This window comes from Scyliorhinus canicula, chromosome 6 (genome assembly GCF_902713615.1).
Source record: "Scyliorhinus canicula chromosome 6, sScyCan1.1, whole genome shotgun sequence".
NCBI lineage: Eukaryota > Metazoa > Chordata > Chondrichthyes > Carcharhiniformes > Scyliorhinidae > Scyliorhinus > Scyliorhinus canicula.
In genome coordinates, this window is record NC_052151.1 from 159,499,119 (window position 1) to 159,729,533 (window position 230,415).

The 230,415-nt window shown below is 49.1% G+C and overlaps 1 protein-coding gene across 1 annotated transcript; it reads right to left on the minus strand.

Moving 5' to 3' along the window:
- Positions 1 to 44,285: 44,285 nt before the first annotated feature.
- tpo (thyroid peroxidase) lies at positions 44,286 to 168,564 on the minus strand. The gene is made up of 15 exons (XM_038798812.1): positions 168,498 to 168,564; positions 166,039 to 166,152; positions 152,826 to 152,919; positions 148,625 to 148,794; positions 141,817 to 141,949; positions 129,907 to 130,036; positions 112,837 to 113,046; positions 111,254 to 111,769; positions 102,347 to 102,605; positions 102,085 to 102,255; positions 98,243 to 98,480; positions 89,282 to 89,490; positions 87,180 to 87,350; positions 79,957 to 80,088; positions 44,286 to 44,613 (listed from the first exon to the last, which is right to left on the minus strand). Exons 2-15 carry the CDS (start codon positions 166,130 to 166,132, stop codon positions 44,606 to 44,608), a joined length of 2,535 nt encoding a protein of 844 aa, XP_038654740.1. The 5' UTR covers positions 166,133 to 166,152; positions 168,498 to 168,564; the 3' UTR covers positions 44,286 to 44,605.
- Positions 168,565 to 230,415: the final 61,851 nt, after the last annotated feature.

Genomic DNA, 230,415 nt, shown 5'->3' on the forward strand with positions numbered 1-230,415 from the left:
GGGGGATGTTGGGAAAGGGGTAGCAGATAGTCAGTTACATTTTCTATTTCATTATAATACTGTACATAATAAAAGATTACTTGTGTTAAGGTTACGAACCTGGTGATTGTAGTTCATTGGGCTCAAGCAAGGACCTCGGGTATTTTAAATAAAATCTGATTTGACCTGTGTTGCGACATCAGGTTAAGTGGGGCTGAAAGTGACTGCGCACTAGCCCAGCGTGTCCTGACGGTCAGACCATACCGGAACCAATAAATAATTCCCCTCCCCCAGTGTGTGACATGGTTTAAATGGCAAACCACACAATTCACAGATGGAATCTAATCCGTGTTGAATGGCATGGCAGATAGCCCTCACTGTAGAAACATTGTACAGTGATCTGATTATCCCAATAGAAACTAAAGAGAAGATAACGCATTAGGTATTTTGAGCTAATTTCTCCAGCACTGGTGTTGTTCCCAGTAATGCCACCGATAAAACAAAATCACACCCTTAAATGCAATCTGATTGAGGTTCTACTCTTCACTGGCTGATAATCCCCAGTATTGCTCAACTAAGTGATTTAAATCACAATGAAGGATAGTAAACACTTAGTAAACACCTTAGGGGCCCTAATAATTATGATACACATTGCCAATGCTGCTGAAACAGTTCTCGAGATAGAACAGCAATCTGTACTTGCAAAGCCTTCATGACGAGGTAAAAATTTCCAAAACCAATTCACATAAGTAAAAAAAATAACTAGAATTGAGGCGCCAGGAGTACTACACTGTTTTTCCTACGGTGAGCCAAACACAGGTGGCAGGATTCTCTGTTTCTGAGACTAAGCGTTGACGCCGGGGCAGGATTCATGGAGTTCACGACAGCAAAACTGATGCCGCACCAGGGCTGACTCAGTGACCGCTGAGGGGCGAGCAACGGTGGAACGATTCCAATGAGAAACGGGGCCGGATTTGCGATTGACATTCAGGAGGCTGACAACCTGCAGCCGCACACTTCGCTCCCCACACACACCATCCCAGCCAACAAGATGGCAGCTAGGAGAGCGGCCCCGAGGTTCACTGACGCCGATCTTGAGACAATCCTGGACACCATAGGGGACAGGCGAGTCACCCTGGACCACGGCCCGGGAAGGAGGCTGCCAGGCACCACCATTCGCTGTTCCTGGCCACTGAAGCCACCAGCTACCCACCCCCTGGGCTGCATGCGTCAGACTGTCTAACACTGTGCATTTTCTGTTTCCCACCCTCTAACCCTGGAGAAGGCCACCCATAACTGCAAAGAGGTGGAGAAGACTGGAGGGGACTGCCGGATCTGCGGCATCTCACCGTGGCAGCACAGTGGGCCCTGGGCGTGCTCTGCGGGACCGAGGAAAGGGCAGTCACCGATATCAACGATACGGGCGAAGAAGTGAGACCTCGCTGAGTTGCGGTTCCCCTTGACACATGTGTCAATTCCCCCCAACACCACCCTCACAACACCCTCGCCCACACACCACCGTCTCCCCCGCACCCACACCACCCCCTTACCCCCCCCGCTCCACACACTCCCACCCCCCACTCACCCCCAGCCCACGGTCTGATCATGCATCCTGTCTTGTATCTTGCAGGACCTGCTGGTAATGGGGCGGATCCTTCTGGTGTCCCCCGGTCCCATCCACAGCCGGAGCTCCGGGTGCCGAGCAGCGACGAGGATACCGACACGGAGGGGACTGATATACCCGTGACCGAGGAAACCCCGGAGCTCGTGTCTGAGGATGACATGGATTTCCCAATGCTGCAGTCTCCAGCACACTCCACCATTGCAGAGATACTCACCTCAGTCGAGCTCTTTAGTGAAGAGGCTCCTGGTGCTCACCACACAAATGCTCCAGTACGTCAGGTGGAGGTAGGAACTCCCAAGGGGGTGGACTATCGGAGGGTGGGCTGACCCCAGGGTCGAGCTGCCATCCAGCTGGGTTTCAGCTATCGTGAATGGACAGTCCCATCGAGCATGGAGATGCAGTCGCAGAGCCTGGGACTACATGAGGGGTTGTCAGCGAGCATCCAGCACCTGCAGGCACTGGTGGGGTATTCCAACCACGTGCAGGAACAGGAGGTGGTCTGGGCCATGCTTGCCACCCATGCCAACACTGCACGGGTGGCATCCATGGTGGAGCCTTGGGGGCGAATGTTTCGGCTTTGGATCAGCACGCCCAAAACCTGGGGCAATCTATGCAGGAGGTGGCCAAGGCCCAGGACAGGGCTGCCCTCTCAGAGGCAACCATGTACCAGAGCCACCTGGACATTGCAGTGGCGCTTCTGAGTGTGGTCAGGTCACAGCGGGCAAAGGCTGAGAGCGTAGGCGACATTGCCTAGGCACTGACCGAGGGTGGCACAGACCCAGAAGGTGGTTGCACAGTCACAGCATGATGAAGTGCAGTCCCAGATAGAGGTGGTCCACTCCCTGTGCTCCATGGCCGTGAGAATTCAGACCCTGGTCAAGATGGCAGCGGCACTCCAGGACTGGCAGTGCCAGGTGGTGGGGGATCCTCAGGGGTTAGCTTTGTTTGCACCCCAAACCCATAGAGTAGCCTTGGGGGTGGGAGGAGGGGTGGTGGAGGGGAAAGGGGGGCATTGGGCCCCCCCAAGTGAGGAAGAGATTGTGAGGCCCGTGCTGGTGACTTGCGCAGGAGAGGTGTTGGAACATCGCAGCACCGCGGAGCCCCCTCCTGTCCTTGACACATCAGGTGGGCAGCGGGCAGAACAGGGCAGCACAATGCCACCTGGGACACCCAAGCAACAGCAGGGCCCATCCAGGTCCGGTCACCCCAGAAGACGGCCGCCAAAGGGGACCCAGGTTGAGGGCGGGAATCCCGGCAGCCCGCCTCTGGGGGACCACCTAGACATACATTAGGGACCATAAGGCCAGAAAAATAGACACCAGGTAAGTTGGCATGGGTGCAGGGCACAATTTAGTAATATGGGCTAGGGCACAAAGCAGTATTCACATTAAACACCTGTGTACAATGTTAGAACTGTTTTGTTATGCTCTTGACGTAGCATAAGCTGCTTCCTTGATGTGCACTCTGACAAAGGAAGGTTCAGACTTGGAGATAGCTTTAACACATTTATTAAACTGTTAACAATTCTGCTACTTGGATTCGACTCTCCTGTTAATCCTGCTATAGCTACTCAGACTGATGAACCAGTCTGCTACAATCCAGGGGGTGGGTGTGATGTGTTTCAAATCAACCCTGTGTACTCACAGAGTGTCTCCACTGGAAAGAGGAGGATCATCTGTGCTGTGTTCTTTTATATGGGTTGGTGTAATGCCCCCTGTGGTAGTGTCACCTCTGTGTGTATCATGAATGCCCATTGGTTGTGTCCTATCTTACTGACCTATTGGTTGACTGTCTGTGTGTCATGTCTCTGGTGCTCCCTCTAGTGTCTATCTAGTCTACGTGTATTTAATTAACCCTCTGTGTATTTACAATGATCCACATCACCACATCCCCCTTTTTTTGTGTTACATATTTTCTGTACAGTGTTAAAGAAAATTGAACAAATACAGGTAGATAACTGATTCTATGTGCAAGTTATGATAATAGTGATCATTAAACAATAAGTCCAAATCACATACATGAGTCCAAAATGCATAATTATTGTGGTCGAGTGTCTTTCTTGTTTGGTTGGTGAGGTGGTGATATTGATGGTGGCATTGCTGTGTAAACACCGTCAGTGTCCCTGTGTGTAAGGAAATAAGAAGTGGTCAAATCACTTCATTGTCTGATTTGGAGTCTTTTTTTTTCGATGCTTGTGATAGCGATGTATGCAATCTGTCCTGAAAGCCATGTCGCTTGTTGGTAGTGCGGCACACGTGAATTGGGAAGATGCATCGTCCTGCCATGGTATGTCATTGTACTGAGCTCAGCAGTAACAGTGTCCCTCATAGGCAGAGTTGTATCATATTGTACCAGTCGTTCCATTGCTGTTGTTTTTGGCTTGCTTGCTGTCGACGTTGTTGCCTCTGGTACACTTCTTGTTATTGTCTTTGATGTTCCTCGCAGAATTCTTGGAATTTGTCCAGGACTGCCTGGAAGTCGCTCTTGCTTTGCCCCTTTGAGTTTTTGAAGGTCTGGAAGATTTCAGCTGCTTCTGGACCCGCGCGATGGTAAGTAGAAGCTTTATTTTTTCTGCATCCGCCACTCCATCTAGGTCAGATGCTCCCAGGTAGATGTCGAATCTCTGCCTGAACCAACGCCAGTTTTCACTGAGATTGCCTTGGTACCTGAGCTGCTGTGGAACCGGAATCCTGAACACCATCTTGCCTGGGTGCCATTTCTGGTTGTCACTGTTTGCTGAGTTGTAACTACATGGATTTAAACAGGTCACTCCTGCGTATCATATTTTGTTATGCTCTTGACGTAGCATAAGCTGCTTCCTTGATGTGCACTCTGATAAAAGAAGGTTCAGACTTGGAGATAACTTTAACACATTTATTAAACTATTAACAATTCTCTTCCTTGGATTTGACTCTCCTGTTAATCCTGCTATAGCTACTCAGACTGACGAACCAGTCTGCTACAATCCACGTGGTGGGTATGATGTGTTTCAAATCAACCCTGTGTACTCACTGAGTGTCTCCACTGGAAAGAGGAAGATTATGTGTGCTGTTTCCTTTTATATGGGTTGGTGTAATGCCCCCCTGTGGTAGTGTCACCTCTGCGTGTATCGTGAATGCCCATTGGTCATGTCCTATCTTACTGGCTTATTGGTTGAATGTCTGTGTGTTATGTCTCTGGTGCTCCCTCTAGTGTCTATCTAGTCTATGTGTACTTACATTAACCCCTTGTGTATTTACAGTGATGCACATCACCACAACAACCTGCCTCGGTGCTCAGTCAGTTGGGTGTGAGAGGTGGGCTGACCGCAGAGGAATGCGATTGAGGGGGCTGGAATTTGTGGGTGGGCTTGACTCAGAGACCGCAGTTCAGCCAGCGTTCACCGCTCCAATGTCCACCCACCATTCCACCATCCCCCACCCCCTCCCACTCTCCCCACCTCCGTCATCCCAGGGAATCAATGGGACCGTGTGATGGAATGGAGAGCTCGTGTGCAGGGATCACCCAGGTAGAAAGTGCCACCGTGGACAGGTGTCAGACATTGTCAAACGATGTGGAGCACCAGAACTTATCACATTATGACCTTATTGTCATCATCCTCTATCCCATGGACCAGACCCACTGTTACTGCCAACCCAGGGCCCGCACCCTGTGGCGCAGCATGTGTGTATCATGGAGGAGGCTGCAGGCAGGGGTTTGGCCAGGAAGAGAGGGGGGAGGGGCGTGGGCAGTGGGGTGTGTGGGGATGCGATGTGATGTCCGTGCACCTGGCTTTTCTCCCCTCCCCCCTCCCCCCCCGCCTCCTAGTCGGTGAACCTAGAAGCGATCAGAGCGTCCCATGCGTGATGGCCCTGGCACACACGTTGTCCGGCCTCCCATGCCTTCCCAGGCCCCTTGTCCTGTCCATCCTCACCCACCCCGACATTGCCTCATCAGAGAAGGCCTGGCGTTCATCCTCCTCCTCCAGCATCCATCCCCTCGCTGTGCAACATTGCGGAGGACACAGCAGGCCACCATGATCTCAATGTCATACTGGAGGACCCTTCTGGAGCGGTCCAGGCAGCTGAAGCGTGGCATAGGAGTTCAAGGCAACTGTCACCTTGACAGTCACTGGGAGCGAGTGTCTTCCTCCATTGCCCTGTGGTGCCAGATGCAACATAATCTGGCAAATATGTTGCATTGTCCCCCTGCTCAGCTGGTATCTTCGACGACTTGCCCGGACCGGCAGTTCCTTTGCACCTCCTCCTCCTCGGCCTCCATCCTCTTTCCATCCTCAGTGGCTGCCTCCTGTCCCACTTCGGCATGCTCCACTGCTGCATGCTCCGCTGTAGCAGCTAGGAGAAAGTCCACCATTGCTGGTTGAATTCCAATATTCAATATCTGCAGGGGCTGAAAGGCCGGCATGTTAGCATGGTCTGTACCCGAGTACCCAACCAGGTCCAACGGGCTACACAGTGGCCCCGGTTGGCACTGTGGACTCTGCCCCCGCACATCCCCCCCATCCTCACACCCATGGCTTCGTCGGTGCCCAGCACTGTGGGGGCCTCTGGCCCTGGCGCCCATTCCTGCTGCCAGTGGTAGCATCGATTGGCACTGCCCTTGCCAGCGCTACACTCCACGCCGCCCGTCCGGTGCCCCCCCCCCCCCCCAAGGGTTACTGTGAGCATTGCACTTGGGTAGATGCCTGATGCCCCGCCCAGTGGCTGACGGCCAATAGGGGAAAGGGTTGGAATGACGGAGGGTGGGGTGAGGGAGTGGTAAGGTGGAGGGTGGGGCTTGGGTGCAGGGATGGTGGGATGGACAGTGGGAGCCTGGGGTGCAGGGGTGGGAGCATCCATAACGGCTGGTGTCACTCTGCAGAACCAGGGGCCAGCGTGGGTGGTCTGTGGGGTGAGCAGCGAGATCATTGCCTTGCAGGACCCTGCAATGGCGGCCCGTGCCCGGGGACTGCCCCAGTCCATGGGATCACCCCAGCCCTATGCCTGTTCCCTGGTTTCGGGCCCCTGTCCTGGCAGGCCCCCCAGGTGTCAACCTCACCAGGAGGACTGGGACCCAATGAGGAAGAAGATGAATGACCTCTTTTGGGCAGCTCGGTAATTCTCCTCCTCTGTACTCCTGGCATCACTCCTGTCCCTCACTCGTCACATCACTCCCCACTCCCCTAGAGGCCAACCAAAACCCATCTGCCTGCATCTCCCTTCCATCCCATTCTCTGCCAAACCAACACCTGTATTGTCCCCTATGGCCAAGTGACAGAAGCCCAGTAGAACCTGCCTCCATGCGTCTCACAATGTCCTTTATGTGTCCCCTTGGAAAAGGCAGCTCATAATCGCAGAGAGCGCCGGAAAACTCGATGTGGCCTCCCAGATCTGCAAGCACAACCCTCCGCAGAGCAGAGGGCAATGGAGCTAGCGGGTTAGACGGAAGAAAGGGCAGTCTCAGAAGCAGAGGGTGGCATGCAGAATCAAAGTGAGATCTCAATACAGTATGATGTCCCTATAGCAAATGAGTCACCCCTCTCCCACAGACCACTGCTTCTCAAGATCTCACCATGTATCTTGTCTTTTGTCTTGCAGGACCACCATAAGACGAGGTCGGGCCATCCGGGGTTGCTGACCCTAGCCACATCCCCAGAACACTCTGGAGCACCAGTCCAGGGAAGACAGCAACGTCTCAGAATGGCATTCACCTGCACTCTCCACCATCACAGACTCTCACCTCGGTGGGGCATTTTAGTGAAGATGCTCCCGGGTCACCTTCTGGGGCACACTTCACACAAGCTCCAGCAGATCAGGTGGATGTAGGGTCACCCGAGTGAGTAGACAGTCGGAGGGCTGCGCCATCCCAGAAAACAGCTGTAGTCCAGAAGCTGTTGTGCTTCTAGAAAGAATAATCCTATCACTGGTGGAGATGCAAATCCAGAGCCAGGATTTACAGGAGGGGGTGTCAGCAACATTCCAGCATCTGCACGTGCAGCTGGAGGAGTCAAACTGCCAAGGTGCAGGATATTTTGCAAATATGCGTGGTACCCAGGCCAACAGTGAACATGTGGCTTCCGCAGTGGAAGCCTTGGGGCAAGATGTCAGAGCTATGCATCACGACATCCAAAGCTTGGGGCAATTTATACAGTCGATGGCTAAGACGCAGGACAGGAGAGCCCAGTCACAAGCAGACATGTACTGGGCTCACATTGCTGTGGCGCCCAATCACAAAGGGTCATGGCTGAGGGCACCAAGAGTATTGGCTGAGCGCTGACTGACATTGGCTAGTCACAGAGGCGCAGATGGACATGGTGCAGTCTTGGAGGGACATTGCACAATGCCAGAGGGACATGACTGAGGCAGTGAGGGACATGTATCACTTGCTGGGGGATGTGTCCTAGTCTCAATGCTCCATGGTCAAGGGCATCAAGACCAAGGCTTAAACGAGAGCGGGCCTCCAGGCCTGGCAGCGGTGAGTGATGGTGGAGCTTCCAGAGCTCCCTCCACCTCACCTTACCAGATTATGCTGTGGATCATCGAGCACCCCAAGAGTGGAGGAGGGCTGCAGGAAGACAGGCCTCTTAGCTTGAAAATTGGGAGTTGATGAGATTGTCCTGTCTTTAGCCACCCTTGAGCACATGTTGGGTGGCCTACCCTGCAAGTCTGGGATCTACATTAGGTTCTTCCTAAACATCTTTCTCATTGAATGAGGCCTGCCATTCTTTTTCCCTCTCCAGCATGTCCCCCCTCTGCTGCGCGATGTTGCGCATGATGCAGAAGGTTATCGGTTTTGATGGTACGCATGTGCATGGATTTGGCACCTCCTCCTCAGCTTGTTGAATGGCCGACGGGCTGGTTTAGCTCACTGGGCTAAATCTCTGGCTTTTAAAGCAGACCAAGGCCAGCAGCATGGTTCGATTCACGTACCAGCCTCCCCGGACAGGCGCCGGAATGTGGCGACTAGGGGCTTTTCACAGTAACTTCATTGAAGCCTACTCGTGACAATAAGTGATTTTCATTTTTCATTTTTCAATAAACCACTTCCCGAGCTCTGCGTCGACATTTTACAACCCCAAGGTGACCCTCATGGATCTGTCCGAGCACCATAGCTTGCATGCGGGAGTGACGATCCTATCTAGTTTAAGAAGGATTCCCTCAACAACCATTAACTTGTCCTTAATGTTAAAGAACTGGGGACATTGCCCCTTTTGCCAGCCATGGGCGAGGTGTTGCATCACGCGCTGCAGCAGAGGATCTTTGGCAGTTTCTTCACGTATTTGGACCACACGTTCATCAGTGGCTGGGAGGTTGCTGGCACACAACTGCACCTGTGCCTCTATGTGGCAGATGAAGTCGCCCTGTTCACACGGCGTGGTGATGGACCGGGTAGGGCATCCGCGGTGATCAGCTCCTTACCCAGCGTGTAGACGAGTTTGAAGTCATATCGGCGGAGACGAAGAAGAATTAGCTGCAGCCGAGGAGTCATGTCATTTAAATCCTTCTGGATTATGTGGACTAAAGGCCTGTGGTCTGTTTCCACCGTGAACTTTGGCAGGCTGTATGGGTAGTCATGAAACTTGACTATTCCTGTCAGGAGACCCAAGCACACCTTCTCGATCTGGCCATACCGTTGCTCGGTCGTGTCATGGCCCTGGAGGCGTATGCCACTGGAGCCCAGGACGAGGAGTCATCTCGCTGGAGGAGCACCGCCCCAATGCCATCCTGGCTTGCATCAGTAGATATCTTGGTGTCCCTGGTTGAGTCAAAGAACGCCAGTACTGGGGCTGTGGTGTGCTTTGCCTTCAGCTCAAGCCACACCTTTTCATGTGTGGACAGCCACTGGAAAACTGTTGACTTCTTTACGAGATGTCGGAGGGCCATGGTGTGGGCTGCCATATTGGGAATGAATTTCCCGAGAAAATTTACCACCCCGAGGAAGTGGAGGACCGCCTTCTTGTCCTCCGAGGTCTTCATGGCGTTGATCGCCAGCACCTTGTTGGTGTCAGGTTGCACACCCTGCTGTGAAATGTGCTCACCCAGAAACTTGATAGCGGATCGACCAAATGAGTATTTGGCCCTGTTGAGCTGGAGGCCATTTTCATGAATCCGCTGGAAGACCTGTTTGAGGCGGGCAATGTGATCCTCGGGCGTTGTGGACCAGATGATCACGTCATCCACATAGACTCGCACCCCCTCGATTCCCTCCATCATTTGCTCCATGATGCGATGAAATACTTCGGAAGCTGATATGATACCGAAGGGCATGCGGTTGCAGCAATAGCGGCCGAATGGAGTGTTAAACGTGCACAGCTTCTGACTGGACGCGTCCAGCTGTATTTATCAGAAGCCACGGGAGGAGTCCAGCTTTGTGAAGAATTTGGTATGAGTCATCTCACTGATTAACTCTTCACGCTTCGGGATCAGGTAGTGCTCGCGCATGATGTTGCGGTTCAGGTCTTTGGGATCAATGCAAATGCGGAGTTCACCAGAGATTTTTTTTTACGCAGACCATGGAGTTGACCCAGTCTGTTGGTTCCGTTTCCTTTGAGATGATGCCCTGGCCTTGGAGGTCTTGTAGCTGCTTTTTCAGACGATCCTTGACAGGAGCCGGCACCCGGAGTGGTGCATGAATCACTGGGGTGGCGTTCGGCTTGAGCAAAATTTTGTAGCAATATGGGAGCGTGCCCATTCCATCAAACACGTTGTAGTATTGTGTGAGAATATCGTCTATCTTGGCCTGGAGATTCACATCGGGCGAGGCAGTCGTCAGTGTCGAGGACATGGTGTGGACTCACTTGACCAGATTCAGGAGCTTGCAGGCGCGAGCACCGAACAGGGACACCCTGTCAGGCCGGACGATCTCGAATCGTAATGTTGCCTTGATTGCCTTGTGAGATACCCCTAGCTGACACGATCCACTGGCAGCTATGGCATTGCCATTGTAGTCAAGGAGCTGGCAGGCTGGTGGAAGAATGCTTGGTTGGTCACGGATGCTGTCGAGATCTGACTGTGATATGAGGTTCGCAGACGCACCGGTGTCCAGTTTAAATCGATGCGAGACTGGGTGACTGTGAGGATAGCACACCATTCGTCATCCGGATCCACACTGAGGATCGAAAGGCAGTTTGCAGGGGCAGTGGAGACCAGCTCGCGTGTGGTTATGATGCCCACCCAATATGGAGACTCGAGGCAGTCAGCATCGGGGTCTGTTGGGCTGTCGGGATCAGAATCCTGCATGCCTTGTTGTACTGAGCGGACACTTCTGCGTCGCATCTGAGATCACTGGCTGAAGATCGGTGGAGAGGACCTGCAGAAGGCCGCGTAATGGCCAGGCTTCCCACACTGTAGACATCGCCATCCTTTGGCTGGACACTGCCGCTTTAAATGGGCGGAGCCACAATTCGGACACGTCATGTCGCTGATGTCAGTGCGTTCCGTGCGCCATCTCGCATGCGCAGTGCGGTTGGCCGACGTACGCACCTGCGCATTAGGGTTTTCGGCCTCGTCGTCCACCCGGTCATGGCGCGCATGCGTAGGGATCCGGGAAAAGCGCGTGAAATGGCCAGTCTCCTCGATGCTCAGGCCTTGCATTTTTGCAATGGCCTGCACCCGTTCTGTCTCGTGGGAGGCCAGTTTTGCAGTTTCTGCCGCCCTGATGTGGGAGTGACGATTCTTGGCATGCTCATGGACTACGTACATCGCAATAGCGACGGAGAGGGTCAACTGTTTGATTCTGAGGAGCTGCTGCCGCAGGGAATCGGAGTGGACCCCGGAAACGATCTGATCCCGGATCATGAAATCAGCCGTCAAGCCATAATTACATGACTGCGCTAGGTTGCGGAGATGGTTCAGGAAGGACTGAAAAGGTTCATCCTTACCCTGAAGATGTACCGTTCAAAGGTCTCATTTACTTCAATGTCGCAGTGACTGTCGAATTTTAGCAGAACTGTCTTGAACTTCGTCTTGTCTTCGCCATCGGCAAACGTAAGCGAGTTGTAGACATGGATGGCGTGATCCCCCGCAATCGACAGGAATAGCGTGATCTTCCTGGCATCCGATGCTGCTTCGAGGTCAGAGGCCTCGATATACAGAGGAACTTTTGCTTGAAGATTTTCCAATTGGCGGCGAGGTTGCCGGAGATGTGGAGCTGCGGAGGAGGCTGGACGTTTTCCGTTTCGCTGGATGGCTGCTTGCTGGTCAATGCTGATTCACTCGAGGTAGGTTCGGGTAGGATTAATAGCTCCCTGGTACCATGATGTGTTAGGCAGGTTGGTTCGACATTGACTGCAAAAGGATGCAGTGAAGCTAGAAACAGATGTCTGACACAGGAGATGATCCAACACTGTTTTATTTAACTAGTGGACTGCTGTACATGTTCAGCTGTGGGTTGACACTCTACTAATCTAACTGATGACCTCTTACTGGCTTGAACAGAGTTGCTAGCTACCGCATGGTGATAGTGCTCACTAGCTTGTGCACTCTGACGTCTCAGTAGCTGGGTCCTGAGAGAGGGAGATCTTAATGCCCTGTGGGCTTTATAGTGGTGGTATCCTGTCTGGTGATTGGTTGTTCTGTGTTGTGTGTTCATTGGTCATCCTGTGTGTCAATCATTGCCTGTCTGTATCTCATTATATACATGAGTGGATATTATGACACAGGGGAAACATTTCAACCAGAAAGCAGAATGCTGCTACCTCAAGCTACTGAGATCAGTAACATCCTGGGGCAACTGTCTGTTCACCTGGGATCAGTGAGCTGCTTTCAACCATCATTTGATTGTATACTTTCCGTGTCTATTAAGCTCATGCATCATATCTAAACTGTTACTTCCTCATAAACTATCTTAAAATTACTTACATGTACTTGATTGCCGATCTTAGGTGCCTATGGCTCCACAAGTAATTCAGTGCCAAACGGCACTTAGCAAAGTGCATGGCTTAGCAGAGCTGCAGTAATATTTTGGCTGTCTTGTTGACTAAGGAATTGGTCTCTTAAGTGATATTTAGAAAGAATTCAGGAGTGTAACGATTCAAGTCAATGTTCACTGTGAGTGCCACAAACAGAATTCTGCTCAGTGTCAAGGTGACCAACTCATAAGATGTCCTTAGACATTGCAATATTGCTTATCTGTCATATTTAGAAAGATACTGATGGGTTTATGAGTGTTGATGCCAGAAGATGCAAGAGTTTTGTCTACTCTTTTTTTTCGGACTCTGCCTTTTGTAATCCTGTGCCAATCCACCTTCTCCAGATTTGACCATTGACATAGAAGGTGTTGGGCCTGAGGACTCTGAAAGTCAAAGTTACAATGACATCAGCCTTCGATGGGACCAGCACACAGTCTGCAGAGGCATGCCTAATGGATATGAGGACTGGGGGCGGGGGTGAGGGTAGGGGCAGGCTTGGATCATGACCTTGATCCTGACAATCCTACTTTCCTGGCCAGACCCTCACCTTCGGTCTTTCATAAACTCACTAACAATCCTCATGGCTTGGATCCCAACTTATATCCACCAGAAACTGTAGCACAGTTCTTAGCACTGCTGCCTCACAGCTCCAGGGACCCGGGTTCAATACTGGCCTTGGGTGGCCTCGGGTGACTGTGTGGAGTTTGCACTTTCTCCCCGTGTCTGTGTGGGTTTCCCCCAGGTGTTCCGGTTCCTCCCACAGTCCAAAGATGTGCAGGTTAGGTGCATTGACCATTCTAAATTGCCCCTTAGTGTGCAAAAGGTTCGGTGAGGTTACGGGGATGAGGTGGAGGCGTGGGCTCCAAGCACATTAGTGATTTTTGTTTATTGAGTGTTGATGCTTACAGGACAAGAGATGTAAAAATATGATTACCTGTAATACAGCGATATACTTCCAATTCAGGATGATGAGTGGCTTGGAGGGGTCGTTCCCCATTCCGACCTGGAAATACATTGCTGTTCCTTCACTCAAACCTCCTCCCTAACAGCACCGTGAGTGTACTTACATTAAATGGGCTGCAGCGGTTCAAGTAGGTAACTCACCACTATATTCTCAAGGGCAATTAGGGATGGGTAATAGCCAGCAAAGCCCACATCCCCTGAATATATGAAACAAAAACTACGTTGTAAAATTGCCACAGAAAACAGTGCAATAAAGACAGTTGGGCTTTAAGCGCATGTATGCACGTGCTGGATGTTTCTGACTGCTTGGACTTATTGAGCCACTTCCAAGTAAATGCTGCTGTTTAGGGATTATTGACTAATGTCAATCTACCAAGAAAATTGGAATCCTGCACTCTTTCCCTCTTTGTTCACCTCTAATCCTGAGAGAACCATTACAGCAAAAATGTGTTTTGCCAATAATATTACAGAAAATGTATCACATCATGAGAGATTTCATTGTGTGATTTACTCCATTTTCTATTTTACTGGAAACTACAATACAATTTGGTGGTATCCTTTGGCTATTGTTGGAGGTTGGGAGGTCATAGGTACTGTGCGAGTCTACTTAATCATGCTGTAACTATATTGCTTTTCATAGCAATTCCCCACTATTGTGCAACACTTGGGTCACTAACCATGCCATTATTGATCTGAAGAATCAATAACAATCTTGACTACATTCCAAACAAACAATAAACGATGCAACAGTCACTTTTTGTAGCAACAGAGATTATAAAGCAAATTGATCCTGCTGTAAATACTTTGATTACTATGTGTACACTATTCACATGATTAAAGCTACATTCTTCTGCTTATACTGGTTAACTAAAGTACATCATGTTCTGTTGTGTGCTATAAATTTACAACTTGCTTCTTGGCATTATGGCAAAAAAGATACATGTCAAAGACCCAGTATAGGTTTATTAGCTTGTTTATTGCGCACTCTTAAAAGAATCCTTAATGTTAACATGTGCTGTTAGAGGCACTTTATGTGATAAATGTTCTCATCAACTCCACTCAATGCTTGCAGTATGGATGAAAAGACTGGCAATCAAAATTAAAAGAGAAAATATTGGAAATGCACAGCAGGTGCTCCTTGTCAATTATTTTCCTTGCCAGATGCACCCAACTAAAGAATCAGCCATTAAACTCCAGGGAAAAGATTCTCCCAGATTTTTCTTCGCCACCTCCCTATCACAGATTAGAAAGTTAGTAACATTTCTTCCTCCTGTTACCATTTCCATTGTTCTCACAGCTCTGGACGCTGTTCCACACAGCGTTTAATCTCTATCTGTACATACCCTCATCAACTTCGATTCACCTAGTTGAATATTGCAACTGTCAATCATCATTGGCTGCTGTTTCTTTCAAATGTCTTCATTGAGTTACATGTTGGCATTTAAAGTGTTGCAAATGCAGTTAGAGTATCAGCTCGGCTTGAGTGAAATTTGCTGATTTATTTTGGAGTCTCAATGATAAATGTATTATGCGGTTTTCTTTTTAAAAAAAATCATGCTGCAATTTAGTTTTGATAAAACATGTGGATGGTATAATTGTCCAAGGATATGAGTGAAATGCACAAATCATTCCACTGATCAGGATGATACTGCACATATGATTTATCTTGACTGCACAGAAAAGATTAAGAGCACGATTTTCCCAAAAGGGAACAATGTCCCTGAGCGAGTGCGTTTAGCTGCATGCTTCCAGGCACTCAGTGCCGAGAAAAACATGGCTATTCAATGTGCCTCGTGTTGAATAAGAGGCCTGAACGAGGAACGCACGGCCGAGGCTCCACATAGCCCCGTGTTTTACATCAGGGTGCTTCCGTTGTAGCGAGAGGCCCACAAAAGAATCCTGACCTTCCCCCCCCCCCCCAGCCCGAACGCGATATGGGAGGTTCTCCTGTCTCCTTCACCCCCCCCCCCCCCCCACACACAGCCCCCTCCCCCCACCACCACACCCACACTGGCCAACCCCGGCTCATCGTGCACGTGAACAAAATGCCAGCTTGGACCTAGGCAGTGCTAACCTGACACTTTGGCAGTGCCCCTGCCAGCTGGCAGTGCCACTTGGGCCAAATGCAGCACCCTTACCATTGGTGACTGATAACAGCTAGGTTAGCTAAGGATCAAGGAAAACTTTTCCTGAGGCCGCGAATCTCCGGAAAAAGGACTGGTGTCATTTTCGGTGGGTTTGGCGGGGTGTTTCCTGCTGGCCTCTTGGGTGAGATCCAAACCATATGCCAAATATAATCGCAATCTAGTTAAGGGAATTAGTTGAAGGACAAAAAAGCTTTTATTCATTGGGCTTTTATATATTTAACCTCAGAAATGACGTGGATTAAAATATTGGCCCAATTCTTCTGATCAGTGGCAAGGCTGAGGCGCACGCCACTGTTTACAATTTAAATGGCATCAAAGAGAGTCAAATGGGACAGTGGTGAGGTGCAGTAATTCTGGCCATGCCTGCTTTGATATCAGCAGTTCAGCCCCTTGAGGTCCAGCAACCTTGCAATGCTCTTGTGCTCTTTAAAATCCTTTGATTATTTTTCTTAACTAGTTTTAATCTTTCAGGTACTTTTAATTATTGTATGAGCTTGTTTAACCTTTAATATAATGGAATTAAACATAGAAAGGTGTTGAAATGAATTTCAAATTGTGATGGCTTGAGGCAATATACTGGAGGCTTCCAGTAGTAACAAAGGGGCTTATTAACGTAAGGCAAAGGCTGGTATATATACAGACACAGAACACAATAGGATGGGTCTTATATCTTAGGCTCCGGAGTCCACACTCCCCAGACCCGTTCTCCCAGGGCCTCACGCTAACTGCGTGATTGGTCCCAAGCTGGTCACATAGCCTGCCAATTTCACTCCCTTAAAGGGGCCACTCTACCACATCTCTCCCGTCTCTTATTAGACGGCCTATTTTCCTACCGTTCTGCCAGCAAGTCAAGGAAAGGTTGCCACCGCCTAAAAAACCCATGTACTGATCCCCTCAGGGCAAATTTCACCCTCTCCAGCTTAATGAACCCCGCCATACCATTGATCCAGGCCTCCACACTTGGGGGCCTCGCATCCTTCCATTGAAGCAAAATCCTCCGCCGGGCTACTAGGGACGCAATGGCCAGAACACCGGCCTCTTTCGCCTCCTGCACTCCCGGCTCCACTGCAACCCCAAAAATTGCGAGTCCCCAGCCTGGCTTGACCCTGGATCCTACCACCCTCGACACCGTCCTTGCTACCCCCTTCCAAAATTCCCCCAGCGCTGGGCATGCCCAGAACATATGGGCATGGTTCGCTGGGCTCCCCGAGCACCTAGCACACCTGTCTTCACCCCCGGAAAACCTACTCATCCTCGTCCCGGTCATGTGGGCCCTATGTAGCACCTTGAACTATATGAGGCTAAGCCTCGCACAAGAAGAGGAGGAATTCACTCTTTCCAGGGCATTCGCCCACGTCCCCTCCTCAATCTCCTCACCCAGCTCCTCTTTCCATTTACCCTTCAGGTCCTCCACCGAGGCCTCATCTACCTCCTGCATGACGTGGTACACGCCCAAAATCCTCCCTCCTCCAACCCACACCCCCAAAAGCACCCTGTCCTGTACCCCACGTGGGGGCAGCAGAGGGAACCCCTCCACCTGCCGCCTGGCAAACGCCTTAACTTGCATGTACCTAAACATGTTCCCCGGGGCGAGACAAACTTCCCCTCTAACTCACCCAGGCTCGCAAACCTCCCATCCACAAACAGGTCCCTCAACCTCCTAATACCTACCCTGTGCCAGCCACGAAACCCGCCATCGAATCTCCCTGGTACAAACCGGTGGATCCCCGGTATCGGGGACTCCATCGAGCCCCCCACCTCCCCCCTATGCCGTCTCCATTGCCCCCAGATTTTGAGGGTAGCCGCCACCACCGGGCTTGTGGTATACCTCATTGGAGGGAGCGGCAACGGCGCCGTTACCAGTGCCTCCAGGCTTGTGTCCACACAGGACGCCATCTCCATCCTCTTCCATGCTGCCCCTGCCCCGTCCATTACCCACTTACGCACCATCGCTGCGTTGGCAGCCAATAGTACCCACAGAGGTTGGGCAACGCCAGCCCCCCCCTATCCTTGCCCCGCTTTAAAAACACCCTTCTCACCCTCGGAGTCCCATGCGCCCATACAAATCCCATAATACTCCTGTTGACCCTCCTAAAAAAGGCCTTCGGGATAAGGATGGGGAGGCACTGGAACAGGAACAAAAACCTCGGGAGCACCGTCATCTTGACTGACTGCACCCTGCCCGCCAGCAACAGCAGCAACATGTCCCATCTTTTAAACTCCTCCTCCATTTGCTCCACCAGCCTAGTGAGGTTAAGTTTGTGTAGGGCCCCCCAGCTCCTAGCCACCTGGACCCCTAGGTACCTAAAGCTCCTCCCTGCCCTTTTCAGTGGGAGCCTACCAATTCCCTCCTCTTGACCCCCCGGGTGCACGACTCTTATTAGATATTACACGATAACTATGTACAGGTTCTCTATACATGGCAAAAGACATCAGGGGAGAGAGAGTTCATGAAAGAGTCAGTCAGTTAGAATTCGCCCAGACATCTTTTGGCCCCCCACCGGCTCAACAGCATCCAAGGTAGTCATGTTGTCAGTGGCTGTTGACAGTTCAAGAGATACCGTCTCCTCGGCAGGGGAACTGGTCTCACAAACTTCAAATAGTAGAGCTGGCGGGGATTTCTTAGCTCCATCTGCTGAGGAACATTCACAGTTGCGTCTGCAAAACAGTGGGGCTCATCCCCCCCCCCCCCCCCCCCCCCCCCCCCCCCCACCCAGGCTACTCAAATGGTCAGTGCTTTTTGACAGTCCTTCCATTTACATTCACTATGCATGACATGGGCCCAGACTGGGACACAATTCACCCGGCTAATCAAAGTGGCCCCGAGGTGAAGTCCCCACCCGGAATGATCTGTCGCCCCTTCTGTGTAGCCCGTTGACCTTTTTGGAAGGCCTGACGTGCCTCCACCCTTCCTGCCAAGTGAGGAAACATCAAATCTAAATGAGTTTTGAGGCGACAGCCCATCAGCAACTCAGCAGGTGTGCCCCCCATGGTAGTATGGGGGGGGCTGAATTGTATGATACCAGAAAATTTGCAAGCCGCTGTGCAGTGGTTTGTCAGGTTGTATCCTCATGGAATTTTTGGAAGGTTTTAACAGACCTCTCGGCCAGACCATTGATCACAGGGTGGTATGGGGCTATCCCGGTGTGGCAGACGTCATTCGCTTGAACAAAATTCTGGAAGTCGTCCTCTGTAAAAGGGGTGCCATTGCCAGATACAATACATTTTGGCCATCCACGTATAGCGAACACACGGTGCAAGGCGACCATTGTAGCCGCCGAGGTCTTGGTCACCATTTCCTGTATTGAGAACCACTTGGAGTGGGCATCTACCAAAACTAAACCCATTCTGCTCAAGAAAGGGCCCACGTAGTCAGCGTGGACCCGGGTCCATGGCTGGCCTGGCCATTCTCAGTGGTGGAGACTTGCCGATGGGAGTAGAGATTGTTGAGTCTGACGAGGGTGACGTTACTGTACCATTTCTTTGATGGTTTTATCAATGTCTAGCCATCATACATAGCTGTGTGCCAGCATCATTTCTGTTTGCCCTGGGAGGGTACCCTGCAGCGCCTGCAGGCTGGTGGTGGAATGAGCCATAACCACCTTCAAAAGTTAGTTCACCTTGGTGGGTAAATAGGGTCTCAGGTGCATGGATTTCTCATAGTGCCCACCCAGTCTGTATCATCTGCTTTACTTTGGACAATATGGGATCTGATTCTGTTGGGTCCAGTCCAAATGTGGCCAGCCAATGCTGGCAAGATGTCGATGAAATTTAAGACCGATGTGGTCTCCTGGGGCACTGGTGAAGGTGGCACACTTTTCGGAAGGGGGAGTTGGCTCAATGCATTGGCAATCTGTGTGGCAGGTCTGTGCTGGAAGGCATAGTGGTAGGCCGCCAGCAGCAAAGTACAATGTAGCACCTGTGCAGAGGCTATTGGCGGTATTGATTTTCTTCTCTCAAGAAGCCCAAAAGCGGCTTATGGTTGGTGATTATAACAAATTGCTGTTATTGATGGAATTTCTTTAGAGCAGTGTTTTTCAAAGTGGGGGTCACGAACCGCCGGTGCGTCGCGGGGTGATGTAAAATGGGACGCCAAAAGATCTCAAAAACTGATCCCCGTGGATCGCCTGAACCTTTTTCCCATTTTCTCCCTGGGTAAATTCTCACTGCAGCACAGTGTATGTCCACATGAGGCTGATGTAGAGGCCGGTGGCGTGGACTTTCTGCCTCCCAGGGTCACTGTTACAATCACCGCCACCGACACAGCCTCCAGCAGCCACTCATGTTTCTGCAGCAGCTGATCAGCCAGGTTAGTCAGCACCTGCACTGAAAAGTTTAAAAGAAAAAAAAATCAATTATCTTTAAATTTATTTGCTGCAGATGCTCCTGCACAGGTTCCAGCAGTGCTTCGCACTCTTTTTTTTTTTGTTTCAGGCCTGAATCTCCCACCCAAAACCAAGCGACTGCTGACAGGAATATGTTTCTACAAGTACCCCAGTCAGTAATTCAGAGCCAAAGTATTCCCTTATACAGGATCTAGCTCGGAAAGTTAACTCCTGTGTATCTGGTGGGGTCTCTCTCCCTTTCAATTGGTCCTTTGTCACAAAGCTGATTCACGTTTGCCCCATTCTGAACTCCGCTCTGGGGCGCCGGGTGTGGGTTTGGGAACGCCATCCATCCCATCCAGGGGAGAAATGCATCTGTTCAAGTACAGCTCATAGGAAGGACAGAGGCAATGATCACACAAACAGACCGACTTCAGGTTTAACGTTCTGAATCGGTTGCATGATTAATGTCTGCCACTGTTAGCATTGTCAATTAAACTTGAATTCTGTTGCCATTAACATTGTCAGTGTTAGTTCAATTTCGGCGACAGTTAATCTTGTTGATGTCTGTTGAGTTTCAGTTACTCTTAACCTTGTCAATCAGATCTATGTTTAAAGTTGTGCTGTGTACATAAGGGGTTTGATGTATATTTAAAATGGGGAGCCGCTCTCCGCTCACTTTCGGAGATCAGTCACTCTCTCAGTGAGACCGACTTTGCGATCAATGGTGCGTTTCCTTCCTTCCCCAGTGCACCAGTGGTACCAGTGCAGTTTAGCTCTTACTACCCTTGGTTACTCCCCTGCTTTGGGTTGCGGACACAGCGACCAGTGTGCTCTGTCCATTTCTGGTGGGGTGAGGAAAATTACTCTTCCCCACTAAGTTGACCAACATCTCGGCCACGTATACCATGGGGTCCCTGCCTTCAATCCCCTCTAGTAGGTCCACAATCCGTAAATTTTGCCTTCTCGAGCGGTTCTCTTGATCTTCCACTTTGCCCTTCAGACTGCCCTGCGTCGTGACCAACCTCGCCACCTCCTTCTCAGTGCCACAATTTGATCGCTCTGGTCAGTTGCGGCCTTTTCCAACTCTTTGATGGTCGCCTCTTGGGCTTCCAGTGTCTTCTCTGCTCTGCTCAAGGCGTGCTGTATTTGAGCCAGGGTCTCAACCACTGCTGATACCCCTGATGTTTCTCCTTTATACTGTGTTTTGGCTATTTGTAACTTCGGTCCTAAAGCCACATACTTATGAAGAACCTTACCGTTGGAAAATCAGCTAGTATTTTCGGTGAAGGATGCCTTCCAGCTCCCCCCTGATGAAGGAAGGATTTGTTCCTGCCTGCCCTGCTCTTTTTGCCGTTGTCGACAAGGAAAACGCACAGGTATTTGCTGCTGGCATAAGTGTTGGGCACATTTGAAGGCCAAACGATTGTTTTAATCGTTTCGGCGAAACTTGCGCTCCACCGCCTCGTGCACCGGTTAGCTGGTCTGAGTGTGGTCGCCCTTGGCCCCTTCTACTCCTGGTCTCTGTTCTGCCTCTAGTTTGGTTTCCTTTGGACATTTTTGCTTATAATCCCTCACTTTCTTCCTTTCTCTGTCCTATTAAGGTTGGGGAATGGATTGCTGCGTCGTTTTGGCGAATTATGTTGAAAAGTGGCTATTTTTCGGGTCCACGAGAGGAGAGCCACCTAACGTGCGACTGCTCAGCACATCGCGTCACCGGAAGTCCCGCTTAATAATTGTCAAATTCAAAATAGATATCAAATTCAATCACAAGTTCATAGAATCATAGAATTCCTGTAGTGCAGGAGGTGACCATTTGGCCCATCAGGGCTGCACTGACCCCCTGAAAGAGCACCCCACTCGACCCCACCTAACCATCTTTGGACACTAAGGGGCAATTTAGCGTGGCCAATCCATCTAACTTGACCTTCTTTGGATTGTGGGAGGAAGCTGGAGCACCCGGAGGACACCTCCGCAGACAGTCACCCAAAGCCGGAATTGAACCCGGATCCCTGGTGCTGTGAGGCAGCAGTGCTAACCACTGCGCCTCCGTGCTGCCCCATATTGTCCCTAGTTCCCCAAGTTGTTCAAAAGTTATTTTAATAGACTTTATACAGCTTCTAACATAAAAAGGACAGTTAATGATGTAAGTTCACAAGGAATTTGCTTATAAATCTACTTTGCTGCACAGCATTTCTTTCATGTGCTATTTAATTAAAACTACAGTACTTAACGGATGTTTGAACAGTGATTAACAATGAACTCCAAAAATTAACATAACTCTAACATTACAGAAGTTGTGTTTCACATTTACCCGACCAGGAGCCACAATCTGAAACCTTTCACACTCACGTTAAAAACCTCGGTGATGAAGGCTCCTGCCCTGATACCCCTGATGTTTCTCCTTTATACTGTGTTTTGGCTATTTGTAACTTCGGTCCTAAAGCCACATAATTATGAAGAACCTTACCGTTGGAAAATCAGCTAGTCTTTTCAAAAGAAGTACTGTGAAGACAGTTTATAATAAGTCACCAGAAATCTATGTTTGGAATTTTTAGGGCCCCTTGGCAATGTGCTGAGACGCAGTAGGGCTGACAAAATGGGGGAGGAAGATTTTGCGACGGGTGGGCCTGGGGGGTGGGGTGGAGTTCTAGTCCGGGATTGGGGGGGGGGGGGGGGGGGGGGTCGGTGGGGAGGATGTGGAGTTCCAGCAGTGGAAAATTGTCAAATTAACTACCTGCCAGTTTGCTGATTGTGCCACTTAAGTATCTAATTAATGGCCACTTCCCACCTCCTTGAGCATTTTGCCCATATTGTGAAGGCCCATCACTGCGTCAGGAGAGCGCCCAGTGAAACCAGCTGGTCCCTCAGCAGCCTCCAGATGGCAGTTCCTTTGCGGGCACTCCATGGCCCATCGAACCCACCTCTCCCCTTCCCCCACAGTTGGAAATAGCTGCTCAGTGAGTGGCACAAATGGAATATCATTCTTGCAGATTTACTTCAAAGAATTTTGAAGCAGGTTATGATAATTTTCAAAAGCTTTACTGAGGTGAATTCATATTGATATTGGTTTAAAAAAAAATACCCTGACTGAAATACTTGATGGTGTTATAATTACACACCTGTGGTTTTAATTTTGTATCTAATAAAGATGAGAAAATGTGAAAGATTGGTGACATCGCCTCTCATATTCTAAATCTGCTCATTATCTCTGTGAGAAAGGTAACCTGTTCACCCACAATGGTTGGCTTATCTGAAAACCTCAGCTGCATGGTCACACTTTTCCATGCATTGAAATAATGAGCAGAGAACCAATGGAGGTTCTATTTTCTAATTATCCTCCTGGTTTGGGTAAAACCTCACCAGTGGTGTTCCAGGACTATCAGCGAATAGGACTACTGGAACACAAATTTGCCTTTATACTTTAGCTTATTATTTTCAGATTTGTAAATTCGGTATCCCCCGCTAAAATTGAACTCTGATAGATTTCTTCCAGAAATTGTAATTATCTCTGCTCAAAACTAAAAACCCATTGTTCTTACAACCATAAATGAAAGAGTGTCAGCTGTGGAATCATTTGGAACGCACATTAGTTCAAATGATTCCATACTTTCCGCTTTTCTTTGCAAATGTATCCCCATCAAACATTATTCGCTGACCATAATTGTGGAATAGCAATTGATATCTGGTATAGATAATTATCTTTCAAAGTTACCTCAGAAACGGGACTTGGAGAAATGCAACTCTATTTTATTGAACACTGAACTATTAAACATACTTTAACTGTGGGTTGACACTATGCTGCGTTGACTGGAGACCTGAAGCTAACCTGACCAGACTATCTTACTACCACATGGTGGATGTTTGAGTTGTTGCTCACAGGCTCTGTCTGTCTCAGAGTCTGCATCCCAAGAGAGCGGGAAAACTAGTGCCCCCTGGCTTTATAGTGGCCGTGTCCTGTCTGCTGTGTTCTGTGTGTTCATTGGTCATCTATCTGATGTGAGGTACAGGTACAAAACAAGCAAAAAAAGCCAGACCAATGACCAATGACCCCCATCAATAATCCACCAAATTTGGGATGCCAGTGAACCAACACATTAAGGGGCAGCACGGCAGCATGGTGGTTAGCACAATTGCTTCACAGCTCCAGGGTCCCAGGTTCGATTCCCGGCTTGGTTCACTGCCTGTGCGGAGTCTGAATGTTCTCCCCATGTGTGCGTGGGTTTCCTCCGGGTGCTCTGGTTTCCTCCCACAGTCCAAAGATGTGCAAGTTAGGTGGATTGGTCATGCTAAAATTGCACTTAGTGTCCAAAATTGCCCTTACTATTGGGTCGGGCTGCTGGGTTGTGGGGATAGGGTGGAGGTGTGGCATTGGGTAGGGTGCTCTTTCAAAGAGTCGGTGCAGTCTCGATGGGCCGAATGGCCTCCTTCTGCACTGTAAATTCTATGATCAGGTAAACCGCAAGGGGAGTGAGGACAGAGAAAGAAAAACCCCAACCTCATAGCGGTGGGACCGGCGTGGCAAGGCAAACTTGAATACGGCAGACCCAGCAGAGTGGCCAAAGCCGAACCAATCGTCTGTGGAGAAGCTGATGGAGTTCAGATCGAGTGAACTCGATTAGGGAGTGGGGAGACTTCATTAAAGAGCGGGAGAGAAAAACAGGACTTCATTTTGGCCACATTTGGAATACAGCATGAAGTTCTGGTCGCCACATTACCAGAAGGATGTGGATGCCTTAGAGAGGGTGCAGAGGAGGTTCACCAGGATGTTGCCTGATACGGAGGGTGATAGCTATGAAGAAAGGTTGAGTAGATTAGGATTGTTTTCGTTGGAAAGACGGAGGTTGATGGGGGACCAGATTGAGGTCTACAAAATTATGAGAGGTATGGACAGGGTGGATAGCAACAAGCTTTTTCCAAGCACAGGGGTGTCAATTACAAGGGGTCACGATTTCAAGGTGAGAGGGGGAAAGTTTAAGGGAGATGTGCGTGGAAAGTTTTTTACACAGAGGGTGGTGGGTGCCTGGAACGCTTTGCCAGCGGAGGTGGTAGAGGCGGGCATGATAGCATCATTTAAGATGCATCTAGACAGACACATGAACGGGCAGGGAACAGAGGGAAGTAGATCCTTGGAAAATAGGCGACAGGTTTAGATAAAGGATCTGGATCGGCGCAGGCTGGGAGGGCTGAAGGGCCTGTTCCTGTGCTGTAATTTTCTTTGTTCTTTGTTCTTTAAAGAGCAGAAAGAGTCGGAACTTTATTAAAGAGTGGCGAGAGAGGTGAGACTTAATCAAAGAGAGTGGCAGGACTTCATTAACGAGTGGAGAGAGTGGCGGGACGTCATTAAGGGGCGAGAAAGAGATGGGACTTCATTAAAGAGCGGAGAGCAAGGCGAGACTTCATTGAAGAGCAAAGAGAGATGTGGGACTTCTCCAGGGAGCAGTCTCGGACGTCGGAGCATTGGCATGGTGAGTATTGGGAATTCCACTGAAGCTGAAAAAACTGACGTCACAGAAAAGCTGTGACCTGATTGGCTGTGCAAAATTGAAAAAAAAAACAACTGCAAAACAAATTAATTAATTAATTAGCAAAGTAGAGATGGTTTGGCAGGCGATGTGCTGGAGTTGCACGATGTGGGAGCTGGCTGATTCCATTGCGAGCTGCAGTGACCACAGTGACCACGTCATGAAGCGCATCACCTCCATGCTTTCAGAACGCCTGGATCCACTGCAATTCACATACCGCCGCAACCTATCCACAGCTGACACCTGGCCTGACAATTATCCCTAGAGCATCTCCACAACGAGGACTCTTATATCAGACTCCTATTTATTGACTACAGCTCCGCCTTCAACGCCATAGTCCCAGGTAAGCTCATATTAAAGCTCCAAAACCTAGGACTCGGCTCCTCACTCTACAACTGGATCCTCAATTTTCTGACCCACAGACCACGATCAGTAAGAATAAACAATAACACCTCCTCCACAATAGTCCTCAATACCCTCAATACTCAAGGCTGTGTACTTAGCCCCCTATTATACTCCCTGAACACTCACAACTGCGTGGCAAAATTTGATTCCAAATCCATCTGCAAGTTTTCTGACGATACGACCACAGTGGGCCGGATCTCAAATAACGGCATGTCAGAATACAGGAGAGAGATAGAGAACCTAGTGGAGTGGTGCAGTGACAACAATCTCTCCCTTAATGCCAGCAAAACTAAAGAGCTGGTCATTGACTTCAGGAAGCAAAGTATTGTACACACCCCTGTCAGCATCGATGGGGCCGAGGTGGTGATGGTTAGCAGCTTCAAATTTAAATGTAGTATTATATAACGAAGAAGGGTTGATAAATAGTCTTTGTCATTAAAGATCGTATTGGAAGGAGTGATCTCAGCATGCCAGAATTTCAAATTCAGATTGAGTGAGGGAAGACAGAGTGCCAGACTAGAGTTTTAGCTTTGGGCGGATGTAATGATATAGGCCTGAGGACAAAGTTGGCCCAAGTAAACTGGGCACAAATAATTGAGGGTAGCACGGTTGAGGAACAATGGTGGATGTTCAGGGAGATATTAAATACCTCTCAAGTATATTCCTGCGAGGAAGAGGAATTGTAAAAGGGAGAAAATGTTCTAAATGGCTAAACAAGAAAGCCAAGGAAGACATAAAGGCAAAAACTAGGCCGTACCATACTGTAAACGCTAGTGGTAAGCTGGAGGATTTGGAGAACTTTAAGGTTCAGCAAAAGGCTACTAATAATAAAATCAGAAGTGCTAAAGTGTACAAAAGGAAACTAGCAGAAAACATTAACTCTGATACCAAAAGCTTGTACAAATATATAAGGAGGAAGAGAATAGCTAAGTAAATGTTGGCCCTTTAGAGGACCATACTGGTGAGCCAATAATAAGGAACAGAGAGAGATGGCGGAGGCACTGAACCAATATTTTGCCTCTATCTTCACAGTAGAAGATAATAAACATTTTCCAAAAACTACAGTCAATGCAGAGGAACTTGGTGCAATAACCATCACCAGGGAGATGATATTTTTCTTTTTTAGAAAATATTTTATTGAATCATTTATAATTTTCACAATTCAACATGTTGACATTTCAAAAACATACGTGCGGGTCGACGCACAAAATACTCCCCAAAATAACAACAAACAATAGACCACGTACCCCACTTCTCCCGCCCTATCCCCAATTACCCGTATAATAAATTCTCTGTCCTTATTTAACATTACCATGCCTCCTATTTTCCTCCCCCCCACCTCTTCCCATTCCCCCCTTACTGCTGATGTTGAGTTTTTGTTAAAGTAACCGATGAACGGCTGCCAACTCCAGGCGAATCCCTATATTAATCCTCTTAGAGCGAACTTGATTTTCTCCAGACTGAGATACCCTACCATATCGCTGACCCACTCTCCTGATTTCGGGGGCTACGAGTCCCTCCATCTCAGCAAGATCCGTCTCCAGGCCACCAGGGAGGAGAAGGCCAGGATATCGACCTCCCTCCTCCGCTTTGCCCCCGGATCCTCCGACACCCCAAATATTGCTAATTCTGGACTGGAGTTACCCTACCTTCCAGGACTTCTGACATAACACCTGCAAATCCCTGCCAAACTTCCCTCAGTTTTGGACATGCCCAAAACATATGAACATGGTTGGCCGGGCCACACACCGTCCACATCTTGATCCAGCAGAGGGCAGCAGAGCAGAGCTACTGATCAGCTGTTCTGGGGGAATTTGCATACGGGCAGTGCGGTCAGCCTAAGTTGAAGGTGGTTTGTGGAGGGGCTGTTGGCAAGTGACAGTTAAACCCGAAACACTTTGTGAGTGTTTCCCACCCTACCTCCTCCTCTAACCAACCCCCCCACCCCACGGTGGTTGGGAAGCGGGAGCAGGGGCCTGTCGTGAAGGTGAGTGAGTGCCTTTAAATTTGCTTAACTTTCAGCGGGAGCAGGGTTTGAGGTAATATCAGGTAAGCTCTTCCTTTCTTTTTCTTGTTTTTTTTTAAATCTAGAGGTGATGTCAGGGAAGGCAGTACAATGCTCCTCCTGCAGAATGTTTGAGGTGAGGGACGCCGTCAGTGTCCCTGCTGATTTCATCTGTGGGAAGTGCACCCAACTCCAGCTCCTCAAAAACCGTGTTAGGGACCTGGAGCTTGAGCTGGATGAACTTCGGATCATTCAGGAGGCAGAGGGGGTCATAGGAGCTTCAGGGAAGTAGTTACACCAAAGACTGGAGATAGATGGGTAACTGTAAGAGGGACTGGGAAGAAGCAGTCAGTGCAGGGACCCCCTGCGGTCGTTCCCCTGAGTAACAAGTATACCGTTTTGGATACTTGTGGGGGGGGCGACTTACCAGGGGTAAGCCATGGGGTACGGGCCTCTGGCACGGAGTCTGTCCCTGTTGCTCAGAAGGGAAGGGGGGAAAGGAGTAGAACATTAGTAATTGGGGACTCAATAGTCAGGGGCACAGATAGGAGATTTTGTGGGAGCGAGAGAGACTCACGTTTGGTATGTTGCCTCCCAGGTGCAAGGGTACGTGATGTCTCGGATCGTGTTTTCCGGGTCCTTAAGGGGGAGGGGGAGCAGCCCCAAGTCGTAGTCCACATTGGCACTAACGACATAGGTAGGAAAGGGGACAAGGATGTCAGGCAGGCCTTTAGGGAGCTAGGATGGAAGCTCAGAGCGAGAACAAACAGAGTTGTTATCTCTGGGTTGTTGCCCGTGCCACGTGATAGTGAGATGAGGAATAGGGAGAGAAAGCAATTAAACACATGGCTACAGGGATGGTGCAGGCGGGAGGGATTCAGATTTCTGGATAACTGGGGCTCTTTCTGGGGAAGGTGGGACCTCTATAGACAGGATGGTCTACATCTGAACCTGAGGGGCACCAATATCCTGGGGGGGAGATTTGTTAGTGCTCTTTGGGGGGGTTTAAACTAATTCAGCAGGGGCATGGGAACCTGGATTGTAGTTTTGGGGCACGGGAGATTGAGAGTATAGAGGTCAGCAGCACAGATTTAACTTCGCAGGAGGGTGCCAGTGTTCAGGTAGGTGGTTTGAAGTGTGTCTACTTCAATGCCAGGAGTATACGAAATAAGGTAGGGGAACTGGCAGCATGGGTTGGTACCTGGGACTTCGACGTTGTGGCCATTTCAGAGGCATGGATAGAGCAGGGACAGGAATGGTTGTTGCAGGTTCCGGGGTTTAGGTATTTTAGTAAGCTCAGAGAAGGGGGCAAAAGAGGGGGAGGTGTGGCGCTGCTAGTCAAGGACAGTATTACGGTGGCGGAAAGGATGCTAGATGGGGACTCTTCTTCTGAGGTAGTATGGGCTGAGGTTAGAAACAGGAAAGGAGAGGTCACCCTGTTGGGAGTTTTCTATAGGCCACCTAATAGTTCTAGGGATGTAGAGGAAAGGATGGCGAAGATGATTCTGGAAAAGAGCGAAAGTAACAGGGTAGTTGTTATGGGAGACTTTAACTTTCCAAATATTGACTGGAAAAGATATAGTTCGAGTACATTAGATGGGTCGTTCTTTGTACAATGTGTGCAGGAGGGTTTCCTGACACAATATGTTGACAGGCCAACAAGAGGCGAGGCCACATTGGATTTGGTTTTGGGTAATGAACCAGGCCAGGTGTTAGATCTGGAGGTAGGTGAGCACTTTGGAAACAGTGACCACAATTCGGTGACATTTACGTTAGTGATGGAATGGGATAGGTATACCCCGCAGGGCAAGAGTTATAGCTGGGGGAAGGGCAATTATGATGCCATTAGACATGACTTAGGATGTGTTGGTTGGAGAAGTAGGCTGCAAGGGTTGGGCACACTGGATATGTGGAGCTTGTTCAAGGAACAGCTATTGCATGTTCTTGATAAGTACGTACCAGTCAGGCAGGGAGGAAGGGGTCGAGCGAGGGAACCGTGGTTTACCAAAGAAGTGGAATCTCTTGTTAAGAGGAAGAAGGAGGCCTATGTGAAGATGGGGCATGAAGTTTCAGTTGGGGCGCTTGATAGTTACAAGGAAGCGAGGAAGGATCTAAAGAGAGAGCTGAGACGAGCAAGGAGGGGACATGAGAAGTCTTTGGCAGGTAGGATCAAGGAAAACCCAAAAGCTTTCTATAGGTATGTCAGGAATAAAAGAATGACTAGAGTAAGAGTAGGGCCAGTCAAGGACAGTGGTGGGAAGTTGTGTGTGGAGGCTGAGGAGATAAGCGAGATACTAAATTAATACTTTTCGTCAGTATTCACTCAAGAAAAAGATAATATTGTGGGGGAGAATGCTGAGACCCAGGCTATTAGAATAGATGGCATTGAGGTGCGTAGGGAAGAAGTGTTGGCAATTCTGGACAAGGTGAAAATAGATAAGTCCCCGGGGCCGGATGAGATTTATCCTAGGATTCTCTGGGAAGCCAGGGAAGAGATTGCTGAGCCTTTGGCTTTGATTTTTAGGTCATCATTGGCTACAGGAATAGTGCCAGAGGACTGGAGGATAGCAAATGTGGTCCCTTTGTTCAAGAAGGGGAGTAGAGATAACCCCGGTAACTATAGGCCGGTGAGCCTAACGTCTGTGGTGGGTAAGGTCTTGGAGAGGATTATAAAAGATACGATTTATAATCATCTAGATAGGAATAATATGATTAGGGATAGTCAGCATGGTTTTGTGAAGGGTAGGTCATGCCTCACAAACCTTATCGAGTTCTTTGAGAAGGTGACTGAACAGGTAGACGAGGGTAGAGCAGTTGATGTGGTGTATATGGATTTCAGTAAAGCGTTTGATAAGGTTCCCCACGGTCGGCTATTGCAGAAAATACGGAGGCTGGGGATTGAGGGTGATTTAGAGATGTGGATCAGAAATTGGCTAGTTGAAAGAAGACAGAGAGTGGTAGTTGATGGGAAATGTTCAGAATGGAGTTCAGTTACGAGTGGCGTACCACAAGGATCTGTTCTGGGGCCGTTGCTATTTGTCATTTTTATAAATGACCTAGAGGAGGGCGCAGAAGGATGGGTGAGTAAATTTGCAGACAACACTAAAGTCGGTGGAGTTGTAGACAGTGCGGAAGGATGTTGCAGGTTACAGAGGGACATAGATAAGCTGCAGAGCTGGGGTGAGAGGTGGCAAATGGAGTTTAATGTGGAGAAGTGTGAGGCGATTCACTTTGGAAAGAATAACAGGAATGCGGAATATTTGGCTAATGGTAAAATTCTTGGTAGTGTGGATGAGCAGAGGGATCTCGGTGTCCATGTACATAGATCCCTGAAAGTTGCCACCCAGGTTGATAGGGTTGTGAAGAAGGCCTATGGTGTGTTGGCCTTTATTGGTAGAGGGATTGAGTTCCGGAGCCATGAGGTCATGTTGCAGTTGTACAAAACTCTAGTACGGCCGCATTTGGAGTATTGCGTACAGTTCTGGTCGCCTCATTATAGGTAGGACGTGGAAGCTTTGGAACGGGTGCAGAGGAGATTTACCAGGATGTTGCCTGGTATGGAGGGAAAATCTTATGAGGAAAGGCTGATGGACTTGAGGTTGTTTTCGTTAGAGAGAAGAAGGTTAAGAGGTGACTTAATAGAGGCATACAAAATGATCAGAGGGTTAGATAGGGTGGACAGCGAGAGCCTTCTCCCGCGGATGGAGGTGGCTAGCACGAGGGGATATAGCCTTAAATTGAGGGGTAATAGATATAGGACAGAGGTCAGAGGTGGGTTTTTTACGCAAAGAGTGGTGAGGCCGTGGAATGCCCTACCTGCAACAGTAGTGAACTCGCCAACATTAAGGGCATTTAAAAATTTATTGGATAAGCATATGGATGATAAGGGCATAGTGTAGGTTAGATGGCCTTTAGTTTTTTTTCCATGTCGGTGCAACATCGAGGGCCGAAGGGCCTGTACTGCGCTGTATCGTTCTATGTTCTATCTGTCCTCCACCTCCTCGAAGAACCTACTCATCCGGGCTACCGTTATGTGGGTCTTGTGGACTACCTTGGAACTGAATCAAGCTGAGTCTAGCACAGGAGGAGGATGCGTTTACCCGTTTCAAGGCTTTTTCCCACAGTTCAGTTTCCAGCTCCCCTCCTAGTTCCTCTTCCCACTTCCTCTTTACCTCTCTGATAGGTGCCCCTTCCCACTCTAACAATTCCCTGTATATCTCCGAAACCTTCCCACTTCCATCCCCTGTTTTTGACAGCACTTTATCCTGTAGTCCCCTCAGGGGGAGGTGAGGAAAGCTTGGGATCTGTCTCCATACAAAGTCCCGCACTTGTAGGTACCGGGACCCGTTCCCACCTGGCAAATCAAACTCCTCCTCTAAGGTCGGAAAGCCCTCCTGGATGAATAGATCCCCAAACCTCTGAATCCCTGCCCACTGTCATACCTTACAGCCCCCATGCAGCTCCCCCGGGACAATTGTCCCCCGGTGATTGTCACAGATTGGTGACCACACTGACGCCCCCTCCAGTCTCATATGCTGCCTCCATTGCCCCCACACCCTCAGGGCTGCCACCACCACAGGACCGAGCCGGCGATAACGGCAGGGGCGCCGTTAGTAAAGCCTCCAGACTCGTACCTTTACAGGATGCTGCCTCCATCCGCTCCCAGACCGACCCCTCTCCCACTACCCACCTGCTGATCATCGATATGTTGGCAGCCTAGTAATGGTTAATAAAGCTCGGGAGAGCCAAGCCCCCATTCCAGCAGTGTCCTCTTTACTCTCTGGGTTTTACCCGACCATATAAACTTCAACTGCGCCACATTCATACTTCTGAAAAAAGCCTTTGGAAAAAAAATCGGGAGACATTGACCGTCATCTTCACCATCATCAGCGTCAATGGGAGCATGTCCCATCTACAAAAATCCTTCTCATTTGTTCCACCAGGTATTTGCTGCTCTCAGAGCCATTACTAAGAGTTCTATGGTCATGGCAAACAGTAATGGGAATGGTGGGCATCCCTGCCTGTCCCCCGATGTAGACTAAAGTATTCTGACCAAACTTGGTTAGTTCTTAAATTTGCCACCGGTCCCTGGTACAATAGCCGGACCCACTCCACAAATCCCTGCCCAAACCTGCCTAAAATATCCCATAGATACTTCCATTCCACCCGGTCGAAGGCCTTCTCTGCGTCCATGGCAACTACCACCTCAGCCTCGCGCCCCTCCGCTGGCATCATTATTACATTAAGAAGCCGTCTAATGTTGGATGTCAGGTGCCTGCCCTTTACAATTCCCGTCTGATCCTCCCCAATTATCTCCAGGACACAATCCTCTATTCAAGTAGCCAGGAACTTTGCCAATAATTTGGCATCTACATTCAACAGGGAGATTGGCCTGTACGATCCACAGCTCTCTGGATTCTTGTCACGCTTCAGGATGAGACAAATTGATGCCTGTGATAACGTTGGGGGGAGTACACCCAGCTCCTTGGACTCGTTAAAAGCCTTAACCAGTAGCGGCCCCAGTAACCCAGAGAACTTCTTATAAAATTACACTGGGAATCTCTAAGGTCCCGGGGCTTTACTCGATTGCATAACCCCCCCGCCCCCCCTCCCCAGTCCATCTATCACATCCCCAAGCCCAATCGGGCCCCCCAGGGCCTCCACCAGCTCCTCATTTGCCTTTGGAAACTCTAGCCTCCCCAGGAATTTAGTCATGCCCTCCTCCCCAACTGGTGGTTCCAACTTGTATAGCTGGCTATAAAATTCCCGGAACACTTCATTCACCGCCCCCTGGTCAGTCACCGTCTTCCCCCTCATATCCTTTATTTTCCCTATTTCTCTCGCCACCTCCTGTTTCCTCAGCTGATGCACCAGCATCCTGCTAGCTTTCTCCCCATGTTCATATATTGCCCCTTTAACCCACCTCAGCTGACCCTCCGCCTTATCCGTGGAAAGGAGTCCAAACTCCATTTGAGGTCTCTGCGCCCCTTCAGGAGCTCCTCATTTGGAGACTCCTAAATCTCTTAACCACCTGTAAGATTTCTCCTACCAACCTGTCCAGCTCCGACCTCTCAGTTTTATCCCTGTGGGCTTGAATCAAAATACATTCCCCTCTAATAACCGCTTTCAGTGTCTCCCCAGCCACAGTCTTAGGGAGACGGTATTGAATAAACAAATGAGATTAAAGTAAATAAGTCCCCGGGCCCTGATGGCCTGCACTGGTATTAAGGGAGGTGGCAGCAGAGATAGTGGATGCATTGGGTATGGTATTTCAGAATTCTCTGGATTCTGGCAGGGTGCTGGTGGATTGCAAATATGCTAATGTGATGCCCCTATTCAAGAAGGGAGAGAGGCAAACCTATCAGAAACTATAGGCTGGTTATCTTGACCTCTGTGGTGGGGTAGTTGTTGGAATCAATCATGGAGGAGGAGATGACTGAACATTTGGAAAGACAAAGCTCAATCCACCATTGCCAGCATGGTTTTATGGAGGGCAAGTCAAGCATGACAAATTTGCTTGAGTTCTTTGAGGACATAACCAGCAAGGTGGATAAGGGGCAACCTGTGGATGTGATATATCTAGACTTCCAGAAGGCATTTGACATGGTGCCACATGGAAGACTGGTCTAGAAGGTGAGATTGCAGGGGCTTGGGGCAGAGTACTAGATTGGATTGAGGATTGGCTGATTGACAGAAAGCAGAGGGTCGAAATAAATGGGTCCTTCTCTGGCTGGCGAACTGTAACTAGCGGGGTGCCTCAGGGGTCAGTCCTCAGACCTCAACTGTTTACAATCTGTATAAATGATCTACAAGCAGAGACAGTGTAACACAGCAAAATGTGTGGATGATACTAAAATAGATGGGAAAGCAGGCAGTGAAGAGGAGATAAATATTTTACAGAAGGCTATAGGTAGGCTAGGAGGTTGGGCCAAAATTTGGCAGATGGAGTTAATGTGGATAAGTGTGAGGTTATCCATTTTGGCTGAAAAAATAGAAAGGCAAATAATTATCGAAATGAAAGCAGATTGAAAATGTGCATGGGCAGAGGGATCTGGGTGTCTTTGTTCATGAATCACAGAAAGTCGGTATGCAGGTACTGCACGTAATTAAAAAGGCAAATGGAATGTTAGTGTTTATTGCAAAAGGACTGGAGTGTAAAATTAGAGAAGTGTTGTTGCAAATGTAAAGGATGTTGGTGAGACCTCATCTGGAGTATTGTGTCCAGTTTTGGTCTCCTTTTTTGGGGAAGATGTGGTGGCATTGGAGGCAGTTCAGAGGAGGTTCACCAGATAGATCCTTGGGATGAAAGTGTTGACAAATGAAGGGAGATTAAACTGTTTGGGCTTATACTCGCTGGAATTTAGAAGGATGAGAGGGGATCTGATTGAGGTATATAAGATATTAAAAGGGATTGATAAAATAAACATAGACCAAATTTCCTCCCTTGTAGGGAAATCTAGAATGAGAGGTCATGGATATTAGGTGAGAAACGGTAGATTTAGAACTGAAATGAGGAGGCACTACATCTTGCAGAGGGTAGTGAATTTGTGAAACTCACCCCCCCCATAGTGCGGTGAAATCTGAGTCACTAAATGGTTTCAAGAAAGAGATAAATATATTTCTGATTAAAAAAACAGGTTAAAGGGATATGGGGAACAAGTAGAGAGGTGGATCTAAGACCAAGAAGAGATCAGCTAATTGAATGGTGAGCAGGCTCAAAGGGCTACATTGCCTACTTCTGCTCCTAATTCCTATGTTCCTAACTCTAAAAGCATAGGAGGTGGTAAAAGAGGACCTCATGTCAGCAATGAGGTCAGCAATTGAGACTGTGCTGACCTCCATAAGGGGAATAATTGACAAGATAGAGTGACAACTGGAGGCCAGGGAGCGACAATCCGGCACCTGGAGAAAGCGGCCAGCGAGCAGGACAAGTGGATTGTCTCACTCGAGGCCACGATAGCGTAGGTTAGCAAGCGGGGAGAGAGGGGGGCAGATTTCGAAGGGTAAGGGAGGGGATAGACAATGTAGAGGGAAAGGGGGGGTGAAGGAGGAAAGGCGAGATCACACGAGTGGAGGGGTACGGGAGGGGGGCAGTTCAGATAATCTAGTGATGAGGGGGGAAGGATAGAATTATGATCTCACAGGTCACACATGGAGATAGGGGGAGATGGCGGTGGCCATCTTGGACGCCCAGGAACAAAAGCGAACCCGGCCATGCAGGAGCATGCCCACGTGAAAACATGGCTGACTCCATAGGAGGGTGGGGAACTGAAACCCCCTGTCAGGATAGCAACCTAAAATGTGAGGGGACTCAAAGGCCCAGTGAAAAGATGTAGAGTCTTTACCCACTTGAAAACCCTGAGGATCAATGTTATATTTCTCCAGGGGATACACCTTAGAGCGAAGCACCAAATTGTAAGGGAAATCTGGGTGGAACAGGCAATCAGGCGTGCTTTGACACAAGGGTTTTGGGGGTGGCAATGTTGTTCAATAAAAGTTGGCCTTCACAGCGATGAACATGTGACAGGCCCAGAGGGAGGAGCGTAATGGTAAGTGGGATCCTCGAGAGGGCCTCGGTGGTATTAGTAAACATGTGTGCCCTAAATTGGGATGACGCTGAATTAATCAAAAAGACCATGGCAGAAATTTCTGACCTCGACTTCCACCAACTGATCATGGGGGTGTGACTTTAAGTGTGTACTGGACCCGAAGACAGATTAGGGAGGGGGGGGGGGACCCGAAGACAGATTAGGGGGGGGGGGGGGGGGCGTGGTGGTTCAAACACTGAAGGGAGAAGGTGTTCTTCTTCCTCCATAAAGTCGACTCCCGGATAGACGTCTTTGTGGTCAAAAAGTCGGTGCTTCCACAGGTAGTAGGGGCATACTCTGCAATACTAATCTTGAGTCAAACACCACCCTACATGCAGGTGAGGTTGGAGACAGGCTGGGTCCAGTAGCCCCGCCCCCAGGGGGCTGGACGCAGCCCTCCTCACTGAAAAGGCTTTTTGAGAAAAGATGACACCAGCCATGATAGGTAAACCGCAACTAGGACAGGGAGGCTTGACCCTCCACATTCTGGGAGGCACTGAAGGAAGTGATCAGGGGAGAAATAATAGTGTATAAGGCTCAGAGAGACAGGGGGAAAAGGTAGCCAAGCAACAGTTGATCGACTCCATCCTGGAGATGGGTCAACGGTTAGTCTGTGGCCTCGACCGGAGAGGAAAAAACTAAAAATGGAATTTGACTTGCTCTCCACTGGGAAAGCAGTGAGCCAGCTCCACCAGACACGGGGGACGGGGGACGGGATTCTCCGACCCCCTGCTGGGTTGGAGCCCCGCAATCAGAGCCCATCGATCTGCGGGCTGGCCTGTGCCATTGGGGCACTTCTTCCTTCCGTGCTGGGCCCTGTAGGGCTCCGCCATGGCCAGCGCGACGAAGACACCCCACTGCGCATGCGCCAGGATACGCCAGCCGATCTGCGCATGTACGGAACCACGCCAGCGGTTCTGCGCATGCGCTAACTCACACAATCCCTTCGGCGCTGGCTGGCATGCCGCCAACCCCTCCTGCTCCGACCTAGCCCCCGGAAGTGCGGAGAATTCCGCTACTTCCGGTTGGCCCGATGCTGGAGTGGTTTGCGCCGTTTTTTACACCGGCGTCGGGCCATTGTGTCGATTCAGGAGAATCCCGCCTGGGGAATCTTTTATGAACATGGGGTCAAGGCTAGCCACCTACTGGCACACCAGCTGAGGAAACAGGTGGCCACACAAGAAATAGCGCAGAAAAGGGATGAGAAAGGACAGGTGGTCATGGCCCCAAATGAGATGAATGGACCTATGTGACCTTGTACATGAGACTGTACATCTCTGAGCCCCCGGGGGGAATCTGATTGATTGATTGATTGATATTTATTGTCACATGTACCGAAGTACGATGAAAAGTATTTTTCTGCAGCCGAGGGAACGTACACGGTACATACACGGTAGACAAAAGAATAATCGTCAGAGTATATTGACAAAAGACTCATCAACAAATACTGGGTGGTTACAGTGCGGAACAAGGGCCAAACAAAACAAATACATGAGCAAGAACAGCATAGGGCGTTGTGAATAGTGTTCTTCTGGGAACAGATCAGACCAAGGGAGAGTTGTTGTGGAGTCTAGATCTGTGGGGAAGAAGCTGTTCCTATGTCTGGAAATGCGGGTCTTCAGACTTCTGTACCTGCCCCATAGAAGGGTCTGGAAGAAGGCAAAGCCTGGGTGTGAAGGGTCTCTGACAATGCTGTCTGCCTTCCTGAGGCAGCGGGAGTTGTTTACAGAATCAATGGGAGGATGGCATGCTTTTGTGATGCATTGGGCTGAGTTCACCACACACTCTGCAGTTTCTTGTGATCTTGGGCCAAGCAGTTGCCATACCAGGCTGTGATGCAGCCGGATAGGATGCTCTCTGTGGCTCATCTGTAGGCGTTTGTGAGAGCCGATGCAGACATGCCAAATTTCTTTAGCTTTCATAGGAAGTAGAGACGTTGTTGGGCTATGTTGACTGCTGCATCAATGTGAGTGGACCAGGACAGACTGTTGGTGATGGTGACCCCAGGAACTTAAAGCTATCGACCATCTCCACTTCAGAGCCATTGATGTAGACGGGAGTGTGTGTCCTGCTACGCTTCCTGAAGTGGATGATCAGTTCCTTGGTCTTTCCAGCATTTAGAGAGATGTTATTTTCGGTACACCATTCAACCAACTGATCTATCTCCCTTCTGTAGTCTGATTTGTCGTTGTTTGAGATACGTCCCACCACAGTCAATTTTCCGCAAACTTACAGATCGAAGAAGATAATGAAAGACAATTGGCAATGATTTCATGATCATTACTAGACTTTTAATTTCAGATTTTCATTGAATTCAAGTATCACAGGGATTTGAACCCGGGTTCCCAGAGCAATACCCAGGCTTTCTGGTTTACAAATCTAGTGACAATACCATTACGCAATTACCTCCATCTCAGATGAAATAGTTCCTGGATGGGCTGGACTTCCCAGCTTTAGGGGAGAAAAAGAGACAGGGCCTGGAAGCACTGCTGGGCCTGGAGGAGGCACTGGAATCCATGCAGGCAGGGAGACTACTGGGGCCTGACAGGATCCTGGTGCACTCCTTCAAAATGTTCACGGCAGCACTGGCCCCACACCTGTGGGAGATATTCAATGAGTCACTGTCACGGGGGGGACCTGACACCCACGCTGACACAGGCCTCGATCTCACTGATCCCAAAGAAAGACAAAGACCCGATGAAACATGCGTCCTACAGACCTATCTCACTCCTGAACGCTGATGGCGTAAGTTCTGGCGAGATGACTCGAGAGTTGCTTGCCAGAGGTAATTGCGGAAGATCAGACCGGGTTTGTCAAGGGCAGACAGCTAATGGCGAACATTAGACGCCTGATGTATGTGGTCATGACCGCACATGGAGAGGAGACAACATAAGTAATCATCTCCCTAGATGAAGAGAAGACCTTCAACCAGGTTGAGTGAAATTATTTCATGGAGGTGATGGAATGGTTTGGGTTTGGGCCAGTGTTCAACTTGTGGGTGCAACTGCTGTACAGTGTGCCCATGGCGAGCGTACAAACTAATGCCACCAGCTCAGGCTATTTTGGGCTGCATAGAGGCATGAGGCAGGGATGCCTGTTGTCCCCGCTGCTGTTCGGGCTGGCAAATGAGTCACTGGTTACCGTGCTCAGATTATCGAAGGGGTGGAGAGGCATTTAGAGAGGAAACAGGGAGCATGGAGTCTCTCTCTATGCTGATGACCTGCTCTTCTACAGCCCCGAGCTAGAATGGGTGAGATAATGAGACTCCTGAGGGAGTTAGGAGCCTTCTTGGGACATAAACGCAACCTGAGCAAGAGCAAATTCTTCCCGGTGAACCCCCAGGGAGGGAGGAACAGAGCTGGAAATGCTGCCATTGAAACTGGCCCAAACCAAGTTCAGATACCTGGGGATTCAGATAGCCTTCAACTGGACCTGGCTCCACAACCTGTCCAACCTGTTTGAGGAGGTGAAGAGGGACCTGCAGAGCTGGGACTCACGCCTACTCTCCCTGAAGGTGAGAGTTCAGACAATAAAAATTGACTTGCTACCAAGGATCTTCTTCACATTTAGCTCACACCCGATCTTCATCCTCAAAACCTTCTTCACTCAGGTGGACAAACTAATCTCTACCTTTGTGTAGGTGGGAAAAAACACCGGGATCCGCAAATCCATCCTACAGAGGTGCTCAGGGGCTTAGCATTTACGCACCTCCTGTTCGACCACTGGGCAGCAAATACGGAAAAGGTGTGGGGTTGCCTGGGGGAGCTGGGGTGGAATTGGTTTAGATGGAGGAGATCGCCTGTATTGGAACGTTCCTGAAGGTATTGGCCACTGCACCAATTCCATTTTCCACAGCCAAGTACTCAATGAACCCAGTAGTGGTAGCCACACTAAGAACATGGAAGATACCACTTCAAACTCAAAGACATGTCCATCTCTGTCCCCATTTGCAAAAACCATAGGTTCGTCCCGGTGAAAATGGACCCATGCACGCTAGAGAAGGGAGGAGGCGGTGTTGAAGGTCAAAGATCAAAGGTAGAATAGCAACCCTGGGAGAACTAACGGAGAAGCTCGAGCTCCTGAAAGATAGCGCGCTCCGACATCTCCAAATACGGGATTTCCTCCGCAAGGAAGCCCCATCGTTCCCCCACCTACCTAGACACACCCTACTTGACAGACTGTTATCACAGGAAGATTTAGGAGAGGGTAAGTGTGCAGACATATACGGATGACTGCTGGAGGAGGTAAGGGCCCCGCTGGATGAAAGGAGAGAGAAGTGGGTGGAAGAACGGGGCATCGAGATAGGGGAGGACTCTGGATAGAGATACTATGCAGGGTGAACTTCACCTCCTCATGCGTGAGGCTAAGACTGGCACAGATGAAGGTGGTACACAGGGCACACCTGACCAGGACACGCATGAGCGGGTTCTTCCCAGAGACAGAAGACAGATGCGGGCGGTATCAGGAGAGTTTGGTCAATCACTCCCACATATTTTGGTTTTGCCCAAGGCTGACCAGACTCTGGACTACATTCTTCGAGGCCATGTCCGAGGTCATGAGGGTTAAGGTGGAACCATGCCCATTAGTGATGGTCTTCAGAGTATCAAAGCTCTTCGAATGGAGGAGGTTGATGCCATTGCCTTCATCTCCATAATTTCCAGATGACAACTCCTGCTCGGTTGGAGATCAGCAGAGCTATCTAAGGCCTCAGAATGGCTGCCCAATCTGATGGAATTCGTGAGGCTCAAAAAATTTTTTTTTCCATCAGGCTACACCTCAGGTGGAGGCAGTTCACCACCATCTTCAAAGATCTGTTCATGACCAGCAACTATGGCGGATGGGGGAGCTAGCGGAAGTGGGGGAGGGAGGGGCTGAGGGAAAAGTGGGGAGGTAGGAGGGAGGGTTACACTCACTACGAAGAAATAAGTGGTTGCACTACACCCATGGCATGGGTGCTTAAAGGCAGTATTACAGTAACATTGCTCTGCGAATTGATGAATTTCCACCTTTCTTAGCTATCTCTAATGTTGTAATTTGTAAATATCTATCCTTTTCACGTTACTGTTGTGCACTTTGATTATATTTTGTTTATTTGTTTGTGATAAATTAAATCCTTCAATCAAATCGCTTAAAATAAATTACCTCAGAAATATGAGAGTTCACAGAATCACAGAACGATACAGCAGTGTTCTTCAAACTCGGGGCCGTGATGGGGTTTTATTCATTTTATTCATATTTTATTCATTTAATGATTTTTTTTCATTTATTTTATTCATTTTGTTTTTTTTTTTCACAAGTTCGAGGGGGGTTTATTTGATAAAATTTTACAGGACAGATAGAGACTCCATACAGGCCACTGTGGGGGCACTCCCCGGGGCCAGATCCCCCTGCGCCCCAATGAGGACTCTGCAGGCCGCCTGCAGAGCCAGGTCCCGCTGGTACGGACCTGGTTTGATTTACGCCGGCGGGACCGGCCGAAAACGGGTGGCCGCCGGGCGTATCGCGGGGCGGAGAATTGCCGGGGGGGGGGGACTGCTGCCAGCGGCCACTGACTGGCATGGCGCGATCCCTGCCCCCCGCCAAAACCCCGGCGCCGGAGATTTCGGCAGCCGGCATCGGGGCGGGATTCATGCCGTCCCCCGGCGATTCTCCAACCCGGCCGAGATATTTGCCGTTTTCTAATGTGGAGCTGGAGATTAATTGGATGAGGCTGCGTAGTCTTTAATGTTTTAGGGCTGGATTCTCCATTTGGGAGACCGGCAGGGTGGGCCGTACCGTGCCGAGGAGCGACGTGAACCAGTCCGGCGTCGGGCTGCCCGGAAGGTGCAGAATCCTCCGCACCTTCAGGGGCTAGGCCGGCGCTAGCGGGGTTAGCGTTGTGCCATCCGGTGTCGAGGGCCTTCACCGCCCGGCATGAGTTGGCGCAAGTGCGGCAGCATCAGCGTGTGCTGGCGTCATCTCAGCACATGTGCAGGGGGGGGTTCTTCTCCGTGCCGGCCATGGCGGACGGTTACAGCGTCCGGCGCGGAGCGAAAGAGTGCCCCCACTGCACAGGTCCACCCGTGGATCGGTGGGCCCTGATCGCGGGCCAGGCCACCGTGGGGGCTCCCCCCGGGGCCAGATCCACCTGTGACCCCCCCCCCCCCCGAGGTTTCCGCAGGCCGCCCACAGAGCTGGGACCCGCCGGTAAGGACCTGATCTAAATTACGCCGGCGGGATCGGCCGAAAACGGGCGGCTACTCGGCCCCTCTCAGGGCAGAGAATCGCCGGGGGGGGGGGGGGGGGGGCACTGCCAACGGCCCCCGACCGGCGCGACGCGATTCCTGCCCCCGCTGAAAATCCGGCACTGGAGAATCCGGCAGCCGGCGTCGGGGCGGGGTTAATACCGCCCCCCGGCGATACTCCGGCTCGGCGGGGGGGAGGGGGGAGGGGGGGGGGGGTCGGCGAATCCCGCCTGTAATGAGTGGGATGCTCCATCCTGGGACGCACGGATGGTTTTCCCCGGTGGAACAGAGAATCTTGCGTCGGAGTAAAATCGGGATCGGTGACCAAATCACGATGCTCTGACCTCCACCACTGGCGGCGAGACCGAGGTCCACGCCGCATGTCATCGGGAGCATTTAAATAAATGCAAATGGGTCTTAATGACTCATTTGCATCCATTTAGTGGGCCTGGCACTCTATGCTCTGGCCTTTCATGATAATTCAGTCCCCACGGCCAGGAATCACGTGGGCACCGATCACTTGTGGTCACTAGCAGCGTAGTCCTGGCATGGTGCATCTCACACTGGGCCAAAGGTGAAACCCCAATGTTTGTAACTATTGACCACATCAAAGGGAGGTAAGTGCATTCCAAGAACTAAGTGTATTCCAATCACTCAAGCGTGTGATATCGCTACTCTTACCTCTCTTTGATGTGGTCAATGTTTACAAACGTTGGGGTTTCACCACTTAGGCCACTGAACCATGAAGAAAGATGAATGAATCAAAGCTGCAGATGGGTTGTAGAAGCTGTCAATCACAGACCATTACTAGAAAGCTATGAATTGTTTGCAGCTAATAGATCTGTGGGGACCAGACACAGTTCACAGCTGTTCTCCTTCGAGCTTCGAGGAATGGTCTTGTGTAGCTTCCAGGTATGTGTTACAGCTTCCAGACTGGGGTCTCTTTTCTGGGGTGGGAGGTGTTGTGAGAGGTGGGGGGAGTCCCATTAGGCAAGGGATTCCTGTGGGGTGCCCTGTATTACAGTGGTCCCTGGGGGGGGGGGGGGTTCACTATGACATGGGTCCCAATGGGTGGGGTCTACCTATTACTGGGGTCCTGGTGGGGGGGAGGTCACCCTCCTAAATGGGGATGGGAGGGCACATAGGTAATCGGGTGGTGGGAGATACGTTACCCACTTGGCCCACGTCCACCACCACAAGGGCCATGCTGGTACAGACCACAAGTGATCCGCGTCCAAGTGATTCCTGGCCGCATATGATCATTAAGACCCATTTGATTTAATTTACATGCTCCCGCTGGCGTGAGGCGTGGACCTCAATTCCGGGGGCCGTGGCATCGCGCTCGGGCCAGCACCTGGCATCGATCCTGAATTTGACCCGATGCTCGATTCTCGATCCCATTGTGGAACATGATCCGGGCGTCCCTCGACGGAGAATCCATCCCATGATATTTGACCTGATTTTTACTTGTAGTTAAATGGCAAAACCTTGGAAAACTTGAGAGGCATAGGAGTACTGAAGTAATACATGTTGAGAATCTGGAAGACACAATACTGAGGCACTACAGCAGGATGATTTACTTACAGTGTTTACATGGAAAATTTGCATTATAAACATGGACACAAGAATTCAGAGAGGAAGCATCCGCTGACAGAAAATCTTACTCAGGTTGAAAACATCTGTGCCTTCAAACGGCTGATATATTCTGAGTTTATAGTGAAGAGACAGACCAAGTTATAGATGGACCCATGCAGAAAGTACATCATCACATTATTCAAGTGCACACATTATTTCCACATTGTTATCCAACAGATTTCTGGTAGTTGAAGATTTTCAAAACCACCCAGGAGGACTGAAAATTTCTCAAAGTCTTTGAGTTTTTATTTTTGTGATACAAAGATCAAATTCATTTAATTTTCAGATGAACCATCATCAACGTTCTAAGAAACAGAAAAAACAATTAATAATGGCATTGACAATATTCATGTCACATGTTGAGCTGCTTTAATGCTCAGTAACAATTTCAAGTTAATCACTAAGAACCGTCTAGCTGTGTGAAGCCATGATAACAATTCATTTCAAACATAAGTTAAAATTATCATTAATAAAATGGCCATCGGGAAAATCCTCTGCGTTTCCAATCTGCATTTATTCAGATTTGAAGGCTCCAGAGAATGTTTGGCAATTGCTCTTTGTACTGATATCAGATTGACATATTTTGACCATCTGGCGCGCTCCGATTGAATTCTCAGTGACAGCCACCTGGAAATACTGAAATGCGGGAAACAAGATCAAAGCTGGCATAACAGCAAACTTTTGGGATAACCATTTTTGTGGCTGTTACGGAGTAGGGACTGAAATAAGGGCAGGAGACCTTGACCTGGGTATACTGATCACCTGACTGAGAGTTTTCCGGCGGTGAGCTGTTCGTGGCGGAGGGATTCTTCCTTCCCGCTGCCTGTCCATGGGAATTACTACTGAAGCCACCCCACGATGCCGGGAAACCATGAGCAGGAAAAGAGAATCCCAATGGCTGGATAGTTCCAGCCATTATTTCATTGCTATATTTTGAGTGCTCTTGCAGCCACAGAACATGATGGGCACAGGCAACATGTTGAGCATCTGCAGCCTCGACCCCGATGACTTGTGCACAATTGCTTTTCTTTTCAATTTTTAAAGGTCTGAATTCACCAATGTACCTCCCACACATGTTTTTTCAATGCAGTGACATCAAAAGCCGCAACCAAGAGCTCTGATTATTGAAATATACCAAATCTGGAGTAAAAGTGAAGCAGATTTATGGAATTCTCTCTCGATTAGAGAATCATGTCAGCTTTTGCTGCACATTATTTCCCAGACTACAAACACGTGCTGGGCGCCGAACTGATCACGATGCTCCCGACCCGCGGCGCTTGACGTGATCTGAATCATGGCCTCACTGGGCATGAACCAGATCAGCCCATTTAACTGATCCTTAAAACTCATTTCAATATGCACAGTCCGGTTGAGGCTGGAGTCTCCCAGGCTCCCAGGATTCATCGGCCCCAGTGGCGCAGCGTGAGGCCGGCGCGAATCAGTACTGGTCTCCAACAGTGGAGACGAGGCGTGATGACCATGCCAGAGGGCCCAGAGGCCTTTGTAGCCCATGAGTGGTTGGGAATAGGGCAGAGCAGTGCCCTGGCACTGCTCCGGCACCTAGGCAATGCCACTGTGGTACACTGACAGTGCCAGGGGAAGTGCCAGGGTGGCAGGGACACTCTCAGGGTGTCAATGGGCACTGCCAAGGGGTGGGGCCTGAGGGGGACAATGGCCATGAAAGGGGGGGGGGGGGATTGAAGGGGAGGAGGCCTGAAGGGGCATATGAAGGGTGGGGACATGAAGGGTGGGGAGTATAAAGCGAGGTGTATAAAGGGAACACGCCAAGCCCCTCAACAGGGCAGGAGTGATGCCTCAGTACAGAAGGCCATTATGGCAGCCACCCATCCCGGCCCATGGGTGCACGCAATGAACATGGGCTTATAGATGCCCCCAACAACCCCCCCCCCCCCCCCCGCACCCACCACCCCACCCAACCGGCAGCCACCCACCCGGGGACCACCCAGGGCCACACCGACGGCAGCCCCCAGTGAGGGCAGTGCCATCCAACGTTGCCCCGACGGGCAGCAGGACCGGGGACACCGATGGGGCCAGGGTTTGGGGGTCAGGGGGGCGGCATGCTTGGGTGGGGCCCACGGTGCCAATCGGGGACACATGTAGCCCATGGCACCTGGTTGGGCATGGGTGTATGCGCCACGATAACATGATTGCCTTTCACCCCCGGCAGAAAATGATGGCTTTTGGACCTGCGATGCTGGCCGCTGTGGCATTGGTCACTGCCCTGAATGCAACCCTGTGGCAGCATGAGCATAGGCCGCTCAGAGAGGAGGCGGAGGCTGCAGTAGAGGAGCGGGCTGTAGAGGGGCAGGTGGCAGGTGCTAATGCTGGAGGGCTGGCCGCCCAACAGGCTGAGGAGGAGGAGGTGCCAAGGAGGCGCTGGATGAGGCCTCGCATGTACCACGGCCGCATGTCCTTTCAGGACCTTCCGGACTGGGCATTCAGAAGAAGACTGTGGTTGAGCAGGGAGACAGTGCAACATGTCTGCCACATGATGGCACACCAGGCACCGTGGGGGTATGGGTGAGGTCACCGCTACCGGTGGGCCTCAAGGTGACGGTCGCGCTGAACCTTTACGCGGCGGGGTCCTTCCAGTCGACGAGTGGGGACCTGTCCAGCATCTCCGAGGCCTCGCCGCACAGGTGTATCCGCGCTGTCACTGATGCTCTGTATTCCCAGGCAGAGTGGTACATACAGCACCCTGTGGGTGTACCAGGATGCCTGGGCAACAGGGTTTGCTGCCATCGCCGGCCTCCAGGGGGTCATCGATGGGGTGCCTGTCGCCCTACGGCCACCGGTGGATAACAGGCGGCTGTTCACCAACAGGAATGGCTACCACGCGATGAACATTCAGGTGGCCTGTGACCATCAGATGCCGATCCTGCACATCTGCGCCCAATTCTCGGGCAGTGTACATGACTCTTTCAGCTTGGCGCACTCAATGATCCCCGGCATGTCCGAAGGATTCCCCCCCCCTCCCCCCGCCGGCTGCAGGTCTGGTTGCTGGGCGACATAGGTTACCCATTGCAGTCGTGGCTGATGACGCCTATACGGAGGCCAGGCCGAAGCGGACATCCGCTACAGTGATGCCCATTGTGCGAGCAAGGGTGGTGGTCGAGAGGTGCTTTGGGGTCCTGAAGATGCGCTTCAGGTGCCTGGACCGCTCCGGAGGGGCCCTCCAGTACGAGGCCAGGAGGGTCACCCGCATCATGGTGGCCAGCTATGTCCTCCAGGAAGGAGCTGCGCTCCGAAAGCTCGTGTTTGAATCAAACCTGTTGGACTTTAACCTGGTGTTGTAAGACTTCTTACTGTGCTCACCCCAGTCCAACGCCGGCATCTCCACATCACAGTATAGCCCAGCAGACGGGCGATGTGCTGGAGCAGGATGAGGAGGAAGGGCAGGCATCGTCAGATGAGGAGGATGAGGGGGAGGGGGACAATGGGTGGGACATGGGGCCTGGCCAGGCACGGGAGGCCGCACAATGCTATCACCAGGGCCAGTGCGCACGGGATGCCCTCGTCGAGACATGTTTCACAGGAGGGAGGGGTAGCTGGTCAGGGGCACGGATACCACCATACCAAGCCCCTCACCCCTCACACCACCGACCACCCTCACCTCCCACCACCAAACACCCTCACCTCCCACACTACCGACCACCCTCACCTCCCACACCACCGAACACCCTCACCTCCCACTCCACCGAACACCCTCACCTCCCACACCACCGAACACCCTCACCTCCCACTCCACCGAACACCCTCACCTCCCACACCACCGAACACCCTCACCTCCCACACCACCGAACACCCTCACCTCCCACACCACCGAACACCCTCACCTCCCACACCACCGAACACCCTCACCTCCCACTCCACCGAACACCCTCACCTCCCACTCCACCGAACACCCTCACCTCCCACACCACCGAACACCCTCACCTCCCACTCCACCGAACACCCTCACCTCCCACACCACCGACCACCCTCACCTCCCACACCACCGAATACCCTCACCCCCCACACCACCGAACACCCTCACCCCCACACCACCGACCACCCTCACCCCCCACACCACCGAACACCCTCACCCCCCACACCACCGAACACCCTCACCTCCCACACCACCGAACACCCTCACCTCCCACACCACCGAACACCCTCACCTCCCACTCCACCGAACACCCTCACCCCCCACACCACCGAACACCCTCACCTCCCACACCACCGAACACCCTCACCTCCCACACCACCGAACACCCTCACCTCCCACTCCACCGAACACCCTCACCTCCCACTCCACCGAACAGCCTCACCTCCCACACTACCAAACCACCCGCATGCACACCGCCGTTGTTATTTACACTTGCGGCCCTACGAGCTGGGGGCCCTGGGTCGGTAGTGACAGTATGTCTAGTTCATGGGATGGAGGATGATGGCGGCCTGCTCTGCCATGAGCTCTGTGCTCAACATGGTTTGACAATGTCTGACTCATGCCCACAGTAGCACATTCCACCTATATGATCCCTGCATGCGAGCTGGCTAGTCCAGTTGGGGACGGTCGGGCGAGGGTGGGGGTAGCTACATGGTCCACCCAGTGTGCTTCACTCATCCCAAACCCTCCCAATCCCACTGGCCAGCACTGACCGTCCCACCCTACACCCATCAGACAGAGCACCAAGGCAGTTTGAACAGTATGAACATGTGTTTATTGTGAACAAATATAGACAGCCTGTGCCCGAGCCCCTAAGTCACGAATGTCCTGTTTGCCTGGGCGCAAAACGACATCCACTTTGACATGGACTAAGCCCAACAGCATGCCTGGATTCTCTGCCATTTGCAGGATGCCACAGTTCCAGGGCGTAGTGAATGGCTCGCATGTTGCCCTGCGTAACCGGGCCATCTGGGAGTGCCCTACAGTAACAGAAAGGGGTTCCACTGAACGTACAGCTCGTGTGTGACCACCCCCACATGCAGTGTGCACGCTTCCCAGAGTGTGCACGACAGCTACATTCCGGGGAAATCGGACATCCTCGGCCTCTTCACGACCACCCAGGATAGGTGGTTGGCTCTGGGGGATAAGGGCCACCCGCTGAGGGTGATGATGCCAGCACGGAGACTGGAGACCCGGTACAACAAGACCCATGCGGCCAACCGGGCTGTCATTGAGCAGTGCATCGGACTCCTGAAGGTGCGATTCCGATGCCTCGATCGTTCCGGTGGTGCACTGTACCACTTTGTGGTATCTGCTGTGTCCTTCACAACCTCGTATAGCAGCGGGCAACCTGATGGAGGTTGGCGATGAGGAACATGTGCCCACCTCTGAGGAGGAGGATGATGAGGATGAAGAGGAGGGCGAGTATGACAAGGTGGTGCAGGACCAGCAAGAGCTGGAGGACGATCCCAGAGGGAAACCGGAAGACCATCCGAAGACTGCAGGACAGGCGGCAGCGGCGAGGGCCCGGCAAGGCCGGAGGTCCAGGAATACCCTCATATTCACCCTGTTCACATCGGATATGTCCCGATGTGTCACCCCTCACAGCCATTCCCACTCTCCCAGGGTATGTGTTACATCACTCCAGGGTGCCGGGATGGTGTTGGCATTGTTAGTGGGTCACTGTCGAGGGCAAAGGTTAATGATAACCCGCAGGGAGCTGAGCGCCAGTGCTCCTCAATCTATGGCCATAGTCTGACCCCTGCCTGCCTGTTGAGTGCTCTCTCACACCCATCACCTGCACACGGTGTGCCCGGGGAGGGTGGTTATCCCTGGACAGATGGACCAAGGGTTTGGAGGTTGGCCCTTATTGCAGAAGAAAGTACTAGCGGCGCCATACTGGTTGCGTTAAATGATTTTTAATGTGTAATACAATTCCCCACTTTGTAGATGGTGCCGCCCCACTCTTGCCACCACAGCCCCTCACCCCCTACCTACTCCCACTCTCTCCCCCCTCGCCTGCTGCTCTCAGTGATCCTCGATGTTCTTGGCCTTTCTATGTCGACTGCTATATCTAGGTGTCTCCCCAGGTTGCATATCTGAGCTGCATCGCGATGCGGCCTCATCAAAGGATGAAACTCGGGGGAGCTGGGGGCCACCATTGCCACTCCATGGGACGGCACCCAGCGCCCCCTCCTCCCAGTCGGTGCCCATAGGGCCCTGGAGTTCATCTTGAGATGGAGGGGCAGCTAGTTCGAGCCCCGGCTGCCCCTGAATCATCTGGCTCTGCCAGACCTGGCAGCTTCCTACAGTCTACACCATTGTGTCGACGCCCTCGGCAATGCTCCTCAATGACTGAGCCATGCTCTGCAATACCCACCTGCGACTGGGCACAAGCTCTGCAGCGCTTCAGCGCTTCCCATCTGAGAGCGGGACATGTCACACAGATCCTCATTAAGGTCAGCCTGGTACTGGGTCACATCCCCAAGCAAGGCAGACATTCTGCCGAGACCCTCAGCCATGGCCGTCACCGATTGCGCGACACCTTGGACACCATCAATCATGGTGCCGATGTCGTGCTCTAGTCCCTCCACTGCGGTCTCCACCCTAGCAGTGTTGGCCTCAGTGTCATACATTGCCGATGACATCTTCTGTGCTCGTAGCCACTGGAGCTCCTCCAATTGGCTGTAGAGGTGTTTGAGTGTCGATGACATCTTCCTTTGAATGTCCCAGCCACATCCTAACGTTTCCAACAGCTCCGGGTAAACCTGTTCCAGAGGCTCAGCATCAGTCTGGGACCCAGCTGGGTCCTGGGATCCAGAAGCCCTCTGACTGCTGTGTCGCCTGGGGATTCCTGTCTCCACCTGATGTGCATCAGCAGGTGTGTGGTGCTCTCCAGATTGTGCCCCAGAAGCCTGACAAACATTTCCCACCGACGTGCATATATCTGCGCTGGTGGAGGGTGGGGATGATAGCTGTGATGCCTCGATCATGTCTTCCTCAGAGCTCTCCGCCAAGGTGTTCTCCTGGGAGGCTGGAGAGGGTGACACCCGGGATGGGCCGGCGCCATTGGCTGGCGGACCTGCTGGCGAACAGACATGTGGTCAGTGGGAGGAATGGGTCAGTCAGTAAGGCTATCACTACTCACATTTGATAGGCCCTCCGGGTGTGGCCCGTCGGTTCCTCACTTCTGTGGCTTCTGCCAACCTACGCTTTGGCGACAGCTCTGTCCTCGGCCACCAGTGCAACCTTCAGAGCCCTTTCCTCGAAGGTAGTGAAGATTCGTAAGTCCGGCACCCCGCCGCCAGTCTGGGCCCTCTCCCGACGGTTGTGCGAGAGCTTCTCCTGTGGGGACTCGGACAAGGCATCATTAGCCACAGGCGTGATTCACAGTGGTGGGTGTGAAGGCAGCAATAGGGGGGGGTGTTGAAGGGAGAGGGGGGTGCGAAGGGAAGGTTGTGAGCCGTACGGGGTATGCTCTCCTGGGGACAGAAAGGCGTTGGTGTCTTTTCGTCCATGCTGCTTGGTGTAGGTCGTTAACCTGTTTACAGCACTGGAGGCCAGTCCTCCTGTTCATGCTAGCTAGCGCGGTCCCAGCGAGCCTTCATTTGTGGCGGGAAGCACATGGGGGTCATCTTAAGTGGACCAATTTACATTGAATAACGTTGCCAGCCTCGCTGGGCTGAGCACCGGGAAGCTCGCAGCAATTCCCACTCGCTACCGCAATAAGACATCTTTCCGGAGAATCACGTCCTTAGTCATTTTCTGGGAGAAATTCACCCAATATCGCACATTAGAATTTTGAAAAGGCTGATTGTGGTTCCAGATAGGCTGTGGCTTACAATAGCCGGAAATCAAAACACCACCATGAAGATTCGAGCACTGGAGGCACAAAAGGGTACACCAGAGACAGGCGATGAGTGAGCAATGTCACTAATTGCACAGACACAAACTAATTGTCCTGGCACAGGTTGTGATGACAGCTTATTGACATTTTTGGAGGACGAACCGCACATGTGTGATGAATGAGTTCACGTACACAACAGTTCCTGGCACCTGTTCATGAATAACAGTAACCACGATTTTGTAAGTGGATTCTGACAAGAGCACATCATCCTGAAGTGTCAGAAAACAAGAATATTCCTGGGTCAGTGCTGGGGGCAGTTCCGGGTGGCAATGCCAGGGTGCCAGTTGGCAGTGCCAGGGAAGGGGGCTTCAGTTGCGGAGGCCCTGGCAGGGGACTCCCAGCATGGTGGGGGGGAGCCCATTGTCCTGGGGGGCTTCCACGTCGGAGGTGCAGCCATCAACTGACCCAGGCGTGCCTCATTCCTGCGCCGTGCGGCAGCCGTCCAGCTCCGGAGGACCATGCTGTTACTTCTGTAGTCAGGGCCAGCACCCCAGACAGCGTTGCCCGGCTCGCAACTCCACGTGTGGCAAGAAGGGGCACTACGACACGGTATGCCTAGCTAAGCCTAAAAATCAAAATTAAAAAACAAAAGCCTGTCAAGCCCAGTCTGAGACTCAGACCCCGCAGCGTGGCATTGTGCCTGCCCAGAGTGCCCTCTGCTGACGCGCCAATCGCCGCGTGCGATTCACGGGGGCCACCATCTTGTCTGACGTCATTGACACTGAACGCCGCGTGCGATCCATGGGGGCTGCCATTTTGTCTGACTTCATCAATGCCGCCATTTTGCGACCAGCATCGCCATCAACTCAGCTCCATTCAACTTGACCAGTCCCGGCCTTGCCATCTTCAAAGATTGATGATGGCCATCAGCCTCAACAGGCAGGAGACGTCCCGCCTCTTCGACTCTGAGAGCACGGATAGCTTCGTCCACCCGGACATGGTAAGGCGCTGTTCCCTCCGGGCCCTCCACATCTTACAAGTCATATCCCTAGCTTCCGGATCGCACTCCGTGCAGATCCGGGGGTACTGCACCACCAACCTGGCAATACAGGGCGTTGAATATGTCAATTTCAAACTCTACATCCTCCCCCTTCTCTGCGCCCCTCTCCTACTGGGTTGAGACTTTCAGTGCAACCTCCGTAGTCTAACCCTGAAGTTCGGCGGACCCCTGCCCCCTCTCACCGTCTGTAGCCTGACAACCCTGAAGGTCACCCCTCCCTAGCTCTTCGCGAACCTCACCCCAGACTGTAAACCCGTCGCCACCCGGAGCAGACAGCACAGTGCTCATGACAAGGCCTTCATCAGCTCAGAGGTCCAGCGACTCCTGAGGGAAAGGATCATTGAGGCCAGTAATAGTCCCCGGAGAGCACAAGTGGTCGTCAGGTCTGGGGAGAAGCACCGGATGGTCATCGACTCCAGTCAGATGATCAACCGGTACACCATGCTGGGAGTCCCCTGCCAGGGCCTCCGCAACTGAAGCCCCCTTCCCTGGCACTGCCAACTGGCACCCTGGCATATGCGTGCCCCCTCCCTCGCATATCTGACATGGTCAATCAGATTGTGCAGTATCGGGTCTTCTCTACGGCCTAACTTGAAGTCCGCGTACCAGCAGCTTCCTATCCGGCAGGAGGACGGCCAATACACTGCCTTTGAGGCAGATGGCCGTCTCTTCCATTTCCTCAGCGTCCCCTTCGGCGTCAACAACGGGGTTTCGGTCTTCCAATGAACGATGGACCGAATGGTCGACCAGTACGGGCTGTGGGCCACGTTCCCGGACTTGGATAATGTTACCATCTGCGGCAATGACCTGCAGGACCATGACACTAACCTTCAAAAATTCCTCCGCACCGCCCGATTCCTTAATTTGACATAAAATAAGGAGAAATGTGTTTTCCGCACAACCCGGCTAGCCATCCTCGGCTATGTCGTGGAAAACGGCGGCCTAGGGCCTGACCCTGAACGCATGCGCCCCCTCCTGCAACTCCCCCTTCCCCACTGCCCGAAGGCCCTGAAAAGGTGCTTGGGGTGTGGTGATCACAAGTTAACTAGATGCAATTCAACTGAGCAAACACTAGAGGGGGCACGGGAGAGCCATATAAATAGACGGGGACAGGAAGTGAGGACACACTTCACGGAGGGCAGAACTTGGAGCAGGACACACACACACGCCAGCTAGGAGCACTGAAGGTAGCCGTAGGTAACAGCTCTGAAGAGAGAACGAACTCACAATAAAGCATCTTCTCCACATTTGAGACTACGAGCTTTATTAAGACACGAGTAACAACACATGGTACCCAGGAGTGGCTTCAGACGCTTACTACAGGACAACTCAGTGGCAGATACAGAAAGCTCAAAATGGCATGGAAATCTCCTACTGGACATTTGACTTGGAAGACATCGCTAATTCGAGGATGTGGATTGGATACCCAGATCAGCTGGACCAGACTGGCGTTGTAAGAAATGTCTGGAAAAGGTTTAAACAAATGTTCGATATTTATCTCACAGCTAATGATGTACAAGAAGCCTCAGACAACATTAAAATAGCAATTCTCACCGCAGGGCCTGTAAATAGGAAAGTGTATAATGGATTTAAATACTCAAAAGATGAAGACAGAAACAGCTTACAAACGTTACTAAACAAATTTGAAGAGTACTGTGAGAAATTTGAACAGCAAGGCATGCTCAGAGTCCAAACTGCACAGAGACTGAGTGATGCAAAACTTAAAAAATCACGGAAAGAACAAGAAATCGCGAATGAAAAGTACAGATCAAAAAGAAGAAATAACAAGAATTTCTCACAAAGCCAAAACGCTGAAACCCTGTCCAGATCAGGAAGAGAAGATAACTTACAACTTTTAGAAATCCAGTCCTGGTGGGAAAGAAAAATCCCTGAAATCCGCGAAAAACGCGAAAAAATGGCGTCGCAGCACATTTTGCAGTCTCCGGTAAGCAAAGAACTACAAATCGCGTCTGCGCATGCGCCGGAACCGGAAGCCGCGCATGCGCAGTTTAAAAAAGATCGCGGTGCTGATCGTTATGCGCATGCGCAGTCAAAAAAAGTCTTGATCGCGGATCGTCATGCGCATGCGCAAGCCGCGCATGCGCAATGGACACAGAACCGCACAGGGAAGGAAAGCCGATTTGCGCATGCGCAATTCATTCCTACGCGTGACGTCATGACGTCTGAGCATCCCGACCACACCCACTTAAAAGGGAAATGCCCGAAAATTGAAAATAAGACACTTAAAGTGGTAAACACAAATTTTCTTGCCTCAGAACACAGAAAAACGCCTGAACTTAAACCAACAGTTAAAAACAACTTGCACAACACCCTGAAAAAAGCAGTCTGCACCACCCAAAGTGAAGAGAACAAAAAGAATTCCTAAACAACAAAAGATGATTTGTTTTTCGAAGATTACCTCTCAGACATGGCTGAGACAGTCGGATATGCTTATCACAGCATCAGCGACACGGTCGCAAAGTTCAACACAAATCAACTTGTGGTAGAAGAATCCAACCAGGATGATTTGGTTTTCGAAGAATACTACTCAGACACAGCTGAGTCAGTCGGATATGCTTATCACAGCATCAGCGACATGGTCGCAAAGTTCAACACGAATCAACTCGTGGTAGAAGAAGCCAACGAAGATGAAATGGGTATCAAAGAATACTACTCAGACATGGAGGAGTTATTTGGACATGCTGATCACAGCATCAGCGACACCGTTGCAAAGCTCAACACGACTCTACTCATGGTAGATGAATCCAACACCATGATGCCATGGCAGCTCGTCGATACATTGGATGACAGCAATACCCTAGACGAAGACGACGCCACACAGAGAGCACAGGAAGACTCCACAGAGCAAGCGATGACAGGCTCCACAGTGCGAGTGATGAAAGACTCCAAAAGGGATGCAAGCAAACACTCCCTGGCGAACACCATGCATGAACAAGATGATGCAGGTAAACCCGCTGTATCTGAGCAACCGCAAGCAGACTATGAAAGTCTACCAAGCTCACAGGAACAAAAAGAAGACAATGCACCTCTACCCACTGCATGCGAAGACAGTGACAAGGTGATCACACTCGACGTACAGGATCACAGCGAGACTGACAGTTCTCAGCTTGTCTGTACCGACGCGCAGAGCGAAAACAGTAACAAGGTGATCGCACTCGACGTACAGGATCACAGCGAGACTGACAGTTCTCAGCTTGTCTGTACAGAAGCACAGAGTCGGGCCACCCAACAGTCCAGAGAGACGACGCCGAAAGAAAACATGCAGATTTTGACTCCAGAAGAGGAGCACCTGGAGTCCAGAGAGACAACGCCGAAAGAAACCATGCAGATTCTGACTCCAGAAGAGGAGCACCTGGAGTCCAGAGAGACCAAGCCAAAAGAAACCATGCAGATTTTGACTCCAGAAGAGGAGCACCTGGAGTCCAGTGAGACAACATCAACGGAAATCATGAAGATTTCAACTCCAGAAGCGGAGCACCAAGAGTCCGGAGACACCACGTCAACTGAAATCATGCAGATTTGGACTCCAGAAGAGGAGCGCCAGAAGTCCACAGACACCACATCAATTGTAATCATGGAGGTTTTGACTCCAGAAGAGGAGCGCCAAGAATCCAGAGACACCTCGTCAAACGAAATCGAGAAGAATTTGACTCCGGAAGAGGAGCACCAAAAAAGCAAAGATGAGGAATCCAATTCTCCACAAATGATTGATGTCACCTGCACCGATGCAACATCAGATCATTCGCACCACTCTCGAGACGAAATGCTCAATGACTCAAATTATCCACTCGGGACACGAATAGAGTATAACAAGAAAAACAAAAGTCAAAAGAAGCACAGCAGAAACGGGACAAACAACAGCAAGAACAAAAGCAACATGAAGCGCGACAAGACCAACAACAATAGCAAGAAGCACAGCAGAAACGAGAACGACAACAGAAAGAACAAAAGCAACATGAAGCGCGACAAGACAAACAACAAAGTCAGGCACAAAGATAGCGACAACGACAGAGACAGAAACAACAAGAACGGCAACGAAAACAACAAAGTCAGGAACAAAGATAGCGACAACACCAAAGACAGAAACGACAAAAACAGCAACACGAACGGCAACGAAAACAACAAAGTCAGGAACAACGACAGTGCCAACACCAAAGACAGAAACGACAAAAACAGCAACAAGTACGGCAACGAAAACAACAAAAACAGGAACGACAGAAACAACAGCAATGAAACAACGACTTGTACACAATGGTACTACTCGGCACATGAAGGACAATGCCACAGCACACTGCAAAACGATGACAAGACTACAAACATATCATGGGATGACAACGAATCGCACAAACTCACGTCTGCTCCAGAACGAGCAAGCACACCAGCATCCAAGGCGGATGAGACAATAAATCAACACCACAAGCACAGAAAAAAGTCCATGCCAGTCAACATCAGTGAGGTGACCATGCAAACACCTCGGGATGATGCATTGGGTACTTAAAATAACAAGGAACACCAACAACATTCACAGTGGACTTGCAATATCAATATCACCACGTCATCAACAACAAAAATAAAAAAAAGCTCTGAACAAATTCATCAAGTTTGGACTCATAAATGTTTTTTATTAAGATTGGACATATAACTACATTGGCTTTGTACAATATGCAATAGCACCATCACCTGTATAGATACGCATATCATAAGTAACTGTTTTCTATAATTTTCTTTAACAATGTACAGCAAATATGTAAAGAGAAAAAGGGGGATGTGGTGATCGTAGATTGACTAGATACAAAACAACTGAGCAAACACCAGAGGGAGAGCTATAAATACAATGGGACAGGATGTACAATTTTCTTTAACGATGTACAGAAAATATGTAAAGAGAAAAAGGGGGATGTGGTGATCACAAGTTAACTAGATGCAATACAACTGACCAAACACCAGAGGGGGCACGGGAGAGCCATATAAATAGACGGGGACAGGAAGTGAGGACACACTTCACAGAGGGCAGAACTTGGAGCAGGACACACACACACGCCAGCTAGGAGCACTGAAGGTAGCCATAGGTAACAGCTCTGAAGAGAGAACGAACTCACAATAAAGCATCTTCTCCACATTTGAGACTACGAGCTTTATTAAGACACGAGTAACAACACATGGGGTTCTTCTCCTACTATGCCCAGTGGGTCCCCAACTACGTGGACAAAGCCCGCCCATTCATTAAGTCCACCACTTTTCCCTTGACGGCTGAGGCCCGCCTGGCCTTCAACTTCACGATGCACGCCGTAGACGAATCCATCCCATTCCAGGTGGAAAGCGATGCGTCTGACTTTGCCCTGGCAGCCACTCTTCACCAGGCAGGGAGGCCTGTCGCCTTTTTTTCCCGTACCCTCCATGCCTCCGAAATTCGACACTCCTCTGTTGAAAAGGAGGCGCAAGCCATTGTGGAAGCTGTGCGGCACTGGAGGCATTACCTGGCCGGCAGGAGATTCACTCTCCTCACAGACCGATGGTCGGTTGCCTTCATGTTCAACAACACGCAGCGGGGCAAAATTAAGAACGACAAGATTTTGCGGTGTAGGATCGAGCTCTCCACCTATAACTATGACATCTTGAATCATCCTGGAAGCTCAATGAGCCCCCAGATGCCCTGTCCCATGGCACCTGTGGCAACGCGCAGGTAGACCGGTTATGGGCTATCCACAATGACCTCTGTCACCTGCTGGTCACCCGGCTTCTCCACTTTGTCAAGGCCCGCAACCTGCCTTACTCCACTGAGGAGGTCAAGGTCATGACGAGGGACTGCCAAGCTGCACTTCTATCGGCTAGACAAGATCCACCTGGTGAAGGCCTCCCGCCCTTTTGAACGCCTCAGTATGGATTTCAAAGGGCCACTCCCCTCCACTGATTGTAACGTGTACTTTCTCAACGTTGTTGATGAGTACTCACATTTTCCTTTCGCCATCCCATGCCCTGACATGACCTCTGCCACAGTCATCAAGGCCCTGTGCAGCATCTTCACCCTGTTCGGTTTCCCCACTTATATTCACAGCGATCGGGGATCCTCATTCATGAGCGATGAGCTGCGTCAGTACCTGCTCAGTAAGGGCATCGCCTCGAGCAGGACTACCAGCTACAACCCCAGGGGAAACGGGCAGGTGGAGAGGGAGAATGCTACGGTCTGGAAGGCTGTCCTTCTGGCCCTACGGTCTAGAAGTCTCCCAGTCGCCCGCTGGTAGGAGGTCCTCCCTGACCCGCTCCACTCCATCCGGTCACTGTTGTGTACTGCCACTAACGAGACCCCTCACGACCGTCTCTTTGTCTTTCCCAGGACGTCGATCTCCGGGGTCTCGATTCCTATCTGGCTCATGACTGCTTGGTCGAGAGGGTTCACCTCCTCCATGCGAACTCTCAGTACGCATACGTGACACACCGTGACCGGCGGCAGGGCAGTCTCCCTCAGGGACTTGGCCCCCACGGGTACCCCTGCGCCCACCATCACCTCACCTCTTCCTTCTACCTCCCCATCTACCCCATCAACTGGTACCCCTGCACCCACCATCACCTCACCGCTTCCTTCTACCACCCCATCTACCCCATCAACTGGTACCCCTGCACCCACCATCACCTCACCTCTTCCTTCTACCTCCCCATCTACCCCATCAACTGGTACCCCTGCACCCACCATCACCTCACCGCTTCCTTCTACCTCCCCATCTACCCCATCAACTGGTACCCCTGCGCCCACCATCACCTCACCGCTTCCTTCTACCTCCCCATCTACCCCATCAACTGGTACCCCTGCACCCACCATCACCTCACCGCTTCCTTCTACCTCCCCATCTACCCCATCAACTGGTACCCCTGCACCCACCATCACCTCACCGCTTCCTTCTACCTCCCCATCTACCCCATCAACCCATCCGGGGTCCATTAGCACCGCCCCTGCACCGTCACCCTGTCCGGGGCCCTGTTGTGAGGATGACGTGCTCCCGGAGTCGAAGGTCTCGACGCCAGCGCCTACACTGCGACGTTCACGGCAGACAATACACCCTCCTGTGAGGCTGAACCTGTGAGTCCACTACATCCCCGCCGGACTTTTGTTTAACAGGGGGTGAATGTGGTGAGCCACGTATGGCTCTTGTATATGTTATTGTATTTACTCACTGTTACTGTTGTTGTGTTGATGTTGTTGTTGGCTCCGCCTGTGGCTCCGCCCCTCTGAGAAGGTATATAACCCATCGATCCGGGACAGCCTCTCATTGTGGGAGGAGCTACTGGTGGGCACATTCTAGCTGATTAAAACCACAGTTCTTGTTAATTACCGTTTCGACTGGATTGATTGGTCCCAGGGAGGAAACCGGAGCACCCAGAGGAAACCCACATAAACACAGGGAGAATGTGCAGACTCCCCACAGACAGTGACCCAGCGGGGAATCGAACCTGGGAGCCTGGCGCTCTGAAGCCACAGTGCTATCCACTTGTGCTACCGTGCTGCCCACGGAAACTTGGAAAACAAAATGGAAAATGTTCCCAGTGTTTTAAAGCTGCCAGCTTTGTAGGGGACACCTGGATGTTTTCTCTATTTATGGGATGGAGATGGATCCTCCCTCAGCCCGACATTCCTCGACCCTCCTTTCCAGCCTATTGCCATTGCAGGGTTTATATTGAGATATGCTGCCTTGCAGATTTTCTTGTTCTCTTTATTACGGGTTGAAGATTTAAATGGAGCAAAGCTACTGTTGGTGGTGTTATTGTACAAATCCTTAATGAACTTGTAACTAAATTTTGTCCTTCGCCACTTCAATGTCATCATTAACATTCTTCTTCCAGTTAATGTTCTGTTAACATAACATCAATGAAGTTACTATGAGTGCATTCAGTATTTGTGCAGTGGCAGTAGTAATTTCTATTCTGCTAAGTGGGGAAAGTTGTATTCAAGTGGGTTAAAAAATCATGGCAACGGCTATGTTTGAGGCTTCACAGTAACTTCAGTAATGTTGACGTGGAGCAGGTAAGTCATTTCAAAATCCAATTTGGTCCATTAAATCTACTGAAGTGCATTGGGCCTTAACAATGCACCCTCCGGCGCCAATAAAAAAGAGCTGGGGTAGAAATGCGAATGAGAACACTGGTTCAAGAAAGCTAAAGCATCAAAAAATCAAAATCAAATAAGAGCCTTTGAAAGGCTGGAAACACATATCCTTAAAACATGCCATCCTTTTAAAGACCCTCGTGTCTGCAGTTTCATTTGGAAACCCATCTTTCCTGTCAGGATACCATGGGCACGCTGGGCAATCAGCATGCAGCATATCTGTGACAGCCTTCCCGCTTGCTATTGAATAGGCAAATGAAGCTTCTAGCTCTTGTTGCATGGGAGAAATACATCAGCCCCAAGTCTCAATGAGAAGATAAGGCAGAGTCCAAACCCAATCCACGTGGAAACGATTTCACTCCATTTTGCCGGCTGCCACTGCCTAGTGGATTATTCTCCCAAAATGTTGACCTGTCTTTTCTCTTCTCAAAGACTGACAAATTGTGGGCGGGATTCTCCGACCCCGCACCGGGTCGGAAAATCCCCGGGATGCCGCACGAATCCTGCCACACCGCTCCGATGCCGGAACACGATTCTCCAAAGCTGAAAAAAAGGGCCGTGCGCATGGCGCCCCGCCGCATGGAGAATCGCGGCAAGCAGTCGGTCATAGCGGCAATTCTCCCGTGGGCCAGCGATCCTCCGGGCAGAATGGGCCGAAGCCCTGCCGGCGTGACTAGATGTGGACACGCGGATGTTCACCCAACCCGTTCGCTATCGCGGCTCAGGCGTCCCGGCCCTCTTCACGTGTGCCAGAACCCCCATGCCTCCCAGCTGGCGGCACACACCAGCGGGTAGGTCCAGGGCGGCACACACGACAGCCCCCCGGTGAGGGAAGTGGGAGCTGGAGCACGGGCATGACAGGGAGGTGGCGGAGCCTGCTGTCGAGGAGCGGGCCGCAGTCGGGCACGTACAAGCCGCCCAGGCAGCAGGGCCACACGCCCGAGAGGCGCCAGAGGAGCACCACGACATGGGGAAGCAAAATCACGAGGATACCGAGGAGGAGGAGGGTGTGCTACGGCCACGGAGGCGGCGATGAGATCTCGTGTTTACTGGCGCCGTATGTCTTTCGAGGACATCCCGGACAGGGCGTGCAGGTGTTGACTCCGGATGACTGTCGCCCACACCGGCCACCTTATGGCACACCTGGCACCACGTGGGCCTGGGGGTGGACATCCTCTCCCGGTGGCCGTCAAGATGACGATCGCCCTCAACGTCTTCGTGACGGGGTCGTTCCAGTTGCCGAGTGGGGACCTATCTGGCATCTCCCAGCCATTGGTGCACAGGTGCATCCGGGCTGTCACTGACACCCTGTACGACATCGCGGACCGATACATACAGTTCCCTGTGGACCGTGCCCACCAGGCTTCCCGCGCAGCGGTGTTCGCCGCTGTTGCTCGGATACCAATGGTGCAGGGGGCGATCGATGGAGTGCACATCGCCATGCGGCCCACCTCGGAGGAAAGGGCCATGTGCCTGAACAGGAAGGGTACATATTCAATGAACGTGCAAATGGTCTGTGACCACAGGATGACGATCCTGCACGTCTGCGCCAGGTACCCTGGCAGTGTCCATGGCTCTTTTATACTGGCCCAATCGTTCATCCCTGGCATGTTCTAGGGACACCCCCCACCCCCCCCCCCCGCCTGCGGGGCTGGTTGTTGGGCGACAGGGATTATCTGTTGCGCTCATGGCTGATGACGCCTATACGGAGGCCACAGACCGCCACGGAGAACCGCTACAACGATGCCCATGCAGCGACCAGGGGTGTGGTCGAGAGGTGCTTTGGTGCTGCTCAAGATGCGCTTCAGGGGTGCCTGGACTGCTCTGTGGGGGCCTCCAGTACCCGTCGGAGAGGGTCAGCCATATCGTCGTGATCTGCTGCATCCTCCACAACATAGCCCAGCAGAGGGACAATGTGCTGGAGGAGGAGGAGGGAGAGGATCAGGACGAAAGGCACTCCTCTCCCGAAGGGGGATGGCGGGGGGGGGGGGGGGGGGGGGGGGGGGGGATGCACGGGACATGGGGGATGGACAGCAACGGTATGCTGCCCGCCGCCGCCGGCTGGGCCAGCAAGCATGGGTGTCGCTGATCGCCGCATGTTTCAACAACCACGGTGGGTGGCAGGATTGATGGGCATTGGCACAGACAGCAGAGTTTGGCTCCTCCCCAACCACCAACCACCCTCACCTCCCCACAACCACATCACCTGCATGCATACCACCCCTCCATGACACAGTCACCTGCGGCACAACGGGATGAGGGCACACGGTTGATGGTGGAAGTGGTTCTGGTACAAGGCAGGGAGGATGATGACAGCCGCTCTGCGATGGGCTCTGAGCTCTACATCGTTCAACGATGTCTGACTCAATGCCACATCATGACCCTCCACCTGGGTGGACACTGCACGCAGCCTAGACACTGCATCCCATGGCCCTGTCATATGGCTGGGGGAGGGTTGGCGTGGGAGAACCGGGGGGGGGGCGCAGGACCACACGTCACACGTGCCGGAGCCCAACCTCTATCGCAGCACCCCGCACCCACACTGGCACACAGTCCCCGCCCCAACCCTGCACGCATCGGACAGAGCACAGAGGCAGCTCACATAGGTGTGAAAGGTGTTTAATAACAGACGTCCTGTGCATGTGCCCTAGCCCATTTAACAATTCTGTGCCCTGCACCCGTGCCAACTTAATCAGTGTCTCCCTTTCTGGCCATACGGGCCCTATTACTACGTCTAGGTGTTCCTCCAGACGGTACAGCAGAACTGGAGGCAGACTCCTGTGATTCCCGCCCTGTGACTAAGGTCTCCTTTGGCAGCCATTTCCTGGGGCGGCCCAGCCTGGATGGGCTAGGCTGCACCTCGGGCAATTGGGATGGCGTGGTGCCACCCTGTCCTGCCCGCTGCCCACCAGATGCACCAGGGACGGTAGAAGGGGAGTCCGAGGTGGCGCGGAGATCCGGGACCTCCCCTGCAGGGGGACCCGGAATGGGCCCCAGCACCTCCTCCTCCCTCGGGGTGCCCGGTGGCTCCCGGGGCTCACCATGGGATGGGGATGTGAGCGGATCCAGCACCCGGGGTCTGGCGCTGCTAGTCCTGGAGGCCCACGCTGGTATCGACCAGAGTCTGGACGTTTGCAGCCATGGAGCTCAGGGAGTTCCCCAGCCCTGTCTGGCTCTGTACAATGCCGGCCATAACCCGGGCAATGGCGCTAATGCTCTCAGCAATGGCCTGCTGGGACTGGGCCATGGCCTGCTGAGACCGCGCCAGGTTGTTGAGCGCCTCTGCAATGTTCAGCTGGCTCTGGCTCATGGCTGCATGTGAGACGGTAGCCCTGTCCTGGGCCGCGGAGGCCTCGTGCACAGATAGGAGGTCTGGTTTAGCACACTGGGCAAAATAGCTGGCTTTGAAAGCAAACCAAGGCAGGCCAGCAGCACGGTTCAATTCCCGTACCAGCCTCCCAAACAGGTGCCGGAATGTGGCGACTAGGACTAGGGGCTTTTCACAGTAACTTCATTTGAAGCCTACTTGTGACAATAAGCGATTTTCATTTCATTCATTCAGATTGCCACAGACCTTGCAAACTGAGACCCATGCCCGACACCGTTGCCACCATTGCCTCCACTGCAGATGCCACCCGTGCAGTGTTGGCCTGTGTGGCACTCATGATCGGCACCATTTCCTGCTCCTGGACGTGGATGCACTCCTGCACTTTCGTCTTCAGGTGCTGGAAACCGTCCGTCACATTCTCACGCCCCTGGGTCCCTGACTGCATCAGGTCTATGGGTGGGTGAGGCCCCTCCAGGAACTCAGGAACCGTCTGGGCGGCAGGTGTTTCCCGGGGCTGGGCTGCCCTCCGACCATCAAGCCCCTCGGCTGCTCCTACCTCCACATGCTGTACCGGAGCGACTGTGTGGTGCGCACCAGTGAGTGTCCCAGAAGCCTCATCACTAAAATGGCCAACTGAGGTGAGAGTCTCTGCGGTGGCGGAGGGTGCAGGGGACAGTTGTGACGCAACCTCAGTGTCTTCATCGGATCTGTGGTTGGGGGTCCCCTGGGCTGCAGTGTCCTGCCTGTCCGTCCCCTCCGTGTTGGTGTTGTGTTATGTTATTTCATGTCTGTCTGTCCCCTGTGTGCTAGTGTCCTGTGTTGTCGCTGGACTGGGCCGAGGGGCTGTTGTTGGAGCTACCCACCCCGACGCTGCTAGAGTCCCTGTGGGCTGCCCGTCATGGCGCTGGGCGGGGGCTGTGTAAGCCTGATGGGCCCGCACGACCTGCGTCGACTGTCTGGCCAGGCGCTGGGTGCGGGAGGGGTCTGCCAAGTGGGCCGGATTGGTCGCCACGTGGCCCTGCAAAACCATCATGATTAGGCAGGTGGATAGGGTAAGGGCGGAGGTTGAGGGGAACGGGCTGAGGGGAGAGTGTAGAGGGGAGAGTACAGAGGGTAGAGTGCAGAGGGGAACAGGGCCAGACAGGGGGCATCTCATTTGTGGCACGCCCTCGATCTCGGCATTGGCAATGTCCCGGTGCTCGGGTGCACCACGTATGCCCAGTGCCCGCTGCTCCTGCACGGTGAGGGGCCGCAAGTCAGGTTCGCCCCGTCCGGTTTGGGCACGCTCTCGTTGGTTATGGCCGCTCTTCTCCTGGGCGGGTGGGGGGGCGGGGGGACACAAATAACAGCATTGTTAGGCGGTCCCATGCATACAGCCGACAGTTGGGTCTATGTTCGCATGGGTGCACAGGGCACACGGCCAACGCGGCTTGCATGGGTGGCTGCAGCCATGTGGGTCACGGCTATGGCTGTACTGCCCCCCGGGGGAGGGGGTGTGTGTCACATGTGTGAGGGGTAGAGGGGTTGGTGTCATGGGCACATTGCTGGGTACTCATCCTGGCTGCCCTGAGTAGGTCGTTCATCTTTTTGCGACACTGCTCTCTAGTCCTGGGTGTCACCGCGATGGCACTGACGGCCGGGCCCACCTCCCTCCACAGACGCCGGGCCATGTTGGTTGGGACCCTCTGGCCGGGTCCGGAGTACAGGACCCGGCCTCCTCTCTTCGAGGGCGTCCAAGAGAGTCTCTAGGTCGTGGTCCGTGAACTGTGGCGCTGCTCGGCATGGCGCCATCTTGCTCCGTCGACGGTCTGTGTGCTCGTGTCGCATCTGTGCGTCACGGCGCTGCGTCGATTGCGTGGCGCTGCGTCTCTGACGCTCCTCTGCGGCCATGCCCCCACGCTTCCCGCCGCGCCCGTACTAGCCCCCGTGTGGACTGGAGAAAGGGGCCCCGAAACGAGCATTGGCGCCAGTGTGCAGCACTCCCATTTTGATGCCAAATCAACACGTAGCCGATGTATGGGAGAATCCCGCCCTGTGTCTTTTCAGCACTTTCAGCTTGATTTCAAATTTTCAACACATGAAATAAAAACAGAAAATGCCTGAAAAACTCTTCTTCAGAGAGAAGAGTCATACGGACCCCCCACAGATGCTGTCAGAATAGCTGAGTTTTCCAGCATTTTCTGTCGTTTTTTTATCTCAGATTTCTAGCATCCGCCGTATTTTGCTTTCATTTCAGTATTTTTCTTCAGCTTTTTTCTTTTATATGTGCTGACAATTTAGTAGCAGCTGATTGCAAATTGCATTTGATGCTGTGTGGCGCATCTCTCAGGAACTGAATTTAGCTTCCCAAATTTATTTCACGTAAATTTGCACAGAAGCAGGAAGACGTGTCCACTCAGTAATCTGGACAGAATTCCTACTTGGGTCCCAGGCAGTGGAAAGTCTGCAGCTAACCCACCACTGCAGCCAGTCTCACCGTGTACCTCATCTAAATAACACAGAGGAAAGTAGGCCTAGTTTCAAGGTCAAATTTCTCTGAAATGAAAACTAAAGTTAAAATAATAACATTTATCGTACTCCATCTCCTTTATAATTTTTTTGACGGTGCCTTTTCTGCCTTGTTTCACAATCTGATGTTCAGCTGTGTCGTTATTTGCTCCACATTCCACAATGTTGATAGGCTCACTGTTTTACCAGTATTATTTGTGGTTATGGGTGCAATCGGATCTCTTGCCTGTGAGCATCCAGTTTTTTCAGGGTCATTTATGAAGTCAATGAGCATCTCATGATCTGTGCAGTAGAATTTTAAATACACGAGGATCACTGGTCTATGATTCTATGATGATCGATTATTGGCAATGCAGCCACCATCATGGTTCACCCACAGAAAGGCAAAGCCCCTGAGGACCTGCATGCATCCAATAAGTTTTAGTGATTAGGTTCTGATGTACATTGTCTGCTCAGGTATAGAGTCACAAAACAGTGTGAGGAACGAAAAGGAACCAGAGTGTCTGGCTCCATACGTTATCTGCTGACGTTGCTGGTGAAAGTGTGCAATCTTTCTATACAATTGACATGTTTCAGGCCCCAGTGTGAAAAATGTGGGCATCTGTAATTTAGCACAATGCAAAATGGTTTGATAAATTCTTCTTACTCTGTCTTCTTCTTACGCCTATGACAAAAATGTCCATGCACCCAACAGGAGACACTGCTATCAGTAACGTGACTGTGCACCTGCTTTTGTGAGCGAGGAGACTGCTCATTACCACAGAAGGGGATTTCATTTTTACGGCAGGCTAATGGTATGGGTGAGTCTATAAGTATTTGTAGCCTCAAGCAAGTGCCAATTACCATATGTGTCCCTCCAAACATAGTGGGCGTGATTCTCCGACCCCCACGCCGGGTGGGAGAATCACGGGAGTGCCGGGCAATTCCCACCACGCCGCCCTGGCACCCGCACGCGATTCTCCCACCCCCCCAAAACGGTGTGCCGCGTTTTACGACAGGCCGCTCGGCCCATCCGGGCCGGAGAATCGCCGCTTGACTGTTAGAAACGGCGAGCGGCGGTTCTCTGAGTGGCCTGTCAGAGGCCGCCGATCGTCAGGCCGGCGTCTCTAAAAGACGCACTCTTTTCCCTCCGCTGCCCCGCAAGATCGATTCTCCATGTGTTGCAGGGCGCCCGTTGGGAGGATGGCAACCGCGCATGCGATGCTGGTTTGACCCGGACGCCAAGGCCCGGCGCACAAAATTGACGCGGCGCCGCTCCTCGCCCCCTGGGGGTGTGAGAATTGGGGGCGAGGAGCGGCCTCCGACGCCGGAGTGAAACACTCCGGTTTTCACTCCGGCATCGGCACTTAGTCTCCCGTTGGGAGAATCGCGCAGAGTATTTTTACTCTTCCAAATTTTGGCCTGGAATTTTCTACTATAAGTGCAGACGATAGGTTGCCAGACTGGCAGTACCAAGATGCCCAGGTCCCGGGGGAGAGGCCAGATTGCCACCCAGCCCTGTCCTCGACCACATTTGTGTGGACCAGTGCTAAACGGCGCCCAGGCAAGGTCTCCCATGCACAGCCATGGAGTCCGGGCTCCAAGTGAATACGTATGGCTCATTTAAATATGCAGATCTGTACCTCAGCCAGCAGGGGCGGGATCCAGATCGCACCAGGTGGAGCGAGTCAGGTGACTCGGGATTGGCTTGGTGCCTGGCATGGAGCCGGATTTTGGGCTTGTGCACAATTCACCCGTTGTGTGATGGGTGCAAGGGGATCTCTGAATCGCGTCCATTGTCTATGTGCACCGCATACCTGTAAAATAACACTGGTTTAGTAATCTGCACTCTTCAGAGATTGAACCACACCAAGCCCAGTGCATTTCTGAGGGAATGTTCTTTCTTTGCAGTGCTTTCTTTTGGATCAAATATGAAATGCTGCAAAAACGCATCAGGTCTGGCAGCACCTTTGGAGAGAAACAGAGGGCACAATTGTGCGAATGCGTTGCGCCTGGCACAGAGCCAGGTGCAACGAGAAAATCCTGGAATAGGCCCAAATCGGGCTTCACGCTATGCCGATTCCAAGTCAACTGACTCTCTATGCCAGCCGTCATCTGGATCGCGCCGTCGCTGGATTTTTATTGGGACGCTGACGGAAGCATTCCTGCTTCTCCTACCCACAAGGAATGTTGGAAGAAATAATTACCTTCTTGAGCCATGAGCTCTTGTCTCCCTTTTACTGCTTGTTATAACCCCCAGGAGCCCAACGAGGATGATGCGATTAATCTCCCATGAGACTCCCGGAGTACAAGCTCCCTTGTGAGGCGTGGAAGGCCACCAGCAGACTTGTTAATGCATAGCCATAAAAACCAGCCCAGGTAGGAGCCGGCTGCAGAGTACTGCAAACAGGGCTGGGAATGTTACTTGTAAATATTTTCCTTTGGAAATAAATCTTGGGGTGAATTCTCCACTGGCCGGTTTCTCCGTTCTGCTGGCAGCACACAACAGGTTTCCTGGAGGCATGGGGTGGCTGCAATGGGAAATCTCATTGGCCAGTGGCGGAATGGAGAATCCCACTGCCGGCGACGGCATGGCGCCAAGAAACACACGCCCTGGCAGGCGGAGAATTCACCACCTTATTTTGACTCTCCCTTCCAGCTTCTCCATGACTACTAAACTGCTGTCAGCTGTTAAATTTATATTAGGCTCTCAACTGCACTATGTAAGTCTTGATTTAAATATTCCACCTCTCCACTGTAGTCATCGCTGTACCGGTAAAGGAGTTTTGGGAGTGTAATGGGCCAGGGTTTAGAGGACCCCAAAGTGTATCAGGGAGTTCACCTGACCCACAACATTTAATAGATTGTGGTATGGGAAGCACACGGCCCACTCTACAGGTGTGGTGCAGCAGAAAAAGTAATTTTTAAAGCAAAACAATGTTTATTCTATGAACTCAAGTTAACCTTTTGAAACATAAAGTGAACATCTCAGCAACCATCAAATCAAATACAACCCCCAAAGAATACAACACTAAGTAATCCTTAATAACTTCCCAAACAACATCCAGAAGACAGCGAAACACCTTTTAACAGAAACACATTAGGCTTACATTCACCACTGAGAACATTTACAATTCTGAATTCATCAAATGATTAAGAGATAGTTTTTTGATGGCAGAGAGATCAACAGTACAGCTGCTCTGTCTGGCTTCAGCTCCCACACTGAAAACAAAACTAAAACACACCCTGCAGCAAACAGCCTAAAATGAAAGTAAAAAGCTGACAGCTCCACCCACTCTCTGACATCACTGCAGTAATAAACACCCACTTCTTAAAGGTACTCTCACTACAGATATTTATATACATACCCATTTATAAACACCAATTTCTTAAAGGTACTCTCACATGACAGGAGGGGAACAGCATCTCATCTTCCGGTTAGGCACGCTACAGCCTTCTGGTCTCAACATCAAATTCAACAACTTCAGATGATTAGCTCTATCCCACCTCGACCCCTTTGTTTTCATTCTATTTCATTTTATCTGTTTTTTACATTTTCTTTCTTTCTTGTCTTTCTTTATATTTGGGGCAGCGCGGTAGCATGGTGGTTAGCATAAATGCTTCACAGCTCCAGGGTCCCAGGTTCGATTCCCGGCTGGGTCACTGTCTGTGCGGAGTCTGCACGTCCTCCCCATGTGTGCGTGGGTTTCCTCCGGGTGCTCCGGTTTCCTCCCACAGTCCAAAGATGTGCGGGTTAGGTGGATTGGCCATGCTAAATTGCCCGTAGTGTCCTAAAAAGTAAGATTAAGGGGGGGTGTTCTTGGGTTACGGGTATAGGGTGGATACGTGGGTTTGAGTAGGGTGATCATTGCTTGGCACAACATCGAGGGCCGAAGGGCCTGTTCTGTGCTGTACTGTTCTATCTCTATTCTATATATATCCCCCCATCTCATTCTCCCCTCTCCTTACCTTTCCTCCCCTTAGCTTCCCCTTTCCCCCCTACATCTGTCACAGTTTACCCTCTGATTTTAGTTCAGCACCATTCATGACTCCTCAGATACTGATGCAGTCTATGTCCCAATGCAGCAAACCTTGGACAATATTCAGTGCTGACAAGAAGCGATTAACATTCAGGCTACCCAAGCAATGACAATATCCAATATCCAATATCCAAAAAGGAACAATTTAACAATTTAACTATCACCCCATGACATTCAATGGAATTACCATAGCTGAATCCCCCCCACTATAAACATCCTGGGGATGACCAGAAACTTAACTGGCCATATAAATACTGTGGCTACAAGAGCAGGTCAGAGGCTAGGAATCCTGCAGTGAGTAACTCACTTCAAAGCCTGTCCACCATCTAGAAGGCTCAAGTCAGGAATGTGATGGAATACTCTCCCTTGCCTGGATGAGTGCAGCTCCAACAACAGTCAAGAAGCTCAACACCATCCAGGACAAAGCAGCCGCACTTGATTGACATCCTTTCCACAAACATTCACTCCCTCCACAATCGCCGTATAGTGGCAGAAGTGTGTACCATCTGCAAGATGTACAGCAGGAACTCACCAAGGCTCCTTAAACAGCATCTTCCAAACCCATGATCGCTATCATCTAGAAGGACAAGGTCAGCAGGTATATGGGAACACCAGCCCCTGTAAGTTCCCTTCCAAGCCACTCACCACCCTGACTTGGAAATATATCGCTGTTCCTTCATTGTCACTGGGTCAAAATCTAGGAATTCTTTCCCCAACAGCACACTGGGTGTACCTATACCACATGGACTGCAGTGGTTCAAGAAGGCAGCTCATTACCACTTTCTCAAAACAAATAGGAATAAATGCAGGCCTAGATAGACAAGCCCATATCTCTTGAATAAATATTTTTTAAATCCTCGATTCTCCCACAAGAGGAAACTCCTCATCATATCCACCCTGTCAAGACCCCTCAGGGTCCTAAAGGTTCCGATCAAGTTGCCTCTTACTCTTTTAAATTCCAGCGAATACAAGCATAGCCTGTTCAACCTTTCCTCAAAGACAACCCATCCATTCCAGGTATTAGTCTAGTAAACCCTCTAACTGCTTCTAATGATTTACATCCTTCCTTAAAAAAGGAGACCATACTGTACACTAGTGTTTTTCAAATTTATTTCCCAGGGACCCACTTTTACCAACCCTCCAACCTTCAGGACCGTCGCTGGTTGACCTCCATGACCCATGGTGGCCGACATTCGTGAACCACGCCAGCCGACCTTCTTGACCCACACCAGCCAACTGTCGCGACACACCATTTAGCCCTGCTGTACCCAGTACTCCAGATGTGTTCTCACCTGTACCCTGTACAGCTGAGGCACAACCCCCCTACTTTTGTAATGAAGTCCCCTCACAATAAATTAAACATTCTATTAGCTTTCCTAAGTACTTGCTGTACCTCCATACCGGTCTTTTGTGATGCATTAACTCTGGCACCCAGATCCCTCTGAATCCCAGAACTCTGCAATCTCTCACCATTTAGATAATACTTTTTTATTCTGTCTTTCAAAATGAAAAATGTCACGTTTCCCCACAAATGTCACATTATACTCCATTTGCCAGATCTTTGCTCACTCACTTAACCTTTCTATGTGTCTTTGTAGTTTCCTTATGTCTGATTCACAATTTACTTTATACCTATCTTTCTGTCATTAGTTAATTTATTAATCATGAATATTTCAAACCATGCAGAGAGGAGAAAGGATTTGGTTAATTGACTGAAACCTGGGAGAATAATGTCTGATCATAAGAACATAAGAACTAGGAGCAGGAGTAGGCCATCTGGCCCCTCGAGCCTGCTCCGCCATTCAATGAGATCATGGCTGATCTTTTGTGGACTCAGCTCCACTTTCCGGCCTGAACACCATAACCCTTAATCCCTTTATTCTTCAAAAAACTATCTATCTTTACCTTAAAAACATGTAATGAAGGAGCCTCAACTGCTTCACTAGGCAAGGAATTCCATAGATTCACAACCCTTTGGGTGAAGAAGTTCTAATCTTTGTTTTATAGTTAAGAGCCCAGTACAATGAAGGAACACAGGACGATCGCTAAAACAAAACCACTGATTCTTTGCATTGTTTGCCAGAGTCTAAGAAGTAGAATTGCCATATCGGACAATGTCAAAATACAGGAATACCCCTGGGAATAAATATTTTAGAAATACAAGGCTAAAAGTTCAACCTTCTTTCTGCTCCATGTCCAAGGAAAAAAAAATCTTTCTGCCTGTTTGCTTGTCACTTTTCATGATTTTTAATACATCCACAGAAAAGATTTAGAAAAAGAGTCACTTTTTAAAAAAAAAGCAAAGTGTATTGATTACAAGGGAAAGAAAAGCACTGCCACACTAGACAGATAAAATTATATTGAGCTAATATTTATTATTCTTTCCCGATCTAATGTACATAATAAACAAACACTAAATGCTTCACACCCGATGTGCTGCTGGGTCTGGGAACATGGCTACTGGGCTGACAGACCTCTCTTTCTGCCTGGGTGAACAGGCAGAGATAGAGACACAGGCAGTCAGTCAGGTCCAACAAAGTGTGTAAAATCAAGTCAGCTTTTTAAAACAGAATGCTGTGAAGACAAACTCTGGCCAATCTCAGAAGGAGAAGGCAGGAGGCTAGTCAGAAATGACGTTTAAGTGACCAGACACGCTGCATGTACATTGTTTTGGGTCAATGAGGAGCACCATGGCTTACCTCCATAGCGAGTGGCCGTTATCCTCCCTTCCGTGGACAAGATTGATACTGCCAACCCAGGGCCAACACTCTGTGGTAATGTTGGAATGACACTCGGAGGGGGGAGTGTGAATGAGTGGAAGGCTGGGGGGAAGGTGGAGTGAAGGACTGAAGGAGAGGGAAGGGATGAGATGTTCTGGGGAAGTGGGATTCTGTGGGTGTGGGTTAGGAGGGTAGTTAGGACAGGGCGGCAGAGCCTGGCCTCCTAGTGCGTAAATTGGGAGGTGATGAAGTTGTCGTATATGCGGCAGCCCTGGATCACACGTTGGGCGGACTGCCATGCCATCTCCGGCTCCACTCCCGGATCCTCCTGAACACGATCCTCATCCACGTCATCAGCCCTGCCGTTCTTCCTCCTCCAGCTTGTCAGACCTCTGCTGCATGAATGCAACAGGCCAACACAATGCCTGAGGTCCTCTGGGGGCTATATTGCAGCGTCCCACCAGAATTCTCAGAAGCAGGCCTTTAGCAAGCTGATGCACCACCCAATGACAATCCTGTTGCTGCACGGGCATCGTTATAACAGTTCTCCATCTTGGTCTGGGGCCTCCGCACAGGCGTCAATAGCCATGACCTTATTGGGTAACCCTTGTCGCCCACTAGACAACTCTTCACCCAAGGGAGCGCTTTGAATGTGCTGGGAACCACCAAGTGCGTCAGGGAGTCCACGTCATGCGTGCTGCCTGGATTTCAGGCACAGACATGCAGTTGGTGGTAGCACACCAACTGTACATTCAGGCAGTGCAGTCCTTCCGATTGATGAAGGGCATCCCCTGATGAACCGGTGTTCGCAGGGAGACATGAGTACCATCGATCACCCCCTGGACCTGGGGCATACCAGCAATGGCAGCAGATTCTGTTGGCCAGACATCCGAGTAGGCCTGGTCAAAGTTGAAGGTATGTAGCTTGATGCCTGGGTGCATAGCGCATCTGTGATAGCATGGACGTACCTGTTCATGGACATTTGCGACATCCTACACAGGTCCCCGTTTGAGCATCTGAAAAGATCCCGATGCATAAAAGTTCAGGTCGATCATCACCTCGATGGCCACCAGGAACAGGTGTCCTCCTCCATATCCCCGTGATGCCAGGTGCCCCACCATCTGGGCAGGTGGTGCACGGTCTCCCTGGTGAACCCGGTGTCAGCATTGGCACACAGAGTTTGGCAGATCCTTGAAGGGCAGGCGCCGACGGTATACATGTGGCCTGATGCGGCGCCTCCTTTGCACCTCCTCAACGGCCTGTTGGACAGTCGACACTTGTGCCTCACTGACTGGCCCCGACTCTTCTGGGACAGAGTCCTCTTGTGCAGGATCTTCCCTGGGTTAGTCCTGGCAATCCAACCTCCATGCATCAACAAAGGCACAGTGCCAGGTAGATAGCGAGCATTGCTGGCTGTAGATGCCCTGGGTGGGATTCTCCCAGCCCTGGGCCTGGCCGGAGAATCCCCGTGACCGGTCCATGCGGGCCGCTTTAGCGGCCGACCCGCCGATTCTCCGCCGAGCGGCCGTAAGAACCGAATCCCGCTGGCGCCATTCTAACCTGCTCTGAGCCAGTGGGACCTTGGCGTTGAAGGATCACGTGGCAGCCTGTGGGGGGGGGGAGGGTGGGGTCTGACCTGGGGGGAGGCTCCGATGTGGCCTGGCCCACGATCGGGGCCCACCGATCGGCGGGCCAGCCTCTCTGGCTAGGGTCCTCCTTTCCTACACGACGGCCCCTATAGCCCTGCACCATGTTGTGCGGGGCCGGCGCATTGAAGGAGGCCACTGCGCATGTGCACGTTGCCGCCGGCGCCACTGCACATGCGCGGATCCCACGGCGCAGGGTATGCGCTGGGATTGACAGTAGCAGTGGCGCGAACCGTTGTTTACGACGGCATGGACACTCTGCCGCGGGATGGGAGAATCCCACCCCCTATCTCTATCAGAGCAAGGTGAGGATTCCCATGTCCACCCAAAACCACCAGGTTACAATGTCACACTGAGTTGCTGCAGTATGCACAACATGTGCCCCCTCCCCCACAACTCCCCCCCCCCCCCCTCACTCCCCCCACTGCTCTCCCGACCCGTTCAGTATGATGTAGTCTGAACTGCATCACTGTCCCCATCAGTGAGCGGCATCTGGCCTGTGATATGGGGAACCTCTATCTTCACCACCCATCCCTGTCAACAAGGGTACCGGTGGTTGCTGCCACCTGTTTTAGCGATAGACTCTGTTGCCCCTGTCCTGTTTTCATCCAGTAGGGTCTACTGTGGTCTGCTCAAGGTGCTATCCCACCAGCAGGTGGGCAACTAGTTGAGTGGTGGGGATGGTCAGTGTGTGCTGCCAGTCGCCTCCATACTAAGAGGCTTGTGTAGGGCAGGTCCTACAGATGGAGACGAGCAAGGATGTGTGCGTTTGTTGGGAGCTTCGCTGCAGAGTTATGTGGAGCCTGGGGATTACACACAGGGTGTAAGAGAGAGCTGGATGGGAGCAGGGATGTGGTGTACAGGCAGGGCTTGGAGACATGTTGTGATCCTCAGGGACAGGCTAGCTGATAGTATCACTGGTGTAGCCTCTACTCTGAGAGGGGCTGTGTGCCAGTGAGGGTTCCAAGGGCCGTGGTGCAGGTGTCCTTTGTTTGGGTGTTCTGCTAGCCCCCTGCTTCCTCTGCTCTGGGGGTGTGCTTCTGAGGACTGTACTGAGAACTGCCAAGACCTGGTGGGCTGACAAGTGAGCATGGCCACGCCCATCCCCTTGATGATACTGCTGGGGTATGAGGGTCTCCAGAGGGGCGGGCTGACTGGAGCACCCAGAGCATTTGCAGTATACTGTGAGCAGTCAGCAGTCTCAACAGCCAGGAGCCTGTAAGTTGCAACTAGGGGGTGGGTTTAAATGAATTTATGCAGAGATGGGGGTCCGAGCCAGAGTTTAGCCAGTGAGGAGAATCCTGTACAGACCTCCACCCAGTCTTTCCCCCCCTAATTCAACAGGATTAAAATATGGCTGTGTAATCTTTCTCACTTCATTTTCACCTTCCGGCATTGCCCGAACAGTGATTCATCCCTAAATTCCAGGATGAAAAATGTTCCCCTCACACACAACAAAGAGGATTCACCAGACATTGGAGTCTGCAGTTAATGGCCCAAATCTTCCAATCAGCATGATTTTAATGATGTCATTAATCCATTTGAAATAAATGGGCTAATTCTGGTTTTAAAATAACAGATCTGAAAAACCCACACCATTAAGTTCATGGTTAGCAGCTTAATAAGTGTATCAGCAGCATTAATGTAGATATATTTCGATAGGCTCCTTGATTGTCTTCCACTTGCAGTCGGACTGAATTCATAAAATGCACATTGAGCAAAGTGACACTGAATTACCAGTTCACTAACATGGGAAGTAAGATTAATTCACATTTATTGTACATGTAAATGTGATTTCACCTCCTCTACTTCTCAAGTAACTTGCATTCATAATTAAATTACAATAGTTTTTAAAATTTTAATTACTGTGCATGTAACTACATTATTATCTGCCAGATTAGTATAGTAAATTGCATCAATGTGCATCTACAGAAACTAAATAACGCGTTACATATTGTTGAGAATACACGTTAATCAAAGATTTCCTTGGTGATATTTTGACTTAAACTGGTTAATGAAATATTAAGTCCAATCAAATCAATGAAAGAACTTCAAATTAAACAGAATTTTATAACTGCAGCAAACATGATAAATTGATACACATTAAATTTTGCATTTTCTATATATTCCTGTCAGTTAACATTAAACAAATTGTAATATGTTTTAAAATTGACAAACATTGAGCGACTGCTTTGGAGAATTAAGTGTTGAATGATTCAGGTGATTGCAAATGCTTTCAATCCCCTCTACAGACCCTCATATCATATACGTTAATTCTTTATTTTTCCAGAAAAACATCTAATTGTCCCTTGAACCAATTTATATTGTCTGCTCTAAAGCTGTTAACATTTAATGGTAACAATGGACCTAATTTTCTAAGTATATTGCCAGCGGGGACCATACTCACTGATTGTACATACTGGACAATATCAGGAAACATACCCATGTTCCCCCAAGATGCAATGCCAGCAGGCTAGCTTCCCCCACTGTCTCCCTGCTCTTTATAATTATCATTATGAATTTCTTACTCCTTGGCGGAAAATATTGCTTCTGATGTTCCGTCTTGATTTGCATCCATTGATATTTTAAATCTCATGACAGTAAATTATTTGTTTGGATCCTGATAAGATCTCTTTAAATACTGGAGCTGAACTGGACTGATGTGTCAACACACCCATTCAACTTAAATGGTCAGGAAACACTGAAGCCGATGCATATGCAGTTACTCTTATGGAGTCTTATGGACTTATGGGCTGATCTGATCTCTTTGCACATCTTCATAGAGTAGTACTATACTCTTGTATGCTTCACCCGATGCCTGTGTCTACATATTTACATTGTGTATTTTAGTTTGCCCTATTATGCATTTTCTTTTCATGTACGGAATGATCTGTTTGTGCTGCATGCAGAACAATACTTTTCACTGTACCTCTGTACACGTGACAATAAACCAATCCATCCACTGTATTAAAAAGCCGCTGAATAATGTGTCTGGTGAAATGTTCAAGGGTTCTCGACACACTGCAGTCACCTCCTCTGCAAGTTCAAATTCAGCCCTGTATTTCAGTGCGATGACCTGATGACCTAAGATGCCAATTCTGTTCCTCTCCTCACAGATGCTGCCAAATTTGCTCAAAACTTCCAGCATTTTCTGTCTTACATGTTAAATTTACGAATCTATAATTTACATGATGTCCCTTGGCTCTTTTTTAAATAATAAATTCTGTTAAGTATTTTGTTCTCCTTATAAGTTTTTCTGAAATGTGCAATTATAAAACAATCTAGTTACACTTTCACCGGTCTCCATCATCATATATATTCTTAAATGTGTGTTCTGGAATCATTACAACTCAAAGAGCACCTAATCTGGTTAGGTAAATATCCTTTGTTATTTTTGCATTTTTTTTTGGCTTGGTCATTGGTGGAATTGCTTCCTTCCATGGCAATGAGATTTGGGAGATAACTGGTTAATAACTCAAATTCTTAGATTTCAGCTTCCACTGCCTTTAAGGTTCCAATATTTTCCTTGATCCTTTTTTTAGAATCATAGAATTTACTGTGGAGAAGGAGGACATTCAGCGCATTGAGTCTGCACTGGCCCTTGGAAAGAGCATCATACTTAATCCCAGGCTTCCACCCTATCCCTGTAACCCAGTAACCCGACCTAACCTTTTGAACACGAAGGGGCAATTTAGCGTAGCCAATCCACCTAACCTGCACATCTTTGGACTGTGGGAGGAAACCGGAACACCCGGAGGAAATCCACGCTGACACAGGGAGAAAGTACAAACTCCACACAGAGGAACCCAAGGCCAGAATTGAACCTGGGACCCTGGAACTGTGAGGCAGCAGTGCTAACCACTGTGCTACCATGCTGCCCTCTGTATATTTGTTTACTGTATATTTATTTGAATGGCAAAATGTGTTTATTCATGTTCTCAACAATCTTATATTATATATTTCTCTTGATTTCTTTCCAATTTGTACGAGTAATCTACCCCCTCTTGTTGAATTCCTTGCATATTTGAATGAAAAATGAAAATTGCTTATTGCCATGAGTAGGCTTCAATGTAGTTACTGTGAAAAGCCCCTAGTCGCCACATTCCGGCGCCTGTCTGGGGAGGCTGGTACAGGGATTGAACCGTGCTGCTGGCCTGCTTGGTCTGCTTTAAAAACCAGCGATTTAGCCTGGTGAGCTAAACCAGCCCTCTCCTTACCCTGATACTACTCTGCATATCCTTGTGAAACCATTCAGACTCTGCTGTTTCGCTTCAGTGAAATGAATTTATTTTTATAACATTATTCTCACTGACTTGGTGAAACAGGATCTTTTACTGACTGAACCCTCACTCATGATGTAGCTGCTGTAGTTTTATTGACAGGGAAATCTGAACGGTGTGTTTCTCTTTCAATGACAACACTACAGAGACAGTTATTGATAGAGGATATTACCAATGCAGCTGTGTCCATCTTCTGAAATGATGTAAGGCTCAGAGCAGATACATTTATAACTTCCTTTGATATTCACACAGGTTGCAGAGCTGTGGCAAGCAGGCCTTGTTGCATCTTCACATTCATCAATATCTACAGTAAGGAAACAGATCTCCAGCATTATAATTACCTGAAGCACAACACTCATATCTGCTTTCTCAGATGCCTCACTGCTATCGCCTGCTGCCTGCTTCCACCATTAATCAATAGCGTAGAGACTGTCTAGATTGTGTTTTGTTTTCAACAATGTCCTTTAAATCTTGGTCTGGGCTCCTCATCTAAGATGAAATGTGTGCATGCAGCATGCTGCTGTCTTCATGACCACCTCTAATCTTAAATATTACTCTGTCATCATCATCATCTATTCAACCACCCCAGTCAGCATTATGTTAAATTCAGCCAGTGTAAATAGGCACATTTAAATATCAGTTCAGGCTGTTACCTGGTCAGAGTTTGATGCTCAAAACTGGGAGTAATGAAGAAAATGTAATTTGTGTGTTTGGTTAATTTGACACGGACTTGGGACTGAACCTAGGATCTCCTGGTTAATATACTTCACTTGCACAATGCTTTTACCCACTGGGCCAAGAGGGAGCAAAACTGATTCTTCCATCTAGACTTAACAGAGTTGTCACACCTCATCTGATCCATTTTGCTTCAAAAATCTTAAGTAACATAAGTACAATTCTAAAAGGATGCAGAAGCAGATGGACTTGGGTGTACATGTGCAGGAGTCATTGAAGGCGGCAGGAAAGATTGAGAGTGATTAATAAAATGTACAGGCTCCTAGGCTTTATTAACAGGGGAATAGCATACAAGCACAAGGGGATTGAAGTGTTGAAGAACACAAGTGTTGAACTTGTGAAGGACACTCATTTTCAGTTGGAGTATTGTGTCCAGTTGCGGGTTTCACACTTTAGGGAGGATGTGAAGGTACTGGACAGGGTGCAGAAATGACTTACAAGAATGGTTCCAAGTATGAGCAGGGTAGCCAAGGGCAGCAGGGTAGCATGGTGGTTAGCATAAATGCTTCACAGCTCCAGGGTCCCAGGTTTGATTCCTGGCTGGGTCACTGTCTGTGTGGAGTCTGCATGTCCTCCCCCTGTGTGTGTGGGTTTCCTCTGGGTGCTCCGGTTTCCTCCCACAGTCCAAAGATGTGTGGGTTAGGTGGATTGGCCATGCTAAATTGGAGTGAGTGAGTGAGTGAGTGAGTGAGTGAGTGAGTGAGTGAGTGAGTGAGTGAGTGAGTGAGTGAGTGAGTGAGTGAGTGAGTGAGTGAGTGAGTGAGTGAGTGAGTGAGTGAGTGAGTGAGTGAGTGAGTGAGTGAGTGAGTGAGTGAGTGAGTGAGTGAGTGAGTGAGTGAGTGAGTGAGTGAGTGAGTGAGTGAGTGAGTGAGTGAGTGAGTGAGTGAGTGGGTGAGTGAGTGAGTGAGTGAGTGAGTGAGTGAGTGAGTGAGTGAGTGAGTGAGTGAGTGAGTGAGTGAGTGAGTGAGTGAGTGAGTGAGTGAGTGAGTGAGTGAGTGAGTGAGTGAGTGAGTGAGTGAGTGAGTGAGTGAGTGAGTGAGTGAGTGAGTGAGTGAGTGAGTGAGTGAGTGAGTGAGTGAGTGAGTGAGTGAGTGAGTGAGTGAGTGAGTGAGTGAGTGAGTGAGTGAGTGAGTGAGTGAGTGAGTGAGTGAGTGAGTGAGTGAGTGAGTGAGTGAGTGAGTGAGTGAGTGAGTGAGTGAGTGAGTGAGTGAGTGAGTGAGTGAGTGAGTGAGTGAGTGAGTGAGTGAGTGAGTGAGTGAGTGAGTGAGTGAGTGAGTGAGTGAGTGAGTGAGTGAGTGAGTGAGTGAGTGAGTGAGTGAGTGAGTGAGTGAGTGAGTGAGTGAGTGAGTGAGTGAGTGAGTGAGTGAGTGAGTGAGTGAGTGAGTGAGTGAGTGAGTGAGTGAGTGAGTGAGTGAGTGAGTGAGTGAGTGAGTGAGTGAGTGAGTGAGTGAGTGAGTGAGTGAGTGAGTGAGTGAGTGAGTGAGTGAGTGAGTGAGTGAGTGAGTGAGTGAGTGAGTGAGTGAGTGAGTGAGTGAGTGAGTGAGTGAGTGAGTGAGTGAGTGAGTGAGTGAGTGAGTGAGTGAGTGAGTGAGTGAGTGAGTGAGTGAGTGAGTGAGTGAGTGAGTGAGTGAGTGAGTGAGTGAGTGAGTGAGTGAGTGAGTGAGTGAGTGAGTGAGTGAGTGAGTGAGTGAGTGAGTGAGTGAGTGAGTGAGTGAGTGAGTGAGTGAGTGAGTGAGTGAGTGAGTGAGTGAGTGAGTGAGTGAGTGAGTGAGTGAGTGAGTGAGTGAGTGAGTGAGTGAGTGAGTGAGTGAGTGAGTGAGTGAGTGAGTGAGTGAGTGAGTGAGTGAGTGAGTGAGTGAGTGAGTGAGTGAGTGAGTGAGTGAGTGAGTGAGTGAGTGAGTGAGTGAGTGAGTGAGTGAGTGAGTGAGTGAGTGAGTGAGTGAGTGAGTGAGTGAGTGAGTGAGTGAGTGAGTGAGTGAGTGAGTGAGTGAGTGAGTGAGTGAGTGAGTGAGTGAGTGAGTGAGTGAGTGAGTGAGTGAGTGAGTGAGTGAGTGAGTGAGTGAGTGAGTGAGTGAGTGAGTGAGTGAGTGAGTGAGTGAGTGAGTGAGTGAGTGAGTGAGTGAGTGAGTGAGTGAGTGAGTGAGTGAGTGAGTGAGTGAGTGAGTGAGTGAGTGAGTGAGTGAGTGAGTGAGTGAGTGAGTGAGTGAGTGAGTGAGTGAGTGAGTGAGTGAGTGAGTGAGTGAGTGAGTGAGTGAGTGAGTGAGTGAGTGAGTGAGTGAGTGAGTGAGTGAGTGAGTGAGTGAGTGAGTGAGTGAGTGAGTGAGTGAGTGAGTGAGTGAGTGAGTGAGTGAGTGAGTGAGTGAGTGAGTGAGTGAGTGAGTGAGTGAGTGAGTGAGTGAGTGAGTGAGTGAGTGAGTGAGTGAGTGAGTGAGTGAGTGAGTGAGTGAGTGAGTGAGTGAGTGAGTGAGTGAGTGAGTGAGTGAGTGAGTGAGTGAGTGAGTGAGTGAGTGAGTGAGTGAGTGAGTGAGTGAGTGAGTGAGTGAGTGAGTGAGTGAGTGAGTGAGTGAGTGAGTGAGTGAGTGAGTGAGTGAGTGAGTGAGTGAGTGAGTGAGTGAGTGAGTGAGTGAGTGAGTGAGTGAGTGAGTGAGTGAGTGAGTGAGTGAGTGAGTGAGTGAGTGAGTGAGTGAGTGAGTGAGTGAGTGAGTGAGTGAGTGAGTGAGTGAGTGAGTGAGTGAGTGAGTGAGTGAGTGAGTGAGTGAGTGAGTGAGTGAGTGAGTGAGTGAGTGAGTGAGTGAGTGAGTGAGTGAGTGAGTGAGTGAGTGAGTGAGTGAGTGAGTGAGTGAGTGAGTGAGTGAGTGAGTGAGTGAGTGAGTGAGTGAGTGAGTGAGTGAGTGAGTGAGTGAGTGAGTGAGTGAGTGAGTGAGTGAGTGAGTGAGTGAGTGAGTGAGTGAGTGAGTGAGTGAGTGAGTGAGTGAGTGAGTGAGTGAGTGAGTGAGTGAGTGAGTGAGTGAGTGAGTGAGTGAGTGAGTGAGTGAGTGAGTGAGTGAGTGAGTGAGTGAGTGAGTGAGTGAGTGAGTGAGTGAGTGAGTGAGTGAGTGAGTGAGTGAGTGAGTGAGTGAGTGAGTGAGTGAGTGAGTGAGTGAGTGAGTGAGTGAGTGAGTGAGTGAGTGAGTGAGTGAGTGAGTGAGTGAGTGAGTGAGTGAGTGAGTGAGTGAGTGAGTGAGTGAGTGAGTGAGTGAGTGAGTGAGTGAGTGAGTGAGTGAGTGAGTGAGTGAGTGAGTGAGTGAGTGAGTGAGTGAGTGAGTGAGTGAGTGAGTGAGTGAGTGAGTGAGTGAGTGAGTGAGTGAGTGAGTGAGTGAGTGAGTGAGTGAGTGAGTGAGTGAGTGAGTGAGTGAGTGAGTGAGTGAGTGAGTGAGTGAGTGAGTGAGTGAGTGAGTGAGTGAGTGAGTGAGTGAGTGAGTGAGTGAGTGAGTGAGTGAGTGAGTGAGTGAGTGAGTGAGTGAGTGAGTGAGTGAGTGAGTGAGTGAGTGAGTGAGTGAGTGAGTGAGTGAGTGAGTGAGTGAGTGAGTGAGTGAGTGAGTGAGTGAGTGAGTGAGTGAGTGAGTGAGTGAGTGAGTGAGTGAGTGAGTGAGTGAGTGAGTGAGTGAGTGAGTGAGTGAGTGAGTGAGTGAGTGAGTGAGTGAGTGAGTGAGTGAGTGAGTGAGTGAGTGAGTGAGTGAGTGAGTGAGTGAGTGAGTGAGTGAGTGAGTGAGTGAGTGAGTGAGTGAGTGAGTGAGTGAGTGAGTGAGTGAGTGAGTGAGTGAGTGAGTGAGTGAGTGAGTGAGTGAGTGAGTGAGTGAGTGAGTGAGTGAGTGAGTGAGTGAGTGAGTGAGTGAGTGAGTGAGTGAGTGAGTGAGTGAGTGAGTGAGTGAGTGAGTGAGTGAGTGAGTGAGTGAGTGAGTGAGTGAGTGAGTGAGTGAGTGAGTGAGTGAGTGAGTGAGTGAGTGAGTGAGTGAGTGAGTGAGTGAGTGAGTGAGTGAGTGAGTGAGTGAGTGAGTGAGTGAGTGAGTGAGTGAGTGAGTGAGTGAGTGAGTGAGTGAGTGAGTGAGTGAGTGAGTGAGTGAGTGAGTGAGTGAGTGAGTGAGTGAGTGAGTGAGTGAGTGAGTGAGTGAGTGAGTGAGTGAGTGAGTGAGTGAGTGAGTGAGTGAGTGAGTGAGTGAGTGAGTGAGTGAGTGAGTGAGTGAGTGAGTGAGTGAGTGAGTGAGTGAGTGAGTGAGTGAGTGAGTGAGTGAGTGAGTGAGTGAGTGAGTGAGTGAGTGAGTGAGTGAGTGAGTGAGTGAGTGAGTGAGTGAGTGAGTGAGTGAGTGAGTGAGTGAGTGAGTGAGTGAGTGAGTGAGTGAGTGAGTGAGTGAGTGAGTGAGTGAGTGAGTGAGTGAGTGAGTGAGTGAGTGAGTGAGTGAGTGAGTGAGTGGAGTGAGTGAGTGAGTGAGTGAGTGAGTGAGTGAGTGAGTGAGTGAGTGAGTGAGTGAGTGAGTGAGTGAGTGAGTGAGTGAGTGAGTGAGTGAGTGAGTGAGTGAGTGAGTGAGTGAGTGAGTGAGTGAGTGAGTGAGTGAGTGAGTGAGTGAGTGAGTGAGTGAGTGAGTGAGTGAGTGAGTGAGTGAGTGAGTGAGTGAGTGAGTGAGTGAGTGAGTGAGTGAGTGAGTGAGTGAGTGAGTGAGTGAGTGAGTGAGTGAGTGAGTGAGTGAGTGAGTGAGTGAGTGAGTGAGTGAGTGAGTGAGTGAGTGAGTGAGTGAGTGAGTGAGTGAGTGAGTGAGTGAGTGAGTGAGTGAGTGGAGAGCCCCTAAAAGGAGTTTTCCAGGTGTGAACGAGACTCTACCCCGCCCCATCAGTGTAGCTGAGGTCGTCAGTGATTGCTACTGGTCTCCCGGTCACTCACCTGGGTTGGGGTTTGCTGCTGGCACTGCCAATTTGGGAGGGGGGGGGGGGGTGCAGTATTGCCAGTGAAAAGGTGGGGGATCTAAAGAGAGACCCAAAGGGGGAGCCCTGAAGCCAGAGATCTGTGGGGGGGTGGGGGAGGGTGGTTACAGGGCGATCATGCCGAAGATGTTGGGGGTTGGCCTTCACTATCAGTTTGAGATTGGAGCGCCCTTTTAAAATGTTGACCTGATCTCTGTGAAGCAGGGCTTGCCATGTTTAGGCACCGCCCCTCTCAGTGCCGGTGCAAAGCTCGCTTCCCCCCAAAAGAATTTCTGTGTGGGCGGATTGCAATCGGAAATGCACTGAACCACCCGACGGGAATCGCACCTCTTTCCCGCCGGAGAGTGAGAGGTCTTCTCGGAGAATTCCACCGTATATCAATGCAATGAAATTGTGCAATGATTGTTTGTTCCACATGGGTTTGCCAGGTGTGAACGAGACTCTACCCCCCCCCCCCCCCCACCCCGCCCCATCAGTGTAGCTGAGGTCGTCTGTTTGTGATTTTCATTAACGACTTGGATGAGGGAGTTGAAGGGTGGGTCAGTAAATTTGCAGATGATACGAAGATTGGTGGAGTTGTGGATAGTGAGGAGGGCTGTTGTCGGCTTCAAAGAGACATAGATAGAATGCAGAGCTGGGCTGAGAAGTGGCAGATGGAGTTTAACCCTGACAAGTGTGAGGTTGTCCATTTTGGAAGGACAAATATGAATGCGGAATACAGGGTTAACGGTAGGGTTCTTGGCAATGTGGAGGAGCAGAGAGATCTTGGGGTCTATGTTCATAGTTCTTTGAAAGTTGCCACTCAAGTGGATAGAGCTGTGAAGAAGGCCTATGGTGTGCTAGCGTTCATTAGCAGAGGGATTGAATTTAAGAGCCGTGAGGTGATGATGCAGCTGTACAAAACCTTGGTCAGGCCACACTTGGAGTACTGTGTGCAGTTCTGGTCACCTCATTTTAGGAAGGATGTGGAAGCTTTGGAAAAGGTGCAAAGGAGATTTACCAGGATGTTGCCTGGAATGGAGAGTAGGTCATACGAGGAAAGGTTGAGGGTGCTAGGCCTTTTCTCATTAGAACGGAGAAGGATGAGGGGCGACTTGATAGAGGTTTATAAGATGATCAGGGGAATAGATAGAGTAGACAGTCAGAGACTTTTTCCCCGGGTGGAACACACCATTACAAGGGGACATAAATTTAAGATAAATGGTGGAAGATATAGAGGGGATGTCAGAGGTAGATTCTTTACCCAGAGAGTAGTGGGGGCATGGAATGCACTGCCTGTGGTAGTAGTTGAGTCGGAAAATTTATGGATCTTCAAGCGGCTATTGGATAGGTACTTGGATTAGGGTAGAATAAGGGAGTGTAGGTTAACTTCTTAAGGGCAGCACGGTAGCATTGTGGATAGCACAATTGCTTCACAGCTCCAGGGTCCCAAGTTCGATTTCGACTTGGGTCACTGTCTGTGTGGAGTCTGCACAGCCTCCCCGTGACTGCGTGGGTTTTCTCCGGGTACTCCGGTTTCCTCCCACAGTCCAAAGATGTGCAGGTTGGGTGGATTGGCCATGAAAAATTGTCCAAAATTCTATGATTAACCTAGGACAAAAGTTTGGCGCAACATCGTGGGCCGAAGGGCCTGTTCTGTGCTGTATTTCTCTATATCTATATCTATATCTATGGGTGAATATGTTCAAAACTCTTAATCATTACCTTTGCAGACCGGTGGGTCACTGCTCCATTCCTTGACACTGCAGATCAACTCCTCTGGTCCAAACAAGTGAAAACCACGATGACAGATATATGAAATGATGGATAGTCCAGAACTGGTGCATAGCACGACTGCTCCATCTTCTATTGATGGGGGAGGTCCACATAATCCAACTGAAAGCACAGAGATTGGAGATATCGAATACAGCAAGAAAATCCTTCTAGTAATTCTTCCAGCCACTTCTTCCAACATGATCTTCACTCGCCATTTTTTGTCTGACCTTGTTGTTAATATGTTTAGTTTTGACCTTTGTAGGTGTAATATTTTCTTCACCTGTCTTTGGTTTATGAAATCCACTCACTTTTATTTTAAGTTCTTTAATAACAGAAATAAAAGTTTTAATTAGCTAATTTGTGGTCTTCATGCTAAATCAAAGTTACAACATTACAATAATAACATGTATTGTACAGGTGGTCAGTGTGATCTCTCACACTCTTATCCACATAAACCAGAAAGGGACTGTTAGTGAAAAAAAATTAATTGGCTGGGATTTTCCTGACCGCTGGTTTTCCAGTGGTAGAGGCAGCTCGCCATCGGCTACTGGATCTTTTGGTCATGCCGAAGTCGGCTATTTGCGTTGCTCATTGGCCATGCCATCAGGAAACCCTCTGTGGGAGTCACATTCCATGGAGCCGGAAGATCCCACTGGTGGAAAGGGCCGGAAAATCAAGCTCATTGGTACATAGAACATAGAACATAGAACAGTACAGCACAGAACAGGCCCTTTGGCCCTCGATGTTGTGCCGAGCAATGATCACCCTACTCAAACCCACGTATCCACCCTATACCCGTAACCCAACAACCCCCCTCCTTTAACCTTACTTTTTAGGACACTAAGGGCAATTTTTTAGCATGGCCAATCCACCTAACCCGCACATCTTTGGACTGTGGGAGGAAACCAGAGCACATGGAGAAAACCCACGCACACACGGGGAGGACGTGCAGACTCCGCACAGACAGTGACCCAGCCGGGAACTGAACCTGGGACCCTGGAGCTGTGAAGCATTGAATGGCAAACTCAAGGAGTAAGGTCAGCAAAGGTACATGAAGGGTTAATTGATTATTTATATGCAGTAAATAATGCATGTGGACAAAAAAATGCCACTTATATTATTAGGCGTCCATATATTTTGGTGAGCAAAGCCTGATTGCATACTTAAAGTGGACCTAACTAACTTAATAATAATAATCTTTATTGTCACAAGTAGACTAATTTAATAATGATAATCTTTATTGTCACAAGTAGGCTTACATTAACACTGCAATGAACTTACTGTGAAATTCCCCTAGTCGCCACACTCCAGCGCCTGTTCGGGTACACGGAGGGAGAATTCAGAAAGTCCAATTCACCTAACAGCACGTCTTTCGGGATTTGTGGGAGGAAACCGGAGCACCTGGAGGAAACCCACGCAGACACGGGGAAAACGTGCAGACTCCACACAGACAGTCACCCAAGCCAGAATCGAACCTGTGACCTTTACGCTGTGAAGCAAATGTGCTAGCCACTGTGTTACCGTGCTGCCCTGAGATTGGACCCAGCATCCCTGCTGCTCACAATGTTAAAGCTGTTCGAGCAGGATGAGAAAGAAGAGGCTATCTCTCATGCTTCAATCTGGTGACAGGAGCTAAAATAAATTGGCAATAACGCTGCGCAACTGTGACACGGCGTACAGTACCTCAGTGCAGTGTTTTCTAAGAAACATAGTCGGGGACTACCCATAGAGCTTAAAGGCCACAAACATATGGTAGCAGCAGCAGCAGATTCCAGTGGAGAGAATAGTTAAGCCATTTTTGCAGTAGTGACCAGGAATCCTGAATGATATCCTGCTCTCTGGTGTCAGGGTGCAGGACATCATGGACTGGGTGAAAAGAATTTGATGAATGGAGAGAGGGCAGCCAGTGCCACGAGACACGAAAGAATTATGACAAAGGCGGAAATATGCTTGAGATCCTGCAAAGGGAATTTAAGAAGTTTAAACAGAAGCTTGAAAAGTAAGACCTCATGGCAGGCAATTTCAGGGCCTGTAGTAGCAAGTCAATGTACCTTGTTGTGGACTTTCATGCCATGCCTGAAGGTTCAATCCAGGAACTTGATTACACCGTACAAAACTTTGTGGGAACTGTTCGAATCGGAAAGCATCCAATGGCACATCAGTGATTGCGGTATTGTCACAAATGACACGGGACAGTGAATGCTGGGCAAGTTCATGCCTTTGAGCTGATGTGAAGACACCAGTGTTTTCCCACCAAAATCTGAGGAGCAGAGGGCAGGCTTCATTACATTATCAGCCAGTGTGTTGAAAACTCAACTCCGAGTAAGACGCAGACAATAAAATACAGGTTAACATCAACAGTTAATTTATTTTACTTGCTGCAAGGGGAGACCACACCTAATCAAGGGTTAGGGCGAGAATCCGAAGTACGACAGTTCTCCTGGGATATTTATACACTGGAGTAAACAACTAACGTATGACTTTGAATCTTCACGCCTAAAAAAACCCTGACGCAGCTTAAAATCCTGAATCACCTTTATTTAACTTAAAATCGCGACTCCTACTATGCCAGGATACACTCAAGCTGCATTGACAATGTATGAATATATGCCTATGTGTGTGTGACAATGTGCGGAAACAGATGGATATAGATAAAGAAGAGACACTACAATAATCAGGAAAGGGGATCCTCCAACCTATTCTTGCCCTCTCAGCAGTATTGTGAGTACACCATAATTATGGCCAAGTATGCCATCATGCATTTATTTTATTGAGCCAGAAACCTACATTTCCACAGGTGTTGGGAGTGAATGCAAACCCTTTTTATTTCCCAGAATTGCAAATGATAACAGAAATCACAAGCACCGAACCCGAACATTTGGCTGTCATCTGAATCTGGGATTAGTTTTGAAACACCCCCAGGGCGGGATTCTCGAATAATGGGGCAATGTCCCTACGCCCGCGAAAAAGTGCAGGGTGATTCTGCTGTGGGGCCTTGCACTTCCGGTCGGGGGTTCGCCCATGCGCATGGCGGCGGCCTGTGTCAGCCATGGCCGACCCACACCGCGGACTGGCACCAAGAAGATAGCCCCCCCCCCCCAGATCACGTACGCCCACGGATTGGTCGCCCCCGATCAATAGCCTGGCCGTCCTCGAGGCCCCCCTCTGGTGAATGATCACCCCGGCCCCCACCGGGGCGGCACGGACTGATTCTGCAGCCGTCACGCCGAGCGCCCGCTGGATGGAACCATGAGAGAACCACGCCGACGGGAACTCGGCCAGCTGCACTCGGAGAACCGCCACGGGAACTTTTTCAATGGCCCCTGACCGGCGCCATGTCGACCGTGCACACATGTTTGGCGGTGATTCTTCGGGGACCAGAGAATCGCCAGAGCGGTGTCAGACCCGGGTCTGACGCCTGTTCTCCGTCCCCGCGCCAAGCGTGATTTCGGCACGGAGGCTCGGAGAATCCCGCCCCAAGTCTTCCATTACTTTCAGAATCTGCTGGATAGGAAAGCTGTTTATTTTCTATCGCAATCATTGTAGCAGGCGTCGAGCTGCACTTCAGGTATGCAAGCTGCACTAATAGTTGTAGCTGTTTTACACAGAGGCTTATACCAATTTATAAAGGAAGCATTAAACACTGACGTGCACTGACACAGAAGATTGAACTACTAGCAAAGGAATAGAAGGGTGATGAACTCTGCGGAGAGCTGTCAGTAGTGGAAGAAAAGATGACCTGAACACATGGTGCAATGCATCATTTTGATAAAACTCCATTGTTGCAAAGTCTCAATGCTGAAATTTGTTGTAAGATCAGCAGAGACCATATTAAATGCAAGCAGAGCAAGTTGATTGGAGATATGTTCTTAAGCAACACTTCAGTCGAGGACAAGTAAAACACCTATAAAAGTATAATCCTGAACTAGAATGATTAATACATGGTGTCATAATATACACCAGTATATCATGGTGCAGACACACACTGACACACAGGGACCAATCAACATGCACAAACACCGCAGCCAATCACCAGTTAGAATACACACACTATAAGGGCAGAGGGCACCATGGTTCCCGCCCATTCTGGGTGCTCCGATCCGCCGCCATGCGCGTGCGCGAACCCCCGACTACAGGTGATTGGAAAAGGCAGACCCTGAAATTGATCCTTGAGCTGCATGACTCTGAGACTTGTGAGCTGACAGTCTTGATGAAGTTTGTTGATTGGGCTCACAGTGCGATTAGGCAGTTTGGCGGCCAGCAGTAGCCTTTATCCAGGATCTGGAATGGTGAGGGATAGAAGCTGCTGGGGTGGGTGGGGGTGGTTTGTGGGGCAGTGGGGTTAATAAGGTGGAGAGAATTGTGTTGGAGCCAGAAGGAGTCCTTGATTGTCCGCGACCATCACATTCAGGTACATTTAAAAATGTTTATTTAACTTTGATGCAAAATTGGACTCAGTAGCAGGCATTGCATGCCATTCCAGAAAAAATAGTATCCAATATGTATGCATACATTTCTGACAGCAACTGTGCCCACTTTGATCTTGTAGAAGGACAGAGGGACAGATTGCTGGAGTGCCATGATACATTGCAAATGCTTTAGAACAATGTAATCCACAACCATGGCAAGTGCCTGAGATTGCATGGCAACATACTAAACTTGCATATGAGCAGTTGTGACATTGGCCATCAGATTCTGCATCATGATTGGATCCACGAGTGTGCGAAAGGAGTTGATTATCACTTCCATATTGGAAAGGATGGCGGGCGGGTACTATGAACTTTTGAACTGCAAATTCTGTGCAAATTCCTGTATCACGTTGGTCCTGGACTGCTCCATGCTGCTTAACGCTGGTCAACAGGCTTGGTGGCAACTTTCCTATTGCATCAAGCATTGTGAAAAATGATTATTGTCACGCGTAGAGTTCAATGAAGTTACTGTGAAAAGCCCCTAGTCGCCACATTCCGGCGCCTGTTCGGGGAGGCTGGTATGGGAATTGAACCGTGCTGCTGGCCTGCTTTAGTCTGCCTTGAAAGCCAGCGATTTAGCCCAGTGTGCTAAACAAATTAGTATTATACAGTATGCTGCCCCATTAAAGTCCAAGTCTGTGTCCTTCGCAGTGGAACCCACATGTGACTTCTCCCTCTGGTGACCTAGCACCAGCACTATCCTTGTCCCCTGTTCTGCAACCTGATAAACCTTTTACAGCCAGTTGATGAAGGAGGGGACCATAAGTTGATCTTTACTCATTCTTAGATCGCTGCGGGCGCAGGTTTTGACTCTGGGAGCGTGTGTTCTGGAGCTTCATCCCTGTAGGTCGGTAAGGGGGGAGTGGGTGCAGGAGGGGGGTGAGGGCTATGCAGGGGCGGGGGCGCTGTTCAGTGTAGGGTGGGGGGGGGGGTAGGTGATGGTCGTAGGGGAACCTGCGGGTGCCAGGTCCCGGAGGGAGACTGTACCTTGTCGGCCATCGCGGTGCATACCGTATGCAGGCATACTGGGGGTTGCCGTGAAGGAGCTGGACCCTCTCGACCAGGGGGTCGGATTTATGGCTCCTCATGTGTTTTCAGGGGAGTACAGGCCCCGGTGTCGTCAGCCAGGACGGAAGCAGGACCCTGGAGGTGGAATTCCTTGGGAAAACAAATAGGCGGCCATGAGGGGTCTCGTTCGTAGCCGTGCAAAAGAGTGACCTAATGGAGTGGAGCGCGTCGGGGAGGACCTCCTGCCAGCGGGAAACTGGGAGACTCAGTTAGGGCCAGGAGGACGGCCTTGCATACCGTCCCGTTCTCCCTCTCCACCTGTCCGTTTTCCCGGGGGTTGTAACTGGTAGTCCTGCTCGAGGCGATGCCCTTACCGAGCAGGTACAGACGCAGTTCGTCGCTCATAAACGAGGAGCCCCGGTCACTGTGGGCGTAAGTGGGGAAACCGAACAAGGTGAATATACTATGTAGGGCCTTAATGACAGTGGCCGCAGACATGTCGGGGCAAGGGATTGTAAAGGGGAAGTGGGAGTACTCGTCAACGACGTTGAGAAAATACGCATTGCAGTTGGTAGAGGGGAGGGACCCTTTGAAGTCAATGCTGAGGCGCTCGAAGGGCCGGGATGCCTTCACCAGGTGGGCCTTATCTGGTCGATAGAAGTGCGGCTTTCATTCCGCGCAGATTTGGCAGTTCCTGGTCATGGCCCTGACCTTCTCGGTGGAGTAAGGCAGGTTGCGGGCCTTGATGTAGTGGAGAGGCCGGGTGACCCCCAGGTGACAGAGGTCATTGTGGATGGCCCGGAGTCGGTCATCTTGCGCGCTGGCTGATGTGCCATGGGACGGGGCATCTGGGGGCTCATTGAGCTTCTCAGGACGATACATGATATTGTAATTATAGGTGGAGAGTTTGATCCTCTACCTCAAGATTTTAGCATTCTTGATCTTGCCCCGCTGTGTACTGTCGAACATGAAGGCTACCGACCATTGGTCGGTGACAAGGATGAACCTCCTACCAGCGAGGTAGTGCCTCCAATGCCGCACAGCTTCCACAATGGCTTGAGCTTCTTTTTCACCTGAGGCGTGTCGAATCTTGGAGGCGTTGAGGGTGCGGGAGAAAAAGGCTACGGGCCTGCCTGCCTGGTTAAGGGTAGCGGCGAGGGCGACCTCTGACGCGTCGCTCTCCACCTGGAAGGGGATGGACTCGTCCACCGCATGCATCGCGGCTTTGGCAATATCTGCTTTGATGCAGCTGAAGGCCTGGCGGGCCTCAGCCTTCAGTGGGAAGATGGTGGCTGTGATCAGTGGGCGGGCTTTGTCCGCATAGTTGGTCGTGGTCGGGCCCTAGAACTCCGTTTTCCATGACATAGCCGAGGATGGCCAGTCGGGTTGTGCGGAAAACACATTTCTCCCTGTTATAGGTGAGATTGAGGGCTTGGGCGGTCTGGAGAAACTTCTGAAGGTTGATGTCATGGTCCTGCTGATTGTGGCCGCTGATGATGACGTTGTCCAAGTACGGAAATGTGGCCCGCAGCCGGTACTGGTCCACCATTCGGTCCATCGTTCTTTGAAAGACCGAGACCCCGTTGGTGACGGCGAAGGGGACCCGGAGGAAGTGCAAGAGGCGGCTGTCTGCCTCAAAGGCCGTGTAGTGGCGATCCTCCGGACGGATAGGGAGCTGGTGGTATGTGGACTTCAGATCTACCGTGGAGAACACCCAGTAATGTGCGATCTGATTCACCATGTCCACTATCCGGGGAAGGGGATATGCATCGGGATGCGTGTACCGGTTTATGGTTTGGCTGTAGTCAACAACCATCCGGTTCTTCTCCCCAGTCCTGACGAGCACCACCTGAGCTCTCCAGGGGCTATTACCGGCATTGATGATCCCCTCCCTTAAGAGCCGCTCGACCTCGGACTTGATAAAAGTCCTTTCCTGGATACTGTACCTCCTGCTCCTGGTGGCGACGGGTTTACAGTCGGCAGTGAGGTTCGCGAAGAGTGGGGGAGGGTCAACCTTTAGGGTTGAGAGGCTACATATGGTGAGAGGGGGTAGGGGTCCGCCGAACTTTAGGGTCAGGCTCCTGAGGTTACACTGGAAGTCCAGTCCCAACAGGAGAGGAGCGCAGAGATCGGGGAGGACATATAGTTTAAAATTGGCGTACTCAGCGCCTGTATCACGAGGTTCGCAACACGGTACCCCCGGATCTGCACTGAATGTGATCCGGAAGCGAGGGAGATTGTTTGGAAGGCGGGGGAAATTTGGAGAGAACAGCGCCTTACCGTGTCGGGGTGTACAAAGCTCTCCGTGCTTCCGGAGTCAAACAGGCAGGGTGTTTCGTGTCCATTGACCCGGACGGTCATCATCGAGTTCCTGAGGTGCTTGGGGCGTGACTGGTCGAGGGTGACCGCGCCGAGTTGTGGGTAGCTGGCGTGGTTGGAAGTGGTGGGGTGGTCCCGAGATGGCTACCCCTGTTGGTCGCACGTGTTGGATGACGATGAAGATGGCTGCCAAGTTGGTAGTCCTCTTTGGTCGCATGTGTCAGGCGGCAATGAAGATGGCGGCCAAAATGGCAGCCTCCATGAGTCGCACATGACGGGCCGTGTGGGATATGGCAGCCAAGATGGTGGCCCCCGTGAGTCGCACGTGTTGGGTCGAGTCAAAGATGGTGCCCCCACAGACAGCATGAGGCAGATGACACGTCTGGAGGGGTGGTGCCGGCAGGCATGCAGCCACGCTGCGGGGTCTGCGGGCCTGTGAGTCTGAAAATCGGGCCTGTGATTTCAAGGTTTTGGATCTGGCCAGCCAAACTTTGGCAAAGTGTCCTTTCTTGCCGCAGATGCTACATGTCGCAATCCGAGCCGGACAACGCTGCCTGGGGTGTTGGTGCTGGCCTCAGATATAGCTGGGCAGCCCCCACGGGTTGGGCGGGCAGCCGTGCGGCACAGGCCTGGGGCACCCTCTGGTCGGGTGTCCACAAGGGGTTTGCGTGGTCGGAGGGAAAAGTGTTGAGGCTCTGAAAAGCTACTTCTAGGGAGGTGGATAGTTTTACCGTCTCTTCTAGGTCGAGGCCACCCTTCTCGAGCAGGTGCTGTCTGACGTAGTTGGATGGGACTCCAGCCACATAGGTGTCCCGGATGGCGAGTTCCATGTGTTGTGAGGCTGTGACGGCCTTGCAGTTGCAGCTGTGCGTGAGTACTTTCAGGTCGCATAGGTATTCCTCCAGCGATTCCCCGGGGCATTGGCAGCAAGTGGTGAGGAGATGCCGCTCGAACACTTCGTTCACCGGCCTTTTCAGGATCGCAACCGAGTCTGCGTAAGTGGTCGCTTCCTCGATCTGCACGGAAATTCTGTGGCTCACCCGGGCGTGGAGGAGGCTCAGCTTCTGTTCGTCGGTGACGGAGGGCGAGCAGGAGGCAGCGATGTAGGCTTCTAAACAGCGGAGCCAGTGTGAAAAAATCCCTTTGGCTTCAGCGGCCTGTGGGTCGAGTTCCAGTCGATCAGGTTTGAGGACTGCTTCCATTGCGATGTTGTAGCTGATTAAATTGATGTAATACAGTGGTGAATGGTTGCCATAATACATTCACCACACACACTTTCATCTCTGCAACAGCCATACCTTAACCTAGTCCGCAAAAAAACCTTCATCCATATTTATGTCACATGTAAACTTGATTTCTCCAATATCCTTCCTGGCCATTCACCCTTCATTCTCCAAATTTTCAAGTGAACCAAAATGAAACCACCTGAATGAAACTATTCTGTTCCACATTAAGTTCCACTCATTCTTCACCCAACCCTCAGTGACTTATACTGGCTACCTGTCCCTGTATCTTTCAAGTTAAAAATGGTTTCAATCTTCCCATTTCTTCATTGCTCACTAGCCTTGCTGCCACTTTCCGTCCTTTGGCCTTTTGAGTCAGGCTTTCTTTGCAGCACCCCTCTGATTACCCCACTGGTAACTGAGCATTTTGGCTCAACTGTCTTCAACTCTCATTCAACTCAGTTTCCCACATTCCACGTGAAAGGCAAAACAAAAATATAAGTTATTGTTATTAGAAGCGTTGGTGGGAAATTGACAGCCTTGTCTACATTGACATTTCAAAAAATGCTACATTATCTGTAAATCACTTTGCGATGTCATGGAGTAAAGGATACTGATTTGAATTTTGAGGATTGCGAGCGCCCGGCATCCTTATCCAGAGAGGCGCTGGTGAACACATCCCTGCCGACACCAACAGGCCCACTGCCATGATACGCTCAACTGAGTGTTGTTTGGCAGCAGGTGAGTTCTCTGTTTGCACCTGGACAGAAGTCCCGCCTCAGAGAGTTGTCGGCCAATCAGATTGGGAGATCGTTAAATTCTGTATTCTTTCCTTTCTTTCAAGTGCTGGTTAACTTGCTCTGCACATTGAGCACTTACTGTTTTTGCTAAGTCGTATGTGTCATTCTTGTCACAATTGCATTTGTATTTTCAATTTCATTTCATTTCCTTGCCTCACATTTATTGGAATAAACTATCTTTATTAAATATCTACATATTCCCTCCCGCTAGAATCAACATAGCATCTCTTTGACCTTCAGGGCTGATTTTTACTGATGTAGGTTATTGTTCTTAGCATAACACTTTCACAGCACTTGCAATATTTTGCTTTGGGCTGGTAACTATGGCAACGACTTGCAAATGAGGTCATTCAGAACTATTTTCAGAGAACACTGATCAAACAGGAACATTTGAAAGTCTCTTCGTGGTCAGTGACATGGCACATCTGAAGGTCAATTGTCCCTTGAGTCATAATAGGTTGCAGTCATTTTGGCTTATTTTCAGTTAAACAGATTCAAACATCTGACATTATTGCCATGAAACAAATCTATTACGAAGTCTTCATATCAATAATACTAGGCAGCATAATGCAGCATAAATAAACTAATGCCTGGATTATGTATTTCTTATAGAGTTCTTCTGTTGCTTCTGACTTTAAAAGGTGCTACCATGAGGCACCCAAGACTATATATTGACCTCAAAACCAGAAATGACCCCAGCTCCCCTTTCCCATATTACCTATGACCAGCTACTCACTTTTGCTATATGCTTTTCTGCATGTACATGTGAGTACTGCATGATCTAATACCTATGGTCAGACAAAATGATGGGTAATCTGTAGAACTTTTCCAATCTTAAAAATGTCTAGTTTTACTGCAATCCAACTTTTAATCTCTTTCCCTAAAATTGCAGACTCCACAGTCCATCACTGCCAGCCAAGCAATCACCAATATTTCTGCAGAAGAAAGGCTCCAAAAATACTGTTAAACAGAACTTAAATCCTTTGAAAGTAACTCATAGTTGCTATGAAAAGCAAGGTGGCTTTTCAGTGTTATCTGCTTTTATTTAGTCCTATTTGTTCTGCTCGACAGTGCTTGATTAATCTGTATTAAGCTGGTTAATAATATAAGACTAGACATTTACCAGAATAGTTTGAGCTAACAGCCTGCATACGTGACTGAACTGGGAAGGAACAATATAATATAGAACTCACCTATCACCTTCTCTTAAAGCTTTCATTTGTTTTCCAATTAAACAGGCAAATAATGGGCCAATTCTGGCTCCAGGGAGAAAATCTTCTGCCAAGCCGCCAAGCCAGATGTCAATATTGTTTGGATGCCCATAGAGATCCATTATCTTTGAAACTAAATCTAAATCAGATATTGCTTTCCTTAAATTGGCTTTAGTTTCTAATCTTTCCAGTTCACAGAATTCCCTCCAGTCATTGTATCCTAGAAGTAAAGTCATGCATTCTCTGTTAGTTTAGGAAGTCAACAAGAAATTCTGGTCCTGAAATTGCATCAGAGGATATCATCCTATCAAGGCTTAATGTGTCTACCTGTGATTCCTTAATCCATTATTTTAGCAGACACATTAACAAAATGAATAAGTCATGCATTCACTACATAGCAGAGCAGGGAATTTCAAAGATAGAGATGATACACCAGTATCTCAGGATGTAATTCCAATATTGATCAAAAGTTTATTAATGCCATTCAATTTAAACTAAATGCGTAGCCACTTCTGTAATGGATATAAGCACCACCTCATCCAAGGCATCGTGTGGGTCACATTTGAAAACTACTTGCAACAAAGTAAAATGGCATCTGTTGAAAGAATCAATCATAACATGGCCACTAAAGAGGTAGAGATCAGAAATTAGCAGTGAATAGTTGTTTTACAGGCTGCAGGGGAATTTTCAATGCTGCTCCCCAGCTTTTGCTATTCCAATTACTGGCTCTTTTTTTGATACATTAATAACCTTTTTTTGATACATTAATACATTAATAACGGAGAATTCAGTGTTGGGCACAAAAAAACAGGATTGCCATCTCCGAGGCTCCAGTACCCTGCATACGGCAGGATCAAGCTTCACACCTCAGGAGGATGCCAATGGTTTATTCAGACCCATTTGCATTCTACTAACGAGCCGGGTACCATATTCTCCGGGCCCTCGTGAGACTCCGGTTAGGGGATTCCAGGCAAGGGTTTCTCTTATGGAGGGCTTCCAGGCAGGGGTTTCTATTACAGAGATCTCTGGTGGGGGGTCACTTTAATTGTGGGGTCTCGGGTAGGGGGTCTCTCTAATTGGAGGGGCCTCTGGTGAGGTCTCTGTAATTGGGTGTCTTTGGTGGGGGTCTCTGTAATTGGGGGATCTCTGGTGGAGTTTCTCTCGTGGGGATCTCGAGTGGGGCGTTGGTGAGGGCGGGGGTCGAGCCACCCGAATACTGTGGGGGGGGGGGGATCCAAAAAGTCCTGGGGGGGTGCTGAATTGCATTGGGGAAAGGATTGGTGGGGGGTTGGGGTGGCGGCCTAGCCGCCGGTCTTCACTCCCAGGCCGCCGCTCAAAATGGCGGCCTGATAGTGGGAGTCGTGAGAGAATCTATGTAAAAAAAAAAAAAATCCATCAGAATCCTCACCATACATAAACTTGCATGGCGAAGGATTATGAGTCACTTCCAGATTTCAGCTGCCAGCATGAGTGCAACTCAGGTTCGATTCAGTTCCGGCAGGAGGACAACCCAGATTTCAGGAAGATCTAGACAGAGTGGCAAAATGGGCAGACACATGGCAGATGCAATTTAATGCAGAAAGTGCATTGATGCGTTTTAGCAAAAGGAGCGAGAAGAGGCAATATGTAGTAAATAAGGCAATTTTAAAGAGGCTCCAGGAACATAGAGATATTGGAATGTATGACACAAATCTTTGAAGGTGATAAGTTAAGGAGGCTCTTATAAAAGTTTATGGTATCCTTAGCTTTATTAATAGAGCCATAGAATACAAAAAAAGTCAATGAATTTATACTAAGACTTTATAATGGCTAGTTATAGCCTAACTGGGGAATTACATCCAATTCTGGGAATCTAATTCACTTTCAGAAGATCTCAGAAAGAATGTAGAGGACATTTACTGGGATGATATCAGGGTTGTCCTACTTCTGTTACGTGGAGACATTAGACAATCAATGAATGAGCTGCTGAGAGAAGAGAAGAGGCGATTTGATAGAGGTGTTCAAAATCATGAAGACTAATGATCGAGTAAATGAGGAGAAACTGTTTCCAGTAGCGGAGGGCTCGTAAGCAAGGGGCACAGATTTAAATTAATTTGCGAAAGGACTGGAGGCAAGATTGGAGAAATTGTTGAAAGAAACACATTGTTAAGAGCTGAATGCTCTGCCTGAAAGGATTAATGTAGAAGCAGATTCAATAATATCTTTCAAAAAAGGGATTTGGTTAAATATTTCCAGGGGGGTAAAAATTACATGGCTATGGGGAAAAGGCGGAAAAAGTGGAATAACCGAATAACTCTTTCAAATAGTCAGCATGAGCAGGAGATGGTTGAATGATCACTTCCTATGCTATGTTATTCTATGATTTCATGGTTAGCATCTGTGCGGGATGCTCCAACCTCGTTCACAATTGAGTTCCTTTAATGACTCAGAGGAGGTTGGCGGTGAACGAACATAGATTTATTTACACTATTTAGAAAGGTAAGCATGACATTGTACTGGGAGCGATATGCTGTGTTATGCAGACCTTTCTAAATAGTGTAAATAAATCTATGTTTATTTACCGCCTGCCTCCTCCGAGCCAGTAAACTGGCGACGGGAAATAATGTAAACTTCGGACTTGCTCAGAGATTCGCCTGGCCGCCGAGTGATCACTGTTTTGGGATGTCACGTCGTATCAGTTAAGATACCGTTATTTGGAAAGTTGGAAGCATTTGACGTAGGTCTGGAAGGCTGGAGCCAATATGCGGAGGGCACAAAGTACTTTTATCTCCCCGTTGGGGTTATGACAGTTCCAATCAGATCACTATCCAGATCAATCTGAAAATCAGAATGGGCAGGAGCTGGCACTTTAACCAAACATTTATTTTGGTGTTGTTATCCTCCCAATTTTAAGTACACGAAGACTTAAAAACCATTACAGGTTAATTTCACAACTGGGATATTTTGGTGTAAATAGTTAATGCACTCATGCCAATTTCCGCAGTGTGATTTTTTTTTTGCTGGAGGCCAGAACCCATTGAACATAAACAGATGAACGGCTGAAATGAAATAAAGCACGTTGAATAATTTAGTATGAGCCTGCAGAACATTTGCGTCAGAATAGTGCCAGTTGAAAAATAAACCCCTCTGTTGCAATTTAGGTTACTAATTAGATGTTGAGTGGACTTAAAAAGAAACACAAATAGTAATCATTGAGTAAGAAGATTTTATGGTTGCACCGTGCAATATTTGTTCTTAAAAAAATGTTGTTGCTTTAAGGGAGTTCCTTTGAAGACCTTGTTGGCCCTGCCGTTTTGGACAGTGTACGACAGGCAGAATATGCAGCCTGAAATGTCAAGATGATTAGAGGATTAGATAGGGTGGACAGTGAGAGCCTTTTTCCTCGAATGATGATGTCTAGCACGAGGGGACATAGCTTTAAATTGAGGGGAGATAGATATAGGACAGATGTCAGAGGTAGGTTCTTTACTCAGAGAGTAGTAAGGGTATGGAATGCCCTTCCTGTAACAGTAGTGGACTTGCCAACATTAAGGGCATTCAAATGGTCATTGGATAGACATATGGACAATAAGGGAATAGTGTAGATGGGCTTTAGAGGGGTTTCACAGGTCGGCGCAACATCGAGGGCCGAAGGGCCTGTACTGCGCTGTAATGTTCTATGTTCTATGTTCTAAGGCTTATCGTTTCATCGAAGGAACACTTTTAAGGCAACGGCTGCTCTTTTTGGTGCAACCATAAAATCACCTTGCTCAATGTTGCAGCCCTCATCATGAAAACCTTCCAGCAATGTTTGATTTTAATCATATTTGCAAGGTGCAAATTACCAGGAAGTCCATGGTCACGCCCTCGTTGCAGATTTAGCGATGCCAGATCCAATGCAACAGCGCTTGTCAGAGTAAATAGTTTCTCCGTCAGCTCTTCAATCATCATTTGATCTGATGTCTGCAGTTTTGCTGGCTTTGCCAGCAGCCCCCTGAACAAGGGGCTTAGACCACCTGCCAATCAAAACAAAAATATTAATTCAATTAGGAGCTTGTAAGCATGATGCAATTTTGTTTTAATCCTCACAACAATTAATATATTCACCTTCTTTAATGATTCTCCAAGGCCTGAAAAAGGTTTTATGCAGATTTATGCTTGGGTACTTTGGGTGCTCTTTATAATTTTCATCAACTCTTTGTATCTTAGGACTGATTGTTGCATGTCCAAAACGGAAAGCTGCAGTTGCAAACACATTGGATAATGTGGGATTCAGCGTTTCATCGTATCCGTCATATTTTCCAAGGAACTGATCAAAAGCTTGAGGACCAAGGATTTTTGGAATGTAGTCTCTCATCATAAGAATCTACAGCCAAATACAGTAAAACCCTCCTGTGAGAAACTGTAGGAGAAATGGTATAACTAGATAGAGCCATATACATCATTCTTGAATCAGAAAAGATAAAAGCACTATGTAAGGAAGGACTTTTTATTATGAGACGGGTCATTGCAAACATTGGTCTTATCATTAGCAGCTTTCAAACACAACGCAGCAGCTGATAATGGCAGAGACTCTGAAATTTCATTTAAATGTACTCAATAACAGGGATAGTCAGTTTGAAAAACCATCACTGGGCTTTTGCCATGTTGGTTTTCATGTTAGGTTCATGTTGCGGCACCCAATCATGATGTAGCGTATGACGACCAATGTTACAACTGCCATTGCATCACAAGCTATAGTGACACAACTGCTCATATGCAAGTTTAGTATGTTGCCATGCAATCTCAGTCTCTTGCCATGGTTGTGGATTACATTATTCTAAACCATTTGCAGTGTATCATGGCACTCCAGCAATCTGTCCCTCTATCCTACAAGATCAAAGTGGGCACAGTTGCTGCCAGAAATGTATGCATACATATTGGATACTATTTTTTTCTGGAATGGCATGCAATGCCTGCTACTGAGCCAATTTTGCACCAAGTGTTGGATCACCTGCAACCCAGGCCATTGAATGCCATTACCTCAATGGAGGAGGTTGGCTGGAGATAAACCTGAAGTAAATGGTATTGCTATGTTGGTCTCTGTTGAGTCGGAGTTTGCAGAAGCGGTTCTTCCTCTATTATTGTGAGGTACCTGTTCCAGGTCTGTGGATATGTTTGCTGGGATAATGATGGAAGTGAGCAGTTGCCCTAAAATTAGCCAATTCCTTGGCTTTGCTGCTTTGATGTCTTATGTTCTTTTGCATGGCATCTGTGGCAGGGATGTATTAAAAAAAGCAATTGATGTATATTTTGATAGAATGGTTAAAAGAAGCAACATAGCTTTAGAAGGCCCCGTACTGACTGATGGACCTTTAACAGCACTAAGTGGGTCCAAGTTAATGTATGGTAAAAGCAGGGTGGGACATAATAATAATAATCTTTATTGTCACAAGTAGGCTTACATTAACACTGCAATGAAGTTAGTGTGAAAAGCCCCTAGTCACCACATTACGGCACCTGTTCGGGTACACGGAGGGAGAATTCAGAATGTCCAAATTACCGAACAGCAGGGCGGAATTCTCCGCTCCCGGGAAAAATCGGGAGGGCCGTCGTGAACTCGGCCGAGTTTCACGACGGCCTCGGAGGCCGCTCCTCGCCCCCTGTTCTCTCCTCCCGGCGGGGCTAGGAGTGGCGCTCCGTAACTCTCGGCCGCGGAGGCGTCGCACCGAGAATGACATGGCCGGCGCGCCCAATTACGTCAGCCGCGCATGCGCAGGTTTGCCGGCTCCAACCCGCACATGCGCGGCTGACGTCACGATGCTGACAGCTCAAACCCACGCATGCGCGGTGCCCGTCTTTCCCCTCAGCCGCCCCGCAAGATGTGGTGGCTTGATCTTGCGGGGCGGCGGAGGGGAAATAGTGCGTCCGATTGAGACGCCGGCCCGACGATCGGTGAGCACCGATCGCGGGCCTGTTCCCTCCCGAGGACAGTCGTGGTGCTCATTCCCCACCCTACAAGCTCCAGGCCCCCTACAAGCTCCAAACGGGCATCTCCACACCCGTTTCACAACGGCAGCGACCAGGTGTGGTTGCCGCCGTCGTGAAACGGTCGCGGACGGCAGGCCGCCCGGCCCATCCGAGTCGGAGAATCGCTGGTCGCCGTGAATCACGGGGGGCGCGAGGGGGGCGTGAAATTTGTCGGCGGGCCCTCCTGCTATTCTCGCATGCGGTGTGGGGAGCGGAGAATCGTGCCCCAGGCCTTTCAGGACTTGTGGTTGTAAATTGGAGCAACCGGAGGAAACCCACGCAGACACGGGGAGAACGTGCAGACTCTGCACAGACAGTGACCCAAGCCGGGAATCGAACCTGGGACCCTGGCGCTGTGAAGCAACATTGCTAACCACTGTGCTACCGTACACAGGGTTGCAGCATTAATCCCTCAGCTGAATAATATTTTGTGATGGAGAAAATTTCTACATTGCTATTTCCCTGTATTCAACACCATTGACTACTCCTGTAAGCCTCAGAATGCATTTTCACCTTTCGAAAATCTAGATAGATGCAGTGTGACCTAAGTGTTGACAGGATCACTGTCATTGCACGCCAGTTTAAAATAAAATCACACACACGGCCACGTGATCCCTTTGCCTTTGGAAGGGTATACCTTTGAACTGGTCACAGCTGAGGTATAAACCAACATTAAGTTAAACAGGGAAAAGCACAACATTCAGTAAATTTATAAATTATAAACTTTAAAACCCTGTCAAAATGTCTAATACAACTAAACTGCTTCTCCTGCACTGTCAGCGTTGAACTGAAGCTATTTGTTCCCCTTGCAGCTGACGTACACTGGTTCCCTGTTGTGCAATGTTTCCAAATCCCACCATGGCCTTGTACCTCCCTACTTCAACATGTGGAATGCTTTCCCTCAGCCCTCTACCTCTCTCTTTCTCTTTCCTGATTTAAAGACCATTTAGCTGCCATTTCAAATTTCTATCCAATGGCCCAGCACCAGTTCACCTTATTACTTCTCTGTCAAATGTTTAGAAGCCTTTTGTACATGAAAGACAGATATAAATGCAATTTGTTGTTGAGAATTGAATTGAATTGATGTGTTTTGAATACTTCCAATTCTGTTACTTTTGTATTTCTGCCCTCCTTAGTCAGGTTGAAGGGGACTGCTTGCAACCAGGAGCTTTGGCCGTGATGTAACGGAAATGTTTCTGAGTGCAGTAGCGAGCAGGAAATGCTGGGTGTTTCTCAATCCTGACCTGGCGAGACCACCACCGGTATCAAACGCCAATTAGGGTCGGTAATGATGCCCGAAGGGTTTCATGTCGGAAATTACTGATTCAGCTGGATGGCGCCCGGCAACTCCCCGCTAACGACGGGCAGCGGCACTTAATCTAATCCCACAGAGCAAATCCCAGACAGCATGCAGCCATACCACCATGCAGACTAGCTCCACGATTCGGAGAAGCCAACCTGGCCAGACTGTTGGACACAGTGAAATCCAGCTGGGTGAGGGGAATCAGAGGGACAGCCACAGGGCAGCCAGAGCCGCCTGGGAGGCATCAGTGTGGGATATGTCACCAGAACAGCCACCCAGTGTCGCAAGAAGCTGAACACCCTGCACCGGGCTGCCACCCAGTCCCCCCTGTCACCCCCGGCTCCAGCTCCCCCATGACCCTGCAGTTGGCACCGCACCCCCCACTCCACCCAGCACAAGACCACTCATGTGCCCCAGCACACCCTGGCATCTGTCTGCGCACCCCACCTATGCACAGTAGCCCATGGCTGACCCCACCATAGCCCCCTACCCCGCCCTGTGATGCTGATCCCCATCATAGCCCCCTACCCCGCCCTGCGATGCTGATCCCCACCATAGCCCCCCACCCCACCCTGCGATGCTGATCCCCACCATAGCCCCCTACCCCGCCCTGCGATGCTGATCCCCACCATAGCCCCCCTACCCCACCCTGCGATGCTGATCCCCACCATAGCCCCCCTACCCCACCCTGCGATGCTGATCCCCACCATAGCCCCCTACCCCGCCCTGCGATGCTGATCCCCACCATAGCCCCCTACCCCGCCCTGCAATGCTGATCCCCACCATAGCCCCCTACCCTCGCCTTGCGATGCTGATCCCCACCATAGCCCCCTATCCCACCCTGCGATGCTGATCCCCACCATAGCTCCCTACCCCGCCCTGCGATGCTGATCCCCACCATAGCCCCCCTACCCCGCCCTGCGATGCTGATCCCCACCATAGCCCTCTATCCCACCCTGTGATGCTGATCCCCACCATAGCCCCCTACCCTCGCCCTGCGATGCTGATCCCCACCATAGCCCCCTACCCCACCTGCAATGCTGATCCCCACCATAGCCCCCCTACCCCGCCCTGCGATGCTGATCCCCACCATAGCCCCCCCTACCCCGCCCTGCGATGCTGATCCCCACCATAGCCCCCTACCCTCGCCCTGCGATGCTGATCCCCACCATAGCCCCCTACCCCACCCTGCAATGCTGATCCCCACCATAGCCCCCCTACCCCGCCCTGCGATGCTGATCCCCACCATAGCCCCCCCTACCCCGCCCTGCGATGCTGATCCCCACCATAGCCCCCTACCCCTCCCTGCGATGCTGATCCCCACCATAGCCCCCTACCCCACCCTGCGATGCTGATCACCACCATAGCCCCCTACCCTCGCCCTGCGATGCGATGCCCTCTCTTTCTCCCCACAGGAGACATTGACCCACAACAGACAGGAAAGGACCCAGGCTGGTGACAAGGTGCCGGCCATCAGAATCCTCACCCTCTCTGAGGAACTGGCTCTGAAGGTAGCGGGGATGGCTGAGGACAGATCGGTCACCGACTTTGAGATTGACCTGTGCTGCAGAGGTGAGAATCCACTCACTCCACCCAGATGTCCTGCCACACGTGTGTTGTTCCTGCCAGACATGCCAGACATAATGATTTCATAGAATTTACAGTGCAGAAGGAGGCCATTCGGACCATTGAGTCTGCACCGGCTCTTGGAAAGAGCACCCTACCCAAGCCCACACCTCCACCCTATCCCCATAATCCAGTAACCCCACTCAACATTTAGGGCACTTTTGGACACTAAGGGCAATTTAGCATGGCCAATCCACCTAACCTGCACATCTTTGGACTGTGGGAGGAAACCGGAGCACACGGAGGAAACCCACGCACACACGGGGAGAACATGCAGACTCCGCACAGACAGTGACCCAAGCCGGGAATCGAACCTGGGACCCTGGAGCTGTGAAGCAATTGTGCTCACCACTATGCTGCCCCCTTCCCGCTCACTGACTGCATGTCTATTCTCCTGCAGGATCTCCATTTGATGGTGCTAGCCAAGTGGAGGGCCTCAACAGCATGCCTAAGTCACTGGGGGAAGCGTCCTAAATGCAGGTGGACCTTGTCAATGTGCTCCAGAGCATGTCTTAGTCACTGAGGACAGGGTCCCAGTCTCAGTTGGGCATTACTGAGGGGCTGCAGATCATGTCCCAGTTGCTGAGGACAGAGTCCCAGATGCAGGTGGACATTGGCGAGGCACTGCACAGCATAGCCAGTTCACAGAGGAGAATCATTGACGGCATCAACATATGGTGCAGACAATGGGAAGCTGCCAGTGTTCACACTGCCAGATGACGCAGGGGCCTTTGGAGCTCAATCCACCTGCTCCTCTATCCAAAGATGACCCCAAGGCCCTAAGGGCACGACCGGTAGCATGCGCCATTGGTAAGTCGGCTGGAGCCTTCCAGCCCCAGGTCCTCCGGAGGATGCCCTCCAAGGACATCAAAGGCCGCAGGACACGGTAAACAACAGGCCACCGACACCTCTGATGTGTATCCTGGAATCACATCTAATCGTGGCAGCAGAGCATGGTGGGCTAGGAAGATGAAGGATCACTGAGAGGGCACTGGGGGGTGGTACAGGGAGGGGTTGGTATAAATTGGTAGCTCGGGACAGTTAGGTCACGATTGTAACACCATTAAGACACTTTACACCCAAGACATATGTAGCCTCTATCACATTATTCTGCAATGCACTGCACCCCCATTTGCCCTTCACCTTCCCTCGCTCCAGTCCCCAGGGTACAGTGGTCCTAGATTTCCTCCCCACCACTAGCAACTGAACTATAGCTGATACATAGATTGAGTGGGTCTTATAGAAGTCAACTGTCTTTTCATTTTTATTAATTTCAATGGTATATCTCGATAATGAGCAGGAGTTATCTCAATTAGGTAGATGGCAAACATGTGGTTCAGAATAACACCAACATCTTGGTTTCAAATCCTAATCCGACAGATATAAACTTGGAGCCTGTCTCCTTACCTACTCCATGCTTGATGTGGAGTGGTATCCCTCAAAATGTGGTAATGCCACTGGACTAGTAATCCAGAGGCCCAGGCTAATGGTTTGAGGACATGGATTCAAATCCCACCATGGCAGCTTCTGGAAATTAGATTCAATGAATAAATCTGGAATTTAAATCTCGACTCAGTAATGTTGACTATGTAACCATCATCGATTGTCAGAAAAAACCCAACTAGTTCATTAATGCCCCTTATGGAAGGAAATCTGGGGCAGGATTCTCTCATCCCGTGGCAGAGTGTCCACGCCGGCTGTGCAGAGGGGCCCGCAACCGGCGCCAATTACGCCGACTCTCTGCCCTGCGGAGAGTCGCGTGCCAGCGTCGGGGCTGCGTTGCCCAGTTCTGGGGTTTCTCCGGCCCTGCCCCAGGCTGAGGGGATCCCGCCCCTGCTGTCCTCACCAGGTCTGGCCTACATGTTGCTCCAAACCCACAGCAATGTAGTTGGCTCTGTGATAATCATCAGGTAATTTGTCTGAATAGGCCTAGCAAACCACTCAATTCAAGGGCAATTAGGAATGGGCAACAAATGCTGGCCTGGCGATGCATGCAACCCATGAAAGAATAAAGAAAGAAAATCATCTATATCTGATGAAGAGAGGCGTACGGGCACTTTTGGCCAAAGAATGACTATGCCTAATTATGTATAACGAGCAGCTGAACCACAGCACCAGGTCTACACTCTGGTTATAAGACAAAAGTCCAGTTACATGTCTTCATAGTTATTTCAACATGAGGCAAAAAAGAAGAATTCTGATTGTAAAGGAGTGAAATGCCAGAAATACTTAATGGAAAAATAACTACTTCTAATTGCTGTGATCAAAGCCAGAACACATTTAGTGAAATAATTATATTAATTAATATTTTAGTAACTGTGGTGAGATGCATCACTGTAAATACACAAGGGGTTAATGTAGATACACTAGGACACTGTAAATACACAAGGAGTTAATGTGAACACACTATAACTAGCTAGACACTAGAGGGAGCACCAGAGACATCATGACACAGTCAACCAATAGATCAGTAAGCTAGGACACGACCAATGGGCATTCAAGACACACACAGAAGTGACACCACCACAGGAGGGCATTACACCAACCCATATATAAGGACACAGCACACATGATCTTCCTCTTTCCAGTGGAGATACTTAGTGAGTACAGACGGGGTTGATTGAAACACTACACGTCCACCACGTGGTTTGTAGCAGACTGGTTCGTCAGTCTGAGTAGCTATAGCAGGATTAACAGGAGAGTCGAATCCAAGTAGGAGAATTGTTAACAGTTTAATAAATGTGTTAAAGCTATCTCCAAGTCTGAACCTTCCTTTGTCAGAGTACACATTAAGGAAGCAGCTTATGCTATGTCAAGAGCATAACAAAACAGTAACTGGTGGCTTTATTAATTAAATACCAGCCCCAAGATCAGCCAAATCTTAATCTAAGACAGCAAAGGGCATTAGTTTCATTATTCAGTTGCAAATATTTAAATCATCAAGATTCATTTAGCACCAGCGTACTGATCGCAGAAGGGTAAATCAATGGTCAGTATGAAGACAACTTAGCATTTCATTTCTGAAACGGAATAGTGACAGAAATACAATGATAGCTCTTAGGAATGTATCTTTTAGGAGATTTAGTAGAATCCGGATTTTAGCATGCGAAGAACTGAAGATAAATGCTATGTCTTGAATCAGCACATTAGAAATGTAACAGGCAACCGGGATGAAAATGCGAATTTCGGAATTCCTGAAGCAGGAATTCCTTCTCATTGACCGCTGGCTTTGTTGACTCTGCCAGAATTTAGAACATAGAACATAGAACAGTACAGCACAGAACAGGCCCTTTGGCCCTCGATGTTGTGCCGAGCAATGATCACCCTACTCAAACCCACGTATCCACCCTATACCCGTAACCCAACAACCCCCCCCCCCCCCAACACCTTATTTTTTAGGACACTACGGGCAATTTAGCATGGCCAATCCACCGAACCCGCACATCTTTGGACTGTGGGAGGAAACCGGAGCACCCGGAGGAAACCCACGCACACACGGGGAGGACGTGCAGACTCCGCACAGACAGTGACCCAGCCGGGAACTGAACCTGGGACCCTGGAGCTGTGAAGCATTTATGCTAACCACCATGCTACCGTGTTGCCCTTTGTCAGCTCATGCAATTAAAATAGAGTGGGTAGCTATCTCTGCCAGTATCCGTGCAGCTAAAGTGCTTGTTAAGGAGTATGTCTGCAGGGCTGTCTGCAAAATCTTTGTGGGAAGAACCGTCACCTCTGATTCTAAGAAGGTGTCTTTGCTAATTCTTTGCTGTTATGAAGGTGGCCTTTAACATGGACCCCATTCCACCTCAGGAATGCACTCTATGTCTACTTCAGACAGCTACTCAGACAGAAAGGCCGCCTGCCCCTATTTCTCCTCAAATGCCAGTGCTGACCAAATGGGATGGTGATGGAGAATCACCAAGATGTTCATCATCCTAATTTTTACAATTTCTGCCCGCGCACTTATTTTACGCCCTGAATCTGCCGCAGACATGGTCGAGTTTGAAGGCCAATATGTGCTATTCACTGTCCCTGTAGCAACCTTTTAGAATTGTAAAAATAGTGAATTGACTAACCTGGTGCAGAGCGCCAATGATTTTACGTGCCTCTTGGTATATGGTTTCAGACGTCCAGTGAGGGTTTATCCTGTGTAAAGCCTTTGCTAAACGATTATGCTCACGCATCCATAATGTGTGCATTGAAGCAAGGGTGAGAACTTCATTTGCACGACTTTCTCCTGCCAGGAAACATTCTATTCTTTCATTCTGAGTAACATTAGGCTCTTGTATGCATGGAGATGGTACCTTATCTACAAAAGGCAACAGTTCATGGCTCCCATCCTTGTATTTTGTGTTAGTGAGAAGAAGGCCCTCCTTACTTGAATGATCCCTTAGCTTTTCTTCATGAATTGGAGTGCTCCCATAGACAGTTGATGCATCAATAAAGGAAGTTACTGCATTAATCTGTCGTCGAGAGTTCAGACTTGACAGAGTTTCAAATGCAGTGCCTTGATCTCCTGTTCCACAGGTAGGCGAGGAACGATAGAATGTGATGCACTCGTTTATCTTGGAACGGGGATCACTTTGAAGTACCTGATGAATATTAGATATGACAAGGTTTAAAATATCAGCTCTACTTTTTAACTTCCAGTCAAGGAATCAATGAAAGTTGTAAAATCACATACTGTGGTCTATATTTAACGATCACCTTTCACATCTTCTGTCTATATACAGCAATTACTGAATCTCAGCTGGAACCTTGACAGAATCACAAATAATTTCCAATGCTGAAGGAGGTCTTTTACCATCATTCCCCTGAGTTGACTGTTTGCAGAAGCAATCCGAAACTAATCATATTGGGTGGGATTCTCCATCCCGCCGCACCAGTTTTCTGGTGCGACACCCCCTCTGCCAGCGGCGGGATTCTCCGTCTCACCAGCCGGCCAAAGGGGTTGCCCATTGTGGTCAGCCCTACGCCGTTAGGAAATCCCCGGGCATGGGTGCGCTGCCGATGCAACGGAAAATCCTGACAGTGGAGAATCCAGCCCATTGTCTTACTTGAGTCTCATTTGCCTGTATTTTCCACTGCTTAAAATGTTTATCCACTCTTCCAAAATTTGTGCTGTAGCTCATTTAAAGAACCATTGTGGTAAAGGATATAGTTCCAGCAATTCACCACACAAACATGTTCTTCTTACTCTATCCTCACTTGCCCAGTAGCCATTTTAATATGGTGATGACTGACTTAAATTTAAACATGTATTTAGGGGTACTGAGCTAAACACCACTGGAATTCAATCTCTGAGGCATTTCAATGTTAAAAAAACTTCCATTATTTGTGATGTAAACCAATTACTTTCCCTATCTCTTCACTGTGCCAGAAAGCTGGACTTTAGGGAGACATTGAGGTCAGAAATCATTGGAAGAGGGAAGATTTGAATTAATTCCGAGGTTCAAATTAAAACCCATTCTGGGCATTGTTTTCAAATCTGTCCAAAATCTCCGTCTCAAAAATGCCTTAAAGATTGGGTCAGTGATATCCTTGGTCTAGATCCATGGTCAAATCTAAAATAACCAAAGAAACCTTGAAATTCAAATATTTCCCGATTGTTGTCCATAGTCTGAAAGAGTGCAACTTTCTGTTAAAATTTGACAGATACCTTTATTGGAAAACAGGGATTCAGATTCTGGCAGATGTTCTTACAGTCTACTCCTCCCACGAAAGTAGCTTGACTGGTGCTCTGAGGCGTGAATGCAAAATCATGGTCAATATATTGACCCCATTCAACTAGGATGTGTGAATATAGGTGATCTTCTGTCATATTTGTCTGATTGGATGTACGTAGAATTTTGTTGGTTATATCTCGGACCTGTCAGAGGAAGAAAATGGAGTTAGCCTAAAAGCTCAGGCAGGCATTTCACTGTAGACAGGTCACCAAAACAAAATTGATGAGGCGCTTAGGTTTGTTTGAACGTTTGGAAGAGACCATTGTCCATCTCCTTGTGGAATGTGCCGCTGCAAAGAAAGTTTGGAGAGATGCAGTGTTCTTTTGTCGACGTTCATCCTGAGTACACCGTGACGCAGAATTCTGTGCTCTACGGATTGTTACCACAAAAATACTCACTGGGACAAACATCAGCTGTTGCTGGTGGATCATCAACCCGATGAAAGACATCCGTAACTTGTTGATCTTCCAGTGCAAAAGAGTTGACCCGGCCAAGTGTTGCAGACTGGCAAGTTCCAAATCCCAGGTGGTGCAGTCACCACAGAGGCGCAATGGGGAAAGGTCGCCATCTAAGCCCTTTCAGCCATAGTAAAGTGGCAGGCTGGAGATTGTAAAAAAAACCCTCACGCTGCATGACTCAGTGAATATTACGGGTGAAATTCTCAGTTTCTCCGTCAGCCGACATTGGAATTGCAAATCATGACCGAGCGTAGAATTGCGCATCAGCCACAAATCGAGGCCGGTGCCGGGCTCCCAACAGAATGCCATGCTCCGGTGCCTTGACAGCGGTGTGAATGCATGTAAGGGGGGCGGTGTAAGAGGGGCGGCCAGGAGGTGGGCAATGGGATCGGGGTGGCCGGGCACAGACTGCCATTGCCGAGCTTGCAAGGCAGCCAAGCCACTGTCCAAGCCGCTGACTGCCCAATATGAGCTGAGCACCATCGGTCATATGGGTTGCCCCTAGGCCACCCCCCATAGGTACCCTCTGGCCCAGCTGACCCATCAACGGGATGGGCATGTTCCAGCACAACCAGTGCCATGTTCTTGGCTGGGATGAGGGTGTGTGTGGGGGGCGGGGGAGGGGGGGAGGGAGTGTTTATATGCAGCTTGTACCTGTCAGGCTCTCTCTATGATCCTGACCCTGTTGTATCACACTCCGGCGCGCATTGGAATTGCACTAGTTTCTCGTGACATCAGTGTTAGCCTATTAACATGTTCTGAATTGGTTCGGGACCAGCACTGCTTTAATGAACGTGGAACACTTGCAATTCAGTTCCGGCATCAGTGCTTAGCCTCTCAAAAGGAGAATTCCGCCATATGTTCTCCTGTCGGAGCTGAATTGTCACCTCTTTACAATGCCACTGGGAGCGCAAACCGGCAAACAATTGTGTTCCATGCCATGCTAATTTTTGCATGACATGGAATACGAGGAATTCTCAGGGAATCCCGCTATTGGCCTTCCAACGTGCGCAGGTGGCCCGATAGGTTCTGCATTCAGCCACCCCCCCCCCCCCCTCCCCCCACCCCCACACCGCAAATCGGGACCGAAACTCCCCGCACTGCAAATCGGGCCTGAACCCTTGTAATGGGGGCCCACACAGGAGCCACCTGCCTAAAGACAGCCCCTCAATTCCCAGAAAAGAGACCCCTGGCTGGGAACAAGAGAGCAGTCCAGACAGGAGCAGTGAGAGGAACTATAGATGTGACACTTACCTTGAAGCTCTACGTTACCATTCTCAAAGGAGAACAGCTGTGACCTGCGTCTGCTTCCACACAGATCCATTAGCTGCAAGTTATTCATAGCTTTCCCCGAATGGTCTGTGATTTAATGGTCTACAAACCATCTGCAGTTTTGATTCATTCATCTCCCTTTACAGTTCAGTGGCCTAAGTGGTGAAACCCCAATGTTTGTAAACATTGACCACAGAGAGGTGAGTGCAGTGAAATCACATGCCTGAGTGATTGCCAGAATGCACCTAGAGCTTGAAATGCACCCCACTGGGGGGTCTCCCTTTAACAGGGGTCAATAGGGAGGGGGCATGGTGGTGTCTGGTAGAGGAGGCATGGGCAGATAGTGCATTATTGGGGAGTGAGCCTCAGATGGGCTTGGATGGTCTCTGCCAACGTAGCCCTGGCATGGTGGACCTCGTGGTGGACCGATGGCCCGTCTGGCCCACTGCGAAGTTCACCACGCCAGGGCCACACTGGTAGAGATGCCAAGTGATCCGCGACCATGTGAGTCCCAGTTGTGGGGACCGGATAATCATAGAGTGCTGAAGCAAAGGGTGCCGGGCGTGCTAAATAGGTGCAAATAGGTCATTAAGAGCCATTTGCATTTATTTACCTACCCTGCTGGTGCGCATTATGGACCACGTTGTTTATAAACATTGTTGTTGCAGCACTTTAGAGTTACTCAACCATGGAGGGAGATGAATGGATCAATGCTGACATCTAGGGTGTGCGGGCGCTGTCAAACACAGACTAGTAAAGACAATATCAAAGAAAAATGAATGAATGGCTTGCAGATCAAAGATCTGAGGTGGTTTAATTACAGCTGACTGTTTTTATCTTTCCAGGAATTGACAGGTGCTGCTTCCTGTATCTGAGCTGCAGGTGTATTCCCAGATGGGTGTTAAAGCAGTGATTATTTGCACTGCCTCTGTCTGAACTGCTCTCCAGCTTCCAGACAGGGGTCTTCTTCTATGGGATGCTTCCTGAGAGGGGTCACTTTTCCGGGGGGCTTCCTGACAAGAGTCTCTTCTCTTTTTTAAAATTTATTTTCCAATTAAGGGGCAATTTAGCATGACCAAACTACCTACCCTGCACATCTTTGGGTTGGGGGGGGGGGGGGGAGGGGGGGGGGGGGGGTGAAACCCACGCAGACATGGGGAGAATGTGCAAACTCCACATGGACAGTGAGCTGGGACCAAACAGGGGCACTTTTCAGGGGTCTCTGTGGGGGACGGGTCTCTATTAGTGGGGTCTCATTATTTATGATGTGTCTAGGAGGGTTCCTTAGTTAAGGCGTCTCTAGGGGGGACTCTTTATTTAGGGGGTCTCTGGTGAGGGGGTGGTGAGGGTCGGAATTACACCTTACATGTTACCACAAATGTATTTAAGTACCTGAGATTACAACCTGACATATGTCGACAACTTAAATGCTTTTGTACCATTTATAATGACCATTTTAAAATGTCTGCAGCGTTTCTTCGACTGTAGTGAAGCACTCAGAGCTCAACATGATATATGCAGAGAACCTGAATATTATTCCACAATGTGTGATGATCACTTTGATATGTTTGTCTTGCTCTTTCAGATATTTAATGAATAAAGTAATATAAGGAGAAAGAGCTGGGGTGGCAGTCATTAAACACAATAGATGCTTAAAGCAGAGTGAGCAACAGAATAGATTAGATTTGTAGCCATCTAAGATGGACACTGGGCTACAAAATGGAGAACTGCTAAGGCTGCAGGGAAAAACAGTCTTAGCAAGGACAAGCAGTTTGCAGAAGACTAATTAGCATTCTGCACGTACAGAAACCAGTTTTTGGCCAGGTGCAGAGTTTCAGCCAAAGGTGTAAATGGCAAAAGATCTACATAGTAATGAGGTGATCCAGATCCAGACCCCGCAAAATAGAAACATTTAAGTATCAATGGATACTTTTGAGTAGACGCCCAGGCAGAACGGCACCACAGTAACCAACACAAAGAACCATAGGGACCGCCCCACCCATCGAGGAACGACCCTCAGATTGGGGGGTTTAGAAGATATCAATTGGGAAAGGCCCAATCGATACATGGCAGGTAAAAGGCCCGCCCCAAGGGGGCACGGACTTCTAAGACCTATAAAAGTAGATCGCACATGGTTCGGTCTGTTTTCGCTCCGGCTCAGGACTGCTTTTGCTCCGGCTCCGCTTTGCTGATACATCGCATCCTGACTCCAGTTCCATCACCAGCCGTTGAGCCATCAGCCATCGAACTGTAAGTACCAATACAACGATCGCTACGTGATCCAGACCTTGCTAGATCCTGACAGCTTTAAGTACCTGAGAGTCGCAGACCAAGAATGTTATTTGTGTCTTCCACTGTGAAGACGGAGGCCTTGTCCCCTGACCTTGCCTGTTCCTTTCTAGATAAGTATTTTAGTTGTTTAGTATTAGAAGTAAGTTAGTCTCTTTAGCGTATGCATGTGTATTTATTATATTTGTTATAATAAATATCAATCGTTTGGACTTACTAATCGGTGTACAGATTTATTACTTTGAACCTGACCTTGATATACTTGTGACGGTGTCTAAATACGGCACCTGGCGACTCCTGAGCATAATTACATACACAGAGCCATAGTAATGTTAAGCACACGGCCTTTAAACGGAGGCGTGTTAATCACACTCCAGTAAAATGAGCAACAGATTGTAATGTACAATGTTTATATGTGTGATGGTGAAACCTTGTACTTTTAATACGGTATTAAATTTGTTGCAACTAGATACTCTCACACTTAATAATTAATAAGACATATTTGATGGAATTTTAAACTGTACATAAAGGATTCGCTTCCAGGAATTATTTCCGACATTACATTATAAAGCCAATTCAATACAAGCAAATTGTAAATCAATAAATCTTGTTCAAACAAAGCAAAATTAAAACTCACATTGATTACAGACTGGCCTATTGTTATTGTGAGAATTCTGCCAAGGTTTGGGCCTTTGATTTAAACCATGTTTATGCTCGGATTGAGATATTAAAGAATTGAAGAATCCATTCAATGCCCTTAAAATGAATAACACTTTTGCTTAACAATGAAAGCTATGATTAAACACTGATATATCTCACAGCAAAAATAGTCAGCATTTATTACCGAATCATCCTGTCCTTGATCCTTTCCCCTGTTGAAGACACAGGCTTTCAGGTGGTTTTGCCACTCTTGTCCGTCCATCTCTGCATTTCAAGCAAGAGATCACTTCTTGCACATGAATCTTATCATTGAGAGTCTTTGGGCAGTCGGACAAGGTGAGCTGGAGTGGTGTGGGGGAGTCCAATACAGCCAAATATAATTGCTGTTCTCATAAGAACATAAGAACTAGGAGCAGGAGTAGGTCATCTGGCCCCTCGAGCCTGCTCCACCATTCAATGAGATCATGGCTGATCTTTTGTGGACTCAGCTCCACTTTCCGGCCCGAACACCATAACCCTTAATCCCTTTATTCTTCAAAAAACTATCTATCTTTACCTTAAAAACATTTAATGAAGGAGCCTCAACTGCTTGACTGGGCAAGGAATTCCATAGGTTCACACCTTTTGGGTGAAGAAGTTCCTCCTAAACTCAGTCCTAAATCTACTTCCCCTTATTTTGAGGCTATGTCCCCTAGTTATGCTTTCACCCGCCAGTGGAAACAACCTGTCCGCATCTATCCTATCTATTCCCTTCATACTTTTAAATGTTTCTATAAGATCCCCCCTCATCCTTCTAAATTCCAATGCGTACAGTCCCAGTCTACTCAACCTCTCCTTATAATCCAACCCCTTCAGCTCTGGTATTAACCTAGAGAATCTCCTCTGCACACCCTCCAGTGCAGAGGAGGGTGTGCAGAGGAGATTCACTAGGTTAATCCCAGTATGTCCTTTCTCAAGTAAGGAGACCAAAATTGAACACAATACTCCAGGTGTGGCCTCACTAACACCTTATACAATTGCAACATAACCTCCCTAGTCTTAAACTCCATCCCTCTAGCAATGAAGGACAAAATTCCATTTGCCTTCTTAATCACCTGTTGCACCTGTAAACCAACTTTCTGTGACTCATGCACTAGCACACCCAGGTCTCTCTGCACAGCGGCATGCTTTAATATTTTATAGTTTAAATAATAATCCTGTTTGCTGTTATTCCTACCAAAATGGATAACCTCACATTTGTCAATATTGTATCCCATCTGCCAGACCCTAGCCCATTCACTTAACCTATCCAAATCCCTCTGCAGACTTCCAGTATCCTCTGCACTTTTCGCTTTACCACTCATCTTAGTGTCATCTGCAAACTTGGACACATTGCCCTTGGTCCCCAACTCCAAATCATCTATGTAAATTGTGAACAATTGTGGGCCCAACACGGATTCCTGAGGGACATCACTAGCTACTGATTGCCAACCAGAGAAACACCCATTAATCCCCACTCTTTGCTTTCTATTAATTAACCAATCCTCTATCCATGCTACTACTTTACCCTCAATTCCATGCATCTTTATCTAATGCAGCAACCTTTTGTGTGGCACCTTGTCAAAGGCTTTCTGGAAATCCAGATATACCACATCCATTGGCTCCCCGTTATCTACTGCACTGGTAATGTCCTCAAAAAATTCCACTAAATTAGTTAGGCACGACCTGCCCTTTATGAACCCATGCTGCGTCTGCCCAATGGGACAATTTCTATCCAGATGCCTCGCTATTTCTTCCTTGATGATAGATTACAGCATCTTCCCTACTACCTAAGTTAAGCTCACTGGCCTATAATTTCCTGCTCTCTGCCTACCTCCTTTTTTAAACAGTGGTGTCATGTTTGCTAATTTCCAATCCACCGGGACCACCCCAGAGTCTAGTGAATTTTGGTAAATCGTTATTAGTGCATCTGCAATTTCCCTAGCCATCTCTTTTAGCACTCTGGGATGCATTCCATCAGGGCCAGGAGACTTGTCTACCTTTAGCCCCATTAGCTTGCCCATCACTACCTCCTTAGTGATAACAATCCTCTCAAGGTCCTCACCTGTCCTAGCCTCATTTCTATCAGTCGCTGGCATGTTATTTGTGTCTTCCACTGTGAAGACCGACCCAAAACACCTGTTCAGTTCCTCAGCCATTTCCTCATCTCCGATTATTAAAACTCCCTTCTTATCCTCTAAAGGACCAATATTTACCTTAGCCACTCTTTTTTGTTTTATATATTTGTAAAAACTTTTACTGTCTGTTTTTATATTCTGAGCAAGTTTACTCTCATACTCTATCTTACTCTTCTTTATAGCTTTTTTTAGTAGCTTTCTGTTGCCCCCTAAAGATTTCCCAGGCCTCTAGTCTCCCACCAATCTTTGCCACTTTATATGCTTTTTCCTTCAATTTGATACTCTCCCTTATTTCCTTCGATATCCACGGTCGATTGTCCCTCTTTCTACCATCCTTCCTTTTTGTTGGTATAAACCTTTGCTGAGCACTGTGAAAAATTGCTTGGAAGGTTCTCCACTGTTCCTCAACTGTTCCACCATAAAGTCTTTGCTCCCAGTCTACCTTAGCTAGTTCTTCTCTCATCCCATTGTAATCTCCTTTGTTTAAACACAAAACACTAGTATTTGATTTTACTTTCTCACCCTCCATCTGTATTTTAAATTCCACCATATTGTGATCGCTCCTTCCGAGAGGATCCCGAACTATGAGATCATGAATCAATCCTGTCTCATTACACAGGACAAGATCTAGGACCGCTTGTTCCCTCATAGGTTCCATTACATACTGTTCTAGGAAACTATCACGGATACATTCTATAAACTCCTCCTCAAGGTTGCCTTGACCGACCTGGTTAAACCAATCGACATGTAGATTAAAATCCCCCATGATAACTGCTGTACCATTTCTACATGCATCAGTTATTTCTTTGTTTATTGCCTGCCATATCATCTGTCATGAGTACACACCCTTTTTAGCAAGAATCTCTGGATGGTGACCATGAGGGGGTTCGTGGCTGACTCATGTCCCCTCTGCATGTGGGTGTACTGAGGCTGACAGTCATGCTTTTAGCCCCATCTTAACTGAGATCAGCCAACTTGTTGAAGTCTGGAGGTCAAACGCCTCTTTACAGCTCAGTTCTGTTCAATTACTCATCACATTATTGCAGTGGATAGACCAATTAATTTGTCACATAATCCTCCTAAAGCACAAATCAGACACTGTGACTGCCCATTACAAGAACTGAGTTTTGAAGTGGGGCGTATCACTTTACTGAATTGTTTATTTTGTTTGATTGTGCAACTAAAAAGAAAGCATTCAGAAATGGAATTATACCCTGTCTGCGTTACAGGATTGAACACTACAATTCTTAATGTTGGCAGGCACTCATGCTCAATCTGTCTATCAGCTCTATTGATGATACAGAATATATCTGGACCTGAAAGATACACTTATCCCTGCCAGTTTTATGGATCCATTTGCTGATGCAAACCATTGAGGTGGGCGAAACTGAATTCTTAGGCCAAAGTACCTAGTAGATGGAGTTACTCATCCAAATATCCACCATTGTGGCCCTGAAATTAATCTGAAGGCCGCTTCCCAGCAGGTAGAGGAGGAGGGGTGAGGGGGGGGGGGGGGGGGGGGGGGGGCACTGGACACTGGAGGTCAATTCAAGGGGGTTGGAATTTGTGATCTGGACTCAATTGTATCAATTCATTTTGACTTGTGGGATTCACACCTCTGCGCTGTGCAGTGGATGGGGTTGCATACCTGCATGACTCAATCTCAGTTTAATTTAAAGCGGCAGAGCACAGGATGAATAGTGTGGATAGAGCAAGGGCATTCCCCAGATTTAGTGATGTCTTGCTGGAATTACTGCGAGGTGCAGTTAAAAGGAGAATGTCCTTATGTGAGGGGAGGTGGCGGCGTAGTGGTATTGTCACTGGGCTAGTAATCCAGAGACACCTGGTCATGCTGTGGGGTTCCAGGTTCAAATCCCACCATGGCAGATGGTGATGAAATTTGAATTCAATAAAAATCTGAAAAAATCTTTTTTTCAGGACTGCAAGGAAGAGGCCTCATGTGCTCACCGAGGACGCATGTTCGGATGTAAGAGATGAGCAGCAGGAATGTCATGCTCGGGTTTTGGATGCAACCTAAGAAGAAATTTAAAGACATAACCAGGTCAGGAAGAGATATTTACTGGTTCACTCAATCCTGTGATTAAAGCCCTGCCCTTTCATTATATCTAGCTACGCCATCACATCACTCCTCACAACCACTCCACGTTCAGCAACAGCAAGACTAGCTTTTCATTCTCTGTACACCCTACCTCCTCATGTATCCACCCCACCATTGACACTCACTCCACTCCTCACGCAATGTGATCCACCTGCCTGAGAGTCACCTTCATCGACTGCACTGTATCCATCATGGCAAACCTCATCTTCACTCACTCACACATTTGTTATTGTGCCCATGTAGGAGAAGACAGCACAAACACAAGGGTGAGGTGGAAGTCTGGATATGGAGTGCCTCAAATTATCGAGCAAATTGATGCAAAAAGAGGATGCCCTTGATATAAATGGCACGTAAGTAACAGAAACTGATCTGGACTTGCCATATAAACACTGGGGGTGACAAGAGCAAGCCAGAGGTGAGGAATCCTGCAGCAAGTAACTCACCTACTGACTCCCCAAAGCTTGTCCACCATCTGCAAGCCACAAGTCAGGAGTGCAATGGAATACTCCCCACTTTCCTGGATGAGTGCAGCTCCAGCAACATTCAAGAAGCTCGACACCATCCAGGCCAAATCAACCTGTGTGATTGGCATTCCTTCCACAAACACTCATTCCCTCCACCACCAAAAACCAGTGGCAGCTATGTGTACCATCTACAAGCTGCAGTGCAGGAACTCACCAAGGCTTCTTAGGCAGGACCTTCCAAACCTAAGACCACTACCATCTAGAATGACAAGAGCAGCAGACACAGGGAACACCACAACCGGGAAGTTCCCCTCCAAGTCACTTAGCATTGTGACATGGAAATATATCGCTGTTTCTTCACTGTTGCTGGGTCAAAATCCTGTAACTCCCTCCCTAATTGTACTGTGGGTGTATGTACACAACAGGGATGGCAAGGTTTCAAGAAGGCAGCTCATCACCACCATCACAAGAAGAATTAGGGATGGACAAAAATGCTGGCCTAGCCAGTGATGATCACATCCTGTAAATACATTTTAAAAATCTGCATTCCAGGGCAGCATGGTGGCGCAGTGGGTTAGCCCGGCTGCCTCATGGTGCCGAGGTGCCAAGTTCGATCCCGGCTCTGGGTCATTGTCTGTGTGGAGTTTGCGCATTCTCCCCGTGTTTGCATGGGTATCGCCCCCCCCACAACCCAAAGATGTGCAGGGTAGGTGGATTGGTCACGCTAAATTGCCCCTTAACTGGAAAAAATGAATTGGGTACTCTAAATTTATTTTTTAAAAATAAAAATAAAATCTGCTTTCCTCTCATTTGGAGATGAAGAGACCGGGAGCTCACAAATAGCTGGTGGCAGAATCAAAAATATCTCTGATGCACCTATCCTGAACTTATTTCATCAGTGACTGAATTCTGAGGTGACTGAGTATGATGATTGTCGAAAAAAGTGTAATTGACCAGCTTATGCTTTCATGTGCCGCCAATTGGAAGACCCTGAATGTGTTCTTGGTAGCAGTTAGGTAGGGTTAGGATGCAAAAGTGCCAGGGCAGTGGCCAAATTCAGAGCTATTGGCAATGCATCCAACAGGGATTTGTTCTTCCTGGAGGAGGCTGCAGACGTCTTCCATTACGTAACATAACAACCTCAGCCTGCAGAAGCTCTGCCCTTCTGAGAGGTTAAGGAAGCTGTGCGTCTGTTTGTAAATCCTGAAATTTCGGCCCCTCTTCCATGCACCCTTCTGTCTCCAACCATCACGTCCACATGCTGGTTCCACCACATCAGGTCATCGCTACTGTGGATGGTAATGGTCTCCTTCTTCTGATATGCTGTCAAACATCACTAATCTGGCTTTTGTCAGGTTGAAAGTCTCCAAATTTGTAAAAAGTTAGATCGACATCGTCCCTCTCTGCCATGGAAACTGAGACACCACTTGCGATAAATGAGCCTTTATTCAGAATGGACAAAGACAAGTTTAAATATCCACCTCAACGTCGAACAATTTTGCCTCTGTTTCCTTGGCCAGCTTCCTGAGCTGTGGGAAACTTGTCCTTCTGTAATGATGTATTGGTAGAATAAAATAACTTTGTTTCCAATATTTTCACAAAAGCTGCATGCTTGCAGCTAGTCCACAGCAATTCCTACACTAAGGAAAAACTCATCCCCCTGGAGAGATTCCCCACTTGAATGGTTGCTCAGACCTCGTGGCCGATGCCAGTGCTTATGTAGTTACATTGTATATCTTGTGTTGCCCTATTATGTATTCTCATGTATTTTCTTGAATTTTGTTTAATTCCCTTTTCTTCCATGTACTGAATGATCTGCTGAGCTGCTTGCAGAAAAATACTTTTCACTGTACCTCGGTACACATGACAATAAACAAATCCAATCCAATCCAATCCTTACTCTGTTTTGTTGTTCTCAAAGGGACAATCACCACAACTACACATGGTTATTTTGGTGAAAAGTAAAAGCAATTTTCAAAGACACTACTGACATCTCATGAGGATGATAATTGCATCAATATCTACCTGACTGCCTACAACAATTGAATCATTGATTTTTCTCAGTGCATTTCTTGTCGGCATCTAAATGTGCTTCTGTTAAACCCAGAGTGGACACATTGGAACTGAAACGCGATCTTCATTAAATATTTAATAAAAAAACAATCTCTTTTTCTGCTCTCCACCCACCAGTTCTTGGAGGTTGAATTTCTGCATTCCCAAGCCCCAATATATCATGTTAGGGAAATGGCTTACATTTAAAGTAGGTTCTAAATAATAAAGGTTCCCTTTGGTTTCACAACATCTAACCACCTAACTTGCAAATGCTGCTAACATAATTGGGCAGAATTGACCTGGAGGAGTTATTATGCCTAATGGGTATGAAGGAACTGTATTTGCATTTACAACTTAAATGGGATCTCCAAAACACATTGTGATCAATGCCTTTATTAAGTCATGTACTGAAACTCAAAATGCCAGATGGCATTTTATAATATTCTGCATCAGTAATATCCTGTTTCTTAATTGTGTGCAGAGACCCTGAAAGTTGCTCACTGGCAGACGTGCAAATGTTTTGCTCCATTAAATAAATGTGACCTTTTGGCATCAATACCCACTGGCACCTTGTTGTATTGGAGCCGATTTGGTTCATCGAGGAGGATATTCAGAGGAAGCTCAGTAAAAATAGCAAAGCCATTGATTTCTGATTGCCTTCCTGCTATTTCTTGGTGACCCAACCATTAGATTGGGCAATTTGTAAAGAGCTGCTCAATGCATCTCAGTGATAGGTCAATTAATCATTGAGTGCTTAACTTCTGATAGTCTGTTTGTTTTATTGGGGAGGATTTAAACTGACTTGGCAGAGAAATGGCGAGGAAAGTCAAAATATACAAAGAATTAGGGGAGGCAGATAGCACTACAGTAAGAAATTAGGTAGAAATTAGTGTAAGTCAGAATGCAATAAAGCCTAAATTAGATTTGCTGGAGACAGTGATCAGAGTATTATAAGGTTAGCTATGGAAAGGACCAGGGACAATCTAGCCAATGGTGGGCTGCCTCTGCTGCTGGAAAATACACAGCGAGGGGGTTGGGGGCTGGAAAACCCCATTCACCGTCTGAGAGTATGCTAGAGGCAAATTCAATCAAGGCCTTCACAGTAAATTGAGTAATTTCCTGAAGTTAAAAAACAACGGGCGGAATTCTCCGCTCCCCATGTGGCGTGGGAGAATCGTGGAAGGGCCTCCCGACATTTTTTACAACCCCCGGCGCCCCCGTGATTCTCCCCCCTCTCCTCTCGGAAAAATCGCCGCACGCCATTTTTCACGGCGAACGGCGATTCTCCGAGCCCGATGGGCCGAGCGGCCGGCCCTTCACGCCCATTTCACCACAGCAGCAACCACACCTGGTCGCTGCATTCGTGAAGTGGGCGCCGGATGCCCGTTTGGGGCATCCAGGGGCCCGATTGGGATGGGAGCACCGCGACTGAGCTCCGGAGGGGACAGGCCTACGATCGGTGCCCACCGGTCATCGGGCGTGCGTCCAAAATGGATGCACTCTTTCCACTCCGCCGCCCGGCAAGCCAGGCAGCGGTGGAGAAAGGCGGCACCGCGGGTTCGCGTCGTCTGCGCGCTGATGTCATCCGTGCATGCGCGAGTTCCTGCGCATGCGTGGATGACATCCGCGAAGCGCCGTTCGGGCTTCATTTCCGGCCGCCGAGGTCGCGGCCGGGAACGATGGGGGCCCGCTCCTAGCCCCCCAGGTGGGGGTGAATTAGGTGCGGGGAGCGGGCTCCGAGGCCGTCTTGAACCTCGGCCGAGTTCACGACGGCCTCCACGATTTTGGCCACCAGCGGTGAATTCCGCCCAATTGCAGGACTGCAGGGAAAAAGGAGGGAGAAGGAGTGATTTACTGTTGGAGAGAGCCTACATGGTCATATTGGTCTGAATATAGTCCTGTGTTTTAAACATCCTATAATTCTGAGGAGCATGAGTAGTATCCATAAAATTGAGACATGAAAGATTATGACAGGCCGATGATAGCAAGCGTGGAGTGAGAGATGGATTGTCCATCAAGTAATAGTTTTATCTTCTAGGATTCTATGGCATGTGGTTCAGCATATAAAGCTCCCCACAAGAAATGCTGAAAACTTAAGTTTATCCCAAAGTAAATTGGAAATTAACTTAAAAATCTCTTGAAGGGCAAAGAAATAATATCATGTAAATTGTGATCTACCCTCGATGCACAAATCCACTTTTATCTGAAGAAACATATGAAGGTGTTATAAATAGCTTTGTGTGTTAATTTGAAAATGAGCATCCTCAGCTAAAGTATATTTTTTATGTAGAATTTCAAGATAATATATGCAAAATATTGTCATGTGAGAGTACCTTTAAGAAGTGGACGTTTAAGCAATGTATCTTTAAGAAATGGAGCAGCTCATATTACTGAAGTGATGTCAGAGGGTGGGGGGAGTTGAGCTGAGCTCACTTCTGCTTTTAGTTTCAGTTTGAGAGAGCAGCTGAAAAGTGCCTGGTTGGTTTGCTGAGAGCTGCATGAAGGAAAAGAGCTTGGGTGTGTCTGTGTTTGCAGTGAGCTGGATCTGCTGTGATCTCTGCCATGAAAGACTATATCTGAATCATTTGGGTGATTTAAACTCAAAATAGTAATGTCTTTAACCTGATGTGTTTCTGTTGTTAAAGGTGAAGTCTTTTGGTGGTTTGAAGGAACATTTTGAGGGATTATTTAATGGTGTATTATTTTCGGGGTTATCTTTGAAGTAAGGGGTGTTAAGTGATCCAATGTTTATTTAAAAAGTTTAAGTTCAATTCATGGAATAAACATTGTTTTGTGTTTAAAAACCCACGTGTCCATAATTGCAATACCACACCGTGTGCTTCAAAAGCAACAATACACTAAAGGGGGAGGTTGGTTGAACTCCATGATACATTTTGGGGTTCTGAAAACGCCTCTCCCATAACAATATTATAAGGCTTTCCTGAAAGAGCCAGCTGGGCAGGCAATTTACAAGTTGCTGGTCGGATTAGTGGTTTGATAATGCATTTTTCCCAAGTTAAAACAGAAACAAAATTCACTCTGAGCCTGCTGTCAATATTGTCAAAAAATTAAATACTGTATTATTTTTATAAGATGCACTCACTGTATCTGGTCTTACAACACCAGGTTAAAGTCCAACAGGTTTGTTTCAAACACAAGCTTTCAGAGCACTGCTCCTTCCTCAGGTGAGCAGTGCTCCGAAAGCTCGTGTTTGAAACAAACCTGTGGGACTTTAACCTGGTGTTGTAAAACTTCTTACTGTGCTCACCCCAGTCCAACGCCGGCATCTCCACATCATCACTGTATCTGGGGCAGTGATTTTCTCATGAGACGAATAATGAAATAGAAAGTCAATTACTTCACTTCGCTTTCTTCTACGTATTTTTCCTTTGATAATTTTTCTCTGCTGACAAGTGTAATAAGTAATTATCCCTGTGAGCTGTTAGAACAGTTTAAGAAATTAGCCATGGCAACTGGCGATAAGCACAATGGTCTTGTGCAGGAGCTGTAATAATTGTGTAGATTAGAGAAGATCAGCTATCACTGTCAGTTGAACTGTATTTTATAACTGCCATAAAATCTTCGGTTTTTGCCTTCTTATTGCTAGAAATCTTGCAAATTAAGCTGGTTGAATAATTCAAAGCCCTTTGAACAAACTTCAGCTACAAGAAGTAGAAACCTATTTTTTTATTGATATAAATGGAATGCCTCGATCATAGGATGTTCAGTAGTAAAGATCAATTGAAAAGTTAATACAGCAGAACAGTTGCCTCTATCAACTTTTTATTTCATTCCAGAAAGTCTTTTTTCTGTCAATTTTTGAATTATTTCAAATATGACCAATAGAACTTGCCCTTTACATCTTCCGCAGAACCCTAGGTTACCATGGTCACTGGGAATAAAAGGTCATACACGTCACCATTTTTCAAAGGTTGTCTTTGCCCACTCTCTCAAATGTGACCTTTGCTGAAAGCATTTTTGACCATTTAAATACTGAATCCAGGACTACCTCTTTCAATACTCTGAGTTGATTTATTTTCATATCCTTTGAATCTAACACATTTGAAATGCGCCAGGTTCGAAATGGTCCTGTTTTCTCTTTCATTTCAAAAACCTTCCCCTGCAATACACTTTGCACTAATGATCATTTCTAAATATGACCAATTACAAGACCTCAGTCCTCACGATTCTTGTTGCGCAAACCAGTACTCAGAATCATAGTGGATTTCATCAAGATTTGTGAAAAACCATATGGCACTGCAAGGGAAGCAGATACCTGGGATCACCACCAGCTGGAAGTTCCCCTCCAAGCCATCATTCTGACTTAGAAATATATCACCATTCATTCACTGTCGCTGGGTCATACTACTGGAACTCCCAACCTATCAGTACTGTAGAAGAAGCTACATCACAGCGACTGCAGTAGTTCAAGGAGACAGCTCACCACCACCTTCTAAAGGACAAATAAGATGGGCAATCTCGCCTCGCCAGTGAAGTCTCCAACCCTCAAATGAATTTTTAAAAAAGTATCACCTAAACATTACTCCCAATATCCTCTTTCAATCACTTCAACCTTGATATCATCCTTTGTTCATAGCCTTTCATATTGGCTTTTGAATCAACAATAAAGTTTTAGTCTGTACCATTAGAAATAAATCAGAAATTCAACACTAGATTCTAAGGTACTGGTTAATGATAATCTATATTAGTGTCACAGGTAGGCTTGCATTAACACTGCAATGAAGTTACCGTAAAAATCCCCTAGTTGCCACACTCAGACGCCTGCTCGGGTACACTGAGGCAGATTTCAGAATGTCCAATTCACCTAACAAGCGTATCTTTTGGGACTTGTGGGAAGAAACCGGAGCACCCGGAGGAAACCCTGCAGACATGGGGAGAACGTGCAGGCACTGCACAGACAGTAACCAAGCCAGGAGTCGAACCCGGATCCCTGGCGCTGTGAAGCAACAGTGTTAACCAGTTAATATTGTGCTACCGGTTAACATTGGTGCCCATTGAGAGCAACTGAGAGCCAGCAGAACTTAACTTTATTGTTTATCTATGCTTTTTACTATGGACAGCAGAGCTTTTTTATAATGGAATCAATCATCACTCTGATTATTGTTGGCAGGAGGTGAATGGAAGATTTAGAAATCACAAGAAGAACTGTCTTTTAATGGGGCAACCTCTATTTCTGCCTTGGAGCTTTTGTGCTCAAGTCCAATAACAACATCCAAGGGAGTCTATCATTAAATTTCATTAACACTATTTTAAGCGTTCACTGTTCACAAGCTTCTGTACAAAAACACTATTGCGAAACACTCCACGTCAGTACCAATTAAAAATCTACAGCAAATGTAGAGGCAACCTCCATTTTAGCTAAGGCTGTGTATATCAGTGAATGTGTTACTTTACAATTTTAGCAACATCGCTAAGAATGTGGTGCTATTCCTTTAAACTGAACATCATTTTTATTTTTTGATTGGTCTTTTCTGAGCCAAGCGAAGAGTTTGTTGAAGAGGACAGTACTTACAAGGGGTAACTTAAACCTTCCATACAAGCGTTCAGGATTCCATCCTTTTGGCTGGCTGAACCCATCCTCATAATCTGGAGGAAGCCACCGTGCCAGAGCAGTATTTGAGGTTCCCCACCTGGGATTATTTCTAAAAGAGAATGCAGAAAATGCTGACTAAATTGTGAGCATGCAAGTCATTTTTATTGCAATCAAATAATTTATTCTCAAAGAACTCCTGGTTATTTATGTAGATAGCCTTGCTCCAGCCATTAAATAGCATTGTGAATACCTTCACTTGGAATAGAAATGTTGCAAAGGGAATGGTGCAACTGTGCATTCAGCCCATAGTAGATTTCCTGGCTCAGCCACTATACACTGTGTCAGCATTATTGTGAATTACCGGAGCTGTTCTGGGCTACAAGCAGTGGGAGATCTTTGCCCATTGTTAAAATCATTAAAATTACCTGAGTGATGACTGAAATACTACAAGTTTAATTGACATGGTGTATGCTGCAATAATTAACATTCTGGCCAAATGGCCAAACTATTAGATTTAATCAAGAATAATGATTCACCATTCCCAGGCTCCACCAGGAAAATGTCCCTGGCACCCTCTCTGCAAGTCAACCCCTTGCTGATAACAGCAAAGTTTGTGTAATCTGGGTGTAGTAGTCACCACTGTTGTATATATCACATACGAGATGTAATACGGTAAGGCTCCTGTACTACAGTTGCGGTAGATCCCTGCCTGCTGGCTCCACCCAGTAGGTGGAGTATAAATGTGTGTGCTCACCGAGCGACAGCCATTTCGGCAGCAGCTGCAGGAGGCTACACATCTCTGCTTGATAAAGCCTCGATTACACTCTACTCTCGTCTCGTCGTAATTGATATTGCATCAATTTATTAAGCAGAGATTTTACAACGATGCATCAAGCCAGATTGCCTGCAGCTGCACTCTCAAGCAGCAGAAATGCCAAGTCGGCCTTCGCCCACTGGCTAGCTTACTTTGAAGCCTACATCGGATCTGTGACAGAACCACCCACAGAAGCACAGAAACTCCAGATCCTGCATACACGGCTGAGATCCAATATCTTTCCCCTCTTCCGGGACGAGGCCACCTACGCTGAGGCCATGGCGCTTCTGAAACAGAACTACCCCCATCACACCAACAAACTCTACGCCAGGCACCTCCTGTCCACGCGACATCAACTCCTCGGTGAGCCTGTGGAGGATTTCTGGTTGGCCCTGCGTACTCTGGCGAGGGACTTTGATTGCCAGGCCGTTTCGGCCGTTGAACATTCCAAATTCCTAATCAGGAACGCTTTCGTTACGGGCATAGGGTCGGCGTATATCCACCAGCGCCTCTTAGAAGGGGCTACCTTCGACCTCGTGGCGACCATGAAACTCGCGATCTCACTAACAGTCACCTCCCGTAATGTATAAGCGGACGCCCCCAACCGCACAGCGCCTCTCTCCTGGACATCGTGGACCCCACCAGCGAACACCCCATCGTGGACCCCACCAATGACTGCCCCATCGTTCACCCCACCAGCGACCGCCTCCAGCCAACCCCAAGCGGCAGCTAGCCAACCCCGGGGGACCCAAGTGCTACTTCTGCGGACAGACAAAGCATCCTGGCAGCGCTGCCTGGCATGGAGCGCACTCTACAAGGCCCGCGGGAAGAAAGGACATTTCGCTGCTGTGTGCCAGCCCCGCTCGATCGCCGCTATAACCAGGCCCATTGTTCCTGCACCCCCCACGTGCAACCCGTGAGCGCCGCCATTTTCGTCCTCGCAACCTATGTGCGGCCCATGGGCGCCGCCATCTTCCTCGCCTCAGAACATGTGCGGCCCCTGGGTGCCGCCATCTTCCCCCCACCAGGCCTCGTGCAGCCCGTGGGCGGCGCCATCTTTAACGCCGCCCGCCACGTGCGCCCTGTGGGCGCCATCTTCTTCCCCGCCACAGGACCCCTGCTCATCGGGCACCTCATCGGGCCGCTCATCGCCTGCAACCGCCGCTGACCAGCCAGGGTCCTTCCAACACCAGCTACAGCTCGCCTCCATCACGATCGACCAGTTCCGGCTGCACAACCTCGCAACCGCGTCGACGACGGTAAAAGTCGATGGGCACAAGACACCATGCCTTCTTGACTCTGGGAGCACAGAGAGCTTCATCCGGATACAGTAAGGCGCTGCTCCCTCGCGGTACACCCTATCACACAACAAATCTCCTTGACCTCCGTGGAGATCCGGGAGTACTGCATCGCCACCCTCACCATCCAGGGCGCAGAGTTCAGCGACTTCCGGCTCTACGTCCCCCCCAACCTCTGCGCTGCCTTGCTACTCAGCCTGGACTTCCAGTGCAACCTCCAAAGTCTCACTCTGAAATGGCGGGCCCCTACCACCCCTTACTGTATGCGGGCTCACAACCCTTAAGGTCGACCCGCCTTCTGTGTTTGCAAACCTCACCCCGGATTGCAAACCCGTTGCCACAAGGAGCAGACGGGACAGCGCCCAGGACAGGACCGTCATCAGGTCGGAGGTCCAACGGCTGCTGCGGAAAGGCATCATCGAGGCCAGTAACAGCCCCTGGAGAGCCCAAGTGGTAGTTGTGAAAACTGAAGAGAAATACAGGATGGTCATTGACTACATTCAGACCATTAATCAGTACACGCAGCTTGACGCGTACCCCCTCCCACGCATATCTGATATGGTCAATCAGATTGCACAGTACCGGGTCTTCTCAACAGTGGACCTGAAATCTGTCTAACACCAGCTCCCATTCGCAAGGTGGACCACCCGTACATTGCGTTTGAAGTGGACGGCCGCCTTTATCACTTCCTTAAGGTTCCCTTCGGCATCACTAATGGGGTCTCGGTCTTCCAACGGGAGATGGACCGAATGGTTGACCGGTACGGACTGCGGGCCACCTTCCCGTACCTGGATAATGTCACCATCTGCGGCCACGACCAGCAGGACCACGAGACTAACCTTTCCAAATTCCTCCACACCACCAAACTCCTCAACCTTACGTACAACAAGGAGAAGTGCGTGTTTAGCACCAACCGTCTCGCCATCCTCGGTTACGTGGTGCAAAATGGAGTTCTAGGGCAGGACTCCGATCTTATGCACCCCCTCATGTAACTCCCCCTCCCCCACTGCCCCAAGGCCCTCAAACGATGCCTGGGGTTCTTCTCATACTACGCCCAGTGGGTCCTTAATTATGCGGACAAGGCCCGCCCACTCATTCACTCCACCGCTTTCCCCCTGATGGCCGAGGCTCACCAGGCCTTCAACCGTATCAAGGCTGACATTGCCACGGCCGCGATGCACGCGGCCGACGAGACGTTCCCCTTCCAAGTCGAGAGCGATGCATCAGACGTCGCTCTGGCCGCCACCCTCAACCAGGCAGGCAGGCCGATAGCATTCTTTTCACGCACCCTCCATGCCTCCGAGATTCGGCACTCCTCCGGCAAGAAGGAGGCCCAAGCCATCGTAGAAGCTGTGCGGCATTGGAGGCATTACCTGGCCGGCAGGAGATTCACTCTCCTCACTGACCAATGGTCGGTTGCCTTCATGTTCAATAACACACAAGGGGGCAAGATCAAAAATGATAAAATTTTGAGGTGGAGGATCAAGCTCTCCACCTACAATTACGAGATTTTATATCGCCCCGGTAAGCTCAATGAACCCCCCCCCGACGCCCTATCCCGAGGTACATGTGCCAGCGCACAAGTTGACCGACTCCGGACCCTACACGACGCTCTCTGTCACCCAGGGGTCACCCGGTTCTTTCACTTTATAAAGACCCGCAATCTGCCCTACTCGATTGAGGAGGTCAGGGCTATCACCAGAGACTGCCAGGTCTGCGCGGAGTGCAAACCGCACTTCTACCAGCGAGACCGCCTGCATCTAGTAAAGGCCTTTCGCCCGTCTGAATGCCTCAGCGTGGATTTCAAAGGGCCCCGCCCCTCCACCGACCGAAACACGTACTTCCTTAACGTGGTCGACGAATACTCCAGATTGCCCTTCACCATCCCATGCCCCAATATGACGTCTGCCACAGTCATCAAAGCACTCAATACCATCTTCGCCCTGTTCGGTTTCCCCGCCTACATCCACAGCGACCGGGGATCCTCCTTTATGAGTGATGAGCTGCGCCAGTACCTGCTCAGCAAGGGCATCGCCTCGAGCAGAACGACCAGCTACACCCCCCAGGGAAACGGGCAGGTGGAGCGGGAGAATGGGACAGTCTGGAAGGCCATTCAGCTGGCCCTACGGTCCAAAAATCTCCCGGTATTCCGCTGACAGGAGGTCCTCCCCGGCACCCTTCACTCCATTCGATCGCTACTTTGCACTGCGACTAATGAACGTCTCCTTGCCTTCCCCAGGAAGTCCACCTCCGGGTGTTCGCTCCCAACATGGCTGGCAGCTCCAGGACCCATTCTCCTCCGCAGGCACGTGCGGCTCCTCAAGATGGACCCGTTGGTCGAGAGGGTACAGATACTCCATGCAAACCCGCAGTACGTCACGCCGTACCCCGACGGCCGGCAAGACACAGTCTCCCTCAGGGACCTGGCACCAGCTGGTCCCCCCCCCCCCCCCCCCCCCCCCCCCCTCCGCCCCCCCCCCCCCCGCCCCGTCACCATCCTTCCTCCCCCCAGCGCACCTCACCACAGCCCCCACTCTAGGATGATCCGTCCTCCTCTTGGTCCCACCCGGGGATGAAGATGAGGTCGACATGCTCCCGGAGTCACTGGCTACCGAGCCGACGTCTGTATCACCACCAGGACTGCGGCACTCACAACGGAGGATCAAGGCACCCGACCGGCTGAATTTGTGAACTTTCCCCATAATGTTAACCTTAAAATGCATGTAAATAGTTTTTCCACAACCTCCGCTGGACTCCCTTTTAACAGGGAGTGAATGTGGTTGTCACCTCTGTTGTATATATCACATATGAGGTGTAACACGGTAAGGCTCCTGTACTACCGGTACGGGGGTAGATCCCTGCCTGCTGGCTCCACCCAGTAGGCGGAGTATAAATGTGTGGGCTCTCCGAGCTGCAGCCATTTTGGCAGCAGCTGCAGGAGGCTACCCATGTCTGCTTAATAAAGCCTTGATTACTCTCTACTCTCGTCTCATCGTAATTGATAGTGCATAGTGGATTTTTCAGTATTTAATTCACAATTATAATCACATGAGTTTTACCCACAAATCCCTTACTTCATCCTCCTACCTTGAAAACAGCTTGAATAATTGAAATGTTTGAAGAAGAAAAGTAATAAATCACAAAATGAATCAAAGGACTTTATAATTATTTTCACTCATATTAATACGCCCATACAACACCTTAGTGGAAAGTTTGCTGTATCCCAATCTGTGCATGTAATTTATCGCTTCAAGGCTCACTGATCAAGCTGTTGGAGTTGCTTGTGGTTCAACTACTGCAAACTGTGAACATAAATTCTCTATATTGAACATGCAAGAACATTCTGGTGTCTTGTTAAAGTGACATTATGTTTAGTTTGGCAATATCTATTTTAGTTACAAACACATATGACATGCCAAAACGCATCAGTGTTACTTAGACACACTATCACCTGGAAAAAAAAGCCATGACTTACTTCCCTTCCTCAACATAAAGAGATTTGTCAACAACTTTTCAAAAAGGAGATGGCACTTTGTAAAAAGATTTTTTTTAGATTGAGAAATCTTGTCAAGTCGAAAAGGTTTGTATTGTAGTAGGGTAGTAAGATAAAACTCAAGGTAATTTAAGGACCAGTAATTAGATAATATCAAACTAGTTGATTTCATGAAAAGGATGTGCATCATAACTGGGTATGGTAATGTCATAGTTATGCTTCTAGACTAGTAGTTTGCGGTTGGATTCTCTGCCACCCGCAACGTTTCCGGTACGGTGGAGGATCTCATGTCGGGCAAAACAAAATGGTCAGCGGCCAGCGCCGATCCTGTTCCGAGGCTCCTGTCTCCTGCTGGTGGCGGCATTAAGGTTGGCAGGACTATTCAAGTGAATCATTTGAACCCATTTGCATCCAATTAATGGCTGGACACCAGGGCCGGGATTCTCCGACCCTGCGCCGGGTCGGAGAATCGCCGGGGGAAAGCACGAATCCCGCACCATTGCCCTGACGCCGGCTGCCATATTCTTCGCCGCCGTTTTTCGGGGGCCGGCGGGATTCCCGCTATGCCGGTCGGGGGCCATTGACAGCGCCCCCCCCGGCGATTCTCTGGGCCCCGATGGGCCGAGTGGCCATAAAGTTTTGCCAGTCCCGCCGGGATAAATTACTCACCTCACACATGGCGGGACTACGCTGAAGTGCACATTTTCCCAATTTTGGCAACATAATCTTCACTTGTTTGTCCAAATATTTGAGCTTTCTTTTTGAATTGTTATTTCAAAGCCTTGATAATCATGTACTAGACCTTTCCTAATATAAACTCTATGGTCAGAATTTTACACTCCCCCGATGAGCTCTGAAGTGGCGAGGGATGCAAGGAGAATGGGCACCCTCTCCTTCAGGCCCAGTGACCTCTGGACCAACCTCCGCAACCCCCCTCCTCTGACCTATTGCCTCAGACACCGATTGCCCCCCCATGTGACCCACAAAATGTTCCCTACCCTTCCAGCACAGGAAACCCTGGAACTTATCTGTCCTCCAGGTCTCAGGCCATAGTTCTGGGAAATCCCTGCAGTACCTCTCCCAGTCACTGCTGTGCTGTCCCCGGCGGGAAGGAGCGTTGCAGATTAGCCGGCAGCTCTCCAAGTTGTCACTTCCACTCAAGTGAGGATGGGTGTCCTGCCTTATGCCAATCTCCTCAGGGTAGTGTCCTAGCCCCAACCATATTCAGCTGCTTCATCAATGATCTCCCTTTCATCATCAGGTCAGAAGTGTGGATGTTCACAGATGACTGCACGAAGTTCAGCACCATTCATGACTCCTCAAGCAGTCCAAGTTCAAGTGCAGCAGGACAATGTCCAGGCTTGGGCTGATAAGTGGTAAGTTACATTCATGCACACAAGTGCCAGACAATGACCATCTCATACAACAGAGGATCTAGCCATCGTCCCTTGGTATTCAATGGCATTACCATTGCTAACTCCCCAACAATTAACATCCTGGGGATTACCATTGATTAGAAACTGAACTGGACTAGCATATTAAACTGTGGCTACCAGGGTAGGTCAAAGGCTAAGAATCCTGCGGTAGTAACTCACCTCCTGACCCCGAAAAGCCTGTCCACCATCTACAAGGCACAAGTCAGGAGTGTAATGGAATACTCTCAATTTGCCTGGATGAGTGCAGCTCCAACATCACTCAAGAAGCTTGATACCATCCAGGACAAAGTAGCCTGCTTGATTGCTCTCCCTTCCAGAAACATTCAATCCCTCCACCACTGGCGAACAGTGGCAGCCGTGTGTGCCATATACAAGATGCATTGCATGAACTCACCAAAGTTCCTTAGACAGCGCCTTCCAAACCCACGATTGCGACCATCTAGAAGGACACGAGCAGCAGATACCTGAAAACACCACCATCTGGAGGTTCCCCTCCAAGTCACTCATCAGACTTAGAAATATATCGCCGTTCCTTCACTGTCACTGAGGCAATGTTCTGTAAATCCGTCCCTAACAGCACAGTGGGTGTACCTAGACCTCAGGGTCTGCAGCAGTTCAAGAAGGTAGCTCACCACCACCTTCTGAAACATAACTAGGGATGGACGATAAATGCTGGCATAACCAGCAATGGCCACATCCCATCAATGAATTGAAATTTTAAAAAATCAACCATCATTAGAATGTAACATGGCATCGGTGTTGCTGGAGTGGGTGGCACCATGGCATCTTGATTAGCACTGCTGCTTGACAGCGGCAGGGATCCGGATTCGATTCCAGCCTTGGAGGACAGTCTGTTGGACTTTGCACGTTCTTCTCGTGCCTGTGTGGGTTTCCTCTGGGTGCTCTGGTTTCCTCCCACAGTCCAAATATGTGCAGGTTAGGTGGATTGGCCATTCTAAATTAGCCCATAGTATTCAAAGTTACGCAGGTTAGGTTGAGTTACGGGGATAGGGCGGGGTAGTGGGCCTGCGTAGAGTACATTTTTGGAGGGTCAGTGCAAACTTGATGGGCCGAATGGCCTCCTTCCGTACTGTAGGGATTCTATGGATCTGTTCCCCACCAACTCTTCAAGCTCTCCACATCCTACAAATTCACACATATGTCTTGTTGTTCCAACCATTTTGCTTATATTAGAGTTAAAATGCTTCTCCTTGGCCAAGTCTTTGAAAGATGTCCACTTTAATACTTCCTGTCAAGGAAGCTAACCTGTGCATCCCCCACATTCAAATCATATCCCTGTATCGTGTGCTTTTGTCAAGTTGTTCACCATGAGCGAACATCACAGTTGAGTTTGGCATAATGCACAACATTAGGCGCATTTTCCGGCATGAGGAATGATCGGGAGTGGGAGTACAGGTAGATTTTCCCCCTCCCCCTAGCCACGGGAAACTGAGACAAGTTATAGTGTCTTCGCCACTGCCTCAGCTTACCTCAATACAGTTTGGGGATGATGCCTGGACTCTCTCTGTGTGTACTGCTCAGCAGCATATCCACCACAAAACCATTAAGGAGGGAAGTTGCATAGAGTGGGAAGTTTAAAATAATAGTCACCCTTCCCTTAGGATATAACAGAAAAATGGGCACTTACAGAAGCTAAACAGGGGGTGCGATTCAGCGGAAAGAGTCGGCTTTTGGGCATGTTTGGCAGTGTGTTTCTCCACATTTGCAGTGCCGAGATTCACCCCGCTATTCACCGGCACTTTGCCGGTTTATTGTGCCTCAGGAGTTTCCCCCTGCTGTGACCACACGTCAATCGATTTTCTGCTGTTGGGCTATGGATGTGTTCCCCACCAACTCTTCAAGTTCCTGCCATCCTAAAATTTCAGGCATATGGCTTGCATTCCTTGTTCAAACCATTTTGCTAATCTTAGTGCCAGAATTGTCACTTATGCTTCTCCTTGGCTAAATCCTTGAAAGATTTCCACTTTAATACTTCCTGTCCCGTTAATTCAATTTTTCAATGCATTAAAAAATGCCTTGGAATTGTAGTTATAACACACGTGCTGTTTTGTTGTCATTTATGTGAAATATGTTCACTCTACAATTTTCTCCCATCCTCAACTGAAGTCACTGGGGGAAGAACTTGGATCAAGGAAGCTAACGTGTGTATCCCTCACATTCAAATCACCAGTAAGAATGGCAGTTTGGGCCACCATTTTGAACGGCAGCTTTGATCTCTACCGAAAGGGAAAATGCTGGAAAATCTCAGCAAGTCTGGCAGCATCTGTAGGGAGAGAAAAGAGCTAACGTTTCGAGTCCGATGATTCTTTGTCAAAGCAGCTTTGGCAAAATATCATCGGACTTGAAACGTTAGCTCTTTTCTCCCCCTACAGATGCTGCCAGGCTTGCTGAGATTTTCCAGCATTTTCCCTTTCGTTTCAGATTCCAGCATCCGCAGTAATTTGCTTTTATCCAGCTTTGATCTCTACATGCCCACCCCCCCTTTCATCCCCCCCCCCTGCTTTCTGGACCCCCTCCTCCATTCACATCCCAACCTTCCTTAGGTCCCTAGAACACCCCATCATCCCTCCTCCAATGGGCAAGGCACCCCCCCGAGCTCGATCCCTGGCTGTGCTAAAATGGCACTTGGGCATGCTGGCACTGCCAAGCTGCCAGGGTGACAGTGACCAGGTGCCAGGCTGCCCATGTGCCAGTGGGAATGCCAGGGTAACACCCTTCCCTGCCCCCGACCACCTGGAGCTCTCTAATGGGCTATGGATCCCCAGAGGTGCCATCATGCCTAGTTCATGTTTGTGGAAAGCAGTGCTAAACGGTACACTGGTGAGGTCTCATAGGCTTGGCTATTGACTCCCGGGCGCTGGGGACATTCGGTAAGCAGGGATGAGATCCAGATCACGGCGGGCATAGTGAGTCATGTGATTGACAATCGGCCCGCTGCCTGGTGCGGAGCCCGTTTAGGCCTGTCGCACAATTCACCGATTGCAGCTGGCTCTGCATCAGGAGCGTTGCGGTGGATGAATCGCACGCACAAATGTTTCATATTTGGTTAGGTTTAATAGGGATGACGCCATTCAATGTCGCTCTCCACTCTTTTGGGTTTCATTCTGGGGTGCGGCAACAGAGTTGCCCAAGTCTTTAACGTTTATTTAATTCATCAAATGGTTAGCATAAATTTGATGAGCAACAAATAAAAATTGATGCCCTCTGCAAAACATTTATGGCTTTGATGTGGCTCTTCTGACAGAATGGTACTTACGTGTACTGATCCATGACAACTGAGGCTGAAAGAAATGTTTACAGGGAATTGAGGGAGAACACAGGAGGAAAATAGGCTAAAACTGTTGGTGTAACATGTTTAAAACTATCGAGATCTGTGCAGAAGCAGCAAAGTGGGTTGACATCAGATATCTCGGTTTATCTGGATCTTAACAGCTTGTTGTGATCTAATTATCTCGTCTATTGTATCCACACCGCTGCTCTGCTGAAGATATTGACTCAATGTTGGAGTTACGTTCCACAGGAATTGGTAGCTTTTGGTACTTTCAACTGATCATTGTGCACAGAGGAGCTTTGACAAATAATATTACCAGGCTATTTGACTGCTGGGAGCATATATGTGCGTTCCCAACAAGTTCACCAAACAAAATTAGGTGCATCATCCCTGGTATTGGCTGAGAGTCGAACCCGATACACCCCTCAACTTAGACAATTGCCCTATTCACTGGACAACCTGCAGAAGAGAGCAATGTTACGTTTTTTTTGTCCCCAATTCAGCAAAACTAAGTGGTTAAGTGAACATAAAGAAAATGGATTTTCCAAAATGTAATGCGATCCATTTTATTGATATCTCAACTTGGCCATCTGCATATCAATATGCATCCAGAAGAATAGCAATAGGTTAATGAATTGTTGATAGAAACCATCTTATTGATCCCCTGTAGAGACCAAAATGGAGCTCCTGAACCTGTCAGTAACTTTCACCAATCTGCTGCTGAATATTACAGATCTGAATTTTTGTAACAACCAAAAGATAGTTTGATTCATTTAAAAAGGAAAGCTTTCACAACGTCCAGGGCGTTCCAAAGTGAGTTACAATCAATGAAGTAGTTTTGAAATGTAGCTAGCCTATGTTGGAATGTAGGACGTGGAGCAGCCAATCTGCACACAACAATGTGTCCTCAGCGGGATTTAGATAAATGACTAGATAGTTTGTTTTACTGATGTATGTTGCGGAATAAATATTGGTCAGGATATAGACATAGAGCGAGAACTAGAATAATGCAATGAAATTTTGTACATCCACCAAGAGTGCTCTTTGATTTAAAGTTGCAGACAATGGCTCTGACGGTGCAGCACGTTCTTCGCGCTACACTGCAATGTGAGCTTCCACATTGTGCTCAATTGTCTGGAGTAAGGCTTGAACTAACAATCATCTGACTCACTTCTGGATGCTTCTTTATTTCCCCACTTACTGTGGCTTTCCTCATTAAACCACCTTCATTCACACCACTGTTATGGAAAAAGTAATGGTGGTTAGCTATCGCTAATTTTACGTGGACCTTGGATATCACTCTTGGGGCTTTCATTGTCAGCACTTTCTGCCTTTGCGAAGAAACAAAAATCACTGTGTTTTGGATGGTAAGCAACAAGAGCTGGGTTAAGATATTTACATTGTTCAGTGTAAAACAAGGGCAAGAATCAGACACTTGAAGAGCATTAGATCTTTTGGGGAAGTTCAAATAATATTCCGCCCTATCAATTAAAAACATCCAAGCAGAATAATAATTCAGAACGCCAATGTGAGTAAATGAAGACATTTTCAGAAACCTGTTGTTGCAAGTTCCGTTGATCAATCTGTATTTTTTGGCCAAACAACTGTTGGAGCAAGTTAGAGGCTGCATGTGAGGTAAACATCCTGATGTGGTTGCGAGAGCATTCAATACATCTGGCGAAAGGAGATCTAAGACGAAATGGAAATTTTTTTAAAAGTGGTGTAAATAAGTGATTTGAGAGAATTTGGATCAATAAAATTTCTTATCATAGACTTTACAGTGCAGAAGGAGGCCATTTGGCCTATCGAGTTTGCACCAGCCCTTGAAAAGAGCACCCTACCTAAGCCCATGCCTCCATCCGATCCCCTTAACCCAGTAACCCCAACTAACCTCTTGGAATGGATTTGTTTATTGTCAAGTGTACCGAGGTACAGTGAAATGTCTTTTTCTGCAAGCTGCTCAATAGATCATTATGTACATGGGAAGAAAAGGGAATAAAAGAAAATACATAACAGGGCAACACAAGATATACAATGTAACTACATAAGCACTGGCATCAGATGAAGCATACAGGGTGGAGTGTTTGGACCTCTTTGGACACTAAGGGCAATTTAGCATGGCCAGTCCACTTAACCTGCACATCTTTGGAGTGTGGGAGGAAACCGGAGCATCCGGAGGAAACCCACGCAGACACGGGGAGAACGTGCAAACTCCGCACAGACAGTGACCCAAGCCGGGAATCGAACCTGGGACCCTGGAGCTGTGAAGCAACTGTGCTAATCACTGTGCTACCGTGCTACCATGCTGATGTTGTGAAAGACATCAATAGCATATTCCCTCTAGATTTTCCATTGGGAAAATAAAGGGGCCTTGTTTTTTGCACGCTTTCTGGCATCATTTTTCAATAGATAAACTAAGATTGTAGTCAAAAAAATCATTGAACAATTATAATTTTGCTGATATGTGTTCTTATGATATTGGAAATGTACTGTAACTGTACTGCAAAAAAATAGGTATTCAAGCCAAGTCCTGTGCCTGAAACAGACATTAGGGGCGCAATCGTCCCGAAAGGGAACAAAGTCTCTGAGCGGGCACGTTTAGCCGCGTGTTTCCCGGCATTCACAGTGCCGAGAAACACGTGGCTATAAAACGCGACTCATTTTGAATAAGGGGCCTAAACGGTGAACGTGCTGCCAAGGCAGCACATAGCCCCATTTTTTACAATGAGGAGCTCCGCTGGCCGGAACGTCCCGTTGTAGTGAGAGATCGGGACGGCAATTTTAAATGGCCCCCGATTTCCGAGTCTCCTAAAAAGATCCCCTACTTCCCCTTCCAGCCCAAATACAGCATAGGAAAGACCCCCGGCTCCCCCCCCCCCCCCAACACCCATGGCAGGGAACCCCAGCCTGATTACTTGCAAATAATGCAATCTTGGCACCTTTGCAGTGCCAACCTTTACAGCCTCTGCCAGCACCACCTGGGGAACTTGCCAGGGTGTCAGTCTGGCACTGCCAGGGTGCCCATGTGGCAACGGCAGTGTCAGGGCATCACCCTATCTTAAGGGCATGCAACAGGAGCCTCCGATCCCTTTAGAGCCCTCCATGAGTGTCATACCCTCTGGCCCCTAGGTCCCCAAGAGAAAGGGATTGAATCCCAATGCCTCAGGTACATTGGGAATCTGCACATTTAAGTGAGGCTTACTGCCTCACTCTAATATGCAGATTTGCTAAATGGTGATCCCGCCCATTTGTCCTGGATACTGTTGAGCTTCTTGTGTGCTGTTGGAGCCGCACTTATCCAGGCAAGTGGAGAGTATTCCATAACACTCCTGACTTGTGCCTTGTCGACAGTGGACTGGATTTGGGGCGGTCAGGAAGTGAGTTACTCACCATATGATTCCGAGCCTTTGACCTGCTCTGGTAGCCACAGTATTAATGCAGTTTAGTTTCTTATCAACGGTAACCCCCAGGATGTTGATTGTGGGGGATTCAGTGATGATAATGCCATTGAATGTCAAGGGGGGTGGTCAGATCCTCCCTTGTAGGAGATGGTCATTGCCTGCCACTTGTGTGGTGCGAATATGAAATGAAATGAAAATGAAATGAAAATCGCTTATTATCACGAGTAGGCTTCAAATGAAGTTACTGTGAAAAGCCCCTAGTCGCCACATTCCGGCGCCTGTTCGGGGAGGCTGTTACAGGAATCGAACTGTGCTGCTGGCCTGCTTGGTTTGCTTTCAAAGCCAGCGATTTAGCCCTGTGCTAAACAGCCCCTAGACTTATACCTTACCACTTGTTAGCTCAAGCCTGGATATTGTCCGGGTCTTGCTGCATTTGGACAGAGACTGCTTCACTGTCTGAAGAGTCACGAATGGTGCTGAACATTGTGCAGTCACCTACTAACAACCCCACTTCTGACCTTATGATGGAAGGGAGGTCATTGATGAGGCAGCTGAAGATAGTTGGGCATAGGACACTACGCTGAGGAACTCCTACAGTGATGTCCTGGAGCTGAGATGATTGACCTCTAATCACCACAACTATCTTTTTTTGTGCCAGGTCTGAATGCAGCCAGAGTTTTCCCCCTTGATTCCTACTGATTCCAGTTTAGCTAGAGGTACTAGATACCATACTTGGTCAAATGATGCCATGATATCAAAGGCAGTCACTCTCACCTCACCTCTGGCATTCAATCTTTTGTCCATGTTTGAACCAAGGCTGTAATGAGGACAAGTGCTGAGTGACCCTGGCAGAACTCAAACTGAGCGTCCGTGAGCAGGTTATTGATGAGTAAATGCCACTTTATAGCACTGTGGAGTGAATCGTATTGGCTGAAGACTGACATCTGTGATTCTGGGGACCTCCGGAGGGGACTAAGATGGATCATCCATCGGCACTTCTAGCTGAAGATTGTTGTGAATGCTTCAGCCTTGTCTTTTGCACAGAAGTGCTGGACTCCTCCATTATTGAGAAGGAGGCTCCACAGTGCCTTGTTTAATTTATTTGCCATCAATACAATTAACAATGACTATTTCTCTTCTATTTCCCAGTGTACTATTTCTTCAAGCTCTCAATGTGAATATATGGTTAAACACAGTTGATGAATTAGTCTATTTCTGTTGTCAGCAGTAACAAACTGCAAAATACTGACCATAACAATGAGCAACCTTTCAGCTGTGTCTTCATTCTAATAAATCTATCAGTCTTTCCTACTGGAATGAAGACAAATAACGAATTACAGTTGATGCAATTCTATTCAGCCCTTACAAACTGCACTCATTACAGACAAAGTATGCTCCAGGTAGTACTGTTTAAGAGTTTGTGCAGCACTGGGTAAACCTGATCGGCTGCCAAGAATTGAGGCCGAATTTTTCATTAAGATCTGCTATCTTGAGGGATCAGATTTATTGACAGCAATAATCTATCTACTAATTGGGCTTAGATAATGCCAAGGCCACTGCAGATTCATATAAAGTACACGATTAGCTATGATACATTCAGATCTTGGTGTAATGCTATGTAATAAAAATTTTGATGTCTCCCCATCAGTAAAGTACCTGCAGCACTGTTACACCAGTGGAATCATGATTACTGATAATAGAGATTTGATGAGATTCAGCAACAGCCTAATGTAAGTGATAAATCATTTGGTCACTCTCAAGTAATCAACTGGAGCAATGCTGTCAACCTGTTGGCAAATGTATTTTCAAATAACTTTGCAGAGAAAATAACTATCCCATGGGGGAATTCATGGGGAACTGGAAGGGACATTTAAAACAGGTAGTACACTCTTTAACTACTCCAGCGCTTTTATCCAATGATTTGTTTAATCGAATTTCTAAAGGTTTTGCTAAGTTTTATTAAACAAGCTAACAAGAGTAGATGTGGCACATCATCCTGTTCACAGAATCGCAGAACTGTTGCAGCATGGAAGGAAGCCACGCTGCCATGTTGTCCAGCTCTCCAAATGAGAAATCTATCTCGTACCATTCCCCAGCCTTCTCCCTGTGGCCCTCCACATTCTTCCTTTACAGATAACAATCTAATTCACTTTTGAATGCCTTGAATGATCCCGTCTCCGCCACACACTCAGGCAACACTTTCTAGACCTCAACCACTTGCTGTGTGAAAAAGGTGGTCTGCTTTTTGTCGCTTTTGCTATTTTTGCCAATTACTTGAAATCTCTGCTCTCTCGTTCTCAATCTTTTCACCAGTTGGAACAGTTTATAATAATAATCTTTATTATTGTCATAAATAGGCTTACATTAACATTGCAATGAAGTTACTGTGAAAATCCCCGAGTTGCCACACTCTGATTCCTGTTCGGATACACAGAATGTCCAATTCACCTAATTGCACGTCTTTCAAGACATGTGGGAGGAAATCGGAGCACCCGGAGGAAACCCACGCAGACACAGGGAGAACGTGCAGACTCCACACAGTGACCCAAGCAGGAATCGAACCTTGGACCCTGGTGCTGTGAAGCAACAGTGCTACCCACTGTGCTACCATGCCGTCCCCTATCTGCTCTTTTCAGACCAGTCATAATTTTGAATACATCTTTTAAATCTCCTCTCAAACTTCTCTTCCCCAAGTGAAGAAATCTCAAACAATTTATCCATAGAACAGAAGTTGACCTCCAGGAATCTTTTTATAGATTGGTGGGGTGAAAAGCACTACCTTCTGCTGGCAGTGGTGTTTTGTCAAGTAAAAGTCCAACTCCAGACAGTTAATACCAGATTATTAGGTATTGTAGTGTAGAGGCTTTGTTACTTGCTTATTGATTCATAGGCTGGACTAATAATCCAAGAACTGTGAGCTATAACCTCAGTGGGGCAGTCTGAATTCAACTTCACCGTTCTAAAACACAAAGATGAAGTGACCTTGAATCTGTCAGATTGTTGGATGAAGCCAATAAATTCACTGATGACCTTACCCACTCAGGTCCTCACGTGACCCCAGTCCATCAACAGCATGGTTGACTCTTAACCGTTCTCCAACTTGACCTAACTCAGTCCTGTCACTGTCTTCTTTGAGAAATTAGGAATGTGCATCAAATAACAGCCTTGTCTATCATGTCCAGATCCTTAAAGTGAAGCTGGAAAATCTGAGCTTTATTCAACATTTCCAAGTTACCAGTTTTCTTTCTATAATGGGATGGAAACATCACTGACAAGGACAGCATTAATTGCTCACCACTAATTGTCCTTGAGAAGGTGGTGATAGATAACCCTCTATAGGTTCATCTATGTAGGTTCTCCTGCAGTGTTGTCAAGAAGGGAGTTCCAGGATTTTGACCCAGTGACAGTGAAAGAATGCCAATATATTTCCAAGTCATGATAATGTGCGCTTTACGAGGAAATTGAATGGTCATGTTCCCATATCCACTGTCCTTGCCCTTCTAGATGGTCGAGGTCATGGGTTTGGAAACTGCTGCAAAGGAACCTTAGTGAGTTTCTACAATGCATCTTGTAAATGATACACATTACTGCCAATGTGTGTCAGTGGTAGAGGGAGTGAATTCTTAAAGTGCTTCATTGCGCACTGATGAAGTGGACAGGCTTTTCTGGATAGTGTTGAGCTTCTTGAATTTGTTGGGGCTGCACTCAGAGAAGCAAGGACAGCATATTCCATTAAACTCCTGCACAGACTTTGGGAGTAAGGAAATCAGTTATTCATTTCAGGCTGTGATCTGCTCTTACAGTCACTGTATTTACATGGCTGGCCTAGTTAAATTTCAGTGATGGTAATGCTGTTGAATGTCAAGGAGAGGCGGCAGCATGGTAGCACAGTGGTTAGCACTGTTGCTCCACAGCTCCAGGGTCCCAGGTTTGATTCCCGGCTTGGGTCACTTGTCTATGCGGAGTCTGCACGTTTTCCCCGTGTCTGTGTGGGTTTCCTCCTGGTGCTCCGGTTTCCTCCCACAGTCCAAAGATGTGCAGATTAGGTGGACTGGCCATGATAAATTGCCCTCAGTGTCCAAAAAAAGGTTAGGTGGGGTTCCTTCCTAAAAGGATATTAGTGAACCAGATGGGTTTATACGACAATCAACAATCGTTAGACTTTTAATTCCAGATTTGTATTGAATTCAAATTTTACCATCTGCCATGGTGGGATTTGATCCTGGGTTCCCTGAGCATTAATACCCTGGGTCGCTGGATTACTAGTCCAGTGACAATACCATTACACTACTGCTTATGATGGAGGAAGGTCACTGATGAAGTAGCTGAAGATAATTTTCCTCGGACACTGCCCTGAGGAGCTCCTGCTGTAATGTCTTGGAACTGAGTTGATTGGCCTGCAACAACCAAAACCATTTTCCTTTGTGCCAGGTATGAGTCCAACCAGTGGAGAATATTCCACTATCACCAATTTTGCTCGGGTTCCTTGATGCCACACTCAGTGAAATGCTGCCTTGATGTTAAGGGCAATCATTCTCATCTCAAATTGAGTTCAGCATTTTTGTCAACGTTCAGTCCAAAGCTGTAATGAGGTCTGGAGCTGAGTGGTCTTGGCAGAACTCAAACTAAGCATCAGTGAGCACCTGCGAATACTAGATGATGGCCAGAATTTTCCGGCTATTGGAACTCTCCGTTCCCACTGGCAGCGCACCCCCGCCTGCAGGTTTCCCGGTGGCATGAGTTGGCTTCAATGGGAAATCCCATTGACAGCGGTGGGAAGGCAGAATGTTCCCACCAGGGAACTGCACCCCGCCGTGAAACACGTGGCTGGAGAACCCGGGAATCCCGCCCTGGGCAACAAAATGAATCCCGACTCACTTCATCCTGAGTCCAGGATTGAAACAGAAATATCCACGCCTACATACACTCTTTCTGATGCTGAGGATAGATAAGACCCACTCACCAGTAGCATTGGCTGATCGTCTGTATTTCTGGTGCACTTTCTTTTGGATCAGATACAATGACATTTCCATAATTTCAGCTGCTCTTGAAATCCTTTTACTCTCAATTTGTGGCCTCTTGAAAAAGGACAGCAACTCAATGGAAGAAGACAGTTCAGTGGCATCAATTTCTCTGATAAATGAAGATACAGAAAAAGGAATACCATGACTGAAATGTGTCGGCATTGCTTCAAATAATAATCTGTCTTAGTTGCGTTTTCTGAAAGTTGTGAAAAACTAAAGAAAGTTACAAGGAGCCCTGGATCAGTACTTTTTAATTTTCAAAGTGTTAACCTGGTTGTTGGCCAATTATGTTTTGAATGAGGTTGATTGTGAAACCCAGTATAAATTACCAACTTCGGAGTTCTAGTTTACATTAGACAATTGAACAACCCTGACTGTTTTTGGTTGCATTTTTGATGATGAAGCTAAATATTATCCTTTCAGATTCTATCAACCTGAACAATCCACTTGAGTATTTGATAGTTAAAAGAACTTTGTCCAGAGCTGCTGGTTGCTGAATTGCCTGGGTGAAGGACAAAGGAGAGAGGGAGGATGACATTTGCTGCTGCCTGGTTTATCTGAAGCTCACCGGATGTTACAGGGAGCTGCAAGAGAAGCAAAGCAGTCTTCACAGGTGAAGGTTTGGCCTGGCCTGGAGTTGATAGAGTTCCAGCCTGGGACTTGATTGAAAGGCCTACGTCCCTGCATTTCCAGAGCCTGCAGAAGGAGGAGAGGAGGAGGAGGAGCCGGGACTGTTTGCTGCCTGTTCCATCTACAGGACCCTTGAAGCAGGGACTGTTTGCAGTTTGCTGCCTGTTTCACCTACAGAGCCCTCGGGCCTGAGGCCTCCAAGAAAACAGGTTGTTGCAACACTTGGAAGGGGACGAAGAGGAGAGGAAGGTTGGTGCAACTGGACTTTATCTTGTTTTCATCTGCCGATAACGCCGGGCCGAGATAATATCCATGGACTGTTTTGCTGGGCCCTTGCTGGGCTGAAGACTCTGTCCCCCACCCACCCACCTGCTGCTAGATCGAAGACCTTTTGAGGGACCAGCCCGCAAACTTTCCTTGGCACCGGCCTGCCCTTTTATACCTTAACGTCCTGCTCCTCCCACCCCTTCCCTCCCTTGTACTCGGGGCACACAGCAGTCTATCCCCCTGTGCCTCATCCTCCTGTGCCTTCCCCCCCCTCCCCTTCAGTTACTCTCTCCCTCCACTTTCTCCCCTATCGTCCACCACTGATCGGGATGGCAACAACGCTGCCTACGCGGTAGTGGGGCCCTCTACAGCCATCTATGCGGGAGTGGTGGCCTCCACCCATCCCACCATTCCGGGGGTTAGGTCACCATTTCGCCTCATGACCCAAAAACTTGGCGTGAAGTACCACGCCCACCCTACCATGTTAATCGAGGCCTGCATCTGTGCTATGGTTGAGTTTGTTGGCCCTTCGGCCATAGTTGCAGCCTCGAAGGTGTATGGCAAAGCTGTCTTCTTTTTGAGAGTTTAGCGGTGGTCCACCTCGCCCTGGAAAAAGGGCTCACGGTGAATGGGATCTACCTGGCGGTGGACCCGCTGGAGGCCACTGCTGAGAGAGTTATTCTCTCTAATGTCCCGCCTTTTATTCCCACGGAGCTCCTCCTCGCCCACCTTCATCAACTGGGGAAGGGACGGTCAGGGGTGTTACCGCTCCCGCTCGGCCTCAAAGATCCCACCGTCAAGCATATTTTCTCATTCTGGCACCAGGTCTTTGTTTGCCTGGCCTGGGAGGAGGGAATTTTGAGATCCCTTTTGGGGACAAAACCTATCGCATCTTCTGGTCCACAGGTGGGGTGCGGTGCCACGCCTGCAAGAAGGTGGGACATATTGGAAAAAATTGCCCCACCTCTAACACTGCCGCTGATGGTGCCGCCGCCCTCTCTACTTCCACTGGCGTGGAGGTGAGGGGGCAGCCGCACGGCCGGAAGGCTGAGAGGAAGACCAACAGGGCGATTCGCCAGCGGTCAGGTTTGGATCCTTCAGACACTGACTGACCCAGTGCCCCTGGCTACTGACCCGGATGCAACCATTACGCCTCACCCCACCATCACCCAGCAACACCCTCAGTCCGGTGACATTTCGGCATCGGATGCCGGGCCCAGCAACACATCTGTGCAGGCCCCTCTGGGTGGCGGTAGTGAAGTGTGTGACCTCGAACCAGAGGGTGCTCTGTGTTCCAGCCACAAATTCTGGAGAGAAGCATTGAGGGACAAGGAGTCAGCCTGGAGGGGCATCCAGAGATAGAGGTCTCCCCAGCGTGTGACCCTCTCCCCTGCAAACGGCGTCAATCCAGGTTCTTTTCCATAGATGTCACACCCCAGTCCTCGAAGAAAAGATGCGGGGGGATATTGAGGAAATCCCAGCAGCTGCCACTGTCCCCCGAGCAGGGTGCTTAGGGGTCGGACAGGACCCGAGAGGGCCCGTCCATCCAGTACAATTTAGCACCCCAGACTTGTTTAATTTCTCAGGGGAGGGGGTCAGCGATAACCCCATGCTTCTTTGGTTCTTAGTAGGTTATAGTTTGGAAGACCCTCTGTCCCAACCCATGTCTTCGAGCACCTCCTCCATCATCCTGGGCCTGTTTACGGAGTTATTTTCAGGGCCTTCCAGTGACCAGGCGACGGGGTGGAGCAGGCATCTGCACCACCGCCTCCCACTGGCCCAGGACCCCGGGAGGAGCCTGAGGAGATCCCGTCTATCGATGATCCCGGTGGCGGGATCAAGGCAGCCCCTGAGTTGGTTGGTCAGCCCGTGTCGCCCGCTGCACTTAGTGTGGTGGAGGATGCAGGCCCAGAGGACGACTGTCCGAAGGCTGTCAGCCGCCCAGTGTCGGGAGCGCAGGGTGCACAAGGCGCTCTGTTGTGGGGTGCGGATCTCACTCGTGCTTGACACTGTATCGCCCCTCACCCCCTCTGGGGGACTCCCGGAATCTGGCACATCACAATTGAAGGTTCTTTTGTTTTACTGCCTCTGTAGATAGTTCAGGCAGTGCCTTATTTGCCCCCCCCCCCCTTCACCAACACTCTGACTCCCTCCATCCCCACCACCCTCCTTTCCCCTCTGTCTCCCAACACCCCTCTTCCTTTCCCTTCTGTTGGTACAGAGGCGAGGGTATCTGGTCTCTCCAGCGCAAAGTTTAGTGCTTGTACCATTTGTTTTTTGTAGAAATGTGTTGTGAACTGTTTTAATAATCAGAGTATCCACTCCCCCTCCCAATACATTGGTATTGAGGGGAGGGTACCCTGTTTCTCCAACACAAAATGAGTGTTTGTACTGTTTGGCCTTGTATATATTTTCTACAGTTTTAATAAAAAGATATGGATTAAAATTCAACTTCAGGTCATCAAATAAACGTAAAAGTCATCTGCAGCTAAATTTCAAGTATGTTTCCTCAGTTATAAGGGACCTTTAATCTTGTGTTCGCTAATGGAAGGGTGTTATTAAACTGTGACAAGTTTACATAGACAGTTTTCATTATAAATGTGACATAGGGATTTATAATGGATAAATAAAAGGACGAAGGGCCCAAAATTCCTTAGCATCTCAATTAGCCCAAGACAGGAAGTGCTCCTGGAAGCTTGTTTATTGCAAGTCAGGGCAGCACAGTAGCATTGTGGATAGCACAAATGCTTCACAGCTCCAGGGTCCCTGGTTCGATTCCGGCTTGGGTCACTGTCTGTGCGGAGTCTGCACATCCTCCTCGTGTGTGCGTGGGTTTCCTCCGGGTGCTCCGGTTTCCTCCCACAGTCCAAAGATGTGCAGGTTAGGTGGATTGGCCATGATAAATTGCCCATAGTGCCCAAAATTGCCCTTAGTGTTGGGTGGGGTTACTGGGTTATGGGGATAGGGTGGAGGTGTTGACCTTGGGTAGGGTGCTCTTTCCAAGAGCCAGTGCAGATTCGATGGGCCGAATGGCCTCCTTCTGCACTGCAAATTCTATGAAGTCCAACTAGATCAAATAAATTTAGGAATCCAGTTTCTGTTGACCCCTTGCCAAAATTACAGCAGGGGTTGGAGGTAGCCTTTGTGAAACTCAGGAACCCTTGTGCAAGACCGCATGAGAACTACTCGTCTAACTTGAATTTGAACAGCAATATTTATTTTTAATAGGTTTTATGCTCTTACCTTTTCATTGTGCGATGAATTGCACTGTCCACCATGTGCAATCCCTCTTGAACTGCATTAGGTAAAAAGGAGTCACCCAGTTTTCCTAAATAGTCTTTACAATGCAAGGAAAATGCTGAGTTACAGTCGAATCATACAATATATCATTAAGCAATGACTGAATTATTCATTTATTATACCAATCACCCTGCTTATTGAAGTATCTCTCACTGCAATACCTGTTCAGCCTCCTAATTATTGAAGGTTTAGCATGATTGTAACTGAGCCGATGGTAATTTCATTATTTAAATGCTCCCCTTCATTTTGAATTTTTCTACTTATCGCTTCATGTATCAGCTTCAACTTCAGGAAAGTAAATGTAGCGATTGCACCAACTGTTCTATTTTCCTCACTAACCATCTTGTGGCCAATCTGAACAAGGGTTGCCTTTGTAATGTGAGCCATTTTGGAACTAAAATTAGACTTTTTAAAGTAATACCTTTGTCTGTGAGCTTTTGTGTTGGTCAAAGAGTTGATCAGAAATGTTCACACTCATACTTATAAACAAAGATTCCTTTTGGCACAAGCGCCAAGACTTCCATTTACACCAAGCAGGTCTGAAAACGTTGAGGAACTTCTGAATGTGTATCAAAAATAGCACTCTACTGATATCCTCGGATTGTTGTGTGGGTACAGTGCCTTTTAAAAAAAAAGGTTCTTGGGATGTGGCGAAAGCCAATATTAATTGCCCCACCTAGTTGCCCAGAGAAGGTGATGGTGGACCTTCTTGAACTTGCAAAAGCAGTTTGATACGATAGGCATCTTCAGAGGAGAATGAAGAACCAATCACATCCAGGCGAGGCCAGACAAGATTTTCTGTAAAGGACATTTGTGGACCAGTAGATTTTAATAATAATCTTTCTTGTCATAAGTCAGCCTACATTAACACTGCAATGAAGTTACTGTGAAAATCCCCTAGTCGCCACATTCCGTGCCTGTTCGGGTACACAAGAGGGAGAATTTAGAATATCCAATTCACCTAACCTGCACATCTTTGGACTGTGGGAGATAACCGGAGCACCTGGAGGAAACCCACGCACACACGGGGAGAACGTGCAGACTCGGCACAGAAAGTGACCCAAGCCGAGAATCGAACCTGGGACCCTGGAGCTGTGAAGCAACAGTGCTAACCACTGTGTTACTGTGCCGCTACATGACATTCCAATAGCTTCACAGTCATTTTTACTGAGACCAGCTTTTCATTTTCAACTTCTTTCAAAACTGAATTTACATTCACAAGCTGTCATGGTGAGAATTGAAAATAAATTTCTATCAATTAATGATTAACCTTTCGGGTGGGGTTTTGGTTGGGTTGGAACAGGAAAAATTAAACTAATCTCTAATACTTTCTGTCTCTGTAAGCTTTATGGAGCTGCTCCAGCACTATAATGGTGACAGATATGCTAACTCTAATGGATAAAATTCATTATCATGGGACCTTCTTTTTTGCAAATTGGCTCCTGCCTTTCCAACATTACTACAATGACTACAGGTCAAAAGAACTTCATTGGTCAGTGCTTTAGGACATCCTGAGATAATGGAAGGAACTGTATAAATGCAAGTTTTCTTCTTTTCATTGACAGGGTCAACCAAAGGTTAGTGTTTGTGAAATGCAAGTATAATAAATAATAGTATGTTTGGATCCTTAGAGAGCAAAGCCATAAAACTATTTTGTGTTTCTTTACTTGTTTATAGTGAAATGTCATGTTTATTTCTAGTTCACAGTCAATGTGGGAAATACTGCAATTGAGTTCCTGCAATGAAATCATCTGAAAAAGCAAGTAAAAAGTTAAAGTGTACAATGAGTGGGCTGAGGTCATATTGTGTGAGATTAACATGCAAATACTGACATATTCACATGACATTTCAATCTCGGTACTTTACTAGTTTGTGTCTCCACGAAAATAACAGGCAATGACAGACCTTGTGCTAATGTTGCAAAGTATGATTTCACTCCAATGTTATTTTGATGACATATTTATTCACATATGATCAAATGCATTCATATAACATAATTATGAGATACAATTCTCCGGCCTCGTTACGCTCTTGCTCAAGCGTAACGAAGCTGGTGAATAGTGGGAGAGGCCAAAAATGAGTTCTGTGCCAGGTGACAAACAGTTTGCGATGCAACCGGTGCGCTCCAGTAGACAAAATCGGGATCTCGCCAAAGCATGGCAAAAAAATCAATTATCACCACTTAAGCCCTATTTTCATATAATTAATAGGAGCCACCACATATCCAACGACCTCCAGTCATTCAGCAGCCTCCTCAGCAAGTGCTCTCACTGGCACCGATTAGTACTCCTTTTGTAAAACGTGAACCTGGCGGAAAGGCTTCTGTGGGGACCCAAGGAGGTGAGTAGCCATCTTTGCTCACAGTCAAAAATCCCGGGGTGCTGGGCTTGCTGCATCAGTGCTCAGCAGGGGGGGGGCTCTGCAGAGGGGGGGGTCATCATGGGAGGTTCAGGGGAGGCGATGGGGGGGGTAACCGGGGAGCAACTGCTCACGGAACCCCCATTCCAGTTCCTGGATCATGTGTTCCCCATTTCGGGGCCAACCCTTGTCCCTGCCCATCTGCCCCAACGACCACCCATAACCCCCACTGACTGCTGAAGCCTCTGGCTGTGCGGCTGAAGGCTATCGCTGTTAGGGAATTGGCAATTGTGGTTAAGTGAGCACTTCACACATGCCAAGTGGATTCCCGTGGATGCAACATGTGTGTGTGGGGGGGGGGGGGGGGGGGGGGGGGGGGTCATTGCCCAGCATCCCAATCACACCCTGATGCCGAACACTGTACCTGAGCACTGCGGGAGGCAATACCACACACACAACACGCGAACACCCAGGGGATGGGTCATAGCTCCGGGGACATGTTCAGGGCTGGAGGGTGGGTGGGTGCACAGGGAGTGGTGATGCCTGGAGAGATGGGCAAAGGAGTGTAGCCACCTGGGGTGACCACTGCCCAAACACAAAATGGAAGATTGCAAGGAATGCAGGGAAAATGGACAGGTTGTAAAAAGCAAGCAGCTTGCAGAGCGCTTGCATATTTGGACTGCTGCAGAAACCAGTTTTGACTGTTGCAGAAATCAGACAGCACTATGAAAAGAAAACAGTTAACATATTAATGAGGCGATACCGGGCGATCCCCAGGCACAAAAGAAACAAGTTAACACAAATCGATACATTCAATGGAAGGCTAGAATTTTCGGCGCCAAAGAAGCCCAAAACAATAAGTCCCAAGAACCGCCCCAGTGATCGAAATACTGCCACGTTATTGGGGAATTCAAATCAATCGATTGGGAAGAGACCCAATCAATTACGAGAGTATAGAGGGTCCACCCAGGTGGGTGCAAGACCCTGAGAGGAGTATAAGACAGAGACCGCGACCCCAGCTCTCTCTCTCTGTCAGCCTCTCCTTGACCAGCCAGCCCTCCCAGCAGAATGCCATTGCAGCAGAAGAACCTTGTGCAGGAGAGGTCTGGGCAGAAGCCGCCAGCAAGTAAGTCACAACGCACGCTACGGGAATAGACACTCCTGACCCCTTTAGACCATAACCACTGGAAGCCTGCGGACCCTGGACAAAGCTAGAAGCCGTTGTTCCCTGATCCGGCAGTCCCCTTATCCAGATAAGTATTTGGCCTAGTATTGGTAGGATTAGCCGAGTCTTATAGTTTTATATGCATGATTAGTAGATTACTGTAATATAATAAACGTGTCTTGTTTGAACTTACTAATTGGTGTATGGTTTTATTGCTTTGAACTTGATCTTGAAAGTTGTGGCGGTATCTTAGCGATACCTGGTGACTCCAAAGCTAACGAACGAAACAGAGCAAAATTGAGTGTTAAGCACACTCACCCAGAACGAGCAACAAAGGGTCCGGGGGTCAGCTCGCATTGCGGAAGAAAGTGACAGAGGCATCATAATGGTTGTGCACAAAGGGGTTTAATGTGCGGTACAATACCCCACTCCGGTGGTGCCACCCCTCCACCCCAAACCCTGCCCTCCCTACCTCCTATCTACTCCCCCAATCTCCTCCCCCTCCCCCAGTGCCCTCAATGATCCTGGCCCTCCTACCTCCACCACTATGTATAGGTGTGACACCAGGTTGCACATCTGAGGTGGAGGCTGCCAACTGCCTACCTCATCCCGTGGCCCTCGATGACCCTGGAAGGCGTCCTCTGGGGGCTCTTGGGCCAGCTCCTGTGTCACCGGCACATGCACAGCCGTGCTGCCCTGTACTGTGTTCTTACTGTGAAACACAGCTTCATCAGAAGGGTGGACCTAGGGGAAGCTGGTGCCCATCGTTGCCACTCATTGGGACGGTCCTGGTTGGCACTCAGTGCCCCTTCCTCCCGGCTAGTGCCCATAGGGCCTTGGGGTCCACCTTGGGGCGGAGGGGCAGCTGGTTTGAGTCCCGGCTGCCCCTGTATCATCTGGCTCTGCCAGCCCTGGCGGTTCCCTATGGTTTGCACCATTGTGTCGACGCCCTCGGCGATGCTCCTCAGTGACTGGGACTCATCCCCCAGTGACCGGGCCACACTCAGCAATGCTTCAGCAATGCCAACCTGTGACTGGGACAAGCTCCACAGCGCCTCGGTCTTTCCCAACTGAGAGCAGGACATGTCCTGCTAAACCTCATAATTTCAGCCTGGTACTGGGTGACATCCCCCAGCGAGGCAGACATTCTGTCGAGACCCTCAGCCATGACTGTCAGAGAGTGCACGGCACCTCAGACACCTTCAATCATGCTGCCAACATCGTGCACCAGGCTGTCCTCTGCGGTCGCCACCCGAGCAGTGTTGGCCAGAGAACCAGCAGCCCTCCTCCAAATGCTATCTGCCTCCACCAGATGTGCATTATCAGCTGTGTTGTGCTCACCAGATTGTGCCCCAGCTGCCTGACCACTGGTATTTCCCACCGAAGTGTGTGTATCTACGCTGGCGGAGGATATGGCAGCTGTGCCGCGAGTATAATAGTTGCATCCCCGGAGCTCCCCTCCGAGGTGTTCTCCTCGGAGTCAGGAGGGAGTGCAGCCCGATATGGGCTGGCTCCATTGGCTGGAGGACCTGCGGGTGAATGGACATGTGGTCAGTGGAAGGGATGGGTCAGTCAGTATGGCAATCAGTACTCACATTTGACAGGTTGTCCAGGTGGAGCCCGGTGGTTCCTCACCCCTGCGGCGGGTGTCACCCTCCGCGTAGGTGACCGCCCTGTCTTCAGCCACAGCAGTCATCTTCAGGGTCCAATCCTCGAAGGTGGTGAGGATTCTGATGTCCGACACCCCACTGTCAGTCTGAGTCCTCTCCCATTGATTGTGGGAGAACTTTTCCTGAGGACACACATGCGTGGTTCACAGTTGTGGGAGGGGTGTGTGTGAAGGAGGGTTGAATGGAGTGGGGGGTGAAGGAAGGTTGGAGGGGAGGGAGAAGGTTGGGGGGGGGGGGGCTGTGGTGCCTACTCAATCGTGCTGCCCTGTACTGAAGGCCAGTCCTCCTGCCTGGTCACACTCCCAGAGCTGATGGCTGCCGCAACCTCGGCCCAGGCTCTTGTGGCTCACCCTCGGGAACCCTCAGGGAACAGGACATCCCTCCTCCGCTTCCAGGAAGCTCCTCAAGTCAGCATATCTGAATCTTGGAGCTTGTCTCCTCGGCGCCATTATTGCGAGCTGGCTGGGGTTGGCTGTGCAAGTGCAGTTTAAGTGCTGCTGGACCTTGTTAGCAAGGGGCTGGCGAGCGCGATTCCGGCAAATCAGCTGTTGAGGCGTTATTTGTGGAGAGAAGCCCGCGAGGCCTTGTTAAGTGTGCCAATTAATGTTGAATTGCATTACCGGCCTCACTGGGCCGAGCGCGGGGGAGCTCGCAGTTATTCCAGTCGCTACAACACTTAGAAATATTTCCGTAGAATTGCGCCCATGGTGTCACTCAGGAAGGAACACTGGGCTGGAACAGCTAAGGTAAGTTTGGAATAAACAGGTATGTATGAAGATATGTGAAATGAGCAAAGAATATAGAATAATTATAGAACATAGAACAGTACAGCACAGAACAGGCCCTTCAGCCCTCAATGTTGTGCCGAGCAATGATCACCCTACTCAAACCCACGTATCCACCCTATACCCGTAACCCAACAACCCCACCCCTTAACCTTACTTTTATAAGGACACTACGGGCAATTTTGCATGGCCAATCCACCTAACCCGCACATCTTTGGACTGTGGGAGGAAACCGGAGCACCCGGAGGAAACCCACGCACACAGGGGGAGGACGTGCAGACTCCACACAGACAGTGACCCAGCCGGGAATTGAACCTGGGACCCTGGAGCTGTGAAGCATTTATGCTAACCACCATGCTACCTTGCTGCCCCAATGGGCCCGGCGTCTGAGCGGGGGGCCCCGATCGCGGGCCTGGCCACCGTGGAGGCACCCCGTGGGGGCACCCCCCGGGGTCCAATCGCCCCACGCCCTTGTGGGGCCTTGTGCTCCCCATAATCAAAATCATGGAGGATTTCATCCACCCCAAACAAATGAGCAAGTACAGATATCAATAGGGGTACAAGCAGTAGGGGTTTTGCAATGTTTGCCTTTTCTTCCATCCTTTTTTACCCAGGATATATCTGGTGGATCTAATAATGGAAATGAATCAGAAGAAAAATTAGAAATTAAATTAAGTAATCAAGGAATAGTAAAATATTGTCCATACAAATAAACAAAGAAAAATCAGACAGGGATAGGGTTACTCAGGTTTATGCATAGCTACCTCACAGATAAAGACAGCAAAATGGCAGAGATACTAAATAGTTTGCCCCAGTATTTACCATGGTAGCTAACATGGTGGGCTGGATTCTCCAGTCGCTGGTGATGGGATTCTACCTTCCTGCTGCTTGTCAGTGGGGTTTCTCATTGAAGCCACCCCATGCTCGGGAAAACCTACGGGTGGGGGTGCACTGTCAGCGGGAAAAGCGAATCGCAACAGCTGGAGAATTCCAGCCAGTAGCCATTACATTCGAAGAAGAGATCAAAAAAGATACATGGCGGGATTCTCCAATGACGTCTGAGGTGGGACCAGCTGTAAGTGAGAATGGAAAATTTGGCATTCCAGTCTTTAGGCCTTTCAGCCAATGAGAGAAGACAGATAATTTTGACCATAGAGACATTTAAGAGAGAATGCGGTGAGAGAATTGATAAACTAAACAAACTTAAAGAAGATAAAATCTTTGTCCTGGATGGGCTGTATCTAACATATAAAAAGAAGTTTGCTGAGAGATTTAAAAAAGGTGATATTATATATAAAAAATTAATTAGAAAAAGGAATAGTGTCAGAGGATTGAGAGACAGCTAATGAGATGTAAAATAGGAGTTGGAACAAGTTTAAAAGCACTGGACCAATTAGCTTTACACTGGTGATAGAAAAGATAATAGAATTGTTCATCAAAAATGTAATTGAAAACATCTAGAAACCAAAACGTTAATAGAGTACTCAACATAGATTCCAAAAGCAAAAGTTATGGCTGATCAACTTCTATCAAACATTTTTGGATAAGTGACAGAAAGGGCAGATAAGGGAGATCTTCTGCGATACAGCCAATTAGCAGCAGGCCAGTAGGGGAGCTAGGCAATAATGGCTGACAGACACTGTCAGGGAGGTTAATGGTGCCATTTTTAAAAGCTACCTTCATACTGACTGAACAGAGAGCTGGGGCGGGATTCTCCCCTACCCGGCGTGACAGGGGGTCCCGGCGTAAGGGGAGTGGCGCCAACCACTCCGGGGTCGGGCCTCCCCAAAGGTGGGGAATTCTCCGTACTTTTGGGGGCCAGCCCCGCGCCGGAGCGGTTGGCACCAGAAGACTGGCGCAAAAAACCAGCGCCAGCGGCCTTTCAGGACCGCCGCCCGGCAGCGGGGCTGGCCGAAAGGCTTTTGCCGGTCGGCGCATGCGCCGGCGGTGACGTCAGCGGCCAGCTGCCGCTGACATCACCACCGGCGCATTCGCGATGTGGGTTTCTCTTCCACTTCCGCCATGGCGGAGGCCGTGGCGGCGGCGGAGGAGAAAGAGTGCACCCAGGGCACTGGCCCGGCGTCTGAGCGGGGGGCCCCGATCGCGGGCCTGGCCACCGTGGAGGCACCCCGTGGGGGCACCCCCCCCCCGGGGTCCAATCGCCCCGCGCCCTTGTGGGGCCTTGTGCTCCCCATAATCAAAATCTATTTAAAGTTGTGGGTCAGGTGAACTCCATGATATACTTTGGTTTTCTCTCAACCCTGGCCCATAATGGATCTACTTGGTGTACTGCTGTAACTCACCAAGGTTCCTTAGACGTCACCTTCCAAACCCACGACGACTACCATCTAGAAGAACAAGAGCACCTGGGAACCCCACCACCTGGAGGTTCCCCTCCAAGCCACTCACCATCCTGACTTGGAAATATATCACCGTTCCTTCACTGTCGCTGGGTCAAAATCCTGGAACTCCCTCATTAACAGCACAGTGGGTGTACCTACACCTCAATGACTGCAGCGGTTCAAGAAGGCAACTCACCACCACCTCCTGAAGGGCAACTAGGTATGGGCAATAAATGCTGGCCTAACCAGCGACACCCACATCTCGTGAATGAATTTTTAAAAAATCACTTCTGATTCGTCTAAACTCCAGAGAATAAAGGCCCATTCTATTTGATCTTTCTCCAGAGGACAATTCCTCCATCCCAGGAATTATGGGCTGGATTCTCTGTCAGCGGGATCCTCCATTTCGCCGGTAACACACTCACGTCCGAGGATTTCCCAAAGGCGTGGGGGGTGCCCACAGAGGAAAGCCCATTGGCTGGCTGAAGTGTAACACTTCCATTTAAGAACTCTTCGGGCGGGATTCTCCGTCTTGCCGGTGGCCAGCGGAGTTTCCCATTGTGGGCAGCCCCATGCCGTCAGGAACCCCCGGGCTGCCCGTGCAACGGAAAATCCCGAAGGCGGGGAATTCAAAACGGATAACCTCACATTTCTTTTGTATTCCATCTGACAAATCTTTGCCTACTTACCTAACCTCTCCAAATCTTCTTAATGCATCTTTGCACCCTGCTCACACCTCACACTTCCACCTAATTTTGTGCAGTCTGCAAAATTTGAAATGGGCTGAATTCTCTGTTTGGGAGAGGTTGCCTGATTCTCCATTGCCCGATGCCGATATCGTAACCGGCAATCAACGGAAAATCCCTTCCGACGCCCAAATCGAGGGCGGCACCGGTTTGACCCTGGTTTTCTATTCTTCATCCCTCCAAAATGGCATCGCGCGCCATCCCTCAATGCTCCACTCCCGATGATCCGGCTTCCTGACCACGCGGGAACGTGTGGTCTCAGCGATCGGGAACCCGGCTTGGAGGCTGCGGACTGTGTCCAGCACCACCACAGTTGGTGGGAGCCAAGCTGCTGGTAGGGGGGGGGGCATCCGCGAGGGCTGGGGGACTGGTGGGGGATGGCCAGTGGGGCAGTATTTGGCAGGTAAGCTCCGCACATGGCCGGCGCCATGTATGGCACGACCGCCGCAAGTCTTCGCCGTGCACATATGCGGCCACGGCCCCCGGCCATTCTCCAGCCATTTTTGGCATGTGACCCAGGAGTTTTACCCACCGTGGCTGCTAGCCCCTCACTGGTCCCAGGACCGGTGAGGGTTCAGCACCGATTTTGGCATCGTAAAACTCCACAGTTCCCACGCTGGCGTCGGCACTTAGCCACAAAATCGGAGAATCCAGCCCTTTGTTCTCCTGCCAGAGATGAATTACCTCTAATTTGCGCTTGCGCTGGGAGCGGTGCCCAGAAGCGATTCACTGTCCTTTGTCATGCAAATTTATGCATGGCAGGGATTGGAAGGGATTCCCTGGCGAATGAAGCTGTTGGCCGTCATATTGAGCCAGGGGCCCGACAGCGAGGTTCGGTGGTTGGTCCACTTATCCCTCAAGTGCAATTCTCCCCCCAACACAGGAATTTCTTGGGTCCCCCCCCCCCCCTCCCCAACAGTACAAGGGTAGCCGACTCCCACCAGCTACCCCCAGAACAGAGCCTCTACCAGAGACCTCCCCCATAGCAGAGACCCCCCCTCCTCCCCCCGCCCCCCCCCCCCCCCCCCCCCCCCCGTAGCAGAGACTCTCCATATCAGAGACCGTTCCCTCCCTCATAACAAGGACCCCTACCTGGGAGCCAGAGAGCAGTGCAGACAGAGATAGTTAAAATAATCACTACTTTAAAATTGACTTGTGCCCTACACCTCCTGCCTCAGGCAGGGAAAGCAACAGATGTAAATTCCTCAAAAACGAAAACCGCATCTCCAGGGTTTAAACCCCCTCAGATCTTTGCTCTGCAAGGCTTTCATTCACATCAATGAGAAATTGCTGTGATTGACAGCTTACACATCCAGCTGCCTGGACTGTTTGATTTCCTTTTCCTTCACACTTAAATAAATCTCAAGTACCCAGCTGTGAAACAAACTGCAATGTTTACAAATACCGAGCTATGATTTACAGCTGTTGGACCACATCGAAAGCAGTGAAGTGCTTTCCTCTCAGCAGACTTTTTCTTCATTTTCCTTACCTCCTCATGACATTGGGATAGCAATTGTTCCTTGGATAATTTTTAGGTGTCCCAGGTGGCAGCGACTCCTTGAATTTGCCGCAGTGGAGATTGACACCATAAAGGACACTTCAGTAAGTTAGGGCTGAGTGAATCAGGCTCAGCCATTCAGGTTTTGCTGGAGTTGCAGCAACTGAGCAAGTAATGTGTCCTCACCTTTCTGTGCAACCAGGAAGAGCTGAAATGTTGCCCTTTGGCTGCACAGCACCCCCGATGGACACTATTTGTCAAGACTGCCCTCCTTGTGTTCTTCTTAATGCTCCCTAGGTCCCCACCCTCTGCTTCCTCAGGAATAATATGCAAACTGGGATTGAATTTTTTGCAATTTATAAAGTTCAAGAAATGATTTGATCAAAGTTTTCATGATATTAAGGGAAATTGATAGGCTCGATGTAAAGATGAATTATTTTCACTGATTGGAAAATCCAGGACTAGGGAACATAGTTTAAAGATAAGAGCCAAATCTTCCAAGAGTCAACTTAGGAAACATTTTGACATGTAACAGGTGAGGAAAGTTATATTGTACATCAATTGACAAATCAATTGTTAATTTTAAATCTGAGGTTCCAAAGAATTTTGTTAACCCAACAGAATTGACAGGAATATGGAGTTAGGGTGTCATATCAGTCATGATATTATTGAATGGTGGAACAGAAGGAGCCAAATGGCCCACTCCTGTTCCGAAGTTCCTCTGATTTACCCGAGGGGTAATGCTAATGAGGCATGCGGCCTAAATTGGATTCTGCAATTGGAGAAGTTGCCTCTCGAGGCACAACCGAAGGGGGCAGCTGATATCGACCATTAAACTGAGGTCAAAGACTACATCATGTCAGCTTAAGTCCTATTGCTTCTGGCACGTGCTCACAGCACATTGCCTGTTTATTAATTGGCTCTTTCTCATTTCTACACCAATGGACAGATTCATGGCAGGGTTACCTGTCAGCACTTTGCCTAAATAACCATTTATTAACCTTTATATTAAGCTTTGAATGTCCATTTTACCTTGGGAATCATAATTCTCTCCTTATTTGATATCCATAGATGTTCATGCCAGCAGGGCATCACTGTTGGGCAAACAAGCAAGAAATGTGACTGCCCTTCTTAACTCAGACGTGCCATGGCCTATCAGAACACCTTAATTTCCACCCCAGCTGAGTTCAGTTAACTCAGAAAATACCTTGTGATCTTCCTGGTTGACGTAGTTCATCCTCAGGGAGGCAGTGGCGCAGTGGTATTGTTGCGGGGCTAGTAATACAGAGGCCCAGGGTAATGGTCTGGGACCTGGGTTCAGAATCCCACCATGGCAAATGGTGAAATTTGAATTCAATAAAAATATGGACATTAAAAGTCTAATGATGCCCATTGAAATTGAAAATCACTTATTGTCACGAGTAGGTTTCAAATGAAGTTACTGTGAAAAGCCCCTAGTCGCCACATTCCGGCGTCTGTCCGGGGAGACTGTTACAGGAATTGAACCGTGCTGCTGGCCTGCTTGGTCTGCTTTCAAAGCCAGCGATTTAGCCCTGTGCTAAACAGCCCCTATGTGACACTGTTGTCAATTGTCTGGTTCACTGATATCCTCTTGGGAAGGTCATTCTTACCTGGTCTGGCATACAATGTGACTCCAGAGCCATAGCAATGTGGTTGACCCTTAAGTGCCATTCGGAGAGGGCAATAAAAACACAAGAGCAGCATATTTAATGAAAAAAAGCTTTAACATGACTTCGGATTTTCCCAAATAATTCAGACATTTATTTCTATCAAACCAGTTGAAAATACTCCTTAAATCTGACTCATAGGAACCCCACAAACGTATAGTTAAGAACATCCCCTGACAAATAACATTGGATATAGGGTGCGATTCAGTAACCCCGTTGCACCCAGAGGCAGGCGCAACAGTTGAATCACGCCCCAAATCGGGCTCTGTGCTGGGTGCTGGGCCGATCACAAGTGACCCGACTCGCTCTGCCCGGTGTGAGCTGGATCACTCACGGCTCATTTATATACCCTGACACCAGATTCCCCCGGCACCAGGAACTTAATGGTTGCACTCGGGAGACCTCATGATGACGTTTAGTTCCGCTCTACACAAATGTGAAGCAGGTGTAATGACATTTGGGGGGTCTCCCAATCCATTGGAGACTCATGAGTGATTGGGGACAGGATCAGGTGGTACTCCTGAACTCCCCCTGGCACCTGGGCACCCTGGAAGTGCCACCCAGGCACTTTGGCAGTGCCCCTGACACTCTGCCAGGCTGGCAGTGTCAAGGTGCCCAGGTTCCATGTTGGCAATGCCAGGGGCCGGGACCATGGGGTACTTGCCACTTGGAGGGGGTGTCAGGGGGCATTCCTGGAGGCCTCCCCAAGTTAGAGGGGTGAGGGACGGTGCTGTAGCCGCTGGGAAACACCCTGATAATCACGCATGACAGCGGACTTTAGTTTCTATCCGCTGAATTGCGCTCATTATTGTCAGCACATAAATGCTCATTATTGCCTGCAAAAAAAGTATATATTTTTAATGCAAGTAGCACTTTCACACTAGTAATAAATTTGAAAACTTACCTGTCTCAATCATTTCGCGTTCCTTATAAAAAGGGAGCAGCAATCGGACACAGAGGGTCATGAGTACAACCGCCAGGATTGTCATTAATCTCATTTTGAAGGATAAGGTCAAATCTAGACATGTGGAGAAAAACAAAGTTACACAGCCTGCAAATATTTCAAATTTGTTATTGCATTAGATAAGCAGGTTAAGGGCAGCCCAAAGGCTTTTATTAACATGGAAGCAGGTCTATGAGTGCAGCTCTGATAATTGCCTTCTATATTGATCAATACAGGTATTGATATATCATACTTTAGAATAGAACAGCTACAAGCCTAAAGTGAGATTAGCTATAAATGCTGCACTTCACAAACGTTATATTTTAACCTGCCTGTTTCATTGCAAGATAAACTGGGGCGGGGGTCTGGAAGATAGCTATTTCGCATTTCTTCCTGGAAACAAGGCCCATGTGATACAAGTTGCTGTGGAAATGGGCTCTGAAGGGAAAAGTAAGTATAAAATCCATTGAGGTGTTGGGTTGAAGTATCTCGAATATCACAGAATCTCACAGGCAGTCTGTAGTGGTCTGAGAGAAAGAGTGTGTGGAAACAGATATTGCTCATCCTGCAATGAAGCAACTGGCACAATGGTTTGCACTGCTACCTCATAGTTCCAGGGACCCTGGTTCAATTCCAGGATCGGGTGACTGTCTGTGTGGAGTTTGCACTTTGTCCCGTGCCTGCGTGGGTTTCCTCCGGGTGCTCCGGTTTCCTCCCACAGTCCAAAGATGTGCAGGTTAGGTGGATTGGCCATGCTAAATTGCCCCTTAGTGTCCAAAAGGTTTTACAGGGTTACGGAGATAGGATGGAGGCATGGGCTTACGTAGGGTACCCTTTCCATAGGCCGGTGCAGACTCACTAGATGGGCTGAATGGCCTTCTTCTGCACTGTAAATTCTATGATTCTATGAAAATATTATTTTCTGATAGTCACCACACAGGACACAGTTGGGAATTCACACTCAGATTGAAGAGACCAAGTACATGGGGGGGGGGTTAAAGTTATCTGGAGGATTCGCCTGGATTAACTAGAAAAAGAAATCCCCAATGTGTTTGTCACGGTGAAAGTCTGTTCAGTGATTAGTGGCATGATTTAGCCAAAGAATTTCTATTTCCGGTTTTGGGTGGGTTTAGCGGGGCGTTTCTCAGTGGCAGCAGGGCTGAGAAATATCTCGCTAATCAACGGCACTTTGCTGTTTTATTTTGGCCTCGGGTAGAACCCCTCAGTCCAGACTTTGAGGGAATTCCTCTAAGTGGTGGGCATGTTAACCAAGATAGAAACAAAGTCTTCCCTTAAAGCAATTAATGCTGCTCCTGTTGTAACTCTCATGAGAGTCACTGGGTGTGGATTGTCAGGTTCCCCGTTACCTCGTTAATAAGAATCTTTCTTAGTGTCACAAGTAGGCTTACATTTACACTGCAATGAAGTTACTCTGAAATGGGGAGCAATCTCCAGAGAACAAGTTGACCCATCTTCTTTTCCACTGCATCAGTAAGTTCAAGAAATCATTTGTGAAAAATAGATGTTTACACTTAAAAGATGTCCACAAAGCATTTAAAATAAGATGAAGTGATTGTCTCTACAATTTAATCAATGTCATGCCGTCCTGCATTCAAAGTCATTCATTGCACTAAAGTATTGAAATATCCAATAATTTTAAGCACTAAATGTAGGAATTTAGTGTCAAAAATGTGAATGAGCTGCTAATTTGAATTAAGCAAATTAGAATGAAGAGCATTTGGAATTAGCCACAAAACAGTGTAAATAAAGATTTTGAGTAAAAATAATAATCACTTATTGTCAGAAGTAGGCTTCAATGAAGTTACTGTGAAAAGTTCCTAGTCGGCACATGCTACCACCTGTTCGGGGAAGCCGGTACAGGAATTTCATAGAATTTACAGTGCAGAGGGAGGCCATTCGGCCCATCGAGTCTGTACTGGCTCTTGGAAAGAGCACTCTACCCAAGCCCATACCTCCACCCTATCCCCATTACCCAGAAACCCCACCTAACACTAAGGGGCAATTTGGACCCTGAGGGCAATTTATCATGGCCAATCCACCTAACCTGCACATCTTTGGGCTGTGGGAGGAAACCGGAGCACCCGGAGGAAATCCACGCAGACACAGGAGAACGTGCAGACTCCACACAGACAGTGACCCAGCGGGGAATCGAACCTGGGACCCTGGCGCTGTGAAGCATTTGTGCTATCCACAATGCTACCGTGCTACAATGCTACAATGCTACCGTGCTGAATTGAACCCGTGCTGCTGGCATTCGTCTGCATATTTAGCCCACTGTGCTGAACCAGCCCCCATTAAGCTTTCAATAATATTATAAGCCATGTTGTTATTCTTAAACATTAAAAATAATAGCATCTATCAGAGGCAAAATATGAACTAGATTCCAGAATAATACTAACCAGATTTCAAGTCAATGTTTCTCCTTTAAGACGTTTTGATTTCTGTGGCTTTCTGTGCAGCTGTGGCTCTCGCAAGACAGATATCCTTCTAGTTGCCCTTTCATGTTGCCTAAATGTCTTGACTTTTTAAACATCCTTCATGCTCTGTTACCCGAGCTTTTCAGAAAGTGTTGTCAAAGTGCCATGAGTGCTCATCTAGACCCTACAAACCAAAGTCAGAGTCAGACTCCTTATTGCTACTGACGTCAAGAAAGAGCAGTGTAGTCAAAATTACCAGCTTAAAATAATAATGGTCAGGCGTGTTCTTTGTACTTCATGTTTATGTATAACTTTCTAACTTTATAAATTGACCGATTCAACTGGTTTTCAAACAAGCATTTTTCAATACAGATGAATTCCTTTTTTAAACTAACCCTGTTTTCATATTGTTTGAAGATTGTGCTCATGATGCCTAACCTAACCTGATCATCCATACCCAGTTTGGCTACAAGCACCTCAAAATATATCACCTTTAATCTCCACAGACAAATAATTCTGCTCCAGGGCCTTACAGGAGGGCAAGGAAACATTCCAAATTACGAGCTCTGGATCTTACAGATTTCCTTTAAATCTCAATCCTGTCTCCCACCCTTTTACCTTTCATGCTCATTTTGATGAGGGGTTTCTGGATTTAATTGGTTTCAAAATTGAAGCCATCTGCAAAGCTATCTTTCATTACATGATAAATACTTATTAGACAATCATCTGTCAAATTGTAAATCAGTGCCAGTGAATAAACACAATGTATTCAACAGAGAACAAATGAAATGTCAATATGCAGAACCACGTAAAAAAAACAGGTAAAGTCTTATTGCATGCAATGAGTATCAGAAAGAAAAGAATGAAGAATTTGCATTTAAATAGCACCTTTCATGATCTCACGTCCACCTTCTTTCTTCAATAGTGGGTCAGTGATATTCGGTACCATTTCAATGTGACACCCAGATAGCATCGCAGATTATATGCCATCAGACCTGCCCCATCATGGAATACAGTGCAAAACACCTGACTGCATAATTAATAAGGTCAGGGTCGGAAGATTTGCCATGTTTTCCCGCTGGACACTGTGGTGGGAAACACACCTCGTTCCTGCCCTCACTACAGGTTTTAGTCCTCAGATGTGAGAATTCTGCCCTAAGTCTTTTTTAACCACTAGAACTATTTAGGCATGTTCAGTAAATGGTGCAAGCTAGCTGCCGTCTCTATGCTTAGTACACATTGCTGCTCAACACCATACTGAGCCTGGAACTGTGTGGGCAGTACTGTACCATTAGCCCTATATTAACCATTTATGTGCCAGAACCTTGTACTTTCACAAGCACCCACAAGAGCTATTCAAAAATAACCAGATCATCTGGTTCAGTGGTATTTGCCAAGCGATGACTACTGCCCAAAATACCGGGGAGAATTCTCCTGGTCCTCCTACAATAGCATTGCGGGATTGCTTATCTTCTCCCTGAGAGGACAGTTGGGGCCTTTGTTTACCATCGAATTTCTACTATGTAAGTCCTTCCTGTTTATTTCCTTTGTTCCCATTTTTAAAAATGTTCTTTTATAATTTTGGCCTGTGTACTCATAATCGGATTGTGCCTTGAAGCAAAAGACTCAAAGTTGAAACAGCCTGCTTGCCAGGACACTGTGTTCCCAGGTTTTTTATTTTGGAGAGGAGAAGCCAGACTCCTTGCCACCAAGTGGACCTTAGGAACGGGTTTTGGAAGAAGTCGGATCGATTAGTTAACTGGCAACCTGTGGATTAAGCAGGAATAGTGTACTGCTGACAATGATCAGGGACAGTATACTGCTGACAGCAGTCAGGGACAGTGTACTGCCTGACAATGGTCAGAGATTGGCTCCTGCATGATGCTTTCTGAGAATTTAGCAGAAGTGTTTAGACCTTGGAAGTGAAGGGAACAGTCTCTCTTTCTCTCCCCTCTCTCTCTCTTTCCTCTTTGCTAAAGTGAAAGAAAGCAGTGAGTGTCTTCCACACCCTTTGCTGTGAACCTGAATGAAGCTGAGTATGCAGAGAAGGGAGACAACCTTGCCAGAGTAAATCATTACCAGCCGAGAAAGCAGGAAGTGCCAAAATGAAAACCTGAACTTCGGAAAGACATTGGGCGGGATTGTCCCGCAACTGGGCGGATGGCCCTACGTCGGCGCCAAGAGCGGCGTGAACCACCCCTGCGCCGGGCCGCCCTGAAGTTACGGAATCCTCTGCACTTCCGGGGGCTAGGCCAGCGCTGGAGGGGTTGGCGCCGCGCCAACCGGTGTCGAAGGGCTGCAATGGGCAGGCGCGAGTTGGCGCATGTGCAGAACCGCCGCCATGTTCTGGCGCATGCGCTGAACCGCTGGCTTGTTTCCTGTGCATGCGCAGGAGGTTTCTTCTGTGGAGCTTCCCCATGGCCGGCGCGGAGGGAAAGAGTGCCCCCACGGCACATGCCCGCCCGTAGATCGGGGGGGGGCCTGATCGCGGGCCAGGCCACCGTGGCCCCCCCCCTCCCGAGACGGATCCCCCGCACCCCCTGAGGACTCCGCTAACTGCCCTCCAAGCCAGGTCCCGCCGGGATGGACCATGTCCATTTCACGCCGGCGGGACCAGCCGAAAATGGTTGACCGCACAGCCCATCGGGACCCGGAGAATTGCCGTGGGGGGGACGCTGCCCCCGCCCGAAAATCGGCGCCCGAGAATTCTGCAGCCGTCGTTGGAGCGGCGGGGCGGGATTCACGGCGCCCCCCCCGGCAATTCTTCAACCCGGCAGAGGTCGGAAAATCCCGCCCATTGACTGGAATCCATTCCAGCGCATCAAAGATCCTTTTACTTTTTATTTAATATTTTCTTTCTCTTTCCACCATTCTTCTGTCTCTGTGTTGTTCGTGTGTGACTGTGTGTGCAAAGAGTGGGGTGAGTTAGAAAGTGGGGTGGGGGGGATGTGAAAGGGGTAGTAGACAGTCAGTTACATTTCCTGTCCGTTTAATTATAATACTGTACATAATACAAGGTTAGTTGTGTTGTAAAGTTACAAACCTGGTGACTAGTTTACGGGACTCAACCAAAGACCTCGGGCATTTAAATAAAGAGCAGGATTCTATGTTTGGGCGTCCAGGTATTGAGGCCGGGACTAAATTACGTGGGGTTCATGTTCCCCTTGAGGGTGCTATTTGTGGAGCTGTTCAGCACTCTGCCCACTTGAATCTAGAGCAATTACCATTACCATTCCCGCAGGCGTCAGATTCGCTGGGGCCAGAATTGGCGCTGAAGAGCTTGACAAGCTGAAGATGCTAATAAGCATCCCCACACACTCTCATTCCAGCCAAGAAGATGGCTCTGAGGAGACCTGCACCACAATTTCTGGATGGTGATCTGGATAGGATGCTGCATGCAGTGGAGGAGAGGGTGAGCAGGAGGCTCCAGCCTGCCATCATGAATCGGGCCTGGGAGGAGTTGGCAGAGGCAGCCAGTGCTGCCAGCCTGACATGGCAGACTGGCAAGCTGTGCCGCAACTGCAAGAGGATGAATGATCTCCTTCGGGCAGCTCGGGTAAGTCTTTGGCATCACTACCATCCCTCACATCACACCCCCACTTCCCTAGAGACCTATCACAACCAACATGCCTGCATCTCCCTCACACCCCAACCTGCACCAAACCTCAACACTTCCATTGTCCTCTTTGGTCGGGTGCCTTGCCACACATGCCATCAGCTACAGACACCTCCGTAGAACTCGCCTCCATGTGTCTCACCTCATCCTTTATGTGTCCCTTATCTCTGAGGCGGAGTCACCATGTGTTAACCAAGTGTGCCCCAAATGCAATATGATGTCCCTATAGTCAGTGAAGCACCCCTCTCCCACAGATCACTCCTTCCCAAGATCTCACCATGTCTCTTGTCCTTTGCCTCACAGGAGCCCCATTAGCCGAGGCTGGGCTGTCCGGCATATCTCACCCCCAGCCACATCCCCAGCACACCTCGGAGCACCAGCGCAAGGAAGACATCAACTTTTTTTTGCCTCTGTCACTTGCACCCTCCACCATCGCAGAGACTATCACCTCGGTGAGGCATTTTACTGATGAACTTCACACATACTGTAGCACATCAGGTTAAGGTAGGGACTCCTGAGGGAGCGGATGGTTGGAGGGCTGCCTGATCCCAGGAAAGAGATGCAGCCTGGACAGGTATCGCACTTCTGGAAAGTATGATCCCATCACTGGTGGAGATGCAGAGCCAGGATTTATAGGAGGGGGTGTCAGCAACTTTCCAGCACCTTCAGGTGCAGCTGGAGGAGTCCAACTGCCTTCAGGTAAAGGAGATAGTGCCGACAATGCATGGTCAGCACTAGGCCAACACTAAATGGGTGGCATCAACAGTGATCGTCACAGCCATGGATCAGGGTGTCCAAATCTAGAGACATATTGTGGGGTTGATGGCTGAGGCTTAGGAGATGGGAACCCGGTCACAGGCAGACATGAACGAGACCCACCTGAACTTTTTTGTCTTGCTCCAGAGGGTGTGCCAGGTGGAGGATGTGGGAGCCTGCTATGAAGCTGTGTTTGGGGGGTGGCGGTGGAGGGGTTTTGGAGGATGTTAGAGGCAGAGCCCCCAGGACACTTGAATGTTCCACCTGAGGTCACCCTCAGACATGGCAGGGAATATGGCCAGATGTATGAAGCCGCCTTGTATGACAGCTTATCCAGTGAGCGAGCCATCACCGGTCACCATCTCCATAACCACCGGCCCCACCCTCCCCCAAGGATATATGGGCTCGTGAGATGGAATGGCCACTGCACATGCAGGGATCACCCGGGAAGACAGTGGAATATGATCCTGAAGGCAGGATTCAGACTTTTTCAAACGATGAGGAGCACCAATGCTCAACTCAGCGAGTCGCCATCATCCTCGGTCCCTTGGACAAGACCCGCTGATACTGCCTTCCCAGTGCTAACACCCTGTTGTAATACAGGTCAGATCCTCGGAGGGGGGCTGGGAAGCTGGGTTGGTGGGATGGAGTGAAGGGCAGTGGGACAGGGAAGGTGCAGTGAAGGGAGGAGGGACAGGAAGGATGTGAGCGGCTATGGGGAAGAGGGCATCACTTGGGAAGTGGGTTGTTATGGAGAGATGGGACAGGGCGGGAGAGCACTAGTGGTGAGGCCTCTTAGTTGGCAAATCGAAAGGTGGGGTGGTTGTCCCATGTGTGGTGGCCCTGGAGAACATGGCGCTATGCCCTGTTCTTCCTGGCCATCCTCATCAGATGAGGCCTGGTTTTCTCCCTCTGCCTTCAGCATGGCCCCCCTCTGCGCAATGTTGTGCAGGACACAGCAGGCCAACACAATGTTAGTGAGCCTCCTGGGGCTATATTGGAGCACCCTACCAGAGTAGTTCAGGCATCGGAAGCGCACCTTTAGGACACCAATGCACTGCTCAATGACGGTCCTGGTTGCTGCATGGGCATCATTACAACACGTCTCCGCATCGGCCTGGGGCCTCCGACCAGGCTTCATTAGCCAAAACCACAGTGGGTAACCCTTGTCAACTAAGAGCCATCCCCTCACTTCAGTTTTACCCTCCACCTGCCCCCACCAAACCCACCCCACACCAGGCCTATGATGCGGGAGCCTCTATCCTCACCACCCATCCCTGTCAACAGGGGTACCAGTGGCTGCCGCGACTCACGTCAGTGATAGACTCTGTGGCCCATGTCCTGTTTCCCCAGTGGGCCGACTGCAGGTGACCTGATTGGGTGGGCCGTATGGGCGTCCTCATTTGGGTGGGGCTGCAGTGTGATGTTGTACCTGGGTGTGCTAGAGAAGTGCTGATAACCTGCCCGGGAGCTGGATAGATAGTAGCAGGTTGGAATGGGCAGGCAGGGCTTGGAAATTGTTGGTGGTCCTGAGGAGTGGGTTAGCCCATTGATGGGTCAGCTGGGATCTGAGGGTTTCCAGAATGGTGGCCTGGGTGGGTTTCCTGGATGGCCATAGGCTCTCTGAACTTATACAGGACAGAGTGAACAGTCAGTATAGTGAGCAGCCAGGCGTCTGTAACTTGTAGCAAATGGATGAGTTTAAAACACAGATTGCAGCAATGGTGGTCTGAGCCAAGCCACCCCGATCCCGAGGGAGGCACCGCAAATCCACGGACTTCTCACCAAGTCGCTCCCTGATACTCCCCGCTAGATATTGGAATACATGCAAATGCCGTTTTTGCATGTCCCCACCTGCTTTTTTGGCCGATGCCCGATTCGCTGCCCGATAGCGATTCGCATTCCCAGCATCACGGGTGGAGAATCCAGCCAAAATCTAATTTCACCTGTAATGTGACTCCAGGTCCAGTGGGGCTGGAATTGACCGTGCACTCGCCCAGGGTGTTGTGACAACTAGGAACACAACTGGATAAATGAGCCAGAATGTATGGTGGTATCTATGCTGGTTTAGGTGAGATGAAGCTATGCTCCAATATTAGGGCGGCACGGTAGCACAGTGGTTAGCAGTGTTGCTTCACAGTTCCAAGGTTGATTTACTGTCTGTGTGGAGTCTGCACGTTTTCCTCGTGTCTACGTGGGTTTCCTTCAGGTGCCCCGGTTTCCTCCCACAGTCCAAAGATGTGCAGGTTAGGTGGATTGGCCATGATAAATTGCCCTTTGTGTTCAAAAATGTTAGGGGGAGTTACTAGGTTACGGGGATAGGGTGGAGGCTTGGGCTTAAGTGGGGTGCTCTTTCCAAGGGCTGGTGCAGACTCAATGGGCCGAATGGTCTCCTTCTGCACTGTAAATTCTATGATTCTATGATTAGCACAGGGGTGGGCAAACTTTTCCGTGCAAGGGCCGCATTCAGAAATTCACAATTCACAAAGGGCCGCATAGTATATTAAGTAAAATAATTACTTCACCCGGTTATGATTGTGGGCGCCTCATATAGAACATAGAACAGTACAGCACAGAACAGACCCTTCGGCCCTCGACGTTGTGCCAAGCAATGATCACCCTACTCAAGTCAACGTATCCACCCTATACCAGTAAGTAACCCAACAGCCCCCCACCCATTAACCTTTAAAAAAAAATTTAAAAAAAAAAAAAAAAAATTTTTTAAAAAAAAAAATTTTTTTTTTCTTTTTTTTTTTAATGACTTGGTGGGCCGCAGAAATACCTTTGGCGGGCCGCATGCGGCCCGCGGGCCGTAGTTTGCCCACCCCTGGATTAGCAGAAGCCCAAATGTAACACCGCCCTTGAATCAAGACACCTGAGCAGCCATGCTTAAAGAAAATTGATTTGCGACTGGAACAGGCGGATAGGGCCTAATGGGGCTAGTGTGGGCTGATATAAAAAGTAATGAAATAAAAAATCCCCTTCACACTGAGGATGAAGATCACAAGGCAAGAAACTTTTCTCTCTCCCTCTGCAAACTCTTTACAACTTTACCGTTTTAAACACGAGCCTGAGCAGGAAATGAGACATTTTATCTGGTCCAGCAGCAGCCCCTGTCATTGGAATTACTGCTGTTCACTGAAGTGAATAAACTTGTTATTGCAGGAGAACAGGACACATAACCATGGCTTCGATCTGACTGTTGGCTGGTGAGGGCAAAAAAAACTGACTTAAGTTGAACTAGTTTAAGATTGATTGGTTCAAGCAGTTGCTGCAGCTGAAGAACCAGACTTGTAGACTGATTTGACTGCTGGTCAGGCGATGAAGGCTGGAGTCACATGATTGTGGGCAGTTGTACAAAGGGCAGCATGGCAGCACAGTGGTTAGCACTGTTTCACAGCGCCAGGGACTCGCTTTCGATTCCCGGCTTGGGTCACTGTCTGTGCGGAGTCTACGCATTCTCCCCGTGTCTGCGTGGCTTTCCTCCGGGTGCTCGGGTTTCCTCCCACAAGTCCAAAAATATGTGCTTGCTAGTGAAGTGGACATTCTGAATTCTCCCTCTGTGTACCCGAAAAGGAGCCAGAGTGTGGCGACGAGGGGATTTTCATAGCAACTGCATTGCAGTGTTAATGTAAGCCTACTTGTGACAATAAAGATTATTATTATTAAGTCTGCTTCTTTTCATCAATCAAATGAACTAAAACCAATAAACTGTGGCAGAAATTTAAAAATGTGGTTCCCTGAAGGGATACTGCATCAAAGAATCCCAAAGGGAAGTTAAAACATGAAAATAAAATGTGTCTGTTCAGGTGCATGGGCACAATAAGACTGATGTAGCATTAATTCACTGCAAGACGGAGAGTGAGTGAACATAGGCTTTATTAACCAAGAACTTGCCTGCCTGTGTTTGCTGTACAAATAAGTGGCGTCCCCAGGCGGCCGGTCTATATACCGTCTGAGGGAGGGTGGAGCCAGAGGCAGAGCCCACCAGGTTCCAGTACAATACCTATAAGGAGATCACATTACCATTGGGCCACAGTGCTACACAGACAGCTTATACTATGGTGAACACATTCACCACAAAGACAAAACTTCTAAACTCGCCTAATCAGTGGAAACTCTCCTCTTCAGCCTGGCAGCATGGTCAGTTTTGAGTCCTTGAAGGGATTTTTGAACCAGCATTAAGGATCACAGATTCCCATTTGCAAAGTGGTTATGGCCACAACTAATCCATGTTTAGAATTTGACAATCACCTATTTCACCTCATTCTTCTCAGATTCCATCAGTGTAAGTCATGAAGATCCCCAGACTCTCATCTGATAGGGTGAGCCATGTTTAAGTGTCTGAACTGGGATTTGATAAAAGTGGGCAATATCAAAGAAAGACAAAGATGCTTGTCTCAATATTTAATACATTAATCTTTGCGATAACATTTTGAAAATGCTGTGTTCAATTTTACAGAAACTTCTGACAAACAGTCATTGATCTGAAATGTTGACTCTGTTCTTCACTTCACAGACCTCTGTAGTATTTCCAGCATTTTCTGCTTTTATTTCGCATTCCCATCATCCACAGCAGCTATTTTGTAAAAGCTGTGTGTCCTATGGGATGGAAACTTTTTGTTTTGTTTCTAGGTTTATAACCTGAATTCTGCCAAAAATGTGTGCCCCACAACTGTGAGACATGAGATCTAACTGCTGTTGGTCCTGAGGCCTCAGTAACATTTCTCACATCACTGCTAATGCATGCTGTCTCTCAACAGGCAGTTCACTCATTTGGCATCACTATCAGGTTGCTTCTTTGTCGACTGATATACCTTCAATTCACCGTGAGGCAGAGACAGCAAGTGAACAGTAGGCTTTATTAGTCATGAACTTGCCCAGCCAGAGTCAGTAGTACAGAATGGATGCCGCCTACAAGAGGCCGGCTTATATATGCCCCGGTGTGGACGGAGCCAGAGGCGGAGCCATACCGGGGTTACAGTACAGTACCTAGATGCAGTTCATATCACCACTTCCAGGTCATAGGTCACAGGTTACAGTGTCATGCATGCATTATGGTGAATACATTCATCACATTCACCCCCTGTTAAAAAAATCAAGTCGAGCCAGGGTGACGTGGGGTCATTACATATTCAGTCTGTCTGGAAGCCGGATCGTTCTCTTCAACCTCCGCAGCTCGGGCGGTGCGACGGGCACAGTAGTCACAGGTGGTAACTCCAAAGGCTTTGGGCGCGATTCTCCCAAACAGGGAGAAATCGTAAGACTGGCGTCAAAAACGGGCGGGTTTGACGCCAGCCTCCCCCTCCCCGACCGGGAACCGATTCTGGTCCCCGGTCGGGGCTAGTATGCCGCGGCCGTGAACTCCGGCATCGCGGGCTTAACAAATTTCGTTAAGCCCGCTTGCCAGAGTTTGCGACGGCTGATGCGTCACATGACGTCAGCCGCGCATGCGCGGATTGGAAGACTCCAACCCGCGCATGCGCGGATGACATCATCGCGCATTTGCACGAAACCCGCGCATGCGCGGGCCAGGATGCCCCTCAGCCGCCCCGCGAATGCATACAGCGGGGCGGCGGAAGGACAAAGAGTGCGCGGGAATCGGACCCGCTGCCCGCGATCGGTGCCCACCGATCGCGGGCCCATGGCACCCTTGGCACGGCCGTGGTACTGCCGTGCCAATCGGTGCCATGGTTGCCAAGATCTGAACTTTACGGCCGTTTTTACGAACGGTCAGACCAGGTGTGTTTGCCGTTCGTAAAAACGGTCGTAAAGGGCTTGGACTTCGGCCCATCGGCCAGCTGAGAATCGCTGCTCGCCGTAAAAAAACGGCGGCAGCGATTCGTGTCGGGAGTCGGGCGTCGGGGGGGGGGGGGAGAATAGCGGGAGGGTGTCAGACTAGCGTGGCCGTAAAAATTTACGACCCCCGCTATTCTCCGCACCGTCGTGAGTGCGGAGAATTGCGCCCTTTGTGTCTGGAGCTTAAGCCTCAGTCCGGAGTGTTGGAGATGGTTGAGGTGCGGGGGTAGCGGCGGTGTTGGCGCGGGACAATACAGGAGGCCCAGGGGTGGCGGCGGGCAGCGGGGAGGGGGGTATGTAGGCAGGGGGGGCACGTTGGCGGGGGAACCAGCTGGCGCCAGGTCCTGTAGGGAGACTGTATCTTGCCATCCGTCCTGCTGCGCAATGTAAGCGTACTGGGGGTTGGCGTACAGCAGTTGTACCCTCTCGACCAGGGGATCGGTCTTATGGCTCTTCATGTGCCTCCGGAGAAGGACTGGTCCCGGAGTTTTCAGCCAAGATGGAAGCGAGACCCCGGAGATGGACTTCCTGGGGAAGATAAACAAACGATCGTGAGGGGTCTCATTCGTGGCCATGCAGAGGAGCGATCTGATGGAGTGGAGGGCGTCAGGGAGGGCCTCCTGCCAGCGGGGGATGGGGAGACTTCTAGACCTAAGGGCCAGAAGAATGGCCTTCCATACCGTTGCAATCTCCCTCTCCACCTGCCTGTTCCCCTGCGGGTTATAGCTTGTAGTCCTGCTCGAGGCGATGCCTTTGTCGAGCAAGCACTGATGCAGCTCATCGCTCATGAATGATGTACCCCGGTCACTGTGGACGTAGGCATGGAAACCAAACAGTGTGTAGATGCTGTGCAGTGCCTTTATTACGGTGGCTGAGGTCATGTCGGGGCAGGTGACGGCGAAGAGGAAGCGGGAGTACTCATCGATGATGGTGAGAAAGTATATATTCTGGTTGGTGGAGGGGAGGGGCCCTTTGAAGTGAATACTTAGGTGCTCAAAAGGCCGGGAGGCCTTTACCAGGTGGGCCTTGTCTGGCCGATAGAAGTGTGGTTTGCACTCCGCGCAGAGTTGGAAGTCTATGGTCATGGCCTTGACCTCCTCGGAGGAGAAGGGCAGGTTGCGGGCCTTAATGAAGTGGATGAACAGGGTGACCCCCGGGTGGCAGAGGTCATTGTGGATAGCCCGAAGTTGGTCATCTTGCGCGCTGGCACATGTGCTGCGGGACAGGGCATCTGGGGGCTCGTTGAGCTTCCGAGGACGATACTTGATATCGTAGTTGTTGGTGGAGAGTTTGATCTTTCACCTCAAGATTTTATCATTTGTTATTGTGCCCCGTTGTGCGTTGTCGAACCTCCTACCGGCTAGGTAGTGCCTCCAGTGCCGCACGGCTTCCACTATGGCTTGTGCTTCCTTCTCGACCGAGGGGTGTTGAATTTCGGAAGCGTGAAGGGTCCTAGAAAAAAATGCTGCTAGCCTGCCCACCTGGTTGAGTGTGGCGGCCAGCGCGACGTCTGACGCGTCGCTCTCTACTTGATAAAGGATGGATTCATCCACCGCGTGGATTGTGGCCTTGGTGATATCAGCCTTGATCCGTGTGAAGGCCACACGGGCCTCAGCCGTCAGGGGAAAAGTTATTGTTTGAATAAGTGGGTGGGCAGACTTCCGGTTGCGGCTATGCGGAGCTAAGCCGCATGTTCGGCAGCTCCCGCTTTAAAAGGCCTTGTGGGCTCTTTTAAGGGCCCCAAACGGCACCGATTCAACGATTCCTGGTGGATAAAGGGGTCTGGAGCAAAACCCCCCGGGATTTATGGTTCGGACATGAAGTGGGGCGAGGAGAAAAACGGCAGCAGCTCCCCTGGAAAAGCGGGGGAAGGTGGACAAAATGGCGGCTGGTGGAGCCCCTGAGGAGTGGAGGCAGTGGGCTGAGGAGCAGCAGGCGGCCCTTCTGCGCTATTTCACAGAGCTGAAAGGGGAGTTGTTGGAATCCCTGAAGGTGATGACGAGTAAGCTGCTGGAGACCCAAACAACCCAGGGTGCAGCGATACTCGAGTTGCAGCAGCAGGCCTCTGAGCGCGAGGAGGAGGTTTCGGCCCTCGTGGGGAAGGTGGAGATACACGAGGCACTTCATAAAAAGTGGCAAGATCGGTTTGAGGAGATGGAGCTTCGGTCACGGAGGAAGAACCTGCGGATCCTGGGCCTCGAGGAGGGGCTGGAGGGGTCGGACCTGCCGGCCTATGTGGCCGTGATGTTGAACTCGCTGGTGGGGGCAGGATCCTTCCATCTGTCCCTGGAGCTGGAGGGGGCCCATAGAGTGCTGGCCAGGCGGCCTAAGGCAAATGAAACCCCGCGGGCGGTGCTGGTGCGGTTCCATCGGTTCAGCGATAGGGAGTGTGTTCTCCGATGGGCCAAGAAGGTGAGGAGCAATAAGTGGGAGAATTCGGTAGTGCGTATCTACCAGGACTGGAGTGCGGAGGTGGCCAAGCGGAGAGCCGGGTTTAACCGGACGAAGGCGGTGCTTCATGGAAAGCAGGTGAAGTTCGGCATGTTGCCACCTGCGCGCCTGTGGGTCACCTACAAGGACCGGCATCACTACTTTGAGTCCCCGGAGGAGGCATGGGCCTTTGTGCAGGCTGAAAAACTGGACTTGAACTAGAGATTGGGGGCTGTGGGAGTTTTTCTATTCTATTCATGTATCATTGTTTATGCTGTAGCGGGTTATTCTGTTTGTTTTTGTTTTTTCTCTTGCTTTCGGACGATGTGGGTTATGGTTTCGTGTTCTAAGAGGGGTACTGGGGTTTGTGGTTGATCTGTGTCTTTGTTGGTATGGAGTTGGTGGTTGGGTTGGGACTGCGATTTGGGAGCTGCGTTGATGGGGTGGGGCAGTGTGAAAGCGCGGGCTTTTCTCTGGTTTCCCGTGCTGCGGGACGAGGGGGTGGAGCTGGTGGCGAGGGGCGTGGCTATTAGACCGGGTATCCCGCGCTGAAGCAGTGCCCAGGAGCTGATGAAGGGGGGAGGGGGGGACCTCATATCGGGAGGGGTCGGAGTTAGAGCGGGAGCTGCCGGGGTCAGCAGAAGTCAGCTGGCTCACGGGAGTACAGTGGAGGGAGAGCCGTGGCTAGGAGGGGTCCTAGCCTGGGGGGGGGGATACCGGGTTGCTGCTGGAGTGGCCAGGGAGGAGTTCGGGGGGGTTGGGGTGAGGTTCTATCGCCGTGGGAAACGGGCCGAATGGGTGATGGCCAGGGGCGAGCAGTCGATGGGTTATGGCTAGCCGACAGGGAAGGGGGAGGGGTACCTCCTGATCCGGCTGATTACGTGGAACGTAAGGTGGTTGAATGGGCCGGTTAAGCGGGCCCGGGTGTTTTCGCATCTGAAGGGGCTGAAGGAGGACGTGGCCATGCTCCAGGAGACCCACCTGAAGGTGGCGGACCAGGTCCTTCTGAGGAAGGGGTGGGTGGGGCAAGTTTTCCACTCAGGGCTCGACTCGAAGAACCGGGGGGTGGCGATCCTGGGGGGGAAGAGGGTGGCGTTTGAGGCGTCTGAGGTTGTGGCTGATAGTGGCGGCAGATATGAGATGGTGAGCGGTAAGCTGCAGGGGGAGAGGGTGGTGTTGGTTAATGTATACGCCCCAAATTGGGATGATGCTGGTTTCATGAGGCGTATGTTGGGCCGCATTCCTGGCCTGGAGGTGGGGGGCTTGATCATGGGGGGGACTTCAATACGGTACTGGATCCCCTACTGGATCATTCTAGTTCAAGGACAGGCAGGAGGCCAGCGGCGGCCAAGGTATTGAGGGGGTTTATGGACCAGATGGGAGGAGTGGATCCCTAGAGGTTCGGGAGCCCGAGGGCTCGGGAGTACTCCTTTTTCTCCCATGTGCACAGGGTTTATTCCCGCATTGATTTCTTTATTCTGAGCAGAGGACTGGTCCCGAGGGTGGAGGAGGCCGAATATTCAGCTATCGCGATTTCGGACCATGCTCCGCATTGGATGGATCTGGGGATGGGGGAGGCGCGGGACCAGCGCCCGCTTTGGCGTCTGGACGTGGGGTTGTTGGCTGATGAGGAGGTGTGTAGGAGGGTTCGGGGATGTATCGAGAGGTACCTCGAGGTCAATGATACTGGGGAGGTCCAGGTGGGGATGGTGTGGGAGGCTCTGAAGGCTGTGATTAGGGGGGAGCTGATCTCCATCCGAGCCCATAGGGAGAGGGGGGAGAGGAGGGAGAGGGAGAGACTGGTGGAGGAGCTGTTGAGTGTAGATAGGAGGTACGCGGAGACACCGCAGGAGGGATTGCTGGGGGAGCGGTGTAGCTTGCAGGCCAAGTTTGATTTATTGACCACCAGAAAGGCGGAGACACAGTGGAGGAAGGCGCAGGGAGCGGTCTATGAGTATGGAGAGAAGGCGAGCAGGATGCTGGCGCACCAGCTGCGTAAGCGGGATGCGGCTAGAGAGATTGGTGGAGTGAAGGATAGGTATGGGAATGTGGTGCGGCAGGGGCAAGAGGTCAATGAGGTCTTTAGGGACTTTTATAGGGAACTGTACCGGTCGGAGCCGCCGGCGGTGGGAGGGGGAATGGAGAATTTTTTGGACAGGCTCTGATTTCCAAGGGTGCAGGAGGAGCAGGTGGAGGGACTGGGGGCGCCGATCGAGTTGGAGGAGCTGGTCAGTGGGATTGGCCACATGCAGTCGGGGCAGGCGCCGGGACCGGATGGGTTCCCGGTTGAATTTTATAAGAAATATGCGGACCTGCTGGTCCCCCTGTTGGTCAGGATCTTTAATGAGGCATGGGAGGGGGGTGTTCTGCCCCCGACGATGTCTTGGGCACTAATCTCCCTGATCCTGAAGCGTGATAAGGACCCCTTGCAGTGCGGTTCATACAGGCTGGTTTCACTGCTGAATGTAGACGCCAAGTTGCTGGCGAAGATCTTGGCCACTAGAATAGAGGACTGTGTGCCGGGGGTGATACCTGAAGATCAGACGGGTTTTGTGAAGGGGAGGCAGCTGAACACTAACGTGCGAAGGCTGCTAAATGTGATAATGATGCCGGCAGCAGAAGGAGAGGCGGAGATTGTGGTGGCATTGGATGCGGAGAAGGCCTTTGACAGGGTTGAGTGGGGGTACTTGTAGGAGGTGTTGGAAAGGTTCGGGTTTGGGATGTGGTTTATTAAATGGGTGAGGTTGCTGTACGAGGCCCCGATGGCGAGTGTAGCGACAAATGGGAGGAGGTCCGAATACTTCAGGTTCCACCGTGGGACGAGGCAGGGGTGCCCCCTGTCCCCCTTGCTTTTTGCACTGGCAATAGAGCCTCTTGCCATGGCTCTCAGGGAGTCGAGGAGGTGGAGGGGTTTGGTGCGAGGGGGGGAGGAACACTGAGTGTTGCTGTATGCAGACGACTTGCTGTTGTATGTAGCAGACCCGGTGGGGGGAATGCCGGAGGTGATTGAGATTCTTGCTGAGTTTGGGAGTTTCTCGGGATATAAATTGAACCTGGGCAAGAGTGAGCTGTTTGTCGTGCACCCGGGAGATCAGGAGGAGGGGATTGGTAGGCTCCCGCTAAAGAGGGCAGTGAGGAGTTTTAGGTACGTGGGGGTTCAGGTGGCTAGGAGCTGGGGGACTCTGCACAAGCTCAATTTTACTAGGTTGGTGGAGCAGATGGAGGAGGAATTTAAAAGTTGGGACATGCTGTCATTGTCGTTGGCGGGTAGAGTACAGTCTGTTAAAATGATGGTGCTCCCGAGGTTTTTGTTTTTGTTTCAGTGCCTCCCCATTTTTGTTCCGAGGGCCTTTTTTAGGAGGGTGAACAGCAGCATTCTGGGATTTGTTTGGGCGCATGGGACTCCGAGAGTAAGGAGGGTCTTTTTGGAGCGGGGCAGGGATAGAGGGGGCTGGCGCTGCCCAACCTCTCTGAGTACTATTGGGCGGCTAATGTCTCGATGATACGCAAGTGGGTAATGGAGGGGGAGGGGGCAGCATGGAAAAGGATGGAGATGGCGTCCTGCGGAGGCACGAGCCTGAAGGCACTGGTAACGGCTCCGTTGCCGCTCCCTCCAACGAGGTACACCACGAGCCCGGTTGTGGCGGCTACCCTCAAAATTTGGGGGCAATGGCGGCGACACAGGGGAGAAGTGGGGGGCTCGGTGGAGGCCCCGCTACGGGGGAACCACCGGTTTGTCCCAGGGAACATGGATGGCGTGTTCCTGGGGTGGCACAGGGCGGGCATTAGGAAGTTGGGAGACCTGTTTATTGACGGGAGGTTCGCGAGCCTTGGTGAACTGGAGGAGAAATTTGAGCTCCCCCGGGGAATATGTTCAGGTACCTTCAGGTCAAGGCGTTTGCTAGGCTGCAGGTGGAGGGGTTCCCTTTGCTGCCCCCACGGGGGTTAAGGGATAGGGTGCTTTCGGGGGTGTGGGTCGGGGATGGGAAGGTGTCTGACATCTACCAGGTAATGCAGGAGGTGGGGGAGGCGTCGGTAGAGGAGCTGAAGGCTAAGTGGGAGGTGGAGCTGGGGGAGCAGATTGAGGAGGGGACATGGGCGGACGCCCTGGAGAGGGTGAACTCCTCCTCTTCATGTGCGAGGCTTAGTCTCATCCAGTTCAAGGTGCTGCACCGGGCCCACCTCTCCGGATCTAGGATGAGTAGGTTCTTTGGGGGCGAAGACAGGTGCGTCAGGTGTCCGGGGAGCCCAGCGAACCATGCCCATATGTTCTGGGCATGCCTGGCACTGGAGGAGTTCTGGAAGGGGGTGGCGGGGACGGTGTCGAGGGTGGTGGGATCCAGGGTCAAGCCAGGTTGGGGACTCGCGATATTTGGGGTTGGGGTGGAGCCGGGAGTGCAGGAGGCGAAAGAGGCCGATGTCTTGGCCTTTGCGTCCCTATTAGCCCAGCGGAGGATCTTGCTGCAGTGGAAAGATAGATAGATAGAACAGTACAGCACAGAACAGGCCGTTCGGCCCTCGATGTTGTGCAGAGCAATGATCACCCTACTCAAACCCACCCTATACGCGTAACCCAACAACCCCCCCCCCAACCTTACTTTTTAGGACACTACGGGCAATTTAGCATGGCCAATCCACCTAACCCGCACATCTTTCGACTGTGAGAGGAAACCGGAGCACCCGGAGGAAACCCACGCACACATGGGGAGGACGTGCAGACTCCACACAGACAGTGACCCAGCCGGGAATCGAACCTGGGACCCTGGAGCTGTGAAGCATTTATGCTAACCACCATGCTACCTTGCTGCCCTTAATGTTAGACCTCCGAGTGTGGAGACCTGGATTAATGACATGGCGGGATTCATTAAGTTGGAAAGGGTCAAGTTCACCCTGAGGGGGTCGATACAAGGGTTCTTTAGGAGGTGGCAGCCTTTCCTCGACTTTCTGGCTCAACGATAAGGTACTAGGTCAGCAGCAGCAGCAACCCGGGGGGAAGGGGGGGGGGGGTTTAGGGGGATAGTGTTAATTTGCTTATTGTTAATTTATTCTGTTGTTTATTGGGGTTGGGAAGGGGTGGGGGGTTTGTTATATGCGTTGTTACGGGTGCCGGGGGGTGTTTATTATTATTGTTATTATTGTTTTGTTTTGTTGATATATATTTTTCAAAAAATTTCAATAAAAATTATTTTTAAAAAAAAGAATATGTGGGCGGGCTTTGTCCGCATAATTGGGGACCCACTGGGCGTAGTAGGAGAACAGCCCGAGGCATCGTTTTAGGGCCTTGAGGCTGTGGGGAGGGGGGAGGTCTGTGAGGGGGCGCATACGGTTGGGCCCTAGGACTCCGTTCTCTACAACATCGCCGGAAATGGCTAGTCGGGTATTATGGAAGACGCTTTTTTCCTTGTTGTATGTGAGGTTGAGGGTTTGGGCAGCCTGGAGGAACCTTAGGAGGTTGGCGTCATGATCCTGCTGGTCATGGCCGCAGATGGTTACATTGTCCAAGTACGGGTATGTGTCCCGCAAACCGTACTCTTCCACTATTCAATCCATCGTTCTCTGAAAGACCGATACCCTGTTAGTGACGCTGAAGGGGACTCTGAGGAAGTGGAAGAGCCGGCCGGCTGCCTCGAAAGCAGTGTAGTGCCGTTCTTCCGGGCGGATTGGGAGCTGGTGGTAGGCCGACTTCAGATTGACCGTGGATCGACGGTTCTGCGCGAACTGGTTGACCATCTCCGCTATGCGGGGGGGGGGGGGGTACGCATCAAGTTGTGTGAATCGGTTAATTGTCTGATTCTTTTCCCCGGTCCGGACGACCACCACTTGCGCTCTCCAGGGGCTGTTTCTGGCCTCGATGATCCCTTCACTCAACAGTCGCTGGACCTCCGACTTGATAAACGTCATGTCCAGCGAACTGTACCGCCTGCTCCTGGTGGCGATAGGCTTACAGTTAGGAGTGAGGATCGCAAAGAGTGAAGGGGGGAGACCTTGAGGGTCACGAGGCTGCACACCGTGAGTGGGGGCAAGGGTCCGTCGAACTGTAGGGTCAGGATTCGGTGGTTACATTGAAAGTCCAATCCGAGCAGTAAGGGGGCCCAGAGGTGGGGGAGGATGCAGACCTTAAAACGAACGTACTCTGCGCCCTGCATCGCGAGATTGGCGATACAGTGCCCCCGGATCTGAACCGAATGGGACCCGGAAGCAAGGGAGATTGTTTGGGAGGCTGGGTAGGTGTGGAGGGAGCTGCGCCTTACCGTGTCGGGGTGGACAAAGTTCTCTGTGCTCCCGGAGTCGCAAAGGCAGGGGTTCTCGTGCCCGTTGACCCTGACGACTATCATGGAGTTCTTCAGTTGTTTTGGCTGCAACTGGTCGAGGGTGACTGCGCCCAGCTGCGAATAGTCTGTGTGGTTGGTGGAGTCACAAGATGGCGGCCCCCATGTGTGCACGTGTCGGGCTGGGGCGAAGATGGCGACCAAGATGGCCGCCCCCATTGGTCGCACGTGTTGGTCGGTGTTGGGGCCGGCGGCCAAGATAGCGGCCCCCATGAGTTGCAGTGTCGGTCGGTGTTGGGGCCGGCGAACAAGATGGCGGCCCCCACGAGTCGCACGCTGCCGATGACGCATCTGACGGGGGCATTCCGGGCAGGCACGCAGCTGCATTGCGGGGTCTGTGGGGCTGCGAGTCCATGGGTCGGGCCTGGTGTGCTTTTGATTTCTGGGCCTTAGGCTGACCCAGACAGACCCTAGCGAAGTGCCCCTTTTTCCCACAATCGCTACACGTTGATGTGCGGGCTGAGCAGCGCTGCCGGGGGTGTTGGCCGTGGCCGCAGAAGTAGCACTGCGGTTCCCTGGGCTGGGCTGGCAGACGCGCGGCACAGGCCTGCAACATAGTTGGGTCCGACGGGGTTCGCGATGAGGGCGCCCACAAGGGGTTCGGCAGGCCCCGCGGGGAATGCGCTGAGGTTCTGGTAGGCAACCTCCAGTGAGGTCGCCAGCTTTACCGTTTCCCGCAGGTCGGAGGTCCTGTTTTCCAGCAAGCGCTGTCTGATATAGTTTGAGCAGTCTTCCGCCAGTTAGGTGTCCCAGATCTGTGAATTCATATGTTTCTCCGCCGTCACATCTTGATAGCTGCAGTTCCTTGCGAGTAGAGTCAGGGTTTCGAGATATTCATCCAGCGATTCTCCGGCGCGTTGACGACGAGTAGTGAGGAGATGTCTTGCAAACATCTCATTTATGGGCTTCACAAAATGCGCCTTGAGAGTTGCGGCCGTTGCCTTGTACGTGGCGGCTTTTTCGATCATTACCGAGATTCGATGGCTCACCCGGGCGTGGAGGAGTCGCAGCTTGAGAGTCTCTGATGGAGGCGTTGAGGAGGATTCGAGGTAGGCCTCAAAGCATCGGAGCCAATGTTTGAATATTTCCTTGGCTTCGGACACACGGGCGTCGAGTTCGAGCCTGTCAGGCTTTAGAGCGGCTTCCGTTGTGCTGTCGATGACCAATAAAATGATATACCTTCAATTCATGGTGAGGCAGAGACAGCAAGTGAACAGTAGGCTTTATTGGTCATGAACTTGCCCAGCCAGAGTCAGTAATACAGAATGGATACCGCCTACAAGAGGCCGGCTTATATATGCCCCGGTGTGGGCGGAGCCAGAGGCAGAGCCATACCGGGTGCTTGAATTGGGAATTAAAGTGAATTTGAATTTGATTTATTGTCATGTGTACCGAGGTACAGTGAAACGTATCGTTCTGCTTACAGAAAGTGATCCGGAGAGAAGGAAGAATTGAGGGAAATTAGGTCATGAGGTGGGGAGAGCTATCGTGGCAGGAGGAAGGAAGGGAACTGTGTCAGGTTGGCAGGGAGGAGAGCTGGGTGGACCGTCAGGTTGGCATGAAGGGTGGTAATCAGTGAGGGTAGTTAGTGATCAGGGAAACCTGGTGGATGGTTCATCGAGGCAGAGTCTGTGACCTGGTGCAGCTTTTACTGTATCTGGCCCTTTAATGTTGCTGCTGTTGCTTTTAAAGCCAATATTTCCCCAGATCCTCTGGCCAATATTGCACCTCCAGATTTGCTCAATCTCCACCCCATCCCTGGAACACCATTCTATCTTTGACTGTCTGCCAGAGTAAATTTCCATCAAATTCCTCACGCCTCGAAATTCCAAGCAAATAATGTTGCTCTGCAATTAAACAATTCTTTTTTGCATCACCTTCTGTTCATAGAACGAGCGTAAAGGACATGAGCAGATGAGTTGGGCCTCAGTTCTAACCCTCCCATTACAGTGGATGCTAAATAAATCATATTGGCAAGGAGGGGGGACTTCAAAGTGCTGACCATCACCTCTATCACTGCAAAATATCGAGGTTGCAGAGTGGAGCAGAGACAAAGGGAAAGTTCAGTTTTTCATTTGGATGAGATGGAGAAAACAGCCAGCTGATGAAATTCTGAGTTAGTTTTATCTATCTTCCCATGAGCGGAATGGGGTGGATTTGTCTGTTTGTGTAACAATGTTCCATTTTCATGAGATGTCGGCCTCTTTGTGCTTTCAAATCAGTCCCAGCCGCAGGAGCCATTGTGTGAGCGGATCCGCTAGTACGTTCCATGGATCTTGTGAAATACCTGGTAACGGCTGAGTGAGTCTCTATGGGAACTTAGTCTCAGCCGGCCTGCTGCATGAAATGTCGATGATTATCTGTGATTACTGAAAATGGGGAAAAAAGATTCTTGAATACAAGTACACAATGCCCAAGTGTCCATTTGCAGTAACCAGTAAATGCACTAAAAATATAAGAGCACTGAGTCAGGAAGATGTTTCAGCTCCCTTGTTTTATCTCCTCAGACCACCTTGGTTAGGAAGATAACTTCCTTTCTCTGATGAAAAACATATTGGGCGGGAGTCTCCTTTTCTGAGACTAAGTGTTGACGACGCCGCAGGACCCGTGCACTTCCACAACAGCAAAAGCGGCACCACACCTGGTCCGATTCCGCTGCTATTAAGGGGCTAGCACCGTCACCACATGGAACACAATCAATTCCAATGAGAAATGATTCCGGATTCGCCAGTTTTGCGATTGACACTCAGGAGGCTGACAAGCTGTAGCTGCACATACACACTTCACTCCCCACACACACACACCGTCCCAGGCAACAAGATAGCAGCAAGGCGCGCGGCCCCACGTTTCGTGGACGCAGAACTTGAGATAATCCTGGACGCCATGCAGGAAAGAGGATTACCCTGTATCCCGGCCCGGGAAGAAGGCTGCCAGCCGCCACCATTCATTGTGCCTGGGCGCAGGTGGCAGAGGCCATGAGCACCATCGGTGCCAAAGAGAACTGCATGACCTTCTCAGGGCGGCAAGGGTGAATAGGTAGCGCTGTGCCCCTGGCACTAACCCCATCCCACACACCTGTAACCCCCCATCTGCCCATTCGGAGGGCGTCTGAACCCTCACCCATACCTGCCGCCATGGCCTGGTGCCCTGGCCACTGAGGCCACCAGCGACCCACTCCCTGTGCTGCATGTGTCGGACTATCTAACACTGCCTTTTTCTGTAACCCCAAGGAAAACGCCACCCACAACCACCGGGAGCTGGAGAAGACAGGAGGGGGGTCACCAGACCTGCTGCCCCTAACCATGGCAGAGCAGAGGGATCTGGACATGGTAGGCAGAAGGAGGGGAGGGAGGTCGCTGAGGTGGAGTTCGGCCCGCGGATGAGGATGTGAGACCCTGCTGAGTTGCAGTTCCCGTGACCCGTGTGTTAACTCCCCCCCTCCTCAACACCACCCCCACACCATCCTCATCTCCACATAGCCCTTAACCCCACTCACCCTTACCCCCATATCATCCTTACCCACACCACCCCCACACTCACCACCCCCAACCGCATGCTCACCCCCACCACCCACCGGCCCGCGGTCTAATCATCCATCTTGTCTTGTGTCTTGCAGGAGTAGCTGGAGATGGGGTGGGTCCGTCCGATGTCTCCTGCCCCCAGCCAGTGCCACAGGTGGAGCCCCATATCGGTGAGCTGAGCAGTGACGAGGACAGCAGCTCGGATGGCAGTTCTCCGCCCGAGACACAGGGACACCGGAGCTCGGGCCGGAGGATGACACTGATTTCCCGTTGCAGCTGGCTCCAACATCCTCCACCATCCCAGAGACACTCACCCCGATTGGGCACTTTAGTAAAGAAGTTCCTGGGACATTATCTGATGCTCACCACACAGCTGCCTGGTACAACAGGTGGACGTAGGTACTCCTGGGGAGGGGGTGCAGACGGTGAGAGGATGGGCCAACCCGAAGAACTAGCTGCCATCTAGAAGGGTTTTGGGCTTGTGGAAAGGACAATCCTATCAATTGTGTAGATGCAGTCGCAGAACCAGGGACTACATGAGGGGTTGTCGGTGAGCATCCAACACCTACAGGTGCAATTGGAGTTGTCCAATCGTGAGCAGCAGCAGGAGGTGGTGCCGACAATGCAACATTGTATGTAGGGCTGCAAGCTTTGAATAGAAAGACCCAGATTTCTCAACATCCGGGAGCTACGATGATTTTCAGAGACCCGGGGAGCTCAGTTTGAATCCTTCTCTGTCTCTCTATCTGTCTCTGTCTCTGTCTCTGTCTCTCTTTCTCTCTCTCTCTCTCTCACTAGTTCTTCCACCTGAATGCGTTAAATAACAATAATCTTTATTGGCACAAGTAGGCTTATATTAACACAGCAATGGAATTACTGCGAAAAGCCCCTAGTCACCACATTCCGGCACCTGTTCAGGTACGCAGAGGGAGAATTCAGAATGTCCAATTCACCTAACAGCACATCTTTCAAGACTTGTGGGAGGAAACCGGAGCACCCAGAGGAAACCCACGCAGACATAAGAACATAAGAACTAGGAGCAGGAGTAGGCCATCTGGCCCCTCGAGCCTGCTCCACCATTAAATGAGATCATGGCTGATTTTTTGTGGACTCAGCTCCACTTTCCGGCCCGAACACCATAACCCTTAATCCCTTTATTCTTCAAAAAACTATCTATCTTTACCTTAAATACATTTAATGAAGGAGCCTCAACTGCTTCACTGGGCAAGGAATTCCATAGATTCACAACCCTTTGGGTGAAGAAGTTCCTCCTAAACTCAGTCCTAAATCTACTTCCCCTCATTTTGAGGCTATGCCCCCTAGTTCTGCTGTCACCCGCCAGTAGAAACAACCTGCCCGTATCTATCCTATCTATTCCCTTCATAATTTTAAATGTTTCTATAAGATCCCCCCTCATCCTTCTAAATTCCAACGAGTACAGTCCCAGTCTACTCAACCTCTCCTCATAATCCAACCCTTTCAGCTCTGGGATTAACCTAGTGAATCTCCTCTGCACACCCTCCACTGCCAGTATGTCCTTTCTCAGGTAAGGAGACCTAAACTGAACACAATACTCCAGGTGTGGCCTCACTAACACCTGATACAATTGCAGCATAACCCCACTAGTCTTAAACTCCATCCCTCTAGCAATGAAGGACAAAATTCCATTTGCCTTCTTAATCACCTGTTGCACTTGTAAACCAACCTTCTGTGATTCATGCACTAGTACACCCAGGTCTCTCTGCACAGCGGCATGCTTTAATATTTTATCGTTTAAATAATAATCCCGTTTGCTGTTATTCCTACCAAAATGGATAACCTCACATTTGTCAACATTGTATTCCATCTGCCAGACCCTAGCCCATTCACTTAACCTATCCAAATCCCTCTGCAGACTTCCAGTATCCTCTGCACTTTTCGCTTTACCACTCATCTTAGTGTCATCTGCAAACTTGGACACATTGCCCTTGGTCCCCAACTCCAAATCATCTATGTAAATTGTGAACAATTGTGGGCCCAACACGGATCCCTGAGGGACACCACTAGCGACTGATTGCCAACCAGAGAAACACCCATTAATCCCCACTCTTTGCTTTCTATTAATTAACCAATCCTCTATCCATGCTACTACTTTACCCTTAATACCATGCAGCTTTATCTTATGCAGCAACCTTTTGTGTGACAGACTCCGCACAGACAATGACCCAAGCAGGAATCAAACCTGGGAGACTGGCGCTGTGAAGCAACAGTGCTAACCACTGGGCTACCATGCTGCCCAACAAATATCACAACAAAGAGACGCTAATATATGCTTCAAATTTCCTCAAAAAATTTAAGTGAGCAATGCCTGATTGTTACAATGGGACCTTGATTTTACAGCTTTCTAATCTAAAGATTCCACACATTGTAAGCCAGCAAGGAAATACAACAGATAGGGAAAAGAGTAACAGTAATAGATTCATGCTTAAATGTCAGAATGTGTATTTGTTTTCTCCTGCCTCACAGGAAAGCAATTGCCACGAAAATTCCATTCTTTCCTGTGTGTGTTATGTTCAGTAAAGGCATGTCACATTCAAAACTTTACACACGGACTGAGCTCATATGGAAGCTTCTGGAATTGTCTTCCATTTGTTTAAAATTGATGCTGATGAACTGTTGAGATGGCCGTCAAGGGACAGATGACTTTTGCTTCTTCATCACAGACGGTTAAACTTCCAGTAAGTTCCAAATTGAATAACCTTGGCTGCGGGGCCTCCCCGGGAATGGACCTGCCACTGTTTGAAGTTTACTCAAAACACAGTGTGAATGGATTCTGTTACGACCCCCTGGGCTAATGCACGGTCAATTCCAGCCCCACTTGACCCAGAGTCGCAACACAATTAAAATTAATACATAATTCTTGGAAAAAACATTTGTTTGTATCTTTAACCCTTGGCTGCCCTATAACTACAGTCACCAGGTTTGTAAATTTAAACCCAATTAATGTTATTAATAACAGTAACTATAATTAAATATACAGCAAATACAACAGGTTAACTATTATCTAAATCCTAACTCCCCACTTAAACTCGCCACTCCCCCCCTCCCCCCCACATGCGAACACGACAAACAAACAGAGAGGGGCGAAGACGGGTGTAAAAATAATAATGAAAGTAAAATGATAAGAGACTTTGGGCGGGATTCTCTGACCCCCACCGGCCTGGAGAATTGCCGGGGGTGGCATAAATCCGGCCCGCCACCCCGACGCCAGCTGCCGGATTCTCCGGCGCCGGTTTTTTGGCAGGGGCGGGAATCACGTCGTGCCGGTCGGGGGCCATTGGCAGTGGCCCTCCGGCGATTCTCCGCTCTGTGATGGGCCGAGTGGCTGCCCATTTTCGGCCAGTCCTGCCGGTGTAAATCAAACAAGGTCCTCACCGGCGGGATCTGGCTCTGCGGCCGGCCTGCAGAATCCTCGGCGGGGCGCAGGGGGATCTGGCCCCGGGGGGGCGGGGGTGCGGGGGGGGGGGGGGGGGTCCATGGTGGCCTGGCCCACGATCGGGGCCCACCGATCTGTGGGCGGGCCTGTGCCATGGGGGCACTCTTTCCCTCCACGCTGGCCACTGTAATTGTCCGCCATGACCGGCGTGGAGAAGAACACCCCTCCGCATGTGCTGGGATTACGCCAGAACATGCTGGCACTCCCGCACATGTGCCAACTCGCGCTGGCAGGCGGAGGCCCTTCGGCACCGGTTGGCGCGGCACCAACCTTCCGGTCGGCCCGATGCCGGTGTGCTCCACACCACTCTTCGGCGTCGATACGGCCCGCCCCGCCAGATAGTAGAGAATCCCGGCCTTTGTTTCAGATGGTTGTTTCCAAACCACCACTCTTCAATCCAGGCTTTCATTTTGAGATTTCTGTTTTCAGTCTGTAGTGGTTTTCTCTGTAGATTCATTCAGGTCTCTGCAGTTTCAGAAACGCAGCAGATTTTCTGGAGCGAGAAAGAGAAGAGAGCAGGTCTTTTCCTCTGAACGTCCAGGACTCTAACTGAACTTTCTCTTGCTGTCTTAAAATCATTCCACTCAAGCAGGACCCAATCGTCGCCTGCTACCGGGCAGAATACGGCTTTTTTGTCAATTCATCCACCACCAGCCAACCAATCGAATCGTGTCCCACCGATCACTCGGGTGCTGAAAAGTCTGAGTTGTGCTGTTCAAATGTTAGCACAGTGTACTATGTTGTATCTGTTGAGTTCCTTTCTTCCTCTGCTTGGCGTAAAGGTCTATGTCAATTAAGCATCCCTGGATCAAGATAATAACAGTAAACATAAAGAAATGGGGCTGGATTCTCTGTTCCTGAGACTAAGTGTTGACGCAGTGCAGGATTCGTGGACTTTCATGGCAGCATGTGCCAAACCTGGATCGATTCATTAACTGTTAAGGGCCTAGCACCGACGTCACGTGGAACACAATCGATTCCACTGAAAACGGTGCGAGATTCACCAGGTCCATGATTGTCTAATGGTATGTTGGCCTTCATTGCAAGAGGTCCTTTAAGCCTGCTCCACCATTCATCACAATCATGGCTGATCATCCAACTCAATAGTCTACTCCTGCTTTCTCCCCGTAGCCTTTGATCCCATTCTCACCAAGTGCTATATCTAGCCTCCTCTTGAATATATTCAATGTTTTAGCATCAACTCCTTCCTGTGGTATTGAATTCCACAGGCTCACCACTCTTTGTGTGAAGATGTGTCTCCTTATCTCTGTTCGAAATGGTTTACCCTGAATCCTCAGACTGTGACCCCTGGTTCTGGACACACCTATCATTGGGAACATCTTCCCTGCATCTACCCTGTCTAGTCCTGTTAGAATTTTATAAGGCTCTTTGAGATCCCCCCTCATTCTACTGAACTCCAGCGAGAACAATCCCAACCTAGTCAATCTCTCCTCATTTGACAGTCCCGCCATCCCTGGAATCAGTCTGATAAACCTTCGCTGCACTCCCTCGAGAACAAGAACATCCTTCCTCAGAGAAGGACACCAAAACTGCACACAATACTCCTAGTGGCCTCACCAAGGCCCTGTATAATTGCAGCAACACATCTATGTTTCTATACTCGAAACCTCTTGCAATGAAGGCCAACATACCATTAGCCTTCTTTACCGCCTGCTGCACCTGCATGCTTACCTTCATCAAATGGTGCACAAGGACACCCAGGTCACACTGCACACTCCCTTCTCCCAATTTACAACCATTCAGGTAGTAATCAACCTTCCTGTTTTTGCTTCCAAAATGAATAACTTCACGCTTATCCAAATTATACTGCATCTGCTATTGGTTTGCCCACTCGCCCAACCTGTCCAGATCTTGCTGTAGGATCCCTGCATTACTGTCACAATTCACCCTCCCGCCTAATTTGGCATCAGCTGCAAACTTTGAGATGTTATATTTTATTTCCTCATCCAAATCATTAATATATATTGAGAATAGCAGCACGGTAGCACAAGTGGATAGCATTGTGGCTTCACATCTCCAGGGTCCCAGGTTCGATTCCCCGCTGGGTCACTGTCTGTGCGGAGTCTGCACGTCCTCCCCGTGTCTGCGTGGCTTTCCTCCGAGTCCTCCGGTTTCCTCCCACAGTCCAAAGATGTGCAGGTTAGATGGCTTGGCCATGATAAATTGCCCTTAGTGACCAAAAAGGTTAGGAGGGGTTATTGGGTTCCAGGGATAGGGTGGAAGTGAGGGCTTAAGTGGGTTGGTGCAGACTTGATGGGCTGAATGGCCTCCTTTTGCACTGCATGTTCTATGTTCTATGTAATAGCTGGGGTCCCAGCACCGATCCCTGTGGTACCCCACTGGTTACTGCCTGCCAATTTGAAAAGGACCCATTAATCCCTATTATTTGTTTCCTCTCTGCCGACCAGTTTTCTCAATACAATACAATTCCCCCAATCCCATGCGCTTTAATTTTGCACAATAATCTCTTATGTGGGAATTTGTGACAAATTAATATGCAATTTGTCCAAGTCATGGGTATAAAATGGGCACAGCCTATGCTGATTCCTGCGCACGTATTCATGTACCTGATCTGTTCAGCAGCACATTAAATTTCATTTGTACACAAGAATGGGGTTCACATTGTTTATGGTGTCGTTAGGTCAATTTGAATATTCAAAGAATGTTCATATGCCTGACTTAGGACCCTTGTGCAAAATGCATGAAAAAGTATGTGGAGCAAGTGCAGATTAAGCTCCAACTAGTTTTCATTTCCTGGTTCTGCAGTATCCTAAAAGCAGTGCTTAAAGGGACTGCTGAAGACAGCTGAAGAAGGTTAAGGAAATGTTTTACTTGTCGTTCTGTGGAACATGGAAGAGCTGGAACCTATATTGCAGCTCCACCACACTGCTCTAGTGCTCTGCTGACCTGTACTGCATCATTCTGCATCACAATCCTTCATGTATTGGAGCTTGTGATGTAAAATCAGCTTGTCCTGAAGACAGGAATCCTTAGTGTGCACGTTGTCTTCCCTCAGCTCATTGTGCACATATTGCATTGCTGGAAAGGCTCAGTTCCACACTCTCCACACCATTCTCTGGCACTATGTCACCACCCCCGCTCTCCCTCCCCTCAAAGAAACCCACACCATTTCCCGGCACCAGACCATTCAATGAAAGCTGCCCGACTGTACATTTGACTTGGGCCTATCCTTTTATTGATAGGATGAGGACATCCTTTGGTCAGTCGAAGAGTCTCAATTGGTAAACGGGTGGGTGGGTACCAAGCTGCTGATAAAATTGTGATGGGGCATGGGCAGTTGAGTAGGCATTAGGCACAGTGCAAATTATATTTTATGGTCTGCAATCTGCCGGTGATATAATCATTAAAATGAGCCCAACGTCCAGATACGTAGAGTATCCATGATTCCTAGCTGCAGCCAAGCGTTCTTCTTAACTCTCGTTTGGGTGCTCGAGCATGTTGTGACCCTACACTTGTTGCTGGTCATGCTGTCTCGTGGTTTAACATGACTTTGTCAGTCATCCTTTGGTTGCCTGAGGACTGGAGGATTCTGGAATGCTGAGATGCTCTTGCACAGATGCAATTTCTGGCATCACAGCTTCATGAGATCTGGAACCACTGGCAGAAGGGCTAAGGAGATACTGTCTGCTTTCAGCGCTCCCTGAGAGGAAGCCCAGAAGCAAATGCCATGCTTGTCCTGCCCTGCTGACCCCTCTCCACAGCTGCATTGAATTTATGGGTTCAGTCATGATATTCTAGTCTTTATGCACCTCCAGCATCCTCAGATTGGTCTTTTGGAGCTGGATCTCCGTGAAAGTTGATAACCTCTCAATGGAGGAAGCCAAGGGTGCAATCAACAAACACACAACAGCATGTATATCATGGCTAGAGTCCAGCATCATGTCTGCCATGGTGTGCAAGGCCTCTGGAACACCCACTATATTTTTGTGGCTGACTCCAGAGGCATATTATCAGCTTGGGGTTTAGCGTTGGCCTGGCCTCCAGAAACATATCATCAGCCTGGGGTTTAGCGTTGGCCTGGCCTCCAGAAACATATCATCAGCCTGGGGTTTAGCGTTGGCCTGGCCTCCAGAAACATATCATCAGCCTGGGGTTTAGCGTTGGCCTGGCCTCCAGAAACATATCATCAGCCTGGGGTTTAGCGTTGGCCTGGCCTCCAGAAACATATCATCAGCCTGGGGTTTAGAGTTTGCCTGGCCTCCAACAATCCTTCTACTGCCTTGGCTGCCATAGCCTCTATCATTGCTGGGGTGTATCTGTGCTGGATATAACGTAGGAAAATGCGAAGGTATGCACTTTGGTAGGAAGAATAAAGGAGCTGAATATTATTTAAATGGAGAAAGACAGCAGAAAACTGCAGCACAGGGAGATTTGGGGGTTCTCATGCATAAATAATAAAAAGCTAGCATGCAAGTTCAGCAGGTAATTGGGAAGGCGAATGGAATGTTGGCCTTTATTTGAAAGGAAATGCTGTCTAAAATAAGGAATTCCTGTGAAAACTATACAAGGCCACGCCTGGAATACTGTGAACAGTTTTAGATTAAGTCTCAGATTGAGTGGTCCAGTGCCTCCGATGCATTAAGTGGACAGCCGCCTTGCTGTGGATCCTTAATTGGATGGTAGCTGTGAGAACACATGTGCCTGATTGCCTAATACACTAGCAGAACTGCTTATGCTTCCAATGCCTCTGCAGTGACCACACAAAAGGAACAAAATCCAGCCATAGAATCAAACAGCACATCATTCGGTTCACCATGTGTGTCCCAGCCCTATCCAATTACTTTTGCTTCCCTGCTCTTTGTCTGGAGTGACACAAACGTCTGCTTTGCCTACACTGACTTTATATGCACTTCTCAGGCAATGTGTACTTCCCTTCGGTTTGTGATGCCATTGTATTTTGTTTTGCTGCTTATGAACACACAATCCAACAGGCTGGTAATAGTACAGCAAAGCTTCGCTGTATTTCACCTTGTTGCTCAGCAACTCTCATGAGAATAAAACATTATATGCTGTTTCCAAGTTTGTCTCCATTGGTGCAATCTCTGAGTTGGAAGGTTGTGAGTGCATCCCAGCCGCTGACAATGCTTTGCTGATTCTCTAATGCGATACAGATGAAGCATCACTTTGGCAAAGACACTGACCTGTAGATATTAAACTGTAGACCTATCTGCCTGTGCTTAGGGGTTCAAATAGACATTAACAATATGCTCGTCTTTCAGAAGTAAAGGTAAATTGAGGCCATTCTTTTTGCCTTTCTTGCATTTTCAGAGGTTCATTCACAGAAAATATTTCTTTCAATTTGTTTCAATCATGTCTTCTTTGCATCTTAAAGAATCAACAGAATATGACAAAATCCTGACCTTGCTTTTGCTTTAACTGCCACACAGAATAATTGATGAACCTGTGAATAAATAATAGTCATAGAATGTTTGTATTTCTGGTTGGTAATTTACACCTCCCCCCCCCCCCCCCATAAAATTATTGGCTTGCAATCTCTCTACCAAGCTATATATTTTCTAATTAACCTGAATATTCATACCACTGTGAGAATTAACTATGTTAAGAAAGTTAACCAAATTATGCCAAGAGGGCGCACTATCTGGCTGGGGCCATGTTTACGGTGTGACCACTGCAGGTCGTCGCCGTGCGCAAGCGCGGCCATGGACCTGGCCAATCGCTGCCCATTTATTTTGTGGAAGCCGTGGGTTTTACATGGTGCGGCTGCTCGTCTCTCAACCATCCTGCGATCGGTGAGGGTGCGCCACCAATTTTTTCCACGTAAAACACCACAGATCATCCGCACTTAACCTCGGAATCGGAGAACCTGGCCCTTACGTATTTTTTGTTTTTATTCCTCTGCCGCTTGTTCCAGCGTTTCCTCCATGCATGACCTAATTCATCTGCTTCATGCTGCCAGGTTGGAGAAGCTTCTATGGTCAATTGTAAAAGCCCTTGTCCTATCCTTGCTGCCGACTGCACAAATTCCACAGGGCTGATTCCTTCATCTAACGTTCGTGAGTCATGATTGTTGGCACAAACAGTTCATTTTGTTTCAGAACTCTGGACAGTGGATAGGCAGCCAGACTTAAACTGCGTATTTCATGTTCCTTAATGCCAAAGATTTATTCATCAATGTCAAAGTACAATTCCTTTTTATGGAAAGAGTTCTAAAAATATAAATTAATAGCTAAATCTGGAGTCTATTAATGTGTTCGTCATTTACAGTAAACGGGAGTTCACTGTGAAGCTTTAGTTCACTGCAAGCTATTGGCCACAGAAAGTTACATTTAATAAGAAATAGCATGGTTACTAAACCTATACCAACTCGAGAACGAATGTAGCTGTGTTTTCTTTGATATCAGAAATGTTAATGCAGATCCAGAAAATGTCTGAACAAAAATATTTTCACTTGGGAAGAATGGTATTGTTGAATGTATGGGGCGGGATTCTCCGACCCCCCGCCGGGTCGGAGAATCGGCGGGGTGCGGTGTGAATCCCGCCCCCACCGTCTCCCGAAGTCTGCGGCACCAGAGATTCGGCGGGGTCAGGAATCGCGACGCGCCTGTCAGCGCCCCCCCCCCCCCCCCCCCCCCCCCCCGGCGATTCTCCAGGCCACGATGGGCCGAAGTCCCGCTGCTGTCATGCCGGTCCCGCTGGCGGGAATCAAACCACCTACCTTACCGGCGGGACCAGGCGGCGCGGGTGGGCTCTGGGGTCCTGTGGGGGGCGCGGGGCGATCTGGCCCCAGGGGGTGCCCCCACGGTGGCCTGGCCTGCGATCGGGGCCCACCGATCGGCGGGCGGGCCTGTGCCATGGGGGCACTCTTTTCCTTCCGCGTTCACCATAGTCTTCACGATGGCGGAGGCGGAAGTGACCCCCTCCCCTGCGCATGCACGGGGATGATGTCAGCAGCCGCTGATGCTCCGGCGCATGTGCGGATTTCCGCTGGACGGCGAAGTCCCTTCGGCCCCGGCTGGCGTGGCGCCAAAGGCCGTTCCCGCCGACCGGCGGGGCGCCAACCACTCCGCCGCGGGCCTAGCTCCTCAAGGTTAGGGCTTGGCCCCTAAAGATGCAGAGACTTCCACACCTTTGGGGCGGCCCGACGCCGGAGTGGTTCACGCCACTCCATCCCGCCGGGACCCTCCGGTTTTAATTGAAAACTGAAGTGCTTAGTATCAAGATGCAGAGACGATTATTAGAGTCAGTGCAGATTACAGATCATGCTGCGGAGGGAACATTTTTGTTCATGGGTAAAATTCAGTGGCTATGGTGTTCACTGGCTTTCAGAATGTCATTGACAAGATTGCATAAAGTAAACAAATGGAGAAGATTAAGGGATATTGGACTGGGGAGGGGAACATATTAGATCAAAATCTAGTTAGGTGGTAGGAAACACAGTTTGGGGGAAATTTTAACTTCTGGATGGCTGACTGGTGGACTGGAGACCAGATAAACTGGAAGGTGCAGCAGGAGACACATGCTATTTTAATAGCTGGACCTTGCTGTTAAAGCCTGGTGGAATTCTGCGCTCCTGGGAAAAATCGGGAGGGCCGTCGTGAACTCGGCCGAGTTTCATGACGGCCTCGGAGGCCGCTCCTCGCCCCCTATTCTCCCCTCCCAGCGGGGCTAGGAGCGGCGCTCTGTAAATCTCGGCCGCAGGGGCGTCGCGCCGAGAATGACGCGGCAGCGCACGTAATGACGTCAGCCGCGCATGCGCAGGTTGGCCGGTTCCAACCCGCGCATGCGCGGCTGACGTCATGACGCTGACGGCACGAACCCGCGCATGCGCGGTGGCCGTCTTTCCCCTCAGGCGCCCCGCAAGATGTGGCGGCTTGACCTTGCGGGGCGGCGGAAGGGAAATAGTGCATCTGATGTGGACGCCGGCCCGACGATCGGTGGGCACCGATCGCGGGCCTGTCCCCTCCCAAGCACAGTCATGGTGATCTTTCCTTTTTAGGCCACCTACAAGCCCCAAATGGGCTTCTCACTCCAGTTTCACGACGGCAGCGACCAGGTGTGGTTGCCGCCGTCGTGAAATGGCCGCGAACGGCAGGCCGCTCGGCCCATCCGGGTCGGAGAATCGCCGTTCGCCGTGAAAAATGGCGAGCGGCGATCCTTCCGAGCCGGGGGGGGGGGGGGGGGGGGGGAATGGCGGGGGGGGGGGGGGGGGGGCAAGGGGGTCATGAATTTTGTCGGGGGGCCCTCCCACGATTCTCCCACGCCGCGTGGGGAGCGGAGAATCGCGCCCGCAAGTTTCACCGGAGCACACATTCGGCCTAGGTAAAGAACTTCGTGAGCCTTCTGGAGGGTTTCAGAATGTGGAAAGGGGAAAAGCCTGGAGTAGCAGTAGTCCAATTTTAGTCAGGCCTGGAGGACCAATTCCAGTCCTCCTGGTCCCACAAAGGTATGTATGGGAGCATTATTCAATTTATGGATAGCTTTAAACAATGCAAGGTATTTTTAAACAATACTGAGAGGTTTGATTTGATAACATCAATTATTTCACTCCACTTGCAGTTAAGCTGAGATCAAATTAGCTCCAGTTTAGACGTGAATCCTTTTAGAATCATGGAATCAAAGCATGGTTAGAGTACAGAAAGAGGCCATTTACCTCATCGAGCCTGCGCCGACTCTCTGGAAGATCAACTCAGCTATCCCACTGCTCACCCTTTCCACGCGGGACTGCGCACTTTTTCACCACATTGGCGTATCCAATTCCATTTTGAAGCTACTATTGAATCACCTTCACCACACTCCCAGGCAATGCATTCCAGGTCAATGCATACTTAAAATCTGTGCCATCCAATTTGTGACCCTTTTTCTTTCTATTTACTTTGCCTGATATTGAATGTAATGAAATATCCTCTCAACCTTCCTGTCTCTCAGGAAGAACAACTCCAGCTTTGCAAACAGTCCATAGAATTGAACCCTCATTCCTGGAACCAATCTTAAAAATCAGCATTTTCTTTAAATCTTCATTCCTTGCTAAAGTATGATGCCCAGAATTAAAAATGTTAAATAGGCCGTGGTGATGCCGGGTTGGCAATACAACATCATCATGCTAGCAAGCAGGACTGGAAGTGGAAAGCCTACCCGCCTTTTAATTTCAGTATATCTTGTCATACTCGGTTTTGTAGAAGACCATAGATACTTATTGTAACTTGCTTGTCTCCAGGTTCCACCGACCTTCATAGTTATCTATCCCATAAACCCTACCCCAAGTGTAAAGACTGCTGTAATTCACTGACCTTACACATGCACTAACCAAGGCAGAATACTTTGCAGCTTTGCTTTCACTAGAGCTGGGAACGTTGGAAGGGACCCAACAGAAGTATTTAAGATTATGATCTGCTATTATAGTATATGTATAAAAGAGAGGTGTTTGCACTGATCAGTGCACTGGCATTGATGGCACAAAATCAAGCCCATCATAAATAGTATTATAGAGATGTTAGAAATCTCCTTACACAGAGCACCATTCGTATGTTGAATTATCTGCTAGAAGACACAATTGAAGCAGAGTCAATCTTCTTTTAAAGGGAATTAGTTAGTTGCTTGAAAGAGATAAAAATTGAAAGGCACAAACAGCAAATAAGAATTTAATTGGATATGGTGGTCCGGATGGAAATGATGTCAAAGACTTGAAGGGCTAAATCTTTAATGAAACGTTTTATAATTATCTTACATAATTAAAAGTAAAATCTTTGCTGGGATATATCAGTGGAACCATTATGTAATAGAAAACCAATTAGTCTTATATCGGTTTGAACAATTGCTATACAATAATTGTACATTGTTCTTACCATTTTGTGTCAATTGAGACATTTAATTGACAAAAGAATTTTCTTTGACTTAATGTGCCTCATAAAAGTACAGTGGAATGGGAAAAGCTTGATTAACAAGTTTTTTTAAAAATTGTGAGCTTTTACGAGTAAGCTGCCTTTCATCTCAAACTGAGATTTAAAATCAAAGTAAGTGAACACAAAGTTAAAACATTTCATTCAAAGTTAATGGCTGTCTTTTAAACTTGAAGAGCCACTTGTGCATTCAATAAAAGCTTTGCCAATGGTGCTTCCTACTAAAAAGTGTTCTGCAAATTTACATGCTGTTCCATCTTAGACATCAGCTGCCTTTTCTTATTGTTTTGTTCCCTTTAATGGGTTTTATTGATAGAATGATAGGAACTAGATCTGGCCAGCTGTTAGAAGGAGATCTGCATCATATTAAATTGTAACATCATCACATTTAATGACTCGTTATATAAGGATTTTTGAATGGAGATTGGATTGACAGCACTTGGACTCTGGAGATAAGATGTGAGAAATACACAGCTGTCTAAGTTGGCATTTCACATAAAAACTGAGTGAAACACGTCAACTCAAGATTGCTAAACTCTGATTAAAATTAAGCCCCAGGACGTTGGCTGCTGAAGAAACACACTCTTGCATAGTTTACCGAAATAACTTTGAGATAGAAACATTTGCAATCCTGGCCAAGACACTATTGAGGATCGTTTATTATAATTCGATGGGTAGTACAATTAAGCATGGTGGGTCACTGTCTGGTGTGATGTTGCAATTTACTAGAGTGGAGTTCAAATGCGCATTGGCAATGACACATTATATTTTTAATCAGCCAAACTTTCAGACAAAGGAGACTTAGGCAAAGAAAATAAGCCACCCTTTACTTTTTTTGATATTAACCAGTTGATGGGCTCACCATACATCCTATATGGCTATCAAATTAATTAACTGTGTCCTCATTCAAGTCTGATGCATGCTGCAGTCTAAACCCAGACCCTACATTTCCACAGGGATTGCCCTGATAATCTGCTGTAACTTCAGCAGCAGATCGGCACAGATCCCCAGAGAAACAGTGTAAACGGTCATTTACGTTACTTACTATGGCGGTCCAATGAATTCATCCCAAAGGTATGGCAGGAGTTTGAGAGAACCCTGCAGAAATCCAGTAATTACTGGAATTGATTTTAGAGTTCAAATAGAAATCACCTTTTTCCTTGCGGACATTAAATCTCTTTGGGTGATAATTGGTTATTTGGTGGCATTCAACCAGAGGAAGATGATTTTTTTTCCCCATTTTTGAGCATGGTAATTTACAAGCATTGAATGAAGCTATCCATGAAATATAACAAAATGAAACAGCTTCAGCACTGAATTGAGGTCTTTGATCTTGTGAACAAATGTAATCACTGACAGAAGGTAGGGAATGAAACCACACAGGAGAATAACTCCCATTTCAGGAAGGTTTTATTATTTAATAAAAATATTTTATTGGGAGGAAGTTCTTTGAAGCAAGTGGGAATCAAAATGTCCGTAAGTAAACACAAAACTAACAAGGTTTCAGAAATGCGAGACGATGAAGAAGACATCTCAATAACCTTAAAGATGATGCACTATACAGACATGTTGCCTTTGGAGAAAGGAAGCTGTAGAAAGTGAAAGTACCTGTGCTTTGCTAGGTTATAATTAAGCAACAGGAAGATAATTTTTCAATTTTGTGTGCCTGTTCGCAAATTGGAATCCTTAAGGCACACTGCATATTTTTTTTCAAAATGATTTATTTTAAATGAATGGAAAATCTCTTTGCACCTTGCACTATATCTCTGTCGGAAGCTTTCAGACATCATCCCTGAAAATGTGAAGTTAGCAAAAACTCCCCTAAGTCGACCAGGCATGTGTTTGCTAGTCAGTTATTGCTGTACATTTTAAGTTATTTTACTTAGTGCACTCTGTTGGGGGTCGCTAGCTTTTATCACTGTTTCAAAACATTTTGCTAGCAAGATAAATAATGGCCAGTATTCTCTGGCCGTTAATCGCCGGGGGAGCCACTGACAAAGGCCCCCGACCGGCGCGACGTGATCCCCGACCCCCCCGCCAAAAAAAACGGTGCCGGAGAATTCGGCAGCTGCAGTCAGAGTGGAGGGGCGGGATTCACTCCGCCCCCCGGCGATTCTCCGACCCAGCGGGGGGGGGGGGGGGGGGGTTGGAGAATCCCGCCCCTTGTTCCGGTTAAAGAAACCGTTCACAAAACCGATTAGGAATGAAGAAACAGGATTAGACCATTCAGCCGCTCGAGACCACATCGCTGACCTACGCATCAACTCCATTTGCGTGACAACTCCAGATGCATGATAGACAAACCCAACAAAAATCTATTAATAGTTTGGAATGAATGGGCTGTGCTGGAGCGGCAACCATGATGCTTAAAAAAAGGAGGATGTCTTCTTGGTTTAATTAGGCTAATTGCATTGTCAAAGAAATGCAAAATTCCAGAGGATAAGAAGCCATAGTTTACACAGAAGATTTATTTTCCATTTGTCAAGTTCAGTGTGAAAATTACATCATCTGGTTGGTGAAAGCATTGCTGTAACAGAGATCAAAACTGAAAACTGTATTGTTAGAAAAATAGGCCAATAAAATAATACCTTTTTCCAGTCTATTCCCAATGGATTTTAATGATGTAAACCTGGGGCGGGATTCTCTGGTCCCCAGCCGCGTGTTTCTCGGTGACGCTCCGTTCACTGGTGGTGGGATTCTCTCCTCCCGCCGCTTGTCAATGGAATTTTCCATTGACCCCACCCCATGCTGTCGCAAAACTAATGGCACTGTCGGCGGGAATAAGAATCCCAACAGCTGAAAAATTCCGGCCATCAATTAAAAACTACCAAAACCAAAAGCGGCACTCATCCTGAAACATTGGTTGTTCCAAAGAACTTTGTTGAGTGGAATCTTTTAAATGAGCCCTAACATACATTGCTGGTGATGATAGTGTAACATTTGGGATCAAAGATATTGTCCAGAGGGATACTTTCCCCTATTTAAAAAAACTTTGACCAAACTAAAAGAACACAAATGCAATATACGGACACATTTAACCAGATATGAAAATTGCATTGGGCTGGTCTTTCCTGTGGGCTTTGGGACATATGGTGCCTAAGGCCACACATGCTGGCAGTGAGACTGGCAGAGGAATCTTCCAGGGTGATGCCTCCAAATTTGCTGCCTCAGCACTCACCGTCATACTAAGGGCCTAGCAGGGGACCATTCAGGCATCTCAACGGGGAGTTGTATCTTCAGAGGCATGGATAAACAAAGTATTACCAGGGTCTGAAACCGTAAAGCTTCCGGGAGTAACAGGATGTGGGTTTTGCATGGGCCATGGGCAAGGCCTTTCTTGCCTGCGGGATCAACTCCAGCTCCATTGGCCACCTGGCCTGCCACCTGGAGGCCATCTCCAATTAGTTGGTGGTCTCCACTCACAGTGGACGCCCAACACTGCCACTGGGGAAATGCCAGCACAGTTGCAAAATCACCCTGAATGGACCTTAACAATGTGAATTGGCTGCCCTCCTCTGCAGAGAGGCTGGCAATTCCACTCTCCAGCCTGCCTCAGTGAACACTCCTGGAGCCATCCTGTCATAACAGCCCACTGCTTTGCCAAACATTCCCACATCAGGCTGGGAAAATTCATTGTTTTAGCTCCTTGGGTATTCACATTCATTAAGCTTCAAGGTATTGACTCACTGACGTAAACTGTCATAATATTTGTGCTTTTATCTGCAGTTCAAACAGAGTTCAGTGATTTTGAGTGGGTAAAGTGCATTGCACATTCAGAATGCCTTTTAAGGAGATTGCTTGGACTTCACAGGCTAACCCAGCTCTCAAAAATGCAGCTGGCTTCACCGCCCATAAAGGCCAGTATTCCCCATCTGTATTACAAATGAACATGCTATATCTCTGATGCCTTGACCTGCACCATTAACCTCGAAGTTTAATACTTTAAAAAGCAGAAAGAACATCCTTTCCTTGTGTGAAACTAAAACCTTTAACTGCTCTCCCTCAGAATTCCTTCTCCGTTTCCTTTCAGTAGTTTAGGACATAGAACATAGAACATAGAACAGTATAGCACAGACAGGCCCTTCGGCCCTCGATGTTGTGTCGAGCATTGTCCAAAACCAAGATCAAGCTATCCCACTCCCTGTCATTCTGGTGTGCTCCATGTGCCTGTCCAATAACCGCTTGAAAGTTCCTAAAGTGTCCGACTCCACTATCACAGCAGGCAGTCCATTCCACACCCCAGCCACTCTCTGAGTAAAGAACCTACCTCGGACATCCCTCCTATATCTCCCACCCTGAATCTTATAGTTATGCCCCCTTGTAACAGCTACAACCACCCAAGGAAATAGTCTCTGAATGTCCACTCTATCTATCCCCCTCATCATCTTATAAACCTCTATTAAGTCGCCTCTCATCCTCCTCCGCCCCAAAGAGAAAAGCCCTAGCTCCCTCAACCTTTCCTCATAAGGCCTATCCTACAAACCAGGCAGCATCCTGGTAAATCTCCTTTGCACCCTTTCCAATGTTTCCACATCCTTCCGATAATGAGGTGACCAGAAATGCACACAATACTCCAAATGTGATCTCACCAGGGTCATGTATAGTTGCAGCATAACCCCGTGGCTCTAAAACTCAAGCCCCTGTTAATAAACACTAACACACTATAAGCCTTCTTCACAGCTCTATCCACTTGAGTGGCAACCTTCAGAGATCTATGGCCAGGAACCCCAAGATCGCTCTGTTCCTCCACATTCCTCAGAACCCTGCCGTTGTCCCTGTAATCGCATTCAAATTTTTTAAAACCAAAATGAATCACCTTGCACTTATCAGGGTTAAACTCCATCTGCCATTTTTCGGCCCAGCTCTGCATCCTATCAATGTTTCTTTGCAGCCTAAAACAGCTCTCCACCTCATCCACTACTCCACCAATCTTGGTGTCATCAGCAAATTTACTGACCCACCCTTCAGCCCCCTCCTCCAAGTCATTGATAAAAATCACAAATAGCAGAGGACCCAGCACTGATCCCTATGGTACACCGCTGGTAACTGGTCTCCAGTCTGAACATTTTCCATCCACCATCACCATCTGTCTTCTATGTGATAGCCAGTTACTTATCCAATTGGCCATATTTCCCTCTATCCCGCACCTCCTTACTTTCTTCATAAGCCGCCCGTGAGGAACGTTATCAAACGCCTAACTAAAATCCATGTACATGACATCAACTGCTCTACCTTCATCTACGCACTTAGTTACCTCCTCAAAGAATTCAATCAAATTTGTGAGGCAAGACCTACCCTTCACAAATCCGTGTTGACTATCCCGGATTAAGCTGCATCTTTCCAAATGGTCATAAATCCTATCCTTCAGGACCTTTTCCATTAACTTACTGACCACCGAAGTAAGACTAACCTGCCTATAATTACCAGGGTCATTCCTATTCCCTTTCTTGAACAGAGGAATAACATTGCCACTCTCCAGTCCTCTGGCACTATCCCCATGGACAGTGAGGACCCAAAGATCAAAGCCAAAGGCTCTGCAATCTCATCCCTTGCCTCCAAAACAATCCTTGGATATATCCCATCTGGCCCAGGGGACTTGTCGACCCTGAGGTTTTTCAAAATTGCTAATTCATCCTTCCTCAGAACATCTACCTCCTCCAGCCTACCCACCTGTATCACACTCTCATCCTCAAAAACATGGCCCCTCTCCTTGGTGAACACTGAGGAAAAGTATTAATACAACGCCTCCTATTTCTCCATGCACAAGTTCCCACTACTGTCCTTTACTGGCCCTAACCTCACCCTGGTCATTCTTTTATTTCTCATATGAGTAAAAAACCTTGGGGTTTTCCTTGATCCGACCTGCCAAGGACTTCTCGTGCCCCCTCCTAGCTCTCCTGAGCCCTTTTTTTTTTTAGCTCATTCCTTGCTACCTTGTAACCCTCAAGCGACCCAACTGAACCTTGTTTTCTCATCCTTAGATACTCTGCCTTTTTTCTCTTGACAAGACATTCAACCTCTTTTGTGAACCATGGTTACCTCACACGGCCATTTCCTTCCTGCCTGATAGGGACATACCTATAAAAGGACACGCAGTAGTTGTTCCTTGAACAAGCTCCTCTTTTCATTTGTGCCTTTTCCTGACAGTTTCTGTTCCCATCTTATGCTCCCTAATTCTTGCCTTATTGCATCATAATTACCCCTCCCTCAATTATAAAACTTGCCCTGCCATATGGCCCTATCCCTCTCCATTGCAATAGTGAAAGTCACCAAATTGTGGTCACTATCTCCAAAGTGCTCTCCCACAAACAAATCTAACACTTGGCCCGGTTCATTACCCAGTACCAAATCCAATGTGCCCCCCCCCCCCCCCCCCCCCCCCCCCTCTTGTCGGCCTATCCACATATTGTGTCAGGAAACCCTCCTGCACACACAGTACAAAAACTGGCACATCTGAACTGTTCGACCTATAGAGGTTCCAATCAATATTTGGAAAGTTAAAGTCACCCATGACAACTACCCTGAGACCTCCACACCTATCCATAACCTGTTTTGCAATTTCTTCCTCCACATCCACAGGGGCAGCAGGGTAGCAAGGGGCAGCAGGGTAGCATGGTGGTTAGCATAAATGCTTCACAGCTCCAGGGTCCCAGGTTTAATTCCCAGCTGGGTCACTGTCTGTGTGGAGTCTGCACGTCCTCCCCCTGTGTGCGTGGGTTTCCTCCGGGTGCTCCGGTTTCCTCCCACAGTCCAAAGATGTGCGGGTTAGGTGGATTGGCCATGCTAAATTGCCCGTAGTGTCCTAATAAAAGTAAGGTTAAGGGGGGGGTTGTTGGGTTACGGGTATAGGGTGGATACGTGGGTTTGAGTAGGGTGATCATGGCTCGGCACAACATTGAGGGCCGAAGGGCCTGTTCTGTGCTGTACTGTTCTATATGTTCTTCTATATGTTCTATCCGTATTACTATTTGGGGGCCTATAGAAAACTCCTAACAACGTGACCGCTCCTTTCCTATTTCTAACTTCGGCCCATATTACCTCAGTAGGCAGATCCAACTACGAACTGTCTTTCTGCAGCCGTTAAACTATCCTTGATTAACAGTGCTACTCCTCCACCTCTTTTACCACCTTCCCTACTTGTACTGAAACATCTATACCCCGGAACTTCCAACAACCATTCCTGTCCCTGTTCCAACCATGTCTCCGTAATGGCCACAACATTGTAGTCCCAAGTACCAATCCACGCTCCAAGTTCACCTACCTTATTCTGGATGCTCCTTGCATTGAGGTAGACACACTTCAACCCACCTTTCTGTCTGCCGGTACACTCCTGTGACCTTGATACCCTCCTCAGTACCTCACCACTCTCAACACTGGCTTCTGGACTACAGCTCGTTTTCCCATCCCCCTGACAAATTAGTTTAAACCCAGGATATTGGTGCCCTCTGATTCAGGTGCAAACCGTCCTGTCTGTTCAGGTCCCACCTTCCCTAGAATGTGCTCCAATTATCCACGTAACTGAAACCGTCCCTCCTACATCATCCCTGCAGCCACGTGTTTATCTGCACTCTCTCCCTGTTCCTCACCACGCTTGCACGTGGCACCGGCAACAAACCAGAGATGACAACATGGTTTGTCCTGGCTCTCAGCTTCCACCCTTGCTCCCTAAATTCCTGTTTTAAATCCCCATCCATTCTCTTACATAGAATTCCTATGGTGCAGAACGAGGTCATTCAGCCCATCGAGTCGGCACCGGCCCTCTGAAAGAGCACCTACCCAGGCTCACTCCCATGCCCTATCCCCATAACTCCACCTAATCTTTGGACACTAAGGGGCAATTCAGCATGGCGATTCCACCTAATCTGCCCATCTTTGGACTGTGAGAATAAACCCCGAGCACCCAGAGGAAAAACACATGGACATGGGAAGAAAGTGCAAACTCCACACGGTCAATCAAGGCTGGGTCCTTGGTCCCTGAACCTGGGTCCTTGCTGCTGTGAAGCAGCTGCAGTAACCACTGTGCCACCATGCTATCCCGTTGAATTGTTGAATTATGGTTGAATTTAACTTAGCATGCAGAGGTAATATTATTTGAACAATTTCATAATAATCGATGAACTCCTCACTTTAAAATCTAGCGAGAAATCTTACAGAATCAAAAACAGTTAAAATGAGATATTTAGGCGGTCAGTATACACGAATCGTATCGCCGCCTCACCCTCCGATGTATTTTGCAGGGGAGGAGGCAGTCACCATGAATTGACAGCGGGATCCTCCAGCCCCGTCACTGTCATGTAATCATAGAATTTGCAGTGCAGAAGGAGGCCATTTGGCCCATCGAGTCTGCACTAGCTGTTGCAAAGAGCATCCTACTTAAGCACTCGCCTCCACGCTATCCCCGTAACCCAGTAACCCCACTTAACATTTTTGGACACTAAGGGGCAATTTAGCATGGCCAATGCACCTAACCTGCACATCTTTGGACCGTGGGAAGAAACTGCAGCACCCGGTGGAAACCCACGCAGACACGGGGAAAACGTGCAGACTCCGTACAGAGAGTGGCCAAAGGCCGCAATTGAACCTGGGACCCTGGATCTGTGAGGCAGCAGTACTAACTACTGTGCCACCGTGCCGCCCATTTGTCAATGGGGTTTCCTGTTGTTCGCACCCTCTGCGGCTGACGAATCCATGGTTTCAATTCAATGTTAATTTGTCCACTTAACGAGGCCTCACGGGCTTCTCGCCACTGATTTGCCGGGCCCACTCTCACCAGCTCCCCGCTAATAAGGTCGAGCAGTACTTAAGCTGTACTTGCTCAGCCAGCTCGCACTAATGGCGCCAAGGAGACCCAAGATTCGGGGATGCTGACCTGGGGAGGCTGCTTGATGACGTGGAGGCCAGGAGGGATGTCCTGTTCCCGCAAGGCTCCTGGAGGGTCAGCCATAAGGCAGCCAATGCTGTCTGGGATGAGGTTGCAGCAGCTATCGGCTCGGGGACTGTGACCAGAAGGACTAGTCTCCAGTGCCCGAAGAAGGACAACAACCTATACCTGGCAGCATGAGTGATAAGACACCAGCCCACCCCCACCGACACAGGAGCATTCACCAACCCCGACAACTCACATGCAACCCCAATCCTTCCTCCACTCGCTCCCTCTACAACCCTCCCTCTCCCTCCACCACCCCCCACCCCGCCCCCCACCACTAAGTACCACGCAGGTGGTTAATGATGACCTCTCTGTTCTCCTCAGGAAAAGGTCTCCCACAATTGTCGAGAGAGGGCCCAGACCGGTAGAGGGGTGCCGGGCTTAAGAGTTCTCACGCCCTTTGAGGAGCGGGCCCTGAAGGTGACTGGAGTGGCTGAGGACAGAGCGGAGGCTGGCGGATGCCACAGAGGTGAGGAACCACCGGGCTCCAAACTGCGGACCTGTCAAACACGAGTTGGTATTGCCTTACTGACTAACCCATGCCTCTTATTGACCACACGTTCATTCTACCACAGGTCCTCCAGCTGATGGCGTCAGCCCATCCCGGGCGGCACCCTCTCTGGATTCCAAGGAGAACACCTCAGAGAAGAGCTCCAAGGATGCAACAGCTGTGGCACAGCTGTTATGCCCACCATCCACCAGTGCAGATACTCACTTCTGTGGGCCATGTTAGTGGACAGGCTTCTGGGGCGCAACCTGGTGAGCACCACACAGCTGATGATGTACATCAGGTTGAGGCAGGAACCCCCAGGAGAGACAGAAGTTGGAGGTCTCCGGGATCCCAGGACCCAGCTGGGTCCCAGCTTGATGCTCAGAGAGAGAGATGTTAATGTCACCCCAGCAGATTCAGAGCTGCTTGGAGGAGTCCCAGAGACTACCGGCGCAGGAGATGTCGCCCGCAATGCGTGCCACCGATGCCAACACTGCAAGGGTGCCGACTACAGTGGAGAGCCTGATGTATGACTTTAGCACCATGAGTGAAGGTATCTGAGGCATCCCGTCTTCGGGAACGGCCATGGTTGAGGGTCTCGGCAGAATGTCGGCCTCGCTGGGTGATGTCACCCAATACCAGGCTGACCTTGATGAGGTTCTGTGGGACATGTCCCGCTCTCAGGTGGGCATGACTGAGGCACTGCGGAGCTTGTCCCAGTTGCAGGTGGGCATTGCCAAGGTGCTGCAGAGCATGGCCCAGTCACCGAGGAGCATCGCCGAGGTCGTCGACACGATGGTGCAGACAATCGGTAGCTGCCAGGGCTGGCAGAGCCAGATGATGCAGAGGCAGCTGGGGCTCGAACCAATTGCCCCTCCATCCCAAGATGAACCCCAGTGCCCTATGGGCACCGAACAGGAGGAGGGGGCGTTGATTGCCAACCCGGACATGTCCCATGGAGTGGTGGTCACCAGCTCTCCCGAGTTCCGCCCCCCTGCTGAGGTTGAATCTCACAGTCAGCACACGGGACAGGGTGGCACTGCTGTGCATGTGTCATCAACAAGTGAGCTGGAGCCCTCTGGCCTCAGAGCCCAAGGACGGCTGCCAGGGGCATCGAAAGCCAGGGGACGAGGTAAGCAGCTCGCTGTCTCCACCTCAGATGATCAACCTAGAAAAACACCTAGACGTAATGGTAGAGCTAGGAGGACCAAGCATGTTGAGGATCTCTGAGGGCACCGGGAAGTGGGGGGAGGGGGGGGGGGGGGGAGGTGTAGATAGGGGGAGGGGGTGGAAGCACCATTGGGAGTGGGGGATTGTAAAACACATTAATCACCTTTGTGCACAACCATTATGATGCCTCTGTCACTTGTTTCCGCAATGCGGGCTGACCTCCGAACCTTTTGTCCATATCTCCAGGTATTCTCCCTCACCTCCCCATGATTCTCACCCACCCTATGTCTGTGGACATGTCCCCAGAGATGTGGTCTATCCCCTGGGTGTTCGGATGTTGGCTGCTCCGTGTGTGGTGTTGCCTCCCACAGTGTTCAGGCACAGTGTCCAGTTATCAAGGTGTGACTGGGATGCGAGGCAATGACTCCCACATGCTCAATGGCCTGCTGACCCACGGGGATTCACTTGGGATGTGTGAAATGCTCACTTAACCATGATTGCCCATTCCGATCAGCCTTCAGCTGTAAGGCCAGAAGCCTCAGCAATTGGTAGGGTTGTGGGTGTTGGGGCAGGGTCAAAGGTTGCCCCGGAATGAATACACACGATCCAGGGGTTGGCATGGTGGTGCTGTGAGCGGTTGCCTGTTGGTTGCCCCAGCTCCCCCAATAACCCCCAAACCTCCAATGATGGCTCACCCCTGCGGAGGGTCCCCCCCCCCCCCCCCCCCCCCCGAGCACTGGAGTGGCAATCCCCAGCACCCCCGGCCTCTTTGCCTGTGAGCAAAGATGACCACTTGCCTCCTCGGATCCCCACAGAAGCCTTTCCGCCAGGTTCATGTTTTTTAAAAGGAGTACTAATCGACGCCAGCGTGAACACTTGCTGGGGAGGCCGCTGAATGATGGGAGGCTTTTCATAGATTATCATAGAACTTACAGTGCAGAAGGAGGCCATTCGGCCCATCGAGACTGCACCGGCTCTTGGAAAGAGCACCCTACCCAAGGTCAACAACTCCAACCTATCCCCATAACCCAGCAACCCCACCCAACACTAAGGGCAATTTTGACACTAAGGGCAATTTATCATGGCCAATCCACCTAACCTGCACATCTTTGGACTGTGGGAGGAAACCGGAGCACCCGGAGGAAACCCACGCACACACGGGGAGGATGTGCAGACTCCACACAGTGACCCAAGCCGGCATTGAACCTGGGACCCTGGAGCTGTGAAGCAATTGTGCTATTCACAATGCTACCGTGCTGCCTGAGGCTGTTGGATTTGAGGTGGCTCTCATTAATTGTATGGAAATGGGCTTAAGTGGTGATAATTAGTTACTCGCCTCGCTACGGCGAGGTCCCGATCCAGCCTAGAAGAATGGGGCAGTTGCATCACAAACTGTCTGCCGCCTGACGCAGTTCTCGTTTATTGGCCACTCTGGAGCTCTGGATACAGAACACACCAGCGCTGCTTTGTCTTGCCGCGGAGTCTCCTGGGTCGCTCTCTCCAGCAGATTTAATTGCGCGATTCTGGCCTGTTTGTGTCGCTGGCCCTCGCTTCCTTATTACAAAATGATCATGCTTCAGTTTGCCACACAGCCCCGTTGCTTGCTTGCTGGCAGCTATAAATGAAGGAATTTCTGCTCTGTGATTTCACGCCCATAGCGTGTGACTTCAGTATACGATGCACATGACCTGCTCTCTGCCGCCACTTTTGGCTGAAAGGCTCTGTCTATTTTTTAAAAACCTGGTCAGCGTGCTGCCCTCAGGAGGAGGCAGTGTGCCCCACTAGGCTCCGGGCCTGCGCAGTGCTAAATCCGGCTGAGGGGGCACACATGCATGGGAGAGCCAACATTCTTAAAAGCTGGACACGGCTGGCATTTTAAAAGTCGGTCATGGCGGTTCGGCACTTCTTCCCGCTCTGCGACCAATCGGTCAGCGACTCTCCCACCACTCCCCCTGAAACCCACGTACTGGGGTAAAGGATAACTATTCAATCTGGCAGAAAATGGTAACTGGGCTACAACAAGGACTAATATTGGGACCACTGTTGTTCACACTTTAGATTGATTTAGAATTTAGAATCAAAATCACAATGGCTGGGATCATCTGATCCCACCAACCATCGGAATTTTCTGGGTCCTGCCAAAACACAGCTGGGAAATTCTGACCTGTATTAGGGTTTTAGGATCAATAGTGGCTGTGGAAATAGAGGCAAGATGTTGTGGTTTTTCCCAACACTGCCCAACAAGCTGTTTCCTCTCCATGGCCCCAACTCCCAGTCATTTTCTGGGAGGCCGGCTTAAATGTCGAACAGCTGCTCACCTACAAGTGAGATGTAGTTTGTTAACTCAATTAAAAGACCAATAAGGATTATCGATCAGGGACAATTGGAATTTTCCCTTCCAAAATGGTGGCCCGGCAGCTGTGGCCATGTCTTTTCTTCCGTTCTATACAAAGCATTCAAAGAGTATGTGAGAATTTTAACGAAGCAATCGGGAGTAGAAAACAAGGAAGGTCGGGGCACTTAATGTGCAGAGGGTTAAATGTCAGTTTCCTGATGTTGGAATGAGAGTTGGGAATTAATTTGGTGGCGGATTAAAGATAGTTAATGATTCCCGAAGCAGCGGGAGCCTACCTTTGATGTATTAGCATGTCATACATACTCATTAAAAGACATAGGGCAGGATTTGCTGTTCGGGAGACCAAGTTCTACAGCCAGTGTGGTGAATCATAATAGCATAATTCACACTGTTATCACACATGTTGTACCATGCCCCTGTAAGCTCGGCACACGAGCAGTTGAGCGGCTCTGCCCGAGGGGGAAGTGTACTGGGAATGTACGGAAGTTTGTACTGGGCTCCACCCTTGACTCCGCCCATGACTCCTCCCCCCCCACTGGTTGTATAAAGCTTGGCAGTCGGAGCCTGCCTGCCAGTTCATCTAGAGTTCATCTCGTCACAGACAGGCTGTTGTAAGACGATTAAAACCACTGTTCACTTCTAACCTCGTGTCGCGTGAATTGATGGTCTCATCAGCCAGCATAGAATCACTCCCCCGCTGGCTCTAGGAGAGATGTCCAGAGTGATTTCCTTGCCAGGCAAATTTATGCATGGCAGATATCTCGCAGGCTTCCGCTGGAATCCCAGAATCGGCTGCCATCGCTGGAATCCCAGAATCCCGCGAGCTCCCACCTATTCATACATATGCATGGCAAGGGAGAGGGAATCGCTCCTGGGTGCCACTTCTAGTGCCAGCTCAGATCAGGAGCGATTCTGCTCCAGTGGGAGAATTTATTCTCTGACCGGGGTCTCTGATATGGGGTCTCTACTGGGCATCTCTGTATGGGGTCTCCCTAAACGGGGTGGGGGGCGGGGTTCTCAGATATGGGAGTCTCTGATAATGGGGTTTCTGATGTGGGGGTCTCTGATATAGGGGTCTGAAGGGAGGTCTCATTTGGGGGGTCTGATGGGGGGTCATGATAGGCTGGGGGGTGGGGTGGGTAGGGTTTGCATTGCAGAGGGCGTGCCCTACAATGGACATTGTGGGCACCTACATTACATACTTAGCCCCTTTTTAAATGCGGCCCGCAGGGTCCACTGGGTCAAGGCCGCATTTAAAAATACTTGCACCAATCCCGCATGAATTCTGGCCGAGAGGGCTGGAGCACCTCGAGGGCATGGAGAATCGGGTTTCCAGCCCATTAATCGGATGCAAATGGGTTCAAATCGTCTCACTTGCGCAGGGAATATAGCCCTCTGCCGCCATCGGTGGGGGACTGGAGTATCAGAATGGGAAAGGCGCCTGGCGGCAATCTCATTTTAAGCTCGTCACTCGATTCTCCAGTGCATCGGGAACCCTGCTACTATGAGCGGGCAGCGGAGAATCCACCCCATGATCTTCAGATTAAATAGTACCTTTGTGATTAAATTAGAGCAAAGACAAGACACATACTTTCAGGTTCATATTACAAACAGAAAATGTGGGGCGAGATTCTACGATCCTGGGGCTAAGTGTTGGCGCCGTCGTAAATGACGGACCGTTTTACGGCAGCATTTTTCATCTGGCCCCCAGGATCAGCGATCCTGCGCCGTGCAATGGGCTAGCAAGGCACTGTAGAACCTCATGCTGCTCCAGCTGCCGATATGGGCATCAGGACGGGCACCGCGGGTCCGCGCATGCGCGCCACGGCTGGCGCGAGTTCCAACAGCCGGCGTAAGATCGCGCATGTGCATGGGTTGCCGTCTCCTTGCCGGCCCTGACACAACATGGTGGAGACCTACAGGGGCCTGGCGCAGAGGAACATAGGCCCCCACCATGATAAGCCCGCCCACCAATCGGTAGGCCCCGATCGCGGGCCAGGCCACCGTGAAGGCCAGCCCCAGAATCGGATTCCTCCCCCCCTCCCCCCCCCCACCAAGCCTCCCCCTGCATCATGAGCTCCAAGGTCCCACCGGGTAGGACCACATGAGAATGACGCCGGCGGGTCTCGGCCCAACTCGACGGGCACTCGGCCATTCGCGGCCCCTAACCGGCGCTGGTCCGACCGCGCCAGCGGCAATGGCGGCGATTCTCTGTTTGCCGGAGAATCGGCGGACCGACATCAGAGCAGCGTCGTGTGATTCGCACCCCCCCCCCCCCCCCCGGCGATTCACCGACCTGGCGCGGGGCCGGAGAATTCCACACGTGGTCTGGCAGTGTCTGCGGAGAGAGAATAGAAACATAGAACACACAGTGCAGAAGGAGGCCATTCGGCCCATCGAGTCTGCACTGACCCACTTAAGTCCTCACTTTCACCCTATCCCCGTAACCCAATAACTCCTAACCTTTTTGGTCACTATGGGCAATTTATCATGGCCAATCCACATAACCTGCATGTCTTTGGTCTCTGGGAGGAAACCGGGGCACCCGGAGGAAACCCACACAGACAAGGGGAGAACCTGCAGACTCCGCACAGACAGTGACCCAGCAGGGAATCGAACCTGGGACCCTGGTGCTGTGAAGCCACAGTGCTAATCACTTGTGCTACCGTGCTGCGGTAGTTAACGTTAACGTTTCAAGTCCATGTGACACTGTTACAGAATTCCAGGTTAGAAATGTAATAGATTGTATAGTAGGAGAAGGAGTGGAGGAGGTGGGGCAGAATGGAAGGTCAGGGATAGGTCGGAGCTCAGGAGAGTTTGACAAAGATGTCATGGACATAAGACATAGGGGGTGTTAATGGTGGCGTCAAGGACTGAAGAAAAGCTAATAGTAGCATAAAGGTGAGGGTGAATGGGCGGGATGTTGTGTTGCGGCAAACCAAGAAAACTAAAAAAGGAAAAGGGGTCAAGATGGAGGGGAAAGTTCACAATCTACAGCCGTTGAACTCAATGTTGAATCCAGAAGGCTATAATATGCCTGATTGGAAAATGATGTGTTGTTCTTCCAGTTTACAGTGGCCAATACTGGAGCATTACAGCAGATCAAAGATGGCCAGGTGGGCTTGAGAGCAAGAGTGGAAATAGAAATTGACTGAAAGGCTGAAGTCATGCTTGCAGAGGGAGCAAAGCTGTTCTGCATAGCGCTCACCTAGTCTGCATTTAGTCTCCCCGATGTAGAGGAGACCACAGTGGGGGCAGAGAATTTCCACACATTATATTCCATCTGTCCCTTTTTGCCCTCGCCCACCCAATTAACCTAAATCTTTCACTTTGCAAACTCTTCAGCCAGAATCTTACCAAATCAGTTTGTCACACCGCAGGGACTGATATAGGTTCTGAGCCCACATGGATAGGGGTTGATATTTTATCTGCATCAACTAATTAAAAGGAAGCGACTGAGACTGCCATCCAATTGAGGAAAATTGTCAATCTCTTAAAACAGTAAAAGGAAGAAAGCACCTCCATGTTGAGGCACCCTTGAAGGCCAGGCAAATTTCTTTTCATGTGCTAGGGCTCAACAGGCAGGCCTCAGAGATCAGAAACCACCAGCCATCACCTTAGATCTATGGGAGAGGTCATTGCTGCTGGGGGCCCCTCCGTGGATCTTGAAGTGATGATAAAGGAATCCCCTTCCTGGGAACCCATGGGAGGCTGCTATGACTTATTTGGCAGTCTCTCCATGTGATGGTGGCTCATTTTGATGGTGTTAAATTGTCAACAGGGCATGGGAAATGGTCATTTATTGGCCAATGGATGGACGAGCCACTGCAATTTGACCTGAGGCGGTAGGAAGACATCAGGCTCCCCTCCTAATCTTTTCTGTCATCATTTTATAAAGTCTCCTGCTCCCTGGTCCATCTCCAGAGCATTAGTAAAATTTAGGATTTAGTGTCCTCCCAAAAGCTTACTTTATAACCTAGCTTTCTATCATCTGCAAATATGGATATATTGGCCCCTTCATCTAAATCATTAATGTAGTTGGATTTGGATTGGTTTATTGTCACGTGTACAGAGGTACAGTGAAAAGTATTGTTCTGCATGCAGCACAAACAGATCATTCCATACATGAAAAGAAAATACGTAATAGGGAAGACATAAAATACACAATGTAAATATATAGACACAGGCATCGGGTGAAGCATACAGGCGTGTGGTACTACTCAGTGGAGAAGATGTGTGAAGAGATCAGATCAGTCCATTAGTCCATCAGTCCATAAGAGTCAGGAGTCTGGTAAAAGCTGTGAAGAAGCAGTTTTTGAATCTGTTAGTGCGTGTTCTCAGACTTTAGTATCTCCTGTACAATGGAATAAGTTGGAAGAGTGAGTAAGCCAAGTGGAAGGGGTCTTTGATTATACTGCCCGCTTTCCCCAGGCAGCGGGAGGTGTAGGCAGAGTCAATGGCTGGGAGGCAGGTTTGTGGGATGGACTGGGCAGTGTTCACAACTCTCTGAAGTTTCTTACAGTCTTGGGCTGAGTAATTGCCGTACCAGGCTGTGATGCAGCCAGGTAGGATGCTTTCTATGGTGCACCTGTAAAAGTTGATAAGTATAGCTGCTGTTGTACTTTCTTGGTCATAAGCAGTTGAGATTCCAACACTGACCCTTCAGCGACTTCTTGTAACAGCCTACCAACATAAAAAAGACTTGTTTATTCCTATTCACTGGGATTTTCCAGTCTCGCCAGAAACTCTCAACCAAATTCAATGGACTTTTAGCTGCTCTCCATATTTTCCGGTCCCACCTGAAGCAATTCCTACCACAAACAGAACCAGAAAATCCCACCATCTATGCACTGTCCTTTAGCCAATCCTCTATCCATGTTAATATATTCCTCCCAATTTTCATGACTCCTTGGACTGGGTGGTACGGACGTGCACTGTGTACATTTTCAATGGGAGCACATAAAATATGAGGGGCAGCCAGGTCATCACCTACCAACCCCCTTCCACCGACCCCGAGTTGTCTCCCATTGTACTGTAAGTGGATGGGTGCTGAAATCAGCAGCAAGCCTGCCAATAAATAATTGAGCTTCTTATCAAGCAAATTGACCCACATATTATGCTGCCCACCTGCTGGGAATGCAGAGCAGCCAGCTATCTGATTATCCGGCAGTTCTATATGTTTGGTCTTCCTCCTGAGATAGGGGCAGTGGTGGTCCTGTCTTACAGCAATTAATGAAGCTCCCAGTGTTAAATCTAGCCGTTAGGGTCATGGGCAGGCTGTTCCCAGCGCCGGTGTGAAACATGGCACCTAATTACGTTCAGTCCCACATCTTGCAATCTACGAGCACTATCCAAACTGTTTCTGCCTTTCTATGTATCTTGATCTCCTGTGTGACCATCAGATTCCTTCCTAACTCTTTTCAGTGTGCCTGAGCAGCAAGCAGTTCACCTTCCACCTTGTGGCTTTTTCTGCCTCCATGCCTCTGCATCTCTTGGCTTTGCTTTCCTATCCGCTTTCATTTCACTGAATGACACTTTTGAGGATATTATCAAACTAAAATATCTGTCACTCGCACTCATCAAATGAGGCTTCATTGAATTGCCAATGAAACACATCCGATCATCCACTGAAAGAAGTGGTTTTGTTTTATTCCATTGAAATGACTGGTCTCTGAGGAATTAACAAGCTTTTGTTCCATGACAACAGCAATAAGGGTGATGGATTTATAATGATATCTCACTCACTCCGTTTCAAACGCACTCCAGAAATAGGTGGTGCATATCAATAGCTTATTTCGTTTTATTTAGCACCATATTGCAATTCACTAATCTCTCAGTATGTTTTATTGATGGCGATGTATTTTCCAAATTTCTGCAATATAACAATCCCAGTCGGATACAGCAGTTAAGCCAAAATAAATGCAAGGTTTTTGATGGAATCAGTGCAGATGATCACCTTCTGATTTGCATTGAAGGTTATTTCACAACTGATTGTGACTGTCAAATCCAATGTATAATTAAAATCTGCAGCAGTTTTTCATTCTCCCCTTCTATTTGACCCACGCAGGAGAACTGGGAACAACCACGTAGGGAAATTCAACATTCAGCAAATCATTTTAAACCATACAGCAAACCGAGATATCTGCTGAGCTGAAGTCAACATTCTCGAAGCTTGTACCAAGAAACACAATATTGGATAAGGGCCAGTTGGTCAGTGCCTGTACATAGAGTAGATGTTATTACACTTTAGGGTTTTCATGCTGGATATAAAAGAAAACTTGCATTTATATAGCACCTTTCATGACATCAAGTCACCCCAAATATCAGGGGCCCAGAAACAGCAGTGAGATAAATGAAAAGATTATCAGTTTGTTTTAGTGATGATTATGAGGTCAGGATACAATTCTCCTGCTTTTCTTTGATTAGTACCTTAGTGCTTTTCAATACACCTTGCAATAATTATATTATAGATGCAGCTTGAACTCAGAGTCAGTGCAACTTTATACCATACTGAGGTGGACTCGGGCTCTGCAGTCTGCTTTGCTTTGGAGTCAGTTCACACGTCACATCCAATCCACACAGTTCAGGATCCATGTAGAGTTTCGCACTGATACAGCACTTTGTGAAGGGTATTACTTCCGCAAATTCACTGAGAGAGATGACAAATAAAAGGAAATGCGAGAACGGTGCATAATTGGAGTGACACATCTGACAGTGTATCCTGACTTAAAGAGCATCCAGACAATTGTCTACAGTGACTGCTTAAAGAGTGTTCTGCCGATAAATCAATAGGTCAGACCCCAATTTGTCTATCAACAGCACTGAATTATGGAACCTCAAAATCATACAGCAGAGAGGTCCCCAAGATAATAACTACATACAGGCAAGAATGTTCCAGGAATCTGACACTTGCTGATGATGAAGTATTCACTTTACACCTCCAGCAAATAAGAAATGCTGCATTCAGTCTTTTATTTTTTTATAAAATTCACTTTATTGGAAAAACAATTGTACAAAATTAATGCTCTTTTATAAGCATCAAAGCTGCTTTTAAATTTCAAAAAAAGTACAAGCCATTTACTCATGATTTTTTTCTCCAAATTTACACTATACATACACAGTCTGAACTATATAAAAGAGTTTCTGTGTACAAAATTTATATATATTTCCAATGAATTTACATTTAATAATAGAGACTGAAAGCTTAAAAATAATGTCCGACGTGTTGTAAATTGTTATTGTTCAGACCCCAAGCAATGAACAGATTACTATGGTGCAAATATAAAAGACATTGCCACAATTCACCATTTGATTGTATATTCAACATTTTAGTCATAAGGATACAGTGTACTTGCATTTATCCAAGCAAATATATGTGGAGAAAATAATCTGTTTCATTGTTGGCTTAAATTATTGGTGCATAATCTGACCTGTCCACAAGCACAAGAAGAAATGGGCCAGTTACTCAGTGTGGCAAAGGAAAGAAAGTACAAAATGATACTCAAGCGATACAGTTGAGTGAGGAGGCTTTCTCAAAGCAGTTTTATTTAGTTGGGTTCTCAAGTGTTCTGGGCTGTGTGTTAGTGCTAAGCAAATTTGCTAACCATGCTGATCCTGTGAGAAGAGTTTTCCTGTTGAATTTGATAAGAGAGAGTCTCAAACATTCCACTACTGCCCAGTAACTTTTGAAGTGGTGTTCAATGATGCTGGGCATACAAAAAAAACACAGAAGCTCAGGATCATTGCATGCATTCTTCAACACTAAGACACAGATTTTGTTTCATCCTTGTTGGTTGACTGTAAAATCATTTATTTCATCCGACTCTGTCTGATGAATATTTTAAAGGCGAAACACTTTGGGTAATTCTCCAAATGTTTCAAATCATGACAAATAAATGGAGCATCATGCCTGGTACTTTGGTTCATATATGTTCAGCTCTAAGCAGTTAACTCCTGCTATTAATAAGTCTAAACCTGAACAGTACTCGGTTACATTACACACACAACATTTTAGTTAATTAAATAAGAAGTCACAAGTTGAAAATTAATCTAAACCTGCTGGATCACACATCTTAAGCAATCACAAATTGCTGAGAATCAGTTCAAAATTTGTGCAGCATAAATAAGAAAAGAAAGTGCGGAATGAAGAGGAAAACTTCAATTTACTTGAACAGCGTGTACACTTTGTGGGATTAGAAAGGCCTAGGAAGTGCAGGAAAGAGCACTTAAACATAATTGAACTTTCTGAAATGCAAATGGTAACTGCTGGAAATGTAGCAGGTTCACCAACATTTGAGAGAAACAAAGAGGTCAATGTTCTGGCGGGGAACCTACAAGATAGGCTATATGGAGAAGTGCAATCTGGAGAAATACCTGCTCTGAGCATCCCATTGTGCATTTTGAAGCACTTTATACTCTTAGTTCAGATTTCTAGCATGCGTAGGGCGCGATCTTCCGGCTGTTCGCCCCAGCGGGATCATGCGGTCCCGCCAATGGCACCTCCCCAACCGCGAGGTTTGCTGGGAACGTGAGGTGGTTTCAATGGGAAACCCCATTGACAGCAGCAGGACCAGAGGATCCCACCATTGACCAACGGCGGGCTGCCTCCCACTGCCGAGAAACACGCCGCGGGGAAGCCAGGAAATCTTGCCGTAGTCTTTCCGTTTGTGACTGAAAAAGGTAATTGAATTACACAGGTTTACATACAACTTGCATCATAGAAAAGGGCCATTTGACCCAACTGATCTATGCCGCTATTTATTAATGCATCCACCCCTCTTCATCTTATCCTATCAGTTAATATTTCTTTATGTGGTTATCTCGCTTTTCTTTAAACGCATTAGTCCTCTTTGTTTTAACTAACCCTTGTGTCAGCATTTTCCACATCCTTACCACTCCTTTGGTAAAGAGGTTTATAAGTGATTATCTTATATTTATAATTACTAGGGCAGCATGGTGGCACAGTGGTAGCACTGCAGTCTCATGGCGCCGAGGTCCCAGGTTCGATCTTGGCTCTGGGTCACTGTCCGTGTGCAGTTTGCACGTTCTCCCCGTGTTTGCGTGGGTTTCACCCCCACAACCCAAAGGTTGTGCAAGGTAGGTGGATTGAACACGCTAAAATTGCCCCTTAATTGGAAAAAATGAATTGGGTATCTAAATTTATTAAAAAATATATATTTATAATTAACCTAGTTTTAGTCTCTCCTACATTATCTATGCCTACCCTGTCAAACTCCTTCATCATTGAAAAGAATTCCATTTGGACAACACCCCCTCTCAGCCCCCACCACGATCTCTTTTCTAGAGAAAAGAGCCCCAGTGTTTTCTGCACAAGGATAACCACTCAGTTCTGCTATCATCCTGAGGAGAATTTTTTCACTACTTCAGTACCTCTTCTATAATATAGATATGAGAAGATATTTGGGGTGGTAGAAGATATCTATCAATTTATAACTGGAACTTTAATTTCATATTTATTCATATTAGTACAGCAATATTTTAATACTTTGAATTAATTTGACTTATGTTCTACCCAATCTACCTTTTCAAATTAGATTTTAATAGAGATTTTGCATGGGCTCATGATTTTTAGAAAGTCCTTTTAGCCGCCTGGTATTTCTTCAGTGAAACCTAGCTTTCCACTGGATTGCAATGATATTGTGTGTTACGATGATGGAGAAAAAAACCATGGAACATATAATGCTGATCGATTGAAGGTGATCTCACAAGGCACAGCATAACGTGGTCCTCAGTCTGTTTCTGAATCAGAACTGAGAATTTCCGTGCAGGTTCTTGTTAGGGAGGATAACAAAGGCAGTTTTAAGGGACTTATGTTTGTATTGGTAAAAAATTAGAAATAATTTTAAGTGGGTTTAATTTAGTGTTTCTGTGTAAGAAAGAGTAAACCTATAGTTAGATGCTGGTGTCACTGCCAAGGTGCTCCGGGGCAATGCCAAGGTGCCAGGCGGGCAGTTCCCATATTCCAGGATGAGTGCCAGGGTACCACCCTGCCCTGTCCATGACCACCCATGGGCCTCAACTCCCCAGTGAGACCACCCCCGAGGTGCCACCACGACTGATTCATACTTTTGTGAACCAGAACCAAACGGCGTCCAGTTGAAGCCTTGCTGGCAAGGCTGGTGAATCCTGGGCCCCGGGTGAATTTGGGGAGCACATATTTAAATAAACCAAATGTGCCTGAATCTCACCCAGCGAGAGCAAGGTCTAGATTGAGACACGCCGCCAGATGCCGTTGAATCTTGCAAGACGTTTCGAGCGTAGCAAATCCCGATGAAGGCCTTTTGCGAGATTCAACGGCCTCATTGCGATTCGGGGCAATGAGGGCGCTGAATCGTGCCTTAGAGAAATGAAAATAGGTTTCAAAGAAGCCTAAGGTTAAAGGTACTAGAACAAATAACTGTTCAGTAAAGACAAGCAGAGCTGAGAAGAAGATAGAAGAGCAGAAGATCACCAGAAAGATAAAAGTTTTGGGAGATTTTACCACAGTTTGAGGGACATTATTTGAAATAATCCTGAAAATTGGTGGTTGGATCTTGGAGTTTGTGTTATAGCCTTCAAGACAAAATAAATCCTGAAGAAGGAGGTGTAAAACTTGAAAGTGAAACTTTGATGGCAATAATTGAGGGAAAACATTGTTTAAAAGAACATTTAAAAGTGTGTTGTTTTGGAATTGGAATTTGAAATCACACGTGTGGAAGCCGGAGTTCTGTGAGACAAGGTGGCTCATAGTATAAGAATCATCCAACAGGAGTTTAAGGAAAAATACACAGACATCACTTACTTCCAGAATGTTTCTTACCGCAGCCAGTCTGTGTGTTTAAAGGGACTTTGTGTTACCGAGACCGTTATAGTGTAAGGGCAGCACGGTGACACAGTGGTTAGGACTGCTGCCTCACAATGCCAGGGACCTGGATTCAATTCCAACCTTGGGTGACTGTCTGTATGGAGTTTGTACATTCTCCCTGTGTCTGTATGGGTTTCCTCTGGGTGTTCTGGTTTCCTCTCACAGTCCAAGGAAGGTTAGGTGGATTGGCCATGCTAAATTGCACCTTAGTATCCAAAGGTTAGATGGGGTTACAGGGTTGCGGGTGAGTGGGCCTAGGTAGTGTGCTCTTTCAGAGGGTTGATGCAGACTCGAGGGGCAGAGTGGCCTTCTTCTATACTGTAGGGTTTTTATGTTATACTTTGTAACCCGTGTTAGCTGTAAAATCTGTGTATATTTGTGAAAATAAGGAGGAACGATTGAGTACTGTATCATAATCAAACTTTTCATGTTTAATAAATGTTTTCTTTCTTTAACAGTCCTGTTAACTAGGAATGGTTATTAATTCCTCTATGTATTTTAAAAAAAGTTACTTTCAGGACAGAATTCTCCCAAAAATTGTCATTTTGGGTGCAGAAATCGAAGTGCGCCATGACACAATTTGCTTTGCGATTTTCTCACATCTCTTTTTGGAGGGGTTCCTGATTTTCACTGGCACTGAGAGTGGCATGGTCTCAGTACGCCAGCAAGCTCAGCCTGACAGAAATCGGGTCACCACATTTAAAGGGCATTCCGATCTCAAAGTGGCCGTTCAGGTCCCCACCCCGCTTCACAGAATCACTGGCACTGGCCCCCTGCCAATGGGTCTCCTTTGAGACCCACCCTTCATACTGATACTATTTGCCCAACCTCCAGGTAATCAACACCCTACTATGGGGTCACCCACTGCCCCTTCATGTCCTCTCATGCTTTGCCCCCTTTCAGATACTATCCTCTTGGCAGTGCCACCTGGCATCCTGGCAATGCCAATGTGGCACTGTCAAGTTCACGTGCCAGGGTGAAGTGCCATGTCCCCAACAACTTGAGGGCTCCAATGCCTTCCAAGCCCCCCTTCCCACCCCCAGCATGGTCATTACACCTCGTCTCTGGTGGCGGAGACCAGGGCCAGAATTCTCTTGTCTGTTCCCTGGCGACGGGTTTCTCTGGTCCCATCGGCAGTGCAACCACGCCCATGGGTTTCCTGGCAGAATGGGATTCCTTCAACGGGAATTCCCATCGACAATGGTGGGAACAGAGTATCCCACCACCAGCGGATGGCACTGCGTCCCATTGCCAAGAAACACATGGCAGGAGGGATGGAGAAACCTGCCCCAGTAGTGATTCCCGCCGGCTTCTCGCTGAGCTGGCGGGTGGAGAATACCAGGAGCCTGAAGCTGGCCCAGCATGTTTAAATATGGAATTAAATATGCTAATCTGGTTCATGCCCAGTGAGGGTGTGACCTGATTACGTCTCCAGTGGGGGCATTGCACACTAATCGGCATCCAACGGAAACTCCATTTAGGGGCTTTTCTGCTATTCTCCCGACATAGCAGGATATACACCTGGTACAATGCAGCCAGAGATTCACCCCCATGGGGCTGGATTCTCCACCAGCGGGATTCTCCATTTTGTCGGCGCCCAGGGGTTTCCCGACGGCGTGGGGCTGCCCCACAATGGGAAACCCCATTGACCGGCCGGCGTAACAGAGAATCCAACCGGAGGGTCGGGGCAGAAATCCAGCCCATGGTCTTTTGAGCCAGGGTTCCATTCTGGGATCTTCCCTTCCAGTTATAACATCAACTGGGATTGTAACATTTTCCAGCTTTTAAAGAAAACCCCGGATGCACATGCAAAGGAGATTTCCACAATGTTTCCCTGCAATCATGATGCTCAATCAGCAGACCACTGTGGGGGTTGCTTGGCAAAATCAACCCAATCAGCATTGACACAGTCAACCAACCAGCACCCTTTTCCCTTGTCATATGAATTGTCATGAGTGTCTGAAAAATGGCATTCTAGCATTTGTCCTAATGACTGCAAGACAAGACTTAGGCAACACGTCTCTCTTTTTAGCATCATTCCACCTACCTTTATTGTAAAATAACACTGATTGATTCTGTTCTGTTCCTAAATGGCCTAGCTCTAATTTTTAAACCTCTTTGTCCTTGTCCCACCAGAGGAATCTATTCTATCAAATCCCTCTATCATTTTAAATGTCTTGATAATGTCAGCCAACAACATTCTAAACTTGAAGATGTGTTAACAACAAGAACACTAGTGGTACTAATAATATCATCCTTTCAGCCCCGG

Excerpts from the sequence above, each read along its gene's own strand:
- tpo (XM_038798812.1), bottom strand. The coding sequence starts at position 166,132 with ATGAGATTAATGACAATCCTGGCGGTTGTACTCATGACCCTCTGTGTC. Across the intron at positions 141,950-148,624 it reads ACGATCAGCCAATGCTACTG|ATCTCCTTTCGCCAGATGTA; the intron begins GTGAGTGGGTCT and ends ATTTCGTCTTAG. Across the intron at positions 111,770-112,836 it reads ATCCCTGTTTTCCAATAAAG|GTACTTCAAAGTGATCCCCG; the intron begins GTATCTGTCAAA and ends AATATTCATCAG.